Source organism: Papio anubis, chromosome 6 (assembly GCF_008728515.1).
Source record: "Papio anubis isolate 15944 chromosome 6, Panubis1.0, whole genome shotgun sequence".
In the NCBI taxonomy this organism is placed as follows: domain Eukaryota; kingdom Metazoa; phylum Chordata; class Mammalia; order Primates; family Cercopithecidae; genus Papio; species Papio anubis.
In genome coordinates, this window is record NC_044981.1 from 69,901,724 (window position 1) to 70,190,081 (window position 288,358).

General features: G+C 40.5%; 3 protein-coding genes across 7 annotated transcripts; 1 reads left to right on the forward strand and 2 right to left on the reverse strand.

Annotated features, from left to right (window-relative positions):
- Window positions 1-30,241: 30,241 nt before the first annotated feature.
- CD109 (CD109 molecule) lies at window positions 30,242-170,087 on the reverse strand. 2 transcript variants are annotated; one of them, XM_003897811.5, is made up of 33 exons: window positions 169,907-170,087; window positions 168,633-168,805; window positions 145,890-145,918; window positions 138,365-138,595; window positions 132,631-132,756; window positions 104,497-104,536; window positions 102,136-102,220; window positions 97,041-97,137; window positions 96,643-96,784; window positions 95,835-95,944; window positions 93,360-93,584; window positions 92,680-92,781; window positions 92,530-92,592; window positions 91,309-91,485; window positions 87,955-88,107; window positions 78,092-78,166; window positions 77,132-77,192; window positions 75,686-75,827; window positions 74,613-74,730; window positions 72,631-72,744; window positions 70,735-70,953; window positions 64,002-64,146; window positions 59,509-59,685; window positions 48,937-49,018; window positions 46,899-47,127; window positions 45,725-45,890; window positions 43,833-44,023; window positions 42,730-42,885; window positions 41,608-41,673; window positions 38,750-38,892; window positions 35,232-35,379; window positions 33,217-33,319; window positions 30,242-30,715 (listed from the first exon to the last, which is right to left on the reverse strand). In XM_003897811.5, exons 1-33 carry the CDS (start codon window positions 169,978-169,980, stop codon window positions 30,540-30,542), a joined length of 4,338 nt encoding a protein of 1,445 aa, XP_003897860.2. In that variant the 5' UTR covers window positions 169,981-170,087; the 3' UTR covers window positions 30,242-30,539. The 2 variants fall into 2 exon arrangements, with proteins under 2 accessions (XP_003897860.2, XP_009203803.1); XM_009205539.3 differs by lacking the exons at window positions 168,633-168,805; window positions 169,907-170,087 and adding an exon at window positions 153,678-156,403 and having other exon boundaries at window positions 30,244-30,715.
- A 35,596-nt stretch (window positions 170,088-205,683) lies between these two features.
- On the forward strand, window positions 205,684-265,759 carry SLC17A5 (solute carrier family 17 member 5). Of its 4 annotated transcripts, none has more exon segments than NM_001168942.1 (11): window positions 205,804-205,897; window positions 214,601-214,797; window positions 216,937-217,170; window positions 220,359-220,446; window positions 222,169-222,255; window positions 223,362-223,480; window positions 237,225-237,383; window positions 243,733-243,865; window positions 248,965-249,112; window positions 257,608-257,698; window positions 263,934-264,071. In NM_001168942.1, coding segments are annotated over 11 exon segments (1,488 nt in total).
- On the reverse strand, window positions 240,420-240,888 carry LOC108585259 (40S ribosomal protein S27-like; the record flags this gene model as incomplete). The annotated part of the gene is made up of 1 exon (XM_017957445.3): window positions 240,420-240,888. A coding segment is annotated over one exon (270 nt), but the record flags the coding sequence as incomplete, so codon positions are not given.
- Window positions 265,760-288,358: the final 22,599 nt, after the last annotated feature.

Sequence of the window (288,358 nt, forward strand, 5' to 3'; positions counted from 1 at the left end):
TGACATTGGATTTGGCAATGATTTTTTTTGTATATGACACCAAAAGCATGGGCATCAAAAGATAAAATAAATAAGTGGGACTACATCAGAATTCAAAACTTCTGTGCATCCAAGGACACTATCAGCAGTGTGAAAGACAATTCATGCAATGGGAAAAAATATTTACAAATAATATATCTTATAAGGAATTAATATCCAGAATATATAAAGAACTCCTACAATTCAGCAACAAAGGAGATATACCTAATGTAAATGACGAGTTAATGGGTGCAGCACCCCAACATGGCACATATATACATATGTAACAAACCTGCACATTGTGCACATGTACCCTAGAACATGAAGTATAATAAAAAACAAAGAAAGAAACATCCAACTAAACAATAGATACTTAAATAAACATTTCTCCAAAGAAGACATATAAATGGCCAGTAAGCACTTGAAAAGATACTCAACATCACTAGTCAATAGGGAAATGCAAATCAAACCCACGAGATGTCACTTCACACCCATTTGGATGGTTACTTTCAGAATAACAGAAAATAACAAGTGTTGGTGAGAATGAGAAGAAATTGGAACCCTTGTGCACTGCTAGTGAAAATGTAAAATGATGAAGCTTCTGTGTAAAAGAGTATGGTGATTCCTCCAAAAGTTAAACACCGAATTATCATTTGATCTAGCAATTTCACTCCTAGTTACGTACTCAAAAAGAATAATTGAAAGCAGGGACTCAAACAGATATTTGTACACCTATGTTCATAGCATCATAAATCACAATAACTAAAAGGAAGCAACCTGTGTTCATTGACAGATGAATGGAGAAACAAAATAAAGTATATATATTCAATGGAATGTTATTCAATTTTAAGAAGGAAAGAAATTCTGATATGCTACAGCGTGGATGAACCTTGATAACATTATGCTAAGTGAAATAAGCCAGTCACAAAAGGCCAAATACTGTATGATTCCACTTATATGAGGTACTTAGAGACAAAAAGCAGAATGGTGGTTGCCAGGGCTGTGGAGAGCTGGAATGGGGGGTTGTTCTTTAATGGATATGGAGTTTCCATTTAGGGAAATAAAGTTCTGGAGATGATGGTGGTAATGGTTGCACAACAATGTGAAATGCATTTAATGCCACTAAACTATACACTTGAAAAGGTTAAAATGGTAAAATTTTATATGATCTATATTTTACCATGATAAAAGCGTTGCAAGTTATGCATGAAGGAAGTTCAATAAAGTGCCCTAGTTTAAGCAAAAAGGAAGATATGTTATCAGGCAGAGGAGTCTGTCAATGCCAATGGCAGAGCTACTCATGGTCCTGGGGAAATGAATTAGGAAAAGTGACTAGACCACTGGAGAGAACCAGAAGATCCTATTTCTCATCTCTGCCACTGTCTGTCATCTGCCTCATTCTTTTTGCTCACTGCAGACTTGGTTTATACTTCCTCTGTTTGAGAGAACAACCACTGTCTTGAATCTCTTGGTCTCAGAGCTAAATGTGAGAAGGGACACATTGCCCCACTTTTGTCCAATCACCTGTGAAGGCAGAGACAGGTTGTGTGAACCTGGATGCTCCTACTGTAGTCACGTAAATGGCCTTGGGGTGGGGGGCAGTGAAGCAGGGGCAAGGAATGAGGAGTTACCAGAGAAGGAAAAACCACTGGGGTGGCCAGGTAGCTACACGGATGTCTGCTACAAACCCACACACATATTTAGCTTTCCATACTTTTCCAAATTGCTCATTTTCTCTTCATATCCCTTGCTCTTACTGGCACCTACATTCTCTAAGGTTATCAGATTCTGTAAGTTCACTGGCCCACCCATACATACCTTAAATAAACTACTCTGTACTAGGGAGGAATTTACATGTCCCAAATCCCTTTCCCAAGGGCTGCATCCCACTCTGCAACTCAAAACAATCCATTTGGCTCTTATGATAACACATGGTCCTTCTTGAGTGATCCTGTGAGCAGTTTCACAAGACTTTCTGGGTGTAACGTTTTATTTCTCTATGCCATTAACAAATATTTTAGGGCAGAAACTTTTCTACACTCTACAAATCTAACTGCAGGGAAAAGGTGGCATTGGCAAGCAAGCTTGAGTCAGTTGTGGTGTTTGACAAACAATTCATAAGGATAATTACAGGGCTAGAAGTTTATAAACTTAAAATTATATATGTGTATCATTATATATAATTTTTACTAAAAACACCAGAATTCATATTATATAAATTCCTTTACTATAGTGAAAGAAGACTTTAAAGTAGTAAAAACATGTATTATTACATTAACTACCAAAAAAATGGTTTCCATAGTAAAAGAAACCAAAACAATACAAATTGCATAAAGAAAAGAGTTTGAGCAAATCAAAGCCAGATGACAAAAGCTGAATACTAAAGAAAGAATGGCACACAGATGGTTCAAGAGAAGAACGGAATCAGCAAAACAAAATTCAAGAACACAAAGACCAAGCCTATACTGCCCCAAGATCCTCAGGAACGCTCGCTTATTGGAAAGATGTCTGTCCTGAATTGCAAGAGAGCCAACTAGAAGGCTGATATAAACTCTGTGATTAAGAACGTGGGCACTGGAGTCACAGTGTGAGTTCAAATCTCACTTCTGCTCTTAAGAAGCTATATAACATTGGGAAATAACTCAACAACCCTAAACTCATCTTTAAACTAGGGACAATAATTGTACTTTCCCCATTTGGTGACTAGATGAATTAAGAGGCAATAAATTTAAAACATTTGCTTTCCATTTAGTTAAGTACTAAATAATATTTTGATACATATTAGCTGAATATTTGAAGATAATATTAAGAATACAGAATGATATACCAGATCCTATTATTCCTGAAATGGCATTGTAGTGTTTTATCATCAAACTCCAGTTTTTACTCTAGATTGCTTTCCCCAAAACATACATCTTCAATGTATGTGATCACACCAGGAGCTAGGGGATTGTGGATCAATTCTGCAAGATTTAATCTTGGTCAATAGGATTTGGTGAAAGTCAGTGAGTGAAATGAGGTGGCAGGGTGGTATAATGGTTAGTAACACATGCTCTGGAACCAGATTGCTAGGATATGAGTCCAGGTTATACACCTACTATCATGTGATACATAGTTCACCTCATTTGTCAGTGTTTCCGTCTATAATATTGCACTTACCCTGTAAGGCATTTGGAAGGATTACCTGGCATTAAACATGTAAAGCACTTAAAACAATGCTGGACACATTGTAGTCAAGCAGTCAATGTTAGCTGCTGCCACAAGTGACAGATGGTGGCCAGCAACAGCTGCCCTATTGGAGAGAAGACTGGACAAGTGTTATGGATGAGCCCCTTGACAATGCCATATGATGATTTTCCTTTCTCACAGGAACACAGAGAACACAGAGTCCATACTCTGTGATTACTAAGCAATTGTCATCAACATCTTGGTGTTCTTTTCCCAGGAAATAAACTGCCCTGAGGAAGAGAAAATGAAACATCTGGACTCTCCTGCTCAAAGCTCCTTTGTTTAAAATTGGGATGGCTTGCTTCTTTCACGTCCCCCCAACATTAGAGAGGACTTATCCTTCTGTGTACTGGATAAAGGAAGAGGGTAGTGATCTGACAGCAACCTGGCACAACATATCTTTCCCAAAGAAGCAGTAAAAGGAGTTACACTTAGACACACACACACACACACACACACACACACACACACACACACTCTGAAGCACTCACTTTGTCGTGCCTTCAAATGCAGGTGCAGGAGAATCCTTCTATTTCAGCCCTTCAACCAATGGGCCACAAAGTCCTTGAAAGAACCCCACTTTCAACACAGGGACTGAAGACAATGCAATTAACACCTAATATTGCACAGCACTGTCTTAAAGTAAAGAACCTGCAGAAACCTCTTTTCACTGGTCTCTGTCTCTTGTATCTTGACACTTCTGTATCATTGCAAAGTAAGACCTAGCCAAGAAAGCGAAAACATCCTGATCTGGGGAAATGTGAAAACAACTTGGATGCAGGAAACCTGTTTTAGCCCCTGCCCCAACTTTAACCTTGTAATGTGGAGAACATTACTCGGCCTCTCTGAACCTGTTTCTGGTTTCCTCACCTGAAAACAGCTGGGTGAGGGAGTCAGTTCTAAATTGATAATAAACGGATAAGTCCTCTGCTTGGCCTTCTCCTTCAAACGGATAAGTCCGCTGCTTGGCCTTCTTCTTCTACCCAATAACTGATAGATTTGAAAGAATTCCGTCAAGGGGGAAGCTTAGAGTGCAGCTCTCTGTAGCATTTTATGTGAGAAGAAATAACAACTGTCTCTGAGTGGAATCCCCATCACCCTTTAAGGTGGCAATGAACAAACAAACGCTCTCATGCAAAAGGAGGGCTAGGCCCTACGCTGGCCTCACCTGGAGGCATGGCTCTCACATTACAACTTTAGCTTTCTTAAATTCCATTCAGTATAGCTGAAATAGGTCCAAAACATTTAGAAATCACTAACATCCAAGGGAAAACAGAATGAGAAAAAAATGGGCAACTAAATAATCTGGTTTAGGTGGTACAGTTCACCCATCTTCACCTGTTTCCCAGCCTGTCTGTATGACAGAGGTGTCTTAAACCCCTCCTTCCTGGGAGCATCCTCAGGCGTATCTAAATATCCCTGCCCAAAGCCAAGACAGCAATACCCAGAGAAAGCAAGAGCTCCCTCTCCCACCTCCCGATTTCCAGTTTTCTTCCTAAGGACCCACAACTTCCCCCAGATTATGGTCCCAGGAATTACTGTCTCCTTTAGGGAGAAGAAATTCCCACCCCAGGACCTTCCCTCTCTCACCAGGACAACTGTGTCACAAACAAGTATTCACTTGAAGGGAAAAAGAGGATGGCTGGGCCTTATGGAGGTAAGGTCCCTTCATTATGGTATCAAACCCAGTAATGCACTTTCCTGTTAGAGAATTTCTAGACAATCCTCCCAAATGAGAAGGGTTTCCTGGATTATCATAAAACGTTTCTCTATAGAAAAGCTAGTTCACAATGAAAAAGAACACGCAGAAGTTGAGTGCTGTACAATGAAGTTGGGCTTTGAGAAGCCCTCCAGGCAACCAAACCTCCACTAACAAGTCCATTTTGCTGTCTTTTCTGTCATGTTTATTCTTCTCCAGCTGTGACTATAAAAGAGGACACCCTGGGGAGAAACATACTTCAAGTACAAAGCAAAAGTGGGTGGAAAAAGATAGTAATAAATACGTGTTCTATGATTAATCAGGATTCTTGATTCCATTAGGAGATTAAAATTCCACAAATTCTAGGTCAAACTTTACTTGCCATAACTTATTCCCTAACCAAAACAGGCTAGAGAAATGACAGTAGAATTTGGCAATAGTACCTCTTTCTAAACTGTCCAGAGGTTAATGATTTCTTCAGTTTTGAAAATCAGGATTTACTTTTATAAAGTCAAAAAGAAACTCCCACTCTGTACATGGCTTTTTTTTTTACTCTAAGAATAACAAATTATTTGCATAAATTACATGCCAAAAATAAGAATGCATCCTAACAAGTATGTGGTAACAGAAATAAGCAGATTATTTTAATAACCTTATCACCTGTTTTCCCAGAAAAGAGAAAAAGCCCTGAGATCTCGTTTCATTCTTAGTATTCAACAGGAACGTTGAAATTAGGCAACAATTTGGGGGAGGTACTTTCTTCCCTCTAATCCTCTTCTGCCCTCTAATGGTCGCATATTTTTATGTCATACAAGATAATTGCCATTTTGAATATCTGGTAGTTATATTTCCACCATTAGAGTAACTCTATTGTATTTTACTCCTGTCATAAACCTTAAAACCAATTTAATAAACACATCTGACTATGCAATAAAACTTCACGATTATTCTAGTACTTATATATTGTGTATTAACTTACAACAACTTTATCTAAAATATTTTCCCTGGAAAACGCCCAGAGGTATTCTGGGTAAAATGACATTCATGTGCTGGGCTAAAGGTTCAGAAAGCATGGAATATCATATCCTTCTCTTAGAATTCAAAGTATACATTATTATATTAAAGATACATCCTACAGCAATGATGCTTTTTGTGATTTCCTAAACTTTGCCATTAAATGCTTTTTTTTCATGTTAGACCTGTTAGCGTCCTACAAAATACCATTTGGGGAAGTGTTGGTATCTAAGAATTATTCTCAACCCTATTGTTTTCTCCTGAGGATGACTGAGAATTTCATTCTTTGTGACTCTTCTTCCTTTGTCACACCTATTGTGCCCCAATATATCAACTTCAATTATTTTATTTGAACACCATATCAGGTTGATAAACTAATATACACTCCATAGCTACAACTCCAGCAGGGTATCAAAAGCAAATCCTTGAGATGCTGCTCAGCAGTAAAAGGAAATGAACATTGATACACACAACAGCTTGGATGATCTTAAGTGCATATTGCTCAATGGGAAAAAAATCATACTGTATGACAATTTGTATAACATTCTCAAAATTACCATTATCAAGACAGAGAATAGATAAGTAGTTACTAGCGATTAAGGAAGGATAAGGAGGGTGTGACCCTAAGCAGCATGAAGAAGTTCCTTCATGATGAGTAAACAAATCTGTGTCTTAACTATAAATGGTAGTTACATAAATCTGTACCTGTGATGAAAATGTCCTAAAATTATACAAAAAAGACATGTAAAAATAAATGCCTGTAAAAAGAACATGAAGCCCAGTAAGGTCTGTAGTCTAGTTAACTGTTTCCGGCTAATCAATGTTCTGGCTTCAATAATGCACCATAGTTAGATAAGATGTCACTGTTGGGGGACACAGGATGACAGGCATGCAGGACCTCTGTGTACTATCATACAACTTTTTGTGAGTCTATAATTATTTCAAAATTGTAAAGGACCTCTTCAAGGAGAACTACAAACCACTGCTCAGTGAAATAAAAGAGGACACAAACAAATGGAAGAACATACCATGCTCATGGATAGGAAGAATCAATATTGTGAAAATGGCCATACTGCCCAAGGTAATTTATAGATTCAATGCCATCCCCATCAAGCTACCAATGAGTTTCTTCACAGAATTGGAAAAAACTGCTTTAAAGTTCATATGGAACCAAAAAAGAGCCCGCATCTCCAAGACAATTCTAAGTCAAAAGAACAAAGCTGGAGGCATCACACTACCTGACTTCAAACTATACTACAAGGCTACAGTAACCAAAACAGCATGGTACTGGTACCAAAACAGAGATATAGACCAATGGAACAGGACAGAGTCCTCAGAAATAATACCACACATCTACAGCCATCTGATCTTTGACAAACCTGAGAGAAACAAGAAATGGGGAAAAGATTCCCTATTTAATAAATGGTGTTGGGAAAATTGACTAGCCATAAGTAGAAAGCTGAAACTGGATCCTTTCCTTACTCCTTATACGAAAATTAATTCAAGATGGATTAGAGACTTAAATGTTAGACCTAATACCATAAAAATCCTAGAGGAAAACCTAGGTAGTACCATTCAGGACATAGGCATGGGCAAAGACTTCATGTCTAAAACACCAAAAGCAATGGCAGCAAAAGCCAAAATTGACAAATGGGATCTAATTAAACTAAAGAGCTTCTGCACAGCAAAAGAAACTACCATCAGAGTGAACAGGCAACCTACAGAATGGGAGAACATTTTTGCAATCTACTCATCTGACAAAGGGCTAATATCCAGAACCTACAAAGAACTCAAACAAATTTACAAGAAAAAAACAAACAGCCCCATCAAAAAGTGGGCAAAGGATATGAACAGACATTTCTCAAAAGAAGACATTCATACAGCCAACAGACACATGAAAAAATGCTCATCATCACTGGCCATCAGAGAAATGCAAATCAAAACCACAATGAGATACCATCTCACACCAGTTAGAATGGCGATCATTAAAAAGTCAGGAAACAACAGGTGCTGGAGAGGATGTGGAGAAATAGGAACACTTTTACACTGTTGGTGGGATTGTAAACTAGTTCAACCATTATGGAAAACAGTATGGCGATTCCTCAAGGATCTAGAACTAGATGTACCATATGACCCAGCCATCCCATTACTGGGTATATATCCAAAGGATTATAAATCATGCTGCTATAAAGACACATGCACACGTATGTTTATTGCAGCACTATTCACAATAGCAAAGACTTGGAATCAACCCAAATGTCCATCAGTGACAGACTGGATTAAGAAAATGTGGCACATATACACCATGGAATACTATGCAGCCATAAAAAAGGATGAGTTTGTGTCCTTTGTAGGGACATGGATGCAGCTGGAAACCATCATTCTTAGCAAACTATCACAAGAACAGAAAACCAAACACCGCATGTTCTCACTCATAGGTGGGAACTGAACAATGAGATCACTTGGACTCAGGAAGGAGAACATCACACACCGGGGCCTATCATGGGGAGGGGGGAGGGGGGAGGGATTGCATTGGGAGTTATACCTGATGTAAATGACGAGTTGATGGGTGCTGACGAGTTGATGGTTGCAGCACAGCAACATGGCACAAGTATACATATGTAACAAACCTGCACGTTATGCACATGTACCCTAGAACTCAAAGTATAATAATAAAAAAAAAGGAAAAAAAAATTATTTCAAAATTCAAAATGTTTTTAAAGTAAAATTCTATAGCCCACACCAATGAGTTCACAGTATGGATTCCTTTGGATTTTTCTGAATTTCTCAATAATGTTTAAACTCCTCTAAATTATGAAAGAACAAAAATAGGAATAGAGCGTTGTATAAGAATAATTAGTTAATACGTTGTTATTCTGTGCATTGGCAGATTACTCACGGGTCCTGACTATCTACTGGTTCTCCTCACTAGGGATGAAATGAGATGAAATAAGCTTCACTCAAATGAATCCTTGATAAACACAGACACACACACACACACACACACACACACACTTTCACGTTCTCTGTCTTTCTTCATCTCAGTAAGTGCCTTTCTCCCATCCCCTAGTTACTAAGGCCAGAAATTTTTTCTTTTTCTGGGCTTTTCATATTTAGAAGTAAGGCCAGACTTTTTGAATCCTCTGTTTTCCTCACTTCCTACATCCAATCTATTCCCAAGTCTTACTGATAAGACCTCCAAAATACCCCAAGTCTGCATATAAAGAATAGACAAAGGGAAATGAGAATTCAAAGGAAACTGAGAGAATGCATCTGACAAGTGGGAGAGTGCGAACATAGAAGGCAAAGGAGGGGACAGAGCAAGAGGGTTGAATAGAAGCCTCCAAGGATTGTCCCCCCTGCAGGAAAGCCAAATTTAGTAACTATCTATACAAAAAAAAAAAAGCATCTTCATAAGAAGCAGAAATCAGGATACAGATACCAGCTCAACCACAGTGGACGACAGCGCCAAGCAGGCTCTTGGGGTCCCCGATTCTGGGCCTTGGCTTGTGGATGACATTTCTGGACCTATCCTGGTCCAGAGAGGAATTCACTGCCCCGAAGCGGGAGTCCCAGGCCTAACAGCATTCACCACAAGCTAGCTGAAAAGCTCTTTGGCCTTAAGAGAACATTGACCATAGCCTGCCAGTACTTTCCATGGGCCTGTGGTAATGATGGCCATAGGAAGAGACTCCTATGCCTGTGGAAAGGGGAAGGAAAATGGAAATAACTTTGTCTTGTGGTTTAAGTGCCAGCTTAACTGTAGTAGAATAGAAGAAAAGGCAGATTTTTAAGGTTTTTGACTCCACTCCCTGGCTCCTGGATAGCATCTCTAGACCTGTCCAGGAGTTGGGGTAACTTGCTGCCCTGAACAGAAGAATACAAGCCTGGCTGGCTTCACCACCTGCTAATCGTAGAGTCCCATGGTCTTAAACATAGGTGGTGGCCAGGTAGTGATTACAGTGGGCCTTGGATGAGACCCAGTGCTGTACTGACTTCAGGTATGACCCAATACAGTCTCAGCGATGGCCACAGGAGTACATGTGTCAGCCCTCCCTCAAATCTAGGTGACTCAGAACAGAGAGAAAGACTCCATTTGTTTGAGAGAAAGTAAGTGAAAAGAACAATGGTATCTGCCTGGCAACCCAGAGAATTCTTCCAGATCTTATCCAAGACCACTAAGTCTGCAAGAAACACAGTGTTACTGGGCTGGAGGTGCTCATGTTCCCTAATGCAGATATGGCTTAGATCATAACACCCAAGTACCTTTGAATACCTGAGAATCCATCCCAAAAAAGGACAAGTACAAACAAGCCCAGACTGTGAAGACTACAATAAATACAAATACCAGCTCTTCAATACCTAGACACCAACAAACACCTGCAAGCTTCAAGACCATCCAGGAAAACATGACCTTACCACATGAATTAAATAAGGCACCTGGGACCAATCCTGGAGAAACAAAGATATGTGGCCTTTCACACAGAGAATTCAAAATAGCTATTTTGAGGACACTCAAAACAATTCAAAATAATACTGAGAAAGATTTCAGAATTATGTCAGATAAATTTAACAAAGAAATTGAAATAACTTAAAAGAATCAAGCAGAAATTCTGGAGTTGAAAAATATAATTGACATATTGAATAATGCATCAGAGTCTCTTAATAGCAGAATTGATCAAGCGGAAGAAAAAATTCATGAGCTTGAAGATAAACTATTTGAAAATACATCATTTGAGGATATAAAAGAAAAAAAGAATAAAAAAGAATAAAGCATGCCTTCAAGATCTAGAAAATAACTACAAAAGGGCAAAGCTAAAAGTTATTGGCCTTAAAGAGGAGGCAGACAAATATATAACAGTGGAAAATTTATTGAAAGGGATAATAACAGAGAACTTCGCAAACCTAGAGAAAAATATAAATATCCAAGCACAAGAAGGTTATGGAACTCCAAGCACATTTAACTCAAAGAACACTGCCTCAAAACATATAATAATCAAACTTCCAAAGGTCAAGGATAAAGAAAGGACCTTAAAAGCAGCAAGAGAAAAGAAACAAATAACATACAATGAAGCTCCAATACACCTGGCAGAAGACGTTTCTGTGGAAACCTTACAGGTCAGGAGAGAATGGCATAACATATTTAAAGTGCAAAGGGAAAAAACTTTTACCCTAGAATGGTATATCCAGCAAAAATATCCTTGAAACCTGAAGATGAAATAAAGACTTTCCCAGACAACAGCTGAAGGATTTCATCAACACCTGTCCTACAAGAAATGCTAAAGGGAGTACTTCAATCAGAAAGAAAAAAAAATAATGAACTTAAGAAATTATCTGAAGACAAAAACTCACTGGTAATTCTAAGTACACACAACAACACAAAATATTATAGCACTGTAATTGTGGTATATAAACTACTCTTAAGTAGAAAGACTAAAAGGTAAACCAATCAAAAATAATAACTACAACAACTTTTCAAGAAATAGACGGTACAATAAGATATAAATAGAAACAATGAAAAGTTAAAAAGCAGGGGGACAAAGTTAAAAGTGTTGAGTTTCTTTTCCTTTTCCTATTGCTTTTTTGTTCATGCAATCAGTGTTAACTTTTCATCAATTTAAAATAATGGATTATAAGATATTATTTGCAAGCCATAACCTCAAATCAAAAAATATACAATGGGTACATAAAAAATAAAAGGCAAGAAATTAAAGCATACCACAAAAGAAAATCAACTTCACTAAAAGGAAGACGAGAAGGAAGGAAAGAAGAAAGAGAAGACCACAAAACAACCAGAAAGCAAATGACAAAATGGCAGGAGTAGGTCTTTACTTATCAATAATAGTATTAAATGTAAATAGACTAAACTCTCCAATCAAAATGAAGAGTGGCTGAATGGATTTTAAAAACAAGACCCAGTAATCTCTTGCCTAAAAGAAACACTTTACCTATAAAGATGTACATATACTGAAAATGAAGGGTTGGAAAAAGATATTCCATGCCAATGGAAATCAAAAAGAGCAGGAGTAGCTATACTTATTGCATACAAAATAGATTGCAAGACAAAAACTACAAAAACAGACAAAGCCATTATATAATCATAAAAGGGTCAATTCAGCAAGAGGATATAATAATTGTAAATATATATGCACCCAACACTGGAACACCAAGATAAATAAAGCAAATATTATAAGACCTAAGGAGAGAAATAGACCCCCAACACAATAATAGCTGGAGACTTCAACCCCCACCTTTCAGCATTAGACAGATTTCCCAGACAGAAAATCAACAAAGAAACATCAGACTTAAGCTGTACTAGAAAACAAATGGACCCAATAAATATTTACAGAACATTTTATCCAGTAGCTGAAGAATACACATTCTTCTTCTCAGCACATGGATCATTCTCAAGGATAGCCCATAGGTCACAAAACAAGTCTAAAACATTCAAAAAACTATATCATAATTTTGAATATATAATGAAATAATATCAAGCATCTTTTCTAACCACAATGAAAAAAAAAACTAGAAATCAGTAACAACATTAATTTTGGAAACTATACAAACACATGGAACTTAAACAATATGCTCCTGAATGACCAGTGGGTCAATAAAGAAATTGAAAACAAATTTAAATAAGTGATGGAAATACAACATACTAAAGCCTATGGGATACAGAGACAGTTACACTAAGAAGAAAGTTTATAACTATAAGTGCCTGTAGCAAAAAAGTAGGAAAACTGCAAATAAACAACCTAACGATGCATCTTAAAGAACTAGAAAGGCAAAAACAAACCAAACCCAAAATTAGAAAAAGAAAAAAAACCATAAAAGTCAGAGTAGGAATAAATGAAATTGAAATGAGGAAAGCAATAAAAAAGATGGATGAAATGAAAGTTGGTTTTTTGAAAAGATTACCAAAATTGAAAAACCTTTAGCCAGAACAAACAATATTAAAAAAGAGAGAAGAGCCAAATAAATAAAATCAGAGATTAAAAAGGAGACATTACAATTGATACCACAGAAATTTGAAGGATCATTAGTGGTTATTATGAGCAACTACATGCCAGTAAATTGGAAAATCAAGAAGAAATGGATAAATTCCTAAACACATACAACCTACCAAGATTGAACTATGAAGAAATCCAAAAACTGAATAGACCAATAACAAGTAATGAGATTGAAGTCATAACAGAGTCTCCCAAGGAAAAAAAAAAAAAAAAATTGGGACCCGATGGTTTAACTGCTGAATTCTACCAAACATTTAAAGAACTAATACCAATTCTACTTAAACTATTCCAAAAAATAGAGGAGAAGGAAATACTTCCAAACTCATTCTACAAGGCCAGTATTACCCTGATATCAAAACCAGACAAACACACATCAAAAAGGAAAACTACAGGCCAATATCTCTGATGAATATTGATGCAAAAATCCTCAACAAAATACTAGTAAACCAGATCTAACAATGCATTAAAAAGATCATTCATCATGACCAAGTAGATTTATCCCAGGGATGCAAAGATGGCTCAACATATGCAAATGTATCAATGTGATACATCATATCAACAGAAAGAAGGACAAAACCCGTATGTATTAGTCTGTTTTCATGCTGCTGATAAAGACATACCAGAGAGTGGGAAGAAAAAGAGGTTTCACTGGCTGAGGAGGCCTCAGAATCATGGTGGGAGGCAAAAGGCACGTCTTACATGGCAGCAGCAAGAGAAAATGAGAAAGAATCAAATGTGGAAACCCCTGATAAACTCATCAGATCTTGTGAGACTTATTCACTATCATGAGAATAGCACAGAAAAAACCAGCCCCCATGATTCAATTGCCTCCCCCCAGGTCCTTCCCACAACACGTGGAAATTCTGGGAGATACAATTCAAGTTGAGATTTGGTGGGGACACAGCCAAACCATATCATTCTGCCCCTAGCCCCTCCAAATCTTGGGTCCTCACATTTCAAAACAAGCCACGCCTTCCCAATTGTCCCCCAAATTCTTAACTCATTTCAGCATTAACCCAAAAGTCCACAGTCCAAAGTCTCATCTGAGTCAAGGAAAGTCCCTTCTGCCTATGAACGTGTAAAATCAAAAGCAAGTTAGTTACTTCCTAGATACAATGGGGGTACAGGTATTGGGTAAATATGGCCATTCCAAATGGGAGAAATTGGCCTAAACAAAGGGATTACAGGTCTCATGCAAGTCCGAAATCCAGGGGGGGCAGTCACATTTTAACGCTCCAAAATGATCTCCTTTGACTTCAGGTCTCACATCCAGGTTTCGCTGACACAAGAGGTGGATTCTCATGATCTTGGGCAGCTCTGCCCCTGTGGCTTTGCAGGGTACACCCTCCCTCCCAGCTACTTTCATGGGCTGGCACTGAGTGTCTGTGGCTTTTCCAGGTGCAAGGTTGAAGGTATTGGTGGCCCTCTTCTCACAACTCCACTAGGCAGCATGCCACTAGGGACTCTGCATGGGGGCTCCCACCTCACATTTCCCTTCTGCACTGCCCTAGCAGAGGTTCTCCATGAAGGCCCCAGTCCTGCAGCAAACTTTTGCCTGGGCATTCAGGCATTTCCATACATCTTCTGAAATCTACGTGGAGGTTCCAAAACATCAGTTCTTGACTACTGTGCACCCACAGTCTCCACATGAAAGCTGCCAAGGCTTGGGGCTTCCACCCTCTGAAGCCACAGCCTGAGCTGTATGTTGGCCCCTTTCAGCCACAGCTGGAGTGGCTGCGATGCAGGACACCAAGTCCCTAGGCTGCCCATGGCATGGGGACCCTGGGCCTAGCCCACAAAACTGTTTTTTCCTCCTGGGCCTCCTGGCCTGTAATGGGAGGGGCTGCCATGAAGGTCTCCGACATGGCCTGGAGACATTTTCCCCATGGTCTTGGGGATTAACATGAGGCTCCTTGCTTCTTATGGAAATTTCTGCAGCCAGCTTGAATTTCTCCCCAGAAAATAGGTTTTTCTTTTCTATTGCATAGTCAGGTTGCAAATTTTCTGAATTTTTATGCTCTGTTTCTCTTTTAAAATGGAATGCCTTTAACAACACCCACATCACCTCTTGAATGCTTTGCTGCTTAGAAATTTATTCTGCCAGATACCCTAAATTATATCTCTCAAGTTCAAAGTTCCACAAATCTGTAGGGCATGGGCAAAATGCCACCAGTCTCTTTGCTAAAACATAACAAGAGTCACCTTTGCTCCAGTTCCCAATAAGTTCCTTGTCTGCATCTGAGACCACCTCAGCCTAGATTTTATTGTCCATATCACTATCAGCATTTTGGGCAAAGCCATTCAACAAGTCTGTAGGAAGTTCCAAACTTTCCCACATTTTCCTGTCTTCCTCTTAGCCCTTCAAACTGTTCCAATCTCTGCCTGTTACCCAGTTCCAAAGTTGCTTCTACATTTTCAGCTGTCTTCTCAGCAATGCCCTACTGGTACCAATTTATTGTATTAGTCTGTTTTCACACTGCTGACAAAGACATATCAGAGATTGGGAAGAACAAGAGGTTTAATTGGACTTACAGTTCCACATGGCTTGGTGGGGGGGCCCTCAGAATCATGGTGGGAAGCAAAAGGCACTTCTTACATGGTAGCAGCAAGAGAGAATGAGGAAAATGAGCAAAAGTAGAAACCCCTGCCAAACCAAACAGATCTCATAAGACCTTTTAACTATCACGAGAATAGCACAGGAAAACCAGCCCCCATGATTCAGTTAACTCCCCTTGGGTCCCTCCCACAACTTGTGGGAATTCTGGGAGATCCAATTCAATTTGAGATTTGGCGGGGACACACCCAAACCATATCAACATATGATCATTTCAACTGATACTAAAAAAAAAAAAAAAAAGAAAAAGATAAAATGGAACACCCCTTCATGACAAAAACCTTCAAAAAACTGGTTATAAAAGAAACATACCTGAACATATTAAAAGGCATATATGACAGACTCACAGCTAATATTATACTGAATGGGGAAAAAATGAAAACCTTTCCCCTAAGATCTGTAACATGACAAGGATTCCCACTTTTACCACTGTTATTCAATACAGTACTGGAAGTTCTAGCCAGAGCAATCAGACATGAATAAGAAATAAAGGGCATTCAAATTAGAAAGGCAGATGTCAAATTTTCCTTGTTTGCAGATGATATGATCTTGTACTTGGAAAAACCTAAAGACTCCACCAAAAACTATTAGAACTGATAAACAAATTCAGTCAAGTTGCAGAATACAAAATCAACATACAAAAGTCAGTAGCATTTCTATATGCTAACAGCAAACAATGTGAAAAAGAAATCAAGAAAGTAATGGCTTTCTTTTTACAATTTACAACGGCTACAGATAAAATTAAATACCTAGGAATTAACCAAAAAAGTAAAAGATCTCTATGATGAAAATTATAAAACACTGATGAAAGAAATTGAAGACACATGCTCATGAACTGGAAGAATCAATATTGTTAAAATGTCCGTACTACCCAAAACAATCTCCAGATTCAATGCAATACCTATCAAAATATCAATGACATTCTTCACAGAAATAGAAAAAAAAATCCTAAAATTTATATGGAATCACAAAATACCCAGAATAGCCAAAACTATACCAAGAAAAAAAATGAAATTGGAGGAATCACATTACCTGACTTCAAATTATACTACAAAGCTATGGTAACCAAAACAATATGGTGCTAGCATAAAAACAGGCACACAATGGAACAGAATAGAGAGCCCAGAAACAAATCCATACATCTATAGTGAACTCATTTTCAACAAAGGTGCCAAGAACATACATTGGGGAAATGACAGTCTCTTCAATATTCTGGGAAAACTGGATATCCATATGCAGAAGAATGAAACTAGACCCTGTCTCTCACCATACAAAAAAATCAAATCAAAATGGATTAAAAACTTAAATCTAAGACCTCAAACTATAAAACTACTGGCGCAGCAAAGGAAACAACAAAATAGATTATCCACAGAATGGGAGAAAATATTTGCAAACTACTCATCTGCCAAGGGATTAATACATAATATAAAAATTAAAAATGGGAAAAATATCCAAATAGACATTTCTCAATAGAAGATATACAAATGGTAAACAGGCAAATGAAAAAGTGTGTGACATCACTGATCATCAGAGAAATGCAAATCAAAACTACAATGCAATATCACCTCACCCCAGTTAAAATGGCTTTTATCCAAAAGACACATGATTACAAATACTGGCGAGGATGTAGAGAAAAAGGAAACCTCATCCACTGTTGGTGGGACCGTAAATTAGTACAACTACTAAGGAGAACAGTTTGGAGGTTCTTCAGAAAGCTAAAAATAGAGCTGCCATATGATCCAGCAATGGCACTGCTGGGTATACACCCAAAAGAAAGGAAATCAGTATATCAAAGGAATATCTGCACTCTCATGTTTGTTGCAGCATTATTCACAATAGCCAAGATTTGGAAGCAACATAAGTGTCCATCAACAGATGAATGAATAAAGAAAAGTGATACATATACAAAACATAGTACTATTCAGCCATAAAAAAGAATGAGATCCTGTCATTTGCAACAACATGGATGGAACTTGAGGTCATTGTGTTAAGTGAACTAAATCAGGCACAGAAAGACAAACTTTGCATGTTATCACTTATTTGTGTGAGCTAAAAATTAAAACAATTAAACTTATGGAGATAGAGAGTAGAAGAATTGTTACCAGAGGCTCAGAAGGGTAGTCAGGGGGATGGGGAGAAGTGGGGATGGTTAATGGGTCCAAAAAACTGGAAAGAGTGAATAGACCTAGTATTTGATAGCACAACAGGGTGACTAGAGTCAATAGTAATTTAATTATACATTATTAAAAACAAAAATATTATAATTGGATTGTTTGTAACCCAAATGACAAATGCTCCAGGTGATGGATACCCCATTTACCCTCATGTGATTACTACACATTGCATGCCTGTATCAAACTATCTCATGTACCCCATAAATGTATACACCTACTATGTACCCACAATCATTAAAAAATTTTTTAAAAGAAGGTAAAGGAAAAAGGGGACTCAGGAAGAAGAGTAGTCAACAGTTCCAAATGCTAAGATGTCAAGAAGACAAGCAAGGACACTGTCCATTAGATGGAGAAGTAGAGAGCCAATCATAAGATTTAGAGTAGCTTCTGCAAGGTAAACCCAGGTTTTAGTGGCTTGAGGAATGACAAAGAAATGTAGGTAATAAATATAAAAAACTCTGTCAAGAAGTTTAGCTATGAAAAGAGATGAGATAGAGTCAAAGCTGAGAAAGATGCAGAATTTTTGAGGGGAAGCTTCAGGATTTTTTTCAGTTCTGCTAGAGAGAAGTCAATTACTATCTTTTCATAATATCTCTTATTTTGTCATTATAATACTCCAAAAGTATATTTAATAATTCACAACTACTATGTTAATTACTGAAATTAGTTAAAACCAAAAACAATTGAAACCTTATTCCTGCAGACTTGGGCAAGCGTAGAAAGAAAGTAAATAATTTAATAAGAACACACAGAGCAGCATTCGCTCATAATTGTATGAGTGAGGTTAACTTTTTATTTGGCAGTTTAAACACAAGACTGAAATATCTATGGTGTTTGAGACTCAGCTGAGATTCTGCACTAATCTCCATAACTGAAATTTAACAAATCACCCAGTAATCATGCTTAGAACTATTTCTTATTTCCCTCTCATTTGCATTTCTTTCTTTCCATCATTTTCTCCCTTTACTTCTTCTACTGCCATTTCTTTATCTTTTATTTATTCATGTGGGAAAGTTGTTGATTGCTGGTACCTCAAATTCTATTCAGTTACACATTCTTGAACATGTACAGCGTTAAAGGTAATGTTAGATGCTGTGAGAGACAGAGCATTGTACTTGTCCTTGTAATTAGTAGCTAAACAAATTAACTGAGTTTCTGCAGAATATCAGACAATAGGATTTAAAAATAAATATTATTTCCTTCATTAAATAAACTAAATGTTTTGGCATTTGCCATATTGAGTATCTACTACATGCTGAACTCTGTGTAGATAGTGAAGATTAAAAACTAAGTAAGGCATAACCCTGCCCTCCAGCAATGTGCTTCTCATTGCATTGATATGCAGAGTAGAGAAAAGATAAAGGGAAACAGGGGCAATAGTAGAGGTGAAAATAGGACTCTCAGAAGCTACCGAGAGAAATGTAAACCTAGTTTGCATTTCCTAATAATAGAAAAAAGTCCCTTCCTATGTGTTTCTTTATAGTAAAAAAAAGAAAAATAAAATCCTTCAAACCACGAGTTTTTACTTACCAACCTGCCATATAATCTTATATTCCTAAATAATTTACCCTGTTCTTCAATATCTGTCAACCAATTCCTAAGAAAACAAAATGTATGGTAACTTGTGGGGGATGTGGGGGAATGAAAACTACAAAATCAAAGACTCCAGGAAGAAAGGTAGTTGTCCATTTTCACTTGTTTGTGATGCCAAGACCTTTAGTGCATAACTTTATTATTACATTATCATTATTTCTAAATTATACAATGTGAAGCCTACAGAGAACACTGAGTACCTCAGTCAGATGTATTAGACAGATAGATAGATAGATAGATAGATAGATAGATAGATAGATAGATAGATCTATCATAGATCTCAGCATTTATTAGATAGATGATAGAGAGAGAGAGATGATAGGATGGGTAGATAGATAGATAGATAGATAGATAGATAGATAGATAGATAGATAGATAGATAGATGATAGATAGAGTCTATGGTGTAGGATAGAAATTCTAAAGATGTGAACTTAAGATGTGGACTGTGAATTAAAACCAACACCAATTTTAAAAAAAATTAGTTCACAATGCAAGGCAACATAGTTAAATGGTAATTTGTATAGTACAGATCCTAAAGTGGGAATGGCAAAGTTCCCGCTCAAATGCCACCATCTGGCCTTGCCTCATCCGTGCAGACATCCACAGTTAATTCCAGCTCTTATTCCCACCAGGTTCAGAAGTGGCCCCCAAAACTCTGGCAAAATCCCCCAGGGCAGTCATTTCCAACTGATCTCGGCTGGTACTCAAGAGGACATCAATTTGGCATCCTAACTGTAAGAGTTTATTTTTAAAAACACAATGAGTAAGTTTTCCTAGAATGGATGGCAATTCCAGTCCTCCCATCTGTGACTACAGGCAGGTGTGCCAAGAGCAAAGGGTAAGTGTTGGGGCTGAGCCAACAGCACTGGCTAGGAACAGGACAGGAAGCAGGAACTGGGAAAACCATCAACCTGCTAGAATTCAGACTTAAGGAAATTCATGCCACAACAGTCATGGAGTCCCTGCTTCATGCCACACAGACGTCTTGATTTTGCTCTTGAGAAGTTGTGAAGGGAGGAAAAAGTAGAAGTTTTAGGACTTGTGCAAGGCACTTCATCTCCCTAGGTCTTAGTATAATTGGGGAGCTGTGTTCATTTCCTAAGACTGCTGTAACAAAGTACCACAAAGTGGGTGGCTTAAAACATCAGAAATGTATTGTCTCACAGTTCTGAAGGCTGCGTCTGAATCAAGACGTCTGTAGTGCCATGTTTCCTCTGAAACCTGTAGGGAAAGCCTTCTTTTCCTCTTCCTAGCTTTTGGTGGCTTGGAGGCAACTTTAGGCGTTCCTTGGCTCGCAGCTGCATAACTCCAACCTCTGCCTTCATCATCACATGGTACTCTCTCTGTATGCCCCTGTCTCCTGATGGCTGTCTTCTTATAACCTTATAAAGACAGCAGTCATATTGGATTAGGGGTTCACTCTACTCCAGTGTGACCTCATATTAACTAATTAAATGTGCAATGGCCTTATTTTCAACTAAGGTCACATTCCAAGGTACTAAGGGTTAGGACTTCAACATACTTTTTTGGAGACAACACAATTCAACCCACAACACAAGCTCAATTTACAAACCTTTTAACCTCTACCATATTCAACGCTCGAGGCCAAAAAAAAAAAAAAATAGTAATGGATAAGATACCATTTTAAGAAGTGTCAGCCACTAATTAGCATCCGCTTCTACTAACCAACTTCAGGGACCATGTGCTCACTACCTTCTGATTCAGGGATGCTCTATTTGGTTCTTCTTAATATTGAGCCAAACTCTACCTACTTGGAATGATTCTGCGACTTGAGCTTGCTCATAGCAGTCTTTCGTATATTTGAAGAGAAGTGTTAGAGTCTGAGTTGTCTCTTCCACCAGCTGAGTCTCTGCATATCCTTTAATCTTTCATCCTGACACCATTACGGCTGCTCTGCTGCATGTGGACTCCAGTTGGTCTGCTTTCCTAAATCGTGACATTAGTAACTGGACATAATACCCCGAAACATGCAGAACTAATACCCTCCTTCATGTGAAAACGGGAAGCATTTGCTCTCTTGTCACTGACTCATATTTTTCTTAACCATCAAGTCTTTCTCATGGGTGCTGCAATTTAATTTCCCTCTCATCCTGAACTCACGCAGTTGTCTGACTTTTTAGATAACTGGAATAACATAAAAGGAAATAAAAGCCAACTACCAATCAGAGTGGAGAATCATCCAAAGTTCTTTCATCACCCCTTTACCCTAGGGATATGACCTTGCAGTAGACGGGCAGAAGACAGAAAGCTTTGGCCCACAACTTCCATGAAACGAACAGAAAACTTAAGGCAAAAAGGGAGACCTGGGACTTGCTGATTTTGAAACACAGTAACTGACAGGAAAAGCGGAAAACGTGGGAATTTCAGAATGGAAAACAGAGATAAAATAGGGGATTTCTGTAGGGAAGAAGAGGGACATAGCCTAAACAAAGCAACGAGAATCCACCCACAAGTTTCTCTGCTAGCATAGGACACTGTCCAAGTCTGGGCAGTGAGGTCTAATATTCCTGTACAGGCTGACAGGACAATGTAACTAGATCAGGGGCCACAATATTCCTATATCTGCATCTTTATAATCGGGATTTATCACCAGTGATTTTGAATAAATTATTTCCTTCTTTGTGGTCCCATTTATGAATTCACTGTAGTAGAAATGATGGCACAGGCAGTAGTGCGAAGGAGAAGAGAATCCATCAGCCCCCAAGTCAAGTACCACCTCTAGCCCATTGTAATTATTAGAGATAACATCAGTACAGGCTACAGGGCATCAAAGAGACCCACCCTTCAGCAGCAGCTCAGCTAGTGAATAGTAGAATTCCCTTCCCTCCTACCCAAAGTTACACATATACAGCTAACACCTAAACTGTATCCACCAATGTATGCACACATATAGTTATAACCATGATTTACTAAGCACCTAATATATACTAGATACTGCAAACCTGCCCAATATCATGCTCTTGGTGGAGGTGTTGGGGTTACTGAGGAAATGCAATAAATCCTTCATTCCCATCTGGTAAACAAAAGCTAACAAATGAAGGAACCAAAATATTCACTCTATTACCAATAAAGGCTAAATGGGGGACACAACCTGGTGTGAGTACCTAATGGATCTTCCCACTATAGCCCATTCTTGGCCAGAATTCCTCAACCTTTGCAGGCAGCTCTGGGCCTAGGCAAGACCTAGGTCAGCACAGGGGAACTGAGGATGATGTCAGGGTGGAACCCAAGAGGGAGATGAGCCCACCATTGCCATTTAATTCTTCCTAACTTGACAGTGCAGAAAAGCGCTCTGTCTCCTTTGGGATGGAGCGAGTGAAGGAAGAGACTCTAAGAAAATTTAAGGAAAAATTCCACCTCATACACACCAGGAAAGAAAACTCTCTCCCCTCTAACAAGAGGCAGATCCAAGACTCAAGGCCAGGCCTGCCTGGCACCAAAGCCCATGCTCTTACCTATCACAGTATCTATAGATGAATGTGTCTAGTGCACTATTGGCAGGGAGGGCTACAAGGAGTCAATTTTGCTTGAAGATTTTGGAGCAATAACAGAGAGAGAGAAAGAAAGGGAGACAGGGAGATTGAGATTGTGTCAGAAAGAAGAGAGATTAGGAGGACAGTAAAATACCTGTACTTCATGGCTTAAGGTCCAGCCCCCGGATCTTAGGTCTCAGAGAGAGAGAGCATGGGGAGGAGGGGGGCAGGCAGAAATTAAAAGAACAGTTGTCATTTAAAAACTCTGTGAGCACTGAGGCACAACCAGCCCTACTAAGAATACAAAACGATAAAGTATATAGCACAGAGACAGGGAGAGAACAACTCCTCACTTCATTGCGGAACTCACTGTGGCTTGAGAGCAATGAGGCCTCCAGAGAACACAGTTCATCTTTGGCACAGAGATGGAAATGGCAAAACTCAGGGAGGACTGGGCACCAGGGCTAATGCTCATGTGTTTATAGGCCCCTTAATGGTAGAAAAGATGGCAACAATTAGAAATGTTAGCTGCATACATCACAATTAATGTTTTAACTGATTTTCTTGTTTATTAGTTTTCTATTGCTGTATAACAAATTAGCACAAACTTAGTGATTGAAAACAATACACATTTTTTTCTCACAGTTTCTCTGAATCAATAGACTGGGCACGTAGTTGGGTTCTCTGTTTAGGGTCTCCTGCAGCTATAATCAAGGCATCGGCTGGGGCTGCAGTCTGTTCTGAGGCTTAACGAGAGAAACATCCACTTTTGTGGACAGAACTCGGTTCTTTACAGCTGTAGGGGTTTCAGTTTCTTACTGGCTGTCAGCTGGAGGCTGCTGTCAGCTCCTAAAATCTGCTCTTAATTTCTTGCCCAAAATTGGCAGCCCACATGGGCAGCTCACTTCTTCAAAGCTAGAAAAGGATGGAGAGACTCCAGCAAGCGGTTAACTACAATCTAATGCACTCTGTCGCCTTTGCCATGTTCTGTTGGCCAGAGGCAAGTCACGAGTCAGACACACACTCAAGGGAAGGGATCCACAATGGCCTGATCACCAGCAGGCAGGGGCCATGGGGCCCACCCTAGGGCCTCCCCACCGCCACAACTGGTTTAAACAAAGTAGATGTTTTCTCACTTGCAGAAGAAATCCAAAGGTAGGTGGTTCAGGGTGGCACCATAGTCATCAGGGACCCCAGCTCCTTCAAGCTCTCCAGCCTCCAGTCCTGAGGGTTTGGCCTTCCCCGTAAAGGACCAAAAAACTGATGGAGCTTCAGCCAGTCATCCACAATCCAGGCAGCAGGATGAAGAAAAAGAAAAAAAAAATTGTGCAAGATACCTACTCCCTTCCTTTTAAGGATACTTCTCACAAGTATCACTAATATCTTTAGCCTATATGCCACTGACCAGAACCTGGTCGAGGACTCAACCTTGCTGCAAAGGCATCTGGGAAATGTAGCTCCTCCTGAGACTAAGGAGGAGGAAGAGAAGGGGTTGAACAGGAGGAAGAAAGTGGCAGTCTCTGCTACACTGAACATCAACAAAGTGGGCCAGATAGGAGAGAAAGAACAGAGCAAATCCCAGGTGACAGCTCTTGGGATCTTTTGTGAGAGCACGGAACAGTCGTGGAAGCCCCCAGGAATCACTGGGAAGGACTGTCCGGCAGGGCTGGAGGCCCTGCATCATCATTTAGATGGCATGGATGATGCTATTTCCAGGATCCCATTTCATACCCAGGCCAAAGAGGCCTGGAAAACTCATTAAATAATCCAGTGGTTCTCAGATTAAAATAATCGTCAGAATCACCTATTTGCTTAACAATTCAGATCCAGAACCTGATTCTAGATATGCTGAATTAGGATTTCTTAAAGTAAGGCCAGAAATTTTTATCAGACCAAGCTCTTAGAGAGTCTAATGGCTATCAAGTTTGGAAACTACCATTGTAGATATTTTCAAAAACTAATTACTTCATCTTTTCCCAGTCTCCAAGCTAAGTTTCCTAGACTTGGGATATAAACTTATTGGTTAATCTAAATATCTGTTCAGTGATTCCAATGACTCTACTCCTGTATAAGAGTGTATTAACTTAATCATATTAAATAATTGTCATCATGAGGTGATCTAGAAGGGCCCAGCATCACTTAGCTAGAGTGCTTTTCAACCTCGGAACTTTTGATATTTTGGGTAGAATAATTCTTTGTTGTAAGGAGCTGTCTGATGCATTGTAGGATGTTTGGCAGCATCCCTGGCCTCCATTCCCTAGATGACAACAGCACTACCTCCAACTATGTTAACCAAACCATGTCCAGACATTGGCAAATGGTAGCCGAAGGCAAAATCACTTCCAGTTGAGAACCCCCAATTGTGAAATGCCATCTTTAGTATTTCACAGAAGCCCAGAAAATTCATGGCAACAGAAGTATTAAATAACACTGGATGGGAATTAAGAAAATGTACATGAAATCTTATGCTCTGGCTAAGACAATCTGTGCCTCCATTTTCCTGTGTGCATAAAAACTATGTGTTCTATATACTTCTATATAATTTCCAGAGCTTGAGTGCTCACCTCACATTAATTTTTTTCAATTTGTGTATTACTTACCTCTCCACTGAGTGGGGAGGTAAAGGAGGCTGGTGATCAAATTTCTTCAACTTCATTACGTTGCTACCTTGCAACACAATAATCCCTACTCTAAGCTAGCCTCAAATATCCTGTTTCTCATAAATAGGCTTACATAAGGGAGGTGTGCTATAGACATGCTTTATGCTAAAATAAAAAGAACACATAATAGAGAGATGGGAATTTAAACTTTTATTAATAAATCATGATTTTCTATTGAATACATAGCAAAGTACAATTAACAATAACATAACATTCCAACATTAAAAATTAAAACATTCAGAATCACCTTGATCAATATATAAAGCTTTAGTTCCTGGAAAAAATAATATTTCAACAGTGTTCTTCTCGTTTGCAAAACAGCTTCCCAAAATAGGAGATTCGTGAAGGAAATTTTATAAAGCTTCCCGTGTACAAAAAAGATTGACTCCACATCAACTGTCCCCTGCTGAAAATCCAAACCATAAAGGTTTGAAGGACCAGAATGGAGCCACATTCTATTAAAGTTATCAGAGATAAAATCTTAAAGATCTACAAATGGAAGGAACATGGAACTATCTTCTACCACCAATTCAATATACAGGGCAAACGTGGTACATCTTGGCCTCAAGACAACATAAGATAGAATGATTATTGAATATGTCGCAACAGATATAGCAATTTTATCCCTATTACAGAGACACATGTATACCAATTGATAACTTTTCTTTGCAGTAAGAAACTCAGAAATCATCTAGGAAATATCTATTTTCCTATGTTACAGTTGAAATGAAAATGACAATGTATTTTGTAAAATGATGCAATGTGGTACCGTCTTGATGAGACATGAAAACACAACTCACTGGCTAGAAATAGTTGTAAAACAAGCCTACTTTCACTGATACATACTTATTTTAAAAGTTATACTTACTGCTTAGTTTTCTGAAGAAAGAAGAACGGTCCTCTATTCAAAGTAGTGATAAAAATAATTGCACCTCAAATTACTCCCAGTGTAACATAAGATATTTAATATTAACATAAATATCATTTGCATAGATGATAGAAAAATTCTAATTTCTTAAAAGTGCTATGCCTTCCTGGAATTTGAAAACAAAAAAAAAAGTGAGGAAGATACTCTTCTGCCTGTCCAACAGAAGGCTCTACTGAGAATGTAAAAGGTTCTGAAGCTCATCCATGAATAAGTCCACTTACTATAAGTGTCTTAAATTTACAACGTGCAAAAAACTAATGCACCCAAGAATATATCATGGCACCTTGCCCAGTGGTAACCACTTGGCAGACTCAAATAATAAGTACCCTCATAGGGAGAAATCTTGCCAAGGGAGAATTTACAACATATTTTTAGAAAGAAATGAGTATTCAATCATTCAATAAAGCAAATCAGAAAAAGTAAGGTTGTCAAAAGAACTCCAGATTATATGCCAGCAGGTTAATAAAATGGTTCTTTTTTTAAAAATGACAAAGAAAAATAAGAGATCCTTTTTTTTTTTTAGACGGAGTCTCACTTTGTTGCCCAGGCTGGGGTGCAGTGGCGCAATCTCAGCTCACTGCAAGCTCTGCCTCCTGGATTCACACCATTCTCCTGCCTCAGCCTCCCGAGTAGCTGGGACTACAGGTGCCCGCCACCACACCTGGCTAATTTTTTGTATTTTTAGTAAAGAAGGGGTTTCACCGTGTTAGCCAGGATGGTCTCAACATAGATCCAATTTTTAATGTCTTGATTCAGCCAGACATGTCAAATGAAATAATTGAATTATGTCAAAATAAAAATAGTTGGTACTATATCGACAGACTATTTATAACTATCTTTAGCATAAATAGAAATTAAAGCTAAATACATATTTTTCTAAAAAAAAAATTATACCTAGGCTCAAAACAACAGGAGCAGGGAGAGTTATGCTATCTACAATTCTGAAAATTCCCACGTGCAGGATACGGTATTGCATATATAAGTAACAACTCCTAAGTAACAGAAATATATCTGGATTCTATATAAGCAAAATGGTCCTCAGATTATAATATATAATCCAAAATATTAAACCAAAGATACTATTTTTAGAATGTTTTGAAAAACAAAGTACAATAGAACACAATAAAAGGAAGCATTTCATTGACCAGGCATATTTTAATGGGCTTGAATTTCTTTTTTAAAACTCTAACTAAAGGTAGTAAGATGGGGAAACCTAATATAAAAGTGTTATTCTGTCCTAGAATTGTTTGGCTACTAGGTTTTCCCAACATTCAGTCTCTGGAAGCATTGGCCAATCAGAAAGGGAGGTGAGATATGCTGGTGTCTTACTAAGGTTCCCAGTGAGTGGAAAAGAAGGGGGACTTTAGTTCATACCAGTAAATGACATTGACAGTATTCTAAATGGAAGAGCTTCAGCATAAGCAATCTTAATGGTGAAATGAGTTAATATTATTACTCATATCATATGAAGAAAATAATTTATACTATTAATTATTACTACTACATTCTCCTTTTCTCCTTATGCCTGTGGTATTTTAATCACTTTTAGTCCAACCCCACTGCTTATAGCAGAGCAAGTTCTCTAAGGGAAGTATGAAGGAAGAAGTGGCCGGGACACCTGCACAGCCCCATGCCCCAGGAGACAGTGCTTGCTAACCCTTTCTCTTCCTTCTCATTGTTGTCCTCTTCACTTTTAATAAACTTACAATTAAAAGAGATGAGTTACAAGGTGACTTTTTTGTTTTTTGTTTTTTGAGACGGAGTTTCGCTCTGTCCCCCAAGCGGGAGTGCAGTGGCGCAATCTCGGCTCACTGCAACCTCTGTCTCTCAGGTTCAAGTGACTCTCCTGCCTCAGCCTCCTGAGTAGGTGGGACTACAGGTGTATGCCACTATGCCTGGCTAAATTTTATATTTTTAGTATGGACAGGGTTTCACCAAATTGGCCAGGCTGGTCTCAAACTCCTGACCTTGTGATCCACCTGCCTCAGCCTCCCAGTGCTAGGATTACAGGTGTGAGCCACCGTGCCTGGCCTAGGAGGTGACTTTTAACTTGAAAACTTGGAGTTCTTCACAGAAAAAGTATTCAAATGCTAGTTTTTAAACAAGGAAATATGGTCTGAAAAAGATACGACCTGTCTTCCAATGGCCTTTCCAGTCTAGTGTTTCCTAATATATTACACTAAAAGTTAACTATAAATTATGTACTTTAAAATATAAAGTATTGATTGTCAGTATAAGGTTCCCAGGCCAGGGAAGAGGAAAGGAAAATCCTTTGCCAAGACCCTCCTCCAATTTCTTTATAAGATGATTTCACCTTTAAAGAATTCCCAGAGTATAAAGGGCAAAAACACGTTTACAAGGAGGCCCCAGCATAACAAGTGCCTGTTTTAGAACAGATTGTGTCAGAAGTGTAAGAGATCTAGAAACGTTTTCCCACTAAAAAAAAAAAAAGGCAAGAAAAGTAGGTATTCGATACTTAACTGCCCTCTTCATAGACCACTGTCTGAGAATCTATTTTCTACGTATAGGTTTGCCAGCTTTAAAATACTGATTGTCAGTTATTCCTACCCTGGTATCCAAAATATCCATAAGCAATATATGAGCATCCATTCCACTACAATTTCTGAAAATTCACTAAAGCAAGAGCATTTTAAAAAATCAACTTTAAAAGATACATTTGCATACCTTCTTTTTGATGGATTTATTTTTAAATAGCTAAAAACAAAGCAAATTCTTTGGAGCCCATGGCAATTACTTTTTCCCATGTCCACTTGAGAGAAATGCCATAGAGCTAAAGAGAAAAACTAAACCATTTCTTAGATTGAGTAAAAGATCATTAATTGTTGACACATATCTAAATTATTTCAGTATATTTAGAAGGCAAAGAAGAAAGGGAGAAGGAAAGAAAAGAAAGAGAGAATGAGGAAAAGAAAAAAGGGGGATTCATCTTTAAAATGTCCATCCAGATAAATTATATTAACCTTCAGAATACAGGGCAACTAAAGATTGAGGTGCTCAGGATTCAGGGACCTTAAAAGTACACAGCCAGCATCAGATGTCACTAGACAACTGGCAGTCTGAAACACACACCCCTGAGCCTAGAACAGTTGACACAGGATCCCGGGCCAATGCCAGGGATCCTTAGGTCAGCAATCATGTCAAGATGCTCTGATTCTCCACAAACCCAGCTTCTTTCCCAAACTGCGGGGAGGTTGGTCTGCAGTGACTTATCTAGTATTTTGCTGTACTCCTGGCTCACAGTGTCTCCTGGTCCAGGATCTTCTAATGGAAGCCCCATGAGGCACATATTTCTGTGCTCTCTGACTCTCACCCCTGAGATAGAGCTGGTGTGGGGCTGAGGATGTGGGAAGGACACAGCACACCCAGCAACCCCCAGGGCAGTTTTCAGTATGCTCCTCAACCTCTGAGATGGTGTGCAAAGCACAGGGAAATGTACTGCCCCTCACATTTCTCTACAGAAGAGAAAGAGAGGGAGGGAAATGGCTGGGGTGTGTGATCAGGTTTCGAGCAGAAAAAGACCGTGCCACTTAAAAAAAAAAATTCACCACGTAGATTCTACAAAGAAAGAATTTCCAGTTAAGAAATATCTACTGAGACCACTGGGCATGGGGTGGGTTGGGGTGGGGTCGGCAGTAGGGTTAGGTTGGAGGTGGGAAGGGAACAGATGAAGCTCCTCCTGCTAGCTGTTTTCTCCCATTCCTGGGGACATCCATCTTTAAGCAAACATGGATGTGTAATAATGCTTAAGAATCTACGTTCATTTCTTTCACAAAATGAGGAGAATACCTATTCTAAAATATCACCTTTATTCTGGAGAAAACAAACACCTCCAAAAAAATTCTAGAAGATTTTGAAAGGAGAAAATATAGACACACAACTGCATTCATTTTGATCTTCCACACAAAGATCAGGTGAAGAAATCTATGCAGCTATACATACTAGGACCTGTTGTACACCACCCCCGTAACCCCATAGAAAGAAAAAAAACTGTTTTCAAAATAGAAGCAGTATTCCACTATGAAAACAAAACAATCACATGTGACTACTGGAAATGTTAGTGTTACACAGAGTCCTTTAAAAATAAATCACAGCCAAAGTTCCAAAAAGTACAGAAGCGTGAAACAGAAAATAAAAATGACTGAAGGGTGATGATGGGAGCCTACAGCTCCATCCTCACAAGGACGGCAGCCCTGGACGTCGCTGCAAAGGTCACAGGAGGACAGCTTCGCTTCAGAGTTGTAACTTCTCACCGCCTGTCTCCCTGTTCAAAGAAGCAGACATCAGTTCACACGGCTCCCTTGTTTAGAAACCTTGACTTTGCCAAAACATAAGAGCATTTCGATACACTTTTCTGAGTTTTCCATTCTTCACCTAATTTTATTTTTCTTTACAAGAAACAACTGAAATGTCCAAGAATGATCCAAAGTACTAACCAAATCCAAAAAAGAAACAATGCATTCAGTCCATTCTGTCTACCACCAGCAGTTGGCCAGCATTAAAAGACAGCAAATAGACTGCAGCTGCACACTGCAATCACAAGCACCACTTTCATCTCTTACTGCATCAGGGAGAATTTTCAGTTGAGGACTGTTTAACCTCCTCAAGAGTTTATTTTAGGATGACATTCTCTATGCACTCAAATCAAATTCTAATCATTAGAACTACTGAAAAGAGGCATTTACCCTGGGCTCTAGTAAAAAAATACATAAATATGAAGGGAAGACTGCCTATGCAATACCTTGTTTTAAAACACTGAGCATATAGTATCTAAAAGCTAACATGAAAAAACTACATAAAGTACCTATAACACCACAGTAAACTCACTGTAAAACATAAATGAGTTTTATAATGTTTTAAAAACATATTCTATTGTCAAATTTATTCATGATTTTTCAGAGACTGTTGTCCATATCGTAAATGTTTTTCGGGATTTTTTAAAATGGGTTGGAAGGTTTAGCTTATTCTGATCTTTCCCATATTTTCATTTTAAAATGGCCTCCTCATAAGTAAGTTGTTTTCCATAAAAATTTGGATAGATTATTTTTGTTTCTCAAATGTTTAAATGTTCCCCATGTACCCAAGAAATATAAGTTGGGGAATTTTGCAACTAAGTTAAGTAATAAAGTTGGATAACTAGTTACTGTCATTGGGTCTCCACAGTGTATTCCATCCGTCCACTAGGAAAAAAGTGCCACATCACTGTTCGCCAAATGTCCCACAAGAACCTGGGTGAATCCTCTTCCTCAGTGCCAACAGGAGGCAAAAGACAAGAGGAACTGGCTTGTTGACTAAGAGGAGAGAACTGGTGCTACATCTTAGTCTTGAATACTCTATGAAGCACTAACAACAATGGGAACGAGTTCATCTCATTTAAAGTGTAATTATCTACAACGACCTAACACATAAAAATGCTCATGCTTCTCCTGCATTGTGATGATTCTGAGCCAACACAAGTGCTTACTCAAAATAAGACATATTACAATTAGAAACATTAGGCCAGAGATCACATACAAAAAGTCACTCTGACTGAACATGGATTCGTCCTATTAAACTTGGGCCATCTCCAGACCAGCTCTCTCTTTTTACATCCTAACTTTCCATCATTTTATAAAAATGAGTTACCAGAAAAATCAAAGAAGCTCAAGTTATTTTCCAAACAGGCTATATTTTTCTTGATGCACTTTTAAAAACATGTTATCAAGGGTAGGTTTCAGCAAAACACCAGAGTCCCTTGATAGAGAAACAGTTAACTCCAGCCAATGCTACTGCATTGCAGATGCTGTTCATGTTCTCTCCTGAAGAAGTCCCATTTTATTTATTATTTGTTATTTATTTATTTACTATTCAAGGGTACATGTACAAGTTTGTTACAAGGGTATATTATGTGATGCTGAGGTTTGGGCTTCTATTGACCCTGTCACCCAAATAATGAACATAGTACCCAACAGAGAGTGTTTCAGCCCTTGTTCCCCTCTCTCCCTCCCCACTTTTGAAGTCCCCAGTGTCTACTGTTCCCATTTCTATGTGCATGTGTACCCAATGTTCAGCTCCCACTTATAAGTGAGAACATGTGATATTTGGTTTTCTGTTTCTGCATTAATTCACTTAGAATAATGGCCTTCCACTGCATCCATGTTGCTGCAAAAGATATAATTTACTTCTTTTTTACGGCTGTATAGTATTCCATGATGTACATGTACCACATTTTCTTTATCCAATCCACAGTTTATGGGCAGCTAGGTCAATGCCCTGTCTTTGCTATTGTGAATTAGTGCTGCAATAAACATATGAGTGCAGGTGTCTTTTTGGTAGAACAATGTATTGTCCTTTGGGTATATACCCAGTAATGAGATTGTGGGATCAAATGGTAGCTCTACTTTTAGAAGAACTCCCATTTTAAAGCTGGAACCAGATGGAATGGGTGCTTGGAATAGAAGCAATACCTTGCAAATGAAACATAACTGGACTCTCTATGTCAATTTTTCTTTGTAAAGTTTATAATTGTGAGAGTTAAAAACCTAAAACATGAAAAAATATATCGTGTTTAAATTTCATATGCTAAAACCTATCATGTGACCCTTGTAAATTATCAATAGTCTTCACTGAAATGGGATGCTCACTTCCTGCCTCCCCACCGCCTATACTTCCTCCTACCAAATCCTGCCCTCGCCACAGAACCAATCCAACAGGTGGTCACTTCCAATAAGTGAATGAATGCCTGGCTTAATTTCTAAAGTATTAAGAACTCCAGAGCATACTTACTTGGCTCATAGTAATCCACTATGGACACTGAAGCATCTTGGGTATTTGAAACTTTAAAGTTTCTCACAGCAGGAATATCAACACAAAACTGGGTTTCATTTACCTTGAGAAATGCAAAACAGTCTTAAGGGGTTGGCACACTGTGTGTTCATCATTAAGTAAAGACATTTCTTTTTCTTACCATTTTAGGAAACAGAGACTAACACTTAGGGAGGATTTCTACATGTCAGATACTGCAGTAAGTACTTCCTATGAACTATGTTATTTAACTTGTAAAACAATGCTTACAAAGAGGTATTGTTCTTAGTTCCATTTTGCTGAATGGGATACTGAGAATTAGAGTGGTTAAGTAAGTAGCAAGCCTGAGGGTGCATGCACCTAGATCTCCTGTCTCAGATGGTGTACCCCACCCCCAGTTACTACTAATGGCTCACAGCAGCCTCCTTCTCCTGGGAAGTGCCCTCAGTTCATGCAAACCATGTCACCCAGTACATGAGGTAACTAAGATGGGGCTGTACTCCACAGCCAATGACTGAGATGGGGTACACAAGGCCAGCCTATCTGTCTCCAAGAGGAATAGATTTGGCCAATTTGGCAAACAACACTCGTTAAAGAATCAGAAATTAGTAAATTCCTTCAAACATTCCCTTATTTGCCAATAGTAGTAAATGAAAAGTCAAACTGACCACTCAAAGAGTACTGGACACTCAAATTAAAATAACCATTAACAAGAGCATCAAAGATAGAAGACAAACTCCAAAACCAATTACACCTTAAATTTGTTTTTTAAGTTCCAAATCAGGCCCATGGCTTTCGAGCAGTGATTAATGTAAGATAATTCCTAAAGAGCAAAAGAATCCAGAGACTATTATTTAACATTATATTGAGACTGAATTAGTTTTAATGGGGCTTGAACCAAAGAGGTTTTGAAGTGCTAAAACAAATGAGAACATTCAAGAACTGTCTTTTTAAAAGTACATATTTAGCAATATATTTCTGATTCATACGTAACAAAACTGAAATAAGAAACATCAAACCCACCCATGTAATATGAAATCCTTGGAATACTATGAACTCAATATCAATTCAACCTATGAAGCTCATATAAATGCTATAAGAAAAGAATAAACTTACATACCACCAGTTTTGAGACATACCAAGTAGAGTCTGGAATTCTTCACTTACCTTCACCTACACATTGTATCCACCCTATTCTCGAATCAGTAGTAGTCATTCAGCGATGGAAAGAGTACATGAAGGTTATGTAATAATTCTATGTCAAGATCAAATCTCTGAGAATAATCCTCCATGATTTAGCACCTAATTTTTCAAGGTAAGAACATTAACCCCTTCAAGGTTTGTTAGAAGCTTCATGGAAGAATTTTAAAATGTGTAATGAAGGCATTCGTCTTCCAGCCAGGCATCACGGCTCACATCTGTAATCCCAACAATTTGAGAGGCCAAGACCAGAAGATCAGTTGAAGCCAGGAGTTCAAAACCAGCCTGGGCAACAAAGTGAGACCCCGTCTCTATAAAAAAATTCTCATGAAATTATCTAGGCAAGGTGGCATGCACCTGTGGTCCCAGCTACTCAGGAGCCTGAAGTGGGAGGATCACTTGAGCTCAGGAGTTGGAGGTTGCAGTGAGCTATGATTGCACAACTGCACTCCAGCCTAGGCAATTCCCTGAGGCAAAGAGGCTCTCAAATTCAGATCTGGACTGAATTGTTTTAATAATAATATGGAAATTTCTATGTATTTCACATCTGGCATGAAATAAAGATTTAGCTATGAAGACCTACATCAGGCTCGTCATTAACAGCAACTCTCTAAACTGATTTTATAGTTATGCCTTTCTAATGGAGATAAGTATATGGTTGCCATGTTAAACTCAATCAGGGACACAAAAACTTGAAATAACAATGACTTAAAGAAAACATACTTAAAGTAAGGTAGACATCCGAATACAAAACATAGTAGCTTTGTCAACAGGTTACCTTATGTTTTCCTACTTACAGAATCTAAATACAGGTTGAGTTTTCCATGATCATATTCCACTTTCTTCACTGTCTCGCTCAGAGGAATTGTGTCTGAAGGCACCATAAAGCCACTTAGTAGGTTAACTTCCATAAGAGCCATGCCACTCCTAGCTGGGCCCAAAAACCTAAATCAAAGAGGGGAAGATGAATGAAAACTCCTCAGGAAAAACCCACAGCTGTTATCAAATTATCTTCATACAAAAATCAAACCCACCAAATGTTATTCCAAATACTGTTTGAGTTCAAATAAAATTCACTATAGAGAATTTTAAAACAGGTTATCGTTTTCTTACATGTGTGGTAATCTTATAACTTTCAACCATATAAGGAATAATGATACAACAATGTGTTCATCTGACAGATAGTGTGCAATGCCTGCAGTGTAACAGGCTTGTGCTTATAAACTGTGACAGTACAACATACATCCTTTCAACAGACAACTCTATTTTCTAGCAGTGATTCCAAACCGAATTGCACTTTTTCTTTTGTCAAAAGTTGACAGCACCAAACTTCCAAGAAAGCCAGGCCCTGAGAAGGAGGCATCACTTGACCACTTAGTGATAGTCCCATCCAAGTTCTTAGCAACCTTTTATTCATCTGGTTTTAGAAACATCAGACCAGTAGGGAAAGGCCTTCCCTTTGTTCTCCCACATACTTGAAGAACATTTTGTGTTTTCTTTGGCCACCATGAGGGAATTACAAGCCTTGGAAAGTTTTATTACACTGCATCCTTCTCGCACCCTGTTGTACATGATGTGAGCATCAGAGGATCCAGGCACCAACAACATTTTATCTCCTTACAAATAAATATTTTTCTAAAATGAATTGATGGCAAGAGTTTTTCATTTGGAGCAGAAGGAGCCCAGCTAAGTGAGTATGGAAAGATGTTTGCCTCCAATTTAAAAGGATCATAGCATTAAGTTAGTACCTGTTGTCCTTTTAAATGGCAAAAGCAAGAAGGGCTGTTAGAAAAATCTTGCTTTTTAGAGCAGAAAACCCATGCCTGCCAAACATGACTGATTGAAAAGCCATAGAGTACAACTGCTGACTTCAGCCGGTTCTGCAATCCCAAGCAACTGAAACCATCTGCTGGCAATGCACTGAGCCAAAGTAGATGTTATTAAGAACTAATAAATGGATTGAAACTAGAGGTGTTTGCATATGAGAAAAAATATAGATGAGAAAAAACAGTCAATATGCTTAAACATTTAAAAGCACAATGCAGATTATACTTTTGGTACATATTAAAAGTACCTTGGTTGATCTGATCTCTCTACCAGCCTGGGGCAGAATTTGTTAAACTATCATGCCACACAGAAAGCCTGGTATGAGGTAAGGTCTTGGACCCTGTTGATAGGATAAAGTGTCTGAAATATCAGGTAATCTTTTTTGTTGTTGTTGTTATACTTTAAGTTCTAGGGTACATGTGCACAACGTGCAGGTTTGTTACATATGTATACTTGTGCCATGTTGGTGTGCTGCACCCATCAACTCATCAGCACCCATCAACTCGTCATTTCCTCTTTTTTATAATGTGCTGGTGAAAAAATACACTTAAATATTATTTGTCTTTCATACCAGATTTTTCTCAGAAAACTAGTAGCAGCATTTAAACCCTTTTTATGAAACCCCTACCCTCACATGAAAACAGTTCCCTTCTTCAGGCTCTACCTACCACCCAAACTCTGTTGTCCATCTGATTCCTGATGCTTAAGATTGGAAATCCTGCATTCTTACATGAACCCCTATAAATGCTGAGGTCTCTTCATAGTCTGAATCCTGGCTCCACCTCATTTTCCTCATGTTTCTTCACCTGATGTCTCTTAAGAGGTAAAAGTCTCCCTCTCATAACTCTATGAGGGTCTTCTTCTTTGCCCTTTTCAAAATTGGAATTTGAGACTTGCTTAGGGGATTGTTTCCATTAATTTCTGTATCCACCTCAAACAGCAAGTTCCACAAGGGCAGAGCTTGTGTCTTTTTGGCTTACAATTACATTCCCACACCTGACACACAGACACCATGCCTGGCACATAGTAGAGGCTCAACCAATACTCGCTGAGGGAATAAATAAATGAATGAGAAAAGCAGGAATAGGCAGGGCACAGTGGCTCATGCCTGTAAGCCCAGCACTTTGGGAGGCCAACACAGGAAGATCACTTGAGGTCAGGAATTTGAGAAAAGCAGGGATAATAATAACACATACTTTACAGAGTCACTGTAAGAATTAAATGATATGCATGTAAAAGTGTTTGGTGCGGTGCCTGGCATATAAGTTTGTAATTACTGTAGGTTGTTATTGTTTATAATAATAATAATAATAACTTGAAGTTGTTATTCTATAACAGAGACCAATTGGAAGACTAGTAAAAAATAATTGGAGTCCCACTTTCTTCTCAGCTGAAAAGGATGCCACTGCAGAGATTCTGATATCCTCTTACTGCTGGCCCAAAATGCCCAAGAAGGTGAAGAATGGGACAAATGTGGGACATTTTACCCCAAAATCATGAACAAGAAGGTCCAAAGATAAAGACAGACAGTAGCGGTAATGGTGGAGACTGGGTCCAGGCAATGGCTGTGAAGGCTGGCCACCTGGATGAGCACCCAGAGATGACCTTGAAGAACATCTGCCAGCTCAGGACCACACCAGGGACTTCTAGTTCAACAATAAGCTCAGTTAAACCAGGACACTATAGGATATTTTAGAAGAGCAAACAGCAGCTCCTCAATGCCAGTGCATCCTTAAGTCCCAGCTCAAGACCAAATAAGGCAGATGTAACAGAATAGATTCACGAAAGAAAAAAATGTGAAGGCTCTATTCAAAAACTTTCACAAGGAGTGTGCTCAAATTCCTGTGTGCAGTGGAATGACCAAAACTCTGCAGCTTCCCAGTCTTACTGTGAAGTCGGTAGGGTTGAGGTAGAACCCTTTTTCTTTATTACTTAACAAGATTCTCAGATGCTTTGGATATAGAACAATTTAAGAGTCAACTTAAAAATTACTCCCAGAAGCTTCAGCTGTTAAGTGTCTAATTATCCAATATGAGAAACTCCTAAACTGGAATATTTTCAATGTATATTTTAAAAAAAACTGTCCTCTTGATTGAATTTGCATGTTATCATAAAGTTTTGGATTAAATGCCTAACAGTTAAAGTTCAGTATGAACCTGAAATAATTATTTCAACTCATAACAAGAAATAATCATTCTAAGTATTAAATATGATTTCCTAAATTAGACCTGAGTTTTATTAATTTATATACACACTGTTCTATTCAAATTTTACAGGGAAAACCTGTAAATAATTTTTGTATGCATCTAATAAACGCTTGAATATAATTAGTAGTATTTCTAGTTTGTAATCTGAAGTGTAGTACATAATTGAATTCTTTATTCAATATAACTTCTTATATTTATATAGTTAGACAACTATAAATAATTAAACCTTCAAGTCTATTTTCTAAAGGAAAAAAAGAAGAGAGACCTAAGCAGACACTTACCTTGTACACACATTCAAATCCACATGATTGAGATCATCTTTATTTTCTTTTACAGCAACATCTAAATCAAAGGCTTCTTGATTTTGGATAGATCTTCGTCTTCTAGAAGACCCAGAATCCTTCACATTATATACAACATTGAGCTGTAAAAAATAAACTAGCATAAATAACAAATTGGACATAAACTTCTATCATTATGCCTTCTAAATACTGTATTAGGTAATGATTCTCTTTGGATGGACCCAGTAAGATTTTTAATCTTCAAACTAGAAAAAAAAAATTAATTTTACTTGCTAACAAAGTATCACTATTAACAAGTAGTATTACAATTTATAAAATTATTTTTAACATTGTTAGGTAATATTCCAAAACAAGTACAATAAAACACCATGGGCGATATTTGGGGATAATGTTTTGTCAAAGAGGGTAAACATTCCCTTGAGGAAAAAACCATCTTGAGAGCATTCACTCATTTCTAAGGAAATTAGTTGCCCAAATGGAGTCATTTCTCTCTAACTAGAACTTCACAAACTCTCAGTAGGATAAATCAAAACTAAAACATTGAAGAGCCTTAGCTGAACATTGCTGAGGATTCTTTTTGTTCATACAACGTTTGTCAAAGATGATAAAATAAATGACAGTTTTCAGGTCAACTGGGTCTTTCTCGGCATCTACTCTGTACCCACCACTGATGTTAAAGGTGCTGTAGACATAATGGGAGAGCCTGAGGACCTGCGTCTTTCTCAAAGGGATCCTAAATCAGAAGCTTAGGCACGTACTCAAAACTTCCTAGTCCAGTTTCATCCCCGGATGGACTGGAATCTACTTAAATGTTTTACCTCATCCCCTTTTTTATAACAAGGTTCGTAAAGCTTACTGTTGCTTTGTAAGGTTGTGTTTTCTTTTAACTTATACCTAACACACATACACATATGCACATGTGCATACACACACACACACCTCAGAACTAACATCTAATGTCCCTCATGGATTTGCACACTTAAAAAAATCCTCTAAGCCTTCATTTTTCAAATCTAAAAGTTGCAGTCTTCTTATTCTGCCACAATCCAAACTCATATAATCCGTCATCCACTTTTTCCTTCTGGTTATCTTACTTTGGACATTTGTCAACTCTTCCTTAAAGTATAACGATTAAATTATAGAGTATTCCTGAAGCAGTTGAAGAATAGTCTCATAAAATTGGAGAGATGCTCTCTATTATTTCCATCATTCCCCTTTCAGTGGCATGCAATTATCCCTTTAGAGACCAATGCTATCAGGAAACAAACAAGGACTACTCTATTTGTCTCTCGGGTCATAATTAATGCCCATCCATAACTAAGTATTAGGGTTTACATTTGGCAATAAAGCTCAACTGCTCACTCAGGGAACTTTAAAAGATCTTGCAGTTTATTTCCAACAGTTTAGTATTTTATTACCCAAAAGAGGATAATATTTACTGCAAACTCATGAGTTTTCTTTGTCTTCCTTTTTCCAGAGCATGTATAAAAATATCAACTGTAAGAAATCTCAATACCCATTTCTGGGTGTTCAACTTCTTTGTAATTATTTTTCCTCCCTCATGAGAAGTGCCTACTGGTTCCTTCCTTTTGTTTTCTGCATTTTGAGATCGACATGGGATTGATGAACATTCTGACCAGCAAGTACCACATTCACCCCTGTGTGCTTCAAGCCTCAAGTAAAATATCACTTGGTTTCAGTAATTTCTCTACATTTGGTTTATCAAAAATGAATTCCAACCAACTTGGTGATTTAAGTACATATAGTTTTTCAATTTTATCTAGAATACACAGCATATTTATTTTTAGATTTACTCTTGGATTGCAAGACAGTTTGAGAATGAGAATTTTCCTATGGTCTTTGTTAGTAAAGATCGAAATAAATTGTTTACTTTCTCTTTCTGACCTTTTCACTAAATACCATTCCTTTTCACTGTGATCATTTTTCCTTTAGTTTTAAAAAATGTGTACTGTATTCTGAGTGTAATGCAAAATAATCTTAGAATTATTTGGAAGTTTCTAAATTATACCTGCTTAGCAAGGTATACCTGCCCTACTCAGCAAGTATATCTGCTCTCTCAACTAGAATCATAGTGCTGGTTTTTGAAAAAAGTACTTTTTCTCCATAATAGCCATTTTTTTCCTTTCTCAGTAAGTGTTTCAGTGTTTTTGTTTGGTTGTTTGGTTGTTTCTACCCAAGCACGCAACCATTTTTGGTCCTATTACATATTATCTTGAGGTTCTAATGAGATGATTTTAAAGTCCTCAATATTTTTATGTACTATTTAGTGTAATGATTATCTTATTCAGTATTTTTCATACTACTTCCATTTTTATTGTAGCTCCTGCTGTACCATAAAAAATGTAGATTTCTTTAGATTTTCTTTCTGTACCAGAGGATTGAACATAATTATGCTCTAATTGTTATATTTACTATTATATGAGATTTTATATTAAAGGGACACAATTCCTCCCCTCAAGTCAATAATTCTACCATGTTGACTTTCATATTCTCAGATGAACATTAAGAAATTATAAGTAAAACATGTATTTGTTATCAGGAATCATATTGGAGGACATTAACCCTCACTTCAAAAAGCAAATAATCTCCAAGAAATATTTTTCAAATAGAAAATCAATCTATATAATTGCTCTCTACTCACTGGCTGGCAACATCTCTAATACTTTTTATTAAAGACAGTGATATATCTTGCTTAAGTCATAGATGTAAATTATTAAGAATTATATTCAAGTTATGTAAGACTTAGCAAAGCCCCAAACCAAATAATTATTATAAAAAGTCATATTTAACTCAAAAAAATAAGCATCATTACATACCTGACAAATAGCAAATCCAAAACCATTTGCGAAAATATTAACTGCAGTTGGCTGTACCACAGCAAGCTGAATCAAGGTGAAAAAAAGTGAATGAGGCTGATTTTCCATATCTAGATTCTTCCAAGTAGCACAACAGATCAGTCCTATCCCTCATTAGGAGCAGAAGCAATCACTGACAGCACTAAGAGCTTTATACTGTCTCACATATCAAAAGCTATGGGTCAAATAGGTAAGCAAGGTGATGGAAGGAAAAGTGCACTCTCCCCAAGCTCCCTCACCTCTGCTTATGGGAGGGCACATTAGTGGTACTGACAAGTCTGTCCTCCTGTTGGGGTTGAAGCATAAAAGACAAGAAACTAAAGTCATCTCCCTCCCCTGACCTCCCTTAATCAAGGCCTAATCCCCTGGCTTTCCCAGGAGCACAATAACACATTGTCTATGACTGTGCCTAACTTCATTCCTTCTTTTCCTTTATCATCACCACTCTTCCTCACTTTCCAGAATTGAAGTTATCACCTTCATCCATTGTACTCAACCTCCCACAAATTTATCAAGGGAATAAAGTTAAGAACTAGCATATTCTTTTATTCCAGTTAAAGTAAGAATTCTACTACTGGTTCTATGAATTCTCCTAAGAAGACATGTGGAGCAGCTGAAAAGAACATGGTCTTTGGAATGATGAGTTCAAATCCTAGCTCTACTGTTACTAGTAACATGATCTTGAGCAAGTCACTTAACCTCTCTCAGCCTCAGTTTTACCATATGTACGACAGGGATAAATGTACTTACTTCTTAGAGTTACTTTGAGAAGTAAATGCAATAGAATACGTAAAGTAATCTAGCACAGTGCCTATGAAGAACAGAAACGCAACAGGGTTCTATGTTCATTCCTTTCTCAATGTTACAGTGCCTGTGTTTTCTCCTGTTCCACCAATCTTTCCAAAGTTCCCCGCCCTTCCAGAGCTCAGCAAATTCAACCAAAGGAGGGCACCATTTCTCCCTATTCCTCTACAGAGCTCTGAAAACAAGTCTCTGTTGAAATCAACAGATTACAAATAAAGCAGTATTCCAGCATAAAGAATTGTCTACACTGATTTTTAAATAACTGCCCCTTGTGCACACCTCTGCTGTCTGAAGGAGCAAGCGGTTGTGTGTGTCAATCAGAAACGTTATAGGACTTGGTGCGTTAGGCCCCGTCACAGTCATTTGGATATTTGTCCTTTCTGTAATCATTAGGGCTGCAAATTCAGACAGAGCTTTTAAAGCCACAATGGTATCCTGTTGAGGGAAAAAAAACATTTGTACATATAAGTATATGTCAAGGTCTTCAAAGAGTAAATTTAGTAGTGTTTTGTTGCTGGACATTCAACCACCTTCCTTCACAGCAGAATGCTCCCTGACTCATATTTGAATCTCCTTGGCCTAGAGTACAGGAGAGGCTCAGAAAATGTTTGCTGAAATGTTTCATAGTTTTTAGTGTACAGATCTTACTGATTTTTGTCAGATTAATCCCTAAATAGTTAACATTTTATGCTATTTTGATTTGAGTTTCCATTGCTCATATATACATACAATGGATTTCTGAACATTGATTTTTTATACCACAATGTTACTAAACTCACTTGTTAATCCTAGTAGCATTTTTGTAATCCCACTCAATTTTGCACATAAATGAACATATTATCAATAAATTAAAAGTTCCAGTTTTTCCTTTCCAAAAAGAAGAAAAGAAAATAGAAAATATTTGCTATATGGAACTGAACATCTACTCTTGTATCAGTTACCACAGATGAAAAATGGCAAATGTAGATGGGGAACTGGTTTATTCCATATAAATATCAGATATAAAGTTCATAATAATGAGGAGAAAAAAATTAAAATCAGTGAATTTAGCCTTTTGCTTAAGTTACTAAAGTTTGAAACTGCAAAGTAATTTTAAGAAATCAAGGAAAAAATGCAACCACTTTCTTAAATATATATTTTAATACATGATATATAATTTATATATATTATAATATATACTATATTTTATTTTTATATTTTATTATATTAAACATTTATATTATATATAATTTTATATATACAAATTTTTACATAATTTTTAATATAAATTTTATATATAATTATATAATATTTTATATTTTATTAGATATATAAAATACATCTAACAAGAAATATATATTATATATATTATAGTTTAAAGGGAAAAAACTATCATCTCTCACCTGAGTAGATGCAAAACCACCCAAGCTATTTCTTTGCCTGCTTAGCCACCTCATAATTGGGATTCCCTCAGAAGCCTGAAATTGTAGGAAATGTGAGAGCAGTGCATAGGCTGCCACTTCAATATCCAGGGAGCGTGGCTGCCAGGAATCAGAAAGTTTGGACTCTGATGACACCCAGAATTGCATGCCTCCTACAAGAGAAAAATTAAAACATTCTGACCAATTATCCAGAAAAATTACATTTTATACAATTAAATATTCCTACTCTGGTCCAAGTTGTGCTTAACTAGCATAAAAATACATCTATTTGTATACATGTATTTATTTATCACAAACACACACACACATTCATATGTATACATGTGCCTATGTGTCACTTTTTTAAACTACTACAAGTTAAGTACATCTTATCCAAAAAGCTTGGGGTCAGAAGTGTGTCCAATTTCTGTTATGTTTGAATTTTTGGAATATTTACAGAATACATACATTCCAAAATCTGAAATGCTCAAAAATCTGAAACTTTTTGAGCACTGATATAATACTCAAAGGAAATGCTCATTGGAGCATTTTGGATTTCAGATTTTTGGATTAGGGATGCTCAACATATATATTTATAAATTTTCATCCTTTTCCCATTGCCTACATTTGAGGATGTTTTCATGAAAATAATTTTCCTAAGAGAAATTCCATACGTTTGGCTCAAGGCTAAATAGTTATAAATAAAAGGAAAAAAATAATATATTCCAGAAGATAATATACATTACTTATCTGACCAGGCCATCCCCACAATATTTTAGGACACATTGAAAAGAATCCTATTCTGGGAATCTGCCATTAACTAGCTCTACTATTCTGGGAAGACTCTCCTATTTTCATTACCTGAAGGTTGGTGTTATGAGTTTGAGGTTCAAGCCCGCAAGAAAAAAATTAGGAACCCCAGCTAACTCAACAACCTTCCTAGAGATAATTCTGCTCTAGCCCCCAGAGGACCATCCCACTTGGTGCCCTCTCTCAAATATTACTATTTAGATGATGACTACACTTAGGTGGAATACTACATAACTACCACTTAGCCAAGCAGACAAGAAGAAAAAATGTCAAAGACTGCTTTAGCCTCTACGCGATAATCTTCTAGTCTCCAGCTTTGGAATAGGTAACAAGGATTCAATCTAAGTTACTGTTAATACAATATTTTTTACAGTCTCAGAAGAAGCCTCTAAACACTTTCCACAATTATCCCTTCTTGAATTAACAGAAATTTGAATCACTGGACATTATCTTATTTCTGCCAACCCACTCCCATCTCTCTCTGTTTCTTACACACGCACACACACACACACCTGGATCCCTGTCTACTTCATATATAAAATACACATAATCCACTTACTAGCAGCGTTTTTTGGTATTCACATTTCTTTTAATTAGCATTTTCGTTCCTATTTTTGAGCATTTGCTATGCAGCAGCATTGCACATTAATCCTCACAGCCACTCTAAAATAGGTGTTATTCCCACTTCACCGTTGATAAAACCGAACCTCATAAAGGTAAGCTGCAGAACCAGAATTTGAACCTAAGCCTCTCCAGAACCCAAGGTCTTGGAAAACTACAAGGCTGCCAAACCTGAAATGGTATCAGACACTCAAAGGGTAAGTGACATAGGGCATGACATATCTAGAATAAAGAGACATCTGAGCCCTGAAATTCTGTAGAAAAAAACCCTGAGGAGACCAGAAGTATTGTGGCCATGTCAGGCCCATCCTGATCTCATTGTGTGTTTTACTTTTCACCAAAAGATGCAGATGTAATCAATTTCAAACCTGGCTAAAAATTTTTCTCACGTAAGTTATATATTTCATAATGCATAACGACCTCAAGTGGGCCCGGCACATTACCTTCTTGTTCTGCTCTCGAAGTCAGCATATTCAAAGCTTCCTTCGCTTTCGGACTCCCCACTGATGACAATGCATAAGCTATAAGAGCTAGAGTATAATTGTCTGAAATTCCTCTGCTGAATTCAGACTCCAAAAAATGGATAGACTCTTGCACATCAATGTTAGGCTTGGAAGAAAAAAAGTATATTTTTTACTATCCAAAGTAACCCATTACCACATATTGAAACAAAAAGTACTTTGAAACATGCATTTAAAAAATAAGTTCCGTGTCTATGAAGCACCTGACCTTGTCCTAGGCAATGAAAATCAACCATGATCATTGACATTTAAAGATTTGCCATGCATTTTGAAAATAATACTTTTTTTCAGTTTTTATAACAGGCATCATTACCTGGAAGAAAAACGTACAGCTTTTGCTAGTATTTCTCCCACTCAGTATCATAAATTCAGACAAGAACAGCAAACTGCTTGAGAAATATATTTCTTATATTTGATCTCTGTTATTGAGGCTCTAAGTTCAGGAAAAGTTTAGCTTCTACATGCCTAGTAGTAGAATAGGAAAATAGTGGGGGGCCTAATAAAGAGAATGGCTTTGGTGATCTCATAAAATGCAGTAGGCAGTAAGCAGTAACAGTATCAATCACCAGGACAGCTCTGGAGCAAACTTAAGCTCGTCAGTATACCTTTCCATGCACACTCATTCTCATCCAGGCATCCATGCCCATTCAACACACTTTTCAGGGTATGAGTGTTCTCAGCACTAAATTAACAGATATTGTAACTGTTCCATGATGTTTTAGAAATAAAAAAATCCTTCACAATCTAAACTTGCTAGAACACATTATCAAATTTGAAATAATTTTCTTTCCCCTCAGAAATTAACTTTTTCAATGATAAAACATGTATTGACTTATCTTACCAATAGCAAGTACAATACATACATTAAAAAGCATTTTTAGAATTCTCTTAGTCATTCTGAAAGAGTGGGTTAATGTTTTTATTCTCAGATTTTGGAACATGGCCACAAAATGCAAAGCAAAAGAGTACTCAAATTCAGATTTCACATGTGCTGTAAAATTGCAACTTGTTAAGTTTCCACACACATATTTGACCCATTAAGACCTACCTTCCTTGTGTTTCCCATCTATCATTTATTAAATTAAAGATGAAATACCTGATACTTTCTATATCCCAGGAGAGAAGTTACAATATAGGCTGTAAGTGTTACTGGACTTTTATTGCCACCTTGAAGCTCACTATGAATCACTCTTCCTGGCTCCCAAAATTCACCGTTGGATTTCTGACGTTCTTTAAGCCAAGTGTATGTTCTGTGTAACACATTCTGATCAATATCTATGTAAGGATCGGCTTCAAGGAAACATCTTAAAACAAAAGCTGACAACCTTTATGAAAATGGAAAAAAATTACATAAAATGCACTTTATAAGATCCATCAAATAACACTGAGCAAGCAAAACAACAACACTTTCTCCCCATCAGAAGATTCACCGAAGGGGGAATCACTGAAGATAGAACAAAGGAAAGAAAAAAAGCAAAAAAGAAAGAGCAAAGGGACAAGGTAAGCAACTCTCTCTAGCAGGCAGACCTGGTTTCCACTTGAGCTTGGCCAAGAAATTCCATGTTGACTCAAAAATTTCAGATTTGAAAAGGAATTTAGAAATTATGTAATCCAGCTCCATTATTTTGTAGACTGAGAATTTGACAGTCCAACAGAGTTAAATAAATTGTCCAAGGTTATTCATCTTTGGACTGTTCTAGATATTTACCAAAGAAGAGCTCCAACACACTTCACTCAACCCCAAAGCTGTGGATGAAGAATGTACACATAGTTCACAAGCAAACTGTAGTACTTCAAGCGGGGGAAATATTTTTCTCTCCTATAGAATGGGAGTTAGCCAACGGCAGCCTGTGGGCCAAATCTGCCTGGCCCAAATCTGGCCCTCAAGCGGAATACAGCTCAGGGCCTGTTTATGTGTGTACCACCCCAGCCCCCACCTGCCAAATTAAAAGGAGAAGGAAAAGAAAAAAACAAAGACAGGAAAGAAAGAGGGAGGAGAGGGAGGAAGAGGGAAGAGCATGCAACAGAGACTCTACGTGGCCCGAAATGCCTGAAATACTTAAAATCTGACCCTTTACAGAACAGTTGGCCAGTCCCTGCTACAAAACACTATACTGAGGTAAAAAGAACATCAAGCACTAAAACACTAAAAGGTTTCTATTTATGGTTCTATATCCTGACTCAGGCCAAGGCCAAGAGAAAATGTGAAGCAGATCTGTTTCATGTTATATAAAGTTTCGTGTGGTAAACATTACTAATATTCAATAATATCCAGTTCTCTTTTACTTTGGTTACACAGAGGAATTCACTTTCCTGCCCCAGTGAGGTTAGGCATAGCCACGTGACCAGCTCTGAGAAGGATAAAATGAGTAGAAATGATACATTCAGGATGAAGTCTCTAATTGCCAGTGCTACAGATTCCAGCCTCCTCTTTCCGGGCTGTGGCAAACCTGGAGCCTCCTACTGGAGACGTGGACACGTTGGCAGCTGCAGAGCCCCCTGCTGACCACAATGGAAAGGCAGCAAGAACAAGAAATCCCTTCACTGTTAATTGCTTAGATTGAGTAGGTTGGTTGTTACTACAGCACTCCTAGTCTATCCTGATTGATACAGTGAGTTAATCTTTTTCCGAGTACAATAGGAAATTGAAGATAAGTACAAGAAGAGAGATTAATCATCCAAAATCAGCCACATAGAGATTCCAGTCTGGAGGAAACTGGCTGTTCATACTTAATTCCATCAGTGTTTGTTTTTCTCTCACACACACACACACACACACACAAAATCTTAAAGAAACTACCTTGACTCCATTAACACAACACTTGCATTAGTCATGGAAGATTAAGAAAAAAGCTGTGCCACAATCACCCGGCATTTCTAACTGATTTTATCAGCTGCACCATCATCATAAAGTATTTTTATTTCTGTTTCTTACACACACACACACAAAGATTTATAACTTATCTTTTCTAAATAAAAACATTTGTTAATGTTTGAAAATAATACTTTAAAAAGAAAATTTCTTTTTAAAGTCAGACTAAGGAAAAAGTAACCTCCCAGTCTACAATATATAGAGATATATCTGTCAATTTCATTCCATGACACAGATTTGTTCAGTTGGCAAAAACACTTACCAAGTACTCCCAGAAGCGTCATAATTCCCAAAAGCACTGAAAGAGCCGTCTTCCCTCTGATAGAGAAGTTCCCTCTGGTAACCTAAAGACATAAAAATGGACAGATCTTCAAAGTAATCATTAACTTGTAATGGATGAAAGTTTCTAATTATGACTTCATATTGAGGAAATATGGGCAGAGAGGGGAAAGAAGAAATCAAACCAAGAACTAATATTGAGTAGCTTCTATTTTAAGTGCTGTTGGAAATTTAAAATCCAGGACTTTTCAAGCAAAATGCATAAAATAAAAACTGTGATATCCTGGCCGGGTATGGTAGCTCACGCCTATAATCCCAGCACTTTGGGAGGCCGAGGCAGGTGGATTACCTGAAGTCAGGAGTTTGAGACCAGCCTGACCAACATGGTGAAACCCCATCTCTACTAAAAATACAAAAAGTAGTTGGGCATGGTGGCACATGCCTGTAATCCCAGCTACTCGGGAGGCTGAGGCAGGAGAATCGCTTGAACCCAGGAGGCAGAGGTTGCAGTGAGCCCAGATCACATCGTTGCACTCCAGCCTAGGCAACGAGCAAAACTCCATCTCAAAAAAAAAAAAAAAAAAAAACCTGTGGTATCCCAAATTAAAGTAAATTTAAAGATCACCATGGCATAGATGATACTTCTAGCCATTCAAAAGCAAGCAAATTAAAGGCAGACTTTTATTTAACTCTCTAGTGTTCACCATAATTGTTTCAATGCTTAGTAATCTAGAATTGTTTGCTACACAAGAAAAATACTATGTAGGATATCATTAATTAAAGTTTAAGGCCAAAGTAGAAAATAAAAGCATTTTCTATTCTTAGACCAGCAATACAGAGGAGGAAATGCTAAATAATCTAAGACAGTGGCTCTTAAATTTTGGGGCCATCGCCAACTGAGGTAAACCAAAAAACCAACTTGCCTGCCTACCCAGCAATTCCATGTTTCCATATATATACATTCAGTGGTGGCAATGAAGCATCATTACAGAAGTAAATTAGGGAGGGAGTTAAGGCTTATATATCTGCATTAATAAAAGCAGATGTGTCATATTTGCAAATAGTTACAAATAAATGATTGCAAATAAAAAGCAGATGTTTCACATTTGCAAAGCAATGCACACAGATCTCAAAGTCCAGTGTGAGAAAACATAGGCCAAACACTAAAGGATTCACCAAACAACCCGCAATAAACTAACTTGCTAAAAATAAAGTTAAGACAGCAATAACTTATCACTAAAAAAGCAAGCATTAGCGGGAACATTTCCAGCTCAAGGAATTATCAACGACTCTCTAATAGCCAAAAATCCTTCTAAAAATTACAGGATTCCACTATTAGCAGAGAAGGGCACACAGCCTGAGCTTTGCAGCACAGCCACGGCAAAGCCGGGCAACCATACTCATTTGTAAAATGTTGAAATCATTCCCCAATGAACTGCAGTAATAAACAAGTTTGACTTTATGAACATCATATTTTAGAAGCATCCAGAACTATAACACAATTCTTATTTGACTAACGAAACATAAGCATTAATGGTTTGAAATTACGGTTAATGTGCTCTCACCTTCAGGTCCCAAATTTCTCCCTGAGTCTTTCCAAAAGAAATCCTAGATTTAAGTATCTGATTTAAGTTACAATAAAACAAAATGCGTAAAGAAAAAAAGAAAACAAGATACTCTGTTTCACGGTGATATTTAAAACTTATGGTAAAAGAAATATAAACATTTAAAGTGATGACAGAACTTTGCTCAATTTGAAGAAGGGAGCATTAGATTATACCCTTTATGTTTCTAATTGAATTATTATGGTACAGTAATTAGCCAACTTTCATTCAGCACTCATTAGATGTCAGGAATTGTTCAAAGTCCTTTGCAGGATTAACTCAGGTAATTCTCACAAGAACCCTCTGACATAGACGCTATTATTATTCCCTTTTTTGCGGATAATGAGACTGAAACTCAGCAGATACAGACACCATGTGCAAGATCACACCACTGACGGAGTGAAGTAAGCAGCCAAGGTCTCACTGGCTCCAAGGCCACTGGCTCCTAGTAAATCACAGAGCTCTTCCAATTATTAAACATGATAAAAGAAGAAAAGTCCTCAGTATAGCACCGTTTACATGGAAAGCTCTCAACAAACAATAGGCATTACTCTCTAGTAGGTGTAGAGGAAGGCTCTCTAAGCACCAGATGCAATAAAATAAAAACATTAATGCATTTGATTTTTTTTTAAGTTTTTAAACTATTCCAAGGCAAAAAAGACTATAAGCAAGGCTTAACAAATAAATTAAAAGACCATATTTGCAACATATAAGATGGATAAACAGCTAATATCAATATTATACAATTTTTGTGTATGTTTATATGTTATTACATACATGTACATACATATATAAAGAACTTTTCTTTTTTTTGAGACGGAGTCTCACTCTGTCACCCAGGCTGGAGTGCAGTGGCGTGATCTCGGCTCACTGCAAGCTCCATCTCCCGGGTTCACGCCATTCTCCTGCCTCAGCCCCCTGAGTAGCTGGGACTACAGGCGCCCGCCACCGCGCCCGGCTAATTTTTTGTATTTTTAGTAGAGACGGGGTTTCACCGTGGTCTCGATCTCCTGAACTTGTGATCCACCCGCCTCGGCCTCCCAAAGTGCTGGGATTGCAGGCGTGAGCCACCGCGCCCGGCCATAAACAACTTTTTAAAAAGTAGGGTAAAGGATAAAAAGTCCTATAAAAATAAGTGAATAAAAGACAAAAGAGATGAGTCACAAAAGACAAAAATATAAAGACAAATTTCAATATAGAAAACATGTTCAACTTCATAATAGGAGAAACTCAAATTAAACCTACACTGAGATACCATTTCTCTCCCATCAGATTAGCATTAAGATTCAAAATTTTGATCACTACTTCTGTTGGGTGAGCTGTATGGAAACCAGCACTGATCCACTGCTAGAGGGAATTCAGAAGGGTATAACTACCATGTAGGGGAATGACCTTACCCCCCGACCCAGTAATTCCAGTTCTAGGAATCTACCCTGAAGACACGCCTCCAACAATACAAAAATATATATGCAGAAGATTATTCATTACAGCATTATTTGTAATTGTAACATAACTGAAACAATCTTAGTGCCCAAAAACTGGAGACTGATTGAATAAACTATGGCACATACACATGATGGCGTACTATGCAGCTGTGAAAAAAAGAATGAGGAATATCTCGGTCCACTGATGCAGAGTAATTTCCTGGATACACTGTGAAGTGAAAAAGGCAAAGTATAAAATAGTACATCTAGATATACTACCTTCTGTGTAATAAAAAGGGGAAATGAAGCCAGGCACCAAGGTTCACTTATTGCCAAGGTTCAGTACTTTGGGAGGCCAAGGCGAGTGGAACACTTGAACCCAGGAGTTTGAGACCAGCCTGGGCAATATGACAAAAGCCTGTCTCTACAAAAATACAAAAAAAAAAAAAATTAGCATGGTGGTACGTGCCTGTAGTCCTACCTGTTCGGGAGGCTGAAGTGGAAGAATCACCTGAGCCCAGTAAGTCAAGGCTGCAGTGAACCATGATTGTGCCACTGCGCTCCAGCCTGGACAAAGGGAGAGGCCCTGTCTTTTAAAAAAAAAAAAAATCTCGTGTTCAATTATAATCCTCAATGTTGGAGGTAAGGCCCAGTAGGAGGTGATTGGATCTTGGTGCTGTCCTTGAGATAGTGAGTGAGTTATCGCAAGATCTGGTCATTTAAAAGTTTGTGGCACCTCCCCACAACACTGTCTCTCTGTTTTTGTTTTCACCATGTGATATGCCTGCTCCCACTTCACCTTCTGCCACAATTGTAAGCTTCCTGAGACCTTCCTAGAAGGAAATGCCGGCACTATGCTTCCTGCACAGCCTGCAGAATCATGAGCCAATTAAACCTCTTTTCTTATAAATTACCCAGCCTCAGGTATTTCTTTATAGTAATGCAAGAACTGCCTGATACAGTTACCAACGAGGAGTAGGGAAAAAGAAAAGGGGAAGAAGAGATACTCTTTTGAATATACTTCTCAAAATCAATCAGTTTGTCTTTTGGAAGCATGTTAATGTTCTACATGTTCAAAACATAAACAAAAGTGGGAAAAAATTAAATGATAGGCATTATCACTACTCTAGTTCATTTTATCATATTTTAGTTTTCACATAAACTTTAAAAACGCAGTATATTATCTCATTTTTCAGAGGCAGCCAGGGATCACAGAGAAGCAAAATAATTAATGTTCACCAAAAAAATCAGCAAGAGAGTCCAGGGCATTCTCCCTCAATTTTCAATTAAGGACTAAATTCTTCAGATAGCCAGAGTTTAACTATGAACTCAATCTAAGAAAAAAGAGGAAAAGGAAAGAAGAGAGGAGAAGGAGAGGAGAGGGAAGAAGAAAAAAGAAAAGAGGTTTGAGGCCCTCAATCCCTACAGGAGGTACTTTTGTGACAGAAAGACCAACCTCGAGGAGAGGACCATGTGCCTCCATGCCCCCAGATCACATCAACAACGGCAGTTCCAAGTATGAGATATTGTGAAACTGGTCAGAGATGAGATCATGAAGATGAGATCAGTGCTTATGGAAATTACCCCTCAGGTGGCTGACCTCCAACATTCCCCATTAATATCAACAACTAGCACCATTCTTCCACTAGAGGCAGCCAGCCCAGAGAAGAGGCCACAGACAATCACTGTTTTGCAGTGAATTTCTTGAGCAGGTTTAGATAACACTGAGAATCCAAACCACTAGCTCTGCTCCCATGAAAAAGTAAGGGAGAAATTCGGAACCTAGAGAGAACTCATATGTCTCCTTGTGGGAGTCTCCTGTGAGGTTTCCTTCCTCATCTTAAACCAGCATGCATCATTGTGGATCCCTCGGCTGTTTGTCCTCCAAATCGTCCCAGTGTATCAAGCCTAATTTCCATTCCATAAACAAAACAGGGCCAGGCACAGTGGCTCATGCCTGTAATCCCAGCACTCTGGGGGGCCAAGGTGGGTGGATCACCTGAGGTCAGGAGTTGGAAACCAGCCTGGCTAATATGGTGAAGCCCCATCTCTACTAAAAACACAAGAATAGTCAGGTGTGGTGGCACACACCTGTAGTCCCAGCTACTTGGGAGGCTGAGGCAGGAGAATCACTTGAACCTGGGAGGCAGAGGTTGCAGTGAGCCGAGATCACACCACTGCACTCCAGACTAGACAGCAGAGCAAGACTCCATCTCAAAAACAGGACACTGATGACTTGTCTATAATGTTTGTTGTTAATACAACAACTCAGCTTTCCAGAGCAGTCATCTACGTTGGAGACTTTACATCACAAGAGACGAGAAAGGCAAAAACAGCTCTCTCCAAAAGTTTATGAATAAGAGTATCACCTATAAGATAATCATTTTAGGAACAGCTCTTGAGTTTGAAAAGTAATCATATGCTCAGAACTTTCATAGACTTCTGAAAATTGAAATGCAGGAGAAGTCCAGAGGCTATTAGGATAAAAACCCATGAGCCCTTCATAAAGGGTCAGATAACACACATCCTGTTCTGGGTTACAAATTTTCTTTGGAATAGCCATGAATGTAAAATTTCAAACTTTATTATAATAAAGATAAAAACACTGTTCACAAACAAATGAAAAAGTAACATTCTAAACATAGTTTAACTTGATTTACCGTAAGTGTCAAAATTACATGTAAATAAAAGAAGTAAAGTTGGCTACTTGTGACTATTTCAAGAATTTTCTCTGGTAATAAGCTGATTTTAAAAATTCTCTGTATTAAAAGAAATCATTATGAACTTGCTTACTTTCTATGACATGAAATGGAAAGTGGGAACATCACAGTTTTTTAAGCTATTTTTTAAGCTATGGCCACTAGCCATACTTGTGACCAATGGCAACATCCGAATTCTGAAGCCTTCTTTCTCTCGTTTTTATTTCAATGGAGGAAATAAAATTTTTCAATTAGACTTGGTTTGAGTCTCACTTTAGAAAGTTGAACTGCAAGCACTATGATTTAAATATCTGAGGAAAACAAATGGTTTAAATCTTCAATTAACAGGTTCAGGATTTCCAGTCCTTATCAAAAACAGTTTTCATGTTATGGTTCCGTTTCACTTTTTGACAGCAAAGACACTTCATTCAATGATGTAGCTGTTGTTTCGACCAACAAAATAATAGCTTAGGTTACAGAACTCCTGGGCCAAGCATGATTTAAGTAAAACAATGCGCTGTTCCATAAATGACATTTAAATAATATAATCATGACTCACACCGAAGCTACTTTAATTTCTTAAAACAATAAAAACAACTACGGTATATTTAAAGGACTTTGGCAAATGTGATGGCAAAAGAAAAAAGAGAGACTCTGAAATGAGACACTGATTTCATAATGAAAAGCATTATACCGAGAAGCTTTTGTCCAATACTTTGAAATATAATTTAGTTCAGTTTGTGAGATGATGTATTTTTGGGAAGCTCCACCGTGCTGACTTTCATCAGCCACTTCACCAGCTCAAAGAGTAGCACATGGAAATCACTGGTCACACTTCTTAGCTGCTAAGAGAATGCCAAGGCCAGGTAGACCCATTAGTGCCCAGAGATCATCATACTACATTGTGGGGCGCTTCAGAGATCTTCTGGACCCAATATTCACATTAGGATGATGGACCTAAAGTCCAAAAATGTTAATATTAATAATAAGTCATTCACCCATTCTGGATTTATTGAAGTGCCCACATAGCTATACAATGAAGGTCAAACATGGTCCCCACTGTCACAGAGCTCCCCCTCTAAATGCAGGGACAGATGATGGACAGGAGAATTTTAAATAATGTTAAGTGAAGAAATAAAATGGAGTAGTACAAATTAGAGTTACTAAGTGGTCAGGGAAGGCCACTCTGAGGCAAACATCAACTGAATGATGAAAAGGAGCAGCCATGGAAAGATCTAGGGGGAAAGCATGCCAGGAGAAGGAAGAGCAAGCGCCATGTCCCTGAAGCAGCACGGAGCTCAAAGTGTTCCAGACACAGCCAGCTCCAGATGAGGCTAAGGAGGGAGGCCACGCCAGGTCACCCAGGACCCTGTAGGCTGAAGCTGGGAGCCCACTGCAGGATCATAAGCAAGCAAGTGACAAGATCTGACGTTTTCAAAGATCCCTTTCATATTATATGGAGAACGTACAGAAGGGAAGGGAACACGGAAAAAGACAGACTACTCAGCAAGCCATTGGAGTAGTCCAGTGAGCAATCATGCTTGTATGGAACAATAAGCAGTGGGATGGAGAGAAGTAGAAGATTTTCATATCAGTTTTTAGAGGGAGAATGGACAGCATTTATTCACTGACATTAACCCCTAACTCCCTAGTTAGAGGCAACCAATTCTAATATAGCTGATATTTGTTGTGCACTTATTATGTGTTGAATAAAATGCTGACATATCTCACTGACTCCTCAAAACAAGTTCTTTTATTATCCAAGCGGGTTCTTTTACTATCCCTGTCTTGCAGGTGAGAAAACCAAGCCTTGGAGAGACTAAGGACCTGGTCCAAGGTGGGAGCCAGGATGCAAGCCTAGGTCTGACTGCCTCCACAGCCAGTGCTATGCCCCAATCTACTTCCTCCCAAGGGGGGACTCGCCTACTTTACAGCTGTAGCGCTCAGCATCCTCAACACTTGGGAGGACTACTTGGCATTTAGAGAATGATGCTTTTTTTGCACTCTGGCCGCTGCACTTTCTAACAACCAACAGATGTGAGGAGGGATCTCAGGCAATCAGTAGAGACCCTCACTGGGTTACTTCGAAAAACTACAGTTTGGCCACCTACCTGGCCAGGACTGACCTGAGGGACTAGCACTGCTTTGGGAAAACAACAGATACTGAGGATTTGGACCATTCATTTTGTAGGATGGCTGCTGACAGCGAAAGTATCTAAAACACCTACTGAAATTATTTTTAAGGAATGACTTTTCACTGCTTACATGTTTCAAGCTATGTAAAATTTATTCTATCTTTTTAAAGCATTAATATTTGATTAGCCAAAGTTACAGCTCATAAAGCATATATAAATATGGAGTTATGTGGCATTTTCTAAAATATTTTACCTTATTGTATTAAAATATCCCAAAGAATATATACCAAATTATAAAGCACCAGTCTAATCCCTATGTAGTTTCTACTTCAAAACAAACTAAATCTTGAATACAAATTGGAATCTTGTTTTCAAAAGCTACAAAGTTCAATCATGATAATTCCAAATAATTTTTACTTATCTCCTTAATTACAGCCATTATGCCAATGTGTAAAGATCTCATTTGTTTTTAGCATGGCACACAATATACCACAGAGACCACTTGGTACCACTTAAATTTAATTATAATAAAGTTTGAAAAAGGTTATTCCTGTATGTATATATTTAAAACATGACCAATCCACAAATGTGTATAAACAAGGATAATTTTACATGGGCAACTCTATACAGGAAATTCCAACTGCTGGAGCTCTACAAATTTCCCAGAGGACCTAACCACCTGCTGCGTTTCAGGGTTGGTCACAGTGCCTGCAGGGTCTGGCCCTAATCTAAGAGAAAATATACCACTATGTCCTTCCCCACATCAGAACTCAGGCCACACTCAGCCCTGATTCTAAACGCTGGTCTCCCTTGGTTTGTGGTCTCATACACTGCATTGTTCCTGACCCACAACCCCTTGACTCCCACTCAGCCTTTGTCTGTGCCATTCTATCCCACAGAGATCTTCAGACACTGACTCTAGCTCATCTACTTAAACCCAACACCTTATAGCTTACTTCAGTCTAATCTGACACTCCATATTCTAACCTTTGGTGCCTCCTTCCCTACAGGATCCCATGTTCCTCCCTTACTATTTTATCAAAACCTCCAGTGAGACTTCTTACACGGTGGTGATACTCAAGCATCCTGTCCCGATTCCTGGTCCTTTCCATCATATCCCACTGCTTCTAAAAACCCGAGAACACCGCAAATCAGAATTATCCCATAGTGTTCTGAGGAACAAGGTGGACGGTGGAGCCAGGCCACCATGGATAAATTATTTAACCTCTCTGTACCTCAATTTCCTCATCTATAAAATGGAAATAATAATGGTACACCTACTCCTAGAGTTTTTGTGAGAATTAAATGAAACATGCATAAAACATTTAAACAGACTTAGTTGCTATTACTGTCATTACATAGAATTAGTTTAGAATTTAAAAAATCTCTACACAATAAGGGAAACTGGAAGAAAAGCTCGTATTCAAATGGCGTCTTTACCGAGTTTTCTAATTCTTCTGTGGAAAAATCAGCAATCAATTAATAGCTTGCCTCTACTTTTCATTTAATCCATTTGTTACAAAAAACAAAAACTAAAAAAAATAGGAGTTGGAAAGTGTGGAACTACATTTTTCTTAGATTATAGTGAATCCTCATTTTTCATCAGTTTGTGTGAGCCCTTCTAATCTTCATGAATTTGATGGACAGGATATATCATACAAATTGTGCAGACAGAAACAGCCAGAGAGTTTGTGCTAGAGGTCCACTAATAAGGAAATGAAAAACTGAGACTGTAATTTTTGGTTGGCTTTCGGAGTATTTCAGAAAATCAAATTTACTTTACTATTATCATTAAATATGTCTCACATCTCTTTGTTTCCTCCTAGGTATGGATGTCAAGAGCATAGGCTCAGAGTCCAAATCCCAGCTCTATATGATTATATGACCCTGGACAAGTTAGCTAACTTTTCCACACCTCAGCTTCCTCACTCATCTGCAAAAAAACAGGATCATGCTAATACTAATGGTGAGCCTTCAATGAGGTATGAGATGTAAAATGCTTAGAACACTGCCTGCCACACAGGACACACTCATCTCATGTTAACTGCTATTATTAACAAGTTGCCAAAACAAAGGATCTGGATGCCTGTGAAGTTACCACCTTTCAAGGATTCAGGATACAGTCTTCACTAGCATGGCATTTCCTCGAGTCCAGCAGGTCCTCTTCATACAAACATTTCTCCCCTAACCCCCATCTGCTTGACATGTTAAATGCACCGAGAAGGTCCCCACCACACAGCACTGCGTCTGTTTACATACAAACCATCTTCTCCACTGAGCAGCGAATTCCTTAAGAAGACAGGCCCTGGCTCCCTCTGTTTTTTTGGCACAAGAACTGATCCTAGCACTAAGAAACACTCCACAAATGTGTAAATAATGAATGAATGAGTATTCCTCTAGATTTTTAAGGAGTTTTAAATTTCAGATCCCTTAGTATAATACAAGTCCCCTCCAGAAACTAACTCTTAAGCCATTACTAACAAACATCTTAGTAGCAGTGAGTGAAGTTAGCTAAAGGAAGAACAGTAACAGCTTTCCATTGTTTGCACTTCCTGCACATGTCAACACCGTGTAGCCCATCACTTACCTAAGACAAAATCCACCTATTTTGCAATATGGTCTAGAATGAACCTTACCTGAAAAAAAAAACAAATTTTTTTCTACGAACAAATGTAGGTCTCTAAAATGCTTACCTTGCCTCATAAATGAAAGCGCTTTTTCTTTCAAATTATCTGTCAGTTGTTTCTTTTTAGTCAGATAATCCAAAATGTAAATATTTGGAGCAAAATGTATCATGTTCTGTTCACCACAGCCATAAGGCATTCGAATCAATGAGGCTAAGCCATTGATGGAAGGACCGAGAACATCTCCTGGAAGCACAAGACATGCAATTCATTCAGTAAATACTCAGTAACAACTACCTGCTGGTGGCAAAGAGACTTCCACTGAGTACAGAAGGCCTCTGTCATTGAAGCAATATGAATATTCCACTGCTTAGAACACAGTTGAAACTTTACATCAAGCTTTTAGAAGACTGGTCAAAAAAATAACAATGCTCTGGTACTGAACTTGTAGGTCGTGTGATGAAAGACGACATTTTTAGCTCAGTTAAGCATATGGCATAAATTAGGCAAAAAATAATTTTAAAAAAAAATTTTTTTAATGTACAGAATTGATCAGTAAGACACCATCACTCATACAGGAAAGAAACGTTTTATTAGTAGTATTCACGCAAACAAAATTTTATTCTTATTTCTTACTAGTACACCACAAGCACTTCAGAAATAATTTTTTAAAAAACAATGAGGATTGTAGTGTTTTCCAATGTGTTCTATTTAGCAACAACAAATACAAGTATTTCAATTAATCTCAGGACCAAAAGGATTAGGAATATTCTTCAAAGTTAGTAATCTAAAATTAAACAAAACACATGCTTTAAAAACCCTCTAACCACATCCCAACACCGCAACTCAGGGAAAAATAGTAAAAATTCAGAAATATGAAGGCTGAGTTCATATTTTGGCCCTGCCATTGTTAAGCTGTATAGATAACAGTATCCTTCTATGTCGTTTATTTTGAAAACTTATACCATGCCAAGTCCAAATACCTAGTGAAAATGTGATCCTAAAAATTATGAAAAAAAAAGGGAAAAGAACCTGTTTCATATGAATAGGCTGAAGCTGTGCCAGCATAGCTTAAATTTTAGATGTGAATACAAAGAAAAAAATAGAGGTTATATTATTACCACTGCAGGCTATGTGTTTAATATTCAAAGTGAACACAGACTATCAAAGTTCAAAGAAGGAAGCTAAAATTCATACATTCTGGGATACAAAATAGGCCTTTAAAACAACATGTAAAAATAAAACTTGAAAATCCATTCTTTACATCAAGCATAAAAATTAAGCCTCAGGGTATTTCCATGACCACAGATAGAATCGTTCCTATGTAAGGAGTGATGGTATATATTTAAAAAGCCAGGCTCCTTCCCTCTGTGTATATGTGTGCATGTGTGTGTGTGTATGTGTAGTGCATTTCCCAGCATCCCAACACTGTGTGAGATGCTTAAAAAGAATTTATTCCCCTAAATAGAGAGCTTATTTAATTCCTTTTAAGAATTGGCCAGGCACAGAGATGCATGCCTGTAGTCCCAGCTATGCAAGGGGTTGATGCAGGAGGACTGCATGAGCTCAGAAGTTCAAGTTCAGCCTGGGGCAAACATAGCTAAACCCTGTCTCTTCCAAAAAATATAGATAGATAGATAGATAGATAGATAGATAGATAGATAGATAGATAGATAGATACACACACACATATATATGCCTCCAAAGAAAGTCCTCTGCCTACGGACTGGTTGTTTGGGTTATAATAAAAAAGCATTACACCTGCCAGTGAAAATATAAAAGAACTGTAAAAATGTGTTTTAGGTCCTAACACCTTAAAGACCTCACAAACAGGCCGGGCGCGGTGGCTCACGCCTGTAATCCCAGCACTTTGGGCGGCCGAGGCGAGTGGATCACCTAAGGTCAGGAGTTCGAGACAAGCCTGGCTAACAGAGTGAAACCCCATCTTTACTGAAAACACAAAAAATCAGCAGAGTGTGGTGGCGAGCACCTCTAGTCCCAGCTACTCGGGAGGCTGAGGCAGGAGAATGACGTAAACCCAGGAGGCGGAGCTTGCAGTGAGCGGAGATCTTGCCACTGCACTCCAGCCTGGGCGACAGAGCGAGACTCCATCACAAAAAAAAAAAAAAAGAAAGACCTAACAAACTATTAGACGTCATTAATTAAAATGTTTTCTTCAGTTATTTGTAAAGCACAACTATACAAACAAACCATTTGTGAGGGTTAATTTTGTGTGTCAACTTCAGTGGGCCGAGGGATGCCTAGATTAAGCATTGTTTCTGAGTGTCTGTGAGGGTGTTTCTAGATGACACTAGCATTTGAATTGGTGTACTGGGTCCAGCAGATTGTCCTCTCCAGTGTGTGTGGGCACCATCCAATCCACTGAGAGCCTGAATAGACAAAAGCTTGAGGAAGGAGGAATTCACCTTTTTTTCCTGCCACACTACTTGAGCTGAGACATCTCATCTCATCTTCTCCGAGGACTGGGATTTACATCATCAGTTCCCCTGGTTCACAGGCCTGTGGACTCGGAGTGAATTATACTACCAGCTTTCCTGGGTCTCCGGCTTGCAAAAGCAGATCATGGGACCTCTCAGCCTACATAATTGCATGAGCCAATTCCTCATAATAAACCTCCTTTTATATATAAGTATCTCCTATTGGTTCTGTTTCTCTGGAGAACCCTGACTAATAACACCAATTGTATAGACACCGTGTTTAATTAAAAAATACTTTTAGGCCAGGTGCAATGGCTCATGCCTGTAATCCCAGCACTTTGGGAGGCCGAGGCAGACGGATCACCTGAGGTGACGGGTTTGAGACCAGCCTGGACAACATGGTAAAATCTCGTCTCTAATGAAAATACAAAAAATTAGCCGGGCATGGTGGCACACACCTGTAGTCCCAGCTTCATGGGAGGCTGAGGTGTAAGAATTGCTTGAACCCAGGAGGCAGTGGTTGCAGTGAACTGAGATCACACCACTGCACTCCAGCCTGGGCTACAGAGAAAGACTCCATCTCAAAAAAAAAAAAAAAAAAAAGTACTTTTAGCATGGTAAATATAGTTAATAACAAGAGTATTGTACATTTCCAAACTGCTAAGAAAGGCCGAGTGCCATGGCTCACACCAGTAATCTCAGCACGTTAGGAGGCCAAGGATGGTGGATCACCTGAGGTCAGAGGTTCGAGACCAGCCTGGCCAACATGGGGAAAGCCCATCTCTACTAAAAATACAAAAACTAGCTGGGCGTGGTGGCACGTGCCTGTAATTCCAGCTACTCAGGAGGCTGAGGCAGGAGACTCGCTTGAACTCCAAGAGGCAGAGGTTGCAGTGAGCCAAGATCCCGCCACTGTACTCTAGCCTGGGAGACAGAGAGAGACTCCATCAAAATAAATAAATAAAGTCCAGGCGCGGTGGCTCACGCCTGTAATCCCAGCACTCTGGGAGGCCAAGGCAGGTGCATCATGAGGTCAGGAGATCAAGACCATCCTGGCTAATACGGTAAAACCCCATCTCTACTAAAAAATACAAAAAAAATTAGCCAGTCGTGGTGGCGGGTGCCTATAGTCCCAGCTACTCAGGAGGCTGAGGCAGGAGAATGGCATGAACCTGGGAGGCAGAGCTTGCAGTGAGCCAAGATCGGGCCACTGCACTCCAGCCTGGGCGACAGAGTGAGACTCCATCTCAAAAATAAAATAAATAAATAAATAAATAAATAAATAAATAAATAGTGCTCAGAGAGCAAATTTCAAATGTTCTCCCCCCACCAAAAAAAACGTAAGTATTTGAGGTGATGAGTACGTCAACCAGCTTGATTTAGTTATTCCACATTGCATTCATAAATCATAATACCACTTTGTATCTCATAAATTTATACAATTATAAATTGCCAATTTTTGAAAAGTACTATTATGTTACGGAAAGTAACTAGGAGAGGTGACCAAAGTCAGTGAGTAACTTTCTACCGTAAAGGTTACTCATATCCTGCACAGAGAACTGCTCTAGGCAGTAGTACTCAACCTTTGGTTATCAGAATCACTTGTGAAAGCTTTTTAAGATATACATGACCAAGTCATAGCCCAAGCGATTCTGACTTAGTAGGTCTAGAGTAGAGCTTAGACATTTCTGTATTTACAGAGCTCCTTAGAAGATTCTGATATTCACCAGTGGCGGACAGCCACAGAAGCCAGAAGCTCTGCTCTTAGGAATGACCCCTCCCTCCAGTCACAGTATAGTGAGGCCTTGCTACTCAAAGTGTGGTCTACAAGCCAAAACTATCACCAACACCTAGGAGCTTGTTTGAAATGCAGATTCCCAGGCCCCACTCCAGACCTAGTAAACCAGACTCCCAGGTGATTCTTATGCACATTGATGACTGAGAACTATTTTAGGATACATGATTTCCCAGCCTTCATATTATAATCAGTTGTTGGGCCCAATTTAAAACTTTTGCCATCTCTTCTTATTAGGACTCAATAAGAAAATACATCTATAATTACAGGAACAACATATATGATTGCATACAATTAAATCAATCAATGGTGATATACTCCATTCTTACCAATTGCAGTGATCTGAACTCTTTCACTGCCAGTCACTGTATTAGGAGGAAATGAAAAACTCAAAGTTTTCAGGGTACTCTGTAGCCTATTGTCAGTCAAATCTAATAAGATGGACTGTGAATATGATTTTTCTATTCCTTCAGCCTGTTGAAAAAAATGAACACAATCAACATGGTCTCTACTCACATATTTACAGAGAACTATACACAGATATGAACACAAACATCTGACCTGTTATGTCTAAGGTTTGTGTATGGCTAGATAAGCACCTATCATTTCTTCTTTTGTTTTCTTTAAATTAGATATTTTATTTAAACAAGTAATACATTCATTTCACAGAATGAGTTTTCTTGTTAGTTTGTATTATAATAAATTACCATAACTTTGATTAATTTTTCCTACTTTTACATTTTCTCACTAAGTTCAGTACACTTCATTAACTGAAATGTGTTTTTCAATAGGATTTACACTTAATAGGCACCATTTCCATGGAACTGAATTAAATCTGATGACACAGTGCCTAACATTTTGTTATTCTTACTTCAAATCTGTTAGTAAGTTCTGGTTAAATTAGATAAGGCATCTCATGGACTGGCCTTGAAAATGACAAAGAAGAAGTACTTGGGGGAGGCCGAGGTGGGTAGATTAAAGGTCAGGAGTTTGAGACCAGCCTGGCCAACATGGTGAAACCCCATCTACACTAAAAATACAAAAATTAGTTGGGCCTGGTGGCAGGCGCCTGTAATCCCAGTTACTTGGGAGGCTGAGGCAGGAGAATCGCTTGAACCCAGGATGCGGTGGTTGCAGTGAGCCAAGATCACGCCACTGCACTCCAGCCTGGACAACAGAGCGAGATGCAGTTCCTTTATTGAAAAGAGGATGGAAAGCTTGGAAAGGAAAAATGAAACAAAAATGTGTAAACATTTTTAAGAGATGACTACTTCTTAAACGCTGAAGGAGCCCTGAATACTTTTCAGAGACTTTAACATTAAGAAGAACATCAACAGCCAAACCAAAGGCAGCAGAAACCTCTGCAGACTTAAATGTCCCTGTCTAACAGCTTTGAAGAGAGTAGTGGTTCTCCCAGCAAGGAGTTTGAGATCTGAGAATGGACAGACTGCCTCCTCAAGTGGGTCCCTGACCCCTGAGTAGCCTAACTGGAAGGCACCCCCCAGTAGGGGCAGACTGACACCTCACACGGCCGGGTACCCCTCTGACGCGAAGCTTCCAGAGGAATGATAAGGCAGCAACATTTGCTGTTCAGCAATATTCACTCTTCTGCAGTCTCCGCTGCTGATACCCAGGCAAACAGGGTCTGGAGTCGACCTCCAGCAAACTCCAAAAGACCTGCAGCTGAGAGTCCTGACTGTTAGAAGGAAAACTGATAAACAGAAAGGACATCCACACCAAAACCCCATCTGTACATCTCCAACATCAAAGACCAAAGGTAGACAAAACCACAAATATGGGGAAAAAACAGAGCAGAAAAGCTGAAAATTCTAAAAATCAGAGCCCCTCTCCCCCTCCAAAGGAAAGCAGCTCCTCGCCAGCAATGGAACAAAGCTGGACGGAGAATGACTTTGACGAGTTGAGAGAAGAAGGCTTCAGATGATCAAACTTCTTCAAGCAAAAGGAGGAAGTTTGAACCCATCACAAAGAAACTAAAAGCCTTGAAAAAAGATTAGACGAATGGTTAACTAGAATAACCAATGTAGAGAAGTCCTTAAATGACCTGATGGAGCTGAAAACCATGGCATGATAACCACGTAGCCAGAGAGAAAGGTTGGATTATCCACAAAGGGAAGCCCATCAGACTAACAGGTGATCTCTCAGCAGAAACTCTACAAGCCAGAAGAGAGTGGGGGCCAATATTCAACATCCTTAAAGAAAAGATGTTTCAACCCAGAATTTCATATCCAGCCAAATTAAGCTTCATAAGTGAAGGAGAAATAAAATCCTTGACAGACAAGCAAATGCTGAGAGATTCTGTCACCACCAGGCCTGCCCTACAAGAGCTCCTGAAGGAAGCACTAAATATGGAAAGGAACAATCGGTACCAGCCACTGCAAAAACATGCCAAATTGTAAAGACCATCGATGCTAGGAAGAAACTGCATCAATGAATGAGCAAAATAACCAGCTAACATCATAATGAAAGGATCAAATTCACACATAACAATATTAACCTTAAATGTAAATGGACTAAATGCTCCAATTAAAAGACACAGACTGGCAAATTGGATAAAGAGTCAAGACTCATCAGGGTGCTGTATTCAGGAGACCCATCTCACATGCAGAGACACACATAGGCTCAAAATAAAGGAATGGAGGAAGATCTACCAAGCAAATGGAAAACAAAAAAAGGCAGGGGTTACAATCCTAGTCTCTGATAAAACAGATTTTAAATCAACAAAGATCAAAAGAGACAAAGAAGGCCATTACATAATGGTAAAGGGATCAATTCAACAAGAAGAGCTAACTATCCTAAATAAATATGCACCCAAAACAGGAGCACCCAGATTCATAAAGCAAGTCCTTAGAGACTTACAAAGAGACTTAGACTCCCACACAATAATAATGGGAGACTTTAACACCCCACTGTTGACATTAGACAGACCAAGGAGACAAAAAGTTAACAAGGATATCCAGGAATTGAACTCAGCTCTGCACCAAGCGGACCTAATAGACATCAACAGAACTCTCCACCTCAAATCAACACAATATACATTCTTCTCAGCACCACATCGCACTTATTCCAAAACTGACCACATAGTTGGAAGTAAAGCACTCCTCAGCAAACGTAAAAGAACAGAAATTATAACAGTCTCTCAGACCACAGTGCAATCAAACTAGAACTCAGGATTAAGAAACTCACTCAAAACCGCTCAACTACATGGAAACTGAACAACCTGCTCGTGAATGACTACTGGGTACATAACAAAATGAAGACAGAAATAAAGATGTTCTTTGAAACCAATGAGAACAAAGACACAACATACCAGAATCTCTGGGACACATTTAAAGCAGTGTATAGAGGGAAATTTATAGCACTAAATGCCCACAAGAGAAAGCTGGAAAGATCTAAAATTGACACCCTAACATCACAATTAAAAGAACTAGAGAAGCAAGAGCAAACACATTCAAAAGCTAGCAGAAGGCAAGAAATAACTAAGATCAGAGCAGAACTGAAGAGAGAGAGACACAAAAAACCCTTCAAAAAATCAATGAATCCAGGAGCTGGTTTTTTGAAAAGATCAACAAAATTGACAGACCACTAGCAAGACTAATAAAGAAGAAAAGAGAGAAGAATCAAATAGACTCAATAAAAAATGACAAAGAGGATATCACCACTGATCCCACAGAAATACAAACTACCATCAGAGAATACTATAAACACCTCTATGCAAATAAACTAGAAAATCTACAAGAAATGGATAAATTCCTGGACACTTACACCCTCCCAAGACTAAACCAGGGAGAAGTTGAATCCCTGAATAGACCAATAACAGGTTCTGAAATTGAGGCAATAATTAATAGCCTGCCAACCAAAAAAAGTCCAGGACCAGACATATTCACAGCCGATTTCTACCATAGGTACAAGGAGGAGCTGGTCCCATTCCTTCTGAAACTATTCCAAACAATAGAAAAAGAGGGAATCCTCCCTCAACTCATTTTATGAGGCCAGCATCATCCTGATACCAAAGCGTGGCAAAGACACAACAAAAAAAGAGAATTTTAGACCAATATCCCTGATGAACATCGATACAAAAAATCCTCAATAAAAGACTGGCAAACCGAATCCAGCACATCAAAAAGCTTATCCACCATGATCAAGTGGGCTTCATTCCTGGGATGCAAGGCTAGCTCAGCATATGCAAATCAATAAACGTAATCCATCATATAAACAGGACCAACAACAAAAACCACATGATTATCTCAATAGATGCAGAAAAGGCCTTTGACAAAATTCAACAGCCCTTCATGCTAAAAACTCTCAATAAATTAGGTATTTATGGGACATATCTCAAAATAATAAGAGTTATTTATGACAAACCCACAGCCAATATCATACTGAATGGGCAAAAACTGGAAGCATTCCCTTTGAAAACCAGCACAAAACAGGGATGGCCTCTCTCACCACTCCTATTCAACATAGTGTTGGAAGTACTGTCAAGGACAATCGGACAACAGACAGAAATAAAAGGTATTCAATTAGGAAAACAGGAAGTCAAATTGTCCCTGTTTGCAGAAGACATGATTGTATATTTAGAAAACCCCATCGTCTCAGCCCAAAATCTCCTTAAGCTGATAAGCAACTTCAGCAAAGTCTCAGGATACAAAATCAATGTGCAAAAGTCACAAGCATTCCTATACACCAATAACAGACAGAGAGCCAAATCATGAGTGAACTCCCACTCACAATTGCTTCAAAGAGAATAAAATACCTAGGAATCCAACTTACAAGGGATGTGAAGGACCTCTTCAAGGAGAACTACAAACCACTGCTCAGTGAAATAAAAGAGGACACAAACAAATGGAAGAACATTCCATGCTCATGGATAGGAAGAATCAATATCATGAAAATGGCCATACTGCCCAAGGTAATCTATAGATTCAATGCCATCCCCATCAAGCTACCAATGACTTTCTTCACAGAATTGGAAAAAACTACTTTAAAGTTCATATGGAACCAAAAAAGAGCCCACATTGCCAAAAGAACAAAGCTGGAGGCATCACACCTCCTGACTTCAAACTACACTACAAGGCTACAGTAACCAAAACAGCATGGTACTGGTACCAAAACAGAGATATAAACCAATGGAACAGAACATAGCCCTCAGAAATAATACCACACCTACAACCATCTGATCTTTGAAAAACCTGACAAAAACAAGAAATGGGAAACGGATTCCCTGTTTAATAAATGGTGCTGGGAAAACTGGCTAGCCATATGTAGAAAACTGAAATTGGATCCCTTCCTTACACCTTATACAAATATTAATTCAAGATGGATTAGAGACTTAAATGTTAGACTTAAAAACATAAAAACCCTAGAAGAAAACCCAGGCAATACCATTCAGGACATAGGCATGGGCAAGGACTTCATGACTAAAACACCAAAAGCAATGACAATGAAAGCCAAAATTGACAGATGGGATCTAATTAAACTAAAGAGCTTCTGCCCAGCAAAAGAAACTACCATCAGAGTGAACAGGCAACCTACAGAATGGGAGAAAATTTTTGCAATCTACTTATCAGACAAAGGGCTAATATCCAGAATCTACATAGAACTCAAACAAATTTACAAAAAAAAAAAAAAAAAACCAACAACCCCATCAAAAAGTGGGCAAAGAACAGACACTTCTCAAAAGAAGACATTTATGCAGCCAACAGACACATGAAAAAATGTTCATCATCACTGGTCATCAGAGAAATGCAAATCAAAACCACAATGAGATACCACCTCACACCAGTTAGAATGGCGATCATTAAAAAGTCAGGAAACAACAGGTGCTAGGGAGGATGTGAAGAAATAGGAACACTATTACACTGTTAGTGGGACTGTAAATTAGCTCAACCATTGTGGAAGACACTTTGGTGATTTCTCAAGGATCTACAACTAGAAACACCATTTGACCCAGCCATCCCATTACTGGGTATATACCCTAAGGATTATAAATCATGCTGCTATAAAGACACATGCACATGTATGTTTATTGCGGCACTATTCAAAATAGCAAAGACTTGGAACCAACCCAAATGTCCATTGATGATAGACTGGATTAAGAAAATGTGGCACATATACACCATGGACTGCTATGCAGCCATAAAAAAGGATGAGTTCATGTCTTTTGTAGGGACATGGATGAAGCTGGAATCCATAATTCTCAGCAAACTATCGCAAGGACAGAAAACCAAACACCGCATGTTCTCACTCACAGGTGGGAACTGAACAATGAGAACACCTGGACACAGGAAGGGAAACATCACACACCGGGGCATGTTGTGAAGTGGGGGGATGGGGGAAGGGATAGCATTAGGAGATATACCTAATGCAAATGACGAGTTAATGGGTGCAGCACACCAACACGGCACATGTACACATACGTAACAAACCTGCACGTTGTGTACATGTACCCTAGAACTTCAAATATAATAATAAAAAAAAAGGAAATGACAGAGAAGAAGATGAAAATGTAAGGAGAAAAACCCTTTGAGGTAGTTCCTATTATTATCCAAAGACAGGGAGATTAAATGCCTTGTTCAAAATCATACTTGGCAGAGCTGAGATTCAAACACAGGGTTGCCTCACCCCAGAATACAAGTGTTCATCCACTATGCTCATTATCTTTCTGTCTAGAATGTCTTCTCTGAAAAAAATCTACAAAAGCTCTTTTACCTTCACTGAAACATTCCAAAATTCCAAATCCACAAATCAACTTGACCATGTTTTAATAGGATCCCAATGTAACACAGTCTGTAGATGTAAATGACTGCAAAAGAGATGTTAGTCTTTATAGTCACATTCCTGACTAAATTTAAAGAGGAAATTGGCAATTACTTCTCAATGATTTATTTTTACATACAGACGAGAAAGTGATTAGGCATTACCAGAAGGGTAAAGACGACGACCTACTAGATATGCCAAAAAATTTAACCAAGAGAAAAAAAATCTTCTGCTCTTTTTAATTATGTATTTCCATTTCATTGCTTTCAGACATCAAATATTTACCTTTACTAAAATCATCTGGGTGATAGCATCAGAAGCAGTGGGTGAAAGAGCTGTGACTGTGATAGGAATTTCTCCCAGATGTGTTGGCCTGATGGGAAAAAGAACAGTTGCCCCATCCTCACTGGGAACCAGAATGGTCTGCTGGTGGCCTGTGGCATTGATTTCACTTGAAGTCATTAGAATATCAAATTTGTCACTTTTCTCAATGATTACCTTAACCTGAAAGAAAAAATAAATCAAAGCTTTTGTATAATAAATGCCCTTCAGTAAAGCACTCTTTCATCACCAATTTAAGTACTGTCAAATCTGTGAGGCTAAAGACTAGAGAAAAGACGAGACAAAGATTTGACCAAGGAGAGTATCAAAGGGTATCAGGAAAAACTTCCTTTCCTTTCTATGCTTTCCCCTCAACCTCAAGATAGGTGGGGAAAGGGCACTCTTTAGCCCCATTTCTAGTCGTCCCACTAATATTAAATTATCTCACTATCTAAAGCCATTAGATGGTAAGGATGTGCACAGAAAGGCTATTTCATATATTGATATTACCACCAGCTTGATTTAACGATGTCATCCTGGAACATACTGGTCCCATTAGAAAAATATGAAGAAAACAGCATGAAATGTTACTGAATTTATCAAAGTCTCTGTAAAAAACGATTGCAGGGAAAGTACAACTCAGACATTAGTCCTGAAGCATATCTTGGTTGTAAACTTTTATAAATTATCCCAAAGTTACCAGTCTCATCAATAATAGCATTTATCTAGGCCTTACATTTTATTAATTATTTTCCCATTGATTTTTTCATCTGCTTCTCAGAGTATCTTTTATGGGTATAATAATTATCATTTCCATTTTATAGATGCGGAAACTACAATTAAGTCACTTGTTGGTAAGTGGTAGATTCAACATTGAATCCAGGCCTTTTGACTCTAGATCTTTTGCTTGTTAAACAGTACCATGATGACCGGGTTAAAAAGTAAAATTAAAAAATAAAAAAAAATTGACTTCCCACATTGTCAGCCAAGTATGCCAATAAAAAGCTTAAAAAATTAAATTTTTAATTTAAAAAGTTTATGTATAAAGTGCCTAAAGAGATTATGGCATTTTCATGCATGTAATAAAGTTAATTACATATCCCTATTTATTCTGGGGGAAGAAAAATCAGTCACTTGGTTAACATACTGTGGGCACAACACAAACAGTGAACCTAATTCCTGCCTCCCGGGGAAATGACTAGCTAAGGAGATACAAAGTACATGAATCCAATAGTGAATCCTTGAAAATATAAACATGGGGGCTACAAACATAACAGAATGGCAGCCGGGTTCTGTGGCTCATGCCCGTAATGCCAGCACTTTGGGAGGCCAAGGCAGGCGGATCACTTGAGGCCAGGAGTTCAAGACCTGTCTGGCCAACATGGCAAAACTCTGTCTCTATGAAAAATACAAAAATTGCAGTGATCCAAGATCACGCCACTGCACTCCAACCTGGGCGACAGAGCAAGACCCTGTCTCAAAAAAAAAAAAAAAAAAACCTGCAGTGGGCACAGAGTGGCAGTGAGAAGTGGCCACACATTCCAGATGTGGGGAAAACCAGGGGAAAATGCAGGGAGGCAGGAAAGAGAAAGGCATGCTTCAGAGACAATAAGGAACTTCCACGGCAAAAGTAGAAAACCTATGCTGAAAATTCAAGGAGGTAATATGTAGACATGCTAATGATATCCTTAGACATTAACTAGCAGAAATCACTGAAAAGACATGTCTATTTTCAGTCTCCCAGAAATGTATAAAGTGCTTAGAATCCCAAATGCCCAGATACTACACAACCCAATCCCTTCGTGCTACCTCCATTTTCTCCTGTAGTGTAAATGATCAACAAAAGCTTGAATATATTACCTCAGTGGCATCTTTCAAATAATTGAATATAGTTATTTCCAAAGCAAATTCTTCACCTCTGATAACAGAGTAGGGAAGATTCAAAAAAATGAAAAATGGTTGGAAGGCTTGCAGCTGGAAAGAACACAATGAGTACATATTTTTATTCAGGTCAAAATTCTTCACATTTTATGCAATTAAATGCAATCTTCATAAAACCTGTGAAGCTTTTAACTTCAGCTAGAAATGTCAACTTGCTATCAACAGAAAGCAAACAGCAACTTATCACAAATGAATGATGGCAAATTGACTTGATTTATGTTACTTAATCATCATGATACTTTATTCAGTGCCTTATAGCAACCAAGATCTTCACATACATTATTTTGTTTGGTCATTACAACCCCATGAGGTTACTGTTAGGCTCCTACTTTATAGAAAAGAAAATTAAATTTTAGAGATTTTTGTAACTAGTACAAATTCATACTGCTGGCAAGTAGAGGAGCCAGAACTAGAACCCAGCCTGTCTAACCCCAAAGCAATTTGCTCTTCTTTCATACTGTATTGACTCCACCAATCTGCTTTAAAAGCCCTGCCAAATCCAGCAGCCCCTGTTCTAGTGTGGGACATCTGAATACATGTGCCTCCTGACTAAATTTAAAGAGGAAATTGGAAATTATTTCTAAAACATATATACGATTTATTTTTACATACAGATGAGAAAATGTGTGGGACATCTGAATACATGTGCTTCCTCCTCAGTGATCCAATTCTGATATTATTGGCCAAGTCCTACAGAAAAGGCCAAGCCCCACCCCTGCATCTAAAGCTAAACTTGGATTAGTTTAGGCCAGTGGTTTTGCTGGCAGCAGTAACTCCCTCTAGAGTTTATCTGGACACTTGTGAAGGCGTCTTAGACTGTCACCATGACTCGAAGGTGCTATAGGTAGTTAGTGGATGACAGTCTGCAATACTCAGGATAGCCCCAGACAATGAAAAATTGCCCCATGTTCCTCATGATTCTTGAATGTCCCTTCAGACATTCATGTAGCTGAATTGTCTGTTTATAATGGCCTGAGCTTACAATCTAATTCCAATTTCTATATAAACCCAAAGCATTTTTCAATATACACTGAATTTTTCATGAATACAACTATTTTGTAAATTGAAATTACATTTCAATTTCAAATGAGACAATTCAGGCCACTCATGGCCATTATATTCCTCCTGCCAGTGACTGGCTTAGAAAACAATATATGATGCAATTTGACCAAAAGACATGATGGAATATTGGCTAGCGAACATCTTGAGAAGTTCTGTTCATTCTTTTTTTTTTTTTTTTTTTTTTTTTTTTTGAGACGGAGTCTCGCTCTGTCGCCCAGGCTGGAGTGCAGTGGCCGGATCTCAGCTCACTGCAAGCTCCGCCTTCCGGGTTCACGCCATTCTCCTGCCTCAGCCTCCCGAGTAGCTGGGACTACAGGCGCCCGCCACCTCGCCCGGCTAGTTTTTTGTATTTTTTCAGTAGAGACGGGGTTTCACCGTGTTAGCCAGGATGGTCTCGATCTCCCGACCTCGTAATCCTCCCGTCTCGGCCTCCCAAAGTGCTGGGATTACAGGCTTGAGCCACTGCACCCGGCAGTTCTGTTCATTCTTAAAGAGGACAAATAGAAAGACTCACTCTCTCCTCTCCTCTCCTTTCTCTCTCTCTTTCTTTTCCTTTCTCTCTCTCCAGGCCTTTGGAGATGGTTAGTTCAGGTCAATAATAAACTTTTCCACCCAAATGTTAATATGGGCTTCCCATATTTAGCAGTTTATAAAGCTAAATATAGCTCACATTCTTAAATATAAAACAGATAAAAAGCAAAAGACGAAGCCAAGGAATCTCTAAACTGTGATAAACATTATAAGCAGTCATTTAAAAAAAAAAAGAAAACATTGAGGAGCTGATGCTCTATTAGCTTAATGTCACTGTAACATTGATAAGCAGCTCTTTAATACAATACCTCCACTGGAGTCTTTGTTAGTCCAAGACCCAGGTCCTCAGAGATCACAAAACCAGTAGCCACCCAAGAAGTGATAGAATCAGGTACAGTTACTTCAAATTCTTGGTAAATCCTAGAACTGAAGTCAAAATAATAAACATAAACATCACAAAACCAAGAACCGATACATTTTGAAATAAGTCAACATAATCTAAACTATTTTTGGAAGAAGTTCAATTTTTCATATTATTTGCATATCTGAATTTAAAACCATTTAAAAGGTTTAACTATAAAATAGTAGATCCCAACTTTTCAAAGAATAGGTCATCGCAAGGTCATAATACTGCATATTAATCCATATTCTAATAAAATCTTCCTGCAATATTTACATCTTCAGAATAAACATCACTTTTTCACAAATTTTTTATAAATAATAAATACATATTTTCAACCTTAACTCCAATTTTTTCTCTAAATTTGCAGAAGTTTTTCTGTGTATCCCTGTCAATGCTGTTATTTGTTTCCCTGAGATTTCACTCATGTGCTAACTCAAGTATCTTTAAACAGCTGACTATAAAATACGATGTGGATTTCATGATTTACCTCCTCAATTATCAGGCCAGGTAGTACGGGTTTTATCAGCTCAGCTGAATTCCTTCCACCACCCATGCCCCTTCTCCCTGTGACTCCTGGGAATGTTTTGTGAGGAGTATGGTTCAGTTAGCAGCACTGCCGGGGGTCGCAGGAGATAATCATGAGTGCTTCCCATCCTGTGACAACAAATGTACTCCCAGCAATTTTTCTTCAAGAAGAATCATGAGACTTTAAGGAAGTCAAAATCGCCCTTCATTAATTAAAAAAAAAAAAAAAAGGCCTGTCTCCTCATTGATGAGACCTTCCTGCCATAATTTGTGTGTGGCTTTATCAAAAACTGTATTCAGATTCAATAAATATCATTTCCTAAAAAATCATTTTGGTCTACTTAGTTCTTAGTTACACTATGTTTGTACTTAACCATTAGAAAGAGGGCAAAGCTTATTTAAAACAAACACTGAACAAAATATATATGGGCAAAGAACTTTGTAAGTTTTTACCCCATGTTGGTGTCTAGCCAAATCCAAGTCTCCGGAAAATGCTTTCGGACATGTGGACTGCTACCCAAAGAAAAGTCTTGAATATCAACTACATGTCCTTCATTTTCCTCCATAAACCTCTCAGCATATTCTGCATTGTCATCTATAAATAAACATAGACAAGAGTTAGAAAAACAGTCACTGGAGAGAATGAATTGTAAACTCCACACACAGAATGAATGTCAATCACTTGGGAAGGTGTCCAGAGACATAATGTGCCAGTGGGAGTTCAGGTTCCTTCTATTACAGTGAAAAGGTAGAAGAAGGTTTTCAGAAAAGTAAAGGATACAGTAAGTATTACTGGCAAGAGAATGGGTATTACAGTGGGCATCAAGAAGGATTCAATATGTAAAAAAGAACAAAGATGGGCAAAAACTGAGACTGAAAAATGGAAAAAGATGCTTGGAAGACTGTCTACGATACAGGGTTATGTGAGGAAAGCCAAATGAATCACATGTCTTTAATATAGAGAAATCATAACGACTTCATAACATCTTCAAGACTATAAAATTATCTTTTAAGTTTCAGGACAGAGGATCAGGTAAGAATCAGCCCAAAGAGACCCTGGGGCTTAGCACGGAATAACAAAATACCTGACAGAAACAGGGAATTCAGGGATAGAAACTGTGACAGTTCTAGAAGCCTTTCAAGATGATATTAGTATAATTTTACCTGAAAGAAAAGAGAACCCCTTCTAAGGTTAACCATTCTAATTTATACATTTCCTTCAGTCAAAATATTTTATGACTTCTTTCTAAAAGCACACTTATTATTAGTTGGTAGCCAACTCTATTTAGCAATTCAAGAAACTAAGATGTACAGATATAATCCTGCCCAGGAAGAACTCAGATTGATGAGGGGTGTGTGTGTGTCTGTGTGTGTGTGTGTCTGTGGTGTCTATGTCTCTGTGTGTGTGTGTGTGTGTGTGTCTGTGGTGTCTATGTCTGTGTGTGTGTGTCTGTGTGTGTGTGTGTGTGTACCAGAATACTTTATGGCATGATGGCATCTGGGCTATTTTCTAGGTGAACATCAAAAAGCTAGAGAACAAAAATATTTCAAAAATATGTTGCTCCTTTTAAATATTTCCAAAAGAATAGCACAGTTTGTGATACAAATCAGAGGCACAGCAGCTTCCAGTATGTCCAAAAATATAACTACCTCAAAAGATTAACAAGAGAAAAAGGAAAGCATTCACTTCAAAGATCTAGACAGGAGCTCAAATGAACATTCCATGTCATGGCCCAGATGTACTTCCAAGTACATTAAACTCCAAACATTTTGGGAGAAGAGAACAGAAAAATGAAAATCACAATCTCTATGTTCATCTAGAAAATACCCATACCTATATAAGTAATGTTGAATATCATGTGAAAGACAAATACAAGCATGTTGCCATATATTACTTACAAACACCATCAATATAATCCTTCGTGAGGTTTGCATCTGTCAATACCCAGAGTCCACACTCCTAAAAAGAATAATTTTAATTTTCTTTTAAAACACCAGTTTAAATGCTCTCTGAATTATCAAGGCATTCTCCCACACTGCTCACTTGTGCTCATTTTTGAGAGCTTAGGTACACACATGCACATACATTCAACCTTTCTCTTACTCAAACACACACACACGCACACACACCAATCTTTCTCACTTACACACACACGAAACACACATCGATCTTACACACACACACACATCGATTTTTCTCACACACACACACACCGATCTTTCTCACTCAAACACACACACACATGCACACACACATCGATCTTACACACGCACACATGCACACACACATCGATCTTTCTCACACACACGCACACACACATCGATCTTTCTCACACACATGCACACACACATCGATCTTTCTCACACACACGCACACACACATCAATCTTACACACACGCACACACATATCGATCTTACACACACGCACACACACATCGATCTTTCTCTCACACACACACACATCGATCTTTCTCACACACACGCACACACACATCGATCTTTCTCACTCAAACACACACATCGATCTTACACACACACGCACACACACACTCATGCATAAAGAGCCATTTCAGTCAAGGAAATATATATAAAATACATTTATATGGAAATACATATACATAAAGGAAAAATTATTTGTTTAATGTCAATTCCATTAACTTTTCCAATGGTGAATTGTTCCATTCACTTTTAAAACTGGAAAGATGATTATCTTTCCATTTCAAATTATACTTACATAAGACTGCACTTCAGTGACACATTTAACAAAAGGTTAACATCTCAAAATGATCACTAATTCTGAAAGGGTTTGCAATAGTAAAAAGCATTAATATCTTTTCAATATAGTAAGCAAAACATACCTGAAAGACTGCAAAAGAATTCATGAACATGCCTAAATAATATCCTGTGTTATAAAGTTCCAACTCATGGACCACCTAAGGAGAAGATAAAATACACAGAATGAATGGATTCATAGCAACCTTCCACAACACTTCTTCCAAGTAACTTAGATAAGACTTAGCCTTCATGTTTACCAACTTGAAAATGACACAAATTGAGGAGCAGTGAATATGTAATTGCTTTGTTCATCATTCCGTCAGCCAAAACTACATTTCTTACCTACACTTACTTTTACTCTGTTCAACAATCCAGAGTTCCTAAGAAGTCTGGACTTGAGTTCTGCCAGGGAGAACTTACATGTTACTCTTTGACAAGACCAACAGGCAGAGGTCAGCATTAAAAATGACCCACACTTTTGGCAGAGATAAACAGGTTAACTTTGTTGAAGATTAATATAAACTCTGCAAAATGTCAGTGACCTACATTTACAAAAAAAAAAAAAACCTCAAGAGGCAATTCACAAAAGTAAGAATATAAGTTATTAATAAGCAGAAAAATATTCAGCCTCACTGATAATCAAAGCAAGGCAAATGACAACATCCATGAGATACAGTTTTTTCAAAAGTGAGATATTGCATGTACCCTATTAGCAATGCTTTCTTTAAAAAGAATAGTATCATTGCTAGCAAGAATGGGTAAAATGGGCTAAAAGAGTGAGTAAAACTGTTGGTTCCTCAAAAAAATTAACATAGAATTAGAATATGACCCAGTAATTCCACTCCTAGGTATATACCCAAAAGAACTGAAAACAGTAACTCCAAGAGATACTTGCATGCCACTGTTCATTGCAGCATTAGTCACAACAGCCAAAAGGGTGGAAACAACCTGTGTCCATCAGCAGAAAAATGGATAAACAAAATGTAGTGTATATACACAACACAATACTATTCAGCCGTAAAAAGAAATGAACCTCTGAGGCTAGATGCAGTGGCTCACACCTGTAATCCCAGCACTTTGGGAGGCCAAGGCGGGCGATTCATGAGGTCAGGAGTTTGAGACCAGCCTGGCCGACATAGTGAAACCCTGTCTCTACTAAAAATACAAAAAATTAGCCAGGCGTGGCAGCGGGCACGTGTAGTCCCAACTACTCGGGAGGCTGAGGCAGCAGAATGGTTTAAACCCAGGAGGCGGAGGTTGCAGTGAGCCAAGATTGTGCCATTGCACTCCAGCCTGGGCGACAGAGCTAGACTCAGTCTCAAAAAAAAAAAAGAAGGCCGGGCGCGGTGGCTCAAGCCTGTAATCCCAGCACTTTGGGAGGCCGAGGCGGGTGGATCACGAGGTCAGGAGATCGAGACCATCCTGGCTAACATGGTGAAACCCCGTCTCTACTAAAAATACAAAAAACTAGCCGGGCGTGGTGGCGGGCGCCTGTAGTCCCAGCTACTCGGAGGCTGAGGCGGGAGAATGGCGTGAACCCGGGAGGTGGAGCTTGCAGTGAGCCGAGATCGCGCCACTGCACTCCAGCCTGGGCGACAGAGCGAGACTCCGTCTCAAAAAAAAAAAAAAAAAAAAAAGAAAGAAATGAAGCTCTGATACATGCTACAACATGGAAGAATCTTGAAAACACTGTGCTAAGTGAAATAAGCCAGACATAAAAGGGCAAATATTATATAAATCTAAAATATCTAGAATAGGTAAATTCATAAAGACAGAAGCAGACCAGAGGTTCCCAAGGGCTGTGGGGAGGGAGAAATGAGTAGTTATTGCTTAATGATTACAGAGTCTCTGTCTGGAGCCATGAAAATGTTTTGGAAATATTGGTGATGGTCATACAACATTGTGAAGTGATTAATGTCACTGAATTAAACACTTAAAATGGTAAAAACAGCAAATTTTATTTTATATATATTTAACTTCAATAAAAATCAAGTATTATACCTTTTTAGGTAATGATTTTGATACTTCTCTCTAATTTACATTAACCAAATTAAGACAAAGTCAGAATTTAAAAATCACAAAAAAAATCTAAGTTAAAAAAACACATTCCAGCATAAAATTAAACACCTGCAACCACTATTTCTACAATGCTAACAACAACTACAGCTGCATCCACAGTAAGTGACTAGAACAGGCACCAATAAGAAAACAATAAAATAAGACAAAATTTTCATAATGTCTCAACAAGCTGGCAAGTAGACAATGGAGCCAGAGCCAGGCATATTGGAGAGAAAAGACTATAGTTCCGGCCGGGCGCGGTGGCTCAAGCCTGTAATCCCAGCACTTTGGGAGGCCGAGACGGGCGGATCACGAGGTCAGGAGATCGAGACCATCCTGGCTAACACGGTGAAACCCCGTCTCTACTAAAAATACAAAAACTTAGCCGGGCGAGGTGGCAGGCGCCTGTAGTCCCAGCTACTCGGGAGGCTGAGGCAGGAGAATGACGTGAACCCGGGAGGCGGAGCTTGCAGTGAGCTGAGATCCGGCCACTGCACCCCAGCCTGGGTGACAGAGCGAGACTCCGTCTCAAAAAAAAAAAAAAAAAAAAAAAAGACTATAGTTCCATGACTCTAACTCTGTCACAAAATACAAATACATGAAGATTTGCTTCTGCTCTTGCTCAGACACCAATTCATAGAACTATTCAAGAAGCAGCATCTAAACAGCGGTTATCAGCACAAGACAAGAATGCCCTCTCTCACCACTCCTATTCAATATAGCACTAGAAGTTCTGGCCAGGGCAATCGGGCAAAAGAAAGAAATAAAGGGCATCCAGATAGGAAGAGAGGAAGTCAAACTATCCCTGTTTGCAGATGACATAATCCTATATCTAGAAAACCCCATAGTCTCAGCCCAAAAGCTTCTTAAACTGATAAACAACTTCAGGAAAGCCTCGATGTGTGAAAATCACTATCATTCCTATACACCAACAACATACAAGCAGAGAGCCAAATCAGAAATAAACTCTCATTTACAACTGCCACAAAAAGTATAAAATACTTAAGAATACAGCTAACTAAGGAGGTAAAAGGTCTCTACAAGGAGAACTACAAACCACTGCTCAAAGAAATCAGAGATGAACAAACCAATGGGAAAACATCCCATGCTCATGAATAGGAAGAATCAATATTGTTAAAATGGCCATACTGCCCAAAGTAATTTATGTATTCAATGTTATTCCTATTAAACTACTACATTCTTCACAGAACTAGAGAAAACTATTTTAAAATTCATATGGGACCAAAAAAGAGCTCGTATAGCCAAGACAATCCTAAGCAAAAAGAGCAAAGCTGGAGGCATCATGCTATCAGAGTTCAAACTGTACTATAAGGCTATAGTAACCAAAACAGCATGGTACTCACATAAAAACAGACACACAGAGCAATGGAACAGAATAGATAACCCAGAAATAAGACTGCACATCTACAACTATGTGATCTTCAACAAACCTGACAAAAACAAGCAATGGGGAAAGGATTCCCTATTCAATAAATGGTGCTGGGAGCAGAAGCCAGCTAGCCATATGCAGAAGATTGAAACTGGACCCCTTCCTTACACCATATATACAAAACTTAACTTAAGATGGATTAAAACTTAAACGTAAAACCCAAAACTATAAAAACCCTGGAAGACAACCTAGTCAATACCATTCAGGACACAGGCACAGCCAAAGATTTCATGACAGAGATGTCAAAAGCAATTGCAACAAACACAAAAATTGACAAATGGGATCAAATTAAATGAAAGAGATCTGCACAGCGAAAGAAACTATCAACACAGTAAACAATCTACAAAATGGGAGAAAAGTTTTGCAAACTACTCATCTGACAAAGGTCTAATATCCAGCATCTGTAAGGAACTTAAACAAATTTACAAGAAAAAAAAAATTTTTTTAAGCCAGCAAAGGGGCCGGGCACAGTGGCTCATGCCTATAATCCCAGCACTTTGGGAAGCCAAGGCAGGCGGATCACCTGAGGTCAGGAGTTTGAGACCAACCAGCCTAACCAACATGAATAAACCCCGTCTCTACTAAAAAATACAAAATTAGCTAGACATGGTGACACATGCCTGTAATTCCAGCTACTTGGGAGGCTGAGGCAGGAGAATCACTTGAACCCGGAGATGGAGGTTGCGGTGAGCCAAGATCATGCCATTGCACTCCCGCCTGGGCAAAAAGAGGGAAACTCCATCTCCAAAAAAAAAAAAAAAAGTGAGCAAAGGAAATGAACCAACACTTTTCAATAGAAGTCATAGAAGTCATACATGTGGCCTACAATCATATGAGAAAAAGCTCAACATCACTGATCATTAGAGAAATGAAAATCAGAACCATAAAGAGTCCAAGTGCAGTGCTCACACCTGTAATCCCAGCACTTTGGGAGGCCAAAGCAGGAGGATCACTTGAGGTCAGGAGTTTGAACCCAGCCTGTCCAACATGGTGAAATCCTGTCTCTATTGAAATACAAAACCAGCTGGGCGTGGTTGCTCACACCTGTAATCCCAGCTACTTGGGAGACTGAGGCAGGAGAATCACTTGAACCCAGGAGGTGAAGGTTGTAGTGAGCCAAGATCACGTCACTGCACTCCAGCCTGGGTAACAGACCGAGATTTTGTCAAGCAAATTTTGCTAACAGACCATGCACGTGGTGGCTCACGCCTGTAATCCCAGCACTTTGGGAGGCCGAAGCAGATGGATCACAAAGCCAGGAGTTTGAGACCAGCTAGGCCAATATGGTGAAACCCATCTCTACTAAAATAAAATTTAAAAATTAGCCAGGCATGGTGGTGCACACCTGTAGTCCCAGCTACTCAGGAGGCTGAGGCAGGAGAACTGCTTAAACCTGGGAGGCAGAGGTTGCAGTAAGCCAAGATCACACCACCAAACTCCAGCCTGAGTAACAGAGTGAGACTTTGTTTCAAAAATAAATAAAATAAAATAAAAACACACAATGAGATACCATCTCACACCAATCAGAATGGATGGCTATCATTTAAAAGTCAAAAAAATAACAGATGCTGGTGAGGTTGTAGAGAAAAGGAATACTTATACACTGTTGGTAGGAGTGTTAATTAATTCAGCCATTGTACAAGACAATGTGACAATTCCTCAAAGATTTAAGACAGAAACACCATTTCAATACCAGCAATCCCATTACTGGGTATATATCCAAAGGAATATAAATCATTCTATTATAAAGATGTATGCATCCATATGTTCATTGCAGCACTATTCACAATAGCAGAGACATGGAATCAACCTAAATGTCCATCAATGATAGTACACGTACACCACGGAATACTAGGCAGCCATAAAGAACAAGATCATCTCCTTTGCAGGTACATGGATGGAGCTGGAGGCCATTATCCTTAGCAAACTAACGCAGGAACAGAAAACCAAATACCACATGTTCTCACTTATAAGTGGGAGTTAAATAATGAGAACACAGGGACACACAGAGAGGAACAACACACAGTAGGGCTTGTCAGACAGTGGAGGGTGGGAGGAGGGAGAGGATCAGGAAAAACAACTAATGTGTACTAGGCTTAATACCTGTGTGATGAAATAATCTGTACAACAAGCCCCTATGACACAAGTTTGCCTATGTAACAAACCTGCACATGTACCCCTGAACTTAAAAGTTTAAATAAATAAATGAATAAACAAAAGATGGTTACAGGGGCAAGAGGAGAAGGAAGAAGAAAATGGGAATATGGACATCAAAGGATACAAAATAGCAGATATGTGGGATGAAAAAATGCAGTTATATAATCTACCACATGAGAGATATAGTTAATAGAATTCTGATATTTGGAGTTTTCATTAAATCAATTTTAACTTCTTTTGTCACAAAAATGTAGCTATGTGAAATGATAAATATGTAAATTTGCTTCACTACAGTAACCACTATACTGCCTATATGTATTCCATAACATCATGTTGCAAACCTCAAATATACACAATAAAATTTATTTTTAAAAAAAGAAAAAAGAAAAAGCAGCATCTATCTCATAAAGAAATCTTCCTGTTCTCACTGGCTCAATAAACAAAGCATTGTCAAAGCTGCAGCATAGGCTAACGACAAGAAGGCTAACATCTAAAATTATTCCTGGAAGATCTATATACTTAAATTATTCCAAGGCATTCAAGAGGCTATTGACAACACATGTAAATTTAACAAGAAAAAAAAAGACGCCAAAACAGTCTACTATGACAGGCAGGCTCCTGACTCCCTCCTCCAGAACCAACTGGAGAAACAATAAAAGCAAGCAGGAAACTTCAACATGCATAATGAGAAAACCCCAGGAAGAGTGGCGGACATCTTGAATTGGTCTTGGGAGAAAGTGCACAGCTTCAGTCTAAGGCAGAAGGCAGCCAGACACAGCAGCAGACATAGCAGTCAGAAAACAGGCTGGAGGAGAGGTTTTTAAATTTTGCCCTTATTTCCCTCCAGGGGGTTGCTCAGGACACACAGTCCTGGCAACTTCGCTGCCAAAATCAACAGCAGTAGCAGCTCAGACTGCCTGTGCAAGTATCCAAAAGATAATACCAGGTCAGCACCTCTGCCCTTCTAGTGTGGGAAAGTGAGGAAAACAGCAGACAGAACTATGTCCCTCAAGCATTCACTCTTCCTCTCCTCCTCCTCCAAACCCTCAGGGCTGGTGAATCATAACCTCAGGAGACCTTTTCTTACTGGTGCTCTTCTCCCCAAGGGTTTAAGAGTGAAACTCTGAATAGAGGCAGGCTGCAGAAAGGATCAAGAGTAATTCTCTAGTCCATGAGGCTAGTCCTCTCCCCTCAGGAGGGATTCACAGGACTTACACAGATTGGAACCTGATGCTCAGTCTTCCCAAATAGATATTATCAGAGGATCTGCCAAATCAACTAAATTTCCAAAGAGTATAAATACTGTAAAAGTAAGACATCCAACTAGACAACATATAGCATGTGAGACAAAATTACTGAAAAGGTCAATTCAATAATTTAAAATACGCATATCAAATACACACAAGGAGATAATGGGAAATATTAGAATATAAAACAAAAACAAGAAACAAAGGAAAATGATAGATACTAAAAACAATAGCTGACATAAAAGACACAATATAAGAGATTAAAGTAGGATAAATACAGCTAATGAATGATCACTAAGCTGAATAGTCAACTGAGGAACTCTCCCAGAGAAACACAGAAAAGACAAAGAGTTAGAAAACATAAAACAAAAAACTAAGAGATATGCAGGATGGAAGTAAAAGTGTCAATTTCTAAATAACAAAAGTCCCAGAAGGAAAGAAAAAATAAAATGGAGAGGAAGAAATAATCAACACAGATTTCCACAATTAAAAAATGAAAGAACAGCATAGATTGAAAGGGCAGTCTATGATAACATGGAGCTAAAAATCTGTACACGAACAGAATGATCTGGCCAGGGTAGGAGGAGAAGGAAAAGACAGAGGAAGAGACCAAAAGGATATAGGAGCATACTAGATTCAAATATTGATAACCTTTAGAAACCAACAAGGATAAATTAATATGGGTACAGTTTAACTAACAGAGTAACAAAAATAGAATGCATAACTTCTAAATCAGCAAAACAAATTTAATCTAGCCCACGGAAAAAGAATCTAAATTTTAAAATATAAAAAAAGCAGAAAAAAGTCCCCATTAGAAAAAGAATTACCATACTTATAAAAGCTTATTAAAAGATGTTGGCTATTAGATTAGATTGAAAAACAAAAGCAATATGGTAATATGCTATTTAAAAGATACACTTAAAAACTTACAAAAGGTTGAAAATAAGAAATGTAAAAATACACCAGGAAAATATGAACCAAAAGAAAGCTGAGAAAGCAATCTTAGTATCTGGGAAAAAAAATGTAAATATATGTATATTATCTGTATATATAAACATACTTGTAAATATACACATATTATATGTATATATAAATATGCTTGTAACTATATATTTCATGCATATGTATAAATGTACATAGAGCACAGCACATCAGATGGGGTGTGTGTGTACGTGTATGTGTATACATACACATACACACATACAAACATACACATATGTAGAGAAGAAAAAAATGTAATTATATATTTACCAATGTATTTAGAAAGCTATAAAATAACAGATGCTATTATATTCAGTTAAATCAAATGCAAGATCTACAGACTTATAAAAATAATGTGAACTCAGGAAAAGTCAAAGAGAAAAAAATGACCAATTGGTTGTAAAACAAGTTTTCAAAAAAAAAAGAAAAGATTGAAAAAAATAGTTGTATAGACTGAAGAAAATGTAGAATTTTTCACAAGTAAATTAAATTTTACAATATAATGACCAAATCAACCTAACTATGTATAACTTTCTTCCTGATGTATTGTTAATCACTCTACTGAATCCATTAATAGACATAAATTATACAATCTAGTTTACAACTGACAATGGTACACAAGAATATATCAAGAACATATAAATAAAAATCAAATGACTAATGAATATGGGATTCATTTATGCAATGCTAGATGTTCATATACTTCTTGGTTTATAAGTTTTCTGCAGAGTAACATGATTTCACCCCATGAATATACTGTAAATTCCTGATTCAATGGGAACTGCAATTTTTTTTTTTTTTTTTTTTTGAGACAGAGTCTCACTCTGTCGCCCAGGCTGGAGTGCAGTGACACAAACTTGGCTCACTGCAAGCTCCGCCTCCCGAGTTCACGCCATTCTCCTGTCTCAGCCCCTCAAGCAGCTGGCACTACAGGCGTCCACCAACACGCCCAGCTAATTTTTTGTATTTTAGTAGAGGCAGGGGTTTCACTGTGTTGTTAGCCAGGGTGGTCTCGATCTCTGACCTTGTGATCCACCGCCTCCAGCCTCCCAAAGTGCTGCTGGGATTACAGGCATAAGCCACCATGCCCGGCCCAATGGGAACTGTAATTGGATTTTTTGTTTTTTTGTTTTTTTTTGTTTTTGGAAACCGAGTCTCGCTGTCGCCCAGGCTGGAGTCAGTGGCGGATCTCAGCTCACTGCAAGCTCCGCCTCCCGAGTTCAGCATTCTCGGCCTCAGCCTCCCGAGTAGCTGGGACTACGGGCTGCCACCTGCGCCTGGTTATTTTTTGTATTTCTTAGTAGGCAGAGGGGTTTCACCGTGTTAGCCAGGATGGTCTCGTCTCCTGACACACCGTGATCGCCCACCGGCCTCCCAAAGTGCTGGGATTACAGGCTTGAGCCACATGCAGCCAGGCAGGCACATGACCAGTTATAACCATTATGTATAACCAAAATAGAACACGCTTCAAAAATTATCTAAAGCTCTCTTATCTAATGTAACCCAGAATTATGCAAGTCAATTTCCTAGTACTTCCTTGAGTGTCTTAAAATGTAGCATGAAAATGAAGGAAAACTGTAAGTGGCATTTTTTATTGTATATATTTATGGAGTACAGTGTGACATATTGATATTTGTATATACTGTGGAATGATTAAGCTAATTAACATATCTATTACCTTACATACCACATATTGATCATTTTTTGCGGTGAGAACATTTAAAATCTACTCTCTTAGCAATTTTCAAGTATATGGTACATTATCATTAACTATAGTCACCATGTTGTACCATAGGTCTCCAGAACTTATTCCTCCCATCTAACTTTAGGTGATAATTCTCATGAAAGACAGCAAGGACACTAACCACATAAGCTTCTTTCCAATATAACCATTACCATACAGATTATTTTTTATTTGGAAGCTTTGCTAATTATTGACTTACACATGCAAAGGAACTAATGAAATTTTCTTTAAATATTTAAAGTAATACAATAAAGTTTCTTTTTTCTCTTGTAATACAAATTTTCATAATGAAAAAATAGCTAAACTCACATTTTCCATTGTAATATCATTAGAGGCATACATCAGATTCACACTTTTGTCAACAGCTACAATCCCAACTATGGAGTCAGGCTGTGTCACAGAGATCCTAAGCGAGACTTTCTCAGACGGTTCAGCTTTCACTTTACTCCAATATAGCTTTATCTAAAAAAGAGAGAAAGGAGGATTAACTTATTTCACTTTTTTAAAGCATATTTTTGCCAATAGCAGATCAATGGCTCAAAATATAGCAAAGATTCTACATTTGCCTTGGCTCAGGGATAATTCTAAAACCATACATAACCCTTCTCTAGGGAAAGGAATAAAAAAAACTACTCCCAGAGTGTTTGCAAGTCATAGAACTTCTCACAGTGGTATAAATCTGAATTATTCTTCAATTCTGAATCTTTTTTCTTCCCTTTGTCCATCTCCCAGCCCTCAGATCCCAGCCAGTGCTGAGTAGAAGATAGCAGTGTCTAGCACACCTGGGGAAGGCCACTATACAAAGGAGAAACACAAAAGAGGATGCCTACGTGTTGGTGACGTGAACTTAGGTGTGAAAGCAAGGAAAGCTCCTCCGGGACTCACAGAACCACCCTGGACTGGGGGTGACAGGAGGCCTTTCCAAGGGAGGGGGTGGTTAGAGCAAATACTAGTCAGGCCCTCATGCTCTGTGTGTCCATGGCCTTCTAAACTTCCTCACCATTACCCTCAGGAAAGCATGGTCCTGGACCTGCTAATCTAATACTTTATAAAGAGCATCAGTCATTGCATCCCTGCTGAACCAAATGGCCTTGTCATGAGGCCCCTTCCTACTGGGAATTTTCCTTTTTTATTTTTTTATTTTTTTATTTTTTTTGAGATGGAGTTTCACTCTTGTTGCCCAGGCTAGAGTGCAATGGCATGATCTCGGCTCACTGCAACCTCTGCCTCCTGGGTTCAAGCGATTCTCCTGCCTCAGCCTCCCAAGTAGCTGGGATTACAGGTGCGTACCACCATGCCTGGCTAATTTCTGTATCTTTTTTAGTAGAGACAGGGTTTCACCATGTTGGTCAGGCTGATCTCCAACTCCTGACCTCAGGTGATCCGCCTGCCTCGGCCTCCCAAAGTGCTGGGATTACAGGTGTGAGCCACCGCGCCTGACCCTTACTGGGAATTTTCATTTCATCTAGCTCTATCTCAACATTCTGCTGTGCCAGTGATTATAATGTCTGACCAAGAGGGCCTTAACGTTCCCCTTAAGTTGACTCTACTTTATAAAGACAGGCCTCTTCCTAACTATAAGCCCCTGAGCTCCCTTTTCTTAGAGCATTTATTTTAGAAAATATGCAATTATAAATTCTTTCTCCAACCCTTTGAGATATAAATCTTCTCCCAGCCTCTGGGCAGTTTTACAACCCAGGCATGTCTTTCTCAAGGACCTCGGGGCCATCCCTTTGAAGTATAATCATCAAGAAAGACAGAGTCCCAATTGATCTCAGTCTCTGTGGGAGGGTGGAAGCCTAACTTCAGTAAGTACTAATTAGCAAACACAGACTACCTAATCACATTGACCAACCTCCCAACAATGTCCTCCAGCACTTTTAGATGAGTTCACCCCAGCGCTTAAAAACTCTCCTGCCTTTTGTTTCAGCAGAGTTGAGTTTAATCTTTCTCTTCTATTGCAATAGTCTTGAATAAAGCCTTCCTTACCTGTTTAACTTGTCCAGTGCAATTTTTCTCTGACATGCCTCTCAAACCACTGTATGTAGGTTACTTTCTCCACCTACACACTAAAAGGTGGGGGAGAGGGAGCAGCATGTTCAAGACTCAGTCTTAGGCCTTATGCTTCTCACTCTGTACTTCAGAGCCCCATGGCTTCAACTTGCACTTCTGTGTGGATGATTTCTAAATCTACATCTCTTGCCCCTCCTACAGCTCATTCACTTATTCCACAGTTACTGAACATTAATAAACATTCACTAACTTTCTCTTGCTTAGACATACTCCATTTCCAATTATGTTGTTTCTTTATAAATGTGATGATTATCACATAAAAATAAGAGGAAGATATATCGTTGCAAATGGAACTGAAACTAATTTCCAATCTCTTATAGCTAAGAAATTGCTTGAAAGTATGCTATTAACATACTCTGCTTCCTCAAAGTCCATGATCTTTTACACTGTAACTAGCGTTAGAACCTGGTCTTGCTTTCTGAAATGTTTAAGCCTCCATAACTTCTACTTTAAAATTCACCCGTGTCAGGCAATTACTAGGATAACTAGAAGCCAAAAATTGTGCTCTAACACTAACAAAACATAGTGTTATCTTTGTAAGAACTCTTTTCACAAGCTAAAAAAAACAGAAGTTTATATTATATTTTAACAATCAAAGTGAGAGTAATAATTCTCAACAAAAGTAAAGTACAGGCCTGGCGCAGTGGCTCATGTCTGTAATCCCAGCACCTTGAGAAGCTGAGGCAGGTGGATCACCTATTGCCCAGGAGACCAACCTGGGCAACACAGCAAAACCCTGTCTCTACCAAAAATACAAAAATTAGCCAGTCTCATAACCTAGTCTCAAAATATAAATAAACACAAATTTTTAAAAAAGAAGGTACCGATCAGTACTGTTACTTCTCAAATATTTTAACAAATAAAGGAAAAAGAAATAGAAGAACCATACTCTGCAAATCACTATTTAAAGCAATAATTTTTTACATAAGAGGACCAAGAGGGCAGCAGTTGTTAGTGAGAGCAATGGCTCATTCTGATATACATAAGATGATGCAATCAGGTTTCTTTTCAGAGCTGGGTTCCAAAGGAATTTCCTACTCAAGCTGGTCACATTGGGCTATAAAAGACACTGGTGCACTTGGAGACCAGACTCCACACGGGATCCTCACATGCAAGGTAATCAAGCTCATTGAAAAGTTGCCCTGGGCTAGTTTCCAGCTAATTAAATAGATGAATGAAAGCCCAGCTCTGCTTCCACATATTATCCTAGATGGCCTTACTCCCTCCCATACCCTTTATATCATCACTGCAATATCAACACCACACGAATTCCATGTTACCACTGGAATTTCGTTCCTGACAATATTAATTCAACCATTTGAAAAATTCTGAAACGGTTTCATTATCTGAGTTAAAGTCTTAAAAGACCAGAACCATAGTTTACAAATAGACTATCAGTCCCCAATAACTCCACAAGTGAAAATATATATGTAGTGCCAAATATTAAAAAGTTTAACCATAGTTCTAGAAATAGAATAATATAAATTTCTAACCAATTTGGTTTAATGATACTTTTCTTAAAAAAAATTACATTTCTCAGACTTCACTAATATAAAATTTTCTTTTAAACATCATTACCTTAAATCTTACCTTATTTTTAAAAACAAGCTGAACAGGAATTTTTAGAACGTCATTTATAATTTCCCCATCATCTTCAATATAATACACTATTACACAGGCTTTTGGAGTCCAAGAATTTTCTGGTGTTAAAGAGAAGATTGTTGAATTTTGTTTTCCTACAGCCACCAACTGTCCCCTGGATACTACCTGAAAAGAATAGTAGATGGGTTTAATTTATTGCCAAACCTAGTAGGATCTCAACTGAAACTAAATTAATCATAATTGTATGCATACACACAAATTCTTGACTTAAACCAGCTTTAAAGTCTTTTTGAATGCAGGAAAACCTCTCTGACAAACACAGAGAGCATACACCGAGAAACAGAAAATGGTAAGATTAAAGTAATACTGATTGGAGCAACAGTAGCTTCATAGTCAAGAATCTATTTTTGATTGGAAGGAATATAGGGCACCATTGGGAAAGTTGAATTAGCAAAATTACATGGTCATGGATAGCACTTTTTATTTTCTTTTTTGTTTTTCTTACATTGTATGATTTTCTATAATGAATATCTATTGCTTATCAAATAGAATTTTAAATCTTAAACATAAAACAAGATTTAGTTATCTATTTTAAATTGGAAATGCAAACATAGGTGAAGAAATAAAAAAGGTTTTTTATTTGATTTCAATGTAGAAAGGACAGGCTAAAAAGGTACGAGGCTGAGTTACAAAAATTAGTAAGTTTAGTGTAGATATAACGTAGATACCATTTAAAACCATTCTCAACCTAAATACCCATCAAAGGTGGACTGGATAAAGAAAATGTGGTACATATATAGTACGGAATACTATGCAGCTATAAAAAAGAATAAAATCATGTCCTTTGCAGGAACAAGGATGGAGCTGGAGGTCATTATCCTTAGCAAACTAATGCAGGAACAGAAAATCAAATACCACATGTTCTCACTTATAAGTGTGAGCTAAATGATGAGAACACATGGACACACAGAGGGGAACAATAGACACTGGGGCCTATGGGAGGGTGGAGGGTAGGAGGAGGGAGAGGATCAGGAAAAATAACTAATGGGTACTAGGCTTAATACCTGGGTAATGAAATAATCTGTACAACAAACCCCCATGACATGAGTTTAGTTATATAACAAATCTGCACATGTACCCCTGAACTTAAATGTGAATAAAAAGACGATTCTATAATAGATCATAAATTTAGATTCTATAAGTGATTACCATATAGCTTAACTCCTTCAATCGTTTGTTGCCACTAACCACCAACTCAAAAGGCGATCCCACCTAGAAAAAAAACTTAATTAATATGTACATATCAAAAGCAAGATAGTCCAATTATATTATAATTATCAAGTGAGTTGTAAGCATTACCTTTATATTTTCATCTCTTGTTTTTAGTTGGATGTATGTCTTACTAGGAGACTTAAACATACTATGAACTGCTATGCTACTTTTACTACCAAGAAAATAGGCCTGTAACAAAAGAAAAGGAGCTATAAATGTTCATTTTTAATAACACCTTGAGAAAACATGCTACCTGCTGAACAGTTATTTTAAAAAAATTTATTTTCACTTTTTTTTAATGCAAGAAAAATACATTCACCAGACATTGGATTTTCATCATTTTATAGCTTATACTGTAAAGAAACTGATAGCTTTAAAACACAGGAAAGGTGTATATGTGTGTGTGTGTGTGTGTGTGTGTGTGTGTGTGTGTGTGTGTATTCCTTTCAGTTCTTTCAGTTTCTGCCAAAATAAAATTTCAAATGACTGACCTCAAACCCTAGACTGGGGGTTTGAGGAACTTCTCCATCATATCTTCACATTGCTGTATTTTACTGTGCTCTTCAAAATGAACTTACAAGGAAAAATTTAGTCTAACCTTCAGTCACTGTCATTAAATTACTTTTACCACTCTCCTCCCTTTTGTAAAATAGAAACATGTGTCCACTTCCTATGTACTTTCAGGTCTGACAGGTTGAGTGCCTGCCACAAGATTACAACTGTAATAGTGTTGTTGCAGTGACACAATGATGGGAAACAGATGGCACCTTCAACTGTAGCTCACTGGAATCCTCCAGGATTGGGAATTCAATCTTAAAAGTTCCATTTTGGGGGACAGTATAATTTATTTTCTGAACAGTTTCCATTTTCTGATTTCCACTGTTAGATCCGCTCCAGTACTCAGTATAGTTTCCCTGTGTCACTGCTATGACCACATTATTTCTTCTTTCTTCAAGAGTCAGCTGGTTGCCATCAGCACGGGTTACCTTCACCTAATGGTCAAAACAAAACATCTTAAAAACTCAGAGGATTTAAATACAATTAAATACAGTTCCCGTCTGTAGTATTCTCATGAAATCGAACTCTCAAAAATTATTGATAGCACTATAATATCCAGATTCGGTGGCCTCTCTCTAGGAGGCATCCAACATCACTGAATACTCCCTTGTTTATATTATGGATTCCCTTACCTTCCATGGCTCTAAAACAAACCCCTTCACTTCCTACCTCTCTTTCTGCATCCTCTCAGTGTCCTTTTCGGTTCCTCTTCCCTCTCCCTAAATGTGGGAATTTTGGACATCTGTTCTTTTCTCTTCCTCCAAGGTCTCAGCACTCCTATGGCTTAGCTTGTCATCTCTGTGATTGCACCCTGAAGCCAAAATTCCCATCCTCGCCTTGCTCTGGAGCTCATGCCCAACACCTCCAATTACCTGCAGGAAATTTCTACTTGGATATCCTGGACACCTCAAATTCACACATCTAAAATGAGCAACCATGTCATTTTCCTATTTTTGCTAACATCACAATTCTGCAAGACTTTACATTTCTGAATTTTCCCTCCCTCTCCCCCACCCGCCCCAACCAAATCCAATGAACACCAAAGTCCTAAGCTTCTCTCTTCCATCCTCTCCACTCCCACAGCTACCACCACAAGGCTGCCCATCCCCTTACTCCTGGGCTACTGCCTTCCTCCTGCACACAGCCTGAGCAGTCTCCCTCAAATACTGAGTGCACCCTGAACTTGCCAGCAGAGCTCGCCTCCCTGTCTCACTTCTTATCTTGCTCCCCACCTCCCACTCCCATGCCCAAGCATTTAAAATCCAACTAATCTTTTAAAAAACGGTTTAGACCGTCCTCTTCCATAAAGCATCCCCTAATAACCTCCATGCCTATCCCACAGCCAACTCTCCCTCCCTGGACGCCCATGGTTTCACTCTACTCATTCAGAAATTACCATTTGCAGCTTCAATTTTTTTTAACTTACCTTTTCAAACTAAAGTAACATCACCGCAATCAGAAACTACCTGAAACAATAATTGACCCATTCAACAAGTGACCTCTCCTTTCTTCTTTCTTTCTTTCTTTTTTGGTGTTTTTTGTTTGTTTGATTTTGTTTTGTTTTTTGAGACAGAGTTTTGTTCTTGTTGCCCAGGCTGGAGTGCAATGGCATGATCTCCGCTCACCACAACCTCCGCCTCCCCGGTTTCAGGTGATTCTCCTGCCTCAGACTCCTGAGTAGCTGGGATTACAGTCATGCACCACCGTGCCTGGCTAATTTTTTATATTTTTAGTAGAGACGGGGTTTCTCCATGTTGGTCAGGCTGGTCTTGAACTCCTGACCTCAGGTGATCCACCTGCCTCGGCCTCCCAAAGTGCTGGGATTACAGGAGTGAGCCACCACATCCAGCCTGACTCCTCCTTTCTTTAAATCAGAGGTCAGCCAACTACTGCAAGCTGATAGTCCAATCCAGTATGTTTGTAAATAAAGTTTTACTGAAACACATTCCACTCTCACGTATTTATAAATTCGCTCTGGCTGCTTTCACGATACAATGGCAGAGCTGAGTAGCTGTGACAAAGACTGCATGGCCATAAAGCTGAAAATATTTACTATTTAGCCCTTTGCAGAAAGTTTTCCAACCCCTGCTTTAAATCCCTGCAGAAATTAATTTGTAACACTAATCTTAATCTGCCATGAGTTACAGTTATGTATATATTTTCCTGTCACCATCACAAAAACTGTGAACCTGAGGGTAGAGATTGAGCCCTTCTTAGCTCCATAGCCCTGCCCAACACCATGCCTTGCTCATCGTGAAAATTCACACAATTAATGTGTTAATTCAACATTATCTCAAAAAAATGAAATTTGTTGATAATTTTTAATGTAACATCTTTGCTACAACTATAATTAATCATTATAAAAACCAAACCGAAATTGAAATTTTTGACTACCATCTAATTATTTCAATTAATTAATAAAAGCTTCAGTGTAGCAATCCACATCTAACTTAAATTGCTTATTAAAAAAATACATTTTCAAAATAATATTTTTATTGTTGAAAACTACTTTTTTAGAAAAAATAGACAAAGGTCATTTGGAAACAAATCTACATGTCCCCCATATCTAAAGAGACAAAGTTATTGGCTTAAATTTTTGGAAAAGCATTGAAAATATTATTTCCCATTCTATTTCATTAAGCTGAACTTACTGCTATGGACTGGAAATAAATATACCAACTTACAGTGGCTGTGAAGTTGAGAGATGGTTTCAAGATTGTAGTATAATCAAAAAATTCAATGATGTAATCATGTTGCTTGAAGAACACATTAGTGCTTGCATTTCTTGCAATACCTTTTTCGGAAATTGCACAATTTAGAAAGCAAAAGTAATGTTTCACCAAAAGCTTCTATCCACCAAATCTCTCCATCTAACCTATTGCCAAACGGGTTTAAAATATCAGAGCACATAAGCCTCGTTCCCATATTGGCTTTGACACTACAAGCACCACACAGTTCTATTATGTTCTCTATGGATCCTTCTAAGCACCACTGCTGCCATTCTACCACAGTGACATGTACAACAGCAGCAAATTAAGGCCAATGAAAGAATAGTCTTTTGCTCTTTCGGGGATTGGCTAACGCTGTTGAAATAGTAACAGAAAGGTCCAGGAAACTAAACTTTATTTGCATATTAAAAGTGAAAACTGTGTAGAAGCAGCTGAGATTTCAGCGAGTTTAAAAAGAAGGTAACCAGCTGAAAATGTAAGCCTTTCCATGTAGTTTTCAGGGGGAAAGAGTAGAAATGGGGAAAAAAAAAAAAAAATTACAAAGAGCTATCACATGTGGTTGAAGTAGTGACTTCCATAGAAAATAAGGTCCCCCATTACAAAATCATCCTGCAATTTAGACTAACAGTCATAACAATCTCAACATTAAATAGCATCTTTAGAAAGCCAGTGATGCTCCCAAATGAAAATGCCAGTTATAATAAGAAAGATGATAAAGCAGTGTCACATAAATGGTTTTACCTTCACTTTAAAGTCTACAAACCTGTAAGTGATTCTGTCACTGTGGCTAAAATTTCTACCGGTCCAGGGGCAGCTAGATCCAGGTGTTCAGAAAGTCCATTTGAAGAATCCATTATATTTTTCATCTCTTCATCATTAAAAGAGAAGTTTACAGATCCATTTATCTGTTTTGTTTAAAAGTTCAGTATTATCATTTTAGCAATTCAAATTTTAGAAATAAAACTCAAACTAAGTCACAAAATATGTTAGCTCTAGTACCATTTTAATCACTATAATTGCGTAAATTTTCACTTGTTCAGTGCTAGAAAGCTCTTGATTTTCTTACACTTAACTTTTTGTTAAGTCAATACTAAATCTTATTTCTAGAAAAAATACACATATTTTACCCATCACAAGTTATAAAATGTCTGCAAAAGTTACCTTAAATATTTTTGTAATATTTTTCTTCTTTCCCCAAAAGGATAAAGGTAAAAATGTAAGTGTTACGTCTCCTTTCACTGGCTTCCCATATGTATACCTGAATAATTATAAACATAGTCTTTTTATGTATCAACTTGATATTGTCAGAACACAATACAAATACTACTTTCAATAGCATACATTAGCAGTCCAACATTTTTTTTAAAATTACACTGGGTTGGGCCTGGTGGCTCATGCCAGTAATCCCAGCACTTTGGGAGGCCAAGGCGGGCAGATCACGAGGTCAGGAGTTCAAGACCAGCCTGGCCAACATAGTGAAACCCCGTCTCTACTAAAAATACAAAAATTAGCTGAGCATGGTGGCAGGCACCTGTAGTCTCAGCTACTTTGGAGGCTGAGGCAGAACTGCTTGAACCCAGGAGGTGGAGGTTGCAGTGAGCTGAGATTGTATTACTGCACTCCAGCCTGGGCGACGCAACGAGACTCTGTCTCAAAATAAAGAAATAAATAAATAAATAAATAATACATTATGGGATGGCAAAACACTAAAAAAAGAAAATTTAAAAAAGAAAAAAATTACATTAAAAACATACTACTACTATAATTTTTTAAACTAAAACCAACAAAAAATGTATTTAATAAATGGTGATCCTGGATGGGCACAGTGGCTCATACCTGTAATCCCAGCACTTTGGGAGGCTGAGGCAGGTGGATCACGAGGTCAGGAGTTCAAGACCAGCCTGGCCAAGATGGTGAAACCCCATTTCTACTAAAAACACAAAAAAATTAGCCGGGCATGGTGGTGGGTGCCTATAATCCCAGCTATTCGGGAGGTTGAGGCAGAGAATTGTTCGAACCCAAGAGGCGGAGGCCACAACCAAGATCGTGCCACTGCACTCCAGCCTGGGCAACAGAGTGAGACTCCATCTCAAAAACTAAACAAATAATAAAAGGTGATCCTTGAAATTAAGCTTCCAAAATGGGAAGACTTTTAACTATAGTACCTTAAAACAGTTCTTAAAACACACTCTGCCCAACCTCTGACCATCTATCTGAAAGACTCCAGAAAAAACCTGATCATAATTGGGAGTGACAGTTTCCTGCCCAAAGATTTTTTAAAGATTACATAAATCTTTCACTCCTAGAAATCTGGAGTGGCCCATTAACTGCTTGCCCACAAAACTTCACAGCTTTAAAAGATTTTTGAATGTCAGCTGATAGTGCAATCACCATGGTCTATTACTGCATGTTCCGGTATCAGCCAGGAAGGTTTATTAGACCGTAGATTCTGGAGCACCAAATGTGCTCATGGCTGTCAAAAATTGATTTTTTGAAGAAAAATTTAAAATAAGAATAATTTTTAAAATCCATAGTACCAAACTTAGTTTCTGGTTTTTGTTTTTGTTTTATTTTATTTTTTTGTTTGTTTGTTTGTTTGTTTGAGACACACTCTCACCCTGTCACCCAGGCTGGGGTGCAGTGGCATGATCTCGGCTTACTGCAACCTCCACCTCCAGGATTGAAGAGATTCTCCTGCCTCAGCCTCCTGAGTAGCTGGGATGACAAGCGCACACCACCACGTCCAGCGAATTTTATTTTATTTTATTTTTTGAGACAGAGTCTCACTCTGTCACCCAGGCTGGAGTGCAATGGCATGATCTCAGCTCACTGCAACCTCCGCCTCCCGGGTTCAATCGATTCTCCTGCCTCAGCCTCCCAAGCACTTGGGATTACAGGCATCTGCCGCTACACCCAGCTAATTTTTCTATTTTCAGTAGAAATGGAGTTTCACCATATTTGCCAGGCTGTCCTCGAACTCCTAATCTCAAGTGATCCACCCACATTGGCCTCCCAAAGTTCTGGGATTATAGGAACGAGCCACCTAGCCCAGTCCAAACTTAGCTTTGTGAGTCAAATATCATTCTCTGATACTTTTCTTTCTATGTATTAATTTTATCCTCTCTCATTATAGGAAAGTCTTTTCATGTGAAGAAGAGGCAATACATTTTACTGCCAGAAAGCCTTTTTTAAGTACATTTCCTGGGTTGCTTCTATCTCTATTGTGAAATGCTGAGCCAGACATGGAAGTCAATTTTGCTTTGCAGTCTACAAATCATAGCAGTAAATGGCTGCTTCCTGAGTCCATTAACTGAACACAGAAACAGCCCCTCATCTGGATCAACTCAACTCAAAAGCAAATCTTAAAATATAGCATATTCCAAACTAAGAAGAAAAAAAAAATCCACGTTCCAATGTCCCACACTTCCAAATAAAAACAGTAAAGTCAGTGGAAACCCTGGTTAGCAACCTTAGCATCAAATTCACTCATTCAAGAGTCTTCAAAACCTGACTCTACTTGTATCGTGCTAAAGATTAAATAAAAGCAAAACTAGAATGCCAGGATATTGTATTTTAACAGAGTTATATCACATGATAGTAAAAGGATCTTTAAAAACCAAATATAATTTAAAGTACTCTCAGACACAAAAATTTTAATTTTGACTTTAATGTGAAACAGATTTAGTTTTCCAAACACAAAGCTGGCTATAATAATTGTGAAACAAAGATACAATTATTGTCCCAAATAGAACCTGGAAGCATTTGGGGTAAGTCAATCACTCAGAAAATAAAAGCTTGACTAATTTTTAAAAAGCAAATCAGTCCAGGAGTGGTGGAACATGCCGGTAGTCCCAGCACTTCAGGAGACCAACGCAATAGTATCGTGTGAAGCCAGGAGTTCAAGACCAGCCTGGAGAAAATGGCAAGACCCCATCTCTATAAAGAAAAAAAAAAATGAGCCAGGCGTGGTGGCTCGCACCTGTAGTCCTAGCTACTCGGGAGGCTGAGGTGGGAAGAGCACTTGAGCCCAGGTGTTCGGGGATGCAGTCAGCTATGACTGCACCACTGCACTCCAGCCTGTGAGAGAGTGAGACTTCATCACTTAAAAAAATAAAATAAAATAAAAAATAAAAATATTCTAGGATAGTATCATTAACAAAACAAGGAATTTTTTCTCTGAAAGCAGCCAGAGCACAAAAAAGGACAAAAAGATTATAAAATAATACCTTCCCTTCTGATCAGTGGTAAACGAAAAAAATAAAAAAGAAAAAGAAAAAGAAAACATAAAAACCCAAAAGGACAGGCTCTGGAGAACTTCCAGAGACCTGAAAGCATGGAGGTTCCTGGAGGGCAGCGTGCTCAGAAAGGGCATGGAAGCTCCGTGTTGCTTCCCACATGCCTCGCCCAACGCATCTCTTCCAGTTCTTCATCTCTATCTATTGTAACATCCTTTGCAATAAGCCAGCAAAGTGTCTTCCTGAGTCCTGTGAGCAGCTCCAGCAAATTAGTCAAACCCAAAGAGAAGGTAGTGGTAACTCCGATTTACAGCCAATCAGTCAGAAGCATACGTGACAATCTATTACTTGTGAGTGGCATCTGGAGTAGGGGCAGTCTTGGAGCAAATTGTCATCTATGATCTGATGCTGTCTCCCAGTAGATAGTGTCAGGCTTGAATTGAACTAGAGGAGACCCCCTGGTGTCCCCTGCAGAACTGATTGATTGGGTTTTGGTGGGGAGAAATCCTCACCCACTTCTTCCTGACCAGAAGTCACAGAAGTCTTCTGTGTTAATTGTTGAATGTGGATACAGGAGAAACTGAATTTCTTTTTCCTATATCCACAGAACTCCAAATATCTGGCTTTTGATTTGGTATGAAGACCTTTGCTGTGCTACATATAGCTTAGAGCTGAAATCTTAAGGGTCATGTTGCTTATCTATTTGTTCTTTCCTTTTTTTTTTTTTTTTTTTTTTTTTTTGAGACAGTCTCCCTCTGTCACCCAGGCTGAAGTGCAATGGTACAATCTTGGCTCACTGCAACCTCCGCCTCCCAGGTTCAAGCAATTCTCATATCTCACCCTCCCGAGTAGCTGGGAGTGTGCCACCACACCCAGCTAATTTTTGTATTTTTAGTAGAGATGGAGTTTTGCCATGTTGGCCAGGCTGGCCTCAAACTCCTGGTCTCAAGTGATCCACCCTCCTCAGCCTCCCAAAGTGCTGGCATTACAGGTGTGAGCCACTGTGCCTGGCCTATTTGTTCTTTCAGTAGGTATATATTGGATACCTACTCCACGGCTGGCACTGTAGTAGGCACCAAGGTGCTATAGTACATAAGACACAGAGCCACGTTCAGAAAGGTGGACGAGCAAACAGCAGCACTGTGTGACTAGTGTTATGAGGGCTATAAGGAGGGTTGGGGGCAAGTAGTAAGCCTTGAAATTACCTATGTAACGGTCTATTAGAAAAAAGCATTTTACATTTTTAGAAGCTAAAGTAAAATGTGAGAATAGAGTTTGGGACAGTAGAGAATGGACTGGAGTAGAGAAAGGTGGAATGTTTCAAAAGACATGAATCCAGAAAAAAGCCCTGCAAAATAAACTAAAGAATCTGAACTTCACTCTCAAGCTACAAGAGAAGAGTCCTTGAATTACTTGAGGGCAATCCCAGCCTGCACTTCAGAGAACCACTAGTCTGGAACTCTGATGACGCTTTTTGCCTCAGCAAAACAAAATGCCTTGCGTTGTTCAACACAGTGAGTCAAAAGCATGACAGCCACCATAGATCTGTTGTGTTAGGTGGGTTGGAAGTCTCTGTGTTCATACGATGTGATGTAATGGATAAATGTGGATTATTTACTCATCTGTTAATTGTAATAAGGCAACCTATTCTCTCCCCCAAGAGCTCTATCTCCATTATCAGTGGAAAAAAATAGAATTTAAGTAAAGATAAGTTACCTCAATTCCATGTCATCTGAAAAAAAAAGTGCTATCTATAATATAAATCCCTTAATAAGTCTAAGAAAGACACTAGTCTATTGGAAATATTTTAGGACTGGGTCAGCTTGCAAGCAGAGCGATGGATGCAGAGAAATGTAGAGATCTGCCCTATGCTTAATTATTTATTAGAAATAGTCGTTTACTGTCCACTAAGGTATTTTAATAAGCAAAAATTGCCCTAATATTCTGAAGTATATAATCAGCTTTTAGTCAAACAGTCTTATAATGGTTTCAAGTCATATCAAAAGAAAAATGACACTTACTTTGCTACGATGGTACCGTTTAAATGCTTAGAATTCATAGAACAGTATAATGGTGTCTGCAATGTCACTTCAAATTTTGGTAATACTGGAAAAGAAAAGCAAGGGTAAATCTTTCACTATCATCTGCCACTGAACAAAATGAAAAATAAAATTGTTCTGAAGGAGTTGATAATTTGTACGATTTGAACTTAAATTCATTAGAATCCAAATACATGTTAAGACAGATGAAAAGCCCTTTGTTTCACCCAAAACTATAAATCCCTAGTTTGGTCAGCCTTATATAATTAAGGTATGAGGCTGGGAGCAGTGGCTCATGCCTATAATCCTAGCACTCTGGGAGGCTGAGGCAGGTGGATCACCTGAGGTCAGGAGTTTGAGACCAGCCTGGCCAACAAGGTGAAATCCCGTCTCTACTAAAAATACAAAAACTGCTGGGCATGGTGGTGCGCACCGGTAATCCCAGCTACTCAGGAGGCTGAGGCAGGAGAATTGCTTGAACCCAGGAGGCAGTGGTTGCAGTAAGCTGAGATCATGCCACTGCACTCCAGCCTGAGTGACACAGTAAGACTTCGTCTCAAAAAATAATAATAATAATTAAGGTATAAACCATTTTATAAGTACTAATACTATAATTGATATAAAGCACTCCACCAGAGTAAAAAATGTGTGTTTCTTTCCAGTCTATAAAACTTTTTTTCTATAGTTCTCTGACCAAAGAAGCAACTCATATAATGAAGGTATGAGGCCGGGAGCAGTGGCTCATGCCTATAATCCTAGCACACTGGGAGGCTGAGGCAGGTGGATCATAACAAGGCACCTCACCATTCAATTAACATAAGAGAAGTATCAAAAAAACCAAAGGGTCAACAATATAGGGCAGACCTTCAGCTCCAATCAAGGCTAATGGCCCTGAATGTACCAAGACACTCCTAGACTCTAGACCAGTCTAGGACAGGGAGACCAAAAAAGTCACATGAGTCAACTATGACTCTCCCAACCCCCACCACCAAGGAATTCCAAATGCCTCTTCCTCAAACATCACAGGTTTGCAATCAATTCCCCACCTCCACTATACCTCATGCAACAACATACAACCACCCAGTATACCACCACAATGGGATATAAAGATAGCCTATAAAAATGTTGGTCCCCTATGATTTATTCTTCTAGATCAGGGCTGTCTAAAAGACATAAAATGGGAGCCATATGTGTAATTTTTCATTTCTAGTAGCCAAATTTTAAAAGTAAAAATAAGCAGGTGAAATTAATTTTTATATTTTACTTAACCCCATATATCTAAAAGATTATCATTTCAACAAATAATCAAAATTTAAAAATGGTTATTAATGAACTATTTTTCTTGCTTTCATTTTTCTTGTACTAAGTCTTTGACATCTGGTGTCTCCATTTGGACTAGCCACATTTGAAGCGCTCAAGAGCCACACATGGCAAGTGGCCCCGCTACTGGAGAGCACAGTTACAGATCAGACTTCAGCAAACTATGACCAGCATGAACCAAGAACATTTTTTACAATTTTTAACTGGTTGGAAAAAATCAAAAGAAAAATATTTCATGACATATGAAAATTATATGAAATTCAAATTTTCATGCCCATAAAATGAAGTTTATTGCAGCACAGCAACAATCATGTACATATTATCTTTGGCTGCTCTCATGCTACCAAGGCAAAGTTGAGTAGTAATGACAGACACATATGGCCCACAGAGCCTGAGATATTACTACCTGCATATTATAATTTCTACTGCCTAAATAAAACCCAATCTCAAAAAGAAGCTCAAATCAAATGAAGAACTCCATGTGTAACCTCAAAATAACTACTCAAATTATAACTAATACTAAGATCCTATGCTTTCACTCTCATCTCTCATTCCTCTCCATTCACCAACAAAATAGATGGGTCCCACTGTTTTTATCTATGGGTTTCTAACTGATATTGTAAGTATGGCACCTGCAAGAAAAGGATTTACCTGAGAAACAGACCATCTTTACCAATGCCAATCAAATGAAAAATATGGAAGAGAATTTGTTAAGTATTTTTAAGTGCAACATTTTAAATATTTTATGATCACGACAAAGTAGAAAAATAGAAAAATCATGTTGTGGATAAGAAAAAGACTAGCATAATACAACTATAAGTGATTTTTTTCTACTTTTTTCTGTATAATGAGATTTTAGAAATTTTACAAAGGAAAAAAATATGTTTAGGCCTGTAAAAAACACCAGAATTTTAACTCCATTGATATTTTTACTTCAAATAACACATCTCTTAAACATTTCTCTAATCTCTGCTGAACGTAACAAATGCTTTTTTCTTCCAAAGTAGGTTGAGGAACTCTTACCATATTCTGAAACCTGAAATGATTGATAATATGTCTGGTCCTATTGGGCAGGGGAAAAAAAAGACAAGAAAATATAAGAGTTTTTATTTATTTTGCTTGCTTGCTTACTTGCATAAAACAATTTAGAAAATTAATTTTTAAATTACATTTATAATGATACAATGAACAAACCTGTTTATTTTCATTTATGGAAGTGTATTTGTAGACAACTGCAGCATGAAGCCCGTAAAATTTCAGGAATTTTTCTTGCCAACCCGTTAGCATAAAAAGGTGACCTATCTTTATAATTCATTGCAGGTCATTTAAACAAACTGCTTAATCTGACTTCCATCATTTGTGAAATAAGAACTAGATTAAACTAGATAATTCAGGAATTTATGAAGCAAGGATAACACAGGTCAAACTAACAAATAACTTCAGATTTGTTTTGGATATCATTATCAAAAATTAATGGAGAAAGTGAAGTTACACATAACTCAAATACTTATGAATAATTAAGGATGGAAAATCTTCAGGGAACGACATGCTTCACCTTTCCAATTCCTTGAATTATTTTCTACTATAATCCTTAAATCAATACATCCTATGCTGTTATAATAGATACTGCTAATTATTTCCTTTTCCACAATCAACAAGAAAACATGTGGGCTATTACCGTATCATTTATCTAACTCTTCATATTTCTTCTTCTGTTTTTTTTTTTTTTTTTTGAGTCTCACTTTGTCACCCAGGCTGGAGTGCAGTGGCACAAACATGGCTCACTGCAGCCTCAACCTCCTGGACTCAAGCGATTCTCCTGCCTCAGCCCACCAACTAGCTGGGACTACAGAGGCGAGTCACCAAGCCCTGCTAATGTTTGGTTTTGTTTTTGTTTTTTTTTCTTTAGTAGAGATGAGATTTTGCCATGTTGCCCAGGCTGGTCTCAAACTCCTGAGCTCAAGCAATCTGCCCACCTCGGCCTCCCAAAGTGCTAGGATCACAGGCGTGAGCCACCATGCCCAGTCAACTCTTCATATTTCTAAATCGTTCATTCTAATCAAGGTAGCACAATAAATAGAACCTCTCCAAACTGGCTATGTAATTCCACTAATGAAATTTGTATTGTAAATTTAATTCCCAAATTTATCAACTCAAAACATTGAGATGTAGCTATAAAATAATAGCTTTTGTTAACAAGTACCCTTGGTTAATCTAAAGCATCTGTACACCAAGAAGTTATTGTTCAGTCCTAAAAGAAGGCCATAGTTCACTTCAAAATATAAAACAAATATAATCACTAACATGCTAACAAATAAATTGTGTATAAATTGACTTCGACATTGTCATGTAAAGAAGATCCCATCTTTGGTTAGCTGTTGTTGAAAAATAAAAATTTTTTAATAAAAAAGGAAATCTCAAGAAATTGTGTTGTTTTGATCAAAGTCTTAAGGAATTTCATATTTGTGGCTTCTATCTCAAATTGTTTTCATATCATATAGTAACATTATAAATTACATGTATTTGATTCATTTATAAGTTCTAACATGTCATTCTCAAAAGTCAAATCAAGAAGGTAATTTACCTATTATCTGTTTTACTGATGAACATAGGAATGTTAGTCTTTAAGTTAGTTTTTGCTTTATTACTGAGGCCAGCACAGGCAAGACTATGGAATAAGTAACAATTATGATGTTTCTGTTTCTCAAGTTTCATTCGTATAGCAAACATTAACTGAGTAAATACGACATGCAAAACACCATCTGAGGCTCTATAAATCACAGTCCTCAGCATTAGAGGGTCTAGTGGTGGAGACAGACATAGTCAAGAACGATAATTCAAGACTGACAGGGTCCTGGGGTTTCATGCACTGTGTTTTTGCTCTAACTCTTGCCTATTCTTGACTTACATGTACTTCCATCCCTCCCCATTTTCCAGGGCTTAGCTTAAATATTGCTACTTCATTTTTTTATCATTTTTGTATCCCTCATAGTTTGACCCTTGAGGTGTCAACCTAGTACAAAATAAGTGCTCAATAAATGTGTGTTTGATTAAATAAAAATTATTGGCTTTTACAAATATAGGAAATCAACTTACTTATTTGAGCCTACTTAAAACAACAGCCTGAAACTAAGTTTTAGGTCATCATTTGTTTAACACACAAGTAGTTTACATTAGATTATATTTGAAATGAATTTCATCTCCCCTCCTCCTCCTACACTGCCAGTCCCTGATCAATCCTGGATTTTCCATCTTTCCATTGACCGTCTCCATCCCCTCACTCAGTCTCTAAACTCTCTTGTCTTTTGTTCTCTTGTTACTCCTAAATATCTCTCTGACCCCTTCCTTGTTTCCTTTATGCACCTGTTTCTGATCCTTAAATGTTAGCCTTTCCCATGCTGAGCCCTCTTCCCACTCTTCAGGGTTTTAACTGCCATTTCTAGCATAAAGATACCTAAATCCTTATCTCTATCCCAGATTGAGACTCAAATCCACCTGCTAGACATCTCCACCTCAATTTCTGACAGAATGTCCTGGATTTATTGATCTGGATTTAGCCTCTTTCAAATAGCTTTTCTTGATTGCCCTCTCCCCATGGTGGGTTAGATGCCCCTTCTCTCCTATAATATCCTGTCTATAACTCAATCATCTTGCCTAACACAATATATGATAATCGCTTGCTTCGTGTCCATCTCCTGTAAGAGACTATGAAATCCTTGAGAGCACAGAACCTGGTAAAGCATGCCTTCAATGTTTGTTAAATAAACATAAGTATAAATTAATAAATGAGTCCATTCTTGTCCCCAGTCTGGTTCTTACAGTACTCAATAAATCAGCCTCAGTTATTAGGCAGCATCTCCTGCAACACATTAAAATAATCTTCTCTTGAGAAGGATCAAACAACCCTGAAGAGGCAAATGATCCACAGAGTAACCTTAACTCTCTGCCCTTTACGTAGAAGGAACATGAATGCCCCAAGGAGTGGAAGCATCCAGCCATCATAGAAAACCGAAGAACACAAAGGAAGAAAAGTTTTTCTTTTCACTGACATTTTAAATTGTTCCAATAAATCTAGAAAACATTTTGTAAGTGAGTGCTGACAGCATGCTTTCTACTACACAATGTCTTCCCAAGGTGCTTATAAGTAGTAAAATGCAAATCAACAAATAAATTATTTTACTGTCCAAGGGATTTGAAAAGCAGAAATGAGTTTTGTAATGTCCAGTGTATTGTCCTTTAGGCAAACAGGCCATACCAATTTTCAGAATTGATTCAGTTGTTTTAATGAAATATATAATCAAGTACAAAAGACACTGAAATATTTAAAATTAATAATAATTCAGAGAATTAACAGCCATTTATGCCATATATAACCACAAAAACACCGATACTGAGTACTTTCATTAATCTAGAACAGGGATCCGCAAACTTTTCCTGTAAAGAACAGGATAGTAAATATTTTAGGCTTTGCAGGCCATATGGTCTCTGTCCCAACTACTTAACAATGCTGTTGCAATGCAAATGTAGCCAGAGACAATTTGTAAACAAACAAGCACGACTATGTTCCAATAAATCTTTATTTACAAAAAACAGGTATCAGGCTACATTTGGTTTTTCTGCCAGGGTTTGCTAACCTTTAGTTTAAAAAAATGAATAAAATGTATTCCCAAACTGTTCTGTTCATTCTAGCTAACTAAACAAAATTTTACTAAACTTTACTAAAAACTTGGAGCAAAAAATCCAGTCCTTTTGTAGGAAGTACAAGTTTCTCTTACTAAACAATTTTCCTTCAGTTTTGAAATAATTTTATCTGCTTCAAAATGAGTATTTGTGCTAATTGTAGTTCATCAGATATAGTTTATGCTCATTCACTCTGCCAACAATTGGAAAAAGGCTAACCTGAAGGCTTAAATACTTGGGCAGCGTGTTTTTTAAGCAAACACCTCCCCAGGCAAGAGAAGCATAACTCATGTCGTCTGAGCTCTTCTTTCCCCAATATGGTCACAGTTCCACGGGGAAAGCTCTCTCCTAAAAACCTGCTCCGAAGCACATGTATTCACTCTCTGTTTCTATTGGATGTAAGCCTGTCTTGATTAGATTTTCTAAACAACTTCTAAAGCAGAAGTAGAAAATAAGAGTCAGCAGGTATTCTTAGCAACCTCTGTAATTTCTCTACCTCTTGTCCCTGAGTTAGTAATTCGTTGTGAGGCTGTATGTTACAGAAATTAGACAAATGAATTTGGAAAGAGAAAACACATTATTTTTACTACCCTTTTAAGAAGTATGCTATGACTAGAATACAAATTGAGACATGTGAATTACTAAAACCATCTATTTCAGTTACAGAATTTTTCTTCCCTAACCAGGATGCCATCCAACTCTTGAGTTTCTATTTTTAACAAATTTGAAGAAATATAGCATATTCCTTGACCATTAAAAAATACATTTTAAAATGCAGGTCAGTTTCTTTCAACTCTTGCTTCTGGAGTAAAAAGCAATGCCAGAATCAAAACTAAGGTGCTGGTTGGATTATTTATGCTTGTTCATTATGTTCTTTTGTGGTCATTTCAGTTCCCTAATAGTTTGTTTTAGCACTACTCTCCAGTGTCTGGATGTACCTTTTACTTAAAGATTAAGAAAGGCACTGAATTTGTGAGATCTGCACATAACGGGAGGTTAAAAGGGAACTATGTCAGACTCAGTTTTGCATTTGTCCCCCAAGACAATAGATGTCAACTATGTCCACCTTCCATAGGTGAAGGACTACCACATAGCACTTGCAAAGGTGGTTTCCAAAAACTGGTTTTGTAACTCTTAACCTATCACCAAGGTGGAAAGGTCAAGATAAAAATAAAACTAGACGGGAATTTCAGGACAGAGCTTTCAATGAACTAGGAGTGGCACACACTCCACCCTGGGGCATCAGGTAGAGTTGCTTGGCCCTCATTTCAAGCCCTAGGGAAAGGGGCTTCCATAGACAATGCAGACAACTGGTTATGTGTCCCTGGGAGCATCCTCAAGCTGTCAGTGAGTAGGCTCTTGACACACCTGAAAACTCTAAAGGGTATAATATTGGTGCTGACAGTGGAGCTAAGAGTGTGCTATGCTAGAAGTGGTCTGCATCTCCTGGGTGTTGAGGATCAGAGAAAGCATGAGCATTTTCCCTCAACTAGACATGCCAAAAGAGCAAGTCAGCATGGGACTGCTTTCTCTCCTGATCAAAATAGCCTTAGTAGGAATAAGGCAAGCCCTCAGAAGAGGGAAGCTGGAGGTGTGTGATCTAGATGCCCAGGAGCTAAAGATGGAGTTATGAGCTGCCATTTGGAGGAGACAGATTCAAAAGCATCCAGGGTACTTTGGATGAAAGACCACCCAGCAATCTTAAGGGTCCTCCTAGGAATACAGAAAGGAGTTTAGAATAAAAAATGTTAGTTTTTCCATTGACCTCCCAGAGAGGTCTAATGCAGATGACAACAGTATTACATTGAACTACATTAAATTGCCATTTTTGTAGGACAAATATTAGCAAGTTCACATGACCCATCCTTATACATCAGATGAGAATTTTGTTACCCTTACTTCTCTTTCCTCCACCCAATTCAATCTGGAGGAGTCAAAGGCAGCCTAGTGAGTCGGAGGCAGGCATCCGGACCAAAGAAGACCCAAGCTGGAGAAGGGAGCATTTTATTTTATTAGACTGGACATATTAATCATTGAATGTAGACTGTTTGTGTGTATGAAAGTAACCAAATGTGACAGGACCTTTTGTTACCAAAGAGTAACCATAAAAATGATGGGATTTTCCCTGCATTTTATCCAAGGAGTAGGGAAGAATTCATCCCAAAGAACAGGACAAAATGGTACAAGAATAAAGTGTTTTTTACTTCACCTGTCAAGTAATAAATGTACAACCTCACAGTTACACATAAATAACTGGGCAGAAATACGTTAAGTAAGAATAGGAATACCATAACATAAATGAAATTATATTGTTGCTGCCTCCACCAGAAAATCATATTAATTCTCTCCTTCTTAGGAACAGAAGTTGTAGACTCTTGTATACAATAGCCTACATTACATAGCTATATTATGTATAGCTACTTATGCACTTTATTGCCCTTGAAATCTGGATTCTGCCTCTCCCATTTCACTGGCACCAGAAGATGCTCGGTATGCCACGTTGCTTTCGTCTAACCGCCCGTCACTTTTCTCAGGCCTCACTCTCTTTGAGGCCTCTGCAGCACCTGGAAAGCCACTCTCTGAATCTCTTCCCCTCTGCTCTGTGCTTGAACTTGCTGGCTTTTCTCTTCCCCAAAACTGGCTGTTCTTTTTCTATTGCTTTGGATGGCTTCTCTGCTTTGCTCCTAAATGTGATTTCTGATGGCTCAGTCCAAATACATCTAGCTCATACCACTCACCCAAACTGAGCTTCCATCCCTGACTTCCCTAGAACTGATCACGGGTGATTCTCCCAAAGACCCAGTTTGAAATTCTCAGGCACCTTTTGCTCCTCTTTCTCCTCTGCCCAATCGAAATCCAGTCACTAACCCTAATGATACTGCCTTTAAGTGTCTCTAGAATTCATCCATTCCTCTTTAATTTTTTCTGGTCTCTTACCACAGTCCCCTATTACCTTTGAACTTACTAACACTGAAGGTATTCGATTACAAGCTAACATTGAAGGTATTCGTATATTGTTAAACAATAATACTAACTCCCTGGTAGTCTCCTGGACTTTAGTTTCTCTCCCTCTAATCACCCCACATGCTGCCACCAACGTGATCTTCCTAAAATGCAACTTTAATCATGTCATACTATTATGTAGAAACTTTCTACTCAAGCAATAAGAAGACAACACATACTGATGATTTTTATTTGTTTGGAAGTTTATGATAAGGGTGTCACACTTTCTACACTATCATGTTTGGATGTTTTTACCTTATTCATGCATTACTTTTATAATCAGAGGAAAATTATGAAGGTATGATCCTATAACTTTTATAATTTGAGAGACTCATTCACACACATTTTGTTTCCTTTGTCCTCAGAAATTCTATATTGAAATTTGCGTCATTGATTGAAATTCAAAGTAAAACACACAAAAGTTTTTAGAGCTCTCTGCTGTCTACAAAACGAAATATAAAACTTCAGCCTGTTGGCCAATAACCTCCACAGCTCGGCCCACAAACTTTCTCTTCAACTACTACTCTCTACAAGCCCTCCACTCCAGCCAGTGTCTGCTCCCGGCCCCAGAGCCCTGTCAGCCAGCTCAGAGCCCACCACTTCCCATCAAAGTCTTACAGACCCCTCCAGCCCTATCTTGGACTTGTAAAGCTGTGAAGATCCTTAAAAATCCCTTGATCCAAACCGCTTATTTTACCGCTGAGGAAATGGAGAACTGCAGCTGAAATGCCATGCACCCCTGACTAGAGCACAGTACCCAGGTCTTAGGACTCCTAATGTAATGCTCTTCGCATTTGTTACACGAAGCTTCTTTGATTGTAAGCTCCTTGAAAGCCAGGTCTGTGTCTTATCACCTTTAGATGCTGTACTGACTGGTGTTTCTTCCCACCCTCGCATACAACAGAAAAGCTTCATATTTTTAGCTTTCTTCAGATCCCTGCTAATCTGACTATGCCTAAACCTATTGCCTACATAACAGCAATCATGTAATATCCTATTTTTCCCCTCTTTTATTTTTACCATAAAATTGGGAGAGCTTAAAAATAAACAAGAAATCACAATGGAAACATCATCCTGTAAAAGTGTCAGTTGATGTACACTGACCTACTTAGAGGAATGACAGAGTCAGTAGGGTTTGCAAAATGAGAGAAAATGTTGGTTAACATTTACATCATCCTTTCTTTCCCTTTCCTGTTTACAGTCTAAACATCTGTGGTCTAAACTGTAGTTGCAATGTATTTCTCTTGAGGGTTCAACCCAAACTCAGCATCAGAATCAGCTGTGGTGGGTTTAATAAATAGGTCCAGTTCCTACCCCAGAGCTACTGAATCAGAATTACCAGAGCCGAGGCCCAAACACAACAAATGCATTCATTCATCCATTCCTTCAAGAGATATTCATTGCACCTGAGTGTCAGGTGTAATAGGAATACAACCCTGCACGGACCTTCTGATCTAGTGGAAAGAAGGATATTTATCAAATAACCACATACGTGAGTATATATTACAAATTATGATAAAAGCTGTGAATTAACATTTACAGAGAGTTATAAAATCTGGAGATGAGACGGGAAAAACAGAGTCAGATCAGGTAAGACCCTGTGTAGGCCACGGTAAAACATCTGAATTTTGTTCTGAGGCCAGTGGAAAGTCTTTGAAGAGTTTTAAGCTGGGGAATAAGACGATCCAACTAATGTTTAGATTATTTTTACTGCTGTGTAGAGAATTGGTTGCAAAGGGAAAAAAACTAAATGCAGAGAGATTAGGAGACACTGTAATATCTAGGAACAATATAATAGTGACTTGGACACAGGAGGGAGAGGTGGAAATAGAGAAGTAGGTGGATTTGAAATACATTTAAGGTTGAGGCAGGCAGACTGCTTGAGCTAAGGAGTTAGAGACCAGCCTGGGCAACATAGTGAAACCCCATCTCTACAAAAAATATAAAAATTAGCCAGGCATGGTGGCACACACCTGTACTCCCAGCTACTCAGCAGACGGAGGCAAGAAGATCGCTTGAACTCGGGAGATGGAGGTTGCCATGAGCTGAGATTGCCTAGGTGACAGAGCAAGACTCTGTCTCATGGTTTTAAAAAAATGGAAGGAAAGAAATATATTTAAGGACAAAAGCTGTGGGAATTGGTGAAGGCCTGAATGTGGGTGGTCAGGCAGCATGAGGTGTCAAGAACTCTAAGGTTACCAGCCTGCACAACTGAATGGATAGAGCAATTAAATAAGATAGGAAATGCTACAGAAGAGCCAGGTGTGGTGGGGAAAGATTGTTAAGAATGATACTGAACATGAAGAGTTTGGGGTGCTTTGAAACATCCAATTACAGATGTTGAATAGGTAGATAGTTTTAAAGGTCTATAACTCAGAGGTGTAGGTTCTCTCAGAGAGGCCAATTTGAGACTCACTGGTGTATAGATGGAAACTGAAACCACGTCTGTGGATGAACGTCCCTAGAGTGAGAAATGAAAGATGTCAATATGTAATAGAGAGTAAATGACAAAAGTGACCAAGAAGAAGAAACCAAGCAAGTAGAAAGAAATCTCAGAGCCAAATTGGAGTGAGCTGGGGAAATGGAGGCAGAGAGATTAGACAACATTTTTTTTAGAAGACTGGCTAGAATGGGAATGTGAAGTCACTGAAAAGGAAGTAGGGTTAAAGTATAGTATTTCTCTATATTTTTGGTTTGTTCAATGAGAAGGAATTAAACATATTAGATTTTGTAAAAAGATCGAAGACAGAAAGAGATCCAGTTTGAAGACTGAGAAGAAACAGATTGTCGATACTGTAAGTTTTCTGAGAAAGTAGAGGAAGAAAGAAGCTAAGGCAGAAATCAGGATATTGGTCTTAGATATGAAGAATAGGACCTTTCCTGTAAAAAGAAGAGAATAAGCATGAGATGGGCACAGACAAGACATGCAAATCTGGCAGAAAAAGTGAAAGAAATTCCCATCTGATGACTGTGTTCTCTGTGAAGTGGAAAGGAAGATAATCTGCTGAGTGTGAGGAGGGAGGAATAAGAACCTCCCCAGGAGACAGTTTTTTTCCTGAATCCTGTCCCTCATTAGAAAGGATTACAAATATTATTCTGGTTCTTATCAAGGCCGGAACTAAACACCTGAAGAACTGAAGCTGGTCTATACCTGACAGTCACTCATAGTGATAGGACTTGGGAATAATGGATCTAACCAATGACCAAGACATAAACCATACAAGCCTCCAGCTAGCAGGAGAGTGGCCAGGTATCCAGTGTCACAAGCACATTCATACTCCTAAAACAGTGTTACCATCTGCAGTACAGGGGACAAACTTGTTTCCTTAATGTTAAAAAAGTACTAACTAGAAACACATCCCTTTAAAAACAAACAATAAACAAAAACCACCCATTTAACCCTCTCTGTTCCTACTCAAAGTTGAAGGAATTATGGTTTTTAAAGACATGTAACATGACCACCTTTGTTGGGCACCTATCTCAAGCAAGGGAAAAAAAGCAGTAGCATAGCTACAGCTTCGTATTGAATAGGAAAGTTACCCTTGAGGGAAAATAACTCCATTTCTTGCTCTTTCTCCCCTTCCTCACTCCACCCAGGGACTTGGTACTCATTTCAGTGCCATCTTCCCCCTCACCCAGGGCTGCCACCACTGGTCAGAGCCCAGTGAGTTATCATTTTCCAAAACTCCCTCTATGCCACTGAAAACAAAGCATCGTATAGAACTATACACACATACCATACTAACATCAAATTCTTGCTTTTTATATTGTACTATAATAACATAAAATATAACCACTGGGTGCACCGCGTAAAGATTATATAGGGCCTCTCTGTGCTATCTTTGCAACTTTCTGTGAATCTACCTAAAGGTAAACAGTTATTTTAAAAATTAATCTTCTTGGCTGGGCACGGTGGCTCATGCCTGTAATCCCAGCCCTTTGGAAGGCAGAGGCGTGTGGATCACTTGAGGTCAGAAGTTCAAGACCAGCCTGGCCAACGTGGCAAAACCTTGTCTCTACTAAAAATACAAAAAGTTAGCCAGGCATGGTGGTGGGTGCCTGTAGTCCCAGTTACTTGGGAGGCTGAGGCAGGTGAATTGCTTGAACCTGGGAGGCGGAGGTTTCAGTGAGCCAAGATTGTGCCACTGTACTCCAGCCTGGGCGACAGAGCGAGACTGTCTCAAAAACAAACAAACAACAACAAAAAAAATCTTTGTATGCCTCATATGACCAAGGTTATAGAGGCTGTGAGGTGACAGCAGCCTAATCCTTAATAGTATATTAATGAATATTAAATAGATCAACCAAGTAACCTACATGCTGGACTCAAATCTTCAATCTAAACACATGGCTGCTGTGGTCAGAATCTGGGACACGGTGGGAACAATCCAATGTGCAAACAAGGTGATCCCTGTGGCATCCACAAGTCATATAAAAGAAGTGGGTATCTTCTCCACCAATGCATACAGCAAGCCCTGTTAACATCTAAATTAAACCTTAAAAGGAGGCCATTATAAAACAGCAGTTGCTGGCCACGCCTGTAATCCCAGCACTTTGGGAGGCCGGGGTGGGCCAATCACCTGAGGTCAAGAGTTCAAGACCAGCCTAGCCAACATGGTGAAACCCTGTTTCCACTAAAAGTACAAAAATTAGCCAGGCCCATGGTGGCACATGCCTGTAATCCCAGCTACTCAGGAGGCTAAGGCAGGAGAATCGCTTGAACCCAGGAGGCAGAAGTTACAGAAAGCTGAGATGGCACCACTGCACTCCAGTCTGGGTGACAGAGCAAGACTCTGTCTCAGAAAAAATAAATAAATAAAACAGCAATTGCTGCACATAATAAATAATTTAATTTTACAGAACTGAAAGTATCAGTAAAATAGCTTCTAGTCTTGACCCTCCCACAACACACTGTGTGAGCCTAACCAGGTCACGTCACTTATCTCAGATTCTCCCTCCATAAAGTGGGGAGATGGATCTAGGTGACCTCTAGGATCCTCTATAGCACTGAGACCCTATGATATGTGCTGATGATGCTATGTATTCAGACCCTCCATTTCACTGATGAACACAACATCCTAAAGTCTGACCCCAAAGTTTTCTAACTGATGCCAAAAACATGTACCTTCAGAGAGGGATACAGAAGACACATTTGAAAGTGGGGGTCCTGTGGCTTCTGGAAAGAAAGAACAAAACAAAGTACTCCTCATAAAAATCTGTATATGAGGCCTAGAAATTAAAATGCACACTGCTAAAGGACTGGCACTAGCAGATCAAATGGCTCAATAAAGACACAAGAATAATACGGCACCAAAATTATAAGTGCATTTTAGACTGTATAACAAACTAGAATATTCAGTTATTGCCTAAGATCTTTTTTTAATTTTCAAAACAAGAAAGTCCAGGGCATTAATCCAAAAGTCCCGTTTTCCATTAGCTCACAGGTTCATCAAATACAGCAACCATATATATTCTCAAAATGAAAATATACAAAGATATTTCTACTAAGTTGCAAGATCATATAGCAGAATGGGACTAGAAGTCAAAGAACATCACAAAGGATAATAACAACAATCATCTAGAAGAATCTCTATCCACTCATTCTTTCATACCACAAGCACGAATGAGTTCCCGTTAACAGGTCAGATATTACATTAGAATAAATATGAAAATTAATCAAATAGAATTCCTGTCTTCAAGGAGCTCACAATTTAAGAAATGAGGCAGACATTATTTTAAGTATGTGAAGATAACAATAGGTTCTAGAGATGGATGGTGGTAGACGGTTGCACCACAATGTGAATGCCCTTGATGCTACTTAACTTTTAAATTGTTAAAATGGTAAATTTTACATGTACATCTTACCACAATTTTTTAAAAGGAAAATAACACTACACTGATTAATAAATGCTATTCTAGGGGTGTTTATCGGGGCCTTTGGAAGAATGGAGGAGAAAGTGCTGAGCTCTGCCAGCTGACGCTCTAAGAAATCAATATTCTAAAACCAACTCCTTCCTCCCTTTCTCACTGAACAAGGAAGTAAGAGCTTGAGATCCTTCCCAAAAAAAACATTCTTCTTATAAGCAAAGACTAGCAAAAGTATTCTGGAAGCCACAACCACATTTCAGAGAGAATGCCACTGTGTTCTGACCTGTCAAAGTTTTGCTCCTTACTTTCTGTTAAGTTGTCATCACAAGCCAGGCGGGTTAAGCAGATGCTACTGGTAGAGTGCTTTAGGGACAAGAACTGTCCAAACAAAGATGTGCTATTTTGCAAAAGAAAAACAGCTCCAGGCCGGGCGTGGTGGCTCAAGCCTGTAATCCCAGCACTTTGGGAGGCCGAGACGGGTGGATCACGAGGTCAGGAGATCGAGACCATCCTGGCTAACACGGTGAAACCCCATCTCTACTAAAAAATACAAAAAACTAGCCGGGCGAGGTGGCAGGCGCCTGTAGTCCCAGCTACTCGGGAGGCTGAGGCAGGAGAATGGCGTGAACCCGGGAGGCGGAGCTTGCAGTGAGCTGAGATCCGGCCACTGCACTCCAGCCTGGGCGACACAGCGAGACTCCGTCTCAAAAAAAAAAAAAAAAAAAAAAAAGAAAAACAGCTCTAAAGAAACTTAACAGAAGCAGCAAGCTGACTCAGGCAGAGGCTGGGCAACAAGGCCAGAAAAAATAAGGAACATCCTGAAAGATTATAAAAAGCAGTAAAGTGTTGGTAACCCTCACCTAATCTAGAAAAAACAACTAACTCAAAAGAAACTAGATAAAACTGTTAGAAGCAAAGAAATAACTCAATGTAGATTGCTTCTGAGTTACATAATAATTTGATACCCTGTTTCATTATACAGGGCTCCAGAAGAATGATTTCAAGCCTTAACCCTGTTGAGTTTTCTGCTTGCTATTTCTTGTTCCCTATCCCTAACAATGGCTTAAGATTAAGACAAGGGTTAAGAAATTGTAGTTAGTGACAGATAGAAAAGACTACAAGACTATCAAGTTCAGTGGTTCCCAAGCTGGCTGTGCATCTGAAGCACTAGAGAAGCTGTTGGTAAGGACATACATTGTCCCAAAAATTCTGACTTAGGTGTGTCTCAGGTGCTGGGGAGCTCTACTGAGCTGATTACCTAGAAAGGTAAAGTAAATAGAGAAAGTAGCACTGCTGGGGAATTCAAAGAATAAATCAGATGGCCTGTCCCCAGTTCCATACCTTGTTGACTGCCCAACACTGCCTCTCAATGGAAAAGATGCATCCTAAAGATGCCTAGCTGCGGGCATTTATCAGCACTTCTCGAAATGTGGTTCAAAAAACTAGTAGAATTTCCTGCAGTGCTTATTTAAAATTCAAACTCCTAGGTCCCATGCCAAAATTAGTAAATTGTGATCTGGGGGTGGGACCTGGACTATGCATCTTTAAACAAGCTCCTAGTCCATTGATTCTGTGGCACACTGATGTTTCAGAACCAGCTGCAGCCTCAGGTGGCCATTATGGTAAACTCAAATGCCTGAGCCACTCTAGAAGGAAGAAAAGACCTCCATCTGACACTGAGGAAAGAGAGCACGGGGCTGCCGTCATCAAATGACCAGGAATCTCTCAGTGACTCAGGCTCTTCTTTTGGGCTCTCGGAGGAACATGAGCACCAGTGCTTGGGTCACACAGAGACCTGGAACTCTGGGCTGTGGGCTGCACTGCTCTGGCCAGATCCCTACTGGCTCCCAGAAGCCTGGTTCTCAGACACCAACATTAGCCTTTCTTTTAAAGAACACCTAAAGTCACCTTCTAGTAACCTGGAATATAATTTTTAAATCACAGATGCAAAAACATTTGCAACCAAATGTGGTATATTCACACAATGGAATATTATTCAGCCTTTAAAAGAGAGGAAATTCTGACACATGCTACAACACGGATGAGCCATAATAACATTATGCTAAGAGAAAAAAGCCAGTCTCAAAAAGGGATTCTGTATGAGTCTGCTGATACAAGACTAACCAACACCACAGAGACAGAAAGTACAGTGGCTGCCAGGGGCTGGGGGGTGGGAGGGAATGGGGAGTTACTGTTTAACAGGTATAGATTTTCAGTTTTGCAAGATGAAAAGAGTTCTGGAGATGGATGGTGGTAATGAATGTACAACAATATGAATCTACTTAATATCATTGAACTATACACTTAAAAATGGTTACGATGATAAATTTGATGTTACGTGTATTTTATTACAGAAAAAAAAAAAAAAAAAAAAGGAGGGAAAAACCATTTGCAGGCTAGGTACAGTGGCTCATGCCTGTAATCCCAGTACTTTGGAAGGCCGAGGCGAGTGAATCACCTGAGGTCAGGAGTTTGAGCCCAGCCTGACCAACATGGTGAAACCCTGTCTCTACTAAAAATACAAAAAAAAAAAAAAAGAATTAGGGAAAGGATTCCCTATTTAATAAATGGTGCTGGGAAAATTGGCTAGCTATAAGTAGAAAGCTGAAACTGGATTCTTTCCTTACTCCTTATATGAAAATTAATTCAAGATGGATTAGAGACTTAAATGTTATACCGAAAACCATAAAAATCCTAGAAGAAAACCTAGGTAATACCATTCAGGACACAGGCATGGGCAAGGACTTCATGTCTAAAACACCAAAAGCAATGGCAACAAAAGCCAAAATTGACAAATGGGATCTAATTAAACTAAAGAGCTTCTGCACAGCAAAAGAAACTACCATCTGAGTGAACAGGCAACCCACAGAATGGGAGACAATTTTTGCAATCTACTCATCTGACAAAGGGCTAATATCCAGAACCTATAAAGAACTCAAACAAATTTACAAGAAAAAAATAAACAATCCCATCAAAAAGTGGGCAAAGGATATGAACAGACACTTCTCAAAAGAAGACATTCATACAGCCAACAGACACATGAAAAAATGCTCATCATCACTCGCCATCAGAGAAATGCAAATCAAAGCCACAATGAGATACCATCTCACACCAGTTAGAATGGCAATCATTAAAAAATCAGGAAACAACAGGTGCTGGAGAGGATGTGGAGAAATAGGAACACTTTTACACTGTTGGTGGGACTGTAAACTAGTTCAACCATTGTGGAAAACAGTGTGGCGATTCCTCAAGGATCTAGAACTAGAAATACCATTTGACCCAGCCATCCCATTACTGGGTATATACCCAAAGGATTCTAAATCATGCTGCTGTAACGACACATGCACACGTATGTTTATTGCAGCACTATCCACAATAGCAAAGACTTGGAATCAGCCCAAATGTCCACCAGTGACAGACTGGATTAAGAAAATGTGGCACATATACACCATGGAATACTATGCAGCCATAAAAAAGGATGCATTTGTGTCCTTTGTAGGGACACGGATGCAGCTGGAAACCATCATTCTGAGCAAACTATCACAAGAACAAAAAACCAAACACCGCATGTTCTCTCTCATAGGTGGGAATTGAACAATGAGATCACTTGGACACAGGAAGGGGAACATCACATACTGGGGCCTATTGTGGGGAGGGGGTGGGGGGAGGGATAGCATTAGGAGATATACCTAATGTAAATGACGAGTTAATGGGTGCAGCACACCAGCATGACACATGTATATATATGTAACCTGCACGTTGTGCACATGTACCCTAGAACTTAAAGTATACTAATAATTTAAAAAAATATACAAAAATTAGCTGAACATGGTGGCGCACACCTGTAATCTCAGCTACTCAGGAGGCTGAGGCAGGAATTTCGCTTGAACCTGGGAGGTGGAGGTTGCAATGAGCTGAGACTGCACACTGCACTCCAGACTGGTCAACAGAGTGAGACTCTTTCTCAAAAAAAAAAAAAAAAAACCATTTGCAATTATTTGAGAAAGCTGTCAACACCAATCAAGAGGTAACCTACCTAAAGATAAGGTAAGGTTCCTAGAGAAGTATATTGCAAAAAAATGAAATACAAGGAATGTCTAACTTTTAAAACACATTATCTTCTTAAGGTTTATTTTCAAGTCAATTATCAAATCAGAATATACTCCCACACTCAACTTATAATGTACCTGAAGTATAACAGCCCTATAAAACACACTTCTATGAAAAGATGTTATAGCTAAAATATACCTCTGCCCTCTGAGGGGAGGGCTTGGTGCTCTAGACAAAGAAATGATGAAGAGCTGGGCAATCAAAGTATGGCAGAGGTAGAAAACTTGGTCATATTCTCAAGAGAAGAAGTACAATCCCCAAAGTAGCAAAGAACTATTCACACTAGAATATGTATGTCAATTGAGCATACATATAAGTAGAACAAAAAAAGCCAGGGTTCTTACTAAACTTTACTAATTTTAAGAGGTCTTAAAAATTATAATCATCAAGAGTTTCTTTGCAATTAATTAAACTAGCATTGTAAAAAAAAAAAAAAAAAAGGTCTATGTATATATTGAGAACTTATTACGTCCCACCATCATATGCTGAGCAATGAAAGAGATAAAATATAAGATGGAAAAGCAAGGTGGCAGTGTAGAGAGGGCCTTGGACTTAGTGTCAAAAGGCCTGGGTTCTAATCCTAGTTTGGGAAGCTGTGGGACATCGGGCAAATCACTTAACTAATCCCCCAAAACAACTGTTTCCTTTCTTGGCCAGGCACAGTGGCTCATGCCTGTAATCCCAGCACTTTGGGAGGCCGAGTAGGGTGGATCACTTGAGGTCTGGAGTTTGAGACCACCCTGGCCAACATGATGAAACCGTCTCTACTAAAAATACAAAAATTAGCTGGGTGTGGTGGTGCACGCCTGTAATCCCAGCTACTCAGGAGGCTGAGGCAGAAGAATCACTTGAACCTGGGAGGTGAAGGTTGCAGTGAGCCGAGATCACACCATGGCCTGGGCAAAAAAGTGATACTCTGTCTCAAAAAAATAGAAAAGAAAAAGAAGAAAACTAGAAATCCTACTAGACCAAAATGATTATTCATCATTACTATCATAAAAAATTTTGAAGGTGAAAAGCAATACAATACTTGAAGGGCAAACAATTTAGACTAATCTAGAAAGGTTAACACGGTATCATAAAGGACTTATTCACTCTTATTCCACAAACAAACATATTATTAATACAAGTGGAGAAATGCCAAGGAGCCCTCAAGTATGTTTTACTTAAAGTGTCCTTTTCCTGACCTAGGACAAAGGGTAACAGAAGAATAGCACTTTCTAACCACCTGTATAGTCATTACAAATCAAAGCTCTGATAACTCCAGTAATTCTTAAAGAAATTGTCCATCAGTGGGAGCACTCATATCATTCCATATTTTTTCTACAGACAAAATTGAATTTCAAAACGCTCTCCCAAAGGCTGTGTATGATGGCTCACACCTGTAACCCCAGCATTTTGTGAGGCCAAGGCAGAAGGATTGCTTGAGTCCAGGAGCTCAAGATCAGCCTGGGCAACATAACAAGACCCTGTCTCTATGAAAAAGACTTTTTTTTTTAATTAGCCAGGCGTAGTGGTGCATACCTGCAGTCCCTGCTACTCAGGAGGCTAAGGCAGGAGGATCACTTGAGCCCAAGAGTTCGAGGCTGCAGTGAGCTATGACTGTGCCATTTTACTCTAGCCTGGGTGATAGAGGGCAACCCTGAATCTTCAAAATTAAAAAATTAAAAAACACTTTCTTGAAAATAAGTATTTTGGCCGGGCGCGGTGGCTCAAGCCTGTAATCCCAGCACTTTGGGAGGCCGAGATGGGTGGATCACGAGGTCAGGAGATCGAGACCATCCTGGCTAACATGGTGAAACCCCATCTCTACTAAAAAAAAAAAATACAAAAACTTAGCCGGGCGTGGCGGCGGGCGCCTGTAGTCCCAGCTACTCGGGAGGCTGAGGCAGGAGAATGGCGTGAACCCGGGAGGCGGAGCTTGCAGTGAGCTGAGATCCGGCCACTGCACTCCAGCCTGGGTGACAGAGCGAGACTCCATCTCAAAAAAAAGAAAATAAGTATTTTTCTCTCCCTGAGTTTTATACTGAGAATGGTGACTGCCTCCAAAAAATAAAAATATAGTCTCTAATGGTGGGCTATTTAAATAATAAATACATTTCCTCCACGTTATAATTCACTACTAAAAGAAAAGGGGTTTAATAATAAGCAACATACAGTCCTTTAAGGCTGCGCACTAGTCAAAGAAAAACAAAAGCCAGAGACCAAGGCCTCAGTTACTTCTCATAACATTTCCTTGGTTATACTGACCCCTGGTGGTCCTAAAAGGGCTCTTTCTTTAAGGGGCTTATTTTTTCTTAGTTGAATGCCTCAAATTAACATACCTCAAATGATGAGTACCTGACCAATATACTTGTCTTCAAAAAGATAAAGATGCTTTATAGAATATAGAAAAGGGAAAATTATATTTGGTTCAAGACAAATTATTGTTGCATAGTTTTCACACATTCGTTTTAAGCAAATACTGCTTTCTACTTACATGCAAAAGCACTGAACTTGGTCCCAGGAATAGAAAGGTGAGCAAGACCAGAAGGCCACCAGCTTTACAAAGGCTACTGTCTATCATGGACCACTAATTAAAAGTGACATGAATGAACTAAGGGAAGCACACAGCGCTATGGGAATGTCTGGAACAGTCAGGCCACTTTAGAGAATGCCTGCAAGTTAAAAGCAAGTAGCAAGAATAAGGAAGAAAAAACATTCTCAGCAGAGAGAACAGCATGATGAAAGGCTCTAGAATGAGACAGATGGGTGAATTTAAGAAACATAAGGGACATAAGATGCCTAAAGCATACAGTTCAAAAGGAAGGGCAGCACTTTACAAGGCTGAAAAGGTGGGCAAGGGCCAGATCTTGCAAATGCTTTTCATTTTTTAAGCACTTAAATTTCCTTAAGAACATTTCTTTCTATAAAAGCAATATGACAAGCCAAGACCACAAACCACAACATGATAAATCCTACAAATCTTTCAAAGTGTAATCTCACATCTTTTGCAAAGTCTTCCTCTATTTTTCTATCCCCCTCTCATCGGGTACTTATTCTGTCCACCATTCAATGAACAAATTAATTCCTCTGCACCTGTTATCCAGCTAAAACTGCTCTTGCTGGTCATTGTGCAGAGGTGGCATCTGAATGGACCAACAATGCACACCTTGACCCAAGGGCAGCCCACCCACAGGCTGCCAGCCACCTGTGCAGAGGCTCCGTTAAAGACTGGGCAGAGGAGGGTCCAAGATGGCCGAATAGGAACAGCTCCAGTCTACAGCTCCCAGTGTGAGCGATGCAGAAGATGGGTGATTTCTGCATTTCCAACTAAGGTACCGGGTTCATCTCACCGGGGGCTTGTCCAACAGTGAGTGCAGCCCACGGAGCAGGGCGGGACATTGCCTCACCCGGGACGTGCAAGGGGTCGAGGAATTCCATTTCCTAGCAAAGGGAAGCCGTGACGGATGGTAACTGGAGAATTGGGACACTCCCACCCTAACACTGCACTTTTCCAGCGGTCTTAGCAAATGGCACACCAGGAGATTATATCCTGTGCCTGGCTCTGAGGGTCCCACGCCAACGGAGCCTCACTCAATGCTAGCACAGCAGTCTGAGATCAAACTGGAACATTGCAGTGAGGCTGGGGGAGGGGAGTCCGCCATTGCTGAGGCTTGACTAGGTAAACAAAGCAGCTGGGAAGCTCAAACTGGGTGGAGCCCACCACAGCTCAAGGAGGCCTGCCTGCCTCTGTAGACTCCACCTCTGGGGGCAGGGCATAGCTGAACAAAAGGCAGCAGAAACATCTGCAGCTTTGAAGAGAGTAGTGGTTCTCCCAGAGCACAGTTTGAGACCTGAGAATGAACAGACTGCCTCCTCAAGTGGATCCCTGACCCCAGGTAGCCTAACTAGGAGACACCTCCCAATAGGGGCCAACTAATGCCTCATGGAGCCAGGTGCCCCTCTGAGACAAAGCTTCCAGAGGAACGATAAGGCAGCAACATTTTCCATTCTGCAATATTTGCTGTTCTGCAGCCTCCGCTAGTGATACCCAGGCAAACAGAGTCTGGAGTGGAACTCCAGCAGACTCCAACAGACCTGCAGCTAAGGGTCCTGACTGTTAGAAAGAAAACTAACAAACAGAAAGAACATCAACACCAAAACTTCATCTCTACGTCACCATCATCAAAGACCAAAGGTAGAAAAAACCACAAAGATGGGGAGAAACCAGAGCAGAAAAGCTGAAAATTCAAAAAATCAGAGGGCCTCTTCTCCTCCAAAGGAACGCAGCTCCTCGCCAGCAACGGAACAAAGCTGGGCGGAGAATGACTTTGATGAGTTGAGAGAGGTAGGCTTCAGACGATCAGTAATAACAAACATCTCTGAGCTAAAGGAGGATGTTCGAACCCATCGAAAGAAGCTAAAAACCTTGAAAAAAGACTAGATGAATGGCTAACTAGAATAAACAGTGTAGAAAAGTCCTTAAATGACCTGACGGAGCTGAAAACCATGGCATGAGAACTACGTGATGCATGCACATGCTTCAGTAGCTGATTTGATCAAGTGGAAGAAAAGGTATCAGTGATTGAAGATCAAATGAATGAAATGAAGTGAGAAGAGAAGTGTAGAGAAAAAAGAGTAAAAAGAAATGAACAAAGCCTCCAAGAAATATGGGACTATGTGAAAAGACCAAATCTACATCTCCTTGGTATACCTGAAAGCGACAGGGAGAAAGGAACAAAGTTAGAAAACACTCTGCAAGATATTATCCAGGAGAACTTCACCAACCTAGCAAGGCAGGCCAACATTCAAATTCAGGAAATACAGAGACCACCACAAAGATACTCCTCGAGAAGAGCAACTCCAAGACACATAATTGTCAGATTCACCAAAGTTGAAATAAAGGAAAAAATATTAAGGGTAGCCAGAGAGAAAGGTCGGGTTACCCACAAAGGGAAGCCCATCAGACTAACAGTGGATCTCCTGGGAGAAACTCTACAAGCCAGAAGAGAGTGGGGGCCAATATTCAACATTCTTAAAGAAAAGAATTTTCAACCCAGAATTGCATATCCAGCCAAACTAAGCTTCATAACTGAAGGAGAAATAAAATCTTTTACAGAAAACAAATGCAGACATATTTTGTCACCACCAGGCCTGCCTTCCAAGACCTCCTGAAGGAAGCACTAAATATGGAAAGGAACAACTGATAAAAGCCACTGCAAAAACATGCCAAATTGTAAAGACCATCAATGCTAGGAAGAAACTGCATCAATGAATGAGCAAAATAACCAGCTAACATCATAATGACATCATAATGATCAAATTCACACATAACAATATTAACCTTAAATGTAAATAGGCTAAATGCTCCAATTAAAAGACACAGATTGGCAAATTGGATAAAGAGTCAAGACCAATCAGTTTGCTGTATTCAGGAGACCCATCTCACATGCAGAGACACACATAGGCTCAAAAGGGATAGAAGAAGATCTACCAAGCAAATGGAAAACAAAAAATTCAGGGGTTGCAATCCTAGACTCTGAAAAAACAGACTTTAAACCAACAAAGATCAAAAGAGACCAAGAAGGCCATTACATAAAGGTAAAGGGATCAATTCAACAAGAAGAGCTAAACTATCCTGAATATACTTGCACCCAATACAGGAGCACCCAGATTCATAAAGCAAGTCCTTGGAGACCTACAAAGAGACTTAGACTCCCACACAATAATAATGGGAGACTTTAACACCCCACTGTCAACATTAGACAGATCAATGAATCAGAAAGCTAACAAAGATAGCCAGGAATTGAACTCAGCTCTTCACCAAGTGGACCTAACAGATATCTACAGAACTCTCCACCCCAAATCAACAGAATATACATTCTTCTCAGCACCACATCACACCTATTCCAAAATTGACCACATAGTTGGAAGTAAAGCACTCCTCAGCAAATGTAAAAGAACAGAAATTATAACAGTCTCTCAGACCACAGTGCAATCAAACTAGAACTCAGGATTAAGAAACTCACTCAAAACCGCTCAACTACATGGAAACTGAACAACCTGCTCCCCAATAACTACTGGGTACATAACAAAATAAAGGGAGAAATAAAGATGTTCTTTGAAACCAATGAGAACAAAGATACAACATACCAGAATCTCTGGGACACATTCAAAGCAGTGTGTAGAGGGAAATTTATAGCACTAAATGCCCACAAAGAAAGCAGGAAAGATCTAAAATTGACACCCTAACATCACAATTAAAAGAACTAGAGAAGCAAGAGCAAACACATTCAAAAGTTAACAGAAGGCAATAAATAACTAAGATCAGAGAAGAATTGAAGGAAATAGAGACACAAAAAAGCCCTTCAAAAAACTAATGAATCCAGGAGCTGGTTTTTTGAAAAGATCAACAAAATTGGCAGACTGCTAGCAAGACTAATAAAGAAGAAAAGAGAGAAGAATCAAATAGACACAATAAAAAATGATAAAGGGGATATCACCACCGATCCCACAGAAATACAAAGTACCATCAGATAATACTATAAACACCTCTATGCGAATAAACTAGAAAATCTAGAAGAAATGGATAAATTCCTGGACACATCCACCCTCCCAAGACTAAGAAGAAGTTGAATTCCTGAATAGACCAATAACAGGTTCTGAAATTGAGGCAATAATTAATAGCCTACCAACCAAAAAAAGTACAGGACCAGATGCATTCACAGTCGAATTCTACCACAGGTACAAAGAGGAATTGGTGCCATTTCTTCTGAAACTATTCCAATCAATAGAAAAAGGGGGAATTCTCCCTAATTCATTTTATGAGGCCAACATCATTCTGATACCAAAGCCTGGCAGAGACAATAAAAAAAGAGAATTTTAGACCAATATACCTGATGAACATTGGTGCAAAAATCCTCAATAAAATACTGGCATACCAAATCCAGCAACAATCAAAAAGCTTATCCACCATGATCAAGTGGGCTTCATCCCTCAGATGCAAGGCTGGTTCAACATATGCACATCAATAAATGTAATCCAGCATATAAACAGAATCAAAGACAAAAGCCACATGATTATCTCAATAGACACAGAAAAGGCCTTTGACAAAATTCAACAGCCCTTCATGCTAAAAACTCTCAATAAATTCGGTATTGATGGGACATATCTCAAAATATTAAGAGCTATTTATGACAAACCCACAGCCAATATCATACTGAATGGGCAAAAACTGGAAGCATTCCCTTTAAAAACTGGCACAAGACAGGGATGCCCTCTCTCACCACTCCTATTCAACATAGTGTTGGAAGTTCTGGCCAAGGCAATCAGGCAAAAGAAAGAAATAAAGGGAATTCAATTAGGAAAACAGGAAGTCAAATTGCCCCTGTTTGTAGATGACATGATTGTATATTTAGAAAACTCCATCACTCAGCCCAAAATCTCCTTAAGCTGATAAGCAACCTCACAAAATCCCTAGGATACAAAAATTGATGCAAAATCACAAGCATCTCTGCTACCCAAATAACAGATACAGACAGAGAGCTCCAATCAAGAGGAATCCCCATTCACAATACTTCCAAAGAGAATAAAATATTCTAGGAATCCAACTTACAGGATGTGAAGGACCTCTTCAAAGTGGAGAATCCAGCAAACCACCTTCCAGAAATAAAAGAGGACAAACAAACAAAGAACATACCATGTCATGGATAGAAGACCAATATCGGGCCATATACTGCCCAAGGTAATTTATAGATTAAATGCCATCCCCATTAAGCTACCATTGACTTTCTTCACAGAATTGGAAAAAACTACTTTAAAGTTCATATGGAACCAAAAAAGAGCCCACATTGCCAAGACAATCCTAAGTCAAAAGAACAAAGCTGGAGGCATCACAGTACCTGACTTCAAACTATACTACAAGGCTACAGTAACCAAAACAGCATGGTACTGGTACCAAAACAGAGATATAGACCAATGGAACAGAACAGAGCCCTCAGAAATAATACCACACATCTACAACCATCTGATATTTGACAAATGTGACAAAAACAAGAAATGGGGAAAGGATTCCCTATTTAATACATGGTGCTGGGAAAACTGACTAGCCATACATAGAAAGCTGAAACTGGATCCCTTCCTTAACACCTTACACAAAAATTAATTCAAGATGGATTAACGACTTAAATGTTAGACCCCAAACCATAAAAACCCTAGAAGAAAACCTAGGCAATACCATTCAGGACATAGGCATGGGCAAGGAGTTCATGACTAAAACACTAAAAGCAATGGCAATGAAAGCCAAAATTGACAAATGGGATCCAATTAAACTAAAGAGCTTCTGCACAGCAAAAGAAACTACCAACAGAGTGAACAGGCAACCCACAGAATGGGAGAAAATTTTTACAATCTACCCATCTGACAAAGGGCTAATATCCAGAATCTACAAAGAACTTAAACAGATTTACAAGAAAAAAATCAAACAACCCCATCAAGAAGTGGGCAAAGGATATGAACAGACACTTCTCAAAAGAAGACATTTATGCAGCCAACAGGCACATGAAAAGGTGCTCATCATCACTGGTCATCAGAGAAATGCAAATCAAAACCACAATGAGATACCACCTCACACCAGTTTGAATAGCGATCATTAAAAAGTCAGGAAACAACAGGTGCTAGAGAGGATGTGGAGAAATAGGAACATTTTTACACTGTTAGTGGGACTGTAAACTAGTTCAACCATTGTGGAAGACGGTAGGGCGATTCCTCAAGGATCTACAACTAGAAATACCATTTGACCCAGCAATCCCATTACTGGGCATATACTCAAAAGATTGTAAATCATGCTGCTATAAAGACACATGCACACATATGTTTATTGCGGCACTATTCACAATAGCAAAGACTTGGAACCAACCCAAATGTCAACCAATGATAGACTGGATTAAGAAAATGTGGTGCATATACACCATGGAATACTATGCAGCCATAAAAAAAGGATGGGTTCATGTCCTTTGTAGGGACATGCATGAAGCTGGAAACCATCATTCTGAGCAAACTATTGCAAGAACAGCAAACCAAACACCACATGTTCTCACTCATAGGTGGGAATTAAACAATGAGAACACTTGGACAGAGGATGGGGAACATCACACACCGGGGCCTGTCGTGGGGTGGGGGGAGGGGGGAGGGATAGCATTAGGAGATATGCCTAATGTAAATGACGAGTTGATGGGTGCAGCACACCAACATGGCACATGTATACATATGTAACAAACCTGCACGTTATGCACATGTACCCTAGAACTTAAAGTATAATAATAAAAATAAATGAATAAATAAATAAAATAAAGACTCTGGGCATGATCGTTATTTAGCTAAGCCAATGGAATGAGAACTGAAGAACACCTCAAAGGTTGGCAGAAGAGTGAAAGGAGAACAGAGCAGACCATGGGAGACAGAAAAAGCAGCTGGCACCAAAACATCAGTGCTTGTGCTAACGATAAACCCTCTTTATCACCAAGCTGGTCTGAGCACCTTACAATTCCTCTGCTACTGCACTGCCTTGTGTTTGTCTGTCCCCTTTATGTCATTTAATTTTTATCATATTGTTCATGTCACCACGACAATGACCTTTGAAAATGGAGGTCATGTGTTTACCTTCTTTGTATTCATCACAGTCATATAAGTCCTTAACACATACTGGGTTAGTGGGTGGGTGGGTGGGTGGATGGAAGGATGGATCGATGGATGGATGGATGGATGGATGGATGGATGGATGGATGGATGGATGGATGGATAGACAGATGGACAAAAAAGGTGATTCTGAAGAATTTAAGTGGGAACTGAAAATAATATTCAAACTACTTTAAATTCACAGTGTGCTTCCTAATCTACATCACCATCATTCTCCACATGCTCCAGTAACATCAACTTCTCCCAAATCCCCGGACACATAAGGTTCTCTTCCATTTCCCTACTCCTACACCAATTTTTCCCTATCTTCTAAGTTTCACAAATGCCTTTCTCTTTCCACTTTCTCTACAAGCTCAGATATAAAGAATCCCACTGCCCCTAGAAATCATCACACCCTGCTTCCATTTATAACAGTGGTTATTATTACACTGTTATAAATAAGAAAATAAGCAGGGCCGGGCGCGGTGGCTCAAGCCTGTAATCCCAGCACTTTGGGAGGCCGAGACGGGCGGATCACGAGGTCGGGAGATCGAGACCATCCTGGGCTTAACACGTGAAACCCCGGGCTCTCTACTAAAAAATAATACAAAAAAACTACTGGCCAGGTGGCGGGATTTTGCACTAGCCATCCGGAGGCTCAGGAGAATGAAGGGAACCGAGGCTGAGCTTGCAGTGAGCTGAGATCTCACAGCACTCCAGCCTGGGCTTAGACAGAGCAAGACCTGGCCTCAAAAAAAAAAAAAAAAAAAAAAGAAAATAAGCACCACTGCAACACAGTCCATGATTCTTAATATCGCGCATTACATTGTTCTCTAAAAGTATGAACCCCTTTCATAATATGGCCTCCAATGTTCTTTAAAAACCACATCATACATCCAGAGATTTACATTATTAAAAGGTAATATTGGTGTCAACGCAAACACCCATAAAGATGGTAGCAGCCAAGTGACCAAATGGTGAGAGTCCACTCTGCCTCCAGCACTCTTCTCATTCATACAGGTCAATTCACACACGAGTCCCACCTACTCAAGGCTCAGCAACAATGCTTAGAATAAGCTATAATTTCATGCATTTCATATTGCTATATCTTCCTTAGATGGAAAAACACAGTATTATGTTTATGTGTCACATAAATATATTATAGAAAAATATAAAGGTTTACATGTTATATACTAAATGACCAATTTATATCACATAAAACAGTTAAGTCTCTTTGCTTTTTAAAAGTGTTTATGTCTCATTGTATTTGTGTCTCATTCATTTCAATGAATGCCCTTAATTTAGATTTATATGCCATTTAATGCCCTCCATTTAGATTTCAGAGCTATACAAGTCGGCAGCAAATAAAGGCAATAGGTGTAGAAGCTAGGGAGAAAGGATTGGGGATCAGAGGTTGGTGTGGTTATTTAAATCACTGTTTCTTAAAACAAAGATAAAAGTAGGTTAGTCTAATCATTCATTAGGAGTCATTATTCTAAGGCATAAAATTTGCCAAATAATAGCTATGTATTCATTACTTACTTTTAAAACAATGCATGAAACAAATAAGTAAACACTGTGTACTAAAATGTCAAAATGTTTTAACTTTTACACATTATATCATAGAAAAAGACAACAGTGAGGAAAATTCTAATATGTTAGAATGAAGGCTAAATAAACCCTTGATAAACATCATAAGTTAAAAATAAACCGCTTAAATTGTCTAAATGTTCACCTTAATTTTTTTCTCTTCATTGTATAAACGACTTTGGAGATATTTCCCCACCTGACCTAATTAAATCACTTTAACATTCCCCCAAAAAATATATTTATACTCACATTCACTTGAACTTGAATAGACCAGTCGCCAAGTATTGGATGGGAAGATAGCTGAAAAGTTTTGGAAATGACTCCAAGATCACTTTGTTGTGACAGCCACTGTTGGATCAAATTTGATTTGGGGTCCTAAAATGAAAACCAGACATGTAACTATGTAGAGGCTGCCCATGTGCATGTGTATCTTATCAGGTTAGGAATGATGCCTTGCCGCATTCCCACCCAGATCCAGAACTTTACTCCAAAATATGACACAAGGATAGTTTTTGGAAAATGTAGGCTTTATATTACTAAAGAAGACAAATCAAAGTTTATTCTTTTCTCATATTTCTCCTGAGTTCATCTTGATTCTGCTCCACCTTTTAATTCCTGGCACCCTGTTTCCTTCTACATGAAACACTACAACACATACATCACCAAACCCCTGGTGGCGGCGGTGGTGGTAGTAGTGTTAAAAGAAAATCTAACTGTAGAGATAACAGGCCCTATTTATTAAAGGCCCAATATATGTCAGGCACTCTGCCTTATCTCTAATCATTACAATTCTCCTTTAGGACAGGGTTATCCTCACTTTATAGTTGAGAAAACTGATGCCTGGAGAGGGGGTATGCATTCAAGCGACTGGCATGACTCAATATTACAGCACCAGTGCACGATGAAATTCAGAATCCAAACTCATGTCTGCCTTTTAACTCAACAAAAGCATATTGGAGAGATGTTTCAATCACGGATATACATGAAAAACATTTCACTCTTCCTAAAACCTCCCAAACAACAATCCTTCATGCACATTCATCCAAGCCATTCCAGCAGTCATCCTAGATTCCGCTCTCATATTTCCAGACCTTTTAACTTTGTTAGATTAATATATCCCTAATTTGTCTCCTTCTTTCCATCCTCACATCCAGCCACCATGTCCTATTTTCTAACTAATGCAACTAATCTTCCCCCTCTAGTCTTGCCCTCTCCAATACATCTTCCCCGCTGCCAATAATGTGATCCATCTGAAACACAAATCTGGGAATGAGTTACAGTGGTTAAAATACTTGGCATAGTCCCTGGTATATAAAAAGCAGTGACTATACACTTTTTATAGTCCCTGATTATAGTATATGATTATTATATTAGACCACTAGGTACTCATGGCTTTTGTTTGCCTACAGGAAGTCTACACTCCTTTGCATAGTTTACAAGGCCCTTACTAAAATGACTCCATCTACATTTCTAGGCTCATCTTCCTCCAAACGTAAAGATTTGTTTGCAGTTTATTTCCAAAAGCCCATGCATGTAGGTCTCTGCAACTGCTGCATGGAAATCCCTCCCTTCCTTGTCCACTGGTGAAATCAGTTTCAGCTTCTTGCCTCCTATACATGCCTCCAATAGGCAGAGGTGACTGCTTCCTGGAAAGTCCCTAGTATATCTGGAGTTTCTCTCTCTTGAGTACATATTTTTGTTAAAGGCAGTAAAATATGTTTCTTTTACGTATTTTATTTTGCCAAAAATCTATATTTCATTATTCCCAACTAGACTGTGACTGAGAGCAGGGGTTGAATATTTTCCCTTAGTCTTATTCTCTAAACTTTGACTAGAAGTAGTGAGTGGGGCCAGTTATTAGAAACCAGAAGAAAGCTCTCTCCCAGAGTGGAGATATGACAGTTAGGGGTAAGTACAATGCTGAGAACTGTGCAGAAAGCAGTCTAATAAGCCAGAAACCAATTGTGAAAACCAGAGACCAAAAGCAAGTCAAGAACAAGCAGGTCGCTGTATCCTTGGCAAACTCCTGGGCCAGGCATTGTAATCAGCAGTTGGTCCTACTGTGCCTGCCACGGCATGATGCATGGGAAGGCTATGAAGTTCAAAGGCTCAGGAACAAAGGAAGAAATACAAATAGCCAATAAATATATGCTGCCTACTAATTAAGGAAATACAAACGAAAACAATATAATATTGTGTTTCTTCTGTCAGACTGACACAGATAAAAATAACAACAACAATAATTCTTGGTGTTACCTGAAGTGTAGGAAAACGGAAAGTCCATATTCGACTGAAACACTATGGTAGTGAGGGCATACATTTCTCCTGGACAATGACGTCTGAACTGACCTGATGGATGACTTTGCACCTGGGGGATCTGGAGTGTTGGGGGTGAATGAGATAATTCCTCTGCTTTCCCACGCCTGTCTTGGACCTAGGTCTAACTCTCATCAATAAGGCAGAGGGGGAGAATGCAGAAACACCAGAAATCTACAAGGCACATCAGGATTTGAACTAGCCAAACATGGTGGTGTCACAGCAGAGCCCAGCATTTACATGTGGTCATCTGCTGCTACAACACAGCCACATACAGTATGAGCGATGCTCCCGTCACAGTCAGAAAAGCTTCAGGCCAGAGATCCTGGAAGAGTGGCCCCACATGCCCTTCGAGTCACCTTTAGATGGCTCTGGATCTCTGTCAGATGCCTCAACACAGCACACGGTACCTGATTGTCTCAAGCAGTAAGCTCCCTGGCTGGAGAATATGTCCGTGAGTACTATTTCTGGATTATGTGTGAAGGACATGTCTGTCCAGCATGTAGAATTAGAGAATTCAAATCACTCAAATAAGGTAGCCTCCTCACCTGGCCAGGGGTCAGATTCTGAGTTGGCCACCACTGCTCCAAAACAGTGTCAGGGCACAGTCACAGGATATACCCCCAAGCCAATAACACCTGTTCCCCTACAAGATCATTCACCCGTACCAACAGCTTCTGAACGGAGAGGTCAGAGCAGAAACCAGCCATGCCAGCCGCCACCGCAGTGTCAGAGGCACTCATTTCCACTGTGTCAGGCCAAATTGGCTAGAGGAGGCCAGAAGCGTGGGAGACAGAGGTTATGTTTTTTCTACTGCCGAAAGGCCTCAAAGCCCCTTTCCCTCCTAAGAAGACCAGTTATCCAGGCATGCAAAATGAGTAATATCCAAAGATGGCCCGCGGTCCCCAAGAACAACGCTGAACACCCTGAATGTGCTGTGACAGTCAGTATCTTAGCTACATCCTGCAGCCATTCCTGGCTGGGCAAGATGGGCCCCAAGTTAACTCTCAAGTGCACTTCTCCACATCAGCCTGCAGGTGGTGCTGCGCCAAGGAGTACAACTGTCTCAGTCAGGGGCTCCAGTTAGGCTAAGTCCCAATTTTTTCTGAAAAGTTTTGCCAAGACACCAATTGTCAGTTTTCAGCTGAAAGAGTTCACATCAGTGCTCCCACCTGGCCTCTGCAAGTTACAAGGAGGAAGGCAGCTAGACCTCAGTCCACCTTGAGTATCACCTCCCAGGTACAGAGACAGGAGCATGGCCACCCCTCACTCACAGTTCCAAAACACTTTGGGTTCCAGGTAGAATTTTAGTTTAAACTCCCCTGCCCTGACCAAGAGGGTCCTATCAGTACCAGAGCTAACAAGAGGAATGTCTCTCTGAGCCCTTTTCAGAAAGCCAAATGTGGTCTGCTAAGTCCCAAACTGCACAGAAGAGCCCAAAGAATCTGCAAATCAAATGTTCAAAGGAAGATACCAGTGCAAAGAGGCAGAACTATGAAAATGCACAGACTATCCAGAACCAGCAGGGTTAGTTCTGGGTTAGTGTCTAGAACAGGTAATTTATGCAGTGCTTTTATTTGCCTGCAATAGAAGGAAGCATTGAATGTAAACACCCACAGACAGCCAGACATTTATTAAACCATCTATTGTACACATACTTTCTGGCACACAGTAAGCTCTCCATATATGTGGATAAATGATGAAGGATGGTATGAATGGAGCCAGTTCAACTCTGCTCAGAGGGTGACATGAATTTAGAAATGCTATTCACTCTGTCAACCTGCCTTATAAACATTCCATTACATAGCAAAGGCAAACTCTGAAATAATGCTAGTTCAATTCAAGAAATATGCATTGAGCACCATGGCAACCAATGTGGTACTGGCTACAAACATATCTTGGCTCAAAGTTAAATGTATATATGTTTATTTGATTGGGTTTTGTTGTTTTAATTTATAACAACAAATAAACTAAGAATAGGAAGATACCAAACTAAAAGGCCTACTTTACCTTCCACACTATGTTATTCATTAGAATATTTGGAGTTACCAATGTCCTGAGACTACGGAGGTTCCCAGGACCAAAGACTTTTCAGTTTTAAAATCAGGGGCATCCCAGGCAAACTGGGATGTTAGTCACCCTATTTCCAAGCAACGATCAAATGTCCAGTGTTCTTCTCTGTTTAAATATAGAAAAGCAGGCCCAGCTGGATCTCAGTTGTCTTCAACTTGATTCTCACAGGAAAGCACTCAGTGTGCTAACCACAGTGCCTCCAAATCATCAGAGTATTAAGCAGCAGAGACAAAATTACTACCTTTCAAAAGGGGTTCCTAAAATAATAATAATGGTTAACGTTTAGTGAGCATGTACTATGTGCCAGACACAGTTCTAAATGGTTTACTTGAATTATCTCACTTAATCTTCATAAAAACTCGTGAGGTTTTACTATTATTACATATTTTCTAGATAAGGAAACTGAGGTTCTAGAAGGTTAATAAATTTACCCAGGATCACACAGCTAGCATCTAGCATCTATTCTTCTTAGAGCTGACAGTGATCCTTTTAAGATGTTAAGTTAGATTACATCAAGTCTGTCCTCAGAATTCTCCAGTGAATTCTCACTTCACTTAGCATAAGTTTCAAAGTCCTTATTATGGCCAATAAGGCCCTGCATGAGCCCCACCCTAACCCACCTACTTGTATATGACCTCATCTCCTAGCACCTGTCCCCTCACTCCTGGGGCTCCAGCACACTGCCAGCTTGTTGTTCCTCCAATGCACCAAACAAGCTCCCCCTCAAGGCGTTTCCATGTGCTTCCCCCTCTGTATGGGCTTATTTTGTTTTTACTGCCTTTGGCTCTCTGCTCAAATCAGTCTTCCCAGACAACCCTAGAGAAAGCAACAAACATGCTGGGCACAGTGGCTCACACCAGTAATCCCAACACTTTGGGAGGCCAAGGTGGGTGGATCACCTGAGGTCAGGATTTCGAGACCAGCCTGATCGACATGGTAAAAACCTGTCTCTACTAAAAATACAAAATTAGCCGGGCATGGTGGCACATGCCTGTAATCCCAGCTACTGGGGAGGCTGAGGCAGGAGAATCACTTGAACCCAGGAGGTGGAGGTTGCAGTGAGCCAAGATCGTGCCATTGCACTCCAGCCTGGGCAACAAGAGTGAAACTCCATCTCAAAAAAAAAAAAAAAAGAAAGTAGCAAACACAAACTCTCTCTCTTTTTCTCTCTCATACACCCACACAAATACATATATATATCTGTCCCTTTATAAATATATATTTGTATGTTTATTATGTCTGTCTCCTACTACCCAACTGAAAAATAAACTTAGTGTCAGCAGGGACTTAATCTCTTCTGTTCACTGCCCTATCGCTGCGCCTGGAACGCAGAAGTTTAATAAATGTTTGACAACTGTATAAATCAATGAAGACGCTAGGCCTGGAACTCAAGCAGGTCGACTCTAGAGGCTGAGCTCTTAATCCAGTGCTGCATGCACCACCTCCCTTCCTATTAGAGGAGTTCCATGTTGGGAGGGAAGCTTATCTTAGGTGAATTCTAAGATATTCCAGTGTCAATAACACAAGCAGAACTTCCCAGAGGGGTTTAGTAAGATGGCTACAATTCCTTGCTTCATTTCTGTCTGGCACTTACCTTAATGAGAATGTTTAAAGAGGTTTTGTAAGGCTTGAAATCTGAGAAGAGTGTAACAATGCGAAACTTCACTTCTTGCTTTGGCTTGTATAAGGCCTTGTCTGTTTGAATGAAGACAGATATTCTCTTGGTCTCAAATGATAAGCGTGTACTATTAGAGAATAAAATCTCATCCTGGGTACGTCCAGTTACACGTAGCTCATAAATCTCATCTGCACTGTTCAGAGGGAGCTGGGGGGAAAAAGAGATCACACATCAAGGTCTCATTATTTTACCTCAAAAATGTTTTAATTACAAGTTAGAATAAAAAACGTAAATACACAGTATTATCAAAAGGAACTGCAATGTTGAAATTTTGCCCCTCCCAGGCATCGGAGTTAAATAATTTGTTTTCCCTCTTTTAACATCCTGCAGTTTGCTCTCCAATTACATCACAGGGCTCCTGGAATGGGGGACACATAACCCAGTGCTCTCCCTCTGCAGGAGTCACCTTGCCATTTCCTATTCCAAGTGCAAATTCATCCTCCGTAACAGTTATTGCAGGTCAGAATACCTAACATCCTTCAACCTTCTTTCCCACGATCACCCTATTTGAGGTAGTCAACTGATGAAAGGTTCTTTTGCACAAAATTTGTTTTCTTGCTATATTCTCTCAACCTGTTTTCTGAGATGCATTCTCCTAATGCATCTTGCGCCTATGTGTCATAGTCTTGGGAGGGATGATGATGCTGCTACTTCTACTACTACTATGAATAACAGAAATCCTTCCCGGACACAGTAACTCACACCTGTAATCCCAGCACTCTGGGAGACCAAGGCAGGCGGATCACCTGAGGTCAGGAGCTCGAGACCAGCCTGGCCAACATGGCGAAACCCCATCTCTACTAAAAATACAAAAATTACCCAGGTGTGGTGGCACGCGCCTGAAGTCCCAGCTACTCTGGGAGGCTGAGGTAGGAGAATCGCTTGAACACGGAGGTTGCAGTGAGCCGAGATCGTGCCACTGCACTCCAACCTGGGCAACAGAGTGACAATTTGTCTCAAAATAATAATAATAATAATAATAATAACAACAACAACAATAATAACAACAGAAATCCTACCTTCTAGCATTAGCAGACCAAAGTCATACTAAGCAGTTTACCTGCACTATGTCATTTTAATTCACGACAATCCCTCAGGTGGATATTCTTATTAAAATCATTTCAGACACACACACTACACACACACACACACACACACACACACACGCACACACCTTGATGTGGTAATTTTAAAATATGTCCAAAAATTATCTGACTTTCCTCCCTTCAAAAGGCGAAGCCTAATTCCCCAGACTTAGCGATTTGCTTCTAAATCCTAGAATTAGGCTATGTCAGAAAAAGAATACCTTCTGCCCTGTTGTCTCTCTTTCTGGCTTGCATCACTCACTCGGGGAAAGCCAAAGTGGTGTGGTAAGGACACTAGAGAAGCCTGTGGAGAGGTCCACATTGGGAGGAACCAGGGCCTCCCACCAACCACCACCAACCACGTGTCAGCCTAGTGAATGAGCTGCCTCACAGAATGTCTCAGCCCTGGGGAAGCCTTCAGATGACTGCAGTCCTGGCTGATATCTTGATTGCAACCTCGTGAGACTCCAAATCAGAAATGCCCAACCATATTGCTCCCAATTCTTCACCCACAAAGACTGTGAGAAGTAATAAAAGTATAACTTATTGTTGTTCGACACAAAGTTTTAGGGTTGCTTAGCAATAGATAACTAGCATGCTTGACTTTTAGTTGATTTTCATATTAAAACTGAGGTCCTGAAACTATATCCTGACTCATTTTTGCAAATAAGTTTTGTCTACAGATAACTCAAAGGGGATTTTCCAATAATAGCAGACATCAGAATGCTATCAATGTGGTTAAGAATATGAAGAAAGTGCAAGAAACCACTGTCAACAATAAAATGGTCAGCAGGAAGTATTTAGGGAGAAGAGTACTGATGTCTGCAATTTACTTGGAAATACATTTAAAAATAAGATGAATTAATAAATGGATAGAAAGATGGGTAGATGGATAGATGGATAGATGTATGATAGAGCAAGTATAGTAAAATGTTAATAGTAGACCCTAAGTGGCAAATATAGGAGTGTTCATTATGAAATGTTTTCTATATTTGAAAAGGTAATAATAAAATGTTAGGAAAAACAATCAGTATGTTACCTTCAAATGACTTCTGGTGTCAATTTTTGCTTTTCTTCAATAAAGAAGTTTTTTGTTTTGCTTTGTTTCATTTTGAGACGAAGTCTTGCTCTGTTGCCCAGACTGGAGTGCAGTGGCTCAATCTCAATCCCACCTCCTAGGTTCAAGCAATTCTCCTGTCTCAGCATCCCAAGTAGCTGGGACTATAGGTGTGCGCCACCACGCCTGGCTAATTTTTGTATTTTTAGTAGAGACGAGGTTTCACCATGTTGGCCAGGCTGGTCTCGAACTCCTGACCTCAAGTGATCCACCCGCCTTGGCCTCCCAAAATGATGGGATTAAACATGTAAGCCACCACACCCAGCCTAAAGAAGTATTTATTGAGCACCCTTTGTGTACCAGGTTATCCTGGGTACATGGGATACAACAGGAACCAAAGACCTGTTCCCTGGTAGAGCAGAGAGTCTAGCCTGGAACTTGCAAGCTTAAATTCTACTTTCTCAAGTGATACTTCAGTCCTCAGACTCTTTGAATCAGATTTTCTAATATTATAAACAAGAAAATATATATATAATATTCTGTTTATAAGCATATAATATTCTGTTTCCTGGCACAGGAAACAGAATATAATATGCTTATAAATGGCATCGACTTCTAAATATTTCATGTTTAAAAATATATTTGATGGGATTGCTCTTCATGATTTAAGTTTATCATTTTTAGTGGCACAGAGGTCCCAGAACAGATGCTAGATTGAAGACTGATGTCAAATTAATGACACAGAGGCCTAGAGCTAAAGAAGCCTATTAACCGTAAGCAGCCTAAACGGTCAAAGAATTAAAATAAACACAAATGTGCCCAAAAACATTTTATTCTACCTCCTAGTCCACCCTCCTTCAGGGAGCTGACACTGACTCAGGGGAAACATTACTGACTATCTTGCTGCTCTTTTGGGTTACCTTAACTAATTTGCTTTTTTTACTTTTCCCTGTTAAACACCCCACCTTGCCATATATAAAATTTAGGTAATTTTGGATCCTCAAAGACTCAGTGTTAATCCCAGGGAGGCCACCCAGAGATGACAATATTGGGCCTTGGTGAATCATTAGACCTGGGTGCCTGTACGAAGCACGGGGCATCACCACATGTCTTGGGGTGTCACCACGCTCTCTGGGTAGTGCTCCAGAGTCTTGCGGTGTCAATGCAGACCTCAGTGCTCCATTGTTAACAATGGGGGCACATAATGAGACTGGAGAAAAGATTATTGACTTTAAGCAATTTTTATGAAAGTTTCTCTCTCTGTGCCTGATCTGGAGTAGGTTATAACCTGCCCAGAGTAGAGTGGACACCATGAGGTAATAGAAGCTCCTGCATCTTTACTGGTAAATTGCCTTCTGCCTTCTTGGGGCCAGTTATTGAAAAGGGTTCCCAAAATTGGTGGGGGTAGGGGAGGGAAAGCTATTCCTTGATAAGTGACTTCCACAGCTCTTACACAGAGTCAATTATTTACCCACAGAGATTTTGGACTCCTTGACCAGAGGGCACAGGGCTGGAGGAAGGTGCAGTTCCCACAGTGAGAGGCTGTCTGAAAGCAGGACAAGAGTCTGGGAACTGACAATATCCCAAAGCTTTCACCAACAGAATATCAATCAGCCTCTGGATTGGGTGTGTTGATTCTCACTTATGCACATCTATTTTGTGTATACATAAATGCAAACTCTCTGAGGAGATGATAGCTCTCTGCCTAGGATACATAAGGTAAGCATGCTCAAAAACATTCTTGCTAGACAATAAATAAGGATTACTTATTCTAATCTGGGCTGTCTAAAGCCATTTCACCTTCTCTGAAGGATTCATTGCTATAAGGAAACTGAGACAACACAATAGTATTTATCCTCATATACTTCAGGAATAATGCCAGTTACTAAACATAATGGAGACAATTTTTCAAAATAAAATTGAGAAATCTAAGATGATAGTTTCCATTAAAAATATATTAGTAATTATACTTACACAATAAAAACATTTCTAATCAAATAAAACTACTCCCTCATTTGACAAAGAGAACAAAATAAGTTTTTCTGCCATATTGTGTACAAAACAATAATATTTATACTAAGTCTCAATTTATGTTTTTTATTTACTTCATATTGAGGATTATTTTAGTGTCTTGAAGTACAATGAGTAAATCAGAAATAAAAAACACATTTGTGTTAATACACTCTTGAAATATTTATATTTTACACTAAAAAGCCATAAAGACCTTAAAAATAATTTAAAATATTACATTTACAAATGTCAGAATGTAAGTGCACTTAAAAGGTGGTTCTATTCACAGGTATGTTCTCACTGGGAAAAACCAAAGGTTGGTTCTGCTTTAATTGAAAACTCATTGAAATGCAGAGCCTTCTTTTTTTGTCAAGCATTTCAAATTTGTCCATACACTTTATTTCTAAGTTTTTCAAACCGTGCTTTACTAAAAAGAGATACACTCCAAAATATAATCTCTAATAAAGCTTTCAATAAATAATAGCTATATTTATATACAATTGAAATGGCATAATATTAGAGACAAATACTGGATGTGAGAGTTAGTACTTCATATACTTAAGACTTAAAAAAAGTACAGTAGGCTGGGCGCAGTGGCTCACACCTGTAATCCCAGCACTTTGGGAGGCTGAGGCAGGCGGATCACCTGAGGTCAGGAGTTCAAGACCAGCCTGACCAACATGGCGAAACCCTGTCTCTACTAAAAATACAAAAAAAATTAGCTGGGCATGGTGGTGCATGCCTGTAATCCCAGCTACCCAGGAGGTTGAGGCAGGACAATCTTGAACCCGGGAAACAGAGGTTGCGATGAGTCGTGATCACGCCACTGTGCTCCAGCCTGAGCAACAAGAGAGAAACTCCATCTCAAAAACAAAAAAAAAAGAAGTGTAGTTGCCAAATTTCTAGTTAATAGTAGCTCAGACACGTACAGTTTATACTAGTATCACTGAAAGAAACTCTCATGATCTTGCCCCACCTTCTCCTTTCAGCCTTTCTACACTTCTGGTATGTGAAACTGCAAACTCCTTTGAGGAAACCAGACAATTATTGTACTTTAGGCTGTGATTCCTGAGCTTAAACCCCACCCTCCTTATGCTATAGGGCAAATATATGACACAGGATTTATTTTCTTCTTACCACTGGAATACCCTTTCAACAAAGTTCTGCACACAGGCCCTGGGGCCAGTATCTAATGTTTTAGGTTATTTTAATGCAATCTAATGTTTTATTGCCACAAAGATTCTAGGGTTTTTTCCCCTACTTCTGCCTGCTTATGCCTCCCGAGTAGCTGGGACTACAGGCGCCTGCCACCTCGCCCGGCTAATTTTTTGTGTTTTTAGTAGAGACGGGGTTTCACTGTGTTAGCCAGGATGGTCTCGATCTCCTGACCTCGTGATCCGCCCGTCTCGGCCTCCCAAAGTGCTGGGATTACAGGCTTGAGCCACCGCGCCCGGCCCGCTTTCTATTATTAGCAACAGTATATTTCTTAGGAAAGGAAGTACAAATATAATATGTAAGAAACAGAATAGATATAGCATACTAACTAATTTTTATAAAGTATTGTTTGAGAGTACAATATTCTCTATGAACCCCCCAATATAAATATGGTTTCAGAATGTGCTTGACAAGTAACTTTCAAAAGGTACTAAGTGGCCCAGGTGTGGTGGCTCACTCCTGTAATCCTAGCACTTTGGGAGACCAAGGCAGAAGGGATGCTTGAGCCCAGGAGTTTGAGATAAGCCTGGGCAACATAGGGAGACCTGTTTCTACAAAAAATAAAAAATTAGCCAGGCATGGTGGCACATGCCAGTAGTCCCAGCTACTCGGGAGGCTGAGGTGAGAAGATTGCTTGAACCTGGGAGATTGAGGCTGCAGTGAACCATGATTGTGCCACCAAACTCCAGCCTGGCAACAGACCAAGACCTGTCTAAAAAAAAAAAAAAAAAAAAAAAAAAAAAAAAAAATTAAGGTAATAAGCAAACCTGGCTTATGAGGTAATACTGATACTAATCAAGTATGCAATGTGTCAGGGCCTAAGTCATTAGTCATCTGTTCTCAGAAAATTACATATATCAAATTGCACCTGATGTTGGATGCTGTGGTTTACTGTACCGTACATTAAGCATGCAAAGCCCCAAAACAAAGCATAGTAATGAAAGTATAAACTTCTAAATCAAAGCTATAGGAAGATTCATTCGCAAACATTTAATAATCAGGTTTTATGACTCTCTCAACAAAATAATAACCCCTTTCCATTTCTATAGCAAGTGCTACAACACTTCCACATCTCATTGCACTCCAGGACATGTTGTGAGATAAAGATGGTATCTTCATTCTCTTTTCCAAGGCCAGGGCTATGGTGAGGTGAATGAGGCACTTGTCTAAGGTGCAAAATTTAAGGGGGTACCAAAAAACTTAGCAATCAAGCAAATAATATTTTAATACAATATTTTAAAATACCAAAATTAATGCAAAAAATTATAAACAAAAAAGTCGACGCTTTAAACAAAGACAGGGTCAATGTTACTGATTTTTCCTTTTGCCTCAAGTTCTAGTATGTCTCAGCATGGCACTGCTCTTTTCAAGGACAAGGAAACTGAGGAGCAGAGTTCCACACTAGAAGGCTCATTACCACAGAAGTAGGACCAAACCAGTCCAGATGCCTTTTTTTTTTTTTTTAACTTTTATTTTAAGTTCAGGGGTACAAGTGCAGGTTTGTTACATAGGTAAACTTGTGTCATGGGGGTTGTTGCACAGATTATTTCATCACCCAGTTGCTAAGCCTAGAACCCATTAGCGATTTTTCCTGATCCTCTCCCTCTTCCCTCCCTCTACCTTTGCATAGGCCCCAGTGTCTGTTGTTCCCCTCTATGTGTCCATGTGTTCTCATCACTTAGCTCCCACTTATAAGTGAGAATATGTGGTGTTTAGTTTTCTGTTCCTATGTTAGTTTGCTAAGGATAATGGCCTCCAGCTCCATCCATGTTCCTGCAAAGGACATGGTCTCATTCTTTTTTATGACCAGTACAGATTTCTGTGCTAATAGTCCAGGCCAGTTTCCTTCAGTGAAGTCCTCTATTTTACAAGAGGAAAATCTCTGCCAAGAGTTTGAAGAGCCTCATAATCAATCTCCTTGAAATAATATTATTCATAAATAATCTGAAGGCTGAACTAAACTCAAGTCAAATTTATGTGAAATGTGTGAATTGACATAAAATCCAATGAAATATTTATTTAGCTCACTGATGCAATATATTTCTGAAACCAAAATTTTTAAATGAATACTTACTGATGGAAGAGTCAGAGTCTTAAAAGAGCCTAAAAGGAAAACAGAAAAGAAAACAGAGTTAGCACAATTTGAATATGATGATAGAACACAAACCTTCCAAAACTCTCCCAATACTCTTATATGTGTAGATGGAATCATAAATATATTTGGTCAAACCAAAATAACATTTAAATGCCCAGAAGACCCAATAAGTTATTACATATCTTTGTGCCAAATGATTAAAAATCAGGATTAAAAGGGTATCAGTGGGCGAACCCAAAAACATTAGGTTCTGCTTCTCTTTGCCATTATTATTTTTGTTGTCATGGTGCTGCTGCCCTTGTTGCTATTTTAAGATCATACGTGCTTGCGGGGCACTTCACTGTACAGTAGTAGCCTGAAGTTTATTTCTTGTTCTCACAGCCTCGTGATAAAAGAAAAAAGGAAGGCATTAGTCATGTCAGGGGTGAGCTGGGACTCATAACTGACTCATGAGTACTAGGGTGATGCAGACTTTTCTTCATGTAAAGTTTCTATACATAGGACTGCTAATTAAACTCATGCCAATTTCTCATCAGATCCATTTATCTCCGGGGGGAAAATGGTTTCATGTTAAAAATAAAAGAGTACTTGTCCAAAGTTCCTATCGAAGATGGCAGGCCCTTGGGAAATAAAATGGAGCAAAAGATGATTTTAAAGAGAGAGAGGGAAAGAATAGGCCCCGGTTCCTTCATTCATTTAAAAAATAGCACAATGTGCAAGACAGACGTGGTCCCTCTCCTCCAGGAAGCCAAATGGGTCTATCAGGTGAGAGCAGAGGCACCAGGGCAAAGCACAGTACACGGCAGGGGTTAAGCTAGCGGCATCTGGAATCAGACCACATCAAGAATTTGATACATACTGGCCCGTCCTTAAACAAATTACCTGATTCTCCAGTTCAATTTTTTTCATCTATAAGATGAGGATGCTAACAATCATACCAATCTCATGAGGTGGTTGTAAGGAATAAGTGTGTTGATACCGGTAAAGCATATAGAACAGTGCCTGACACATAGAAAACACTTCATATATGTTAGCTATTATAGTGTCAAAAAGCTTGAAGAGTTTTCCATTGGGGATGTCAGTATGCCCCTACAGACATGGTCTTCAAATTTTTATGATAGAGTATTCCATCAATAAAAACACTTAGTATACCTTATCGATGTCAAATTAGATTTATAAAATTATATACATGTATTTTCTCAACCAAAATATTAAACATTAGAAAAACTTTAATTTATAGCCAGGCACAGTGGCTCACACCTGTAATCCCAGCACTTTGGGAGACTGAGGCAGACAGAACACCTGAAGTCAGGAGTTCGAGACCAGCCTGGCCAACATGGCAAAATCCCATCTCTACTGAAAACTACAAAAATTAGCCAGGCATACTGGCATGCCTGTAGTCCCAGCTGCCTGGGAGGCTGAGGAAGGAGGATTGCTTGAACCCAGGAGGTGGAGGTTGCAGTGAGCTGAGATCACATCACTGCACTACAGTCTGGGCAACAGACCGAAACTCTGTCTTAAAATTAAATAAATAAATAAAAAGAAAAAGAGAAAAACTTTAACTTCTTAGCTTTGCTTAATAAAATAATAGAAATAAAAAGTACTACATTTTCTACTTCCATCCTTATAAATGGTCATATATACTCTTAGATGTGTGCACACCCACTTTGAAGACTACCACCCCAGTGGGCCACAATGAAATACAAGTATGTTTTCAGGAACAGATAAGTAACTCAGCACCATCACTTACCACCTAGCACAGATCAGTTCATCTAATAACTGTCATCGTAGGAAGCAAAGAGTAAGATTCTTAAACAACAGGATATTGAACATGGTGTTTCAAAAAGGTGAAGAAGGAAGTATCGTGGAACAGATACATGTAGTACAGGTAGGACAAGGAGCACATTGGAGGGATGAAGGGAAGGCACCTAGAGAAAATGATGCCAGTGTCTAGGGTTGTAGGATATGGAGAAATTAGCCATATGAGCAAGGAGGGGTACAATGTTACAGGCAGAAGAGCAGCAAATGCAAAGCAGTGGAGATCAACCTGAGTCTACTAAACCAAAGAGCTGGGTGAGCAAAGACCACAGACAGAAAGAGAACAGTAGCCAGGAGGCTTGGCCCGATCACAAGGGGCTCTTTGGACAAGATGAGTCCTCACCAGGATTATCCCAGTTGACACTGTTATTCCAGCATCCTGATTTAGCATTGTTCTGGATCTTTTTTTGGTTAGCAAATTATTATTCTAGGATGGGTTTAATGTGCACATAAATTAACTTTGAAAATGTTTTATTCTTTTTTTAATTGACAAGTAATAATTGTATATATTCATAGTATACCACATATAGATGATACATGCATACCTTATGGAATGAGGTATACTTTATGGCATGGCTAAATCACACTATTTAACATGTGCCTTAGTTCACATAACTACTTGTGGAAAGAAACAATTAAAATTTACTCTCAGCAATTTTTAAGTATACAATATGTTGATATTAACCATAGTCACCATGCTGTACACTAGATCTCTTGAAATTATTCCTCCCATATAACTGAATTTTGTGTCCGTTGACCGACATCTCCCCATTCCTTTCACCCTCTAGTAACTGCCATTTTACCCTTTGTTTCTATGAGCTCATCTTTTTCACACTCCACATATAAGTGAGATCACGCAATATTTGTTTTTCTGTGCTTGGCTTATTTCACTTAACATAATGTCCTCCAGGGTCATCCACGTCACTGAAAATGACAGGACCTCCTTCTTTTATAAGACTGAATAGTGTTCCATTATGTATATACAGCACACTTTCTTTATCCATTTATCCATTGATGGACACTAACATTGACTCCGTATCTTAGATATTGGGAATAACCCTGCAGTGGATGTGGGAGTGCAGATATCTCTTCAACATACTGATTTTATATCGTTGGATATACACCAGATGTGCTTTGGGAGTATCTTACCTTGTAGGAAGAAACTTCTGTTCATTAAGCTTACTTTTAATGGGAAAGACTTATTATATTCTATACTGAATTGAAGTGAAATTGAAAAGCCCCAGGATATTTCGGCAAGTAAACTTGGTAAAACCTTCAAAGGAACCATAAAGAGAGACAATTTACAGGGCAAATTTTGTACTGTAAAAACATTTGTGAAGAGAAGCATGGGGCTCTGCAAGCAGACTTTGTGAAATATTTGGGTTGAAACATTTAAACATTGCAATACAGGGGGGGTGGTGGATGGAATTGAGAATACCATCCATATAGCAGAATTTGTTCTGATCTCACCAGATACCTCAGCATGTGTGGAGAGGGTGTTTTCTTAATTTAAAATATTATGGTCGGGTCACTTGAATATTAAAATAAATAATGGGTTACAACCTACTGAATAAAACAAGAATCTATGAGTTCATGCTGATACACAATTAAATACATGACTGAGTGAAAGAGAAGAAAGAGTTATTCCTTACCACAGAATTCCAACTAATAATTGTAGAAGGAATCGTGGAATTCAAAAATTTCACAACTGTCACAAAAATAATGGCAACAATCACCAATCTAGCGTGTACAGGCTAAAGAGAATTGTGAGAAATAATCAACCACTGTTGTTTTAATCTACTAAATCTGGGGGTGGCTTGTTTCACAGCAACAGTTGATTGGAACACTTCAGAAATGAGCAAGATTAACTAGCAACTCTTTAAAGCTGCTCAGTCACATACAGGAGCCTCTAAACACATGTGGCTATTGAGCCACTGAAATAAGCAGCAAGTGTAAAATACACCCCATATTTCTGAGACTTACAACCCAAAAAAAATGTAAAATGTCATGTCAATAACTTTATAGTGATTAAATGTTGAACTAATAATATTTGTAAATTATTGGGTTAAATAAAATATATTATTACAATTAACTTCACCTGTTTCTCTTTTTTTTAGTGTGGCTACTAGAAAATTTCCAATAACTTATGTAGTTGACTTATACTTGTATTGGACAGAACTAGTTTAGGGGATAGAAGACTTAAATTTGTGTTTAGCAACAATAAAACGACCAACAGATCAGACAGAATGCAATTTTTTAGTTATATGAATAAAATAATAATAATAATAGTACTTACCACCTACAGAGTGTTCTAAAGCATTACATATATTAATGGGTTTAAAGCTCACAACAATACTATTAAGTATTATTACCCTTAATTTACAAATGAGAACACTGAGACACAGAGATGTGAAATGACTTGCCCAGGGTCACACAGAGAAAAAGTACTGGGGCCACGCTTCTGACCCTGGCCACCTGTCTCGTGGGTCTGAGCTCCAAACCACTGCTCTGCACTGACTCTGAGTATAAAAAAAAAAAAATAGTTGTATGCACATCAATCAATGTGATACATCATATCAACAGAATGAAGGGCAAAAACCATATGATCATTTCAACGGATACCAAAAAAAGTTGATAAAATTCAGCACCTCTTCATGATAAAAACCCTCAAAAAACTGCATATAGAAGGAACATACCTCAACATAAAGGAGCTATATATGACAGACCCACAGCCAGTATCATACTAAATGGGGAAAAACTGAAAGCCTTTCGTCTAAGATCAGGAAGACGACAAGACTTTCACCACTGTTATTCAACACAGTACTGGAAGTCCTAGCTAGAGCAATCAGACAAGAGAAAGAAACGAAGGGCATCCAAATTGGAAAGAAAGAAGTCAAATTATCCTTGTTCACAGATGATATAATATTTTAATTAATTTATTTTTTAAAGATAAATAGACACAGGGTCTCCCTATGTTGCCCAGGCTGGTCTCAGACTCCCAGGCTCAAGTGATCTGGACCTCCTCCACCTCCCAAAGTGCTGGTATTACAGGCATTAGTCAGCATGCCCAGCCAATATGATCTTGTATTTGGAAAAACTTAAAGATGCCACCAAAACACGATTAGAACTGATAAACTCAGTCTAGTTGCAGGATACAAAATCAACATACAAGAATCAGCAGAATTCTGATCTGAAAAAGAAATCAAGAAAGTAATCCCATTTACAATAGCAGAAAATAAAGTTAAATACCCAGGCATTAACTTAACCAAAGAAGTGAAAAATCTGTACAATGAAAACCATAAAACACTGATAAAAAAAATTGAAGATGACACCAAAAAAATGAAGATATTCCATGTTCATGGATTGAAATTATCGATGTTAAAATGTCCATGCTGCTGAAACCAATCTACAGATTTAAGGCGATCTCTATCAAAATACCAATGACATTCTTCACAGAAATAGAGAAAACAATCCTAAAACTTTTATGGAACCACCAAAGACCCAGAATAGCCAAAGCTATACTGAGAAAAAAAAAAAAAAAGGAGGAATCACATTACCTGACTTCAAATTATACTACAGAGCTGTAGTAACCAAAACAGCATGATATTGGCATAAAAACAGACACATGACCAATGGAACACAATAAACCCAGAAACAAATCCATACACTTACAGTGAACTCATTTTTGACAAAGGTGCCAAAAACATATATTGAGGAAAAGACAGTCTCTTCAATAAATGGTGCTGGGAAAACTGGATGTCCATATGCAGAAGAAAGAAACTAGACCCTATCTCTCACCATACACTAAAATCAAATCAAAATGGATTAAAGACTTAAACCTAAAACTGTGAAACTACTAAAAGAAAATTTTGGGGGAACTCTCCAGGACACTGAACTGGGCAAAGATTTCTTGAGCAATACCCCACAAGCACAGGCAACCAAAGCAAAAATCGACAAATAGGATCACGTCAAGTTAAAAAGCTTCTGCACAATAAAGGAAACAATCAACAAAATGAAGATACAACTGAGAATGAGAGAAAATCTTTGTAACTACTCATCTGACAAGGGATTAATAACCAAAACATATAAAGAGCTCAAATAACTCTATAGGAAAAAAATCTAATAATCCAATTAAAAATGGGAAAAAGATCTGAATAGATATTCCTCAAAAGAAGACAGATGGCTAACAGGTATATGAAAAGGCCCTCTCAACACTATTCATCATTAGAGAAATGTAAATCAAAACTACAATGAGATATCATCTCGCCCCAGTTAAAATGGCTTTTATCCAAAAGACAGGCAGTAACAAATGCTGGTGAGGATGTGGAGGAAAGGGACCCTCGTACACTGTTGATGGAAATGAAAATTAGTACAACCACTGTGGAGAACAGTTTGGAGGTTCCTAATAAAACTAAAAATAGAGCTACCATACAATCCAGCAATCCCACTGCTGAGTATACACCCAAAAGAAAGGAAATCAGTATATCAAAGAGCTATCTGCACTCCCATGTTTGTTACACCACTGTTCATAAAAGCTGAGATTTGGAAGTAACCAGAAGTAACCTAAGTGTCCATCAGCAAATGAATGGATAAAGAAAATGTGGTACATGTACATGATGAAGTACTATTCAGCCATAAAAAAGAATGAGATCCTGTCATTTGCAACAACATGGATGTAACTGAAGGTCATTATGTTAAGTGAAATAAGCCAAACACAGAAAGACAAACTTTGCACATTCTCACTTATCTGTGGTAGCTAAAAATTAAAACAATTGAACTAATGGAGATAGAGAGTAGAAGGATGGTTACTAGAGGCTGGAGAGAGTAGTGAGGGGTTAGAGAGGAAGTGAGGATGGTTAACGGGCACGAAAAGTAGTTAGAAAAATGAGTAAGACCTAGCATTTGATAGCACAACAGGGGGACTGTAGTCAATAACAATTTAATTGCACATTTTTAAATAACTAAAATAGTATAACTGGATTGTTTGTAACACAAAGGACAAATGCTTGAGTGAACGGATACCCCAGTTGCTATGATGTGGTTGTTGACATTGCATGACTATTTCAAAGTATCTCATGCACCCTGTAAATATATACACCTTCTATGTATCCACAAAAATTAAAAATAAAAAAAAAGAATCAGTTGTACTGTTGGTTTTATTATACATAGTTTTTTTGGGGGGGGGAGGGGACAGGGTCTCACTCTGTCACCCAGGTTGGAGCACAGTGGCACAATCATAGCTCACTGCCGCCCCAAACTCCTGGACTCAAGCGATCCTCCTGCCTCAGCCTCCCCAGTAACTAGGACTACAAGCACAGGCCACCACGCCTGGCTAATTATTTTTATTTTTTTACAGAAATGGGGGCTCATTATGTTGCCCAGGCTGCTCTCAAACTCCTAGGCTCAAGTGATCCTTCCACCTTGACCTCCCAAGGCCCTAGGATTACAGATGTGAGTCACTGTGCCTCATCACTGCTTTTTCGTTTGTTTGTTTTGGAGACAGAGTCTTGCTCTGTTGCCCAGGCTGGAGTGTAGTGGCATGATCTCAGCTCACTGCAAGCTCCACCTCCCAGGTTCAAGAGATTCTCATGCCTCAGCCTCCCATGTAGTTGGGACTACAGGCGAGCACCACCACAGCTGGCTGACTTTTTGTGTTTTTAGTAGAGACAGGGTTTTGTCATGTTGGCCAGGCTGGTCTCGAACTCCTAACCTCAAGTGATCTGCCCACCTCAGCCTCCCAAAGTGCTGGGATTACAGGCGTGAGCCACCGGTCCCAGCCCTGGGCCTCACCATTGTTTTTATTATACATATTTTTGATTATAGTAAAAGTTCCACAGACTGGATAGCCTGTTTGTATATGTTGCTATCACCACTTCCTCAATCACAGATGTTCAAAATCTCAGTCATCTTGAACTCTTTTCTCTCCTCAGCTCTAAGTTTATCACTCACCAGAACCCGTGGATTCTTCTTCCATGAAGTTGCCCGTAGAAGAAACTTAGAGTTATACTCTAAGCACTGCAGCAGCGGAGCTAACTCTAAAATAATTTGTGTCATACAGGAACTCTGAAAAGGATATAAAAACTAAACACTTTCCCAACTCATGTCAATTCCTCACACTACACAGTTTTGACATGTTTTGAAGTTGATTCCAAGATCTGAAACATTCCTCTTCAAACGAAAATTAAACAGCAGCCGACTCTGAGATGGTAATTACAATGCAGGAGGTTTACTAAGGAGTATTCAGCGGATCAGCACCTGCAGAAGGGAACGGGGGAAACTGGACTAAGGGAGACAGCAGTGGGGCTGCAATGCAGGCTCCAAAGAGGCATCCACCAGGGCAGCTCAGAAGCAGTCACAGCCAGTGAGAGTTGTCCTGAACTGGGACGAAAGGGCTGGACCTTCATACCCCACATCAATCAGTCACATAATGCAGGCCATCCCCAGGAGGGAGGCCACCACGGGCAAGGCAATTCTCTAGCTGATATAATCATCAGAGGCAACTGGCTCTGAAGGCAGTTGGGCACAACACTCCCAGCAGCTTTCGGGAAAAGGTCCTTCATCCCTGAAGGGCGATCTGGGCCCTAAAACGCAGCATCCACCACAATGTCCCACATTGGAATAAAATAGAAACAAACTGCAGTGAGCTTCGCCCCAACAAACCAGCACCCTCCATTATTGAGAGTTACTTATTTTTCATTGTATTAGGATAAATCATCAGGGGTTGACTATTATGCTAGGTCCATAACTGGAGGAAGTAATGTGCTTCCTTCCTGCCCTGGTCTGATACCAGCTACCACCCACCCACCGGCAGCAAATGTATACAGATGAAGAATGACGGGGGTGGGGGTGGTAATTTATTTTAATCCAATGACATCAGCAAGGAGAAAGCAAAAAAACAGTTGGGAATCTACAATCCAAATGAGGCTCTCAGACATTGACTTATTGGAGGCCAAGTATTCTGGCACTTCAAAACAAGCTAAACAGATTTGAAGTGCAGGAAATCTCATTTCATAGTAGAAGTGTTTTTTGTTTTGCCTTTTGTTTTTAATGCAGCTCTGAATCAAGTCAAATCTTTGAGGAATTCTCTCACTAGAGAGAAGTTGGAAGAGCAGTTCAGCTGCATGCCTGGGTCCTAATGCTCAGACACATGACCTTATCTGTTCACCGATGCAAGAAAGATACAGAGTTAGAAACAGAAGTCCTACCCAGGCCAGGCATGGCAGCTCATGACTATAATACCAGCACTTTGGGAGGGCTGAGGCAGAAGGATCCCTTGAGGCAAGGAGTTCAAGACCAGCCTGGGCAACATGGTGTGACCCCATCTCTATTTAAAAACAAATAAAAATACAAAATACAAGGACTCTTCCCAAACGCTATACTGTAGGGACAGAGATGTCCCACCCACCCCTATTTCTTGCTGGATCCAGGGAGCGACTCAGAGGATGTGTGGACACATCCAATCTAAGGCCTACTCACTGGTCTCATGTGTTATTATTAAAAGGTCGATTTTAAGTACTTGACATTTTTTTCTGCTGATCTTCCCTTTAAATTTACAAATACAGCTTGGAATTTCCTAGGCACTTCTGAAGTCCTAGCATAGGACTTATTTGAAAGTTCTATTCATTTAGAAATAATTTACACAACCAAAACACAAAATCGGGAGCAGCAGGGAGGAGAATGGGGGAAGTATAGATGAGAGAGGAATAATAATCTCTTTCTCTGCTGTTGCTAGGTTGAGAATTAAATAGATAGTATTTGCAAATTGTTGTGAACATTTTTCTCCCTTTTGGCGAGGCTCCATTCAGACACGGGAAACGGTCACCACCTCTTGAAACCCAGTACGGCACTCTTTTAAATCACTAACTAAAGACACACTCTGTTATGTAAGGTTCCTCTTAGCATTTTTATAGACAACTTTATAAAACTCCAATCATTTCTGTGTATAACCAGAGACAGTCAATCTCAAATCCCTTTCAGATGCTTTCTCCTTCCCAGTGCTGCTTAAGCAACTCGGAAGAAACCTTGTTTGAAGACTTCGCATTTGGCACAGCCTGAGAACTGGCCGTTTGATTTACAAATAGAGTCAAAGCTATTTTTAAATTGTGTAATAAGCATACACAAAAACTAACCTTTCCTTAACTTTTTAAACATACTCGGTAATACCATTATATGCTGCCTCTTCTGACATCTGTCCTCACCAAATAGCTTTGGAAAATCATTGAAGGAAAGGAGTACTGTGTAAATGGAAATCCAACTAGGTACAGAAATACTCTCTATGAAAAAAAAAAAAAAGTGGATTTTCCACTATATATATATATATATATATGCCTGACTTAGTGTTTGCTGCTTAATTATTTTTGGCAACCTTTTGCTACTCAGTCTCATGCAATAATACATTTAAATTTATTATCACTTTTTTAGCTGAAAATTTTGATCTCTTTATCAATTTACTAAATTTTTTTCCTCATGCTTCAGCATTCTTTGATCTACAGATAAACAAGGTGAGAAATAGGGGTTTTCGCCCACAAATTCATGGAAAACAAAACTTTAAAATACAATTTTTTTTTGTTTTTTGAGACGGAGTCTCACTTTGTTGCCCAGGCTGGAGTGCAGTGGCATGATCGCGGCTCACTGCAACTTCTGCTTTCCAAGTTCAAGCGATCCTCCTGCCTCAGCCCCCCTAGTAGCTGGGATTAAAGGTATGAGCCACCATACCTGGCTAATTTTTGTATAAAATACAATATTTTTTAGACAGTGAAATAATAGACATTGGAGATTCATATGGCAGGCAGGTGAGGGATAAGAAATGACTTAATGGATACAACATACACTATCTGGCTGATGTTTATACTATAAGCCCAGACTCCACCACTACCCAAAATATCCATGTAAGAAAACTGCACATGTACTCCCTAAATCTATAAAAATAAAAAATTTTAAAAACTTAAAGTAAGATTTAAAAATACAATGTTTCTGCTTCACAGTTTAATGTCACTTTAAGGCAAAATAACTATTGGGGAAATTCAATTTACACAGAAAACACAAGTATTCTGAGCAAAACAAAACCAAACAAAAAAATCTCCTTTCATCCCTTACATACTCCTTTTATATTTTTCTCTCTTGTTTCCCTTTGCTTACAAATATCTTAATAAATTTGAGTTTCATAAACAAAGTTTTGTTCCATTTAGACTGCTGAGTAAAAAAAAAAGCAGGTCAAACACAAACCTACTAAAAGTAAAATAAATAAAATGGTACACTATAAAGTAAATGTTACGTTAAGTACAAATGAAAAACCCAAAGTCAAGCAAGGTTCTTGGCTGCTAAATGTACAAGGCATTCTCTTTTTTTTTTTTTTTTTTTTTTTGAGACAGAGTCTCGCTCTGTCACCCAGGCTGGAGTGCAGTGGCCGGATCTCAGCTCACTAGCTCACTGCAAGCTCCGCCTCCCGGGTTTACGCCATTCTCCTGCCTCAGCCTCCCGAGTAGCTGGGACTACAGGCGCCCGCCACCTCGCCTGGCTAGTTTTTTGTATTTTTTAGTAGAGACGGGGTTTCACCGTGTTAGCCAGGATGGTCTCGATCTCCTGACCTCGTGATCCGCCCGTCTCGGCCTCCCAAAGTGCTGGGATTACAGGCTTGAGCCACCGCGCCCGGCCATACAGGGCATTCTTAATGGCAGGGTCAGCAATCCACAGCCTACAGATCCAGTCTGGCCCACGCCTGTTTTTTGTACAGTTCATGAACTAAGAATGGGTTTGCATTTCTAAATAGCTGGGGGAAATATCAAAAGAAGAATAGTATTTCGTGATAAGTAAAAATTATATGAACTCAAAATTTCAGCATCCGTAAATAAAGTTCTGTTGGTACACAACCATGCTCATCTGTTTACGCACCATCTACAGCTGCTTCCAAGCTATAAAGACAGAGGTTAGCAGCTGCAATAACGACCTGAAGGTTGGCAAAACCTACATGCTTAGCATCTGGCCCTTTACAGAAATTTTGCTGACCTCTGTGGCTCTTTTTAGGGAGATTTTCTTCTTCCTCAAGGGATAAGGAATAAGGTTGAAGATCCACCTAAGCCAAAATGAGTCATCAGCAGGGAAACTTGGACTCATGCCACAGGCTCATGGTCAGGCATCAGTATTAATATCTGATAGTGGGAAACACCAGGTACAACATAGTTAACATTCCCTGAGTGTTTTCTATGTACCAAGCATTGTGATAAATGTTTTAAAGATGTGCACTAAAAAAAAAATAGAAATAAGTGGGTGAAATTAATTTTAATAACATATTTTATTTAACTCAATATGTCCAAAATATTAACATTGAACATGAAATCATTATTTTAAAATCACAAGTTTTACTGCATTTCTTGGAGCTAAGTATTCAAAATCCATTGTGTATTTTATACTCATGGCACATCTCAATTTGTATGAGCCACATTTCAAGTGCTCAAAAACCACATGTGGCTAGTAGCTACCATATTGGATGATACAGCTCTTAAGTATTATCTCATTTAATCCTCTCAACAATGCTATGAGGTGGGTACTATTATTAGGTGATGCTAGGGTTCAATTTCAGTATGGTTTCCAAGCACCCATTCTAACCCACTATGCCTCCCAAAAAGTGCAGGACAGACCCAGCTATTCCTTCCAAAATAGTAGTGCAAACATAGCCTCATATTCCTTCTCTCCTTGTTCCTCCTCTGTAGCTTGCTGCACTCTCATTTACTATTTGGATACACCCACTCTTTCATCTTTCCTCTCTTATCCATGTTTTTACTACCTCAAGCCCCTATGTAGCTCTGTAGGTTACCATTCCTCTTCGACCATTCCTCTTCAACTGATCCATAAATAAAATGTATGGATGGGCTGCAGAATCCTTCACAGCATTCATACCACATTCCCCAACTCCCATGTCCATGGCAGACACAGCTAATTCATCCAGCTCTCTAGTCCAGAAAACCCAGACTTGACTTTGAAACTGTCAACACAGCACTCCAATCACCCTCTACAATCAACTTGGGCTGACACATCAAATGAAGCCTACTCTGCTTCCCTGCGAAGAGCATGGGCACAAGAACCTCGTGTGGTCACCAAATATTTGTCACCCTGCATTGTGCCATATGTAGTTTGGTGCTGAATAAATTTCAAGTGCTGAGAATAATAAATTCCCCATCTTATCTATATTCCTGAAGAGCTTTAACATATATTGCAATGAAACTTAAGTTTGTAATACTAAATCATTTCTGCCAGTTACATTTTCATAAATGTAAATTCCTAACACAGCCCTGCCAAAAGGGAGCTGCTACGTGTTCTTTAAAAATGTTCCTCTCCATTTATTTCCAAGCTCTTTACCAGTCTGGTTTTCGGATTTTAACTTATGAATCGTTTCTTCAGAACTAACAACCCACAGACCTGCCATCTACCTACCTACTGCTACCTCCTCCACCAAATCTTTGACCAATTTCACCCTGAACCTTGCAAGGGAAGAAAATCACCTCAAAGAATTCTCCAAGGGAAGTGAAGAGTGGAAGAGATAGAGCCAGACCAAGATCCACTTTAATCCTCCTCGCCAAGTTTTATCATTGCACCTTTCGTATGCTAGTCATCTTGGCCCAGACCAAGAGATGGTGAATTACAAATTCACTGACAACCATGGCAGTAATAAAGTAATTCCACCCAGTCCTCTTGAGCTTCAACTGAGGCATATCTTCATGGTAAACAGCCCTTTCCTCTTCTCTTTCCCCTCTGTGTTAGCTCCCCCAGATATGAATATGACTTTCAGCCCCTGTATTCCAATTTCCTACAATCCAATGGTGACCCAGTTCAGGGCACCACCAGGGAAGATCTCCAATCCTGTGTTTCTCTTTCCGGTGTGCCACTACTTTTAACTTTTACCCCCATTTCCTATAAAGTGGTGGCCAGATCTGTGCAATTTACAGGTGGATAGATAAGTTTTCCTAAAACTGTATTTCAATTTTATTCTTCGTCTCAATTTCACACCTCAAAATATTTCTTTCCTTACTGATTCTCTTCTATTTCTTTCTTTCTTCAAAGAAGAAAGTATGAGGGTTTTTTAAGGATAATCCACTTCCCTCTGCCCCTAATACTGAGCTCACCCCTTCTAACCCAGGAATTATCCACCCTCTCCTTTGCCTTAACCACTTTCACCTTTCTAATGTGCCTTTTGAGGGAACATCCACCTCTCTCCTTTCAACCACCAAACTTCTGGAAAGAATAAATTCTGATTATATTTATCACCATCCATTTATTCCTTCAAATTTGCTTTTGCTCCCAACATTCGACTTAAAGCCACTTGCTTAAGGGTCACCAATGTTCTTTCCTCTGTCCTCATCTCTTCTCTGGCCTTCTGAGAGAATTGATACTATTAAACCTTCCTTCTTGGAACTTCTTCTTCCCTTGACTTCTGAAACATTTTCAATCTACCCTTCTCTGACTGCTCGTTGTCTATTCTTTTCTTTTCTTTTCTTTTTTTCTTCCTGAGACAGGGCCGTGCTTTGTTACCCAGGCTACAGTACAGTGGCACTATCGTGGCTCACTTGTAGCTTTGAACTCCCAGGCTCAAGAAATCCTCCCGCTTCAGCCTCCTGAGTAGCTGGGACTACAAGCACATGCTACCACATCCAGCTAATTTTTTTTATTTTTAGTTGAGATGAGGTTTCAATATGTTGTCCAGGCTGATCTCAAACTCCTGGGCTCAAGCGATCTGCTCGCCTCAGCCTCCCAAGTTGCTGGGATTACAGGCATGAGCCACTGTGTCCGGTCTTCTCCCTTTCATTAACTTATTTTCCTCTTTCCAAGCTTCTCTCAAAAGTCTTGTTCTTCCCATGAGCTCTGTCTCCCTTGTGCATCTTATGTATTTCCAGGACTTCAAAATACTGTCTACCTCTATGAAAACAATGCCTAAATCTCTCTCCCCAGCTGCAGTTTCAAAACTATCTGCTGGACATCTCCACCTGGATGTCTCCCCAAACTCATATCCAAAGCAGAATGAAACATCTTTTCAAAAGATATATACACAAACCCCTACTCCTTTTCTTAACTGCCACACCTAGCCAGCAGCTCTTTCCTCCGGCACACCCTTCCTGTCTCTAGTACAGGAAGTAACTGTTCCCTCCAAATGCCAAATATGTCAGCAGAGATGGGACATTTATGAATGGACATCTGTATAGCTCTGGAAGTAAAAGGTAACAGTACCAGGCACAGGGTCACATACAAGAAGCACTGTTTACAAACCACATTGAATTTTTTATACAAAAAATAAAAACTCCTCCAGCCTTCTGCACTATTAATATTATATTATCCTTCTGGGACCTCGGAATCTCCTCCAGTGCCTTCCTTTCTCTTATTCCCCACTCCCCATTCACTCATGTTTCACATACAGCAAATAATCAATAAATAATACATTAATGAGAAGAAATGTCTGTGGGGAAACAACTAGTTTCAGCATTGTAAAGCCCTCTTCACAGGACATAAAGGATCAACAGTAACCCAGCCCAAATTCTTATGGGATCTGTTTTCTATTTCCACCACAACCCTTCAGTGAGTCACTAGGACAGTGACTCATTCAGTGCTAGAAGAGGAGCAGCACAGGTTTAACTTGGAGTTTAAAGAATCAGTGTGTTCATTTTTAACTTCACCCAATCATTGATTCACAATCAAACCCCAAGTCATGTTTCTCCGTGGCTGAAAGCGAACACCAGCGCTTAGGGTTGAAGGCTGCTTAAAAGCAAACATGAAAGTCCAGGAGGAGCCTTCCCTCCGCTGCCATGAATCATCACAGGCTTGCAGGGGCATGCTACTCACCCTTGAGCTTTCCAGCATTTGGTCGAGCACAATTTGTGAGATACCAAAAGGCAGTTGTTCTCATTCTAATGTGACTAAGAATCACCTGTGGTGATGGCAGAATATAAAGGTTAGATTCTTTTTTTTTTTTTTTTTTTTGACAGAGTCTTGCTCTGTCGCCCAGGCTAGAGTGCACCAGTGCAATCTCGGCTCACTGCAGCCTCTGCCTCCTGGGTTCAAGCGATTCTGCTGCCTCAGCCTCCCGAGTAGCTGGAACTATAGGCGCGCGCCACCACACCCAGCTAATTTTTGTATTTTTGGTAGAGACAGGGTTTCACCATGTTGGCCAGGCTGGTCTTGAACTTCTGGCCTCAAGTGATCCACCTACCTTGGCTTCCCAAAGTGCTGGGATTAAAGGAGTGAGCCACCACACCCAGCCCAGATTCTTGATTCTTACGCATGTCTTGAGGAAGGCCATGAATCAACCTTTTTAATAAATACAATTTGCACTTTGAGAAACACAGCAACAGAATTTAGTTTTTAAAAGGTCTGTGAAGCTTCTAACCCAGCCCCCATCCCTTATACAGAACCATTAGTGCATAAAGAGCAACTCCACCTTGAGCTAAAATAAGAAACTTTTACAAGATGCAAGTAAGCATTTTTAAACTCCTTAGTTAGCCTTATTTTCTTCCATATCAGAAGAATCAGCATTTGTAAATATATCTTAGGTCTTAAGCTCAGCTCTCCATATGTCAGGAAAGTTTCGTAGCATATAATGGAAATAGCACTGGACTGCAAATTTGGGAACCTGCAATCTGTTTCAACCTGAATTCTGCCACCAATAAGTGATTTGACCTTGGGAAAATCCCCAGATCCCATGCCTCACCTCAGTCTCCTCAGCCATATATTAGGTGATTGAATTGGCTTATCTTTGAGGTCCCCTCCAGCTCCAAAACTCTATGAGGCTGAAAGTAAACTAAGAGGAGAGCTAGCATTTCATCTTGTAATTCTTTCTATTCAAATTAGATTTCATAAGATCCAGGTCTACACTACTGCAAGCAATGTGAAAATGATTATAGTGGAAGATGACTATGCAACATTGCATCAATATCCCAAAATCAAGGAAACAAAAATACTTCACTCTCTTCCCAGCAATAGAAAACCTTATTGTCTCTGGACCTCAGATACAACTAACTTCAAATTCAGGCTTCACCATTTACTAACTGGGTTAACTCAGAAAAACTAATTGTTCTCTCTTTGCCTCAATTTCCTCACCTCCAAAATGAAGACAAGAGTATCTACTTCATCAGGTGTTAAAATTAAATATTGTGCATAAAGTCCTTGGTACTATGAGGAAACTGGATATTTAATATGTTAAATCCCTTCCAATCCCTTCCTAGGGGTGTGTCTTTTATAGAGCTCCCAGTTCAAGACCATCACAATAGGTGATTAATAATTGCCTTCGACATAAACTGTTGCTACTCTCTTCTAGTAACAATAGCTACCATTTTCTTGAATAATTCCTTTGTGTTAAGTGCTTTGAATATGTTACCTCATTTAATCCTCACAATATCCACATAATTGTATAAGGCAGAAACCACTATTTTTCAGATGATGAAACTGAAGCCTGGTGAGATCATGACTGCCCACAGCCACACAACCACTAAGTGGAATGGCCAGCACCTGTGCCCAGGTAGCCAGGCTCCAGAGCCCAGGCACATCGTGATTACGCTGTGGTCCTTTATTCTCAAGCACCACCTACCTGTTAATATACATCACACACAATAGCAAAGACGATGTGTGAATGAAAAGCCTACACCCTTTAAAAATAATTCTCACATAACTGCAGGTTCAGACTGAGTTCTGTTGGCAAAGCTGCCTGTGAAAACCTGCTCTGGGAGATCTGCCCACACATTACACTAATTAATCTACTTTCATAAAGACCATGGGACTGATTTTTATCTACGAGGCATGAAATGCATGTTCAGGACCTTTGTTTCCACCAGAAAACCATCCTAACCGAACTGGATGATTTTTTAAAGTTTTTCAGCTAATATCTCAATTTTTAAAAATTTCCCACCCTTACTGAGCCAAGATGGAAAATAAAATATACCACAGTCAATGTGAGAAAGACAACAAAGGAAAAAAACATATTTTTTAAAAAATCTTTTAAAAAAGAAGGTTAACACTCCATTAACTCTCCAGAATTTTAGGGCAAAAAGAAAAAGCAAGTTATTAAAGGCTATAGACACATTTATAGAGCACATCCCACCCCAATAACTCAATGGGAAGATGGAAGTAGGCTTGGCAGCATTTAAAAAATGGTGCTACCAAACCAGCAGGCACTTACCAGGAGACGCCCATGCAGAGTCCCCAGATTTTTCGGTAGGCATTTTCGATTTCGCTTTTTGGGAGTTTTTGGTTTGGGGGGTTCTTTTGTTTTTGTTTTTGAGATATAATCTCACTGTGTTATCCAGGCTGGTCTCAAACTCCTGGGCTCAAGCAATCCTCCCACCTCAGCCTCCCAAGCTCTCTCTCGGATTATGGTTGTGAGCCACTGCACTCAGCCTCTAGGATTTTTTTCTTAAACCAGGTTTACATGAAACTAATGATGATGAATTCATTAATGAGGGAGAAAGGCTATATTCTTTATTACTTGAAGTGACTCTTGTTCAGGAAAACTACTGAAAGTTTACAAATGAAAATGTCAAATTGTAGCAAAAGAAGGGAAAATAAAACAGAAATTATGGTTTCAAGGACATCACAAAAATTAAATTATTTTATATGCCTTACAGATGAGAGGACAGTTCTCAAAATGTTCGTAACTTTTTTTCCTTGATTTGGCATGGAACTCCAGAGCAACCTCACAGTAAGGAAAAAGAAAAAAATATATATATATAGGAAGAGATAAAGGGACAGACTCACTCTCCACCCAATACAATAGTCTGACTTGATTTTAAATGCCAATAGCTGCGCCATCTTCTCTCCTCTGGTAATTATTACCTGCTGAACTTTTACTATGTTTTTGTCAATTATGTTTATTTAACTAACTCTTTATGCAAAGGAAGATATGATTAGGAACATAGTTCTAATCACTGTGGAGATGATGGCAATGATGCTGATGGTGGTAGACGTGGTGACAGTGGTGACAGTGACAAGCAATCTTTTGAATCTCACTACTAGAAAGGCATTGATACACTTTTCCAGAACTCTGCAAAGTGTAGCAGAAATACTTTTTCTAAAGGTCTATTAATCACCAAAAAAAAGCCCATAATCGCCGGGCACGGTGGCTCACACCTGTAATCCTAGCACTTTGGGAGGCCGACGTGGGCAGGTAACAAGGTCAGGAGTTCAAGACCATCCTGGTTAACACAGTGAAACCCCGTCTCTACTAAAAATACAAAAAATCAGCCAGGCATTGTGGCACACGCCTGTAGTCCCAGTTACTAGGGAGGCTGAGGCAGGAGAATCGCTTGAACCAGGGAGGCAGAGGTTGCAGTGAGCCAAGATCATGCCACTGTACCCCAGCCTGGGTGACAGAGCGAGACTCCATCTCAAAAAAAAAACCTACAATCAATCCCCAATAAATACAGGATTAATGTATTTTTTAAATGAATAACAGTAATATAACCTACACTCCTGGCCATAAAAGTGGAAATGTAAATAAAATCTCCCCCATATCTGTCAAACAAACAAATGAACTCTTCCCTAAAGAAATGCCATACTTTTTCATCTTTATTAAATACATTTTCCATTTGAACCCTTTAGTTATTACTATTTCTGATGCAAATTGAGACAGAAATCTATTGTGGTTTGGGTAAAACACCTCCCTACCCTGAGGATTTCTAAGAAGTCCAGAACTGCTGGAAATAAGCTACTAAGAAACAGTCCACTGCCTTACCCAGCTCTACTACCAGATAAATCTTGATTAAAACCAACCTTCTGTTGGGGGGGTGGGGTGGCTCAAAAGAAAATGATGAAACAATCAGGCTCACACCTATAATCCCAGCACTTTGGGAGGCTGAGGTAGGAAGATCACTTGAGCCCAGTAGTTCAAGACCAGTCTGGGCAACATAGCAAGACCCCATCTCTACCAAAAAAAAAAAAAAAAAAAAATTTAAACCTAGCCAGGCGTGCTGGCACTTGCCTGTAGTCCCAGCTATTCAGGAGGCTGAGACAGCAGGATCACTTGAGCCCAAGAATTCCAAGTTGCAGTGAGCTATGATTTCACCACGGCACTCTGGCCCGGGCAACAGAGTGAGACCCTGTCTCTTAAAAACAAAAGGTATTTATTTGTTGGTGTTTATGTGATGGAGAAAAAAACAAAACACGAATCCACATCCAGATACTTGAAGATCCAGACCCCTGATTTAGAAGTCCTGGTTTATCTACATATGTTACAACTGGAGAAGCCAAATAAAGCAAAGGAAGTGAAGACAAGCAGGGAGAAGTGTCTTGATCCTCAAGTCCTCACATTACAGGAAGCATCTGCTCTGAGAACAGTAACTCCCAGCCTCTGATAATACAGTAACATTCTCCTTTGAAAGAGGAGAGTGCTCCTAGCAATGCCATTGTCAATGAAACTCTATGTCGATACAGTCAAAAACAGCCCACGAAAGAAGCAGCATTTTCCCTTTTTCCTTTCCATAGATCCACTCTGCTCCCAGGACAGCTTTGCCCCACCCAGTCTTGAGTACTCGAACTTTCCCATGGGCATATGAGGAAACCTTCTCCCAAAAGAAGATCTAAGAATAAAGTTGAAAACCAACCCACAACAACATGCACCCCCTTTTGTTGCAAAAAAGAGAGAGACTGATAATGGAGATTACAGAAAAGACCTAACAGGTGAAATTCTAAAATTAGAGTATGTAAATGTCCAAGCAAAGCTCAAATATTTATCAAAAACATCTGTATATAGGCCGGGCGCGGTGGCTCAAGCCTGTAATCCCAGCACTTTGGGAGGCCGAGATGGGCGGATCACGAGGTCAGGAGATCGAGACCATCCTGGCTAACACAGTGAAACCCATCTCTACTAAAAAATACAAAAAACTAGCTGGGCGAGGTGGCGGGCGCCTGTAGTCCCAGCTACTCGGGAGGCTGAGGCAGGAGAATGGCGTGAACCCGGGAGGCGGAGCTTGCAGTGAGCTGTGATCCGGCCACTGCACTCCAGCCTGGGCTACAGAGCGAGACTCCGTCTCAAAAAAAAAAAAAAAAAAAAAAACATCTGTATATATTCTGGACCTCTGCATTGCAGGAAAACTGCCACACTAGTGGAGCCAATATTATAAATTCTTTTTTTCCTTTTACTTTTATTTTAGTTTCAGGGATACATGTGCAGGTTTGTTATATAGGAAAATTGCCTGTCATAGGGTTTTAGCGTACACATTATTTCATCATCCAGGTGATAAGTGTGGTACCCAATAGGTGGTTTTTCAATCACCTCCCTCTTCCCACTCATAATTCTTAATGAATAAACAATGAATGTGGAACTACCTTACATATTATGTCCTGTTATTTAATATTTCAATATTTTCTTTAGCAACTATCATAAGATCAGGAGTTATTCATTTTCAGAAATGATAGTTCAATAATGAAAGTTGAAGTCTGCCCCCATGTAAAAAGGAAATGGGCTTTCTGCATCCTCTTCTGCAATATTATTATACTAATAATATTAGCAATTGTTTATTGTATGCCTAAGAGGTACTACATACAGATTTTAACTTTATAACTGCCCTGGGAAGTCAATTTCATTATTTCCATTTTATAGACGAGGAAACTGTGGCTCAAAGCAGTTAAGTAACCTACCTAACATCACACAACTAGTAGCAAAGTAGTACCAGGATTCAAACTCAGATCTTAAGGGCTAACCTATACTTCCCCTCCAGGGAAATAAGACCTCCCACTTCCCTGACATTGCTTCTATGAGGGACAAAGTGACTTGCCCCTACACACACCATCTCGTCCTGACTCCTATTCCAAATATACCTACCCAGTGAACTTCCAGTGGGGAAAGAACCACAGATGCAGATAAACTTTTACTTTTATTTCATTTCATGATGGTGTTCATTTCTCTATGCTCGTAGAGAATAAACACTTCTATAATGAACCGTTACGGAATACCATCCACCCTTCATTACATGCCTTAAATGATTTTTTTAAAAATAACTCTTAACTTTACAAAAATGTATGTCTCAGCCAGGCACAGTAGCTCATGCCTGTAATCCCAGCACTTTGGGAGGCCAAGGTGGGTGGATCACTTGAACTTAGGAGTTCGAGACCAGCCTGGGCAACATGCTGACAGCTTGTCTCTAAAAATAATTATAATAATCTAAAAAAGGAAAAAAAAAATGCAATAAAAGTTCATTTTAATGAAAAAAGTTTTAAGTATTTACCTCTTCCCCCCAAAATTATTTTTCCCTTAGTACTGAAAAAGAAGACATTCATTGGCCCAATTTAATCTTGGGCCATGTTAGAACCCAGACTTGAAACAAGAACCAAACTTGGTTCTGTTACAAATGGCTCCCACTTTCACACTATTTTCTTTTTTTCTTGTTACTTTAAAACTTAAGAAATATTCCATAAAACTGGATTTTAACTACTGTGTAGTTTTTCCTCTCCTTCCCACAGGCCTATTCTGTAAAATACTTTGCACTCAATAAATATGGTTTTGTGTTAGAGACTAACCCATTTCCTCTTCTGGGGCACACACTAGCCTACATTTCCCATCCTCTTTTGCCTATACATATGAGCATTAGTGATGTGAGCTATTTCTAGGCCTATCCCATAAAAACCTTCTACATGCTCTTCCCATGCTCTTCCCCTTCTCCCATGAAGAAACTCCATGCTCTTCCCCTGCAGTCTTGGGAGCCACATGATGATAATGGAGCCACAAAATGGAAGGAACCTGGGTCTCTGAATCTGCACTTGGAAGACCATCCGGGAACACTATCTAGGGCTTTATACGAGTGAGAATTAAAAGTATATTAGGTAAGTTACTGCAAATTTGGGGTTTCTCTGTTATACTACCTAACACATAACCTTATTAACATATTCCAATTATTACTGCAGAAGGGTAAGACTTTATGCTGTTTATCTTACCTTTTTCAAAGACTCCTTCTGCTTCCAGGACAGAGACAGTGAGGTTTGATGCTGTCTTGAGCAGCTCCGCCTTCACAGTGACCTGTGAGGGGCAGTGTTCCAGAAGCTCCACCCCAATAGTCACATTTCCTCCGGGCCTGATGATCCCTGGGGTTGTCACCAGAAACCGGGGCCTAAAGAGTTCCCAACAATGGAAAAACAAAGTTTCTTATCCTCACATCTCCTCTCCTTTGTGACCCTCAGATTTCCTAGTGCGATAGGCACTCCATACTGTGCCAATTGCAGTCGTTTCCGTTAACATTGCCCACTGCTCTATTTAGCAACTGCATTGAAATGCTACTGAAACAACAATAATTCCCATAAATCAATTTTAATGCAGTAATTCATGCATCACTACTAGAGGAAGGCCTGTGTTATTTCTATTTTATAAACCACGAACAGCACAGAAGGAACCATGATGTAAATGGCTTGCACCGGGGCATACTGGAGTTATTGGCAAAGCAAGTCTCTAAGCTTCTTTCTCCTTTACAGACGACCTTATCCCAGCGTGATTATTTTCTTGTTGTTGGTGGTGTTTAAGATTTTGCCTGTTTCTTATTCAAACCTTTATGTTTGAGTTTGCTGCCCAACGAGGATAAAAAATTATTTAACCAATACCGTTGATTGAAATATACCATTTGAAAATAAACTACAACTGGTGAAAATTCCAGGTATAACGGATCATAAAAAGAAGTCACTAAAGGAGCACTTTCTCCGCTTTAATTAGGGGTTAAGCCTCAACTACAGAAATCTTTAGGAATGAATGGGGCTTTCCATTATTGGGTGCTGTTATCTTCCTATAATGTCTGCCCGTGAACCCATACATCAGTCCCCTCCGCCACACTTTGGCAATGCTAAGGTTGAGACATCTTGATTAGAAAAAATACATCATGTCTTTGAGAGAAGAAACGCAATTTGGGAGCAAAAAGTTGAAAAGCAAAAGGCAGAGGCAACGTGAACTAAAAATAAAATGACTCTTCTTCAGAAAGTTGTTATGGCCAGGGAGACGCTTAAACAACTTCATGAGCAGAGAAAGTAACTGTCCCATGGAGAGCCACGCTGAAGCTACATATGGTCAAACTCCCAGGCCAGTGCCAGGCTGGGGACTGCAGCCGCGCGGGCGTTTCCCACCCGCTGCGGCACAGCAGCCGCCACCTCCCCGAAGCCCCGGCCCAGAGCCACAGACCGGCCCAGGCCCGCGCGCCCGCGCGCCCCCCGCGCGCCCACGTTCCTACCCGCGGGCCGCGGCCAGCGCGGCGGTGCACACGCAGAGGAGGTGGGCGGCGGTCAGGAGCGGCGGGCCCTGCATCTCGACGGCGTCTGCAGGGGCTACACTCCGCTGCCGGGGAAATTCGCGGGCACCGTGGGGTGTGGCTTGCCACCTCCTCCCTGATTTTTTTTTCCCTCTTAATTCGAGTTTAGTAATCTGAAATGGGCGCGCCTAACAGCAGAGTAAGAGATCTAAATTGAGACAGGACTTGGAGGCTCCACCCCTCCCATCCCCATTACAATGGCGCTTCTCGCTGCTGTGGAAAAACATCGCCAATCCAGGGGGTGAGAAAGCAGTCGCTAAACGCAGGCGGCCCCACCTGGCCCCGGCGTCCCGGCTGGCCGCAGAGAACAGAGCGCGCCCACTTCCCCGGCCCACCGGGTTCCTCAGGGTGTTTACACTAGCGCTGTACCAACGATGCCCAGGGTGAGTAAACAGGCCCATCCTTGTGAGGAGAAATTCACAGCAGCTATGTGAAGTGGAAAAAAGTCAATCATTGTCCTCCAGACTATGAGTCAGAATTTTAGAGAAACGGCACACACACACGCACACGCGCGCCAAACCGGGTCATATTTCCTGGGTAGTTACTTAATGTATATGAATAGAAACAGAGAAAAACTATTTTTCTTTAAAACAAAAAATGAGGTCTACTGCTTTCCTTTCCAGGAAAATGTTATGGTTTCTCACCTAAAAAAAAAAAGAAGAAGAAGAACAAAAAGAAGAAAAGAACTGGCACTGCAGACGTTAGGTGTTGCTACTTGGAACCTTGAAAAAAAATAAGAAGATGCCTTTATGTTTTTGCTACAGAAAGAATTCGGTAGAACTGTAAAGCTTGGAGCAATCTGTCTGAACACAATTAGGGTTCGGGTGGCTCTCCTGTCAGAATGAAGGCCAGTGGCCGGTGGTGCCCAGGAGTTATTGATGCCCAACTCTTCCTGGCTTGTTTGCAGCTCCTCTCCCCTGCTCTCTGGCACTGCCACCATCTTCAGATGACTCAGGTTTCACCATGACTACACCATAAAAGCAGGGAACTGCCAGAAACTGTTGGAAAACAGACACATTCAGTCCCTGACAACTTAAACTTTCTAATTCATAGAGGGGTTTTAGAAGGTAGCATTCTAATATGGGGCAAAATGCAAACGAAAAAGAAGTCAGCAAAAAGATGTCTCATGACAAAGCTATGTGCTAAATAAGGAAAAGTGAGAAAGTAGCACCTAGACACACTGTGGTTTGGGGAGTCCAGAAACTTGCTTTCCTCCCTTTCCTGTTCCACCCCTTTCTCTCCCTGCTGAACAGCTTGCAAAGGTCCTTATGTCGTTTCCTACAGGCAGCCTATCTTTAGTGTCCAACTTCCTTTGCAGGCAGGACTTAGGAAAGACCAAAAGTTTCTGTGTGGATCCCTGGGTGCTGACCTGTTCCTGACACAGCTGTTACTGCTGGTCTCCTCACCTCTGTTGTTCAGAGAGGAGGACCAGGGTCAAGGGTGGGCCAAGCACCAAGATCTAACTCAGTACTTCTCACATGCCAGTTGTATGGGAATCACATGAAAACAGACACTGACTTGGCAGGTCTGGAGCAAGGAGTGGGATTCTGCTTTACTTTAGAAGACAGTGGGCCATGGAAGCTCTACAAGTGGGGGCGATTTGGGGCACTTTGATGAGCAAAGGCAATCAGGAACACTGAGAAAATTCTTCTCAATCTTTCAGTTCATAAAGGTGGATTAAGAAATTCAGGTGTATTCTAGAGGTAGGCAAACATAAGAGGGACTGCAAAAGATTAGTTGATAATGTCGCCTCCCGAGAAGACTTACAGAAAGGCTTAGAACCACACTGTATAAAAGTAAATCTGTGTGAATTTTAAAGTAATGCCACCTTCCTGTTTATGCCCTCCTTCCAACAATACACATTTGTTGAAAGGCGTAGTCATGCAGAAATTTAGGCATATGGATTTGCATAGAGATGAGGCTATTACATGCCTGGTACAGAGTAGCTATTCAATAAAAATTTGTTAAAAGGATTAATAAAAAATGTTCATCTCAGAAGTGGGTTTTTTTAATTAAGAAAAATTGAAAATGAGGCCAGGCGTGGTGGCTCACACCTGTAATCCCAGCACTTTGGGAGACCGAGGCGGGTGGATCACCTAAGATCACGAGTTCGAGACCAACCTGACCAACACTGTGAAACCCCATCTCTACTAAAAGTACAAAATTAGCCAGGTGTGGATGGTGGCACATGCCTGTAATCCCAGCTACTCAGGATACTGAGGCAAGAGAATTGCTTGAACCTGGGCGTTGGAGGTTGCAGTGAGCCGAGGTCGCACCATTGCTCTCCAGCCTGGGCAACAAGAGCAAAACTCCGTCTCAAAAAAAAAAAAGAAAAAAGAAAGAAAACAAAGAAAAGAAAGGCTGAAAATGGGCCGGGCATGGCGGCTTACGCCTGTAATCCCAACACTATGGGAGACCGAGGCAGGCAAATCACTTGTGTCAGGAGTTCAAGACCAGCCTGGTCAAAATGGTGAAACCCTGTCTCTACTAAAAATACAAAAATTAGCCCAGCATGGTGGCACACGCCTGTAATAAAAGCTACTCGGGAGGCTGTGGCATGAGAATCACTTGAACCCAGGAGGTGGAGGCTGCAGTGAGTCAAGATCGTGCCACTGCACTCCAGTCTGGGTGACAGAGCAAGACTCTGTCTCAAAAGGAAACCTGAAAATGGTCTGAACATGTAACAATAAGATACTGGGTTTGCTATCATTTGGATGTTTGTCACCCAAAGCTCATGCTGAAATTTGATCCCCAGTGTTGGAGGAAGAGCACAATGTGAGGTGTTTGGGTCCTGTGGGTGGATCCTCATGAATAGATGAATGTCCTCCCTGGGGGTGGGGGTGAGTGAGTACTCAGTTCCCACAAGAACTGGTTGTTAAAAAGAGCCTGGCACCTCCCGCTTCTCTTGTTTCCTCTCTCACCATGGGATCTCTGCACATTAGCTCCCCTTCCCCTTTCACATGAGTGGAAGCAGCCTGAGGACCTCACCAGAAGCCGAGCAAATGCCAATGCCATGCTTCTTGAACAGCCTGCAGAATTGTAAGCCAAGTAAACCTTTTTTTTTTTTTTAATAAATTACCCAGCCTTGGGTACTACCTTATAGCAACACAAAACAGACAAAAACAGGATTAAATAAATTACAGTATATCCATGCAATGGAATACTGAAATAATTAAAAACTATTTGTTTAATTGGAGCTTGTTTAATCATCTAGAGGCAAATAGTCATACGTTATTAAGGAGGGTATATTATTCTGTTCTCACCCTGCTAATAAAGACATACTTTATTATTTATAAAGGAAATTTATAAAGGAAAATTTATAAATTTTATGTTTTAAAGGTAAGAGTAATTTATAAAGGAAAGAGATTTAACTGATTCACAGTTCCACATGGCTGGGAGGCCTCACAATTATGGTGGAAGACGAATGTGGAGTAAAGTCAAGTCTTACATGGTGGCAGGCAAAAGAGCATATGTAGAACTCCCCTTTATAAAACCATCATATTTCGTGAAACTTATTCACTATCACAAGAAAAGCATGGGAAAGACCCGCCCCCCTAATTCAATTACATCCCACTGGGTCCCTCCCATGACACTTGGGAATTATGAGAGCTACAATTCAAGATGAGATTTGGGTGGGGACACAGCCAAACCATATCAGAGGAGAAGTCTGTTTTATAAAACAGAATTTAAATTTCATTCTATTTTTATAAAAAATAAAGTGTGTTTGTGTGTACATAGACATTACAGATCTATGTATTGAAGAAAGACTTGAAGGATATTCACCAAAATGTTAGTATCCTGGTGATTACCTGGATATGCCAAGTTTCCTACAATAAATATATATTATATCTCCTTTAAGAAGAAAACAATAATAGTGATATTATTTTAGTAAATAATTTTTGAGGAGGCATCTTAGAAGTTCTTTTGAATAAAATTTCTGAATTTTGATACCAAAAATATCATCTATGCTTATTGCATGAAAACCAAATGGTCTCTTGGATAAGAATCCCACACTGTTCCTGTGTCCCTCCTGAGCTGTCTTTAGGGTGTTGATATGGTTTGGATCTGTGTCCCTGCCCAAATCTTATGTCAAATTGTAATCCCCAATGTTGGAGGTGGGGCCTGGTGGAAGGTGATTGAATCATGGGGCAGATTTCCCCTGTGGTGCTGTTCCTGTGATAGTCTTCATGAGATCTGGTGGTTTAAAAGTGTATGGCACTTCCCCCCACCTCTTTTGGTCCTTCTCCTGCCATGTAAGATGCCATGAACCCATATATCAGTCCGCTCTGCCACACTTTGGCAATGTTAAAGTTGAGACCATGAGTAAAAGCTCCCTGAGGCCTCCCTAGAAGCAGATGCTGACATGCTTCCTGTATAGCCTGTGGAACTGTGAGCCAATTAAATTTCTTCTCTTTATCAATTACCCAGTCTCAAGTTTTTGTTACTTTAGAGCAATGCAAGAACAGAGTAATACAGATGTGGTTCAATGAGAAAGGCAGAAGCACTACGAGTGAGACAGACCCTAAGCAATCATGGGAGCTGGTAGGGCAGTTTGTGCAGGCCATTGCCCCTGTGTGTGGTGTGGAGCATAACATAACTATGAGTAAGCCAGGGGAGAAAAGCTAAATGTGGGTAAGAATAAAGAAAAAACTGAGAAGTGGAATCCATGTCCATCATACCACCTCCAACTTCCATGTCATGGGTAACCTGCAGGAGAAGCTAGTGTCCTTTGTCCAGAGCTGCATGTGCATTTGTCCCACAATTCAGAAAAACTGAAGGAAGACAGCCTCTGAGAAATAAAGGAGCTACAGGCCTGATTGTGGCCCTAAACCCACAAAAGTGAAGTAGCGCATTGGTAACAATATGGGCAAGTGTTCTCTCCTGCCTAGCACTCTAAACCAAGCTTCAGAAAGTAAAAAATACAGGTGTATGGGATACCCCACCTCCCCTTTATAGAGTCTGCTCTGTCCATGACACCAGCTGGGGGCTTCCCGGGGGCCACCTGAGTCCATGTCCCCATCAGATGGACATTGGGAGGGGTGAGACCAGGACTGGCAGGGAGCAGTTATTTGCCTTTCTAGTCTCCCTCCCCAGCCATGCACTTTTGCCTTTAGAAAAATGATGGGGAAAACCTTGGCTCCTCTGTCCAGAAAGTGTTAATTGCCTGTGGGTTCTGGTGGCTGGGGAGAAGAGCAGGAAAGCAGAGTGCAGGTGGGTGGCTGAAAGGGAAGAGGGGAGGAACAGGGCAGAAACATGAAGGTGACCCTATCTAGCCCCCTGGAGAAGGGGTGAGAGGTCAGGTAGAGTAGCTGCTCAGTACACAAAACGTAGAAAGATAAGGAAAAAAAAGGAAAAAAAGAAATCTCCTACAGTCTTACCACTACCCAGAGACAAGCATTATTTCATTTTGTTGTATTTCCTCTCTCTTTCTTTCTCCACATAATTTGCTGGTATCTTTTTTAAAGAATAATTATGTTATAAGTATAATACAACTTTGTATCCTACTTTTCCTACTTAATTATTCCATCATAAGCATTTCTTCATGTTTTACAAACCTTTTTTAAATAAAATGTTCATCAACTGCAGGCCAGGTGCGGCGGCTCACACCTGTAATCCCAGCACTTTGGGAGGCCGAGGCGGGCAGATCACCTGGGATCAGGAGTCCGAGACCAGCCTGACCAATATGGAGAAACCCCGTCTCTACTAAAAATGCAAAATTAGCCGGACGTGGTGGCACATGCCTGTAATTCCAGCTACTCAGGAGGCTGAGGCAGGAAAATTGCTTGAACCTGGGAGGCAGAGGTTGCAGTGAGCTGAGATTGCGCCACTGCACTCCAGCCTGGGCAACAAGAGTGAAACTCCATCTCAAAAAAAAAAAAAAGTTCATCAGCTGCATAATAAAACAAACAAAAGGAATAAAAACATTTTCAGAAATGGAATGACTCAGAAACTTTGCCTTTCACAAATTCATTTTAGGAAGTTACTTTAGGAGGACATATTTAGCAACCCAGTGAAATAAGCCAAGAAAAAGGGAAATGTATATATAACCCCAGAAAAAAATGAAGAGAGAACTTCTAATAGGAAGAATTCCAGGGGTAAGGTCTTAAGGGAAATAAAAGGGATCTTAATAGATGTACATAATGAAATACAAGAAAACTGAGACTAGGCTGGGCGTGGTGGCTCACGCCTGTAATCCCAGCACTTTGGGAGGCCAAGGCGGGTGGATCACGAGGTCAGGAGTCTCTACTAAAAATACAAAAAATTAGCGGGCATGGTGGCGAGCGCCTGTAGTCCCAGCTACTCGGGAGGCTGAGGCAGGAGAATGGCGTGAACCTGGGAGGAGTGGAGCTTGCAGTGAAACCGAATGCGTGCCACTGCACTCCAGTCTGGGAGACATAGCGAGACTCCGTCTCAAAAAAAAGAAAACTGAGACTATGATAAAGTAAAATAGTGCAGTAAAAAGGAAGGGAATTTAGAAATTCAAGGGAAAAGCAAACACTGAATAAAAAAGAAAATATCATGATTCATTAGTTGGCTTTGCAGTGAAAAATAATTATTTAGTCATGTTGATGTAAGTATGGTTTATTGATTTATAACAGAATAAAAGTATTGACAAAGAAGGTTTAATTACACTGTTTCACCATTTCTAAAATACATGTTTTTCACATTTTTAACATTTCTGATCTTACAATCAATGGTGTCATAATAATCAACAATATATTTTCTTTCTTGGTATTAAAGTGGAATATCTTAGATTTTATGAAATATGTGAAATACACAATGTTTACAAAACAATGTAAATAGTGTTAATACTTAAAAATGAAAAAAGCACAGATGACAAAAATTTACAAAGTCAAAGAGGGATGAAGAATTAAAGCACTGACTGAGACACTAAGAACCTTATAAAGTAAAAAGAAAAGTGTCTGCAGTTTTCTTGGATCAAGAAATATGTCATAAGCATATTTTTTGTTTGTTTGTTTGTTTGGTTTTTTTTTTTTGAGGTGGAGTCTCCCTCTGGGTCCCAGGATGGAGGGCAGTGACGCAATCTCGGCTCACTGCAAGCTCCGCCTCCAGGGTTCCCGCCATTTTCCTGCCTCAACCTCCCAAGTAGCTGGAACTACAGGCGCCGCCACCACGCCCGGCTAATTTTTTTGTATTTTTAGTAGAGACAGGGTTTCAGCATGGTCTCGATCTCCTGACCTCGTGATCCGCCCGCCTTGGCCTCCCAAAGTGCTGGGATTACAGGCGTGAGCCACCACGCCCGGCCGTCATAAGCATATTAAGACTATAAAGTAGTGTAAGGATATAAGAAACACTGAACCAAAGTGGTTTTCCCACTTTTATACACTCGATATAACACACTGGCCACCAAAATGCATAGAAGAGGTTCCCCCATGCTGACCAAGCAATCAATTCTCTGGCAGATTCTACAGCAGACTCAGCTGAGCATCATCTAAGTCAATTCAATCCCAACACAAACTACCTGGAAATAGCAGCAGATCCCATAGGTTGAGGGTTCCTTCCCATAAGACTGCCCCCCACCTCAGATGCCAATCACAAACTCAGGTTGTGACCTGTGCTTCTGATCCAACAGCTATAAATTGGGGTTCCCACAATCCCATCCTCGGGTTTGGTTAATTTGCTAGAGCAGCTCACAGAAGTCAAGGAAACTATTTATGTTTCCCAGTTTATTAATAAAGGGTATAATAAATGACCTCTGCCAATGCTAGTTTGGAAGTTGGAAAATGTCACCCAATGGAATCATTTATAAATAAACTAATTAATTAATTAACAGAAGCAGTTGGACTTGGTGGCTCATGCCTGTAATCCCAGCACTTTGGGAGGCTGAGGCAGGAGTACTGCTGCAGCTCAGGAGTTCGAGACCAGCCTGGTCTCGAACATAGCAAAACCTTGTCTCTACTAAAAATCAAAAAAATTAGGCAGATGTGGTGGTGCGTGGCTGTAGTCCCAGCTACTTAGGAAGCTGAGGCAGGAGGATCATTTCAGCCTGGGAGATTGAGGCTGCAGTGAGCTTGATCACACCACTGCACTCCAGCCTGAGTGACAGAAGGAACCCTGTCTCAAAAAGAAAAAAAAGAAAAAAGAAAAGAAACTCTGAGAACCCTATAATCCAGGAATTTTTATGGAAGCTTCATCAAATAGGAATAATTATTAATGCCATCTCCAGCCCTTCTCCCTTCTCCAGAGAATGAGGGTGGGCTGGAAGTTCCAGGCTTCTAATCATAGCCTGGTCTTTCTGGTGACCAGCCTCTATCCAGCAGCCTACCAAGAGTTACCTGATTAGTACAAAAGACTCTCTCATTGCCCAGAAAATTCCAAGGGATTTAGGAGCTCTGTGTCAGATGCTAACACTCAGGAAATTACAAATGTCTTTGGAGTTCTGTGTCAGGAACCAGAGCAGAGACCAAATATTAGAACAAAAGATTATCCTAGCACCACTATCTAAAAGGGTATTAAGAACTCTGTTTCAAGAACCAGAGCAGAAACCAAACATTAAAACGAAAGAGTCTCCTAGCACTCCTATTGCTCAGGAAACTACAAGAGTTTTAAGAACTCTGTGCCAGGGACCAGGGGGCAGAGACCAATATGTGTATTTTTTATTGCACAACAGCCAATTAGAAATTAAAATACTAATATATTATCATAAATATCAGAGTAAAAGCAAAGGTATTTTTTTCCAAAAAAAAAAAAATCTACCAGACAAAAAGGAATCACAGTGTGAGTTCTTACAAAGTTTCTAGTGTTCTTCTAGTGCATGATTTTAATTATTATATTTTGAACAGCAAAGTACTGTCTGGGGAAGATACATTAATCTGAGATTACATCTACCAATGCCAACTGGGAATTTGTCACCTAATGGGACAATTTGTAAACTTATTAATCTATTAATCAGCAAAGAAACAACCTCAAAATCACACCGACAATAAACTTCTGCTTCAGATCCCAAGTTTGCAGGCCAGCTGAGGCAGATCACACTTTGTGTTTCTTCTTCTCCTCAGAACAGTAGTCTGGGAGAAGCATGGCCTTCTTGTGGTCATGGTAGAAGCACAAGAGAACAAGCTCCACTGCTCAAGCACATTTTAGGTCCTGTTTACCTGACATCTGTGAAGATCCTGTTGCCCAAAGCAAGTTTCATGGTCAAGGACCAAGTCAAGAATGAGTAGCATACTCCACCTTTTGGTTAGAGGAACTGCAAACTTAATTATGTGGTAAAGGATATGGATGGGAGAAAATTGGGACAAATAATTCAATCTACCACAGACAGTTACCAAAATTTGCCAAAAAGCTGTGTTCTGTTCATCAAGACAATGTTTTCACGAAGGACAATTAGCCTATCAAGGAAGAAAGGTAAAAACAAGGAAGGAAGGTAAAAACAAGGAAGGAAGAAGGAAGGAAGGAAGGAAGGAAGGAAGGAAGGAAGGAAGGAAGGAAAGAAAGAAAGAAGGGAGGGAGGGAGGGAAGGAGGGAGGGAAGGAAGGAGAAAACAATGTGGAGGCTCCTCAAAAAATTAAAAATAGAACTACCATATGATCCAGCAATCACATTTCTCAGTATATATCAAAAAGAACTGAAATTAGTCTCAAAGAGAGATCTGAACTCCCATATTCACTGTAGCATTGTTCACAATAGCCAAACTATGATATCAACCTAAATGCCCATTAGCAGATAGTGATATGCTTTGGCTGTGTCCCCACCCATCTCATCTTGAATTGTAACTCCCACAGTTTCCAAGTGTCATGGGAGGAACCCAGTGGGAGGTAATTGAATCATGGGAGCAGGTCTTTCCCATGCTGTTCTCATGATAGTGAATAAATCTCATGAGATCTGGTGGCTTTAAAAACGGGAGTTCCATTGCACAAGTTCTCTCTCTTTGCCTGCCGCCATCCATGTAAGATGTGACTTGCTCCTCCTTGCCTTCCACCATGATTGTGAGGCCTCCCCAACCACATGGAACTGTAAGTCCATTAAACCTCTTTCTTTTGTAAATTGCCCAGTCTCAGGTATGTCTTTATCAGCAGTGTGAAAACGGGCTAATACAGTAAATTGGTACCATCAGAGAGCACACTGCTGAGAAGGTACCCAGAAATGTGGAAGTGACTTTGGAACCGGGTAACAGGCAGAAGTCAGAACAGTTTGGAGGACTCAGAAGAAGACAGGAAAATGTGGGAAAGTTTGGAGCTTCCTAGAGACTTGTTGAATGGCTTTGACCAAAATATTGACATGCACAATGAATTCCAGGCTGAGGTGGACTCAGACTGAGATGAGGAACTTGTTGGGAACTGGAGCAAAGGTGATTCTTGTTATGTTTTAGCAAAGAGACTGGTGGCATTTTGTCCCTGCCCTAGAGATTTCTGGAACTTTGAACTTGAGATAGATGATTTAGGGTATCTGGTGGAAGAAATTTCCAAGCAGCAAAGCATTCAAGGGGTGACTTGGGTACTGTTAAAGGCATTCAGTTTCAAAAGGGACACAGAGCATAGAAGTTTGGAAAATATGAAGCCTGACAATGCAATAGAAAAGAAAATCCCATTTTCTGAGGAGAAATTCAAACCGGCTGCAGAAATTTGCATAAGTAATGAGGAGCCGAATGTTAATCACCAAGACAATGGGGAAAATGTCTCCAGGGCATGCCAGAGACCTTTGCAGCAGCCCCTCCCATCACAGGCCCGGAAGCTTAGGAGGAAGAAGTGATTTCATAGGCTGGGCCCAGGGTCCCTGTGCTGTGCGAAGCCTAGGGACTTGGTGCCCTGTGTCCCAGCCACTCTAGCCACTCTAGTGGCTAAAAGGGGCCAATGTAGAGCTCGGGCCGTCGTTTCAGAGGGTGCAAACCTCAGCCTTGGCAGCTTCCACGTGGTGTTCAGCCTGCAGGTGCACAGAAGTCAAGAATTAAGGTTTGGGAACCTCTGCCTAGATTTCAGAAGATGTATAAAAATGCCTGGATGCCCAGGCAGAAGTTTGTTGTAGGGGTGGTGTCCTCATGGAGAACCTCTGCTAGGGCAAGAACCTGTGAAGGGAAATGGGGCGGTGGGAGTCCCCACACAGATTCCCTACTGGGGCACTGCCTAGTGGAGCTGTGAGAAGAGGACCACATCCTCCAGACCCCAGAATAGTAGATCCACCCACAGCTTGCACCGTGTGCCTAGAAAAGCCACAGACACTCAACACCAGCCAGTGAAAGCAGCCGGGAGGAAGGCTGTACCCTGCAAAGCCACAGGAGTGGACCTTCCCAAGACTATGGGAACCCACCTCTTGCATCAGCATGACCTGGATGTGAGACATGGAGTCAAAGGAAATCATTTTGAACCTTTAAGATTTGATTGCCCGACTAGATTTTGGACTTGCATGGGACCTGTAGCCCCTTTGTTCTGGCCAATTTCTCCCATTTGAAATGGCTGTATTTACCCAATGCCTGCACCTCCATTGTATCTAGGAAGCAACTAATCTGCTTTTGATTTTACAGGTTCATAGGCAGAAAGGACTTGCTTCATCTCAGATGAGACTTGGGACTGTGGACTTTTGAGTTAATGCTGAAGTAAGACTTTAGGGGACTGCTGGAAAGGCATGACTGGTTTTGAAATGAGATTTGGGAGGGGTCGGGGTGGAATGATATGGTTTGACTGTGTCCCAACCCATATCTCATCTTGAATTCCCACATGTTGTGCGAGGGTCCCAATAGGAGGTAATTGAATCATGGTGGGGGGGATCTTTCCTGTGCTGTTCTCATGATAGTGAATAAGTCTCATGAGATCTGATGGTTTTTAAAATCGGAGTTTCCAGCCAGTTGTGGTGGCTCAGGCCTGTAATCCCAGCACTTTGGGAGGCTAAGGTGGGCAGATCACCTGAGGTCAGGAGTTTGAGACCAGCCTGGCCAACATGGTGAAACCCTGTCTCTACTAAAAATATAAAAATTAGCCAGGCGTGGTGGTGTGCACCTGTAATCCCAGCTACTCAGGAGGCTGAGACAGGAGAATCACTTGAACCCGGAAGGTGAAGGTTGCAGTGAGCCCAGATTGCACCATTACACTCCAGCCTTGGTGACAAAAGCGAAACTCCATCTCAGAAAAAAAAAAAAAAAAAGTGGAAGTTTCCCTGCACAAGCTCTCTCTTTGCCTGCTGCCATCCGTGAAAGACATGACTTGCTCCTCCTTGCCTCCCACCATGATTGTGAGACCTCCTTAGTTACATGGAACTGTAAGTCCATTAAGCCCTTTTTACTGTTGTAATTACCCAGTCTTGGTGTATCTTTATCAGGAGCATGAAAACAGACTAATACAATAATACTGTATTGTATTCTTGAAATATGCTTTGGCTTAAAGAGTGGATCTTAAATGTTCTCACCACATACACACACACACACACACAAATGGTAACTGTAAGGTGATGGATGTTATAATTAGCTTGCTTATGGTCATTATTCCACAATTTATATCAAACATCACATACATCACATTGTATTCCTTAAATATATAAAATTTTGTCAATTACACCTCAATATCACTGGGGTAAAAAAGAGAGGATGGAACGAAGCCATGGATTTAAATGGACTTTTGGTTTTCAGACACTTCCTATGTAACTACCAACTTGTCTTACGAGGGAGCACTGCAGATGGGGCACTAAAAAGCTATCCACTCCTTCCTTCTGCTGTGTATTCCTTTGCCAGAGTCTGGAAAGCTAAAATAGGCAACTTTCTAGGCTCAATCCAGCTAGACGTGTCCATGTATGGTAATCCTTGACAAAGAGATGTAAAATGAAGACTGAAGAGAAAGCATTCTCTTCCTGAATGGAGACACCACCTCAAGGGAACCAGCCTTTGGCTCTTCCACTTTTGTCCTGCCCAGAACCCAGGCACCATGCTTTGAAACTCAGAAGATGAATGACACCCAAGAAGGGAAGATTGGAATGAGAGGTAGAAAACACTGGATCACTAAGTGCACAATAAAGCAGCTGTAGCAGCCCTGGACTGGGCCCTCTTCCCCATCAATTCATCTCTTTGCAGGAAGGACCTCCTGACTAAGTGCTAGACTTTCAGGCATGGACCTTTCCCCCAGAGGACTCTCCCTTTGGGTAAGATTGGCCAGCTGCATGGAGAGTCTACCATTGCCTCAAAGCTCTCTCTGCAGCCACTGCCCTTTCACTGCTCATCCAGAACACAAAAGCTCATTTTTCACATCCTGTCTGCCCCCACAAAATACAACAAACACACCCTTCAGGTCAGTGATTTCTACCAAGGTTAAGCCGTCTTTGCCTAGGGGCAATTTCCGCACCTACTCTTAAATACTTTTCTTTCAAGTATGCCACGCCCTTCCACTGGCACATTTTAGTCAAAGGTATCATCAATCAAGCTTCAACGGCTGTTAAAAGATTATATTTACCTCCTTATGCAAAAATGTGTTTGCCTGTTGAACTTCTAGCAAATCAGATTTCTTCAAAAAGGAATTGTATAAAGAAAAAGAATAAAAAATAATACATGTACATAAATCTGCATGTAATATATTTAGAAAATAGTCGTAGAAATATAAAAATGGCTTGAAATGGCAACAAACCAAATAGAAATGAATCACAAATTCACTCATATCTCTGGGTTTGTGGTCTTGGCTTTACTTTCTTAGGTTACCTGCCCCAGATCTTGGGCTGAATCCTTTATCAGCCACGTATAGTTTTATTTTCCTCTAAAACAAAACACTATCATAAACTTTCCACGTAAAATGTGGTTCACCAAAACCACACTGAAAAACATCTATACCCAGGTGTGGTGACTCATGCCTGTATTCCCAGCACTTTGGGAGGCCAAGGGAGGCAGATCACCTATAGTCAGGAGTTCGAGACCAGCCTGGCCAACATGGTGAAACCCCATCTCTACTAAAAACACAAAAATTAGCTGGGCGTGGTGGCTCGTGCTTATAATCCCAGCTACTCAAAGGCTGAGGCACGAGAATCATTTGAACCCAGGAGGCAGAGGTTGCAGTGAGCTGAGATTATGTCACTGCACTCCAGCCTAGACAACAAAGGGAGACTCCATCTCAAAAAAAAAGAAAAGAAAAACATCTATGATTTTTCTCTCATTTGTTTTCTCTATTTTTTTCTCATTTGTTTTCTCTATTGTTGCTAGTATTAAAATATGAAATGCTGCCTTTCCCTGCTTGATAAAATATTAAACTTTTTTTTTAATTATCCAAGGGTACAGGATTAAGGACATTTTAATTGTAAACTGCAGAAACCTTTAGAAGTGGGCTCTAAAAACTTTTGGAATATAACTTTTTTTCTCCAAAACTTATATTAACAATGGTGATTCCTTTACTTTTCACATGACATTCTACAAGCAAAATATACTTCGTCAGACTCAGTTCTGACATTATCTCATCCATCCTGGCTGGACTTGCTTTGCCATGCAGTCCCCACTTCAGGACTCGCCCTGAGCCTGTGTCTTTCACACACTTGCCACATTTTCACTTCTGCTCACCCTCCCAGGCTCAGCTCTAAAAATAGTAAAAGAATTTTTAGCTGGAAACATGGGCACCCAAAATTAACTACATTTCCCAGTCTTACTTGCAGCTGAGTGTGGCCACGGAGTTGTTAGTGAAAATAGTGTGTGCATCCTCTGGGAAATGTCCCCAAAGGGAGGAGGCATTTCTTTTCCCTTTCTTTCCCTCTTTCCTTCTAGTGGAATACAGACATGGAGGCTGGAGCTGGAGCAGCCATCTAGAACCAGCAGTTGAGTTTAGAAAAGGAGGCCATGCCAGCCGGGCGCAGTGGCTCATGCCTGTAATCCCAGCACTTTGGGAAGTCGAGGCGTGGGGATCACATGAGGTCAGGAGTTCAAGACCAGCCTGGTCAACATGGCGAAACCTGTCTCTACTAAAAATACAAAAATTAGCTGGGTGTGGCATGCACGTGTAATCCCAGCTACTTGGGAGACTGAGGCAGGAGAATTGTTTGAACTGGAAGGTGGAGGTTGGAGTAAGCCGAGATCGCACTACTACATTCCAGCCTGGGCAACAAGAGTGAAACTCCGTCTCAAAAAAAAAAAAAAAAAGTAAAAGTAAAAAAGAAAAGGATGCCCAATGATAGAAGTCTAAGTCCCTGATTCCTCTGGAGTTCTTTTTTTTTTCTTTTTGAAGTGTCTGGCTCTGTCACTCAGGCTGGAGTGTAATGGCTGGATCATAGTTCACTGCAGCCTCGAACTCCTGGGCTCAAGTGATCCTCCCACCTCAGCCTGCCCATGGGGACTACATGCCACCACACCTGAATAACCTTGTTTATTTTTAGTAGAGACAAGGTCTCACTGTGTTACCCAGGCTGGTCTTGAACTCCTGAGCTGAAGCAATTGCACCTCGGCTTCCCAAAGCATTGGGATTACAGGTGTAAGACATCACGCCTGGTTCCTCCGGACTTCTTTTTTCTTTTTCTTTTTCTTTTTCTTTAAAAAAAAAAACAAAAAACAAAAAAAAAACTAGGGTCTGGCTGTGTTGCCCAGGCTGGAGTGCAGTGGGGTGATCTCAGCTGACTGCAATCTCTGCCCCCTGGGCTCAAGCAATCCTCCCACCTCAGCTTCCCAAGTAGCTGAAACCACAGGTGCCTGCTAGTACGCCCAGTTAATGTTTTGTGTTTTTTGTAGAGACAGGGTTTCACCATGTTGCCCAGCTTGGTCCCAAACTCCAGAGCTCAAGTGATCTGCCCGCCTCGGCCTCCCAAAGTGCTGGGATTACAGGCATAAGTCATCACTCCCCCACCCTCCTCTGGACTTCTTGTCAGAGAAATAAACATCTATCTTGTTTAAGCCATTGCAACTTTGAGTTTTCTATTACTCATAGAAAGAGATAACTAATATACTACATGTATATCAATTTGCCATGTATCCTTCAGTCTATCTGCAAGTTCTCATTTCTATTCCATTGATTTATTTGTCTATCACTGGGCCAAACACCTCATGCTTTAACTAATATAACTTTGTGTTAGGTTTTGATATCTAATAGGCAAATCTCTACCCTTAGTTCTCTTTCAGAATTGTTTTTGACTGTTCTTAGACTATTACTTCTCCATTTGAATTTTAGTCTGTCTAGTTCCAGAGGGAAAAGTGTGATGGCATTTTTATTGCCATGATGTTTCCATTTAACTTGTAGATTAACTTAGAATCAACACCTTTATGAAACTGAATGTTCCTATACATGAGCGTGGTATAGTTCCATATTGATGTTTTTGTGTACTACAATAATATTTCATACTTTACTCCATAAATGTCTACGTATCCTGTGTTAGATTTATAGACCTAACGTTATCATAAATGGTGCATTTTATTTTATTTCATTACCTGATGGGTTATTGGTGATATACAAGATTTTTTGCATTTTGGGCTTGTATTCAACAACCCTACTGAACTCTTCACTGAACTCTTATAAGTTCCTAAAAGTATGTCTGTAAAGCCTCTTGAATTTTCTTTCTTTTTTTTTTTTTTTTTTTTTTTTGAGACAGGGTCTTGCTTTGTCACCCAGGCTGGAGTGAAGTGGCACAATCACAGCTCACTGTAGCTTCAAACTCCTGGGCTTAAGCAATCCTCCCACCTTAGCCTCCCAAGTAGCTGGGACTATAGGAATGAGCCACCATGCCTGGCTAATTTTTTGTATTTTTAGTAGAGACAGGGTTTCACCATATTGCCCAGGCTGGTCTCAAACTCCTGAGCTCAAGCAATCTGCCTGCTTCGGCTTCTCAAAGTGCTAGGATTACAGGCGTGAGCCACCACGCATGGCTCTCTTGAATTTTCTATTAATTTGTTTCCATAAAGCAACCACAGGGAAATGAAAAAAGTAAAAGTGTGAATACACTTTGAGTGTGAATAGCACTAAGAGTCTCAAAACAGAAGAGTAGGATAAGTAAGAAGTTCAGGTGCCAGTCATAAAGCCTCATCAATAACACAGCAACAGGACTAACAAGGCAACTTTGGAATACTGAGCAAGGATATAAAATAGCTCACCTCAGGGGGAAAGGCTAGCACTGGAACCAGAAGTCAGGCCATGAAAGACAAGAGCTGGGGTGGAAGGAGGGAGGGAAGGGGAGAGTCTGGAAAGATTCAAGCACCAGAGGCAGTAGCTCAACCTGACAACAACGTCACTCCCATGGAGGTCATTTATGGCAGATCAATTTGTCAGTCTCCAAAATGGAGTTTGTTCAATCTAAAGAGCTTAAGAGCAAAAGTTTCTTTATTTTGGCTGAGACACTGGCCTCCCCCTCCCAATACTGGAGGTAATACCATTACAAAGGAGAAAAGAGTAAAGTGGAAGAGAAAAGATCTGGATCCTCACCTCACCAAGGAAGGACCCCTAAAAGCCAATTCACCCTGAAACCTTTGACTTCTCATAAACAGTGAAAAGTGAAGATAATTCTCTTGGGCTGCAGTGTCTCTCCAGGGACTGTAGTTAATACATTCTTTACAATTCCCATCACCACTTCTGGATTCTTTGGTGTTTTGTTTTGTTTTGTTTTTTAATCTTTGTTACATGTTTATATGGGTTTTCAGAAATGACTCAAAATTTTAGAGTGTGACCCCTCTTCATTCCAGATGTCTATCTAAGGACCCCTGGAATAACATTAAGATAATAATTTTCCTCAATAAGACACTTAGTTTTTTGTGTATGAAGGTCTAAGCAGAAATGAAGAATAGCAGTTGGGGCTGAAGGTCCATAAGGTGACAGACACTTGAGTTCATCTACATTTTACATTCTGAATACAGGAAAAGCCTGCTGCAGATGGTCATCATCATGCCAGTGTCCATAGAACTCAGTCAGAACACTGTCCAGGTTCCCTAGCAGCTGCCATTCTGCACCAGCCTGCCACCTAGTGGTCAAGAAAGTTGATGCAACATATTATTGGAGATACTACATGAACCCCACATAGCCTCATCCTTTTCTCGTGTCTCAGAGTTAATGATTACTGGGTAAAATCAAGGGAAAGAGAACATATATTTCTGTTACAAACCAGCAGCAGTGGCTTGCACCTGTAGTCCCAACACTTTGGCAAGCCGAGATGGGAGGATCGCTTGAGGCCAGGAACTCAAGACCAGCCTGATCAATATAGCAAGACCCCATCTCTATACATTTAAAATTTAAAAATTATATATATATAAATTTTACATGTGCATACATGTATATACATATATGCATATATATACACCAACCTGGCCAACATGGTGAAACCCTGTCTCTATAAAAAATACAAAAATTAGCTGGGCAAGGTGATGCACACTTGTAATCCCAGCTACTTGGGAGGCTGAGAGAGGAGAATCGCTTGAGTCCAGGAGATCGAGTTTGTAGTGAGCAAAGATCACACCACTGCACTATAGCCTGAGTGACAGAGTGAGACTCCATTTCAAAATTAAAAAAAAAAAAAGATATGTCTGTAACAATGTTTCTTAGTCCATTCAGGCTGCTGTAACAAAATAGTCACAAACACAGAAATTTATTTCTTATAGTTCTGGAGGCTGGGAAGTCCAAGATCAAGGTACTAGTGGATTCAGTGTCTGGTAAGGACCCTTTCCTAGTTCATAGATAATACTTCCTTGCTGTGTCTTCACATGGTAGAAGGGGCAAGGCAGTTCTCTTGGGGCCTCTTTTATGAGGGCACTAATCTCATTCATGAGGACTCTGCCCTCATGACCTAATCACCTCCAAAAGGCTCCACCTCCTAATACCACCATATTGGTGATTAGGTTTCAACATACAAATTTGAGGTAGTGGGTGGAGGGACATAAACATTCATACCAGAGCACAGTGTGACAATGGTAATACAGTTATTGATAAAACTAAGATGCTCCTAATTGTAAAAAAAAAAAAAAAAAAAAAAAAAAATGTAATTTTTTTTTCAGACTGAGTCTTGCTCTGTTGCTCAGGCTGGAGAGCAGTGGCACAATCTCAGATCACTGCAACCTCCGCCTCCTAGGTTCAAGCTATTCTCCTGCGTCAGCCTCCCTACTAGCTGGGATTACAGGTGTGTACCATCACACCTGGCTAATTTTTGTATTTTGAGTAGAGACAGGGTTTCACCATGTTGGCCAGGCTGGTCTCGAACCCTTGACCTCAGGTGATCTGCCTGCCTTGGCCTCTCAAAGTGCTGAAATTACAGGCATAAGCCACCATGCCCAGCCAAAAAGTAATTCTTTTGTTTTTTTTCTTAAGACAGGGTCTCGCTCTGTTGCCCAGGTTGGAATGCAGTGGCATCATCTTGGCTTACTGCAACCTTGACCTTCAAGGTTTAAGTGATTCTCTCACTTCAGCCTTCCGAGTAGCCGGGATTACAGGCAAGCACTACCATGCCTGGCTAGTTTTTGGTTTATTTATTTATTTATTTATTTGAAATGGAGTCTCACTCTGTCACCCAGGCTGGAGTGCAGTGGCGCAAACTTGGCTCACTGTAGCCTCGCCTCCTGGGTTCAAGTTACTCTCTTGCCTCAGCCTCTGGAGTAACTGGGATTACAGGCATGTGCCACCATGCCTGGCTAATTTTTTTTTCTTTTTTTTTTTTAATGGGGTCCTGTTCTGTCACCCAGGCTGGAGTGCAGTGGTGCAACCTTTGCTCACTGCAGCCTCTGCCTCCCAGGTTCAAGCAATTCTCCTGCCTCAGCCTCCTGAGTAGCTGGGATTACAGGCATATGCCATCATGCCCGGCTAATTTTTGTATTTTTAGTAGAGGCGGGGTTTCACCATATTGGTCAGGCTGGTCTCAAACTCCTGACATTGTGATCTGCCCACCTCAACCTCCCAAAGTGCTGGGATTACAGGCATGAGTCACTGCCGTGCCATCCGGCCTAATTTTTTGTATTTTTAGCAGAGGCGGGGTTTCACCATGTTGACCAGGCTGGTCTTGAACTCCTGACCTCAAGTGGCTCATGTCTGTAATCCCAGCACTTTGGGAGGCCGAGGTCGGTGGATCATTTGAGGTCAGGAGTTTGAGACCAGCCTGGCCAACGTGGTGAAACCCTGTGGGAGGCTGCAGTGTGCCGAGATCATGCCATTGCACTCCAGCCTAGGAGACAGAGAGAGCCTCTATCTCAAAAAAAAAAAAAGAAAGAAAGAGTCACTACTTGGTAGATCTTGACTAGCTTTACCTCTTTATTGGCCAGACACTTTTTTTTTAATCCCTTCAGTTGACATAAATCAAATTATACAAAAACTGTCACCCCAGGCCAGGGATGATGGCTCATGCCTGTAATCCCAGCACTCTTTGGGAGACCCAGACAGGCAGATCACCTGAGGTCAGGAATTGGAGACCAGCAGGCCAACATGGTGAAACCCCAATTCAACTAAAAATACAAAAATTAGCCGGTTGTGATAGCAAACACCTGTAATCCCAGCTGCTCAGGAGGCTGAAGCAGAAGAATTGCTTGAACCCAGGAAGCGGAGGTTTCAGTGAGAAACGGTGCCACTGCACTCCAGCCTGGGTGACAGAACAAGACTCCGTCTCAAAAAAAAAAAAAAAAAAAAAGAAAAAGAAAATAAATGGTTATCAAACAATGAAACAATATGAAGGGACCTTAAATGCTTATTGTTAATGAAAGAAGCCAATCTGAAAAGACTACATACCGTATGATTCCAACCATTCTGGCAAAGCTCAGTTGGCCGACATTATTTTGATAGTTTCAATTATGTCTCAGAGTGAGTGTTTTCGTTGTTGACATTTTCTGATTATTTAGGCATAGGAATGAGTGAATTAAATGTTATGACACTGGTTTAAGGAAATTAATGCTATCATAACTTTATAAAGCTTGGAAGGGATGGACTTCCTTTTTTTTCCGCCCTGGCTGGACTGCAGTGGCACAATCTGGACTCATGCAACTTCTGCCTCTAGGGCTCAAACCATCATCCCACCTCAGCCTCCCGAGTAGCTGCAACTGTAGGTGTGCACCCTGGCTAATTTTTTGTATTTTTAGTACAGACAGGGTTTCACCATGTTGCCCAGGCTTGAAAGGACTTGCAATGATAGCTTCAGTTCTATCTCAGAGTCATTGTTTCTCATTGGTTTATTTCTGATTACTTAGGCATGGGAATGTATACATTGAATGCTATAATAAAGTTTTAAGGAAATTATCCTACCTTTGGATTCAATGGTCAATACAACACAAGTCTTCAAAGGGAATTCCAATTATTACTTAGTTAAAACCCAGTCATCCCCACCCTGTCCCTCTTCATTGTTGTGCAACAGGTGGTGATTTGGAAACCTAGACAATATTCTAATTCCATTTCTTATACCCTACTGTCATGAGGAAACAGATCAGCACCATCCTTTAAAAATGGTATATTCCTTAAAGAACCTTTTCATTATGAAAAATTTCAAATCTACACCAGGCAAAGAATAAGATAATCAACTACTATAGATTATTTTGCCAAATTTGTTCCATCTATCTCCCATTCTACCATCTTTACCTCCCTGTGCATGAGGAATACATAAATGATCTACTGGAACTCAGCATGGAAAAAGCATGGGATCTGGAGGAAGCCTGACACACATTCTAACTCCTGCGCTTAAGCAGGTTACTCTCTCTGATGTCAGATTTTCTCAACTATATAATGAGTATAAAGATACCAAACATAGCTGGGTGCCGTGGCTCACACCTGTAATTTCAGCACTTTGGGAGGCTGAGGCTGGCAGATCTCTTGAGCCCACGAGTTCAAGACCACCCTGGACAACATAGTGAGACCCCATCTCTACTTCAGTTAAATTTTTTTGGGGGGGAGCCCAGGCACAATGGCTCACGCCTGTAATCCCAGCACTTTGGGAGGCTGAGGTGGGCAGATCACAAGGTCAGGAGTTTGAGACCAGCCTGATCAACATGGAGAGGCCCCGTCTCTACTAAAAATACAAAAATGAGCCAGGCGTGGTGGTGCATGCCTGTAATCCCAGCTACTCAGGAAACTGAGGCAGGAGAATCGCTTGAACCCAGGAGGCAGAGGCTGCAGTGAGCCAAGAGCACACCGCTGCACTCCAGCCTGTGCAACAGAGCGAGACTCTGTCTCAAAAAAAAAAAGAAAAAAAAAAAATTTAAGATACTAAACACTGGATGCTAGAGAGTTAAATAACATGTGTAACTTCTTACTGTGGTGTCTGACACATACCAGGCACTGAGTATTCATTTTCTTTTGCTTCTTATTACATTGGACCAAAGCAGTGGCAGGTATATTCTTTTCATGTGAATTTTAGCTTGCAAGCACAGTTGCCACAGAGTTATTAAGAAGTTAATAACTGTATTAGTCCATTTTCACACTGTTGATAAAGACACACCTGAGACTGGGCAGTTTACAAAAGAAAGAGGTTTATTGGACTTAACAGTTCCACGTGGCTGGGGAAGCCTCATAATCATGGCAGAAGGTGAAAGGCACATCTCACATGGCAGCAGGCAAGAGAAGAGAGCTTGTGCAGGGTACCTCTCACTTTTAAAACCATCAGATCTCATGAGATTCATTCACTATCACTTGAACAGCACAAGAAAGATCTGCCCCCACGATTCAATTATCTCTCACCAGGTCCCTCACACAACACATGGGAATTATGGGAGCTACAAGATGAGATTTGGATGGGAACACAGAGCCAAACCATATCAATAACCTTAGTTTCTGGCTTTACTATGATCATCTCTTCTCCTTCAGGTAAAAGTCCTCCCCACAGTCCACCCATGATTTTTTTCCAGGAAAAACAAAAGCAACCCTGCTGTCCCCATAAAAGGCATTATCATTACCTTATTAACTCACCAAGGCTCTTCTCCACGAAAAGTGTTGTACCGGGTCTGCCTCTCTTGACATCACAATGGCCAAGCTGGCAATCTTGCTACATGAGAGACAATCATGTAATGATAAAGCAATAGAGCTATTAAATTTTTTTCAAATAAACACAAATTAATGTAAAAGAGAATGCAAATTTAACAGATTAAATGCCTTTTCTCAATTGTCCTATCCTTCAAAATACTGTTAGAACTTTTGTTCTAGAACTGTCTTAACTAATTCTTAGATCTCTCTCCTTCACATATCTCATTATTTTATACTCACAAGTTAAAACAGACCTAGCTGAAGTGCATCCCTTTATTGTTATTTTTTATTTTTAGATGCCAGGTCTCACTGTGTTGCCCCAACTGGCAGGCTGGCACAATCATGGCTCACTGCAGCATTGAAGTCCTGGCCTCATGGAATCCTCTCACCTCAGCCTTGTGCTTTCCTTTATATGTAAGGATGTCACCACACAGCGTACTTAATTATCTACTTATTGCTGTTGGCTTTTATTTGGGGTTTAGGGAGTACATCAATCAATCACATTCTGTAGATTAAGTTTTGGTTTTCTGTTGTTGGGTATTTGCTCTTTGGGGTCTTTGTGTTTGTTTATTTCCACAAAGAAGCCTATCAATAGGGATTAGAGTCATTTCACCAACTGATAAAACCAATTCTGATGGAATTTTTTTTAAATAGACAGGATTGAACTTAACTATTCTGATTCATTAGCATTATGGCTACTGACTTATAAGGTTACAATTTTTATTCATGAGGAATTCAATTAAATAGATAAACTATTGCTCTGCTCTAGATACTTGCCAGTGAAGTATTAAATATTTTCATTAAAAAAAAATAAAGATAAACTAAGCATGACTACATTTCTCGTTTTACTGAAATTACTGAATGGAAAAACCAGTATAAATGTGCCCTATTAAAAGAACACCTAAAAAATGAAAATCCAGCTATTTCTTTTCAAAAGATTTAATCACAGCTTCTCTATACATCATAAACTCTACTGTGTCATCTTAAATATTATTGAATTTATATAAAACTCAAAGAATATATTTATCAGAAAAAGAGCTATAATTGTATTAATTGGTAGGTTGTGATGATGTTTTAACATGAAATATCAAAATCCATTGATTTATGGACTGGCTTCAGCGGAGAAAGACCTTTACCAATAGGCCAGGCTAGAGATCCCAGGAGCCTCTCAAATGTTTTCTATGTCCTGAGTGATACTCGGTGCTTAAAGAATAAATAAATAAATAGTTTCTTATGATGTGCACATTCATTCCTCCCTTCTCCTAGAGGAGTAATTTCAGGGTTGTGTACATTCTCCCAATCTCGCAGTCATCAGACTGCCAGAAACCACCCATCCCATTTCCTTAGGGCAATGCACTAAAAAAAAAAACAGGACTGTAAAACTCCTAGAAAAAAACATAGAAATACAGAGTCTTGGCAATGATTTCTTGGATATGACACCAAATGCACAGACAACAAAGCCAAAAGCAAAACTAGACAAGTAGGACTACATCAAACTAAAAAGCTCCTACATAGCAAAGGAAACAACAGAGAGAAAGGACAACCTACTGAATGGGAAAAAATATTTGCAAACTATACATTTAACAAACGGTTAATACCAAAAATATGTAAGTAGCAAAAAAACCCTAAATAATCCTATTAAAAAGTAGACAAGGGACTTGAATAGGCATTTCTGAAAAGAAGACATATAAATGGCCAACAGATATTTGAAAACATGCTCAACATCACTAATCATCAGAGAAATGCAAATCAAAACCACAACAAGATATTATCTGACACCTGTTAGGGTGGCTATTATCAAAGAAACAAAAGGTAACAAGTGTTGGCAAGGCTGTGGAGAAAAGGGAACCCTTGTATGCTTAGGGTAGTTACATAAAATCATGCAGCCACTATGGAAAACAGTTTAGAGGTTCCTCACAAAATTAAAAATAGAACTACCGTATGATCCAACAATCCCATTTCCGCGTATATATCTAAAAGAATTGAAATCAGTGTCTTGAAGAGATACTTGCACTCCTCATATTCATTGTAGCATTACTCACAATAGCCAAGACATGGAAACAACTCAAGTTTTCATCTACAGATGAATGGGTAAAGAAAATCTGGTATATTCATACTATGGAATATTACTCAGCTTTTAAAAAGACGGCAATACTGTCATTTGTGACAACATGAAATGAACCTGGAAAACATTATGTTTAGTGAAATGAGCCACACACAGAAGTTCAAATGCTGCATGATTCCACTTGTATGAGGTATTTAAAATAGTCAAACATATAGAAGCAAAAAATAGAATGAACTTGCCAGGGTTAGAGGGGGAGGAAATAGGGACTTTTTGTTTAGTATCTACAAAACTTGTTATGCAATGTGAATAAATTCTAGAGATCTGTTGTACAACACAGTGCCTACAGTTAGTAATACTGTACTGTGCACTTAAAAAGTTAATAGGGTAGATCTCATGTTAGGTGTTCTCACAACAACCAGAAGAAACCAAAAAGGCATACGGAAACTTTTGAAGGTGCTGTATGTGTCTACGACCTCAATTGTGATGGTTTCAGAGATGTGGGTATATGTCTAGACTCATCAAATTGTCTACATTAAATAGTGCAATTTTCATATATCAGTTATACTTCATTGTAGCAGTTTTTTAGTTCCATTGATTCTGAGACTTTTCCCTGTTATAAAACAACAGCAATTAGTTTCTGAGCCCCTGTATATTTCCTTGGTCAGAAAATATGAATATATGATGTGTGAAAAGATTTCGGACCAAAAACGATTAACAGGAAAGGCTGACTCAACAGCCCTCTTTGGCTTCACATATTACTTAAAAGAATAGATTTGAACCTTAATCTTTTAATCTGCCTGAGTCTTGCAATTTTTACTTGCTTTGCATGCACTTTTAGCTCATGTCTAAAGGTCATTCTGTTCCTTGTGTGATTCTACCAGCTGATTTTCTATCTGCTCCCCTAATATTTTACAATACCTGAAAATTTTGATTTATTTCAAATTCTCTGGAGTCAAAAAGATAAAACTGGTCGGGTGTGGTGGCTCACACCTGTAATCCCAGCACCTTGGCAGGCCAAGGCAGGTGGATCATGAGGTCAGGAGTTCAAGACCAGCTTGACCAAGATGGTGAAACCCCGTCTCTACTAAAAATACAAAAATTAGCTGGGTGTGGTGGCAGGCACCTGTAATCCCAGCTACTCAGAAGGCTGAGGTAGGAGAATCGCTTGAACCCAGTGGGTGGGGGTTGCAGTGAGCCGAGATCACATCACTGCACTCCAGCCTGGGCAACACAGTGAGACTCCATCTCAAAAAAAAAAAAAAGAGAGAGAGAAAACTGTGACAAGTCTTTTTACATTGTTCAATGTGTTTAAATTTGAAAGATTGCTCTCTTCCAAGCTTTTCACAGATGTAACATTACAAATGTGTATGTGTGTGTATGTGTGTGTGTATATATATAATGTGTTTATATATTTTTTTATATATAAATATATGTGTTTATATATATATATATATTTACAGTGACTGTGTTTTCAGCTCCCCTAAAGCAAGTAACTGAAATTGACAAAGAAAATGCCACATAATTTGTAATCAGCAATTGATCACATATTATATACTTATCATTGAAATGACTTCCAAGACTAAGTGAAATTGTGCTCCAATTTTAAGATGCAAAAATAACATACAACATGTACAAAATTAAGACAATTATGAAGAAGCACCACCTAGAATTTGAATACTATGAAAGGCAATAAATCTGAATTGTAACAGTGGCTGTCGCTAACCTCGGATAAATCACTTCATTCAGTTGCCATCTGTTAGTTTTCCTCTTTAAAATGGTTATAATCACACTCATGTCTCTGTGGGTATGTCACAAGAACTACCCAATTGTTAAGCTGAAAAGCACTGAGGAAATCCAAATTCTGCTATAAAAACAATGAGTGCATGCCATAAGATAAACAGAAAACTATGCAAAAATGCCTCTCCTATTTCGATTATATTTTGAACACTATCTGAGGACATCTGACAGTACAGCTGCTTAGAGGAAATAGGATATGGGAAAGTATGTCCAGATTCCATTATTGAAACCCTTTGCTAAAAATATTAATCCCTCTTCTTCTGGAATACATTAATCATATGGCACTTGCTTAATAGAAAATAGATACAAAAATATGTCCTCTGACTTCCATAACTGTTAGGAAAATACTCCGTATTTCACTTGCACAGTTTTAAGAAATATTTCCTTCAAAGTGCCTTTCACTTATATGCTCCTTGAAAGCAGAAACCATACTTACACATTTTGTATATCTATCTGCTCCACTGACAGTGTATACTCCCATAGCAACCAGGACAGTGCCTTACAGATAATATGGAGCTCCATAAATACTTGTCTCTGCTTAAAGCAGGAAATGAAAAATAAGTCAGTCAAGATTCCTGCTCTCAAGGAATGACTCACATACTATTCAACTGCCTTAGGTAACTTTAACACAGTATACTATAACAAAGGTGTGTACAATATACATAAGAGCACAGAGTAAGAGAGAGATTATCAAGGAATCATTAAATAAAAGGTTATCTTTTAGCCTCAAAGGACAAATAAGAACTTACCATACACAAAAGAAGCAAACAGTGGAGGAAACAACACAAGGAAAACATGGTATGTATGAAGATGAATAGAACAACGTGTGCAGCACAGAGCAGGTGGCCGCAGTTGTGGAAGATGGGACTGGAAATGTCAGCTGCAGCCAGTTTGTAAATGCCTTGTGATCTATACCAAAGAATTTTGATTTTATCTTCCAGACAATGATCTCCAAAGTGGGGTGCACTCACCCAAGAGCATGTGCAAATGATCCAGAAAAAAAATCAGAACATTTATATATTTTCTCATCCTTTTTAATTATTTAGATGAGCTTTTCATTACTATATAATGGTTATACATATTTTGGGGATACATATGATATTCTGATACCTGTATACAATGTGTAATGATCAAATCAGTGTAATTGGAATATCCATCACCTCAAACACTTATCTCTTCTTTGTGTGAGGATCATTCCAATTCTCTTCCAGCTATTGTGAAATATATAATAAATTTTTCTTAACTATAGTCTCCTTACGATACTATTGAATACTAGAATTTATTGCTTCTATTTAACTGTATTTTTGTGCCCATTAACCAACTTCTCTTCATCCCCCCTTCTCCCTACCCTTCCCAACCTCTGGTAACCACTATTCAATTCTCTGCCTCCATGAGATCCACTTTTTTAGCTCTCATATATGAATAAGAACATATGAATTTGCCTTTCTGTGCCTGGCTTATTTCACTTAACATAATGACCCTCAGTACCATCCATGTTGCTGCAAATGACAGGATTTTATTCTTCTCTATGGCTGAATAATATTCCATTGTATATACATACCACATTTTCTTTATCCATTCATCTGTTGATGGACACAGGTTGATTTCATATCTTGGCTACTGAGACTAGAGCTGAGCTATGATAAACATGGGAGTGGAGATACCTCTCCAATATACTGATTTCCTCTCTTTTAGATATATACCTAGCAATGGGACTGCCAGATCATATGATAGTTCTATTTTTAGTTATTTGAGGAACTTACATACTGTTTTCCATAATGGCTGTACTACTTTACACTCCCACCAACAGTGTACAAGCATTCCTCTTTCCCTGCATCATCACCAGAATTTGTCATTTTTTTTTGTATTTTTGTAATAGCCATTCTAAATAGGGTGAGATGATATCTCATTGTGGTTTTGGTATGCATTTCCCTAACAATTAGTGATACTGAGCATTTTTTAATATACCTGCTGGTCACTTGTATGTGTTCTTTTTGAAAAATGTCTATTCAAGTCTTTTGCCTATTTTTAAATTGGATTATTGGCCGGGCACGGTGGCTCAAGCCTGTAATCCCAGCACTTTGGGAGGCCGAGACGGGCGGATCACGAGGTCAGGAGATTGAGACCATCCTGGCTAACACAGTGAAACCCCGTATCTACTAAAAAATACAAAAAACTAGCCGAGCGAGGTGGCGGGCGCCTGTAGTCCCAGCTACTCGGGAGGCTGAGGCAGGAGAATGGCGTGAACCCGGGAGGCGGAGCTTGAAGTGAGCGGAGATCTGGCCACTGCACTCCAGCCTGGGTGACAGAGCAAGACTCCGTCTCAAAAATAAAATAAAATAAAATAAAAATAAAAAAAATAAATTGGATTATTTGTGGGTTTTGCCATTGAGTTGTTTGAGTTCCTTATATATTATGATTATCAATAGTCTGCAATTCATCCTTTTTAATTTTAAGTGTTATGTTGAGTGTTTATAATGTGTGTGTACTTCATAGAAAAATATATACATATTGGAAATGTTGTGGCTCAGAAAAAGATACCCCAAAGTATGGCACTTTGGCATGCTGAGTACTTTGAACTAAAGGAGATTGGGAAGCCTCAGAAGCAATCTCAGAAACAAGGTCTCTCTGACCTTCTCCTGCCCTCCTGTCTCCCGGTTCTCTTTCTTCTTCAAACTGAGTAATATAAACCCGATTCTTCTTCTCCAAGGCAGGTCATAGAAACTAGAACCCCTTTCCCCTAAAGCAAGTGATAAAACCTAGAAAGGTCACTTCTCCTTTCTCCCTTGAAGGCCTTCATTCCAGAGTCACCCTGTCCAATATCCAGGAGGAAAGAATGCTACACAGAGACTAAGATTTTGAACTGACAAGCTTTGCTGCGTTTCCCCATGCTCAGTCTGTTGCCACTAGATCATACTCTTTTATTCAATCACATTTCTACACAGCTCTCCATTCTTCACTGAACCCAAGCACAAAAAGAGAGAGTTTGCCCTGGGTCACTGAAGCTTCATTTCTGAAGCTCCCATATCACATAAAACTTTGATTAAATTTGTTATCTGTTATCTGATCTTGTTAACCTTTTGTTATACGAGTGTCAGCCATGCCCCATACAATGTGTGAGGAAAGATATCTCGTCCTGCCCTTATCAGTGCATATTTAAAATGTTTAGTGATGGGATGCACAATAAAAAATGTGAATATCTAAGCAAAAAGCTACTATTGAAAGGTTTTTAAAAGCGGTAATAGGCCGAGCACCATGGCTCATGACTGTAATCCCAGCAATTTGGGAGACCAAGGCAGGCGGATTGCTTGAGCCCAAATAGTTGAAATTATAGGCACCCACCACCATGCCCAGCTAATTTTTGTATTTTCAATAGAGATGGAGTTTCACCATGTTGGCCAGGCTGGTCTCGAACTCCTGACCTCAGGTGATCTGCCCATCTCAGCCTCCCAAAGTGCTGAGATTACAGGCGTGAGCCACCACGCCCGACCAGTTTTTTCTTTTAGGTTTTTGTTTGTTTGTTTTATAGAGATGGGGGTCTTGCTTTGTTGTCCAGGCTGGTCTTGAACTCCTGGGCTCAAGCAATCCTCCCACCTCTGCCCCCCAAAGTGCTGGCATTACAGGCATGAGCCACCACGCTTGGCCAATAATCTTTATAATTTATTATAATTTATTTTAGAGGAAAAGCTGGTATTTAAAAAAGGATTTTTTTTTTAAAATTTTATTTTTGAGACAGAGTTTTGCTCTTGTTGCCCAGGCTGGAGTGCAATGGCACGATCTTGGCTCACAGCAACCTCTGCCTCCTGGGTTCAAGTGATTCTCCTGCCTCAGCCTCCCGAGTAGCTGCGATTACAGGCATGTGCCACCACACTCAGCTAATTTTGTATTTTTAGTAGAGACGGGGTTTATCCATGTTGGTCAGGCTGGTCTTGAACTCCTGACCTCAGGTGATCCACCCACCTCGGCCTCCCAAAGTACTGGGATTACAGGCGTGAGCCACCGCGCCTGGCATAAAAGGGTTATTTTATAGAACCATACTGTTCACCAAAAAATTCCTTCACCAAGTTTATCAAGTCTAAATTAATGGTTCAGGCTGGGCACAGTGGCTCATGCCTCTAATCCCAGTACTTTGGGAGACTAAGGCAGGCGGATCACTTGAGATCGGGAGTTCGAGCCCAGCCTGGCCAACACGGTGAAACCTGTCTTGACTGAAAATACAGAAATTAGCCAGTTGTGGCGGCAGGTGCCTGTAATCCCAGTTACTCAGGAGGCTGAGGCAGAATTGCTTGAACCCTGGAGGTGGAGGCTGCAGTGAGCAGTGATTGCATGACTGCACTCCAGCCTAGACAACACAGTGAGACTCTGTCTCAAAAAGTAATTAATTACTAAATTGGTGATTTAAATATCTGCTCCTCCATTTAACTTTTTATTCCGCATATATTCCTACATACTTGAAAATTTCACTAAGGCCAATATGATAAGGCACTGTGAAACACAATGAACACAGTGAAAGGACGAGAATTAGGATCTGCTCAGGTTGCAAAAAATAAATAAGACTTGGTTCCAGCTCCTAGGAAACCTACAGTTATAAAAGGAAACTAAAACATTAAACAAAGGGAAACTAAAACATTAAACAATCAACTACCAACTATAAAATTCCATACAGAAAATGATATGTATCCTAAAAGAGGTATAATTAAAATCAAACTAGTTGTTGCTAAGATAGGTAAACTCATTTTGCAAAGCAAATTTAACTCTAAAAAAATGTTAATGGCAGCCAAGCACGGTGGCTCACGCCTGTAATCCCAACACTTTGAGAGGCCGAGGTGAGCGGATTATCTGAGGTCAGGAGTTCAAGATCAGCCTGGCCAACATGCTGAAACCCTGTCTCTATTAAAAATAACAAAAATTAGCTGGGCAGGTGGCGGGCTCCTGTAATCTCAGCAACTCAGGAGGCTGAGGCAGGAGATTCGCTTGAACCCAGGAGAAGGAGGTTGCAGTGAGCCGAGATCACACCATTGCACTCCAGCCTGGGTAACAAGAGTGAAACTCCGTCTCAAAAAAAAATACTAATGGCTAACATATATTGAAATATAATAATTACAGTACAATACCCACCAGGTATAGTACTGTAATTTACATGCATTATCTTATTTAATCATCTAATTCTTACAACACCCCTATGAAAATGTTTCTATTATTATCTTTATCTAAGAGAAGAAGAAACTGAGAAAAACAGCTAGAGGCTTTTGAACTAGATACTCTATCCAAAAGGTGTTCCTTTCCCATCCAAAGATAGGATGGGGGATGGGGGAGACAGAGAGTGTAAGTCCTCACATGGTCTAGAACTATGCTGTCCCATATGGTAGACCCAGACACAATGTGGCTATTGAGCATTTGAAATGTGGCTGGTCCTAATGGAGATGTGCTGCAGATATAAAATACACACTAGGTTTCAAAAATTTAGTACCAGGCCAGGCATGGTGGCTCACGCCTGTAATCCCAACACTTTGGGAGGCCGAGTCGGGCAGATGGCCTGAAGTCAGGAGTTCGAGACCAGCCTGGTCAACATAGTGAAACCCCGTCTCTCCTAAAAATACAAAAATTAGCCAGGTGTGATGGTGGGCACCTGTAATCCCAGCTACTCAGGAGGCTGGGGCAGGAAAATTGCTTGAACCCAGGAGGTGGAGGTTGCAGTGAGCCAAGATCATGCCATTTCACTCCAGCCTGGGCAACAGAGCGAGACTCCATCTCAAAAAAAAAAAAAAAAAAAAATTACTACCAAAAAAAGAGTTTATCTCATTAATCATTTTATATTGATTACATGTTGAACTGATACATTGGGTTAAAAATGCATGTTACACAATTAATTTCCCCATTTTGTTTTGCTTTATTTTTTTAATGTGGCTACTAGAAAATTTAAAATTACATCTATGGCTTGCATTATATTTCTACTGAACAGTGCTGGCCTAAAGTGCTGATAAGGAAAAGTATCAACTAAAGAATAAATACGAGGCCGGGCGCAGTGGCTCATGCCTGTAAGTGGGAGGCCAAGGCGGGTAGATCACCTGAGGTCAGGAGTTTGAGACCAGCCTGGCCAACATGGCAAAACCCCATCTCTACTAAAAACACAAAAATTAGCCGGGCATGGTGGCACACCCCTGTAGTCCCAGCTACTCGGGAGGCTGAGGCAGGAGAATCGCTTCAACCTGAGAGGTGGAGGTTCCACTGAGCCAAGAATCCTGCCCCTCAAACTGGTGGAGTATAGATAACTCCCCACCCCTTAAGTGAAGGCTGCACATACTGATTTCCTCCCAAAGAGAAAAGGCTGGGGAAAAAGAGTTAACTTCACAGTGAAAACACCTGACAAACACCACCTCAGGCATGTGATGAGGCTTAACATCACTAGTGATAATCATCAGTGATAAATACGTTGACAGCACATTCCCTTGACATTACAAGATGAGACTGGCCCTTTACCTCTATGACCTTTCTCTCAAAAATCCATAACCCCAGTCTAATTATAAGAAAAACATTCAGGCCGGGGACGGTGGCTCACGCCTGTAAATCCCAGCACTTTGGGAGGCCGAGGCGGTTGGATCACGAGGTCAGGAGATGGAGACCATCTTGGCTAACATGGTGAAAATCCATCTCTACTAAAAATACAAAAAATTAGCCAAGAGTGGTGGCACGCACTTACAGTCCCAGCTACTCGGGAGGCTGAGGCAGGAGAATCACTTGACCCTGGGAGGCAGAGGTTGCAGTGAGCCGAGATTGTGCCACTGCACTCCAGTCTGGATGACAGAGGGAGAACACTTCTCAAAAAAAATTCGACAACCCAAATTAAGACACTTTCTACAAAACCTACTACTCTACAAAACTGTCAAGGTCAGCAAAAGCAATGAAAGTCAGGAATTGTCAATCTAGAGAAGCCTAAGGAGACATGTAATGTGGCATCCTGGATGAGATCCTGGGACCGAAAAAGGATATTAGGTAAAAATTAAAGAAATTCAAATTAAGTATGAACTTCAGTTAATAATTATCTACACTGGCTCATTAGTTATGACATATGCATGATACTAATGTAAGATCTTAATAATAGTTCAAACTGAGCAAAGGGTATGGAGAACTTACTGTACTATCTTTGCAATGTTTATGTAAACCCAAAATTTCTAAAATAAAAAATATTTAAAAAAAGAATTCCTCTGGTTTGAAGTCTGTCAAGTCTGCTGCAACCTGTATTCCCTGGCCCAAGTTATCTATAACCTTGGTCACCTGGAAGCTTGTTAGCAATACAGAATCTCAGGCCCATCCCAGATGTACAGGCTTCTCAGAGAAATAACCCCAATTGGGTAGTTTGGGTAATAAAGTTTTGGCTTTCACAATAGAGGCTGGCCGACTCCAGACCCAAAACAGATGATGGTGCACATGCCTGGAGACCCAGGACCTATGGTGCAGATCAAGTCTGAGGACACTCTGCTGGAGAAGTCTCCCTTGCTTACGGAAGAGAAGTGGGGAAGTCGGATTTTTTATTCTAGACAGGCCTTCAATTGATTGAATGAAGCCCACCCAGATTATGGAAGGGAGCCATCTTTACCCAAAGTTCAGTGATTTTAGTGTTAACCTCATCTAAAGACATCCAGGAAGTTAACACATAAAATTAACCATCACACCAGATCTGCCTAATCTGAATCTACATTTTAAAAGGATTTGCCAGGTGACTCTGCATAATCAAGTTTGAAAATGGCACTTTTCTACAACCCTTAGAGAGTAAAAATCTACATGGTAATTCAGTAACTCAGAAACAAGGCTTGATTTGCTGCTTTAACTTGAGAACTTTCCTAGCATTTACCGATCTGGAACGCCTACAGAAATCCTCGCCCTCCCTTCTAGGTAAAGGACCCTTCCCTTTGTTCCCACGTGGACCTCACTAAGCTTCTAACCTGGTTTACTGAATTAGTGGCTTGCGGGTCTTCCCTGTCTACACCAAACTCTCTGAGAGTATCTACATCTTATTTTCTACCTCCACAGAGATAGCCTTTATTAGCGGCTCCAGATCTGCCCTGCCAAGGCAAGCTGGGTTTTCTTAGTTTCACTTTCTCAGAGTCCGCAAATGCTAGCACAATCCAAATTCTATCGTGGAGATATAATATGCACACATACATCAGAGGATTCCATAGGTCGAACCATATGAAACTACCTATGTTGATTATTTTTACCTATAAAACCAGCAATATCATAGGACACAACAAATTTCCATTGCTGTTTTTCCACCTCAAAGCTATTTTAGAGCCGGGAGCTGTGGCTCACTCCTGTAATCCCCGCACTTTGGGAGGCCGAGGATGATTGCTTGAGCCCAGGAGTTCGAAACCAAGCCTGGGCAATACAAGGAGACCTCGCCTCTACAAAAATAAAAACAAAATTAGCCATACGTGGTGGCATGCGCCTGTAGTCCCAGCTACTTGGGGGCGCTGAAGAGAATCGCTTGAGTCCAGGAGTTCGAGGTTGCGGTGAGCTGTGATTGCGCCACTGCATTCCAGCTTGGGCAACAGAGCAAGACCCTGTCTGTGGGGGGAAAAAAACTATTTTAGGGACAATATGCCGTCACAGTCACGGGGTAGATCGTACAAAGGTTGCTAACAGTATGGCAACTGAGTGCTAACAACTGAATGTCAAATTATGAAATGCACACCACCCACTTCCCTAGTTCGGGCGAAGCCCTCCCCATAATTACGTGCAATTCTAGTCCCCACTGCCCGCCCGCAAGCTCCCACTCATCCTCCCTGCGGGAAAGGCGGCCCCTGCACTTTACAAGGGGGTGCAGGAGCGGGAGACTGTCGTCTGAACACCGGCTCCCCGGCAAGCGTAGACCGGCGGGACGAGCTCACTGCGCCAATCCTGCCAGAGCTCCCGGAACTCCGCTTCCCTAGTCCAACCCACGCCACAGTTGCCCACACCTAAGATGGCGGCGGGGGCGGAGTCGGCGCGGCCACTTCTGGGCGGGACCGCGGGGACAAGACGTGGCCACAGGGCGGTGCCAACGTCCCCGCCCCGCCCGGTCCGGCCAGCTTGGCCCGGGGGGTTCGGGCTGTCGGGCCGGCGCGCCCTTCTCTGCCAGGTGGCGAGGACACCTGCTCCACGTAGGCGTCATGAGGTCCCCAGTTCGAGACCTGGCCCGGAACGATGGCGAGGAGAGTACGGACCGCACGCCTCTTCTGCCCGGCACCCCACGGGCCGAAGCCGGTAAGCGGCGGGGTCGTCCAGGGGCTTCGGGTGGGCGGCGGTCCTGGGGGTGGCGGTCTCTGGGCGGTCATGGCCCTGGTACCCGCACCTTGCGCTGGCGGGACCGGAGCTGCTCAGGCGCGAGGGGACATTAGGAGGGGAGCCACTTCAGAGTCCCGCTCAGTTCCGCCTGCCTCAGTGCGGAGAAGCCCCTCGGGGACCCCAGGGGCCGCGACCGTGATCGCGGACCCGTCCCGGGGCCTTGGCGGGTGCAGCCCCACGGGGCGGGAGCGGGGAGCGGCTGCGCAGCAGGCGCTGAGCTGATAGTTATTTTGGGTAGTGCTGAGCAAGGGACCCAGTGGAAGAACGAACTGGGAGAGAACCATCAAATGAATGGGCTAAGGTCCGGGCGGAGGACCCCGGTGTAAGAGCAAACTGGAGGAGAAACCTGCAGATCAGTAGGCAGAGGGCTGTCCTTCCCTGTCACCGCTAGGTTTCCGCCACTGCGTATCCGCCAGCATGTGACCTGGTAGCTTTTTAGGCGGGGAGGGAGACAAACAAGGACTGGAGTTAACGTTTGTGAGTATGCAGAGGGCAATTATTGCATAACCCAGCGACTATTTGACGTTGTACAGTAAGAGACTAAAAACATCGAAAACATTTTTTTAAGTTAGGAAACAGTTCAGTTATCCTCAGGATACCTACAGAGTTCTAAGGTAATTTGCCAGAGGTCTTGGAACAAATCGAAAAGCAGGTACTTCATAAAGCATCTTCCCTGAATTTGAGAAAATTAAAATATTTTGCTATTTGACACTTTTGTAATATAGTTTATTTAAAAGGAAAACTAAAGAACAAATCAGTTTGAATGCATTCTATAGTTTCAAAGATCTGTGTGTAAGAAAGAGTTGCATTGGAAATTTGACTTTGGCTGACCCAGAATTGTATAGTTTTCTATACTTTTATTTGTTTTTAATGTTACCAGATGGTGGCAGTAGAGGTGCTGGGAGCTTATTTTAGTCAACACAAACTGTAAATACCATACCATAGTTAAGTTTTACCTGGCAGTCGGACTTAGTTCCATAAACTGATCATTTTCTGCGGCTTGTAGAGTTCAAATTGTATGATATTCCTCATAAAATAATATAGAAATACAGAAATAAAAGTTATAATAAAGATATTTCCCAGAGACTATTACATTGTTACAATTGAAAAATAGGTATATGTATAATCAAAATTTAGCACAAATGTTAAACATTATTCTCAGGAAAATGCAGATTAAAACCACAACGAGGCACTGTACACCCACTAGAATAGCTAAAATCCAAAAGGCTGAGAATACCAAATGTTGGCAGAGATGTGGATAGAAAAGTTATACGTCTCAATTAAGATTGAGATGGACAAATGTATAAATTTATCATGTAAATTATACTTCAATAAAGTTGATTTTTAAAAAGTAGCTCATAGCATCACTTTTAAAAACAATCGCTGCTTGATTCATGGGGTTGAGTATATGCATCTTATGGTACTGGCCCTGTCCTTCCTGGCTTGAGGTGGCTACCTTTGTTATAACCATTTTCTTTTTTATTTTCCCTCTTTACATACCCACTGGAGAGCAAGTGAAGTGGAAATAGTAGTAACATACTGTTTTTGCTGTTTAGAGTATGATAAGAGTTTTATAGAGGAGGAGCATATATGGCAATTAAGAGAAGTATATAATGAGCCCCCATGTAACCAGCACCCAGATTAAACAGTTATCAATTCATGGCCAGTCTTGCCGTATGCTCATACATACTGTGTATTTTGAAGCAAATCCCAGATACCATGTCATTTCATATGTAAATATTTCAATTGTTTACCTCTAAAAGATAAGGACTCTTTTTAACATAATTACAGTACCATTATCACAGCAAATAAAAATAATAGTTACGTACTTTGGGAGGCCCAGGCGGGCAGATCACCTGAGGTCAGGAGATCGAGACCATCCTGGCTAACATGGTGAAACCCCATCTCTACTAAAAATACAAAAAATTAGCCGGGCAAGGTGGCCAGCGCCTGTAGTCCCAGCTACTCGGGAGGCTGAGGCAGGAGAATGGTGTGAACCCGGGAGGCGGAGCTTGCAGTGAGCTGAGATCACGCCACTGCACTCCAGCCTAGGGGAAAACAGTGAGACTTTGTCTCAAAAAATAATAATAAAATAGCAATAATAATAATACTTATGAAATACTCAGTGTTCATATTTCCTCAATTATGTCCTGATTTTTTTTTTTTTTTTTTTTTTTTTTTTTTGAGACGGAGTCTCGCTCTGTCGCCCAGGCTGGCGTGCAATGGTGTGATCTCGGGCAACCTCCGTCTCCCGGTTCAAGTGATTCTCCTGCCTCAACCTCCCGAGTAGCTGGGATTACAGGCCCACGCCACCACACTCTGCTATTTTTTGTATTTTTAGTAGAGACGGAGCTTCACCATGTTGGCAAGGCTGGTCTCTAACTCCTGACCTCAGGTAATCCACCCACCTTGGCCTCCCAAAGTGCTGGGATTACAGGCATGAGTCACCGGGCCCGGCCTATGTCCTAATTTTTTATAGTGTGTTCAAATCAGGATCTCAGTAATGTTCATACCTTCCAAATGATTGAAATGTTTTTTGTCCCTTTTAATCTGTTCCCCATCCCCTCCTTTTTTTTCCTTGCAATTTTATAGCCCTATGTTGTCCTTTAACATCTTCTGCCCTCCTGGTTTACTGTAAATTGGTAATTAGTAGATCTGAAGGTTTGATAGGATTATGAGTCTGTCTGTCTGAATTACTGTCATGAGTATTCCATAAGTAGAATGTGAAGTATAGAAAGCAAAATTGTGTCAGCATGCTAATTCTCCCATACACTGCTCTAGACACTGGAGATACAAAGAAGTAAACAAAACAGAACAAAAGCTCCTGCCCTTATAGACTTTTATGTTCTAGTGGTAGCCCTCTGCATTTTGCTTTCTTCTTGGGTTACAATCAAAGTCCAACACTTTATTTTATTTTCTTTTTTTTCAGGATCTCGCTCTGTTTTCCAGGCTGGAATGCAGTGGCACAAACAGGGCTTACTGCAGCCTCAACCTCCCAGGCTCAAGTGACCCTCCTACCTAAGCCTCCTGAAGAGCTGGGACTACAGGCATGTGCCACCATGCCTGGCTAATTTTTTTCTATCTTTTTGTAGAAACAAGGTCTCAGTTGCCCAGGCTGGTCTCAAACTCCTGGGCTCAAGCGATCCTCCTGCCCAGCCCAACACTTTGTTTTCTTGCCAAGACTCTCAATTCCCTTTCCCCCTGCTTTGTCATCACATCCATCTCAGTGCCAGCTATCTGTTTTCTTAGTGCCTACTCCTGAGCACAGGCATGCAGTGCTTATGAAGCTACACGCTAGGGCAGATTGTTCTCACCAATTCTGTCTGGGTATCTGCTCAGCATTCCTGTGTTTCACTGAGACCCTCATGACCCCACCCTCTTCAACAACTTCTTTCTTTTCCCAGATCCTAATTTCTCACAAATGAGAACTAACCTCAATTCCTAACAAATAACCTCAATTCCTAATTTCCAGGAAAAAAAAAAAACATAATAATTCACAGTTACTCTGTGCCAAGCACTCTTCTAAGTATTTTATGTTACTAACTCAGTGAATCCTTATAATAACCCTAATACAGGCAAAATACTTGGACTAGTGCCAAGCATATAGAAAGTGCTTAGTAATATTTGTTTTTTGAGACAGTCTTATTCTGTTGCCCAGGCTGAAGTGCAGTGGCACAATCACAGCTCACTGCAGCCTCAACTTCCCAGACTCAAGCCATCCTCCCACCTCAGCCTCCCAAATAGCTGGGATTACAGGTGACAACACCACAACCAGCTAATTTGTAAATTTTTTTGTAGAGGTGGGGTTTCACCATGTTGCCCAGGCTACTCTTGAACTGCTGGGCTCAAGCAATCCTCCCCCATCTCAGCTTCCCAAAGGGCTGGGATTACGAGTGTGAGCAACCATGCCCAGCTTGCTTAATAAATATTATCTATTATTGGTCAGGTATGGTGGCTCACGCCTGTAATCCCAGCGCTTTGGTACACCAAGGTGGGCGGATTGCCTGACGTTGGGAGTTTGAGACCAGCCTGGCTAACATGGTGAAACCCCATCTCTACTAAAAATACAAAAATTAGCCGGGCATGGTGGTACACGCCTATAGTCCCAGCTACTCAGGAGGCTGAGGCAGGAGAATTGCTTGAACCTGGGAGATGGAGGTTTCAGTGAGCCAAGATCGTGCCACTGCACTCCAGCCTGGGAGACAAAGAAAGACTGCGTCTCAAAAAAGAAAAAAAAAATTATGTATTATTTTATGTTATTAAACTTAATACCCACTATCCCACTCAATAGCGTTAGTTCTTAGAGTTACTACAGTACATAATCTAGATACTGCAGATCATTTAGAATGTTCTGCTCTCCGTATGTTTATCTGTCTCATTTCCATACCTCTGTACATGCTGGTGCCTTTGCTTGGATTGTTCCACCTGTCCCTACTGGTGACTTCCTGCTCCTTGAAGAAGACTTCTCCAAGAGGCCTTCTCTGTCTCCACTGTCCCCTCCTGCAGATTAGTGTGCCTCTTTTGTTCCTTGTTATATAAATGTACATAGTACTTAGTCTTATTGGCATAACTTTCTCCAGATAAAAAGGAGGAAGAAATCCTTTTTACTAAGTGCCTGCTATAATGTTGTGCAGTATTTCATTTAATCCCCATGCAGCCCAGTGAGTAGATGGTAGTCTCCTCATTTTATAGCTGAGAAACCTGAGGATGAAAACTGTTAAGTAATTTCTACAAAAGCACATAGCCAGTGAAAATCAGAAACAGAGATTCATTCCCAGGTCCCACTCTAAATTAGCCTGTGTACTTTCAGTTACGCCCACACACATTCCTAAGTTTAAAACATATTTTAGAAGCTGATGTTTGTTTCAATGGGTGCCACGTTCCTTATGCAAGCACGATTTTGCTTTGAACTTGATGCTCAATGGGTGTTCTCTCTCGGTCATGCAAGCATACTTTTGTTGGATCAGTTTCAAAGATTATTCACATTAACAGGCATGTTTTTCTTTACTGCTATAACTTCTTGAAATAAAAATTTTCTGATTGAATTTATTTGTAATCAGCAACCATTTTATTAGCTAGTAATTGTTTATTTTTATTATTTCTTAGAATCTCATAGTAATATATTTTGTGACACCTAAGTTGACCTTTTATTTTCCTTTTTTTTTTTTTTGAGACGAAGTCTTGCTCTTGTCCCCAGGCTGTAGTGCAATGGCATGATCCCGGCTCACTGCAACCTCCGCCTCCCAGGTTCAAGCGATTCTCCTGCCTCAGTCTCCCGAGTAGCTGGGATTACAGGCACCTGCTACCATGCCCGGCTAATTTTTGTATTTTTAGTAGAGATGGGGTTTCACCACGTTGGCCAGGCTGGTCTACGAACTCCTGACCTCAGGTGATCCACCCACCTCGGCCTCCCAAAGTGCTGGGATTACAGGTGTGAGCCACCGTGCCTCGCCGCTTTTTATTTTCTAGTTATTGACTATGCACCCAAAAGTTAAAGTTGCCTGATCTATAACTTGTAGGTCAGATATCCAAGTAATACCACTTGTAATTTGAAATCATTTTACTTACATTTCTTTCACTTCACAACCTTCTAGCCCCTTGTAATTCACATGATAAGGTATATCATAGTCCAAATAAAGTATCACTTAGGGAAAACTAATAACATACAGTAAAATAAGATAACTGCAAATAAGGATAGAATGGAGTAATAACATTACAAATTAGAATAGCATAAAATACAGTTTTTTAGAGTAAGAGAATTTCATCCTTCCCCTTCACTTACTCCCACATCTAACATTTGGGCAAGGCCTGTTAATTCTGCCTTTAAACATCTCAAATCTGCCCATTTTTCTTCACTGCTGCTTTCACTCTAGTTTAAGCCACCTTCATCTCTTACCTGGAAAGCTACAGTAGTCCCTTAAGTCATCTCCCTGACTCTATATTCCTCACACCCATTCACACTTCTCCTCTCTGTAGTCTCTATGCCGGGACCAGATGAACTCTTTAAACCATCAACCGGATAAGCTCTTTAAACCATAAATCACATCTCGTCACTCCTTTGCTGAAATAGGTAATGATCTTTTTAAATACTGCATTGACAAAACAGACATAGTATATAAATCTGGATTTTTCTTGCTCCAAATTGCTCAAAGTAACACATTTTAATGCACGAATTTAGCGAGATTTTGAGTCTCCCATCTAGACCTTTAGGTAATATCACCTGACACAGAGCAATGATAAAGAAAATGTGTTCTGCTGGGCATAGTGGCTCACGTCTATAATCCCAGTGCTTTGGGAGGCTGAGATGGGAGGATTGCTCAAGACCAGAAGTTCAAAACCAGCCTGGGCAAAATAGTGAGACCCTGACTCTACAAGTAAAAATTTAAAAATTAGATGTGCTGACACATGCCTTTAGTCCCAGCTACTCAAGAGGCTGAGGTGAGAGGATCACCTGAGCCCAGGGGTTCGAGGGTACAGAAAGATATGATCACCCACTGTACTCCAGCTTGGGCAACAGAGCAAGACCCTGTCTCTAAAAAAAAAAAAAAAAAAAGGAAAAAAAATATATTTTTTTTTTTCCACAAAACATGCCTCACAATATCCAAATGTCATTAACTGGACAACTGCCCATTTGGTTGGAGCAGAAAGCAAATTCGCCTACATTCTAGTGATAGAAACAATGTGATTAGAACTTTAGAAATTCAGTTCTTACAGATCTGGATCTAACTATAATAGTGGTACCATGAATTTCATAGCTGTACCCCTGAAGAAAGGATTTAAGAATGCCAAATGAAAAGTTTTCTGTTAAAAGAAGTAAATCTTACACAGGGGAAAAAAATAATAACAGTTGTTAAATATAGGAGGGCATACAAAAAAGTGAGTAGGATCATAATATATTAATATAAACCTAAGTATAGTTGTGCACGTTCATTAATGTTTCAGTCTAAATCAGTTCATCTGAGCCAGTATCAAGACTTTCATATTCTGTAAAATATATTCTCTCCTTTGATGCTAGGTTAATGAAAATACCAGGATTCTTAAGTAGGGGGAAAACGTACACACATTTGCATGATGTTGATGTGTCATTACCAAATAAAAGCACACATATTTTCATTTCATTTTAATTGTAATATGTCATTGCTTAATGAAATACACATTTATACCTTTAAAGAGATATTTATCAGCCACTCAGAGTTTACTAAATTTAAAGATGTTCAGACTCTGGATTAGCTAATTTCTCTTTGTTACTAAGAGGTTGCTTATCCTTAGTCGGCATCCTGAATCCCATCCCTCGCCAATTCTGAAACTCAGTAAAAGAAGAAAAAAGAGAAGCTATGCATAAGCCCACAGTTAGAGTGAAAAATAGGTCAAACTCCTCCTCTCACATGATCCTTTTATTGGTTCCTCCAACCTACTTTGCATTCCTGAGTCTCTGTCTCTGTCGCCCAGGGTGGACTGCAGTAGCGCGATCTCGGCTCACTGCAAGCTCCGCCTCCCGGGTTCACGCCATTCTCCTGCCTCAGCCTCCTGAGTAGCTGGGACTACAGGCGCCCGCGACCGCGCCCGGCTAATTTTTTGTATTTTTAGTAGAGAAAATTTTTAGTAGAGTTTCACCGTGTTAGCCAGGATGGTCTCGATCTCCTGACCTTGTGATCCACCCACCTCGGCCTCCCAAAGTGCTGGGATTACAGGCATAAGCCACTCACTGCCCCCCGGCCTCCTTTTTTTTTTTTAATCATCGTGGTACATTGACTTATTTCCCTTTTTACTGTGAGCCCTTTAAGCTTGATAAATACTGAGCAACTGTCACAGATGCTGCAACTGTCATAGGTTCTGCAAGTTTGCTTCTAGATTCTTAAATGCATTTAGTTTATGATGGCTTTAAGTATTAATCATGGCTTCTGATTCAAACCCAGCCTTTGAGGATACTCTTCGAGGTAAGAAATTTATCAACAGAAATTTCATGCCCTACCCTTGGCGTTAATTTTTTTTTGCTATGCTACACTTAACAATGAGATGGCTACTAACTCATAGTCAGTAATATATCATGTCGTTGTAAGTACTCAAGTACTTTTTGACCATGTTTCAGATAGTTTTTCAGGAATAGTAACGCCATTAAACCTCCTTACCTGCTTTTCTCATGCCGTATATTTTTGCCAGCTGACAACGAATAGGGGTTCAGTTTGAATCTGGAATAGATCTTTTTCTCAGCAAAGGTGATAAAACTAGTACCTCCATGTTTTAATGAACTTTCTTATAGTTCAGGCTCTCATGTGTGAAATTTTTACCAAAACTACAGATACGAGGAACAGCTAATCTTTGATAAATGTTTCTTGGATTTGCTTAATCTAAGAATATTCTTTAAAATTTTTTCTTAATTATTTTTGTACTTTTCAGAAGCAACCTTTTTCATTATTTAGACAATATCGTGTAATTAACTCTTTTAATTAAAGCAGCCGGGTGTGGTGGCCAATGCCTATAATCACAGCACTTTAGGAGGCTGAGGTAGGTGGATGGCTTGAGTCCAGGAGTTCAAGACCAGCCTGAACAACGTGGCAAAACCCTGTCTCTAAAAATAAAAATTTAAAAATAAATAAAAATTTTCCCCAATCTTTATTTCAGCTCCAGTGTGCTGCTCTGCTCGTTACAACTTAGCAATTTTGGCCTTTTTTGGTTTCTTCATTGTGTATGCATTACGTGTGAATCTGAGTGTTGCATTAGTGGATATGGTAGATTCAAATACAACTTTAGAAGATAATAGAACTTCCAAGGCGTGTCCAGAGCATTCTGCTCCCATAAAAGTTCATCATAATCAAACGGTAGGTGCTATTTTTTAAGGAAACAATTTTAATTATTCTAAAATACTTGCAAGTAAACATATTAAAAGGTCTTTTTTCATCCTACAGAAACCACACTTTGTTTATGTATAGTCTGAATTACTTTCTTTTTGTGTTTTCCCAGGAACTGATTGGGCAATAACTTGTAACTATAGCTACTACTGCTATGCCATAATACACCTTGATCTGTTTGAGAAGTAGTTCTTCCATTCCCTCTGTAAACATACCATGCTTGAAGAAAATTTGGAAAAACCTGTTTTATATAACAGAAAATTAAACTGTTTTAAATTTTCTAAATAGCTTTTATAGGAATATTATTTATAACCCTATATCACTTATAGGGTTACAGCTACAAGAGAGTTTAGGTAATCTCAGTTGCAAGATGAAAATAAGAACTGGCCAGTTTCTTAGGACATTCTCTTCTGAATGTACACATGCCTAACCTAAGCTACATAAGTCATTTTGCCTGCCTTATGTTATAGTGGAATTGATCAATGTGTGTTCATCATTTGTTTATAATTAAGTTATATACACTTCATTTTATGTTGCTTATCACACAAGGAGATAGTACAGAAAGAAAAGCTAGTATTCTTTTTAGAAGCACATTTTCAGGCTGGGCACAGTGGCTCATGCCTGTAATCCCAGCACTTTGGGAGGCTGAGGCGGGTGGATCACCTGAGGTCAGGAGTTCAAGACCAGCCTGGCCAACATGGTGAAACCTTATCTCTACTAAAAATACAAAAATTAGCTGGGCGTGGTAGCACACACCTATAATCCCAGCTACTCAGGAGGCTGAGGCAGGAGAATTGCTTGAACCTGGGAGGTGGAGTTTGCAGTGAGCCAAGATCACGCCATTCCACTCCAGCCTGGGCAACAAGAGCAAGACTCCGTCTCAAAAAAAAAAAAAAAAAACATATATTTTCACCCATTTTCAGTGCTCACAAAGGTGCTAATTCATACTTAGGTGAATCTCCTCTATCATTTACAAGCAGAGCATTCAAGCAGGAAAGAGGATGTCTCTCTAAACAAAATAAATCTCTCCAAAAATCTTTCTATATAACTTTAATAATGTTGCTGAGTAACATTTGGGTACACATCACTCACTTTCTCCACTCCAACCTGTGACCTTCAGGGACAACACTGCTGGACTGTACATGAAATCCTAGAATTCCACAGATAAACATCTAATTGGTACCCTAAATAAGGGGAAGTATGAGTTTGCTTTGTGTCTTTTTCTTTGCAAAGTGCTTTTGTTGACCCTGCTACTTATCTTCATCTGCCTTGTATCAACAGCAGAAAGAAATCCTGGAATGGTTCTTGACATGTTGGCTTGGTTATACAGCTACACTGCATTAAAGATGTCAGATACTCATATCAGTCACTAAATCTTCATTAGTACCTTACTATGTGCTGCTACTAATGAAAACACAGGTTCTACTCACATGAAGTTTGTGGCTTGATTTAAATTCTTGCCCTTTGGTATAGTTCCATATGCTTGTTTAAGTGCTTGGTCTGAAATGGGGAGATATTATTAATATCTATATGTATGCATGTTAATAGCCAGCATTAACTGTGCATCAAGCCTTATTTTATGTGCCTATTTCATTTCCTCTTCCCAGATCACACATTCGGTAAGTAGTAGAGCTAAGATGAAAACCAAGCCTGGTTCCCAAAGCCTAGCTCAGCCTCTACAGTTTTCTGTTTAATAGCTTTCTGGATTAAGCCTGTGACTCTTTTTTTGGAAGGGGGAGGCAGGGCCGGGGGGGACGGCAGCCTCCCAAGCCATAGTAGGCTCAGAGACACCAAAGCCTTTTTTGTGATTCTTTTGTGAGCCTTCTTGGTCATGGTTATTACAAAGCTATCTGCGGCTCATCCTGCAGTCTAGTTTTATAAAATTGCAAGCCTTCTTGAAGTTTACAACTGTCAGTTCTTTTTCATTCACTTCTAAATACTGTATGTCTATATTGTTATGACTCACCCACCTACTAGAAAGTTTGCATGTTCTTCAGTCCAAAATAGTGGTTCAAAATCTCATTTATATGTACTTGCATACCAGTAAGAGAAAAGAGCTGTTGCATGAAGGTCTTAAAGGATTGTTTTATTCTCTTCTGATTTTTGTAGGGTAAGAAGTACCAATGGGATGCAGAAACTCAAGGATGGATTCTCGGTTCCTTTTTTTATGGCTACATCATCACACAGATTCCTGGAGGATATGTTGCCAGCAAAATAGGGGGGAAACTGCTGCTAGGATTTGGGATCCTTGGCACTGCTGTCCTCACCCTGTTCACTCCTATTGCTGCAGATTTAGGAGTTGGACCACTCATTGTACTCAGAGCACTAGAAGGACTAGGAGAGGTAATTTCCTTTTCTCTCTGGTTTTACTTCTTACCCTGTGTCTCCTTCTCTTCTTCTTAAAGATATCATTCTTTGGTATGAATATGAACCAAAAAATAACATTGGATGATAACAGGGGTTTATTTTTTAGAGAAAGGACTAACTAGAAAATTACCTGAATAGATTTTGTTTGTGGTAAATGAGGTATCTAGTAGGAGCACCCCAAAATTGGAAACTTTACTCAAAAACCAGAGAAAACGTTTTTCCAGAAGAGACTTCATAGCTCATACTTTAGGAGAGAAGAAAATAAACCACTAATAAATGGTTAAGATAGGCTGGGCGTGGTGGCTCATGCCTGTAGGCCGAGGTGGGCAGATCACTTGAGGTCAGGAGTTTGAGACCAGCCTGGCCAACATGGTGAAACCCTGTCTCTACTAAAAATTAAAAAATTAGCCAGGCATGGCGGTGCACACCTGTAATCGCAGCTACTCGGGAGGATGAAGTGGGAGAATCACTTGAACCTGGGAGGCAGAGGTTGCAGTGAGCCACAATTGCTCCACTGCACTCCAGCCTGGATGACAGCAAGTCTCCATCTCAAAAGAAAAAAAATGGTTAAGATTGGCGATCATTACCTCTTATACTCTTGCCACAGTTTAACTCTGTTGTATCATTGATGCCCAGGTCTGAAGCACATTTTACACAATAGACTGTTGAGTTGCATTGAATTTCTTTTTTATCACTTATTCTTTTATTTTTTCTGGTCTTGTAACTTAGAGACAAATATTTTATTATTTTATATAACTATCTCAATTTAGTTCTATGATTCTGCTGTTTTTAGAAGTATTATTAATTTTTGCCTCTTTTATTTCCCTCCTCTTAATAGTTTTATCATTTTTTAAAATTTTGATTCTTGTCTTTCTTTTCTGTCCCACTTTTCTTTTGTATTACATCATGTGTACCCCCATACTGAATAATTTTCACTTTTCCTTTATAACTTTGAACTTCTACCTCTGAAACCCAGGGAAAGGTGTATTTTGATCTCTTGCATTTCTTTAATTCAAGCAAGATAATGGCCACTGGGCTTGGTGTAGAGCATAAAGATTATTTTAAGTAGCAGCGTATCATGCTGTTGGAATAAACACTGGACCAGAGTTTGAATAATAGCTCTATTGTATCTAACAGTGAAACCTTAGGTAAGCTCTAATCTCGAGACCTCAGTTCCATCATTTTTTAAACTGGGACTAAAATACCTTCCCTGTTTTTAGTCACAGGATAGATATAAAATTCATATGGTGATAAGGATTGCTAGAATACTTTGGAAATTGCCAGGTACTATTTAAAGATGTTTCATTCATCTGAATGTTTTTATTTTGTTCGTATCAATAGAGATCTATTAAAGTAAACCCTTCCTGATCACAAAATTAAAATTACTCCTCTATTACCAGGTTCCTATTCTTCTTGACAAAGTAAAATATACTTAAATCTAGCATATTTTCTCTGATCCTAGTATTGAATCTCCTTGCTGAATGTATTCCCATATTTTACTTCCAGTTTATACCACTAATTTAACATTACGGCATATTGATCATATTACTACTGTTATCTCAGATAACATTTTATTTCCTTTTTTTTCTAGTTTTTGAGACGGAGTCTCGCTCTGTCGCCCAGGCTGGAGTGCAATGGCACGATCTCGGCTCACTGCAACCTCCACCTCCCGAGTTCAAACAATTTTCCTTCCTCAGCCTCCCAAGTAGATGGGATTACAGGCACGTACCATCACGCCTGGCTAATTTTTGTATTTTTAGTAGAGACAGGGTTTCACCATATTGGCCAGGCTGGTCTCAAACTTCTGACATCAAGTGATCTGCCCGCCTCAGCCTCCCAGAGTGCTGGGATTACAGGCGTGAGCCACCATGTCCGGCCAACAACTAAATAGAATTTAAGTTGTGTTTATACTCAGGGTCTCTCATCCTTCTTCATCCCTCCAGTATGTATCACAGATGCATTTCCTCATTCATAAAGGACACTTAGATTACTATCTTTCTTTCCTACCATCTGATTCACCATAAATATACCTACATTGTCCCTAGGTTTTATAATAAAGTTTTCTACAACGTAATCTCCGTGGGCATTTCCAAACATCTTAAGTTTTCTTGTATAATGACTCATCCTGTGGATGCTCCATGAGGTAGATTCTTACTGATTTGCAATGTACCTAAGTCATCTTTGCCTTCCATTGGTATTACGTTTTTTAATTCCTTTTTTGTTTGTTTGTTTTTGGTTTTGAAAGAGTCAGCAGAAAGTATAAAGTATTAAAACATTTATTCTTCTCTCCACTAATAATAGCACTAGCTACCATTTATCTTTACAACAATTATGCAACTGCCTTGAAGTTCAAGGAGGTTAGCTAATCTTTCTGAAGTGGCACAGAGAGTGTCCAAGGAGAGCTGTTCTCTCTCACTCTCCTGTGGTATCTCCTCATTTAACCAGTCTCTATGAAACTGCCTCTTTCCACATCTCATTAGCTCTCCATGTCAGTAATTGGCATCTACTAGGCTCATTATCGCCGGAAAAAAAAGAAAAAAGGCTGTAAACATGCTGATTGAATTCATCCTTTTTTTAATAGGACTGTTTTTCCAGTTGGTTGTCAACTTGAATTTTTTTTCAGTATCCCAAAGTATTAGCTCAGTATTTTTTAAAGTTACAACTTAGTAATGTTCCCTTTCATTCAGGTGATTAATAAAGTGAATGAATAAAATTAACCTTGAGCGTGATCCCTTTATGTCCTCACTCAGTACAACTATTTTAGATTTATTGTAAACCTTATCTAGTCATCTTCAAACCAGTTCCAAAATCCATGAATCTTTGGGGAGTTTTACTTTTATTTTATTTTTTTTTTTAAAAGAGATGGGGTCTCACTACGTTGCCCAGGCTGATCTCGAACTCCTGGGCTCAAGCAATCCTCCTGCCTTGGCCTCCCAAAGTGCTGGGATTATAGGCATGAGCCACCACACCCAGCCCTCAAATTCTGAAAGTATTTCATTTTAAGGTATTTTCACTTAACACTAAAAATATCTCACTTCATGGAACCTGATTCTGGTTTTATTCTGATCCAGAAAATGCTTTTGTAGCAAAATACTTAACTTACGTTAAAACATTAACAAAACTACCTTACATTTCATCAGAAATATCATGTTCCCTTCTCTCAGGGTGTTACATTTCCAGCCATGCATGCCATGTGGTCTTCTTGGGCTCCCCCTCTTGAAAGAAGCAAGCTTCTTAGCATTTCATATGCAGGTGAGATAACAATTATCAAACTTTGCTGTAACATGTTATGTATATATCAACCTTGGGGAAAAAGTGCCTGCATACCAGAATGATGCAGTGTCGGCTTGGATGCCCCTTTGGGGAGAACATTAAGTTTCAGTAGTACAACTTTATTACCAATTTTTCTCTTTGGCTCAAGAACTTATAGTAATGTGGCTTAATTGACTAATGTCATTTTCCCCATCTGCCATCATCTATTTTAAAGTATGTTGCCTTTTCAGATATTGGTATAAAGATGCTCTTTTTTTTTCTTTTTCTGTTTACTTTTTTGGGGTTTTTAAAATTTATTTTTGCTTGTTTAGAGATGCTTTTTAATAAAAAGGAAAAAATAGGCCAGTAGCTAGAAAATTGAATGTTTTTGTCCTTAAATTGTGATTTCTGTTTTGGTTAACTAATGAATGTATCATGATTCTCAACCCCTCTCTTCATGTGTCTTTTTTCTATGCATCTTTATTTTTCATCATTTTGATCTACAGGTGAGATAAGATGAGTTTTATATATGTGAATTATAATTTTACCAGATTGCATAAGATATTCTAACCTTTCTTTCATTGACTGAATTAAAATTTTTCCACCTGACTGCTTTTTAAATATAGTAGTTGAGAAAAGGCCTCTCTGTGGTACTTTTAAGCTAAAATCTGAAGGATAAGAACAAACCATTCATGCAGGGAGAAGAGCATTTCAGCCAATCAGAACAGCATGTACGAGGGCACTCAGGCAAGAAATAACATAAAGGTTTAAACAAATGGAAAACTACTTTGGGTCGCTAGAACTCAGTGAGTAAGGAGGATAATGGCATAAGATGAGGTTAGACAAAGAGATAAGAGTCGGGTTATATCAGGTCTTATAGACTACAGGAAAGAATGTAGATTGTTTTTTAAGAGGCATGATTCAATTACATTTTAAGAAGATTATTCTTGCAGCTATGTGGAGATTGATATGAGAAATCTGATGATAGGTTCAAGAACAGGTACTATCTAAGGTTCCCCTTTACCTATTGAATAAATCCCAGACTCCTTGCACTAAGGGCAAGATTCTTTACAGTCTTCACTGCTTTATTGCAGCTAGCCTTATATCTCTGGCAGATAGTGCCTAGCTTGGAGTAGGTACTCAGTAACTATTCCACTGTCTAAGTCCAACCTGTTTTTCCAGCTTTATCTTCTTTTTCTTTCCTTTACCCAAATGGAGTTCCCAAGCCTACTACTCTCTGCTTTCCTACTTCCATTCCTTTGCTTGTCCTGTTACACTACCTCTATATCTTTTTTCTAATCTTGTTTCTATGGGACCAAATGTTAGGCTTTTTTTTTTTTTTTTTTTTTTAGACAGGGTCTCACTCCAGGCTGGAGTGCAGTGGCACAGTTGCCGCTCACTGCAGCCTCAACAGCTGAAGTGATCCTCCCACCTCAGCCTCCCAAGTAGCTAAGTAGCTGGTACTACAGGCGTGCGCCACCACCATGCCCAGATAATTTTTGTATTTTTAGTACAGATAGTAGTTTGCCATATTGCCCAGGCTGGTCTCAAACTCCTAGGCTCAGGTGATCCACCGGCATCAGCCTCCCAAAGTGCAGGGATTACCGGCATGAGCCACTGTGCCCAGCCTGTTACCCATCGTCTGTAAGCAGTAGACCTGTCTGTCCTATCTTTGTGTCTCTCTCTCCAAAGTTTATAAAATAGTCTTCTGTGTTGTTTTAGGAGCACAGCTTGGGACAGTAATTTCTCTTCCTCTTTCTGGAATAATTTGCTACTACATGAATTGGACTTATGTCTTCTACTTTTTTGGTAAGTTTAAAACTTTAGCTGAATTATAATGTAACAAATTCAAAATATAATAATAGTAGCCTAATAATGTGTTAAAAATGTATCTTCCAAATTACGGAAACAGAGTTCTAAAACATTTCCTGATAACCTGTTTTTCAAGTTGGTATGGTTTACTTGACCTATTTGAATTATGACCTGATGTTAGTTTTGGAATATTTCTCAGTAGAAATGACTCTTGATCCTGGACTTAAACAGTACATTTGCTATCAAAAAAATCACTGTCTTGGGTATTTTAAGTTTCTTCTCAAGCAAAGTAGGATGTTCTCACTTGGTAGTTTTAATGTTTGTTGTTTTTTTTTTTTTCTTTTTACTTAGTCCCAAGGCATTTTATTTCTCAGTTTCCTTGGCAGCATGATACACATTTTTAATAAATTAGATTTTCACATAGACGTGTCATGCAAGAAATGTATCTGCAATCAAAATTTAAAAATCAACTAACAAAAACAGACACCTTTGGAAATATGTAGACTGTGGAAATATATCTTCAAAAAGGTTTGTCTGGTAGACCCTGATAGGCAAGTCATGCGGTTAAAAGTTGTTTTCTTCTGGCGGGGCGCAGTGGCTCACACCTGTAATCCCAGCACTTTGGGAGGCCAAGGTGGGTGGATCACAAGGTCAAGAGTTCAAGACCAGCCTGGCCAACATGGTGGAACCCCGTCTCTACTCAAAATACAAAAATTAGCCGGGTGTGGTGGCATGTGCCTATAGTCCCAGCTACTCAGGAGGCTGAGACAGTAGAGTTGCTTGAACCCGGCAGGCGGAGATGGCAGTGAGCTGAGATCACGTCACTGCACTACAGCGTGTATGACAGAGCAAAGACACTATCTCCAAAAAAAAAAAAAAAAGTTGTTTTCTTCAAAATGTATAAGCAATAATACAGTTATAGCAATTATCCCATTAAATTGAATCCAGACTGAAGTCAGTTTTACATTGAATTTATAGTTACATAATTTTTTCAAGACATGTAAAAATTGTTGTTGGTGCATTCTAATTTTGTGTTTTTGTTTCGTTTTGTTTTTTATTTGGCATATTCTAATTTTATCTAACTATTATTTTTCTATTTTAAGGTACTATTGGAATATTTTGGTTTCTTTTGTGGATCTGGTTAGTTAGTGACACACCACAAAAACACAAGAGAATTACCCATTGTGAAAAGGAATACATTCTTTCATCATTAAGAAATCAGGTATGGACTTTGACACATTTTAAAAATAATGTCAGAACCTTTTTTTCTTCAGAATTAAGATATCAATTTTTAAAAATAGATATTCCTATTGTGCATGCTCTAGACAAAGTAGAATAGGCAAATGAAATAAATATCCAAAATATTGTCTGGCGGTGTGCAGTGGCTCACACTTGTAATCCCAGTAATTTGGGGAGGTCTAGGTGGGAGGATCATTTGAGGTTAGGAGACTAGCCTAGTCAACATAGTGAGACCCTTTCTCTACAAAACATTTAAAACATTTTTAAAATATTTTTAAAATACATAAAATATTGTCTGAAGAATTTCAGTTCTTTCATTTTTTATAGAAAGCATAGTTTTATAAACTATAAAAAATATTTTTAAGTCATTTTCAACCTTTTAGTGTAGTGATTATCAAATGAGTCTTAAGTTTGTTTTTCCACTTGATTGGTAGAAAATAAAATATGTTATTCATGAAAGGATTCTCATTCTGACCATTAGTTGTTAGAAAACCAACTAGTGTGTTTATACAGTTGTGAATCACAAATCTGAAAATTTTGAATCCAAAATACTCTGAAATCCAGAAGTTTTTGAGAACCCACATGATGCTCAAAGGAAATGCTCATTGGAGCATTTCAGAGTTCAGATTTTTGGATTTTAAGATTTAGGATGCCTGGCCAGCTGTGATGGCTCACTCCCGTAATCCTAGCACTTTGGGAGACTGAGGCAGGTGGATCACCTGAGGTCAGGAGTTCAAGACCAACCTGGCCAACCTGACAAAACCCCGTCTCTACTAAAAATACAAAAATTAGCTGGGCATGGTGGCACACACCTGTAGTCCCAGCTACTCAGGAGGCTGAGACAGGAGAATTCCTTGAACACAGGAGGCAGAGGTTGCAGTGAGCTGAGATCTGGCCACTGCACTCCAGCCTAGGTGACAGACCGAGACTCCGTCTCAAAAAGAAAAACAAGATTTAGGATGCTTAACTGGGAAGGTATGTGATACAAATATTCTAAAATCCAAAATCCAAAACACTTCTGGTTCCAAGCATTTCAGACAAGGGATGTTGGACCCGTATCTATATTTTTAAACAGGTGTAATTAAAGAAAGAGAACAGCATATTTATTATGATATAATATTATATGATATGCATCTGTTTGTTCTTCTAGAGTAAGTCTTTAGAAAAAAATGTATATCTTATTAAAACTGGATTTCAATCACTTAAGCACAAAGGCAAATCAGAAATAAAAGTCTATCATAATTCAATATACTAAATTCTCAAACCATGGAAACAAAATGTTTGCCTTTTGAGTAGAATAAAAGAAGAACATAAAAACATTAGGAAAGACTAAAATATACACAGTTTGTTTTCAGCATTCTTATTGACTTCAGAGTCACTTTATTAGTTTAAAAACATAAAATATTTTAAACTTTTCCTATTAAATTATCATGATAGATATTTTATTTTATATATATATATATATGTGTATATATATATATTTTTTTTTTGGGGGGGGGGGGACGGAGTTTCGCTCTCTCACCCAGGCTGGAGTGTAGTGGCATGATCTCGCCTCACTGCAACCTCCATCTCCCGGATTCAAACAATTTTCCTGCCTCAGCCTCCTGAGTTGCTGGGATTACAGGTGCACACCACCACTCCCAGCTAAATTTTTGTATTTTTAGTAGAGACGGGATTTTACCATATTGGCCAGGCTGGTCTCGAACTCCTGGCCTCAAGCAATCCTATCATCTTGGCCTCTGAAAGTGCTGGGACTACAGGTGTGAGATTGATATTTTATCAATCTCTGCGCCCAGCCCAAGATTGATATTTTAAATATTTATATATAGTATAACCAGGCAGTAAAATTAAAAACTTAGTCTTGACTGGGCATGGTGGCTTACGCCTGTAATCCCAGCACTTTGGGAGGCTAAAGCAGGGAGATTTCTTGAGCCCTGAAGTTCAAGCCCAGCCTGGACAACATAGCAAGACCCCATCTCTAAAAAGAATAAAAATGTACTCTTTAGCATTTATTTTTAAGTTTTTTTATTTTGCTATAAATGTCTCTACAAGCAGCTGAACTTTAAGAATTATGGGCCGGGCGCGGTGGCTCAAGCCTGTAATCCCAGCACTTTGGGAGGCCGAGACCGGCGGATCACGAGGTCAGGAGATCAAGACCATCCTGGCGAACACAGTGAAACCCCGTCTCTACTAAAAAATACAAAAAAAAAAAAAACTAGCCAGGCGAGGTGGCGGGCGCCTGTAGTCCCAGCTACTCGGGAGGCTGAGGCAGGAGAATGGCGTAAACCCGGGAGGTGGAGCTTGCAGTGAGCTGAGATCCGGCCACTGCACTCCAGCCTGGGCAACAGAGCCAGACTCCATCTCAAAAAAAAAAAAAAAAAAAGAATTATGAACTGTCTTGATCTTTGCCAAAGATTGGCAAAAACTCAGAAACAGAAGAAATCAGCACTGTAATAAAGTTTTAACCAGGCGGAGAGCTCATATCCAAGGTTACTTGGGTCTGAGTCTTCCCAGCAGAAATTAATAATAATAATAATAATAATAATAAATGCAAATAAAAAGAAAGTTTTAGCTAGGTGTGATGGCACACACATGCAGTTCCAGCTCCTCAGGAGGCTGAGGCAAGGGGGCTGCTTGAGTCCAGGAGGTCAAGGTTGCAGTGAACTATAATCAGCCATTGCACTCCAACCTGGGCAACAGAGCAAGCCCATGTCTCAAAATAAAAAGTTAAGTTACTTTGAAAGTTTAGAGTCCTGCATGATGTTAATTGAATTACCCACTTTTTCCCCTTAAGGAACAGGTAAAAAAAATTTAACACATTATAAACAGATGTTGCCATGTAAAACTTGCTATGTTTTGTCATTTTCTCAACATTGATAGGTAACAGCTTGCTTCTTCCAATATTTCATTTTTATCATGATCTTCCAGAACTTATAAAACTTTTGAGTTTGTTTAAATTTTTTTAAAAGCTTTCCCTTGGCCAGGGGTGGTGGCTCACACCTGTAATCCCAACACTTGGGGAGGCAAGATGGAAGAATTGCTTGAGCCCAGGAATTGAGACCAGCCTGGGCAACATGACGAGACCTCATCTCTACAAAAAATTTAAAATTTAGCCAGGTAGTCCCAACTACTCAGCAGGCTGAGGCAGGAGGATTGCGTGAGCCTGGGAAGTCAAGGCTATAGTAAGCTGTGTTTGTGCCACTGCACTCCAGCTTGGGCAACAGAGCAATACCTTGTCTTAAAAAAAAAAATCTTTCTCTACATTGTTATGTGTCTTAATCTTTCCAAACTTAGGTTGTTTCTCCACACGCTTCAGAAAAAGGAATATCCAGAGGCAAGAGATTTAGGAGGAGAAGCCCAGATTGCGTTCTTTCTTTTTGAGTCTAGCTCGGTACCCATGCTGGAGTGCAGTGGTACCATCACAGCTCAGTGCAGCCTTGACCTTACAGGTTCAAGCAGTCTTCCCACCTCAGCCTCTCAAGTAGCTGGGACTACAGGTGCACACCACCATGCCTAGCTAATTATTTTTTGTAGAGATGGAGTCTCCCTATGATAATCAAGCTGGTCTCAAACTGCTGGGCTTAAGGAGTCTTCCTGCCTTAGACTCCCAAAATGCTGGGATTACAGGCATGAGTCACCATGTACAACCAGACTGCATTCTTAAAGCACATGATGTTATAGTTGATAATGTTGTAAAATGATGTGTTACATGAAGCTCCACCTTTAAATCTTGGACCCAAGAAATGTGCAGCCTCTACTCATTCATTCTTTAAACATTTTTTTTTTTTTTTGATACTTGACTATGACCTAGGTTCTTTGTCAGCTGAGGACTTAAAAATGAGTAAGAGGAAAAAAATAAAACATGGTTCCTGTGGGACCCGAGGTCTCCAGAGGGAGACAGACATGGATGGACAGAATTTCAATATAATATAGCCTGCGTAATGCAGTGTATAAGGTACAGGACATCTTTGGAACAGAGAAGGTGGCAGTCCTCAGCCAGCCTGGGGCAGATAGGAAAAGCTTCCTTATGTCAGTGCCTTCTGACCAAAGCCCATCAGGAACACACTTACAGTTGAACAAGTTGAATGTCTTGGTTCATTGCAGTGAGGAAGAAAGCACACCATGAAGGACCATGAGGGCATCTCAGTGCAGAGTTGAGAGGAACTTGTTGCAGTTTAGACATGTATTAGATGACTTCGGTAAGGGTTTAAAGAATTAATGTTTTGCTCTGGATTTGATAATTCTATGATGAATTTTTATCTAGAAGGTGGGGTAAAGCTGTGATTAGTAAGGGCACAGCAGTCACTCATATTAGCTAGGAGAGGAAGACGTTTGCGCGTTTTTTGTAGTTTATGGCATTCTTGTTTTTGTCTGTGCTCAAACATGACTGTGGAGTGGTTTTTTTCTTCTTCTTCTTTTTAGAGACAGGGTCTCGCTCTGTCTCCCAGGCTGCCATGCAGTGGGGTGATATCGGCTCACTGTAAAGTGGTCTTATTTTTGTCATGCTCCAGCATGCTCATAGAGTGGCCTGGTTTCGGTTCAACAGGAGAACCCCAGACCTAGATGTTAGAACCAGGACAGTTTAGCTTACCACAGCCCAGGACTGCTTTTTTTCTTTCTTTCTTTCTTTTTTTTTCTTTTGAGACAGAGTTTTGCTCTTTTTGCCCAGGCTGAAGTGCAATTGTGCAATCTCAGGTCACTGCAACCTCCGCCTTCCAGGTTCAAGTGACTCTCCTGCCTCAGCCTCCTGAGTAGCCAGGATAACAGGTGTGCACCACCACACCCAGCTAATCTTGTATTTTTAGTAGAGACTAAAAATGGTTTCTCTATGTTGGTCAGGCTCGTCTCAAACTCCTGACCTCAGATGATCTGCCCGCCTTCATCTCCCAAAGTGCTGGGATTACAGGCGGGAGCCACCACATCCAGCCTGACTGCTTTTTTCTTTCTCACTTTCCTGAGAGAAAGAGTGATATCTTCCAGAGAGAGTGACACCTTCTAGGAAGTGTGGCTGTTGGGTGTTGCTCTTCTGCGTAAGGCAAAGGCAAAAAACATCAGGAGGAGGAAGCAGGTGGAAGTCAGGTCATGGAGGGTCCTCTGTGCCTCACTAAGGAGCTTAGCCTTTATCCTTTAGGCACTGGGATGCCATGAAGTATCTGTAAGCTGGAAGTGACAGAATCAGGTTTGCATTCTAGATAGCTTATGCTGGCAGTCATGTCAAAGGAGATCTGAGCTGGACAAGCAAGAGTTGCCGTTAGAATGTTTTCTCAGTTATCCAACCAAGACGAAGTCAGTACTTATAGGTAGAAATGTGATTTCATTCTTACAATAAGTGGATTTTACAATTATGATAGCATATATAGTTCTAATTCTGATTCAGAAATGTCTACAAGAAGAGAAATAGGCTGGGTGTGGTGGCTCATACCTGTAATCCCAGCACTTTGGGAGGCCAAGGCAGGTGGATCATGAGGTCAGGAGTTCAAGACCAGCCTGGCCAATATGGTGAAACTCCATCTGTAGTAAAAATACAAAAATTAGCCAGGCATGGTGGTGTGTGCCTGTAGTCTCAGCTACTTGAGAGGCTGAGGCAGAAGAATCTCTTGAACCTGGGAGGCAGAGGTTACAGTGAGCCGAGATTGTACCACTGCACTCCAGCCTAGTCGACAGAGCAAGACTCTATTTCAAAAAAAAGAAAAAAGAGAGAGAGAGAGAAAAAGAAAAAATAAAAATCTTCACTGCACCCTGCAGTTAAATTCAGAAGGGCTATCTCATGACTAGTGAGTGCTTTAAGATCATCAACTACTCCTCTGTGTTGAAGATCTCTTTTTAATGAATTATGGAAAGACATTACCACTTCACCCATTGAAGTGTTCTTCCCTATATATCTGCTATTTTTGTTGTTGGTGTTGTTGTTTTGTTTTTTGGTTTTTTTTTTTTTTTTTTTGAGACAGAGTTTCGCTCTTGTTGCCCAGGCTGGAGTGCAATGGCGCGATCCTGGCTCACTATATCATAACCTCCACCTCCTGGGTTCTAGTGATTCTCCTGCCTCAGCCTCCCAAGTACCTGAGATTACAGGCATGCACCACCACACCCGGCTAAGTTTTTGTATTTTCAGTAGAAACAGGGTTTCTCCATGTTGGTCAGGCTAGTCTCCAACTCCCAACCTCAGGTGATCCGCCTGCCTCGGCCTCCCAAAGTGCTGGAATTATAGGCATGAACCATCATGCCCGGCTTCTTCTTCTTTTCTTAATTCCAAGGATATCATGGGGTTTTCTTGTTTGGTTGGTTCTGGGTTTTTTTGGTTTTGTTTTGTTTTTTTGAGACAAGGTCTGGTTCTATTGCCTAGGCTAGAGTGTAATAGCATGATCTTGACTAACTGCAGCCTCCGCCTCCCTCCGCCTCCTGGGTTCAAACCATCCTCCCACCTCAGCCTACCAAGTAGTTGGGATGCCAGGTGTGTACCACAAAGCCTGGCTAATTTTTGTATTTTTTGTAGAGACGGTTTTGCCATGTTGCCCAGGCTGGTCTTGAACTTGTGAGCTCAAGTAATCTGCCCGCCTCAGCCTCCCAAAGTGCTGGGATTACAGGCATGAGCCACCATGCCCAGCCTGAAGATAGCATGTTTTGTAACTGTTTTACTTCTCCTTTATGCCTTTTAGGAAGAGTATACAATTTTGCAGCATTGCAAAGCAAATCAAATGGGGACCTTGGTTTGAATATTTAGTTGTCAAATTAAGACAGAAATTAAGAGCATTTATTACATGTAACTTTGCTAAATCAATCTGCTGTTACTTGCATTTGACAAGAAAATTTTTTTTGTAGAATGGCATATTAGAAGGTATTCAAGTATTTGTCGAGTGATCTTACCCTCTGTATTTCACACATTTCATGACAAATCATTTTTATAGTTTATCCTTTTTCTGTTTCAACTTATATGGAAAAAAAGTTGATTGAGCTGTTATTAGAAATTCGATGATACATTCTGCATACAAGATTCAGGATCTCATTGATTTTTCCTTCACAAATTCCATTATCATTTAAATCTCCAAAGTACATTTGCTTTCAAAATGTTGGCTGAGGAAATGATCTGAGCAATTTTAAAATGTTTTGCCCATATGTATTTTCCTTTTTGGGAGGGTGGGGGTGGGAAGGACAGTCTCCCTGTGTTCCGGAGGCTGGAGAGCAGTGGCACTGTCTCAGCTCATTGCAACCTCTGCTTCCCAGGTTCAAGCGATTCTCATATCTCAGCCTCCTGAGTAGCTGGAATTACATGCACGCACCACCTTTCCTGCCTAATTTTTTGTATTTTTAGTAGAACCAGGGTTTCACTGTTGGCCAAGTTGGTCTCGAACTCCTGACCTCAAGTGATCCACCTGCCTTGGCCTCCCAAAGTGCTGGAATTACAGGTGTGAGCCACTGCGCCCAGCCACACATATGTATCATCTTTTATCAGCAGTGGTATTTTAGAATAATGTAGACCTCTAATAAGAACTTTCAGGACCAGGTGCAGTGACTTATGCCTGTAATCCCATCACTTTGGGAGGCCTGGGTGGAAGGATCACTTGAGCCCGGGAGTTAGAGACCTGCCTGGGCAACATAGGGAGACCCCATTCCTACAAAAAATTTTAAAATTACGCGGTATGATGGCACATGCCAATAGTCTCAGCTACTCAGGAGGCTGAGGTGAGAGGATCGCTAGAGCCCAGGAGGCTGAGGTTGCAGTAGCCGTGATGGCACCTCTGCACTCCAGCCTGTGCAACAGAGCGAAACCCTGTCTCAAAAAAAAAAAAAAAAAAAGCAAGCAGCAGGCACAGTAGCTCATGCCTATAATCCCAGCACTTTTAAGGCGGGTGAATCGCCTGAGATTAGGAGTTCAAGACCAGCCTGGCCAGCATGGTAAAACCCTGTCTCTACTAAAAATACAAAAATTAGCTGGGCATGGTGGCAGGCGCCTGTAATCCCAGCTGCTCAGGAGGCTGAGGCAGGAGAATTGCTCAAACCCAGGAGGCAGATGCCGCAGTAAGTTGAGATCGTGCCACTGCACTCCAGCCTGGGTGACAGAGCAAGATTCCTTCTCAAAAAAAAAAATGCTTTCATAATTTTTAATTTTTTGCCAACAATTAGATATGATGAAGCCATCGAGAGAATGTGTTTACATTGCTTGATTGGCAAAATAGTAGTGTGTTAGAAACAATAGCAAGAGAATAATTTCTAGATAAAGAACATCAAAAAAAGCTGTTTTGTACCTTCTTAAGCCCAACCTTGTGTTGTCCAGTATGGTAGCCACTAGCCCCACGTGGCTATTATACTTTTAATTTAACTAATTTAATTAAAAATTTAGTTCTGGCCAGGCTCAGTGGCACACACCTGTAATCCCAGTACTTTGGGAGGCTGAGGCGGGCAGATCACAAGGTCAAGAGATCGAGACCATCCTGGCCAACATGGTGACACCCCATCTCTACTAAAAATACAAAAATTAGCCGGGCATAGTGGCACGTGCCTGTAGTCCCAGCTACTCAGGAAGCTGAGGCAAGAGAATCACTCGAAGCCAGGAGGCGGAGGTTGCAGTGAGTCGAGATCACGACACTGCACTCCAGCCTGGCAACAGAGCGAGACTCCATCTCGAGGAAAAAAAAAAACTAGTTCTGTCCAGGTGTGGTGGCTCATGCCTGTAATCCCAGCACTTTGGGAGGCCAAGGTGAGCGGATCACCTGAGGTCAGGAGTTCAAGACCAGCCTGGTCAACTTAGTGAAACCCTATCTCTATAAAAATACAAAAATTAGCCCAGCATGACCAGCGAGTGCTTGTAATCCCAGCTACTCGGGAGGCTGAGGCGGGAGAATTGCTTGAACCCAGGAGGTGAAGGTTGTAGTGAGCCAAGATCACTTCACTGAACTCTAGCCTGGGCAACAGGCTCCGTCTAAAAATAAAAAAATTTAGTTAGTCACACATATGTCACACATATGACAAGGGTTTTGTTTCATTTCATTTTGTTTTATTTCATCGACCTGTTAGAAGGACAAGGATTTAATAACCGTGCACGTAGAACATTCCATCATCATGGAAAGTTCCACTGGACAGCACTACCTTAAACTCTTGTTTAAGGTAGTGATACTTGGATAGTTTCTCCTAGTAACATTTGAAAATTCATCTTTAACTTGAAAGTTTTTATAAATGAAGACTTTCCCCCCGAAATATAACTTGTAACGTGGAAATACTGTAAGTTGATCTTACGATTCATATTGGGAGAACAGAAAACTGTTGTGTTGTACTTCAGTTACAAATGAACACTAAGCTGGAATACATACATTTCACGTTCTTCTTTCTAAGCCTCTAACCCTGTGGGCCTTGTATTCGTTTGATAAGCAGCTATTGAGAACCTGCCATGTGTCAGGCTTATGTGTTAGACATACAGCTCATCTTGGTTGGGTGATTGTCCAAAAACATCAGATTATCAAAAATTCAGTTGATATTTATAGGTTGTAAAAACATACCAGTGTGACTAAAATTAAATATGTCTTATTACAGGTTATATTTCCAAGAGGTAGGATACATTCTTCAGAATATATTCAGTTTTCAGAGATCAAATACATTTACGCTTGTACCTTTCAGCATAAAAGAATGATTTCACTTCCTTTGTGGATTTCAAAGCCATATAAAAAGAGCTATGTTCCAAATTCCTTCAAACTCTAAAATCCTCTCTGCCCTGAGCTTTTCAATCAAGACAGATAAGGGCAGACTTTTTAAAATCTAATCTCTACAGCAGTGGGTCCCAAACTTACTGCACATTGAAATCACTCAGGGATCTTCATAAACTAGGAATACTTACCTGCTACCCACCCACAACCTATTCAATTGGTCTGCGGTGTGACCTTGGTCTCAGTGTTTTTGAGGCTCCCCTGGGTGATTCTTATATGCAGCAAAGTTTGGGAACCTACTGCTCTACAGAATCACCAGTGAAACCTTTTAAAACTCAGATTCCTTGGCCCTACTCTCAGAGGTTTTTTTTTGCTTTACTTGTTTCTGTTTTGTTTATTCAAAAGGCGGAGAATAGAACACAGGCCCCTATAATTGTAAAGTATAGCTGGAGTTGAAAACCACTGCTGTAAAAGAATAAATGATCTCTCTCCTTCTCTTTCCCTACATCTGTACATCTTTGATCATATTAAAAAATACAACCGGCCGGGCGCGGTGGCTCAAGCCTGTAATCCCAGCACTTTGGGAGGCCGAGACGGGCAGATCATGAGGTCAGGAGATCGAGACCATCCTGGCTAACACGGTGAAACACCGTCTCTACTTAAAAAAACAAAAATACAAAAAACTAGCCCGGTGAGGTGGCAGGTGCCTGTAGTCCCAGCTACTTGGGAGGCTGAGGCAGGAGAATGGCGTAAGCCCGGCAGGCGGAGCTTGCAGTGAGCTGAGATCCAGCCACTGCACTCCAGTCTGGGCGACAGAGCGAGACTCCGTCTCAAAAAAAAAAAAAAAAAATACAACCAAGCACAATGACTCACTGGCTCACGCCTGTAATCCCAGCACTTTGGGAGGCAAGGCTGGTGGATCATTTGAGGTCAGGAGTTCACGACCAGCCTGGCCAGCACAATGAAACCCCATCTCTACTAAAAATACAAAAATCAGCCAGGGGTGGTGGCGGGCGCCTGTAATCCCAGCTACTTGGGAGGCTGAGGCGGGAGAATCGCTTGAACCTCGGAGGCAGAGGTTGCAGTGAGCCAAGATCGCACCACTGCACTCCATTCTGGACAACAGAGCAAGACTCCATCTCATAAATAAATAATAATTATTTTTAATTTGTAATTAAAAAACACAAGAGCGTATCTACAAAGATGTCAAGTAAAAAGTCCATATGAAAAAGGCCGAAAGAAGGTGGGGCAATACTGGTTCTTCCTGTTTTTAAAATAACAGTAACTGTGAATCCTGAAGGCAGAAACGTAGATTGCTCTTGCTTTGAGAAAAACAACAGTCTTAGTGTATAGGAAATATAAAAATCTGATGCCCTAGATCAGTGGTATCCAAGTTTTCTTGATCATGCAAGAATCAATCAACAGGTGGGAGGTTCACAATCGGAATATATGTATTTTTTTTTTCTTTTCTTTTCTTTTGAGACAGAGTATTGCTCTGTCACCAGGCTGGAGTGCAGTGGTGTGATCTCAGCTCACTGCAACCTCTGCCTCCTGAGGTCAAGCGATTCTCCTGCCTCAGCCTCCCGAGTGGCTGGGTCTACAGGTCGCGCCACCACACCCAGATAATTTTTGTATTTTTAGTAGAGACAGGGTTTCACCATGTTGCCCAGGTTGGTCTCGAACTGTTGGCCTCCAGTCATCTGCCCACCTGGGCCTCCGAAAGTGCTGGAATTACAGGTGTGAGCCACCATGCCCAGCCATAATTTGTTAATATAGTAATGTTTAAAGGGAGCAATGTGTTTGACTATATTATAGTTAATGATCTGTCATTATTTGCTTGGTGAAGTAGCTGACAAAGGACTCAAGAAAAATGGCAGCTCGGCCAGGTACGGTGGCTCACGCCTGTAATCCCAGCACTTTCGGATGCTGAGGCGGGCAGATCACAAGGTCAGGAGATTGAGACCATCCTGGCTAACACGGTGAAACCCTGCCTCTACTAAAAATACAAAATATTTGCCGGACATGGTGGCACATGCCTGCGATTCCAGCTACTCGGGAGGCTGAGGCAGGAGAATCACTTGAACCCAGGAGATGGAGGTTGCAGTGAGCCAAAATTGCACCACTACAATCCAGTCTGAGCAACAGAGCGAGACTCCATCTCAAAAATAAAAAAATAAATAAAAATAAATAAAAGACACTTAAAATAAATGCACTTATGCTGGGGGCAGTGGCTCACACCCGTAATCCCAGAACTTTGGGAGACTGAGGCAGGCAGATCACTTCAGGTCAGGAGTTCGAAACCAGCCTGGCCAACATGGTGAAACCCCCCGCTCTACTAAAATACAAAAATGAGCCAGATGTGGTGGTGCATACCTGTAATCGCAGCTACTTGTGGGGCTGAGGCCGGAGAATAGCTTGAACCCGGGAAGCAGAGGTTGCAGTGAGCTGAGATTGTACCACTGCATTCCAGCCTGGGCAATAGAGCAAGATTCCATCTCAAAAAAAAAAAAAAATACATAGGCGAGGTGCAGTGACTCGCGCCTGTAATCCCAACACTTTGGGAGACCGAGGCGGGCAGATCACCTGAGGTCAGGAGTTCGAGACCAGCCTGGCCAACATATTGAAACCCGTCTCTACTAAAAATACAAAAATTAGTCAGACATGGTGGCACATGCCCATAGTCCCAGCTACTCGGGAGGCTGAGGCAGGAGAATTCGGCTTGAACTGGGAGGCAGAAGTTGCAGTGAGCCGAGAACATGCCACTGCCCTCCAGCCTGGGTGACAGAGCAAGTCTCTCTAAAATAAATAAAATAAAATAGTACTTAAACTGCAATATGCTATAATACTCTTGAGGGCGAGCAAACAAGTGAGGATGCCATTATTAACCCCTGTGAATTGGGGGACTCCTATGATTTGTGATCACCTGACATACTCCAGGGCCAACATATTTATTAAATATTAATAGAGTGTTTTTTTATTTTTAGAATAAAAATGAGTACAAATAGAAATAAATAGAAATATGTCTTTCCTCACCCCAGCAGATCATCTTGCACACCCCCATGGTGCTTTTACCCTGCTTTAAAGACCACTACTGCATATGACTGCTTACAGAAACCTTGTATTGCCTAATTCTTATAAATCATTTCAATTGAATAAAGATTGGATAATTAAACATGACTTCTAACAGGACCTTCCAATCTCTTTCCTTTACCCTTATGCCAACCTCTGAATTTGCTATGAAACTATATTTTAGGAACAGAGAATTCAGGCCGGGCACAGTGGCTCACGCCTGTAATCCGAGCACTTTGGGTCGGATCACTTGCAGTCAGGAGTTCAAGAACAGCCTAACCAACATGGCGAAACCCCGTTTCTACTAAAAATGCAAAAATTAGCCAGGCGTGATGGCACATACCTGTGATCCCAACTACTCAGGAGGCTGAGGCAGGAGAATCACTTGAACCCGGGAGGCAGAGGTTGCAGTGAGCCGAGATTGTGCCATTGCACTCCAGCCTGGGCAACAAGAGCAAAACTCGGTCTCAAAAAAGAAAAAAAAAGAAAAAAAAGGAAGAGAGAGAGAGAGAAAGAGAGAAATCAATGCTGCAGGTGACTTCTGACATTCATAAGGAATGTTTAAGGTTGACATTATAGCTCTATGAATACATTTTTACTTTTTCCTGTAATCTGAATCATGGACTGTCTAGTTAATATATTTTTTTTAAAAATCAAACAACTGAATATTTATCATGTATTTTGCTATTTAATATTTCAAAGGAGTTGTTTTTTTTAATTATACTTTAAGTTCTAGGGTACATGTGCATAACGTGCAGGTTTGTTACATATGTATACTTGTGCCATGTTGGTGTGCTGCACCCATCAACTCGTCAGCACCCATCAACTCGTCATTTACATCAGGTATAACTCCCAATGCAATCCCTCCCCCGTGCCCCCTTCAAAGGAGTTGATTTAAAAATTTGGAGTTTACTAATTAAGGTGATATTCTGTATGAATTCTGGATAGAGTTTTAGCTGATATGGTACAGATCTAAGCATTAACATAGCTGTAGTTTATCCTAATCATTCCTGTTTTCTTCAGCTTTCTTCACAGAAGTCAGTGCCATGGGTACCCATTTTAAAATCCCTGCCACTTTGGGCTATTGTAGTTGCACACTTTTCTTACAACTGGACTTTTTATACTTTATTGACATTATTGCCTACGTATATGAAGGAGATCCTAAGGTTCAATATTCAAGAGGTAAGAAAAATCATCTGCTTCTTATATATGCTTCTTTTATATATATATTATAAGACCATACACAGAATTTGTTATCATCTATATAAAATGAAGTTATTTTGTATCTTCCATTTTATTCTGCTGTCCTAAATTTTAGAGATTCTTATACATCAAAGGACTATCAAGAAAGTGAAAACCCACTGAATGGGAGAAAGCATTTATAAATCAAACATCTGATAAGGGTCTAGTATCCAGATATATTAAGAATTCTTACAATTCAATAATAAAAAGAGAACTCAGTTTTTAAAATGGGCAAAGGACTTGAATACAAATACACATTTCTCGAAAGATATACAGATGGCCAATAAGCACATGTAAGGATGCCTGATATCAGGCCAGGTGGAGTGGCTCACACCTGTAATCCTACCACTTTGGGAGTTCGAGGCAGGTGGATCACTTGAGGCCAGGCATTTGAGACCAGACTGGGCAACATGGTGAAACCCTGTCTCTGTTAAAAATACAAAAAAGGCCAGGCACGGTGGCTCACGCCTATAATCCCAGCACTTTGGGAGGCCGAGGCAGGCGGATCACCTGAGGTCAGGAGTTCGAGACCAGCCTGACCAACATGGAGAAACCCCGTCTCTACTAAAAATACAAAATTAGCCAGGCATGGTAGTGCATGCCTGTCATCACAGCTACTCGGGAGGCTGAGACAGGAGAATTGCTTGAACCTGGGAAGCGGAAGTTGTGGTAACCCGAGATCGAGCCATCGCACTCCAGCCTGGGCAACAAGAGTGAAACTCCATCTCAAAAAAATAATAATAATAAAATACAAAAATAATCCCAGCACTTTGGAAGGCTGAGGCGGAAGGACTGCTTGAGCCCAGGAGTTCCGAGACCAGACTGGATAATACAGCAAAACCGTCTCTACTAAAAATACAAGAAAAAATTAACCGGGCATGGTGGCATACGCCTATAATCCCAGCTACTAGGGAGGCTGAGGCACGAGAATCTCTTGAACCCAGCAGACGAAGGTTGCAGTGAGCTGAGATCATGCCCCTGCACTCCAGCCTGGACAGCAGAACAAGACTCTGTCCCAGGAAAAAAAAAAAAAAAAAAAAACTAACAAGGCTGACTGCACAGCCTTACTGGCTACATGGACTTACCAGCTTTAAAAACTTAAAGTGAATCCTCAGTCACTCACATTCCAAAGAATACTGTAAACATTGGCCTGGCTATGTGGACCAAACCTTAAAACTTCAGACAGCTAAGCTGTGAAGAACTCCTGTGTCTACTTCTGAAAAACAAGGTCACGCTATAGAAATATATCCACAAATTGCACTGACAGAAGTTAAATTGAAACTAGGCTTTGGCAATATCATGGGATGGATTCATTGTGAGCAACCTTATTTTTCCCAAGTTCTCTGTTAACAGAGCCTGATTATAATCTACTACCACATTTCAACTATAAAGTGGGGCTAATTTTTAAAAAAGAAAAAAATAAAATAAATAATATACTACTACAGTGTTTAATTGCATTCCACTGTGCATTGAAAGGTTAATTTGGTAATTATCATTGAGGTAAAACTGAGATCCACAGGAAGATTAAAAATAGCAAATCCAGCCAGGCCCGGTGGCTCACACCTGTAATCCTAGCACTTCGGGAGGCCGAAGTGGGCGGATCACTTGAGGTCAGTAGTTCGAGGCCAACCTGGCCAACGTGGTGAAACCCCATCTCTACTAAAAATATAAAAATTAGCCAGGCATGGTGGCAGGTGCTTGTAGTCCTAGCTACTCAGGAGGCTGAGGCAGGAGAATCGCTGGAACTCAGGAGGCAGAGGTTGCAGTGAGCCAAGACTGAGCCTCTGCATTCCAGCCTGGGCAACAGAGCAAGACTCCCATCTGAAAAAAAAAAAAAATAGCAAATTCTCAAAATCATATTAACAAAATCTCTTATTTTACTTATGAAGTATATTTAAAGATTACTACACTGATGTTTCTATTTGACATTTTCCAGGAAGAACTATGTATGGAAGAAATAAAATATCAATAGCTGGCCAGTAATTAACGTTGTGTACTTTAAAATAAGGATCTTTTATCTTGCATTCATAGACAAAAAGGTATTATCTTAATTAAAATTAAAAGAAATGTAAATATAGGACCTTTTTTCAGTCTGTAAAATAAAAAGAAATGTGAATAGAGTTTGAAAATAATTCTATAGTTACATAGTCTATTTTTTAATGGATTTTTTTCTTGAAAATCAATATATTATATTCATGAAATGACCTGGGTGTTTTTGTTTTTGTTTTTTTTAAATAGTAGAGATGAGGTCTCCCATTGTTGTCCAGGTTGGTTTCATACTCCTGAGCTCAAATGAAACTCCTGCCTCAGCCTCCCAAAGTGTTGGGATTACAGACATGAGCCACCCTGCCCGGCCATCAAATGGCCTTTGTTCAAAATAAAGCTTGCTTTGAGAAGCATGGTGCAGGCATGCCTCCTTTTATTGCACTATGCTTTATTATACTCTGCAAATATTGTATTTTTTATGAATTAAAGATTTGTGCTTACCCTGCATGGAGCAAATGTGTTAGCACCATTTTTCCAACAGCATGTTCTCACTTCAGGGCTCTTGATCTTTGATGTTAATGTTGTAATTGTTTGGGGGCACCATAATCCTTCCCCATATAAGATGGCAAACTTAATAAATGTTGAGTGTCTTCTGACAGCTCCACCAACCAGCCATCACCCAATGTCTTTGCTTCTCCTTGAGCTTGCCTATTCCCTGAGATACAACAATATTGAAATTAAGCTAGTTAATAACCCTACAGTGGCCGGGCATGGTGGCTCATGCACCTAGCACTTTGGGAAGCCGAGGTGGGCGGATTGCCTGAGTTCGAGAGTTCGAGACCAGCCTGAGCAACACAGTGAAATCCCATCTCTACTAAAATACGAAAGAAATTAGCCGGGCGTGGCAGCTCGTGCCTGTAGTCCCAGCACCTCAGGAGGCTGAGGCAAGAGAGTTCCTTGAACCCGGGAGGCAGAAGTTGCAGTGAGCTGAGATCGCACCACTGCACTCCAGCCTGGGTGGCAGAGCAAGACTCCATCTCTACAAAAAGATAAAATAAATAACCCTACAGTGGCCTGCAAGTATTCAAGTGAAAGCAAGAGTCCCATATCTCTCTCATTTTTTTTAAATCTTTTATCTAAAATGTGTTATATTGAGATGGTTTTCCACTCATCTTGATTCACAGTGCTCTTAGTGCTGCTTCCTCCTGAAGGAACATCCTTCCATAAGCCTTGCTTTTTCTCCTGTAGGCTGGCAGAGGACAATGGAACACCCAACACACAAAACTACTGTTTGTGCATGAGTAAAGAGCATGGTGATTTTATAGCGTCCTGGGCACTTCACATCCACGAAGTAGGAATTGGTGCTCTGCACCAGGCATTTCTTCTTGTGTTTCCTCTTCTCCTCTTCTGGAGAGGGATGCAGGAGATTTTTTGCAAGAAGTGTGTTCTCGTGGATAGGTTGTCACCACTGGAAACTCATTTTATTTTATTTTATTTTATTTTATTTTATTTTATTTTAAGACTGAGTTTTGCTCTGTCGCCCAGGCTGGAGTTCAGTGGTGCAACCTCAGCTCACTGCAACCTCCACCTCCCGGGTTCAGGCGATTCTCCTGTCTCAGCCTCCCAAGTACCTGGGATTTCAGGTGTGTGCCACCACACCCAGCTAAATTTTTTATTTTTGTAGAGACAGAGTTATAGCATGTTGGCCAGGCTGGTCTCAAAGTCCTGACCTCAAGTGATCCCTTTGCCTTGGCCTTCCAAAGTGCTGGGATTACAGGCGTGAGCCACCGCGCCTGCAAAAAAATTGGAATCAATTTTTTTAAATAAATGAATACAAAGGACCATATCCTTGAAGAGAAACTGTGGAAGGTGCCTATGGAATGTATAAATGCTGAAGACTTTAGTGTATTTAGGTTGTTGCCCAAGCTGGAGTGCAGTGGCACAGTCTTGGCTCACTGAAACTTCCACCTCCCGGGTTCAAGCGATTCTCCTGCCTCAGCCTCCCAAGTAGCTGGGATTACAGGCATCCACTACCACGCCTAATTTTTGTATTATTAGTAGAGATGAGGTTTCACCATGTTGGCCAAGCTGGTCTCAAACTCCTGACCTTAGGTGATCTGCCTGCCTTGGCCTCCCAAAGTGCTGGGATTACAGGCGTGAGCCACCGTGCCCAGCCAGGAGTTTTTAACATTGCAACTTGAAGTGGAAAAATTCAGTAACTGTGAAGAATTACAACCTTATCCCACCAGGAAACAAAATCAAAATCAGAAAATTCACTTCTCTGATTTACTACAGCTTATTCTTTTTTTAAGGAATAGTAGGAGTACTAATATTTTGAAACCATTTATTCTTATACAGGATTTTGCCACAAATAATGATAGATGTGATCCCACTATGCAGAAGTCTAAATGGAATGAAGTTTTTTTATTGTTTTTGGTTTTCTTTTCTTTTTGAGACAGAGTCTTGCTCTGTCACCCAAGCTGGACTGCACCAGGCAATCTTGGCTCACTGCAACCTCTACCTCCCAAGTTCAAGCGATTCTCCTGCCTCAGCCTCCTAAGTAGCCGGGATTACAGTCATGTATCACAATGCCCAGCTAATTTTTTGTTTTTTAGTAGACACAGGGTTTCACCATGTTGGCCAGGCTGGTTTTGAGCCCCTGTCCTCAAGTGATTCTCCCTCTACAGCCTCCCAAAGTGCTGGAATTACACGCATGAGCCACCGTGCCCAGACAACCTTTATTTTATGTATTTATTTATTTATTTTTGAAAGGAAGTAGAATAGGGGGTGCTTGGTGATTGGACGTGAAATATGAGGAAAAAGAAACCATCAAGAAAGACTCTCAGAAGCTGGGCATAGTGGTTCATCCCTGTAATCCCAGCACTTTGGGAGGCTGAGGCGGCCAGATCACTTGATGTCAGAAGTTCGAGATCAGCCTGGCCAACATGGCAAAACCCAATCTCTACAAAAAATACAAATTAGCCGAGCATAGTGACACACGCCTGTAATCCCAGCTACTCAGGAGGCTGAAGCAGGAGAATTGCTTGAACCCGGAAGGCAGAGGTTGCAATGAGCCGAGATCACCGCACTGCACTCCAGCCTGGGCAACAGAGCAAGACTCTGTCTCAAAAAAAAAAAAAAAAAAAAGACTCTCTGGTGCTGTTAAAAATAAATGTGCGTGTGTGTGTGTGTGTGTGTGTAGTAGATAAACATGTAATGCACTTTTCAGTTATGGTTTTACTTGGCACTGATCTTTTAAAAGCAAAATGTGGCCTAGGTTCTTTAATAGATAAATTGTAAGAAAAAAATGAATGGAAGGGAATTTACAGATTTAAAGAGACATAAAAGACAAATGAAAAAATTTTTAATGGCCAAGACTAAACTGAAGTGTCTAGGGATGTACATTTGGGTGATGTAACTATAAATAAAAGTGAGTACGCGATTACTATACACCAAAACAAGGTTAATGTTTATTTGAGGGGGGAGGAAGGGAGCTGTGATAGCACTAGGAGCGTAAAGGGTCTTCTGGCAAGGCTGGCAATGTTCTATTTCTTGACCTAGATGGTCATTAGAATGACTCATGAGGCCAGGCGCAGTGGCTCACACCTGTAATCCCACCACTTTGGGAGGCCAAGGCGGATGGATCACAAGGTCAGGAGTTCAAGACCAGCCTGGCCAAGACAGTGAAACTCCATCTCTAATAAAAATACAAAAATTAGCCAGGTGTGGTGGCAGACGCCTGTAACCCCAGCTACTCGGGAGGCAGAGGCAGGAGAATCCCTTGAACCCAGGAGGCAGAGGTTGCAGTGAGCTGAGATCGCACCCCTGTACTCCAGCCTGAGCGAGAGTAAGACTCTGTCTCAAAAAAAAAAAAAAGAATGATTCATTAAGCTATATGACTTATGTGGTTTTCTGCATCTGTGTTTTATCGTAAAAAATATTTTTAAAAAATAAATGAGAATGGAAGATGAAAATGTTCAGTAGGGAGAATCCATAGGCTAACAGGAAGGCTTATCTTCTCCCACAACCCAAATCCCAGAGAAACAGTCAAGATTACTCGAAGCAGACAGGATTATGGCAAGCCTTATTTCCCTCTGAGACAGACTCTTAGGGACTGCCTTGGACTGAACCCCATAATCCTTCTGAAAGCCAGACTTATTTGCTGTAATTATATAAAAAACTTAACAACATATTGCTATGCATTTCCTTTGCTTTCAAGTGGTGGTCACTGGCTGTGATGAATGTGTATGTTTTGTTTTTTCCTCTCACCATAATTAATCCTGTATCTTCTTATTCCTTCCAGAATGGGTTTTTATCTTCATTGCCTTATTTAGGCTCTTGGTTATGTATGATCCTGTCTGGTCAAGCTGCTGACAACTTAAGGGCAAAATGGAATTTTTCAACTTTATGTGTTCGCAGAATTTTTAGCCTTATAGGTAAGCGAAACAAATCAGGTTTTGTTTTGGTTTACAGTTATTTACCATGTTTACAGTTATTGGAGATAGGAAAACAAAGTGTGTTTCCCACTTTTGCACACAGTTAACACAATGCTTAACACAGAACACTTCGCTCTGATCACCAAAATGTTTATGTGGATTTCTCCCTACACATAACCAGTTCTGCAGTGGACACTAGCGAGGTGTCCTGCAATTCAGTTCTGACACAGTCCAGCTGGAGGTAGCATCACATCCTACAGGTTGAGGGCTCCGTTCTTCAGATACCAATCACAAGTCCCAGCTTGTGACCTCTGCTTCTGACTGACCGGCTATAAATCAGGGTTCCCATGACTCTCTTGTCAGGTTCAGCTAATCTGCTAGAGCATCTCACAGAACTCAGAGAAACACTTTATTTATGTTTACCCACTTATTATAAAGGGTATTACAAAGGATATAGATGAGCAGCCAGATGGAAAGCTGCATAGGGCAACATATGTGGGACCGAATAGGGAGTTTTCATGCCCTCTCCTGGAACACCACCCTCCAAGAACCCCGACGTCAAAAGTTCATCCAAACCGTGTCCTTTTTAGTTTGTATGGAGACTTCATTAAGTGAGCGTGATTGATTAAATCATTGGCCATTGGTGACTGACTCACCCTTCAACCCCTCTCCCCTCTCTGGAGTTTGGGGGTGGTGCCAAAAGTCTCAGACCTCTAATCCAGCCACCATCCTGAAGCTGTATGGGGACCCCCAACCACCAGTTGTCTCGTTAGCATACAAAAGATACTGTTACCACTCCAGAAATTCCCAAAGTTTTAGGAGCTGTGTGCCAAAAACCAGGGGCAGAGACCAAATATATATTTCTTTTTTAAAACAATGTTTTAATAGAAATGGGGTCTTGCTATGTTGCCCAGTCTGGCCTTGAATTCCTGGCCTCAAGAGATCTTCCTGCCTCAGCATCCCAAAATGTTGGGATTACAGACATGAGCCACCACACTGGCCATATTTCTTTTCTTTTCTTTTTTTTCTTTTTTTTTTTTTTTTTTTTTGACAGGGGATCACCCTTAGCCCAGGCTAGAGTGTGGTGGCATGATCTTAACTCACTGCAGCCTCAACTTCCTCAGCCTCAGGTGATCCTCCCACTTCAGCCTCCTGAGTAGCTAGGACTACAGGCATGCACCACCATACCCAGCTAATTTTTAAATTTTTACTAAAGACAGAGTTTCAACATGTTGTCCAGGCTGGTCTGTAACTCCTAAATTCAAGCTATCTGCCTGTCTTGGCCTCCCAAAGTGCTGGGACTACAGGAGTGAGCCACCACACCCAGCCCCAGCCATTTTGTTTAATTTTTTTCTTTAATGGGACAAGGCCTCGCTTTATTGCCCACATTGGCCTTGAACTCCTGGCCTTAAACAATCCTGCTGCTTCAGCCTCCCAAAGTGCTAGGATTACAGGTGTGAGCCACCACGCCCAGCCCCCAGCCATATTTTTTTTAATCACAATGTCACAACAGTTCAAGACAAAATAAAAATGATAATATTAGCCATTTATTTTGTTCACATAACAAAACACTACGATGCATTTAAATGCATTTCTTTACAATATGTTTCTTTTTGAATCATACATTTTGAGGATTAAGGTTTATAATATTTGCCGGGCGCAGTGGCTCATGCCTGTAATCCTAGCACTTTAGGAGGCTGAGGCAAGCAGATCACAAGGTCAGGAGTTCAAGACCAGGTTTCACATGGTGAAACCCCATCTACTAAAAATACAAAAATCAGCCGGGTGTGGTGGTGAGTGCCTGTAATCCCAGCTACTTGGGAGGCTAAAGCAGGAGAATTGCTTGAACCCAGGAGGCAGAGATTGCAGTGAGCTATCACACCACTGCACTCCAGCCTGGGCAACAGAGTGAGATCCTGTCTCAAAAAAAAAAAAAAAAAAAGATTTATAATATCCTATTATCTCCACCATTGCTTATAATTATTTTTAAAATGGCTTGCTGTGCCAAACATCACCCCTCACAATTTTGTAAATCACTGTGCTTTCAGCTCAGACTTTGCAATGAAGTTTTTATATCAACTTTAGACAAGGTGTAATGAAAGAATTTTTAAGCCTCCATCCCTTTTCTAAGTGAATTCATTTTAAGTTTCAATCCAAAAATATTTACTAGCATTATTATATCAAATAAGGAGCTATAAATCAAATAACTCAAACCATAAATAATCATGTGGTTCAGACTCTACTTTCAGAAAGGTAATTTTTTTTTTTTTTTTGAGACAGGGTCTTGCTCTGTTGCCCAGGATGGACAACCATGGCTCACTGCAGCCTCAACCTCCTAGGCTCAAGCAATTCTCCCATCTCAGCCTCCTGAGCAGCTGGGACTACATACGGGTCACGACACAGCATCCGGCTAATTATTTTTTATTTTTTATAGAGACATAGTTTTACCATGTTGCTCAGGTTACTCACAAATTCCTCGGCTCAAGCAGTCCTCCCACCTCAACCTCCCAAAGTGCTGGAATTACAGGCGTGAGCCACTGTGCCCGGCCTAGAAAGATAACTTTTAAATCTATGTAATTAGTTGGGCGTGATGGTATGTATCTGTAGTTCCAGCTACTCCAGAGGCTAAGGTGAGAAAATTTCTTGAGCCTAGTTGTTTGAGGCTGCAGAGAGCTATGATCACAACACTGCACTCCAACCTAGGCAACAGAGCAATACCCTGTCTCTAAAAATAGTTAGAAAAAATTGTACATAAAAATAAAACTATCTAAGACAATCATTTAACTTTTTTAAGGTCCCCAGTAGAGACCCTGGAAGTCTCGGTGACTATTCTTCAGTAATTACATAATAAAAAGACTCTGGCTGGGCTCGGTGGCTCTTGCCTGTAATCCCAGCACTTTGGGAGGTGGAGGTGGGCGGATACTTGAGGTCAGGAGTTCGAAACCAGGCTGGCTAACATGGTGAAACCCCATCTCTACTAAAAATACAAAAATTAGCCTGGTGTGGTGGTGTGTGGCTGTAATCCCAGCTACTCAGGAAGCTGAGGCAGGAGAATTGCTTGAACCCAGAGGCAGAGGTTGCAGTGAGCCAAGATTGTGCCACTGCACTCCAGTCTGGGCAAAAAGAGTGGAAAAAAAAATTAGCCAGGCATGGTGGCACACGCCTGTAATCCCAGCTACTCAGGAGGCTGAGGCACAAGACTTGCTTGAACCTGGGAGGCGGAGGTTGCAGTGAGCTGAGATTGCGCCATTGCACTCCAGCCTGGGTAACAGAATGAGAGCCTATTTAAAATAAATAAATAAAGGAAATGAAATGAAATTAAATCAGACATGGTGGTGTGCACCTGTTGTGCCAGCTACTCAAGAAGCCAAGGCAGAGGATCACTTGAGCCTGGAAAGTCAAGGCTGCAGTAAGCCATGATCGTTCCACTGCACTCCAGCCTGATGACAGAGTGAGACCCTGTCTCAAAAAAACAAGAAAATAAATAAATAACAAATTTAATTGAAATTTTTTTTAAAAGTTCCTCAGTTGCAGTATATACAAATACAACATTTCCATCATCACAGAGAGCTATTGGATAGCACTGCTATAGACACAGAAAAACTGACAGCCCACTCATTAAGTCCCTTGTTGTATTTTACGCTTAACTGCCTGTAATGACCAATGTGTATTCTTATCTGTTGTTAATACTAGGGAGGATTCCTGCAGATTATGTGGGGAAGAAAAAAAAAACCAAAGCCAGGCGTGATGGCCCACACCTGTAATCCTGGCACTTTGGGAGGCCAAGGTGGGGGGATCACTTGAGGTCAGGAGTTTCAGAACAGCCTGGCCAACATGGTGAAATACCGGCTCTACTAAAAATACAAAAATTAGCTGGGTGTGGTGGCCCAGGCCTGTAATTCCAGCTATTCAGGAGGCTGAGGCAGGAGAATCACTTGAACCCGGGAGGCGGAGGTGGCAGTAAGCCCAGATCGCGCCACTACACTCCAGCTTGGGCGACAGAGCAAGACTCCATCTCAAAAAAAAAAAAGAGAGAGAGAGAGGGAGAGAGAATGAAGACAGAGATTTTTAAAAATCTTTTTAAGACACAAGGTCTCTAGCCAGGTGCGGTAGCTTACGCCTGTAATCCCAGCACTTTGGGAGGCCGAGGCATGCAGATCACGAGGTCAGGAGATTGCGACCGTCCTGGCTAACGTGGTGAAACCTCATCTCTACCAAAAATAAAAAAACAAAATTAGCCAGGCATGGTGGCAGGTGCCTGTAGTCCCAGCTACTCGGGAGGCTGAGGTGGGAGAATGGCATGAACCTGGGAGGTGGAGCTTGCAGTGAGACGAGATCATGCCACTGCTCTCCAGCCTGGGGGACAGAGCAAGACTCCGTCTCAAAAAAAAAAAGAGACAAGGTCTTGCTCTGACAACCCAGGCTGGAGTGCAGTGGTGCCATCATAGCTCACTGTAACCTTGAACTTCTGGGCGCAAGCAATCCTCCCGCCTCAGCCTCCTGAGCAGCCAGGACTACAGGTGTGCACCACCATGCCTGGTGAATTTTGTTTTTAATATTTCGTAGAGACAGGGTTTTGCTGTGTTGCCCAGACTGGCCTCAAACTCCTGGCCTCAAGTGATTCTCCCACCTCAGCCTCCTAAAGTGCTGAGATTACAGGGGTGAGCTGCCCCACCCAGGCAAGATGGAGTCTTTTTCTAACCTCATCCAATAGAGTCTATTATTTAGCTTATCTCCTTTGGTTATATGTATTTTAAATCACATTCTGTTGTCAGCTATTGCTTCTCTCTAGAAACGTATTTTTAAGTTGTTCTTGTCTCGTTCTTCTCTAACACCATGGAATTTTAGCTGAGTTTTGGCCACACGTAGATTTAATAACATTGCATAATGAGATTTTCCTTTTATAGTATATTAATTGTATTACGCCCATGTTTTCCAGCAGTTTTGTTTTGTTTTTCCATGAAATTTGTTAGTCTTCCAGGCAATATAGTGTTTCTACAGTAGGTGGCAGCAATTTCAAATTTCAGACTTAAACCATATGAAGGCAGAGCAAATATTAATGCTGGGTATTTTTCCCTTTTATAACTTTTTAACTCTAGGAATGATTGGACCTGCAGTATTCCTGGTAGCTGCTGGCTTCATTGGCTGTGATTATTCTTTGGCCGTTGCTTTCCTAACTATATCAACAACACTGGGAGGCTTTTGCTCTTCTGGATTTAGCATTAACCATCTGGATATTGCTCCTTCGTGAGTACTAATATAAAGATTTGCTGTGATTGACTTTAAATTGTATTTTTAAAAATCCTGATAAAAGGCCAGACGCGGTGACTCACGCCTGTAATCCCACCACTTTGGGAGGCCAAGGCGGGCGGATCACCTGAGGTCAGGAGTTTGAGACCAACCTGGTCAACATGGCGAAGCCCTATCTCTACTAAAAATACAAAAATTAGCCAGGCATGGTGGCGGGCACCTGTAATCCCAGCTACTCAGGAGGCTGAGGCAGGAGAATCGCGTGAACCCGGGAGGCAGAAGTTGCAGTGAGCCGAGATCGCATCATTGTACTTCAGCCTGGACAACAAGAGCAAGACTCCGTCTAAAGAAAAAAAAAAAAAACAAAACCCTGATAAAATAGATATAACATAAAACTTAACATTTTTAAGTATACAGTTCTGTGGCATTCAGTGTTCACATTGTTACATAACTAGCACCACCAACAATCTGTAGAACAATTTCATCTTCTCAACAGAAACCGTACCCATTACACACTATCTCCCATTTCTCCCTTTTCCCAGGCCCTGACAACCAATATTCTGCTTTCTGCCTCTATGGATTTTACTACTATAGGAATGACTTTAAATTCTTTACAAGATTTTAATTTACATAATAATTAAAGCACGATGTTGTTTCTAAATTTAAACTTTTAACTGTCATCACCTCTGTCCACAGTGCTCTCATTAGAACATTGCAGTAACTCATTATAACTGTGTCTGTTCACCCAGCTAGACGGAACTCTGTGAAGGCAGAAACTCCCTTATTGTCCTCAGGGCTCACCATAGCACTTGGCATGCAGTAGGCATTTTGTCAGATGAATGAATGTCAAAGAGTAGACCAATTGATTTGTCTAACTGTATTACCTATGTGCAAATATATTTGTGTAGCACTTGATAGTTTACACATCACTTTCATAAACACTATCCATTTTAACCTTAAAGCATGCCTATGAAGTATTTTTGCCCTATTTGAATGCTAAAGAAACTTAAGAGAAGTGATTTATCTTACAGCACACAACTAATATAATAAATGATAGAGCCAAAACTTGAACCTAAAATTTTTACTTTTAAGCCCAAAATTCTTTCTACAGCTACCTCTCTGGAAACATTCTTTGAGCCACATACTTCTAGAACCATTTTGTGCCAATTGACAAGGTAAATAAGGGAGCTGTGTAAATATTTTAACCCAAAAGTTTTAATACACTTTATTTGTAAAAATAATGGATATGAATTTATTTTGGAGAAAAGACAGATGGACTCTTACACTCTTTTCACTACCTCAAAATCTTCACACCCGGACTGCTACAGAATCTTCTGATTTCTATGAATCCTCAGCCTCCTATCCCTTCAATAAATACTCTTAAGATAAACTCCACTCTGTCACCCAGGCTAGAGTGCAGTGATGCCATTGTAGTTCACTGTAGCCTTGAACTCCTGGGATCAAGTAATCCTTCCTGCTCAGCCTCCTGAGTTGCTGGGACTACAGGCACACATCACCATGCCTGGTTCATTTTTCAAAAAATACTTTGTGGAGATGGGGTCTCCCTGTCTTGTCCAGGGTGGTCTCAGTCTCCTGGCCTCAAGTGATCTTCCCACCTCAGCCCCCGAAAAGTGCTAGGATTACAGGCGTGAGCCACAGCGCCTGGCCAAGACTTGAGGTTTTGTCAAGCCTAGAGTTGACGAACAGTCAAAGGGATATGGGAATTGAGAGTTCGAGAAATAGTTCTAGGCTATGTTATCACTTAGGATGTTTTTAGTTGAAGTATAGAAATTCTAACTCAAACTGGGCTGAACAGCATAATCTATTGATTCACTTCATTGTATCCAGAGATAATAGGCTTCAGGCAAGAGCTGATATCCAGCTGCCTACTAATATCACCATAGATTGTTTCTTTCTCACTCTCTGTCTTTTACAGTAGTAGTTTTATCCTAAGACTGGGTCTGCTTATAGAATCACACAATGAAATGATTGCCAGCAACAATCAGGACTACATGCTTCTTTTTTTTTTTTTTTTTTTTTTTTTTTTTTGAGACGGAGTCTCGCGCTGTGTCACCCAGGCTGGAGTGCAGTGGCGCGATCTCGGCTCACTGCAAGCTCCGCCTCCCAGGTTCAGGCCATTCTCCTGCCTCAGCCTCCGAGTAGCTGGGACTACAGGCGCCCGCCACCACGCCCGGCTAGTTTTTTGTATTTTTAGTAGAGACGGGGTTTCACCATGTTAGCCAGGATGGTCTCGATCTCCTGACCTCGTGATCCGCCCGCCTCCGCCTCCCAAAGTGCTGGGATTACAGGCTTGAGCCACCGCGCCCGGCCGACTACATGCTTCTTCATTCACATCAAACAGAAAGAAAAAGATCTTTTCCTCTCTCAACCATGGAAATAAGTCCTGGGCTTCATTTTGGTTGACCCAAACTGAGTCACATGAACCAACCCCAATGGCCAAGAGAATGTCATGTGACTTTAGGAAAATCAGCACCTACCCCAAAAGTTAGAGGTCAAAGGGTCAGTGCCCCTCAGACGTCATTATTGCTACACAGATGGAGGTGGAGAGTGGGAATGGATGCTGAGGAATCCATCGGTAACCTCCACTATAACACATGAAGATGTGAATAAACATGAGTCATTTTTGAGCCAGGCACGGTGGCTCACGCCTGTAATCCCAACACTTTGGGAGGCTGAGGCGGGTGGATCACCTGAGGTCAGGAGTTCGAGATCAGCCTGGCCAACATGATGAAACCTTGTCTCTACTAAAAATACAAAAATTAGCTGGGCATGGTAGCACACACCTATAATCCTAGCTACTCAGGAGGCTGAGGCAGGAGAATTGCTTGAACCTGGGAGGTGGAGTTTGCTGTGAGCCGAGATTGCGCCACTGTGCTCCAGCCTGGGTGACAAAGTGAGACTCCATCTCAAAAAAAAAAAAAATTATAAGGAACATAAAATTGGTTCAGCAGCCATCCAGCCAGAAGAAGGTGGTAAGTCACCCACTCCATTTAATAAATCTGAAAGGTAGCTTAGGATTCATCAGGTTCCTGAAGTCTTGTCAGAATCTCTGGAATCTGATGAGGGCCCCCAACCCTGCTCTCTTGAACTGGCAATGAAAGAAAATTGGATCATCGGATAAAAATTGGAGCTCTGATTGGCCAGGTGCAATGGCTCATGCCTGTTATCCCATCATTTTGGGAGACCAAGGCGGGCAGATCACCTGAGGTCAGGAGTTCAAGACCAGCCTGGCCAACATGGTGAAACTGTGTCTCTACTAAAAATACAAAATTAGCTAGGTGGGGTGGTAGGACCTGTAATCCCAGCTACTTGGAAGGATGAGGCAGAAAAGCACTTGAACCTGGGAGGTGGAGGTTGCGGTGAGCCATGGCACTCCAGCCTGGGTGATAAGAGTGAAACTCCATCTCAAAAAAAAGAAAGAAAATTAGCACTATTGTCAAAGGATGAAAATAGAAAAAAAAAAACCAAATATCCATGGTACCTACCTAGTAAGATCATTGTGAAGATTAAATAGAGCACACACAGAACACTTTGCTCCTAATGCAATAAATGTATTTGCATATAATGCAATAAATGTAATTGTTTTCTGGCTAACTTTGAGTCAGGTGTGGTGACCAGGGTTACAGATCAATCCAAGTAAAATATTAAAGTGATGATTGATGTGCTTTCAGAAAGGAAAATGCTGACCACTAAAGAGCCACCACTGGGTCACTAAGAGCCAAAATGGCAAAACGGTCTAATTTCTCAGTGTAATTTTTAGCCTAATAGAATAAAGAAAATATAGTAGATTTGATATGTCAGGACTTCAGCCAGGTCTCCTATGATAGATACCCTTTTGGACAAGGTGGAGAAAGATGAATTGGATGTACAATTAGATAAATTTGTCACTACTAAATTTCAGTGTAATAGCATGCTGACTAACGGATCTAGTCATTTGAGAAACACTGTGCCAGGCACTGTACCAGATGTTGAAGACACAAACATGAAAGTAACATGATTCCTGCTGGCATCTGTGTAAGCTTAAGCTGGCCTGGAGGATGGTGCTTCATGTCATGAAGTATAATGCTGGACAGGCAGCAGGTGGAATCCTGTGCCTGAGCTTCAAGCATCAGGTGGATGGTTGAAGTCTACATCTTAAAGACCCAGGTCCCACCCTGAAATCTTATGAGTCTTATAAGCCAAAAAAGACATTTATCTAGATATTATAAGAAGCTAAACAGTTTTAGTAACATAAATGATGCCAGCAAATAGTTGTAGCAGTTAGGAGGATGGTAAGCAAGTGCCTTTATGCTTCAGATAATGAGGACTGCTGTACTTGCTCTCAGCTGACTGAGACACAACTATTCAAATGGAAGTAGGCCAGGCGTGGCGGCTCACGCCTGTAATCCCCGCACTTTGGGAGGCTGAGGCGGGTGGATCGTTTGAGGTCAGGAGCTCCAGACCAGCCTGGCCAACATGGTGAAACCCCATCTCTACTAAAACTAAAAAATTATCTAGGTGTGGTGGTGGGCAACTATAATTCCAGCTACTCAGGAAGCTGAAGCATGAGAATTGCTTGAACCCGGTAGTTCGGAGGTTGCAGTGAGCAGAGATTGCGCTACTGCACTCCAGCCTGGGCTACAGAGCAAACCTCAGTCTCAAAAAAATAAAATAAATAAATAAATCTCATCAAAGTCAAAAGTATTATTATTATTTGTTGTTTGTTTCGTTTTGTTTTTGAGACGGAGTTTCGCTCTTGTTGCCCAGGCTGGAGTGCAATGCTGCGATCTCGGCTCACCACAACCTCCGCCTCTTGGGTTCAGCCCAAAATCGAAATTATTTATCTCCCTTAGAGAGTGTGTGTGTGTGTGTGTGTGTTTAAACCTTGCAGTTCTAGCTCAAAGGATAACTTTCTTATATTTTGATTCAGCTCTTCAGATGAGCTTTTTAGTTTCTCTTTTCCAACTGGGATTTCTTGGTTCAAAGCACACCAGTTATTTCTAGTTGCCGGAGTCTTGGCTACATGGCTACGTATCTTATTGGGGGTTACATATCTTACGTTTTTCATAGTTGGGCCCATTCAGTGTAACACTCTACGAGTTAGAACAGGAGCATTCGAGGACCATAAACAAGCATTCAACACCAGGGCTTGTGGTGAAAAGTGAAGCATGAGAAAATTTATCTTTCCTACAGATTGGGTTCAGTGATTACTGTTTTTTTTGTTTTGTTTTGTTTTTTTAACAAGGTAGCATTGTAGATTATAACATTATAGTATTAAGTACTGATTCAGAATCAGACAAATTGGGTGACATTTTATGGGTTTTTTTCATCTGTAAAATGAAGATAATCCAGCTGGTTGCAGTGGCTCTCACCTGTAATCCCAAGACTTTGGAAGGCCAAGGTAGGATGATCACTTGGACCCAGCAGTTCAAGACCTGGCTGGGCAATATAGCAAGACCCCATCTCTAAAAAAATTAATAAAATTTTAAAATTTAAAAAATAAAATGAAAATAATCGTACCTCATGGGGTTGATTTTATAATTAAAATGATATAATATGATATATAAAACCCTTATAAACATGTCTGATATAAGGTTTTCCAATAAAAAGTAAATAGATACAAGGTTTTCCAATAAATAATATTCCTATTAACATATAAATGTGTACTTGGATTTTATAGGCCTTTACTTCTATAGACTGAAATAGAGATTTTATTTTATTAATTTATTATTTTTTGAGACAGGGTCACCCCCTGTCACCCAGGCTGGAGTGCAGTAGCAAGATCATGGCTCACTGCAGTCTAAAGCAATCCTCCTGCAATCCTCCCACCTCAGCCTCCTGAGTAGCGGGTCTACAGCATGAGCCACCACACCCAGCTAATTTTTGTGTGTGTTTTTTTATTTTTTGTAGAGAGAGGGTTTTACCATGTTGCCCAGGCTGGTCTCAAACTCCTGGGCTCAAGCAATTCACCCACCTCGGCCTCCCAAAATGCTGGGATTACAGGCATGCACCACCACACCTGGCCCCAAAATAGAGATTTTTCTATGGTAATTTTGTTGCCCGGATTCATGGGAATTAGATAGATTTTCAGCTATTAATTCCAATAGTATTCCAACAGCACAGACTCCAGACTGAGTCCATACAACTTGTTTTCTTCCAAGTAGTCATCAATCTTTCATGGCCTGTCCTGGCCAAGTGAAATATAAGTACTTGAATGAGCTTCTTGTTGCTGACATTTAGAATTTCACGGCATTCGTCTGCACTTAATATCTGTCACTGGAAAGGCTGGCAGCATTGCAGTTGACTCCTCTTACTGCCAAGGTGTTAATGGTTTAAAAAGAAAAAAAAAAAAAGAGAGGCTCTGCCAAGTTTGGTTAATTTAGATACACTCCCTAAAGGGGATAAGCCAAAAAGATCTGTGCCTCATGGTTTTGTTATAGTGCTGTGTGTATGCACAAGTCTTGAACATAAAACTTTGTGATCTTTATACATAACCAAACTAGTTAAGCAGAATTTTTTTTAACTGAACTCCTCCACCACCTTTAAGTGTTTTTTTTTATTTGTTTGTTTGTTTTACCAAAAACATTAAACCTAAATCTAATGAACGCCCTAGGATTTAGAGTCTAGAAACTATCAGTGTACAGGAAATACAGGAGGTATAAAATTATGCAAAACGATACCTAAGAGATACAATCTTCACAGTCCAGAATTCATGAATATATACAGGACAAACATCCTAGTAAAGAGACAGCAATTTTAGGCCGGGTGCAGTGGTTACACCTATAATCCCAGCACTATGGAAGGCCGAGGTGGGCGGATCACCTGAGGTCAGGAGTTCGAGACCAGCCTGACCAACATGGTGAAACCCCGTTTCTACTAAAAATACAAAATTACCCAGGTATGGTGGTGCATGCCTGTAATCCCAGCTACTCAGGAGGCTGAGGCAGGAGAATCACTTGAACCGGGGAGGTGGAAGTTGCAGTGAGCTGAGATCATGCCATTGCACTCCAATCTGGGCAACAAAAGCGAAACTCTGTCTCCAAAAAAAAAAAGAGGCAGCAATTTAAAAAATGAATGATTGGGCCAGGTACAGTGGCTCACACCTGTAATCCCAGCACTTTGGGAGGCTGAGGCAGGTGGATCACCTGAGATCAGGAGTTCAAGACCAGCCTGACCCACATGGCACGCGCGTGTAGTCCCAGCTACTCAGGAAGCTGAAACAGAAGAATCACTTGAACCCGGGAGGCAGAGGTTGCAATGAGCCGAGAATGCGCCACTGTACTCCAGCCTGGGCAACAGAGACTCCATCTCAAAAAAAAAGCAAATTAATGGAACAAGTAAATTGTATGTTTTATATGATCTCATGTCTATAATAATATACTCGAAATATATAGAGATAGCAAAAAATAATTAGGATATTACAAAAATGTTAATGTTGATTATCTCTATGAGGAAGAATTATAGGATTATAGGTAATTTTACTTATTTTTTCTTTTTTCTTATTAATTTTCAAAAATTAATTACAATTGAATTTTCTTTTTTTTTTTTTTTTTTTTTTTTTTGAGGCGGAGTCTCGCTCTGTCGCCCAGGCTGGAGTGCAGTGGCGCGATCTCGGCTCACTGCAAGCTCCGCCTCCCGGGTTCCCGCCATTCTCCTGCCTCAGCCTCCCGAGTAGCTGGGACTACAGGCGCCGCCACCATGCCCGGCTAATTTTTTTTTGTATTTGTAGTAGAGACGGGGTTTCACTGTGTTAGCCAGGATGGTCTCGATCTCCTGACCTCGTGATCCACCCGTCTCGGCCTCCCAAAGTGCTGGGATTACAGGCTTGAGCCACCGCGCCCGGCCCTACAATTGAATTTTCAAATCAGGAAATAAACTTTTTTTTAACTTAAAAAACTTTAAGCTAGACATGCCATGCTTTCTGTATGAAAATGATATCTCAGAACTTTCCTATATTGTTACAAAAGGGGTTATTTCCATGGCTGTGTTCCTCTATGTAATGTTAAAATGCTACTTAACTATTGAAATGCAAGTTTTTCACCAGCTGAATATAAAATCCCATTTCAATAGGACATTTTATTTAGACATAAAATTTCACAAGAACACAACCTGGAGCAGAATAGCTGTCTATTGAAAGAAGCGGCCAGGCGCGGTGGCTCACACTTGTAATCCCAGCACTTTGGGAGGCTGAGGCAGGCAGATCACTTGAGGTCAGGAGCTCGAGACCAGCCTGGCCAACATGGTGAAACCCCGGCTCTACTAAAAATACAAAACTAGCCCAGCATGATGGTGCATGCCTGTAGTCCCCGCTACTCAGGAGGCTAAGGCACGCTTGAACCCGGGAGGCAGAGGCTGCAGTGAGCTGAGATCATGCCACTGCCCTCCAGCCTGGGCCACAGAGTGAGACTGTCTCGAAAAAAAAGAAGAAGGAAAGAATGAAGCTGTTTAAATGTGTAGCACAATAATAAACTTCTATGAAAATGTTTCTACAGGTATGCTGGTATCCTCCTGGGCATCACAAATACATTTGCCACTATTCCAGGAATGATTGGGCCCGTCATTGCTAAAAGTCTGACCCCTGATGTAAGTAGATAATTTGCTTGTAAACTGGAAAGGTTTTGGAGCTGCACATCTGCGTCAAAGTTCAGTGTATTTTAATTAAGTGTAAAATTCTAAATGTTCTTATGAAATTCTTTTTAGCAACAAAAAGCTAAATGCCTTAATGGATGGGAAAGTATATTTTCAAAGAACACTTTTTGGATTTTAGACAGAACAATAGAACTAAGTCAAATGAAGACGTAGCTGAAACCACACAAGTAGTTAAAAGTTTTGATATTGGCGGGACGTGGTGGCTTATGCCTGTAATCCCAGCACTTTGGGAGGCCGAGGCAGGCGGATCACGAGGTCAGGAGTTCAACACCAGCCTCGCCAACATGGTGAAACCCCTTCTCTACTCAAAATACAAAAATTAGCCAGGTGTGGTGGCACGTGCCTGTAGTCCCCTACTCAGGAAGCTGAGGCGGGAGAATCCCTTGAACCTGGGAGGCAGAGGTTGCAGTAAACCGAGACCATGCCATTGCACTCCAGCCTGGGTGACAGAGTGAGATCCCATCTCAGAAAAAGTTGTGATATTATACTAGACAAATAATTTTTGTTTTTGATTTGAACAAATAAAAATTGACAGTGTAAAATTATTCAAAAAGTAGGCCCATGAAGGCGAGGTATCAGGAAATCATGTGAGAATTAATGAGGAAAAGTTGAAATAACCGAGAATGTTTAGAGGACCAGAAAATTTGGGAAGACATAAAAGGTGTCTTCACATATTTGAAAGGCTACTAAATGTAAGATGGAAACTTATTCTCAGCAGTTCCACAAAGACAGATTGAGAGAAGTTATAAAGAGACACTGGGAAAATTCTTTGTTCAAAGCTGTTACTTTATGGAATGAGCCACCTTAAGGGTTAGTAACCCCTGAAACAGTCAAACATTTATTCAACAGGCATTTCTTAGGTGCTTATTAATATGCTAGATACATGGCCAGGCACAGTGGCTCACACCTATAATCCCAGCACTTTGGGAGGCTGAGGCGGGCAGATCACCTGAGGTCAGGAGTGTGAGACCAGCCTGGCCAACATGGTGAAACCCCATCTCTACTAAAAATACAAAAAAGTAGCCGGACTTTGTGGCTTGCACCTATAATCCCAGCTACTCAGGAGGCTCAGGCAGAAGAATCGCTTGAACCTGGGAGGGGGAGGTTGCAGTGAGCTGAGATCATGCCATTGCATTCCAGCCTGGGTGACAAGAGCAAAACTCTGTCTCAAAATAAATAAATAAATAAGGCCTCAAAGGCCCCTTTCAACTTTGATTTTCTAACCTTCAAAAAAGGTATATAAGGTATTCTTTAAGAGGCTAACTCAAACCTCTGAAAGAGGTAATTTTCTGTTTTGTCTCTGTGATAAAATTAACGCCATGTGTAATCCTTAGAATTTCAGGACATACGGCCGGGCGCAGTGGTTCACGCCTATAATCCCAGCACTTTGGGAGGCTGAGACGGGCAGATCACAGAGTCAGGAGATCAAGACCATCCTGGCCAACATGGTGAAACCCTGTCTCTACTAAAAATACAAAAATTAGCCGGGTGTGGTGGCAGGCTTCTGTAGTCCCAGCTACTCAGGAGGCTGAGGCATGAGAATTGCTCGAACCCAGGAGGCGGAGGTTGCAGTGAGCCGAGATCACCACTGCACTCCAGTCTGGCAACACAATGACACTCCTTCTCAAAAAAAAAAAAAAAAGAATTCCAGGACATACTTACAGACTTTCTTATTACCAAATATACTGATTTCAGACATATATATGTTCCCCACAAATAGTGTTCCTATTTCTTCTCCATATCTACCGTTCTAATTCCTTAAGTGATGCAGTACCTCCCTGTTACTATTTCCTCTCACTTAATAAAAAGGAATGTTGTAGAAATGCTTTTTCTAAAGTTCTGTGTCTCAGTATAGACATGTCCAAAATGTTTAACATTATCCTTGTCCTCATGGAGTGGGGTGGCAACACCAGAACCTAAGTCAGCACACTACCATGTGTTAGTTTCACTTACTGATAATGCCAGCGCTTCTGCTAGGGAAATAGGGATTCCTGATTAAAGTCTTTTATGTTTACAAGTGGGAACTGCGCTTGATTTGGGATATGTTATAGCATTTGTTTAATGCTGTTAAAAAGATATCACTGTTTTAGCTGGGTGTGGTTTGCACCTGTAGTCCCAGCTACTTAGAAGGCTAAAGCAGGAGGATGCATGAGCCCAGGGGTTTGAGGCTGTAGTGAGCTATGATCACGCCTCTGCACTCCAGCCTGGGTGAGAGCAGGAGACCCTGTCTCAAAAAAATAAATAAAATAAAACTTATTTTATTTTATTTTATTTTATTTTCGAGATGGAGTTGCACTCTGTTACACAGTTTGGAGTACAGTGGTGCAGTCTCAGCTCACTGCAACCTCTGCCTCCCAAGTTCAAGTGATTCTCCTGCCTCAGCCTCCTGAGTAGCTGGGACTACAGGCACCCACCACCATGCCCGGCTAATTTTTGTTTTTGGTTTGTGTGTGTGTTTTTTGAGACGGAGTTTCACTCTTGTTGCCCAGGCTGGAGTGCAATGGCGCGATCTCAGCTCACCATAAACTCTGCCTCCCGGGTTCCAGCGATTCTCCTGCCTCAGCCTCCCAAATAGCTGGGATCACAGGCCTGCGCCACCACACCCAGCTAATTTTGTATTTTTAATAGAGATGGAGCTTCTCCATGTTGGTCAGGCTGGTTTCGAACTCCCAACCTCAGGTGATCCGCCTGCCTCAGCCTCCCAAAGTGCTGGGATTACAGGACTGAGCCACCGCACCTGGCCAAAGAAAACTCTAAAGTTTATTATTTTAAAAAAAGAAAAGCACACACTTGCCTTCACAATTGTAATTTCTTTTTTTTTTTTTTTGAGACGAAGTCTCACTTGTCCCCCAGGTTGGAGGGCAGTGGCGTGATCTCAGCTCACTGCAACCTTCGCCTCCCGGGTTCAAACGATTCTCCTGCCTCAGCCTCCCAAGTAGCTAGTACTACAGGCAAGTGCCACCACACCCGGCTAATTTTTGTATTTTTAATACAGGTGAGGTTTCACCATGTTGGCCAGGCTGGTCTCGAACTCCTGACCTCAAATGATCCACCCGCCTCAGCCTCCCAAAGTGCTGGGATATCAGGCGTGAGCCACCGCACCTAGCCTGTAATTTCTTACTTTATGGAATGAGCACTGCCTCAAAAACTTTGTGGCATGAGTCAGCATATAAATAAATAATGCAATAATTAAAATTCAAAGTGTGTCTGAGGTTTGATGTTGTTATAAACAAAACAGTATTCTCCAAAAACTGGTGGAATTTTTGTTAAAAAACAAACTAGGAGCTGTGTGAGACTTCTAGTACAATGATTGATTTTAAGTTCACTCATTGCCTTCAGATAACACTGAAGTATTATTTTATCCCAGAGACCACACAGGGCAGCTTTGTCTTAGTAATCCTAAGAAGCTGTTTCTAACATTTTTCTGGTATAAGATGTAATTATTGACTGATTGCTCAGCAGAATTTAAGATGAGTAATTAAGACTTTTTTTCACTAAAATGCATTCATCTCAGACAAGTATAACCACCACAGGGTGTTTCTTTCTGCATGTTTCTCCTGTTTTCCCAAATAAATGACCTCCTACTGGCTTCCCAGTGCCTTCTCTTTCACCTCCTCATTGCTAGTTCTACTGCTTGTTTGGTTTTGTTTGTTTTTTGAGACAGGGTCTCCATCGCCCAGACTAGAGTGTGGTGGCGCAATCATGGCTCACTGCAGCCTCAACCTCCCCAGGCTCAGGTGATCTTCTTACCTCAGCCTCCCAAGTAGCTAGGACTGCAGGTGTGCACCATCATGTCCGGCTAATTTTTCCATTTTTTGTAGAGATGGGGTTTCACCACCTCGCCTACGCTGGTCTCAAACTCCTGGGCTCAAGGTATCCACCTACCTCGGCCTCCCAAAGTGCTGGGATTACAGGCATCCACCATGCCTGGTCTACTTGTTTGTTTGTTTGTTTGTTTTTTGTGAGACAGAGTCTCACTCTGTTGCCCAGGCTGGAGTGCAATGGCACAATCTCGGCTCACTGCAAACTCCACTTCCTGGGTTCACGCCATTCTCCTGCCTTGGCCTCCCAGGTAGCTGGGATTACAGGCACCGGCCAACACACCTGTCTAATTTTTTGTATTTTTAGTAGAGACGGGGTTTCACCCTGTTAGCCAGGATGGTCTCGATCTCCTGATGTCGTGATCTGCCCACCTCGGCCTCCCAAAGTGCTGGGATTACAGGCATGAGCCACTGCGCCCAGCCTGGTTTTTTTTGTTTTGTTTTGTTTTTTTGAGACAGAGTTTCGCTCTTGTTCCCCAAGCTGGAGTGCAATAGCATGACCTCAGCTCACCGCAACCTCCGCCTCCTAGGTTCAAGCAATTCTCCTGCCTCAGCCTCCTGAGTAACTGGGATTACAGGCGCCTGCCACCACACCTGGCTAATTTTTGTATTTTTAGTAGAGACAGGGACTCGCCATGTTGGCCACACTGGCCTTGAACTCCTGACCTCAGGTGATCCAGCCACCTTGGCCTCCCAAAGTGCAGGGATTACAGGCATGAGCCACCACACCCAGCCAGTTTTTTTGTTGTTTTTTTTTTTTTTTTTTGGATGGAGTCTCGCTCTTTTGCCCAGGCTGGAGTGCAGTGGTGCAATCTCGGCTCACTGCAAGCTCCGCCTCCCGGGTTCACGCCATTCTCCTGCCTCAGCCTCTGGAGTAGCTGGGACTACAGGCGCTGGCCACCATGCCCGGCTCGTTTTTTATATTTTTAATATAGAGAGAGACAGGGTTTCACCGTGTTAGCCAGGATGGTCTCGATCTGACCTCGTGATCCACCCACCTTGGCCTCCCAAAGTGCTGGGATTACAGGCAGGAGCCACGGCGCCCAGCCGTGTGTGTGTGTGTGTGTGTTTTTTAATGCTGCAAATATAGTCACCACTCTGGTTAGACTAAAATTGAAAAAATCCAAAAAATGGTTGTTAAAGGTAGTCACATGACCCAGAAATTTGGATAACTGTCTGATACTTTTATGCCACAGGATTGGATTATACACTGAACAGTTGTCTTACTGACAGATCCCATGTTATATCCTGCTTTATGTGCCATTCAAGATCTTTTATACTTGCCAGGCCTCTCTCTGATGTCGCAGATCCTCAGAGCGGAACTTGAGTTCATCTTAACCATATTTACTTGATCCACCTGACACCTTTCACCTAAGACCCTGGGAGACCGTGCACAGGCTAAAACTTTCTTAGTGTTAGTGTTAGTCAGGCATGATTCCGGGACATACCAGTATACTTTTTATTGAAGTATATCTATCTATCTTCAGTAAACTTTTTATTGAAGTATAACTTTTTTTAAATGCACAAATCTAGGCCAGACGTGGTGGCTCACAGCTGTAATACCATCACTGTGGGAGGCTGAGGCGAGCAGACCATTTGAGCCCAGGAGTTCAAGACCAGCCTGGGAAACATGACAAAACCCCATCTCTACTGAAAAAAAAAAAAAAAAAAAAAGCAAAGAAAATTAGCCAGGCATGGTAGCATGCACCTTTAATCCCAGCTCCTTGGAAAGCTGAGTTGGGAGAACCGCCTCAGCCCAGAAAGTGGAGGCTGCAGTGAGCCGAGATTGCGCCACTGCATTCCAGCCTGGGTGACAGAGTGAGACTCTGTCTCAAAAATAAAAACAAAAATAAATAAATGCACAAATCTAAAGTGTACAGCTAGATGAATTTCCACAAAGTTAATACAGCTGTGTAACCAGCACCCAATCAAGAAACAGAGTATTACCTCCCTCAGTAAGATCCCAGGTACCACTTCCTGCTATTCTTTCTTCACCCTCAGCAAGAGGAACCACTCTCCCAACTTTTAACCCCATAGATTAGTATGGTCCGACTTTGAGCTTTATATAAATGGAATCATTTAGTATGTACCCTTTTTGTCTGGCTTCTTTTGCTTCACATTTTGTTTGTGAGCTGTATTTATGATGTTGTAGCCCATTCTCATTGCTGTACCGTATTCCATTGAACAACTATACCACTGACCTACTGCTGGTGGACATTTGGGTTGTTTCAGGGATGGGGCTTTTATGAATAATGTGGCTGTTTTAACAGTCTTGTGACATCATCTTTTTAATGAAGTGAACTACAAACAAAATTTTATTTCACTTGCATTTTTTTCTTTCTGTACAGAACACTGTTGGAGAATGGCAAACCGTGTTCTATATTGCTGCTGCTATTAATGTTTTTGGTGCCATTTTCTTTACACTATTCGCCAAAGGTGAAGTACAAAACTGGGCCCTCGATGATCACCATGGACACAGACACTGAAGGAACCAATAAATAATCCTGCCTCTATTAATGTATTTTTATTTATCATGTAACCTCAAAGTGCCTTCGGTATTGTGTAAGCATTCTATGTCTTTTTAATTGTACTTGTATTAGATTTTTAAGGCCTGTAATCATGAAGTATCACTAGTTGCCAGATTAATAAAATGAACCGTGTTTAATTGTGAATAATATATATGCTAGGACTTCTACTTTAGGTTCACATACCTGCCTGCAAGTCGGGCAACATGAAGTAGGAGAGTTCCGTTGATTTTTTAGGGCCATACTTAAGGGAATGAGCTGAAACAGAGCTCTGAATACCTTTGCTTAATTAAACTAGATGATAATTCTCAGGTATTGATAAACACCTGTTGTTCACTTTCCTCATAAAAATTGTCAGGTCTCTCTGACACTTAGATCTCAAACTTTAGCATCTCCGTGGAGCTGCCATCCACTGTATAATTTGGCCTGGCAACTAGACTGAGGGGAGTGTACCCAGGCAGCTGCCAGGCACTCCCTCCCTGGCTTCAGGGTCAGAGTGCTCAGCATTTATCAGAGGCAGCATCCAAGCCCAGAGCCAGTGTCGACTCTTCGGCTGGTGCCTTTCCTCTGAGGGGCTATTAATGTGTAGGTAAAGCCCTGAGTAGGCAGGAGCAGTGAGATCCACTGCTGTGGTCTTGATACATCCTCAGACTTTCCCTTCCCAGCACAGAGGAATATCGGCTGGCATGCAACCTGCAAAAGAAAAGTGCAAAGCGGCCGGGCATGGTGGCTCACGCCTGTAATCCCAATACTTTGGGAAGCCGAGGTGGTCGAATCACAAGATCAGGAGTTCAAGACCAGCCTGGCCAGCATGGTGAAACCCCGTCTCTACTAAAAATACAAACAATTAGCTGGGCGTGGTTGCGGGCGCCTGTAATCCCAGATACTCAGGAGGCTGAGGTAGGAGAATCACTTGAACCCAGGAGGTGGAGGTTGCAGTGAGCCAAGGTCGCACCACTGCACTCCAGCCTGGGCGATGGAGCAAGACTCCATCTCAAAAAAAAAATAAAAAAGAAAAGTGCGATGCCCAGTCCATCACAAATAAGATCATCCTAGTTTAAATCTACTCTCACATGGACCACAGTATACATTTCTAAGTGCTGTGTTTTGTTTGTTTGTATTTTGTAGAGATGGGGTCTCGTTTTGTTGCCCAGGCTGGTTTTGAACTCCTGGCTTCAAGCGATCCTCCTGCCTCGGCCTCACAAAGTGTTGAGACTACAGGCATGAGCCACTGTGCCCAGCCTGTTCTGTGTTTTTTAAGCTGCAGGAGAATTTTTTTAAAAACTAATTCTCACTGTTTGTTCAGTCTGTCTTCATCGAAGTTTGTGGTTGCAATTTAAAGTTAAAGTGACTTTTAAAGGCCACATCACCTGAGACTAGGGTAATCATCTTTACTTCTGGTTCCTGAAATCATATTTTTCCAGTGGACCATCCTCCAGTGGTTGTGGTTGTTGAGCATGCTTTCAGAGCACCTATGTGGCTTAAAACTTCGCTTATGTTTTCTGTTCAACACTACCTGTAATATTTTAAAACTGATTAATGTGATGTGAATACATTTATGTAAATTTATGTTTAAATTTGTAAATAGCTTTAAATTGCTATGGCAATGTTTCCTTTATAAATCATCAAAATAAACCTTTGTGAATTGATTTTTGGATCTGACAGTTCTGTGACATTTCCTAGTGTCCACTGTGACTCTTTGACATCTTTTCTGCATCCTGCTTGAGCCATCGTCTTCTCTACACACATTTCTGCTACCACAAAGCCAAGGAACTTGGGCCTCCTAAGGGATACTGCATCAGAAATCTCTGTTGCCATCAACCTACCCTTCCTAGCTCTGAATAGGGTCAAACCTTCTTGCTAAAGCATATGCCCACACTACACTGATTCTCTCTCTCCCACCTCCTCTAAGGACTTGCTTCAGTAATTCTTCTTTTTATAAATAATTGAGACAGGGTCTTGCTTTGTTGCCCAAGCTGAGCTCAAGCGATCCTCCTGTCTCAGCCTCCCAAGTAGCTGGCATTACACAGGCATGTGCTATCACGCCCAGTTAGTAGCTCCTCTTTCATTTACTTCTTCAGTCTCTCCCCCTGTTCTTTTCCTTTTGTCTCAGATATACACACGTCTTCTCTAGTCCTTAAATAAAAATACAGACATCTCCTGGGGACATTAAATCACAAGTGTACAGAATATCTCTAATACTCAAGAAACTGGAAAACAGTGTGTGATTTTATAGATAGATATAGATACGGATTTTCATCCATGGTTCCATGGTTCCTGACTCATAACTCCCATAGGTCTTGTTATGTTGGGCGCCTTTAGGCCTCAGAAGCAACCTCAGGAAACAGAATCTCTTTGATCCTCTCCTGCCCTCCCTTCACCTGCTGCTTTTTCTCCTAAGGCAGGAATCTTCCCCCACCATTCTGTCTTGGAACTGGTGATAAAGAAACTCTGTGGCCAGTCACGGTGGCTTACGCCTATAATCCCAGCACTTTCGGAGGCCGAGGTGGGAGGATCACAAGGTCAGGAGTTCGAGACCAGCCTGGCCAATATGGTGAAACCCCATCTCTACTAAAAATACAAAAAAGAGCCAGGCGTGGTGGTGGGCGCCTGTGGTCCCAGCTACTCGGGAGGCTGAGGCAGGAGAATCACTTGAACCTGGGAGGCGGAGGTTACAGTGAGCCGAGATTGCACCACTGCACTCCAGCCTGGGTGACAGAGCAAGACTCTGTCTCAAAAAAAAAAAAAAGAAAAAAAGAAAAAGAAATTCTGTGGCCTACCCTGTTGGACTATAGGTCATAAGACCCCATGCCCACGTTTGAGAAGAGGTCCTCTCCATATCCTGGAGGAAAGAATGCCGCACAGAGAGGCCAAGAAGAATCTGGACAGGTCTTGCTGGGTTTCCCTCTGAGTCTATTAGTGTTAGATCACACCCTTTCTGTCCAATCACATTTCTTCATGGTTGTTAATCATGACTATCCAATGAAGTCTCCATAAAAGGCCTAATAAGACAGGGTTTGGGAAGCCTCCTGATAGGTGAACACATGGAGGTTCCTGGAGGGTGGCACGCCCAGAGAGGGCCTGGAAGTTCCTCATCCCTTTCCCCAGATATTGTCCTATGCGTCTCTTCATCTGTGTCCTTTGTAATATCCTTTATAATAAATGATAAACATAAATGTTTCCCTGAGTTCTTCGAACCACTCTAGCAAATTGATTGAACCAAAAGAGGTGGTTGTGAAAACCTCAACTTGAAGCCAGCAAGTCACAAGTTCCAGAAACCTAGACTTGGGACTGGGGTCTGCAGTGGTGGGCAATCTTGGGGACTGGGCCTTCCACCTGTGGGATCTGATGCTACCTCCAGGTAGACGGTGTCAGCACTGAATTGGGAGACACCCAGCTGGTGTCTGTTGCAGAACTGATTGCTTAATTGGTGTGTGAGGAAAAACCCACACCCTTTTAATCACAGAAGTCTTCTGTGTTTATTGTTGTTGAATGAGAGATTAGAAAAAAACACATTTGGGCCGGGCGTGGTGGTTCACGCCTGTAATCCCAGCACTTTGGGAAACCGAGGTGGGTGGATCACAAGATCAGGAGATCAAGACCATCCTGACTAACACAGTGAAACCCCGCCTCTACTAAAAATACAAAAAAATTAGCTGGGCATCGTGACAGGTGCCTGTAGCTCACCTACTCAGGAGGCTGAGGCAGGAGAATGGCATGAACCTGGGAGGTGGAGCTTGCTGTGAGCCGAGATCGTGCCACTGCACTCCAGCCTGGGCGACAGAGTGAGACTCTGTCTCAAAAAAAAAAAAAAAGAAAGAAAGAAAGAAAAAAGAAAAAAACACATTTGGCCCACCGCAGTGGCTCACGCCTGTAATCCCAGCACTTTGGAAGGCTGAGGCAGGCAGATCACCAGAGGTCAGAAGTTCAAGACCAGCCTGACCAACATGGAGAAACCCCGTCTCTACTAAAAATGCAAAATTAGCTGGGCATGGTGGCGCATGTCTGTAATCCCAGCTACACAGGAGGCTGAGGCAGGAGAATCGCTTGAACCCGGGAGGCAGAGGTTGTGGTAAGCCAAGATCACACAATTGCACTCCAGCCTGGGCAACAAGAGCGAATCTCGGTCTCAAAAAAAAAAAAAGAAAGAAAACACAGTTTGAGTGGATTTTTCCACAAACAATGGTTACCTCTGTAGAGAGAAAATTGGCAACTAGAGATAGGAAGGGGAATTAATTTTCACTTTACCAAATGTGGCAGTATGACCTATTCAAATAAATATATTGTTTTATTTATTTATTTATTTCAGATGGAGTCTTGCTCTGTTGCAGGCTGGAGTGCAGTGGCACAATCTCGGCTCACTGCAACCTCCACCTCCCAGGTTCAGCGACTCCCCTGCCTCGGCCTCCTGAGTAGCTGGGACTGAAGGCACGCACCACCATGCCCGGCTAATTTTTGTATTTGTAGTAGAGATGGGGTTTCACCATGTTTGCCAGGCTGGTCTCAAACTCCTGACCTTGTGATTCGCCCACCTCGGCCTCCCAAAGTGTTGAGATTACCGTGCCTGGCCAAATAATATTGTTTTAAAAACATTGCCCAAGCTGTTGTGTAATCACCGCTAGGTTTTCAGCTGCCTGCTGGACATTCCCAGCTGGCTAGTCTTGCCTGCACCTGAGACTATTTAAATCCAACCTCACTCTCCCACCCCCATTCTAAATTAAACCAGCTGTTCCTGCCACCTTCTTATTTCTCTTAAAAGTACATTTCCACAGTCACTGAGGCTTGGCCCAAAGTCGTTTTTGTTCCTCCTCCCTAGCCTCTCACCAAACCCCCTACTCTGTGTCAAAACAACCACCTGCTGACTGGGCGCGGTGGCTCACACCTGTAATCCCAGCACTTTGGGAGGCCGAGGCGGGCAGATTGCCTGAGGTCAAGAGTTTGAGACCAGCCTGGCTAACATGGTGAAACCCCTTCTCTACTAAAAATACAAAAAAATTAGCCAGGCATGGTGGCGCATGCCTTTAGTCCTACAAAATACAAAAAATTAGCTGGACATGGTGGTGCAGACCTGCGGTTCCCAGCTACTCGGGAGGCTGAGGCAGGAGAGTCTCTTCCACCTGGGAGATGGAGGTTGCAGTGAGCCAGGATCACGCCACTGCACTCCAGCCTGGGCGACAGAAGGAGACCCCGTCAAAAAACAAAAACAAAAGCAGCAACAACAACAACAAAAACCCCACCTGCCTCTTCCATTTCAGTTTTTTCACGTCTCTGGAATTTTTTCTTAGTTCTGAAACAGAGTATCACTCTGTCACCCAGGCTAGAGGGCATGGCGGGATCACAGCTTGCTCCAGCCTCTACCTCGCAGGCTCAAGAGAGCCTCCCACTTCAGCCTCCAGACTAGCTGGTACTATAGGTCTGCACCACCATGCCCAGATAATTTTTGTATTTTGTAGAGATGGGCTTTCACTATGTTGTCCAGTCTAGTCTCCTGGGTTCAAGTGATCCTCCCGCCTCAGCCTTTCAAAGTGCTGGTATTACAGGTGTGAGCCACTATGTCCGGCCTGGAATTTTTTTTTTTTTTTTTTTTGTTAATCCTCCTACCAGGCCAGGCACAGTGCCTCACATCTGTAATCCCAGTACTTTGGAAGGTCAAGGTGAGTAGATGGCTTGAGCCCGGGAGTTTGAGACCAGCTTGGGCAACATGGTGAAACCTGTTCTCTACAAAATATACAAAAAATTAGCCGGGAATGGTGGTGCATACCTGTAGCCCCAGCTATTCAGGAGGCTGAGTTGGGAGAATCACTTGAGCCCAGGAGGTCGCCCAGGAGGTCAAGGCTGCAGTGAGCTGAGATCTCACTGCACTCCAGCCTGAGTGACAGAGTGAGTCTTTCTCAAACAAAACAAAACAAAACAAAATCTTCTGTCATCTCCTAAGTAAGAGCCTAGTAGCTTTTGTTTCCACCTAGAATAGAAAAGTTAAGTGGTATCACTGCCTTTAGTCTTGCCCTCTTCCATCCCAGCTTCCCACCAGTGTTGAGTTCATCATCCCAATACAACTAATCTCTCTGATCAAGGTGCTCCCCCATGGTGAGCCCCATGGTGAGTCCCATGGCTTCCCTGGGCCTGCCCAGTGAACTCTCCCACCCAGCAGCTGTGCCCTCCTCATCCCTAAGTTCAGCCTACCCTACCCTTATCTTATGGTGAGAACAATGCCTTGTTGCAGTGATCTGGCTGCTTCACTCCCCATGCCTGCTCTCCATCTTCCCTTTCCTCTTCATACCTTTATTAATTTCCTTCCTTGGGCTTGGAACTTCTCTCTTCAACCTTGCCACCTCCTTCATGACCCCTAATTTCTTCCACCCTCCCTGATCTAGATGTGGTGTCTCCCTTTCACCTGCTAAAGTGCCACATTATTTATTTATTTTGGGGTTTTCCTTTATTTTAAACTCGAGGGTTTAGGCTCAGTTATGTGGAAGAGAGAATTTCTTCATTCATTCAGCGAATACTAAGTATCTACTCTTTGCTAGGCAACAAGGATACAAAGATGCATCTGACACAGCCCTTTCCCTCCCTGGAGCTCCTTCTGACCCCTTGATCGCCTTCCTCATTTTTTTTTTTTTAAGACAGAGTCTTGCTCTGTTGCCCAGGCTGGAGTGCAATGGCACAGTCTCCACTCACTGCAACCTCTGCCTCCCAGGTTCAAGCAATTCTCCTGCCTCAGCCTCCCAAATAGACTACAGGTTCACACCACCACATCCGGCTAATTTTTGTATTTTTAGTAGAGACTGGGTTGCACCTTGTTGCCCAGGCTGGCCTCAAACCCCTGAGCTCAGGCAATCCGCCGGCTTCAGCCTCCCATGAGCCACTGCGCCCAGCCCTCTTTCTTTATAATACTTATGAACACATGTCTGTGTCTGTCCCAGTAATAGATTCATCGCAAGCATCTTGAAGGCAGGATCCATTCCATTCATCTCAGCATGGTCTCACTTATAACAACATGTGCTTAGTTCACTTAGGATGCTTATTAAATAACAACCCTTTAGTTAAATAGACTATAAATTGATATTTTTGACCAGGCACAAAGGCTCACACCTATAATCCCAACACTTTATGAGGCCGAGGACAGGGGGATTGCTTGAGCCCAGGAATTCAATACCAGATTGTACAACAAGGCAAGGCATCATCTCTACAAAAAATGCTCTAAAAACTTAGCCAGGTGTGCTGGCACAGGCCTCTGGTCCCAGCTACTCAGGAGACTGAGGTGGGAGGATCACTTGAGCCCGGGAGGTTGAGGCCACAGTGAGCCATGTTCCCACCATGCCACTCCAGCCTGGGCAACAGAGCAAGACCCTGTCTCAAAAAATAATAATACATGGCCGGGCGTGGTGGCTCAAGCCTGTAATCCCAGCACTTTGGGAGGCCGAGACGGGCAGATCACAAGGTCAGGAGATCGAGACCATCCTGGCTAACACAGTGAAACCCCGTCTCTACTAAAAAATACAAAAAACTAGCCGGGCGAGGTGGCAGGCGCCTGTAGTCCCAGCTACTACTGAAGGCTGAGGCAGGAGAATGGCGTAAACCCGGGAAGCGGAGCTTGCAGTGAACCGAGATCGGGCCACTGCACTCCAGCCTGGGCGACTGTCTCAAAAAAAAAAAATAAATAATAATAATAATAATAATAATACATAAATACATTTTTTTTTTTTGAGATGGAGTTTCGCTTTTGTTGCCCAGACTAGAGTGCAGTGGCACGATCTTGGCTCACTGCAACCTCCACCTCCTGGTTTCAAGCGATTCTCCTGCCTCAGCCTCCCGAATAACTGGGATTACAGATGCCTGCCACCATGCCCGGCTAATTTTTGTATTTTTAGTAGAGACGAGGTTTACCATGTTGGCCAGGCTGGTCTCGAACTCCTGACCTCAGGTGATTCACCCAGATAGGCCTCCCAAAGTGCTGGGATTACAGGTGTGAGCCACTGCACCTGGCCAATAAATAGAAATTTTTGATCTCATATATTGTTTTTTTCATATGTTGTTTTCTGCTGCCCCCAAAATTAAATAAATGTGTCAACTGCTTTTTAATTTTTTTTTCAATAAGGCTCCAGGTCAACAGTAGTGCAAGCTTTTAATGAACAAATATGCTAACATCAAAATAAATTATAAGTGGTAATTATTAGCAAATAGTTCTGAAAGTATTTGAGAGTAGCTTAGTTTTGTATATGCAAAATACTTCTCCCAGTTATTCTACAAGTGTTTATTGAGCATCCACTATGTACTAGGCATTGTGTTTTGCACGAGGACACAGAAGTGGAAAAAAATAATAATAATAAGCCAAGTCCCTTTTCTCCTGGAGCTCACATTTCTATTTATCAAACGTTTTTCTTTATAAGCTCCAGCCTTCAAAACCTCTCATGTAAAAGCATTATTATCCACCCAGCAAGCAAATCCAATGGGAAAGAAGCGTGCCAACTGACCTTGAGAATCCAGTTTATGAAAGAACATGAGACAAATGCTGAAGACAGCAGTTTGGTAAGGTCTTTCTTACTTCAGCCTTTGTTTCATTTTCAGGAAATCAGAAATAGAGGCATCTGAGTTTAGACTCCATTGCAGAGTAGATTATCTTATCTCCTCTCTGGATGTTCAAAATAAAATTCCCCCAAATATTGGGACCAAAGCTATCACAAAAACAAAACAAACAAACAAAAAAGCCAGCCATGGTGGTGCGTGCCTGTGGTCTCAGCTACTCAGGAAGCTGAGGTGGGAGGATAGCTTGAGCCCAAGTGGTCAAGGCTGCAGTGAGCCAAGATCATACCGCTGTCCTCCCGCCTGGGTGACAGAGCCAGACGCGGTCTCACAAAAAAGAAAAGAGAGAGAGAAATTCCCCCAAACAGAAAAAGACTGATGTAACATTTAAATATGAAGGCAGGAAGAACACAATAGGAAGTGGCCTGGTTCCTCTCAGTAAAAGCATGTTACTGCCTCATAAGAGGAGACATGGGGTAAATATCTAATTTCAGTTAAAAAATAAATTATCTTTCTCATAGACATGCAAATTAAGACGGATCACAAAGCCTTTTCAGATGCCTCTGCCTTTTAGAGCAACCATAAGCAGAAAAGCCAACGATAAAAGTTTGTACTCTCAAAGGATAATATAGAAAATTCTTTCTAAGAGCTCTGCAATGGAAAGCTGTGAGCATAAGCAATACTGAAAGGAAATGAAATGTAAGGAATTTTCTGCCCCCTTTTCTTATGTGCCTGGAGGAGGAAGAACACTAGTAATTTTCCAAGTATCTGTTTACTTTCACTTTATCTTGATGTTGGGGGAGGCGGAAACTTAGAAGTGTTACATCACTACCAGTCCTGTGCTTGCGAGTGAGAAGCCACCATTGCACAACTGAGCTAAAAAACTATTGAAACTATCCGTTTCCCCTCACACACATTCTCAGTCTTAATCGTCTAGACTTTGGTAGAGGGGTAGGAATACACATGTATATTGTATTAAATCCTTTTCTTAAGCACTCTCACCGTCAGAAACAACTGAAATATGCTAACATGTCCAACAGTGTTATCGCCTCTCTGATCAAGTGTGCATCGTGGTCCCGGTCATGCTTTAGAGGACCACAAATAGCCCCTTGTGTTAAGCACGTTTTACAGCCCTCACTCTACAGCCTGAAACTTGAACTTTCTCCAGAAGTTTTGTTGATATTGAAAGTGATCTGGAAAGGATAAAGAGTCTGGTCTTTTTAATGCTTAAGAACTGTTTTGGGCTTGGCATGGTGGCTCACACTTATAATCCCAGCACTTTCAGAGGCCGAGGTGGGAGAAGGAGGCCGAAGGTGACCTTAAGTGTAAGGTCAGGAGTTTGAGATCAGCCTGACCAACACAGTGAACCCTCGTCTCTACTAAAAATACAAAAATTCACTGGGCATGGTGGCGTGAGCCCGTAGTCCTAGCTACTCAGGAGGCTGGGGCAGGAGAATCACTTGAACCTGGGAGGCGGAGGTTGCAGCGAACCGAGATCACACCACTGTACTCCAGCCTGGGCAATAGAGCAAGACTCCATCTCAGAAAAAAAAAAAAAGAAGAAGAAGAAGAACTGTTTTGTATGAAGTAATGAATACTGTTAGAGGAAATTCAAGTCTGTATATTGTATAAATCACCCATATAATATGTAATTTTTTTTTTTTTTTTTGAGACAGAGTTTCGCTCTGTCACCCAGGCTGGAGTGCAGTGGCATGATCTCAGCTGACTGCAACCTCCACCTCCTGGGTTCAAGCAATTCTCCACCTCAGCCTCCCCAGTATCTGGGATTACAGGCGCCCGCCACCACACCTAGCTGATTTTTTTGTATTTTTAGTAGAGACGGGGTTTCACCATCGTGGCCAGGTTGGTCTTCAACTCCTGACCTCACGATCCACCCACCTTGGCCTCCTGAAATGCTGGGATTACAGGCGTGAGCCACCATGCCCAGCCTACAATATCTATTATAATGCACTTCTCTTTTTTTTAACACTAAGAAGATATTTCAGGCTGGGCGTGGTGGCTCACATCTGTAACATCTGCAATCCTAGCACTTTGGGAGGCTGACGCAGAAGGATTACTCTAGGAGTTCAAGACCAGCCTGGGCAACATAGTGAGACCCCCCTCCTCTATAAAACAATAAAATAAAACAAAGAAAAGAAGGAAAAAAATGTATAAAGAAAAAAAAAAGAAGGCCGGACACAGTGGCTCACACCTGTAACCCCAGCACTTTGGGACGCCAAGGCAGGTGGATCACCTGAGGTCAGGAGTTTGAGCCCAGCCTGGCCAACATAGTAAAACCCTGTCTCTACTAAAAATACAAAAAGTAGCTGGGCGTAGTGGTGGGCGCCTGTAATCCCAGCTACTAGGGAGGCTGAGAGAGGAGAATTGCTTGAACCCGGGAGGTGGAGGTTGCAGTGAGCCAAGGTGGCACCACTGCACTCCAGCCTGGGCTACAAAAACAAAACTCCATCTCAAAAAAAAAAAAAAAAGGAAAAAAGAAAAGGAAAGGAAAGAAGAAAAGAAATGCACACTAAAGCTATAGTGAAATATTACTTTAGATTCATCAGATTGGCAAAAATTAGAAAACATGGCCGGGCATGGTAGCTCATACCGGTAATCCCAGCACTTTGGGAGGCCGAGGCAGGCGATCACCTGAGGTCAGGGGCTCGAGACTCAACCTGGCCAACATGGCAAAACCCATCTCTACTAAAAATAAATAAATAAGCCAGGTGTGGTGGCAGGCGCCTGTAATCCCAGCTACTAGGCAGGCTGATGTAGGTGAATCACTTGAACCCAGGGGGTGGAGGTTGCAGTGAGCCAATATCACACCATTGCACTCCAGCCTGGGCAACAGGAGCAAAACTCCATCTAAAAAAATTTAAAAAATTATAAAACCTGATGCTAAGTGTTGGCAAAGGACGTGGGAAGACAAAAATTCTTGTCCACAAAGGGAGTGGGTGTGGGATATAAACTGGCAAACCCATTCCAGAAAGCAAAATGTTTGGATTTGAATTAAATAAAAATGTGTCCTTTGGCCCTGTATATATGCCCTACATCTGGGTATATGTCCCAGAGTGATTTGCTGAAGTCCCTAAGAAAGCATATCCACAGGCCGGGCCCGGTGGCTCATGCCTGTAATCCCAGCACTTTGGGAGGCTGAGGCAGGCGGATCACGAGGTCAAGAGATTGAGGCTAGCCTAGCCAACATGGTGAAACCCCGTCTCTACTAAAAATACAAAAATTAGCTGGGCCTGGTGGCACACGCCTGTAGTCCCAGCTACTGGGGAGGCTGAGGCAGGAGAATCACTTAAACGCGGGAGGCAGAGGTTGCAGTGAGCCAAGATCATGCCACTGCAGTCCAGCCTGGTGGCAGAGAGAGACTCCATCTCAAAAAAAAGAAAGCATATACTCCACACTGTTTATTGTGACAGAGTTGGAGGCAACCTAGGTGTCCATGATGAGGGAAATATAAGTTAAATCTGGTGGATGTTTATTATGGAATAATATAATTCAGGATCATATAGAGACCTCAAAAATGTTGAGGCACAGTGGCTCACGCCTGTAATCCCAGCACTTTGGGAGGCCGAGGCAGGCAGATCACCTGAGATCAGGAGTTTTAGACCAGCCTGACCAACATGGTGAAACCCTGACTCTACTAAAAATACAAGATTATCCAGGCATGGTGGCACATGCCTGTAATCCCAGCTACTCAGGAAGCTGAGATGGGAGAATCACTTGAACCCGGGAGGTGGAGGTTGCAGTGAGCTGAGATTGTACCACTGCACTCCAGCCTGGGCAACACAGCGAGTCTCCATCTCATAAATAAATAAAGTGTACAATTCATCTGGGCATGATGGAGTGTGCCTGTAGGGCTCAGCTACTCAGGAGGCTGAGGAGGGAGGATCACTTGAGCCTAGGAAACATAGCAAGACCATATCTCTTCTTTAAAAAAGTGTACAATGTAGTGATTTTTTAGTGTATTCTGGGTTGTGCAACTATTAAATGTGTAATTACAGAACATATCATCACCCTGTAAAGAAACCTCATATCCATTCACAGTCACTCTTCATTCCCTTTCTCTTCCCAGTCCCAGTCAACCACTAAGTCTATAGATATGACTATTCTGGACATTACTTTTTTTTTGAGATAGAATCTTGCTCTGTTGCCCAGGCTGGAGTGCAGTGGCGCCATCTCAGCTCACTGCAAGCTCTGCCCCCCCAGTTCAGGCCATTGTCCTGCCTCAACCTCCCAAGTAGCTGGGACTATAGGCGCCCGCCACCACACCCAGCTAATTTTTTTTTTTGTATTTTTAGTAGAGACGGGGTTTCGCCATGTTAGCCAGGATGGTCTCAATGGTCTCGATCTCCTGACCGTGTGATCTGCCCACCTCGGCCTCCCAAAGTGCTGGGATTACAGGCATGAGCCACCGCACCTGGCCTGGACATTTCTTATAAAATATGTGATCTGTTGTGACTGGCTTATTTCTCTTAGCATGTTTTCTAGGTTCATCCTCCTGTAGCATGTATCTGTACTTTATTCCTTTTTTATTATCATATAATATTCCATTGAATGGATGTATTATTTATTTGTTTATTCATTAGTTGATGTTTCTATTTTTTGGCAGTTGTGAATAACGCTGCTAAAACATTCACATACAGGTGTCTTATTCTTTTTTTTTTTTTTGAGACAGGGCCTCACTCTGTTACCCAGGAGTGCAGTGGTGTGATCTTGACTCATTGCAACCTCCACCTCCCGGGTTCAAGTGATTCTCGTACCTCAGCCTCCTGAGTAGCTGGGACTACAGGCACGTGCCACCACACCTCACTAACTTTTGTATTTTTAATAGAGATGGGGTTTTGCCATGTCAGCCAGGCTGGTCTCAAACTCCTGGGCTCAAGTGATCCACCTGCCTCAGCCTCTCAAAGTGCTGAGATTACAGGCATAAGCCACCACACCCAGACTAGTTGATTTTAGTATATGGTAAGAAATAGAGATCTAGTTGCTTTTCTTTTTACTTTTTTTTTTTTTTCCTGATGCTGTGTGAGGAGTAGGGCTAACTCATAGGCAGTGTGTCCAGAGTCAGTGAGGGGTCCAGTTTCATTCTTCTGCATATGGATATCCAGTTTTCCCAGCATCATTTATTGAAGGAGGTGTCCTTTCCCCAGTGTATGTCCATGGTGCCTTTATAAAAAATTGTTGGCTGTAAATACATGAATTTATTTCTGGGTTCTGCATTCTGTTCCATTGGTCTGTGTCTGTTTTTATACTAAAACCATGCGGTTTCAGTTACTATCACTTTGTAGTATATTTTGAGTCAGATAGTGTAATACCTCCCGCTTTGTTCATTTTGCTCAGTATAGCTTTGGCTAGCTGGGGTCTTTATGGTTCCATATTAATTTTAGGGATTTTTTTTCTATTTCTGTGAAGAATATCATTGGTATTTTGATAGCAATTGCATTGACTGTAGATTGCTTTGGGTAGTTAAAAATAACAATAACAAACAGAAAAAGAATGCATTGTAAAAAGCAAATACAAAAACTCAAGGTCAGCCCCAAAACTGTTCTGCCTGACTTTAGAACCCCAAATCCAGGGTCTCTGGCCCTTTGGCTTCAGGCTGGAGTGACCCTCCCCAATCCACCCTCAAACTTGACACCTCAGACTGGACGGTAAGGTGGCTTCTGTGGCCTACAAAGTGGCCCTTGTTGATATTCATGTCAGCCCACTGGCCATGCCAAATGACCCATATTTACTTGCCAATAAAAACACCAAAAAACAAAACACTAACACTCCTGGAGGATGCCATTCAGTTCACTACTTTCTCCACTGTGTTATCCCAGTGTCAATGTCCATAACTTTCACCATAAGGACTTTGTATTTTAAAAAATACGTTTTAAAAACTGATTGTTAAAGCATAAACACACACACACACACACACACACACACACACACACACCCTCTCTGTCTTCAGAAGCCTGGAATACATTACAGTTTCACTGCCCTAAAAACCACTCACAGCAGGGATTGTTCTACCCCAGACACCAAAGAAATCCTCCAGATTTGAGCCACTCGGTGGCAAAACATGGACTGTCGGTGTTTCCCAGTAGGGTGGGGTACAGCAAATATTTATAGCTCTCAGGAAACTTGTGTTTGACTCATATTTCAGCTGATTAATGAGTAAGAACTATCAAAGGCTAGATTTTTTTTTTTCTTTTTGGTTTAAGGAAAGAAGATGACTAGTAGAGCAACCATTTCTGCGCAATTGCAGAGAGAAAACACAAAGAAAGGAATTTAGAATGACTCAGCCCGGGCGGCGCAGCCGGCGAGGGCCTCTCGAACAATGGAAAGTCACACTGGGGCCTCAGAACCCGGGTCTACACCCGCAGCGCTAGAGGCTGCTGGCCGCTGGGGGCAGCAGGGACACTAGCCAAGTGACTTTCTTGTCCCTCATTTCTTGCTTTTTAGCCTAAAATGAAGAACTAACTCTTAAGATTGAAATATAATTATGATAATTTTGTAAAACTCACAGGAGCTCTGGGACCTAAAAGCAAAGGTCCGGGGCCTCATTCCCAGAGGCCAGGGTCACTTGGGCAGCAAATAACAATTGCCAGGAGACCACAGATCAAGTCGCCCGGGCTGGGGATGGGGGTGGGGTTGGGTAGGACTCTGAGCACGTTTATTTAACTCACCAGAAAACTATCGAAAAAAAAAAAAGCCCAAGGGCCTCACATGGCAAGCCTTTCCTTCCAGGCCAGGGGTAAAACGCTTTGCTGTACTTGCAAGAGGCCAGTTTGGACCTCACAGGATATGAATTTGCCCTTTCTGGCAGGAACAGGAACTTGGAAAAGAAATTGGCCAGAGGCCTGGTGGTTAGGAGATTGTTTCTGAAAAAATGCAATCATCTAATAGAGAATCTGTTGAGCTTAGGGTTTCTTGTGTGGGACTCAGTTACTCTCGAGGAATGTAGCAGCTGCAGCCAACATTTAAAAATCAATAGAATATATTGAATACCCTGATTTTTTGTTGTTTGTGTGTTTGCCAGTGCGTGGTATAGAAGATGTCCAGGCTGTGGCCCTAAATATCTCCCAGAGGCTCCTCCAGTGTCCCCAGAGAGACCAGGTCCACACCCATCCCCAGGCTGGGGCACAGCCCACGTGGTTTCTGCAGGTTGCACCCAGGCTCTGCATGCCAAGTGGCACGAGATCTGGAGCACACACACTGCTGGGGAAGGGAGGCACCACCTCTGGCAAATCCCCCCTGGCCGGTGCCTCTCCTCCCTGTTGTCCCAGCCACACTGTGCCCTGTCCAGGACAGCTTCCTGCCAGCCCCACAGCCCAAGATACCATACCATTTAGAGGACAAGTTGTCCTCTAAATCTTCCTTCCGGCCAGGTGCGGTGGTTCACGCCTGTAATCCCAACAGGATTTGGGATTACAACAAGATTTGGGAAGCCAAGGTGGGTGGATCACAAGGTCAAGAGATCAAGACCATCCTGGCCAACATGGTGAAACCCCATCTCTACTTGAAATTCAAAAATTAGCCAGGCGTGGTGGCGGGCACCTGTAATCCCAGCTACTGGGGAGGCTGAGGTAGGAGAATTGCTTGAACCCGGGAGGTGAAGGTTGTAGTGAGCCGAGACCACACCATTGCACTCCAGCCTGCGCAACAGAGCCAGACTCCATCTCAAAAAAAAAAAAAAGGAAAAAAAAAAAAGCCTAATTCAGCACTACACTTTGAAAAATACCCTGGTTTGTTAAAAATGCTTAGACCTAGTCAGTGTATTTTACTCCACTTTTGTTAAATACTTGGAGATTTATCTGTAAACGCACACAACAATTTCTGTTGACATCAGCAAAGCAGGGTTAGCAAGTGCCACAGGGGATGTAGAACTAGCCAGACTGACCTAACAGTGGTATTTCTTCCCACAGGATTCTCTCTGTGCATTATCTTTATACACATAGAGTTATTACTTACATATATACAGATTTGGGGGGAAAAAAAGTTTTTTCCTGACTGTGGCTTCCTAGCTGCCTATGTGTAGTTAGCAATAGCAAAAACCAAATTATTTTAAACAAACTCTTATAGTAGGTACTGTATGTGCAGACGCTGTGTAGTCTTACTGTTACATATATATTAAATCAGTTAAATCTGAAACTCTATGAAGTAGGTACCACTATTATCATTCCTTTTTTTTTTTTTTTTTTTTTTCTGAGACGGAGTCTTGCTCTGTTGCCCAGGCTGGAGTGCAGTGGCACAATCTTGGCCCACTGCAACCTCTGCCTCCCAGATTCAAGCGATTCTCCTGCCTCAGCCTCCCAAGTGGCACACACCACCACGGTCGGCTAATTTTTGTATTTTTAGTAGAGACGAGGTTTCGCTATATTGGCCAGACTGGCCTTGACCTCCTGACCTCAAGTGATCGGCCCGCCTCAGCCTTCCAAAGTGCTGGGATTACAAGCATGAGCCACCTCGCCCGGCCTTCATTCCCATTTTTACAGGTAGGGAAACTGAGACAAAGAGAGGTTAAATAAATTGCCCAAAATCTCAAAACTAATAAATTGCACAGGTGGGATTAGAACCATGCTCCCAAGCACTAAATTATGCTGATCTGACCTGTGAATGCTTCCTAAGAGCAATAGGAGAGGTGCAACCTAGCTTAATTAAGCTCCTCTGCTAAAGTACATTAAGATGTGTTTTACTGCTGCCTATGCCTCTAATAAATGTTCCCTTCGGGAATCCCATAATAAAGCTGCTACTAAGATTCACCTTGGTGCTGTAAGGCCTTTAACAGTGTGACCTGGCCGGGTGCGGTGGCTCAAGCCTGTAATCCCAGCACTTTGGGAGGCCGAGACGGGTGGATCACGAGGTCAGGAGATCGAGACCATCCTGGCTAACACGGTGAAACCCCGTCTCTACTAAAAAATACAAAAAAACTAGCCGGGCGAGGTGGCGGGTGCCTGTAGTCCCAGCTACTTGGGAGGCTGAGGCAGGAGAATGGCCTGAACCCGGGAGGCGGAGCTTGCAGTGAGCTGAGATCCGGCCACTGCACTCCAGCCAGGGGGACAGAGTGAGACTCCGTCTCAAAAAAAAAAAAAAACAGTGTGACCCAGTCTTCTTTCTCTCTAGCACTCAGCTTCGGCTAAACTAAAATATTCAGTTTATGCTTTCCTGCCTCAGCATTTTCTCTGTGCTTTTCTCTCCACCTAGAATGCCTCCCAAGCCATCTCTCTCCACCTGACTTCTTTTATTGAAACCCCATCTACCTTCAAGGCCCAGATCAAGCTAGCGTTCATTGTCACACAAGACAGAATATCTCTGAAGTCTGAAATTCTACAGGCTTTATCTTCACCACTCACATGCCTACATATCTTATCTCCCCTACGTGGTCAGCAATTTCTTTTCCCCACAACACTGAGCACAGCACATTTGCACATAAATAGTTCTCAGTGAATGTATAGCCTCTCATTGTTTGCCCTCCATCCATCCTCTCTGTTAAATATCTGTACAGAAATATAAAGCATTGATTATTTCAAAAAGAAAATACTTCCTCTTTCTTAAAAAAAAACAAAAAAAACAAAAACCATGATTTTGTTCAGGAATCTATCCCTCTCCATTTCTGGAACTAGATCCTGATTTGTCTGAGTCAGTGCTATCAAACAGAAACAGAAATCAACCTACAAACGTAATTTTATTCTATTTTATTTATTTTGAGACAGAGTCTCCGTCTGTCACCGAGGCTGAAGTACAGCGGTACAATCTCCGTTCATACTGCAACCTCCGCCTCCCACGTTCAAGCAATTCTCCTGTCTCAGCCTCCCCAATAGCTGGGATTACAGGCACATGCCACCAAGCCCAGAGAATTTTTGTATTTTTAGTAGAGATGGGGTTTCACTATGTTGGCCAGGCTGGTCTCAAACTCCTGACCTCAGAGTGATCCATCTGCCTCGGCCTCCAAAAGTGCTGGGACTATAGGCATCAGCCACCACACCTAACCTGTAATTTTAAATTTTCTAGTAGCCACATTAAAAAATTAAAAATAGTCTGGGTGCAGTAGCTCACGCCTGTAATCCCAGCTACTTGGGTGGCTGAGGCACGAGAATCGCTTGAACCCTGGAGGTGGAGGTTGCAGTGAGCCAAGATCGCACCACTGCACTCCAGCCTATGCGACACAGTGAGACTCTGTCTCTCAAAAAAATAAAAAGTAGGCCAGGCGAGGTGGCTCACACCTGTAATCCCAGCACTTTGGGAGGCCGAAGTGGGTGGATCACCTGAGGTCAGAAGTTCAAAACCAGCCTGACCAACATGGTGAAACCCTTTCTCTACTAAAAATACAAAAATTAGCCAGGCATGATGGTGCACACTTGTAATCCTAGCTACTGGGGAGGCTGAGGCAGGAGAATCACTTGAACCCAGGAGGGGGAGGGTGCAGTGAGCCGAGATCATGCCACTGCACTCCAGCCTGGGCAACAGAGTGAGACACAATCTCAAAAAAAAAAAAATGAAATAAAATAAAAAAATTAAAAATAGCCAAACACAATGGGTCATGCCTGTAATTTCAACACTCAGGGAGGCAGAGGTGGGAGAGTAGTTTGAGCTCAAGGGTTTGAGGCCGGGCGCGGTGGCTCAAGCCTGTAATCCCAGCACTTTGGGAGGCCGAGACGGGCGGATCACGAGGTCAGGAGATCGAGACCATCCTGGCTAACACGGTGAAACCCCGTCTTTATTAAGAAATACAAAAAACTAGCCGGGCGAGGTGGCGGGCGCCTGTAGTCCCAGCTACTCAGGAGGCTGAGGCTGGAGAATGGCGTGAACCCGGGAGGCAGAGCTTGCAGTGAGCTGAGATCCGGCCACTGCACTCCAGCCTGGGCGACAGAGCGAGACTCCGTCTCAAAAAAAAAAAAAAAAAAAAAAAGGGTTTGAGACCTGCCTGGGCAATATAGCAAGACCCCATTCTCCACAAAAAGAAAAAAACAAACAAACAATAAAAAAGGTTAAATTAATTTTAATAATAAATTTTATTTAACTCAGTATGTCCAAAATATTATTTCAACATGGTTGTTTTTGTTGTTGATTTTTAAAATTCTATTTACTTATTTATTTATTTTTTTGAGACAGGTTCTTGCTCTGTCACCTAGGGTGGAGTGCAGTGGTGTGATCTCAGCTCACTGCAGCCTCTGCCTCACAGGTTCAAGCAATGCTCCTACCTCCTGAGTGGCTGGGATTACAGACATGAACCACCATGCCCAGCTAAATTTTTGTATTTTTAGTAGAGACAGGGTTTCACCATGTTGACCAGGCTGGTTTTGAACTCCTGTCCTCAAGCGATCTGCCCATCTCAGCCTCCCAAAGTGCTGGGATTACAGGCGTGAGCCAGCATACCCAGCCTTCAACATGTAATCAATATAAAAAACAATAAATAAGCTGAGTACAGTGGCTCACTTCTGCAATCCCAGCACTTGGGAGGCCAAGGCAGGAGGATCACTTGAATTCAGGAGTTGGCGACCAGCCTAGGCAACATAGCAAGACCTTGTTTCTAAGTAAAAAATACAAATAAAACTAGTTTTTAAAAAGAAGAAAACATTAAATAGATGTTTTACGTGTGTGTATGTTATGAAGTTTTTGGAATTTTTTTTTTTTTTTTAAATTTGAGTCCAAGTCTCGCTCTGTCGCCCAGGCTGGAGTGCAGTGGCGTGACCTCCCCTGGCTCACTGCAACCTCAGTCTCCTGGGTTCAAGTGATTATCCTGCCTCAGCATCCTGAGTAGCTGGGACTACAGATGTATACCACCACACCTGGCTAATTTTTATGTTTTTAGTAGAGACATGGTTTCACCATGTTGGCCAGGCCAGTCTCAAACTCCTGGGCTCAAACCCACCTCGGCCTCCCAAAGTGCTGGGATTACGGACGTGAACCACCATGCCCAGCTGAAGTTTTTGGAGTATTTTACACTTACAACATATCTTAATTCGGACTACATTTTAAATGCTCAATAGTGACATATGGCTAGTAGCTTCCATATTGGACAGGGCAGTTCTGCGCCCATTAGCACAACATTCCCATGGTGACAGTTATTGATCCAGGAGTGTCGACTGGAGGCCGAAGTTGGGCTGATCAGACTGAAACAAAGGATTTATAGTCCATAATAGGAGAGGTTTCTGCCTGCTGATAGTTACAAGAGAAGCCTATAGCTCTGATTGCTACTGGCAGCCTTAGTAGGAATCATCTCAGAACCATAAGGAAAAATCAGCAGCATTGGTGTTGGGATGACACCAACATTGAGGAGGAGTAGGGAGACAGAAAGTACCCTGGGTCCTTAATGACATTGCTGAGCCATTGATCAGACCGGGCCTAGAGCTCAACCTACTTCTAGTTATGAAAAATAATAAATTTCCCTTTTGTTTAAGCCAGACTGAGTCAGTTTTCTGTAGCATCAAACAATATCCCAACACCAGAGCTAACCCTGGAATCCAAGTCTACAGCCTCCTACACCCAGGTTTCTTGACAAGGATGGCTCTCAAGAAAGAATTCTGACTCATTTTTTTTTTTTTTTTTGGAGACAGAGTCTTGCTCTGTGGCCCAGCCTGGAGTGCAGTGGCTCGATCTCGGCTCACTGCAACCTCCGTCTCCTGGGTTCAAGCAATTCTCCTGCCTCAGCCTCCCGAGTAGCTGGGATTACAGGTTCACACCACCACACGCAGCTAATTTTTGTATTCTTACTAGAGATGGGTTTTCACCATGTTGGCCAGGCTGGTCTCGAACTCTTGACCTCAGGTGATCTACCCGCCTCAGCCTCCCAAAGTGCTGGGATTATAGGCATAAGCCACTATACCCAGTCGAATTTTGGCTAATTCTTTTGGATCCCTCTTTGATTCTTTCTGTGGCACCGTAGTGGTAACTGCCAATGAATTGGAAGTAAAGATCCCTACAGATGCTAGTGATTGTGAAGGCTTCACCTAACAGGTGGGTGAGCACAGCTGCCGATGTCATCTCAGAGCACAAGAATGACTGGAAGTCCCTTCTCAGGGCAGCTGTTATTACACTGCGCTCTCAAGCTAGCCAGAGCTTCCTCCATCTGCCAGGGCAGGCATTTGTCACAGCCCTTCAACACCTCTCCTGGAACTGATAAACCCTGGGGCTGACCCAAATCTGGACAAGCTAGAGCCCTTTGCCAAGAGGCAGCCCAGGAAGCCACACTTTCTACTGTGATAGCAGCCTTTTCTGTCAGGGTGCTGAGATCAGCGTGTTCTAGGCCAGCTGCTGGTGCCAGGAATTTAGAAGGAAGGTTGGAAAGACTGACAGGAGCACTGACAACTGCACGGCCATAAACCGTAGAGGAGCAGCACGAAGAAAGTGAGCTGAAGAGATGCCACCATAGAAGTGAGAGAAAATTGCTACCAAGCTCCGTTCATCCTGCACTGCTTAAAAGCAGCAGCAGGGTGTGAACTAACCTGCTCTGAGGCAACCAGACCTTATGGTTCACTTACAATGCACAGGTCTTACCTCCCCAAAACTAGGAGGAAAGGCTGAGCCACAATTAATCAAGCCTCCTTCCCTTCTGTCTTGGAGAATATGCATCGTGCACCAGTTGGTGAAAAATGGCAACATGGTGTAGTGAGAAGAATGTGGCTTCCAGGCCAGAGATCTGCCACTCAGCACTGGTGCAATGGTGGACAAGTCACATGGCCTTCATGAGGCTTAGTTTTCTAGTCTCTGAAATGAGCCTTATTACAAATCTCACAACTTTGGAAGGTCTAATTTCTAAAATACATGTGAAACCCTTTGTTTTTATTATTTTTTTAAATAGAGACAGGGTCTTGCTATGTTACCCAGGCTGGTCTTGAACCCCTGGCCTCAAGCAGTCCTCCCCTCTTAGCCTGCTAAAGTGCTGGGATTATAGGATGTGAAACCCTTAGTAAGCTGAGTGCTATAAATGTTCACTGTTATGACTTCTTTTATAAGGAAAAAGAAAGGTCTCTGATGGTTTTTAATACCCAGAAACTACTACCTACTCATTAATGCTTCTTCTGAAAAATAAATGAAAAACATAAATTTTTAAATAAAATTATTTGTTCTTACAGCATTTGTTTTATCCACTTACTTGCTCTGTGCCTCGGGTACAGAGCAAGTAAGACCTCAATTACAGAGCAAGTAATAACAGACCTCAAGTACCTGTCCTGCACAATGCTGAGGACTGGAACGATGGCCAAATGCACAGAACCCAAAGGTTTACTAAGCTTTAAGGCTTATACATCTTCTTCCGGATCATTTCACAAAGAAAAAAAAAGGAAAAGGAAAAAAACAATGTGAAAAATAAGGCTTATACATCAAGGGTGACACTCCAAAACATTTACAGCATCTAATTGCAAAACAGTTTGCCAAGGTGTAGGATCCAGCTCCCCAGGCCCTCTGAATGGTACCACATCTTGTTTCCTTCTATCCCTAATATGTCACTTCTGAATGCCACGTGTTGTTTCCTTCTAACCCTAATACCAGTGGCTCACAGACACCTTCTGTCCCAGCCAAGGAAACACATACCACATGGAACTAAGCTTCTTGGTCCCTGTATCTAAAGATGAAGGAGAACATGCTACACCAGCCTGGCTCCCAGAATAATTGGCCCTGCACACTAAACTAGAAAACACACACATACAGGTGCAAGTGCACACATACACAAGAAAATATGGGCACAGTGGCTCACGCCTGTAATCCCAGCACTTTGGGAGGTCAAGGCCGGTGGATCACTTGAGGTCAGGAGTTCCAGACTGGCCTGGCCAACATGGTGAAACCCCATCTCTACTAAAAATATAAAAATTAGCCAGGCATGGTGGTGGATGCCTATGATCCCAGCTACTCGGGAGGCTGAGGCATGAGAGTCACTTTGAACCTGGGAGACAAAGGTTGCAATGAGCCGAGATCGTGCCACTGCATTCCAGCCTGGGCAACACAGCAAGACTCCATCTCAAAAATAAATAAATAAATATATAACAATTAAAAATAAAATCATTTGCTCATATGCCAGGGAATTTATAGCCAAACAGTTAAATAAAATGCATACAAACTCAAAGAGGAATCACTTAACCAAGTATCCGTTTCAGTTAAACAGGGAGATGCTGATTATGTGTGCCAAACACAGCTGGGCTTCCACGCTAGGGTTCTTGGCCCTTCTGAGTCCCTGGAGTTATGCGCCGCTGGAGTTTGGAGCAAGCTCAGTGCAGCAGTAGTAATTTTTACAATGATGAACGACTGTCTCAGTTGAAAGCCTGCTTCCTCATCATGCCTTGCCCAAATCCTGCTGTTCAGTTCTCAAACTGCTCTGTTCCCACAAGTCTTTCCAGAGAACACTGTAGGCCAATACACATACTCAGGTGAGCTGAGAGGAAAACAGCAACAGCTGGGGAGCCAGAATAAAGGGCAGGTAATGTACTAAGGAGACACCAGCAAGACGGCTGGAACCCACAGGATTTGACCATGTGCTTTCCAAAGGCAGTCCTGCTAAGAGAGTGGTCTAATATTCCATTTTATAAGTATGAGTTCTTTGAAATTATCCTACAGCCTATCTAGCAGTATTCTTGATTTATAAAGACATTACTGTATCTGGCAGGGCACGGTGGCTCACACCTATAATCCCAGCACTTTGGGAGGCCAAGGCGGGCGGATCACTTGAGGCCAGGATTTCGAGACCAGCCTGGCCAACATGGTGAAACCCTGTCTCTACTAAAATTACAAAA

Coding starts and splice junctions, on each gene's coding strand:
- CD109 (XM_003897811.5), bottom strand. CDS start 169,980: ATGCAGGGCCCGCCGCTCCTGACCGCCGCCCACCTCCTCTGCGTGTGC. Junction 104,537..132,630: donor CTATTCAAGTTCAAGTGAAT/GTGAGTATAAAT, acceptor CCTGCCCAATAG/GACCAGACATATTATCAATC. Junction 97,138..102,135: donor AACGGTACCATCGTAGCAAA/GTAAGTGTCATT, acceptor ATAATTATTCAG/GTATACATATGGGAAGCCAG.
- SLC17A5 (XM_009205533.4), top strand. CDS start 213,873: ATGGCTTCTGATTCAAACCCAGCCTTTGAGGATACTCTTCGAG. Junction 214,798..216,936: donor AAGTTCATCATAATCAAACG/GTAGGTGCTATT, acceptor TGATTTTTGTAG/GGTAAGAAGTACCAATGGGA. Junction 257,699..263,933: donor CTAAAAGTCTGACCCCTGAT/GTAAGTAGATAA, acceptor CTTTCTGTACAG/AACACTGTTGGAGAATGGCA.